Below are 288,358 nucleotides of genomic sequence, written 5' to 3'. Positions count from 1 at the left end.
AGCCTTTATTCCAGGTTGATCAGCTATCTCTTTTTGTTAAAGATTTATTTATTCATGAAAGACACACAGGGAGCTACAGAGAGAGTCAGAGACATAGGCAGAGGGAGAAGCAGAAGCAGAAGCAGAAGCAGGCTCCATGCAAGGAGCCCAATGTGGGACTTGATCCCAGGACCCCGGGATCATGCCCTGAACCAAAGGCAGATGCTCAACTGCTGAGCCACCAACGTGTCCCATGGTTGATCAGCTATCTTCCCTTTTAGTTTACTTGGACACTAGAAGGTTCTTTTTGTTTTAAACAATCTAGCAAACATATTTTTGAATGCCTGCTATATACCAAACTGCTTTGGGGTGTTTTATTTACATGATCTCAATTAGGTACAGTAGGGTATCCTAGCTCAGCTTGATCTGGATAAATGATCTGACTGTATGCTGAGTCAGTGGCTCACATGGTTTCACAATGCATTAACTAAAGTGTATAGCAGGAAGAAGACCCAAGAGAAATAAGCTTCTTTTCTTAGGGGACTAGAGTCAGAGATAGAGAAGGGTTAAGGGTGAGGACATTATGCCTAGAAAGGCAACAGAGCACTGTAGCAAAGAACATGGGCTCTGGAGTCAAGCTGACAGAATTTGAATACTGGCTCTACCGTTTACTTGCTAAGTAACCTTGAGCAAATTACTTAACCTTTCTGTGCCTCTGTTGCCTTACATGTAAAATTGGGATGATAATAATAAGTACTAGCTTCATCAAATTGTAGAGAGTATTCAAAGTACCAATATATACAAAACATCTAAAACAGTATCTGACATATAGTAGGTGCCTCAAAACACGGGAACTAATGCTGTTATGGTGTCTATTACCATCACTGACACTATGAACTGGCTTTATTTGCCCTGGTGGACCTGAAGAGTACAGACGGAAGCCGAAGGGGTTGTTTTTAGAAGGGTCTTTGTGAGATTGACTACCAGTAGCACTGTTCTGGGCTCAGATGACAAAATACAATACGCAGCTGGTGAGAGGGTGTTTGGCACCAGGAGGTGCCATTTGTTATATTAGCGGATTTGCAGCTTTGTGAACACTAAGAAGTAGTTCCCGAAGCAGGGAACTGTACTCTCTTTTTTTTTGAAGATTTATTTATTTGAGAAAGAGAGTGAGAAAAGGGGCAGTGGGAGAAAATCTCAAGCACATGCCCCTCTGAGCATGGACCCCAATGCAGGGCTTGATCCCATGACCCATGAGATCATGACCTGAGCCAAAACCAAGAGTCAATGGACTGAGCCACCTGGCACCCCATGCAAGCCACACTCTTATCTGAAATGTGCCTACATGAGTTCAGGAGATAGAGGTAGAAGTGACTCCTAAGTAGTGACAACAAATTATCAGGACAAAACCAAACTGTTTTGGCTTGCCAAGCTCCTTCCAACACTGCCTGCTCTATTTACATGACCCAATGTGATTAGGCCCAGAATCTTGGGTAGGGCAAGGAAAGGCAGCAGTCATTAGTCATCATCTGCTCAGAAACTGTGGGTGGATCAGATACTTGGCTGCATGGCCCTTTGCTTCCTGGGTACCAGACCCAGTGTAACCAGTGCTGTGGCTCACCTCTAGTGAGTCTCTATTTGGAAACAAATGTTTTCTGAAATTCCTTTACTGTTGAGACCTTATCATAAACAGACTTATTAGGCAGACAATGGGGGATGAGGAGACCTCAGAGGGGGGAAAATGTAGGGGTCAGTGTTAATTTCAAACAAGCATCTTTGCCAAAATGAAATAATTACTGTATCTAGATAAAGCAGACTAAGTTGGAACAAGCAAATGTTCTTGGCAGGAAGTCAGTCACATGCTTCACACTTCAATTTATGGGCAGCTATGGACAGATTTAAAATATTTTTTGGCTTAATGTGATGTTGAATTATTGAACCCTGTTTTGTTAAACATTCATTAATAATCCAAAAATACCAGCATGTGGATCACCAATTTGTATTGTTCTTAAATGATCCTTCTTTGTCAACCTTATTTTTCAGAATCATCATTACTAAAGTTCTCAGAAATTAGGGAGGTAGGCTTTTTTCCTATGATTTGCTACTAAGGATTTAACTTGCCTATTTTCAATAAGACTGCCATAGTGACCTTGAATGAGTTTACAAGCAAAAATTAACATGTTTCACTTTCTTTTATTCTACAAACTCTCTTCCTTCCTTCCCATAGTCCCATTCCTTCTTACTTGTTCTTCTCATCCTAATTCCTTAGGTAGATCACATTCCTTGTATCCACTTCTACACATCTAGTCCCTCTTCAGTCCACTAAAACCTGGTTTCTGCTGTCATTATCCTTGAAAACTACTCTTGCCAACATCAACACTCTCACTACTCAATGCCATCCACTCATCACCTATGTGCTGATGATTCCCAGATCTATATTTTTAGTCTCAACATCTCCCTAAAATGTCAGGATTTTATATTCAATGGCCTGCCAGCATCTCCAGCTGGGAATCTCACAGGCAATTCAAACGCTTTATGTTCAAAACGGAACTCATCATTTCCCCACTAAACCCATTTTTTCTTTTGATGTCTATTTTTTTACCCAATTGAAAAGTCATATTTTATCTTTATTTCACCATGCATCTAATAAATCACTATGTCTAGTTGACTTTCTCAAATATTCTTTGGATTTGTCCTTTCTACTCTATCCTTACTGATGCTCTTCATTTTATCTTCATACTGCCACCTGCAAGATCCTTCATAATGAAATCTGATCTCGTCACTTCTATGGTTAAAACTATGCAAAACGTCTCCATTACCTACTGAATAAAGCTCAATCTACCAAATTTGGCATTTAAGGCCTTCCTAGATCTTATACTGCCTACTTTTCCAGCCTTACTTTGGAAATGTTCTTCATTTCTTCCCTATACATTGCCCGTTTTTGCTTTTATACTTTGCATATACTGTATACTTTGTCTAGAATGCTTTTATCTCCCTATACCTTTCTGGCCTGTATAATTTAACATATCTTTAACATTCAGCTTAGATCTATCTTCTTTAGGAAATAGTCCCTGTCTGCCCTCTCCATTCCCAGAGTAGGTTAATATGTCTTTTTTGTGGTCCATGATAGTGTAATTGTACACATGTCTCCCATCTTACCTCCTCTATTTAAGTATAATTCTTTGATTATATCTCTGCTCCTTCCACTAGACTGTGACCTCTTTAAGGTTAGGAGCCATGTATTGCTTACAGCTCTATCCTCAGCATCCATTGCCATCTCTAGCATCTAAAAAGGAATGCACTAAATGTTCAATATACAAATGAATGATGACAATAAACACATTATTTTATAGCATTGTTCTGTTTGTAAAGTTATTTGCCACATATTGTCTTATTTGAATTGATAGATTGAGTAAAAACAACTATCCAAAAGGGAGGCAATGTAGCAGGACTAAGAGTTTAGGCTTTGCAGTGATACAGACCTAGCTTGAGTCCTGATTCCACCACTCACTAGGTATATGCTCTTGTGTTAAGTCACTTAACCTTTCAAAGTGTTGTTATCCTCATCCATAAAGATGGAATAACAGTAGTTCCTACTTCATAGAGTTGTTTTGAGGATTATATGAGATAGATAGTTTATGCAAAAACACAGTGGTTCTATGTATATAGTAAATACCCAGCATTATTATTATTATGATTATGATTATTGCTATTATAATAATTATTCTTATCCCTCATCTTTTCCCTATCTGGCTTTTTCCTCTTGACATTTGAACTAGATTACCAGATGCTATGTATAGCTCTTAGAACAGTTCCTAGCACATAGTAAGCACTCAAAGTGTGATGCCTATTATAATTATCCTAAAGCAATACTGTTCTCTATATGTGCTGGTTCAAACATAGGACAGAAGAAGAGTTGCTTTGGATTTTAAAGATATTTCTCTTTTGCCTTAGGCTGGAAAAAAGTAACCAGTTATCTTGTTCAGGTCAACAGAGTCTAAACTATTACTTACTCTGAGCCATTGTCAAGTGCTAAGAAAGAAAAGTTTTCTCAAAGAATTAAGAAATGATGCCACCCTAAAAATTCAATGCAAAATTGTCTTTATTTTCCTGAAGAAGTTTTAAAAAATCAATTTTTTAATTTATTCACCAAGTAGTTATTGTATACTTACCATAGGTCAGGCATTGTGCTGAGAACTGTCCTCTGGGAGCTTAGGGTTTATAGAACAGACCTACTAAGTTGGAGTCTGAGTATGGACCCCAGATTTGAGAACTAGTATATACAGAGATGTATAGTCCCAAGAAAAAGATAGTGTAAACCATAGGTTTACAATGAACATTTAATATGGTCTTGAAAAGCCTTATGTAAATTGATTATCTCTTCTCCACTGATTGACAATGACATTTCAGAGCTAATTTATCTTCATTGCTGATTGATCTTTAGTGGACAAAGTTTTTCTTCCTTTTTTTAAAAAAAGAATTGACTGTGAATCTAACTCCATCAAGAATATTTAAAATGACAAAGAACAGAGCACCTGGGTGGCTCAGTCAGTTATGCATCTGGCTCTTGGTTTCAGCTCAGGTCATGATTTCAGGATCCTGGGATGAAGCTCTGCATTTAAGCTCTGCACTCAGTGGGGAGTCGGCTTGAGGATTCTTTCTCCCTTTCCCTCAGCCCCTCCCCCCTCCTCTCTATCTAAAATAAATAAATAAATCTTTAAAAAGATGTCAAGGCACTGAGGGAGGCACTTGATGGGATGAGCACTGGGTGTTATACTATATGTTAGCAAATCGACCTCCAATAAAAAAAAAATATACCCCAAAAAATGTCAAAGAACATGTTGGGGGAAAGGAATAGATGAGGAAGTCCTGTTTGGCCATACATTTGGGCACACATTGTGGACTTCCCCAACTATTGCCATCACAGTCCATCTATCCCTCACTGGTTTCATTTCTTCTTTTTATTTGATTTATTAGGTGCATAGTATAATCTATGTTTATCAAATTGAATGGTAGATAATGCCCTTGAGTCTCAGCTGATTCTGCTGCTGTTTCAGCAAAAACTTCAAGGAAAATAATCTTCCTGACCCCTTGGCCTCTTAAGGATGGAAAGCTCAGGCCTGATTATCTAACATATGAGCTACCCTGCCAACTCTTAATACTATAGCTAGTGGTCTGTCTTCCTGATAACACTGTATTACTATGTAAGTTGGGGTTCTGGACTGTAAGGAACACAAACACACTCAGGTTATATTAAACTAAAGGAGACATTTGCAAAGGACATCAGACACTCATATAATTGAAGGAAGGCTGGGAAACCAAGTTTGCAAAGAGCAAAACTTGAAAAAGCTGGAGTGAACACAGTGTCATAGCAGGGACCACTTAGGGCGCTGCTGCTGCTGCCACCACTACGTCTGCCACACTTGTTACCTTCTTTTTCCTTGTTTCTTTTATGAAAAATGCAATTCTTGATAAAACATCTGATTGGCTGAAATTGTCACATGACTGCTTCCTGGCTATATCAGAGGGCTGGTAGAAGCAGGACCAGGATCCCTGGGTAATCATAGTGAGAGGTGGGGAATAAGAGGTGAAGCTAACAATTACTTTTCTGCTGAGCCTACTCATAATAGGGGAGAGATGTTTTTTTCCCAAACTGGGACTCTAAGAGGACAGGAGATAGATTCCAGACAGCTTCTCTTCTGAACATACTCCAATTAGGCTTTTAATACTTCCCTTTTTACTGAAATGATTTATTATGGTCACCAATAATAAATAAATTGCCAAACTCAGTGGTTAATTCTCAGTCCTCATCTTATTTGCCTTTTTAGCAGTATTTGTCATAGCTGATCATTCCTTCTTCCATGGAACAATTTATTCATCTGACTTCCAAGGTATAGATAGATTGTATTTTCTCTTTAGTCACTCATTAGCAATCTTTTTTTGCTAGTTCTTCTTTATCTCTATGTCTGGTAATTACTGGAGTGTTCTAGGCCCCATTCCTTGGGAATTCGAATACTCCCTAGATGATCTCCTCTAGTTTCATGATTTTAATCACCATCTCTACCCATAAATTTATATCCTTATCTTAGAGTCTTCCATGAAGCCCAGAGTCAAATTAGCTAATTACCTGGTATTAATTTTCACTTGGATTTCTAAAAGGCATCTTCAACTTAAAATATCCAAATATAACTCTTGATCTTGCTTCATACTTTTCCCTCTTTCTCATGTCAGTAATTTCAGGTCCCATTAGAAATTTCATAACTTATGTTTAAAATATAGCCAGAATCTGACCACATCTCACCACCTCTACTGCTATCATCTTCATCCAAAGCACAATCCATTCTCACCTGGATTATCAAAAGAGCCTATTAATTGGTTTCTCTGCTTCCACCCTTCTGTATGGCCTATTTTCCTTACAACAGTCAATGTGATCTTCTTTGAACATAAGCCAAGTCATAGTACTCTTAGGGTTAAAATTCTTCAGTAGCTGAGTTACTTGGTTTTTTTTTTAAATTTTATTTATTCATGAGAGACACAGAGAGAGGCAGAGACATAGGCAGAGGGAAAAGCAGGCTCCCTACGGGGAGCCCAATGTGGGACTCGATCCCAGGACTCCAGGATCATGCCCTGAGCTGAAGGCAGATGCTCAACCACTGAGCCACCCAGGTGCCCCAGTAGCTGAGTTATTTGATCAAGGATTCTCACATAACACTGACTGGGAAGTCTCTAGCCAGGTTATGGTACAGAATACTTGCTGCTTAATAAATCTGTTGCTTAGCAAACGGACACATGTTCTTAACAAATGGACTAGGCTCCAGAAAGGTTGATCTAATTCTTTGTTACATTGGTCAGAGAAGGTAAAGAATATACAGAGATATAAAAAATAGCCTTTCTTTTATATGATTGGGGCAATGAAATGTGTTATGTGTCAGAGACCAAGAGTTTGAGGAGAAAAGAACCTCAGTAGAAATGGAGGTTATGGGGACAGCTGGGTGGTTCAGCAGTTGTCTGCCTTTGGCTCAGGGCGTGATCCTAGTCTGGGGATCAAGTCCCGCATTGGGCTCCCTTTGAGAAGCCTGCTTCTCCCTCTGCCTATGTCTCTTCCTCTATCTCTGTGTGTGTGTGTCTCTCATAAATAAATAAAATCTTTAAAAACAGAAATGGAGGTTATGGAAACTGTATAAACAGAATCATTACCAACTAATTAGAGAATTCCAAGAATGCAGAGTTCCTGTCTTCGTTTACTCTGGGCTCATTTCCATCTTGAAATAGAACATGTTGCTGTGGAAAGATTCACAGAGGTCATGATATCCAGATGAATAACTAGAAGTAATCTAGCTGAAAATTTACTAAATTGAGTGCACTAACAAGGGCCAGTTGGGGCCTTTATGTCCTGAGTTTACATGTGTACAAGAAAATAATAGGGTTAAAGATAAGTTATGCAGGTCATCAGAGTAGCCACAATTATTGGCTGATGCTGAAAGGAACATGAAAGAAATGGAATTTTCAATAAAAATGTCTAATGAACTGCTTAATTTGAGAACTGAGTTTGGATTTAGAAGATGTGCTCATTATTGGGTGGCAAGCACATAGGCAGAAATGTAGATAATGATCCATACATCCAATATCTTGAAAAAAAGAACATGTGTGAACACAAGTGGGTGAGCAGACAGGACATATAGAAACATTGGAACAAATGATTTCAACAGATTAGGAAATTAAGTATACAGCTGGAAAGGAAAAATTGAATAGAACATTTGTGACACAATTCTGAGACTTTAATCAGGGTATTACCTAGCTGATGTGTTCACATTAGAAGAGAAAGCTAGAAATTGCTTTTTCTTCTTTTTGATTTATAATGCAACCTGAATTGATTTCTGAATAAACTCCCCAAGAGGCAAGCCTGATAAAATTAATATTGAGGGCTGACATCAGAAAAAATATTGCTAATTGTTTCCTCATATGGTATCAGTGGGAGAGTAAAACCTTGTCGATGATTAGCTTTCAATAAAGAGAAGGCCACTGGATTTAAAGTGACAGTTTCATTTTTTTTGTCATAGCAATGAAGCAAAGACCAAATAGAAGGAGAGAGCTGCAGATGTCTGTAGTGTATAAGGAGGGAAACAGAATAATTTAATTCTGATAATGGTACTGACTAGTACAACTCAATCTAATACATATTTATTGGGCATCTACTGTGTGATAGGCATCATGTTAGAGGCACCAGGGGATAAAAAAAAAATGACACAGCTCCTGCCTCAAGCTGCTTGCAATTATACTAATGGTAGGGATAATAGCAAAACTAGTTAAATCTGTAGAGTTTATGTGTGACCTGAGGAGTACAAGTTATTGCTGCTGTGTGAACTAAAAGCAGGGTGTAACTGGCAGAAAAGAGGTTTCTTCCCACTGATTTCAGCCTGGAGCCTGTGGGGACTGACAGGGAAGATGATAAGGAAGAAACATTTCATGATGGTATGCAGATTGACTGGGCAGCAGTGATGGTATAGAGGTCCTGTGGGAACGTGCAGGAAGGTTGCTGTTTGTCAGTTGCCCAGGGGCATCACTACTCTTCCTGACCCTGAATTTGAGACAGATTGAGAGATCTGGAAGGGCTAGAGTTTCAGTAGACATTGGGATTGTTGTGTTTGTAATTGGGCCTCTCTCTTGCTTGTCATCATGCTCAAGGACTGCCTGACTGATTGCTATCTTATTTCCCAAGGGACTTTTGTGAGGCCTGTTGGCTGATACCTTTATTTTTATTTTATTTTTTATTTTGTAGTGCTATTGTGTCCTCAGGCTGATGGTTCTATAAACATTTCGTATATAAGATTTACCCTGTAAAACAGAAATGCAAAAAGTACAGACTCTTCAGAAGCAGCAGTCTTTGCAAATTGCTGTATGGTCATTTAAAATCATTTGTATCTATGAATTAAGGCAAGATTCCTAGCAGTTTGGTGAGTGGACCGGCTAGTCATCGTGCCTACTCGTGGGTGCCTTCATATGTGTTGTCTATAGCCACTGTCTGTAGGATTGCCCAGGTTAGCTTTCTGCTAGCGGGTAGGTAGAAGATGATAAAGCTAGGGAAATATGATGAAGAAAAGCCAAAGGAAGAAAGAATAGGAGAGGACAAACTGGCCCAGAAAGAATAAGGAAAATAAAAGAATATAAAAATTAGGAGCAAGTGATAAGGGAAGGTGGGGTGGTAGAGGTAGCAGTGTGTCTGGGGACATAATCATTTTAAATGGATAGCAGAGTCTTGGATTAAGAAAATAAATACAGGGAGCAAAGAGGGGAGAGGGGAAAGCATGGAAGCTACTATGGGAATAAAGGAGATAGAGGATTGTTGATTACGTTGGAGTCTACAGACTAAGGCCCTAAGGCTGAGGTGAAATTGCTAGGTTTCCTTTGAGACCAACAACAGAATTGTAGGGCTCACATACAAACCCTTGAACAGCTCCAGGGATATTCTGATTCAGCTTGCCCATAATATGATTCTTGGATGACAGCTTTTATTCATTTGGGATATTATGCAAGTTCTCAAAAACTCTAGTATAATGGACAATGTTCCTTGATTGTGGCAAGAAATATGTGTCTGGTCCCCCAGGCAGCAGTCACCCTGTGCTGCATGCCAGTTCACAGAGTCAAGAGAGAATATTGTAAATTGCACTTTTGAACCTGGCCTCGCAGCGCTCATCCAGGCAGGCAGGCCAGACTGAAGTGAACATGAGTTCAGCAAAGGCGAATAATGATAAAAAATGTCATGTGCAAGTCTTCTCTGTCAATAACAAAGCTCATCTTTTTGTGCCAGCAAGACATTGCAAGCAGCCCACATTTCAAATTCAGTTAATCTCAAAATAATTCAAAAATCAAAGAGCTTATTCAACCATCAAGATATACCAGATTGACTCACTGTGTATTCATAGAAGAGACTCTGGGGGAGGGGAAGGGAAGACTCCAATATCAGAATCAGTCAAAGCAGCACTAGTTTTTCTTCTATTTAAATTGTTTTCAGACCATACAACTGTACTCTGAATACTAAGAAATATTGCCAAAGAATAGTTGATGATGGCATCATTTATATTCCCAACTAGGAGTAAAATATAGCACCTTGATCTCTGCAATTAAGTGGCCCTTGCCCCTCCCTCACACTTGGGTGTTTCTATATCACTGGTTTCTTCTTTTAGTTCTGAATTTCACACTGTGTCCCTACTACAGCTGCTGTGGCACAAAAAGCTAGTAGGGAGGTAGGCAGAGGCATCCGGTTTGCAATTTGTCACAATACTAATATCTTCAGAGTCTTGTGTGTGTGTGTGTGTGTGTGTGTGTGTAGTTAGCACTTTGGTTTGTTCCAGAATTCCCCCTCCCTCATTCTCTTAATTGTCTCTCTCTCAACAGAGGGGAAAGGGCTACTCTTACCTTAACTTGTTGAGCCTCATTTCCCTCATCTGTAAAATATAGGCAAGCATCATACCATACCAGATTCTCACTAAATACTAGCATTTACCCCTAAATTTACCATTTCCTAGTTTTATGGAAGAGGAAATTGCAACTAAGAGAGGTAAAGGCATTTGCTTAAGGCCACAGGCCTGTAGATGGCAGAGTTGCCAGCTCTACAAATGTACCCCACTGTACTTTGCCTGTGAATGGCATGGGGGAGAGAACTGGCTTCCTTAGAAATTATTTTTCACAGGGGTGCCTGAGTGGCAGTCAATCAGTTAAGCATCCAACTCTTGATTTTGGCTCAGTTCATGATCTCAAGGCCATAAGATTGAGCACTGGGTCAGGCTCCAAGCTCAGTGGGAAGGTTGCTTGAGATTCTCTCTCTGCCTTCCCTGCTCCTCTCCTCACTTGCACAAGCCCTCCCTCTCTGAAATAAATACATAAATCTTTAAAAATAAATTATTTTTTACAGTGTATGCCCACTACCATAGAGTAATTATTCAATTTTGATGTAAGACACAGAAGGAAAATTTGCCCAAAGAGTTAGAGGAAAATAGTTAATAATATCTCCCTACCCTGAAAGGGGTGCTGAGGTTAAGGACTGTCCTCCACTCATTTCTTGCCTGCCTGCCTGCTTACCTACCTACCTGCCTGCCTGTATTTCCTTCCTTTAAAGATTTTATTTATTTGTTTGAGAGAGAGAGAGAGAGAGAGAGAGAGAGAGAGAGACACTCCCAGCTGAGTGCAAAGCCCTATGTGGAGCTTGATCCCAGGACCCTGAGATCATGCCTGATCTGAAGTCAGATGCTTATCTAGCTAAGCCACCCAGTCACCACCATTTCTTTATTTAATACAGGTCCACAATCTCCTATCCACAATTAAAATCTGATGTCTGAAAACTGAGCTGTGTGTGTGTGTGTTTGTAAATTGACACCCAAATTCATTTGACAGCAAAATCTTTCCTGGTCTGATTTATGAAGCCCTTTATATTCTTTATTAATCCAATTTAGGGTGAATGTTTGTTTCACTAGAAATGTATTAATGTATTTGATTATGGGATGCTGCTCCCAATCTTGCTGGGGCGCAATTTATGGTATATGCCCCATATTCTTTCTCAAATATGAAAAGTATTTCTAATTATGAAGTACTTATGGACCCAAAGGTTTTAGATGAGTAATTCTGGACCTATAGATACACATTTAGTACCTTCATATGCCAGGCATTGTGTGAGGTGCTGGGAATGTGATACGGGATGAGAACGATGATGATGCAACTAACACTTTTACCGTACTTGCTCCAAGCTGGGCACTATGAAGTGCTTGTGTGAAGCCTCTTATTTATCATTAATGCTTACAAAATCTTTTGTAGTGGATATTATGTAAGCCATGCTTCCTACCCTCAAGAAGCTCATAGCCCTAGTAGGGTAATAGTAGCTCTGTGACAGATGCTAAAATAACTCTACAAGGAAAATGTATACACTTGAGCTGCTACTGCTGTCTTGGCCCAGATACCCTGTGGTATCTATTGCCACGTACTGGTGTATAATGGAGCAAGTAAAGGCCCAGGACCATAAGGAGAGGAGGCAGCAGTGATGGAAAATAAAAGGGTAAGGAAAGGTGGCAGGGTGATTCAGTGATCCATGATGTATCAAAAGATACATTTAGGAACATAATGCCAGTCAGGTAGGGAATTGAAATGTCAGAATATGTTGCTTGCTATGAGGTTCTGGTCAAGAGCTTTTAATGTCCTAATATAGGTTACTGTGACAGGTAAGAGTTTATTGAACAGCCTGGCATGTTAGCCTTGGAAGAATTAGGGAGGAAGTATTTGAAGATTTCACCTCATATTTCTCAGCAATTCCTTCCAAAAGCATGATTTGAAATGAAACCTCAGGGCTCAAGATTTCCTTAAAGGCAGGAGCCTTTAAACCTATAGCCTAAGGATGGCTGCCCAACCCCTCCTAAGTGAGTATGGCTTTGCCCATGAGTATATTAGATAATGCTTTCCCAAATTGCTGGGCTGGGGTCAACTTTTGAAATATGAGAGAGAATCCAACCTGAGAGAGAATATGAGAGAATATGAAATATGAGAGAGAATCCAGCCTGTTTCCAGTGAAACTTTCTTTTTAATTGCTCATGCTTAATGTAAATCCTGATCCATGCTGTTCAGGTGACCATCAATTACAGATCTTCCCTGGCAGCAGGCCATGCTCCCTCTGCTCCCTTGGAGGTAATTGATGGGCTGAAGTGATTAAGGGTGATGTGCTATGCTACATCACAACCATCATTCCCATAACTAAGAATACATGAGCACACAAAGCATCCTTAGTTCTTAAATTGATAATTTTCATGAGCTGGCCAGACAGGGGTCATTTATATGTTTGTTGCTCACATTTTTCTTTCCTCCCTAAGGTTATAGGTACTTCAGCCGGTAGGGCCATTAGCCCCTTGTCCCTGCTGATGAGTTCCAGCTTGGGGCCTGGTTGTTTGTCAGAACAGAAGCCTTGAGCACACAGTAAGTAGTAGGACAGGACAGGCAGGGTGGGGAGGAGATATGAAAACTAGCAGTGTCCAATTGGTGAGACAGAGGCCTGAGGGCTGACCTAACTGTTGGCTATAGGAATGAGCTGAACTAGGCTGGGAGGAGGATAGAAGTAACAATTCTAATAACATTAATGGGGCAGTCCGGGTGGCTCAGCGGTTTAGCGCCGCCTTCAGCCCAGGGCCTGATCCTGGAGACCAGGGATCCAGTCCTAGGTTGGGCTCCCTGCATGGAGCCTGCTTCTCCCTCTGCCTGTGTCTCTACACCCCCCTCCCCCTCTGTCTCTCACATGAATAAATAAAATCTTTAAAAAAATAACATCAATGGCATTTATCATTATTGTTAGTTTTCTAATGAATATAATGACAACTAGCATTGCTTAAATACCCATCCTGTGCTAGCGGCTTTATACTCGTTATTTCATTTAATGGTCTCAAGAACCCTGCATGGTATGACTCATCATCCCTAATATACCCAACACTACACAGCTGAATTGTTACTGAGTCCAGGATTCAACCTCAGGTCTATTTCTTTCCAAAGCACATTCTCTTTTGATGGTCCATTCAGAAAAGGGTCATGCAATTGAGGTACTGTGCTTGGAATTCTCTAGAAGCAGAATTGGTTTGAGGGACAGACCAACCTGGTACCTGCCAAAGGTATCAGGCTACATTGGGTATTGCTGTAGCACTGAACAATTTGGAAGTGTGGAATTAATTAACTCAGGTTTCCACATGTGAACCCATGTTATTGGTTGGTTATACACCATCCAAAGCAGACACAGGCTTTGAAAGAATATAAAAACAACCCCTTACCAGGTTTAACATACATCTGTTAAATATTTTTGCATTATACAAGTTGCATGAAGTAGCAGAAGCCTTGCCACCAATCCTCAGAAATGCCAGTTGCTTAAAGTGACAGTAGCAGTTGAAAATCTGAAAAAGAATAACATATAGGCTAGTATTGTATATAAGGAATTAGTGAGTTACTTTCCTCTCAAAATTTTAAATACTTTTAAAATTACTCACAATAAATGTTCTGGTCCCCAAAATTACATGTAATAAGTTAATTTGAACATAAAGAGGTATTTATTCAATTAATATCTATTTTATTAATAGATATCAGGTACATTTGTTTTTATATTTGTCTATACCATTTTCCTTTGTCTTCTTCCCTTTTGCTCTCTGTCCTCCTCCATCCAGCCTTTCCTCCCCACCACCCTCTTCTGCCCCTGCCCTATCTCAGCAGTGTGTCTCAGTATTGTAGCCCCATTATTAATTGCTGAGCCTGCTTAATGCTTTGTGTCTATTACTTTGGGCACCTCCATTCTGGGAACTGGTGCAGTTTCCTGCCATGGCAGTGGAAAACCCATGCTGTCTGAATCTTACAGAAGATGAAGGGCCATCATCATGGGAAGAAAATGTATTCTCAGGAAAGGGGCCACCAGCTGCTCCAGTAGTATTCTGCTCCTCATAAAGCAAGGCTTTGATGATGTGAAAGAAAAATGTATGGCCTGTATGTTGCATCTTGAGGGTTTTCTTTCCTTCCTCCATTCTCACCCCAATTCCCCCAGAGATCTTGACTTGTCAGTAGATGACGCTCTTAAAATCCTTTTAGTCACCCATGTGGGTGTGTTAGCAATGTTAGCATCCTGATATGACGCAGTGGCACTTAGTAAAGCCAAGGGACAGGAAGAAAAAGCAATTCTGGTAGCATGGAAAGTGAGAAAGATTGTAAAGAGCCCATACTTTGCAAAACTTATTGAGAATAGAATTACAGACGCTTAGTACTAAAGGACTCTTAGAAATCATAATCTAACCCCCTGTTTGTATACAAACAGGAGGATGAGGCTCAGATAGTAAAGAAGTTTATTAGACATATACAATGAGTGTCTATGCCACAGTAGTCCCTAAACTCTGGTGTCCTAACTTCTAGAGGAGTGTTATTTCCCTACCTTCTGAACATGGACATTATACAGGTCTGAAGGGAAGTGAATGTAACTATCACCTGAAACAGCACCAATTAAAGCCCAGTCCCTTGAACTTCTTTCTATTTTGATATTCTCTGTTCTCCTTAGATCAAACGTGATCGAAGTAAATCAATGATCTACCTAGGAAATTACATTGCTGTCAAGGATTATTCTAGAATCCAAGTATATAGGATTCAGAAAAATATAACTTTCTCTGCTTTTAAACTGTCATCTCTTAGTAAAAAAAAAAAAAGTATAGAGGGTTTAAACACAAATTGTCTGCTGGTATTTGCAATATTAATGGAATTGAAAAAAGCAATATTAATAAAGACAGTGGCACTGTGGACAGGGATCTGGCTCCACACTTATTGATTTGTCTCTGAGACCCTGCAGATAACACAGGAAATGGCATTTATCTGACATGATCTTGTTTCATTGTTAAGGCTCTTTCCTCCATATGCTTTAGTTTGTTATATAAAGAGGACTAGGTACTTTTGGCTATTGTGTGGTTAACTATTTAAAAATTCATTTAGTGAATTGTGATTGGTCTTTTAATTCCCAGCATTCATTGAAAAAAATTCCAGGAGGAGTGTTTTGGGATTTTGGGTTCATTGAATAAAAAAAAAAATCAGCTGGTAGGGAATTTAAGATTGATCTTTCCTAGGGCTTCATTTAGATAAGAGGACCAGGACCAAGACACGACTTGTTCAGGGTCAAACAATAAGTTAATGCCGAGTCAGGATTAGAACTCAGATCTTGTGATTCCTAGAAGAGTATGCTTGTTTTATTTTTTTTTTTCTGGAGTTCAATTTGCCAAAATAAGGATATGACCCAGTGCTCATCCCGTCAAGTGCCCCCCTCAGTGCCCATCACCCAGTCACCCCCACCCCCCATCCACCTCCCTTTTCACTACCCCTTGTTCATTTCTCAGAGTTAGGAGTCTCTCATATTATGTCATCATCACTGATATTTTCACTCATTTTCTCTCCATTCCCCTTTATTCCCTTTCACTATATTTTATATTCCCCAAATGAATGAGACCATATAATTTTTGTCCTTTTCCGATTGAATTATTTCACTCAGCATAATACCCTCCAGTTCCATCCACGTCAAAGCAAATGGTGGGTATGTGTCGTTTCTAATGGCTGAGTAATATTCCATTGTATACATAAACCACATCTTCTTTATCCATTCATCTTTCGATGGACACTGAGGTTCCTTCCACACTTGGGCTATTGTGGACATTGCTGCTAGAAACATTGGGGTGCAGGTGTCCCGGCATTTCACTGCATCTGTATCTTTGGGGTAAATCCCCAGCAGTGCAATTGCTGGGTCGTAGGGCAGATCTATTTTTAAGTCTTTGAGGAACCTCCACACAGTTTTCCAGAGTGGCTGCACCAGTTCACATTCCCACCAACAGTGCAAGAGGGTTCCCCTTTCTCCGCATCCTCTCCAACATTTGTTGTTTCCTGTCTTGTTAATTTTCCCCATTCTCACTGGTGTGAGGGGGTATCTCATTGTGGTTTTGATTTGTATTTCCCTGATGGCAGGTGATGCAGAGCATTTTGTCATGTGCTTGTTGGCCATGTTTATGTCTTCTTTGGTGAGATTTCTGTTCATGTCTTTTGCCCATTTCATGATTGGATTTTTTGTTTCTTTGCTGAGGAGTTTAGTAAGTTCCTCATAGATCTTGGATACAAGCCCTGTACCTGAAAGGTCATTTGCAACTATCTTCTTCCATTCTGTGGGTTGTCTTTTAGTTCTGTTGACTCTTTCTTTTGCTGTGCAGAAGCTTTTTATCTTGATGAAGTTTTTGTTTCCCTTTCTTTCATGGATGTATCTTGCAAGAAGTTGCTGTGGCTGAGTTCAAAAAGGGTGTTGCCTGTGTTCACCTCTAGGATTCTGATGAATTCTTGTCTCACATTTCGATCTTTCATCCATTTGAGTTTATCTTTGTGTCTGGTGTAAGAGAATGGTCTAGTTTCCTTCTTCTGCGTGTGGCTGTCCAATTTTCCCAGCACCATTTATTGAAGACACTGTCCTTTTCTAGTGGATAGTCTTACCTGCTTTGTTGAATATTAGTTGACCATAGAGTTGAGGGCCCATTTCTGGGTTCTCTATTCTTTTCCGTTGATCTATGTGTCTTTTTTCTGCCACTACCACACTGTCTTGATGATCACAGCTTTGTAGTACAGCTTGAAATCTGTCATTGCGATGCCCCCAGCTCTGATTTTCTATTCCAATATTACCCTGCTATTCAGGGTCTTTTTGGATTCCACACAAATCTTAATGATGATTTGTTACAACTCTCTGAGGAACTCCATGGTATTTTAATAGGAATTGCATGAAATGTGTAAATTGCCCTGGGTAGCACTGACATTTTCACAATATTAACTCTTCCAATCCATGAGCATGGAATATTTTTTCATCTCTTTGTGTCTTCCTCAATTTCCTTCAGAAGTGTTTTGTAGTTTTTAGGGTATAGATCCTTTACCTATTTGGTTAGGATTATTACTAGGTATCTTATGCTTTTCGGTACAGTTGTAAATGGGATTGACTCCTTAATTTCTCTTTCTTCAGTCTCATGTCAGTGTAGAGAAATGCTACTGATTTCTGGGCATTGGTTTTGTATCCTGCCACACTGCCAAATTGCTGTATGATTTCTAGGAATCTTGGGGTGGAGTCCTTTGGGTTTTCTAGGTACAGTATCATGTCATCTGCAAAGATGGAGAGTTTGACTTCTTCTTTGCCAATTTGAATGCCTTTCATTTCTTTTTGTTGTCTGATTGCTGAGGCTAGGACTTCTAGTACTATATTGAATAACAGTGGTGAGAGTGGACATCCCTGTCGTGCTCCTGATCTTAGGGGAAAAGCTCCCAGTGTTTCCTCATTGAGAATGATATTTGCTGTGGGCTTTTCGTAGATGGCTTTTAAGATGTCGAGGAAAGTTCCCTCTATCCCAACACTCTGAAGAGTTTTGATCAGGAATGGATGATGTATTTTGTCAAATGCTTTTTCTGCATGAATTGAGAGGATCATATGGTTCTTGTTTTTTCTCTTGTTGATATGATCTATCACATTGATTGCTTTACAAGTGTTGAACCAGCCTTGCATCCCGGGGGTAAATCCCACTTGGTTATGGTGAAGAATCTTCTTAATGTACTGCTGGATCCTATTGGCTAGTATCTTTAAGAATTTTTGCATCTGTGGTCATCAGGGATATTGGTCTATAATTCTCCTTTTTGGTGGGGTCTTGGTCTGGTTTTGGAATTAAGGTGATGCTGGCCTCATGGAAAGAGTTTGGAAATATTCATCCCTTTCTATCTTTTGGAACGGCTATAGTAGAATAGGTATTGTTTCTTCTATGAACGTTTGATAGGACTCCCCCTGGGAAACCGTCTGGGTGTGGACCTTGTGTCTTGGGAGGTTTTTGATGCTACTTCATTTTCTTCCCCGGTTATCGGCCTGTTCAAGTTTTCTATTTCTTTCTGTTCCAGTTTTGGTAGTTTGTGGTTTCCCAGAAATGTGTCCATTTCTTCTAGATTGCCTAATTTATTGGCATATAGCTGCTCATAATAAGTTTTTAAAATCGTTTGTACTTCCTTGGTATTGGTGGTAATATCTCCTTTTTCATTCGTGATTTTATTAAGTTGAGTCTTTTCTCTCTTCTTTTTAATAAGGCTGGCTAATGGTTTTTCTATCTTACTAATTTTTTCAAAGCATCAACTCCTGGTTTTGTTGATATGTTCCACAGTTCTTCTGGTCTCTATTTCATTGATCTGCTTGAATATTTATTAACTCTCTTCTTCTGAGAGGGTGTAGGTTTTATTTGCTGTTCTTTCTCCAGTTCCTGTAGGTGCAAGGTTAGGTTTTGTATTTGAGTTCTTTCCAGTGTTTCTGAGGGAGGCTTGTATTGTGATGTATTTCCCCCTCAGGACTGCTTTTGCTGTATCCCAAAGATTTTGAACGGTTGTATTTTCATTCTCATTAGTTTCCAGGAATCTTTTTAATTCTTCTCTAATTTCCTTGTTGACCTTTTCATCTTTTAGCAGAATGGTCCTTAACCTCCATGCATTTGAATTTCTTCCAAATTTCTTCTTGTGATTCAGTTATAGCTTCAAAGCAAAATGGTCTGAAAATATGCAGGGGACAATCCCAATCTTTTGGTATTGTTTAAGACCTGATTTGTGACCCAGGATGTGGTCTATTCTGGAGAAAGTTCAATATGCTTTTGAGAAGACCGTGTATTCAGTTGTGTTTGGATGTAAAGTTCTGTAAATATCTGGAAATCCATCTGGTCCAGTGCATCATTTAAAGCTCTTGTTTCTTTGGAGATGTTGTGCTTAGGAGATGTGTCAATTACAGAAAGTGCTATGTTCAAGTCTCCCATTATAAGTGTATTATTATCTAAGTATGTCTTAACTTTGGTTATTAATTGACTGACATACTTGGCAGCTCCCACTTTCGGGGCATAAATATTCATTAATTTGAGGTCCTGTTTTTGGATAGATCCTTTAAGTATGATATAGTGTCCCTCTTCACATCTCACTACAGTCTTTCGGATAAAGTTTAATTTATCTGATATGAGGATGGCTACCCCTGCTTTCTTTTGAGGAACATTTGAATGGTAAATGGTTCTCCAGCCTTTTATTTTCAGGCTGGAGGTGTCCTTAGGTCTAAAATGAGTCTCTTATAGACAGCAAATAGATGGGTCTTGCTTTTTTATCCAGTCTGAAACCCTGCGCCTTTTGATGGGATCATTAAGCCCATTCAGGTTCAGAGTGACTTTTGAAAGATATGAATTTAGTGTCATCATACTCCGTATTCAGTCCCTGTCTTTGTAGATTGTTTCCTTGGACTTACTCTTTCTTTTCCAGAGTCACCCTTAATATTTTCTTACAGAGCTGGTTTGGTGGTCACATATTCTTTCAGTTTCTGTCTATTTTGGAAGCTCTTTATCTCTCCTTCTATTCTGGATGAGAGCCTTGCTGGATAGAGTATTCTTGGCTGCATGTTCTTCTCATTTAGGACCCTGAATATATCCTGCCATCCCTTACTGACCTGCCAGCTCTCTGTGGAGAGGTCTGCTGCTAACCTAATACTTTTCCCCATAAAGTTTAGGGATTTCTTATCTCTTGCTGCTTTAAGGATCTTCTCTTATCTTTGGAATTTCCAAGTTTCACTATGAGATGTCGAGGTGTTGAATGGTTTTTGTTGATTTTAGGAAGGGCTCTCTCTATCCTATGGATCTGAATGCCTGTTTCCATCCCCAAATTAGGGAATATCTCTGCTATGATTTGTTCAAATGTGGTTTCTGGTCCTCTGTCCCTCTCGTCGCCCTCTGGAACCCCTATTAAAAGTTGATTTTTCCTTCTGAGGCTGTCATTTATTTCCCTTAACCCTTCCTCATGGTCTTTTCTTTTTCTCTTTTTTCCTCAGCTTCCTTCCTTGCCATCAACTTGTCTTCTATGTCACTCTTTCTTCTACCTCATTATCCCTCGTCATTAGGACCTCCAGTTTGGATTCCATCTCATGTAATTGATTTTTAATTTCAGCCCGATTAGATCTAAATTCTGCAGTCATGAAGTCTCTTGATTCCTTTATGCTTTTTTCCAGAGTGACCAGTAGCTTTATAATTGTGCTTCTGAATTGGCTTTTTGACATCGAAGTGTAATCCAAATTCTGTAACTCTGTGGGAGACAGTCCTGTTTCTCATTCTTTCTTTTGTGGTGAGTTCTTCTTTCTAGTTATTTTGCTCAGTGTAGAATGGCTAAAAACAAGTTGTACTGGAAAAAGGAATAAAAAAAAAGAAAAATGGGAAAACAAAGAAGCAAAGAACAAAAAAAAAAATAAAAACAAAAAGAGAGAAAACAAAACAAACAAAAAAACCCCCCAAACAACAACAACAACAACAACAAAAACCCAAGAGGTGTATCCTCTGATTCTATATACTGTAAATCCCTCGACTTCCCCTGGAACTTTCCAGAGCTGCTTGATCAAGAACTTGCTCTTCCCCTGTCCTTCCAGCTGGTCTGGCGGAGGGACATGATGTGCTGATTCTCAGTTGTGTGAACCTGGGGAGCTGCCCCACCCCTTTCCAGGTACATGACTTAGTGGGTGCTGTTTACCCCTTGGGGTCTCTGTTCCCTGGGTGCTCTGCTGAGTCCCAGGCATATGGTGACACCATGAGGAACAACCCCAGTGGTGGTGGCCAGGTCTCCAGTCCTGGAGTCAGCTCCCACAGTAACTACTGCAGTCTCCCAGTCTGTACTAGCTGAATGCTCCGGGGGCGGGTGGCGCTGATCTGCACAGCCTGGGGGTGCCTGGCGGCAGGAGAGTCCTCATTGTCCTGTGTCCTCCCACCCTCCACCTGTCCCGGGGGGAGTGCCAGATCCTGGGCTGTGTCCCCCGGCACCCTGGGCTCCTGGGCCTAGGCCGCTGGAATCACGCTCCCGGGCCTGTGCAGCCCCCTCCACGCGGAGCCGCCACCTGAGCTGCTTCCGGGGTGCTGCCAGGCGCACTCCAGCCCTTTACTGCGCTTGGCCTGCGGGGTGTGGGGTGCTCTCCCTGGGGCGCTCCTCCTCTGTTAGTGACCCGGGGAACCTGGGGGCTCCACTGCCCCCACTGTGGTTCTGCCTAAGTTCCCTGGGAGTGCCTTTCTGTTCAGGAAGATTGGTAAAGTTCCTGCTTCTCCGGGGCTGGACTTTGCTGTCCTGGGGGGTACTCGCTGCTGGCCTTAGCCCGGCTCCTCACGGTGAGGGGGGGCTCCCCCTGGATCCTTTTTATTTCTTTTTTTCCCATCTTCCCACCTTTATAGAAGCGTGAACTCTTCTCACTCTAGTGTTCCAACTGTTCTCTCTTTAAATCTCAGGCCGAATTCATAGGTTTTCAAGATGATTTGAAAGTTATATAGGTAAGTTGGTGGGGACAGGTGACTTGGGGACCCTACTCTTCCGCCATCTTGCTCTGTCCCCCAACAGTATGCTTCTTGATGTAAGAAAGTGTTTTTGTGATTTTTTTGATAATGGATTTTCACATCATAATTATTCTCAAAATATTCATTGGTTCTGTGATTATATTCTATGATGCATTTCTGGAATACTTGTTTAGTTCCAGATGCGGGCTTCAATCTTGAGTCTATTACCAACTTATTGCATGACATTAAGCAAGTCACTTAAGCTCTTTGTGTTTCCTTTCCCTCAGTGGTAAACTAATACCTGACTCACTGAACTTACCAGATTCTTGGAAGTCTCCAACAAGATGGTGGATGGAAAAGTGTTTTGCAAAGTATAAAATGTTATGCAGATGAAATTACAGTAGTGTTAATGCCTTTAAAATACCTCTAGATAAGTTTTTCTTTCAGCAATGGAAGATTACTGGCTTTTAGGGCCATGACTTTTGTGAGTTCCAGGCACTTTGCCTTCATGAATCCATTAAAAATATTAAACTTCATTTTATAACTGAATTGGTATGACGATTAACATATTAATATTACATATGAGGACATTTTCTCCAATCTAAAAGTTTTTTGCTTTGATTTTAAAAGAAATTAAAACATTTTTATGGTTCCCTAAAAATATTGTGGGTCTTAGGCACAATCTCTACTGTGCCTAATAAGTCTTGTCCTGCTGGTTTAGACCAGCCTTCCAACTGAGAACAACAAAAAAGTTGTTCAAAATATAAGTAATATTTATTTTAAGATTAAACAAGAGAAGAATTAGTATACCAACATCAAGAGAAGAGAGAAGCTCACAGAAATGACACATTTGGGGCCACTTTTCTCATTAGCATATATCATGATTCCAAAAGTGCAGCTGAGAGGCTGAGAAAGTGAGCAGAGTTTATAAATCCCAGGTTCTGCGGGACGTAATTGAAGGTTAGGACCCATCAAAGAGAAGGGTGTCTGGTAAAGCCCTCAGTTTTGGGTTGACACTGAAGGGCAACATCATAGGTACAAGGGAAAACTGGAGATAGACCAGCCCTTAAAAAGACTGAAGCCTAGCATCTAGTCATTTTAATATCTGATTAGATTGAAATAATCTGGGGTTGTTAGTGCCCTTAGACTATTAATATCTGCCAAAAACAAATGTAAATTATTTCTGGAGGAAGATAATATAATCAAAATCCTCAAATAAGGTTTATAATTTTTCACACATGATGTCTTGGACATTCAGTCAAAAATAATAAGGCATAGAAAGGGATAAGACCTCAGGACCAAAATCAAACATAAGCTACAGATAACAGAAACAGACCCACAGGAGCCCCAGATAATGTATTTTTCAGATACAGACTTTAATATTTTAAAGTATGATTTATAGGTTTAAAATAATAGAATGTCTACAGATGGGATGGTTTGTTCTAGACTGGAGATGATTTACAGAAATCTTTGTGGATATGTAGGTAGATATTTGTCAGTTTGGAACATCTGTCCTATCTATCCCCTATGTGTGGGTTTTATATTGTAGAAGCATGTGTGAGATGTTGCCATCCATGTGACGTTTGGTTTTCCACAGATGCTATCGCTTTCTTGAACGTTTAGGGTCCCATGTTCCTTTTCAGGTGTATACCGTAGTGCTCATTTTGATAAGACCCCCCCCTTAAAAATTTAGAATTTAAGATCACTTGTAAAACACTGGACTTTGATTATTTTTGCATGCACAAATAGACAGTAAAACAAGATTTGTAGGATGAATGCCACTCTACTTAAGAAATTGAACTCTTTATCTCAGATAAAGGGCTAGTGTCCAAGATCTATAAAGAACTTATCAAACCCAAAACCCAAAAAGACAAATAACCCAGTCAAGAAATGGGCAGAAGACATGAGCAGACATTTCTCCAAGGAAGACATACAAATGGCCAACAGTTACATGAAAAAATGCTCCACATCACTTGGCATCAGGGAAATACAAATCAAAACCACAACGAGATACCACCTCACACCAGTCAGAATGGCTAAAATTAACAAACCAGGAAACAAAATTATTGGCGAGGATGCAAAGAAAGGGGAACCCTCTTACTCTGTTGGTGGGAATGCAAGCTGGTATAGCCAATCTGGAAAACAGTATGGAGATTCCTCAAGAAGTTAAAAATAGAGCTACCCTATGACCCAGAAATTACACTACTAGGTATTTACCCCAAAGATACAAATGTAGTGATCCAAAGGGTCACCTGCATCCCGATGTTTATAGCAGCAATGTCCACAATAGCCAAACAATGGAAAGAACAAAGATGTCATCCATTGACAGATGAATGGATAAAGAAGATGTGATAGATAGGGGTGTGTGTGTGTGTGTGTGTGTGTGTGTGTGTGTGTATGGAATTGGAGGCTATTATGCTGAGTGAAATAAATAAATCAGAGAAAAGACAATTATTATATGGTTTCACCCGTATGAATATAAGAAACAACGTAGTGGGTCATAGAGGAAAGGGAGGGGAAAATGGAATGGGAAGAAATCAGAAATCAGAGAGGCAAACCATGAGAAAGAAACTGAGGGTTACTGGAGAGGAGGTAGGTGGGGGGGGATGGGGTAACTGGGTGACAGGCATTAAGGAGGGCATGTGATGTGATGAGCACTGGGTGTTATGTGCAACTGGTGAATTACTGAACTCTACATCTGAAATGAATGATGTACTATATATGTAGGCTAATTGAATTTAAATTTAAAAAAGAAATTTGAATTAAAAAAAAACAGTTCTTGGAAAGCCTTTTTAATACTGACCTTCGTACAAATAATATACCAATTACAAATGAGTCATATCTCTTATTTAAAATTGGTCCAAGGGAGTCTTTTTACTAAAGCAGTTTATTAGAAGTTAGTTTGCATTTAATACTTGGTAGAGTTTCGAAAAGGTAGACTTTACAAAAATTTAATTAATCCTTCTAAATAATCTAATTTGGCAAAGCTTTATTTCTACAAAAGGCAACTCTAAATATCCCTTTTCTTGGATTCCTCCACTGTCCTTTTAACAAAACAGAAAGGATGAACATTATGTTTTAATAGGGTTCAGAAGAAATGGTAAATATTTTGAGATGTGGTTCCAATTATTCTTCTTAGGATGACTATTTATAGCTAAAGGAATATAATTTGCTTTTTCAGCTTGTTAGAAATGAGTGAGCCAGAATGTTAGAAAGGAATTAAACAGAGGAGAATTTAGAGTTATCACTTCAGAGACCGTTTCAACTGACTGAAATGAAACTATTTCCCATTTGACAAATGACCAAATGATACACAGTGGACACTAGCAGCACAAGTTTGCATTCCCCTCTCCTTTCTTCCTTTTACCTCCTCCTGCTTCCAACTTCTTCCTGTTTCTGGTTTTTGAGTTCTCCCTCATCAAGCTGTCCTTAGTTTGAATAATCCTTTTGCTTTCTTAATTATATGCCCTTTTACGGTGTTGTGGCCTCTGATAGGAAAAAAAAATTAGCCCCAAGATATATTTCTATGGCTATTTTATTTCTCTCCCAGGAGGCTCACTCATTTTCCCATTGAATGCAACATGAGTACCACTACTCCAATTCAGAAGGAGACCATACCATTAATTCAGGAGGATTTGTATTTTCTGAGCTATTGCTATCTTTCATAAATCATATGCAACTACATTGCTGAAAGTACACTCAGACCTATTAACTGGATATGATACAATTTAGTTCACTACCCTGTCTTCTGACAAAAATGACCAAGAAATGAATAGCCTTTTACTGAGCATCATTTACATAAGGAATTCACATTAAGAATTAAAGGGATATATAGAAGAAAGCACAGCAAGGGGTTCTGTCTGTATAGAAGTTTATGACCAAATAGAGGAGAGTAGATACATATGGGGAAATGCCACGAGGCCTTTGCTCTGCTCTATATTTAGACCTCATCCCCTTAGCTCCCACTGTGCTTAACATAGCGCCTGGTGTATTTTTGCCAGTTAATAAGGGGAGAATTAAATACATTAAAGAAATGAATTAGTGTGGGTACTAATTCAGCATAAAGCAATACATACCTCTGAGACAGAGCTCATCCAAGGGGAGTTAATGCAGTACTCATAAGGAGGCAGTGAAATTTGATGGCTCACTGACCATCAATTCAGCAGTAGGTTTTACCCTTTGAAGTCATTTATTCTTTGGGAATATGATAAAATCTATTAACGCTTGCTCTAGAAAAATACATGAATGCACATATATACTAACTTTTGAATGCAAGTTAGTCTTTTTGGACTTTCCCTCAAAGTCCATAGTTCCCTGCTTAGGAACCCCTTGTCTATCAGGCGCCTATTATGAGTCAGGCACTGTATGCAGCATATACTGGGTGCTGTGAGATCCCAGAAGAAAGTGTTTACCCTGACCTGGTGATTCAGAGCAGGTTTCCTGGAGATATGAAGACTGATACAGATACCTGAAAGATGGGCAGGATAGAAATACTAACAATAAGTCACATGACATCTTTCAAAGAAGACTTTCCTGTCTACCATATTGAAAATAATGACCTATTTTCTATTTCATTACTTTCTTAATTTTTCCTAGCACATGTCACAATCTGTCATTGTGGTTTTTGTTTTATTTACACATTTATTATCAATCCCCCCACTAGAATATATGTGCCACAAAGGTAAGTGCGTTCTAACTGTTGTGTACATTGCCCTCTCCTCAGAATCTGAAACAGTGTTGGCAGACATTCTAAATTATTTGCTACATGGATGAGGGCTTCCTAAGCAGATGGAACAACTTGAACTAAGGCACAGAGGCAAAAGAGAGTATGTGAAGACTATGAACAATTCAGCATACCTAGAAGATAAAATGTAAGAGTGAGTGTGATGGCAGATAAGACTGACAAAGAAAGAAGTGTACAGGTCATGGAGAACCTTGTTAAGGCACTTGCACTCTCTGTAGTTCCACTGTGGAGAGCAAATCCATATGGTCATTCATGGGGACATGATCTTAACTTCTAGGAAAAAAAAAACTAGGGGTGGAGTGGAGCAGGGAACAAAGCAGGATAAAGGAAGTCCAATATAGTCTTAGGATGTTCTGTCATAGGAACCCTACAATTGCTCCTTGCCTGTGATTCTGGTTGGGGTCTCTAACTATTTTGGACTTAAGCTCTGTTAATAAGAATAATGATGATGCTAAAAGTAATAGTTGTGCCAGGTATTGTGCCAAGCTGTGTTCATAGATTTTTATCATTTCATCCTTTCAGTTACCTTATGAAGGAGGTGCTATTGTATCATAACCCCATGATTTAGACAAGGATACTGTGTCTCAGGTGAAGTAACTTCTACAGTGTCACAGTTCAGCAAATGGAAGAGTAAGAATTTGACACTAGGTAGCCTGAATCCAGAGCCCAATTCTAACTAGTAACCTCCACTGCTTTCCTAGTACTAGACTTCTCTTTCTGCCCTCAGGCTCTACCCCCTGGTCTTGGACACACTTAGCACGACATCACTGGGCTTCTTGTCCTTAATTTCCATCCTCTGTGCCTTAACACTGGCACATGGGCCTTTATGGCCAACTCCTGATCTGTTCTGTGAAAAAACAACATCACACAAAGAATAAGCAGATCCCTAACAACACTGAATTCTCTAGAGGTGCTTTGAGTGGATTAGAAATTATCTGGGCCAAATCTTGCTTTCAAATAAGTATTGATGCTGTCACTTTAAGTGATTTGTTGACAGAAACAGTATCTTTGATTAGCTTGGTCTAGAGAAGACCTTTTCTGTTAAAGCATATACCATCCTATGTCAGGGAAAATAGTAACTGGAAGGTCTATGGAAATGTTTCATGATTCAGCCTGTATCACAATGAATGTGTAAGGATATAACTATGATAGCTATTGCCATTTCTGGGTTGCATGCTGTTTACCATGTATTTTTATAGCATTTTTCATGTATTAACTTATTTAATCCATACAAGCTTATGAGATAAGTACCATTATTGTCTTCATTTTACAGATGAGGAAACTGGAGCACAAAGAAGTTGTTTCAGCTGCTAAAAATAAAAAGCTAGTAACTTATCACTTCATATTCAACTACAATATGAATACAGAAAAGTCTAGTTTCAAAGCCTATTATCTTAACTGGACAGGCTATTCTTTGCAGGGTTGTTTCGTCATGTTGTACAATGCATTTAAATTAAGCTACATGATGTGCATGGCATATTGCTAGGAAATGAATTGGGGTGTCTTCACATAATGTAAGAGATGATGGAAGCTTCAACTAGAGCACTGGAAATAGGTTTGGAATTCAGGGTAAGAAACAAATAACATTTTAGGGATAGAATTAGTGAAATTTAGGTAAAATTTAGTGACTTTTTGATTGTATGTGGGCAGATGCATGTTTGGAGAGTGGCGGATTAAGGGAAGAATAAAAAATGACTTGAACATTGTCAGCACCTATGAGTAAGAAAATTATGGTCAAATTAACTGAGATGACTAGTAGGTACTTGAAAATCATGTCTGAAGCCCAGAAGAGGGATTAAGACTAGCAGCATAAGAAGGAATGAGCTCAGTTAGGTGAGGAGGATAGAGTGAGAAGATAAAGAAGCCAAGGAAAGAACTTTGAGAAACTGCTACATTTAGGGATTGGGCATAATAAGAGAAGTCAGTGAAGAAGATTCAAAAGAAGTATATCGGGATTTAAGGGGAGAACTAAAAGAAGTTAGAAATTTATAAGTCTTGGGAGGAGTATATGGAGAATACTTGCCAGATGCTCTACAGTGATCAATAGGGTGCATATTGAGAGGAGGCCTTGGGATTCACAATTTTGAAAATGCTGTTTACTTTTAGGAGCACATTGGTGTTATGGTGAGAGTAGAAGCTGACTGTGGGGGTAAAGATGTGAACACATAATGAAAAGGAGGCAACAATCTTAGACTACTCTTTCAAGAAGTTCAAAAAGGGAATGAAAGAAAATAAATGGTAGCTTGCAAGAGATGTAGATTTGTTTATTTTAAGGTAGGAGGACTTGAGTGAGCCATGTCTGGGTCAGAGGGTATAAGTCCTGGGAGAATGAAAAATGAAGAAGGGGATAATAGTGGGAAGAGCAAGCTTATAAGATGATAAGAGATCTAGAAGCACAAAGCAAAGTTTAGCCTTATAGCAGTGGAGGACTACATTTATCTTGGAGAAAGGAGAATTATAAATTAAAAATTTAGGGATTTCACATACAATGGATATATTTTTCTTAGTGAAGTAGGAGGCAAAAATTAAGAGTGAGGGGACCCAAAATGCCTTTGATATTTTAAGAACAGATTGAAGAAGAAGATCTGAGAAAAGAAAATGGAAATGCCTGAATGTGAAATTGAAGTATTTTAGTGAGTGATATCCCTCAGAGTATTGTTCCAAGAGACAATGAGAAAAATGTTTCTAAGGCAAATATGTTGGGAAATTAATCATAGTAGATCTTTCACATTATATATTAGAATATTGAAGACTCCTAGTAATTTTATTTATTTATTTTAAAAATTTTATTTATGAGACACACACACACACACACACACACACACACACACACAGAGAGAGAGAGAGAGAGAGAGGCAGAAATAGAGGCAGAGGGAGAAGTAGGCTCCCTGCAGGGAGCCTGATGCGGGATTCAATCCAAGGATCCTGGGATCACGCCTTGGGCTGAAGGCAGATGCTCAAACACTGAGCCACCCCGGCATCCCTAGAAATTTTATAGTAGAGAAATTACCTGCTTCTATTTGTCCTGCATTTTCTAACTTATGTATCCATAGTCAGTTTGTCAGTTCTTCACATAGCAACTATCAATGTTTTATGCCCTTAGTGTTCCAATGAACACCTTTTGGGGAATGCTGATATAGAGGATTGACTTGAGGCAAATCAAAGAAATGGTGAGTACACTGATAACTCAAGTGCTGTTTCATAAAACACATGTATAATGGAGGTGTTTAGTGCTATGGAATGGCTTCTACCAGCAATACTTTGTAGCCTTGAAGCTGGAACAAAGAAAATGGAGACTTGTGTTTGTTCAAGCTTGGGTCTTGGGAAGGCAAACACAGAAGAAGACAGAGGGGGTAAAATAATTGAAGATCTAGTGGGAGTGCTGTTGATGTGGTTGATGAAGGAGTGCAGGCCACAGAAGAAGAGAAAAGTAACAGAGAGGTAGGAGAAGCTGAGAGCCTTATTGTCTTAATGATGTCAAAGGATATTTCTAGTGGGAAAGATGGAAAGTAGAGGTGAGGAATAGGAGATGGTATGGGAGAAGAGTGGTTTTTTTTTTTAAACAAATAGGATGTGATGAACCATCAAAAGCTGCTGAGAGATTCAATAGCATGAAACCAGAGAAGAGGCTGATGCTTTCAGCAATTAGAAGACAATTAGTTACCTTTGAACAACTTGAACATAGTGGTAAGGGTTAATAAGGTAGCATGTTGTGAAGAGATGTACAAAACAAAATCTACTCATCAATTTTTGTTAGAAACAGGAATGAGAAATGGGAAATTAAGAAGAATCCAGTGTCCAAATAAAGTTTTAAAGATATTGTTATTTTGTTTGCAAGTGTGATGAAGAGGTGAAACCAGAAGCCTGAGGAGTGTTGGAAGGGTTGGGCTAGGCAGTAAGAAGGAAATAAAATAAGTGACCAGAAGCACTGAGGCCCCCCCGCTGAGGAAAGTTAACATGGATTTGTCTCATGGTGTTTCTTTGGTTTGTGCTACCTGGGAGCAGGAGGGTTAGGGGGATCAGGCTGGTAGGGGGAGGGGAATGAAAGCAGGAGAACCGTCACAGATGGGAAAAATGGGGAGAAGTTGAGAGTGGGAGTCATGATCAGGTTAAGGACTGACTTAGTGGGAGCAAGGGAACAAAGTAGGTTGTCTCTAGAAGGGAGAGTGTATGTATGTTCTTAGTGTTCTTAGTTTGAGTTCCAGGTGAGGCTGTTACAAATTTTGGTCAAAAGAGAGTGATGTTTGAAAAAAGTGGAAGTGAATGTCTTCAGAGCATAAAGAATTAAGAAGTTGCTAGGCCGGGGTGTGATTACACATGCAGAAATTGAAAATGTCATTGTGGACAGAAATCTGTGTGGAAGGAAATATTAGAATCACAGAGTGGGGGTGGGACATGGGGTGAATGATACTAATATGGAAGATGAGAAGTTGAAGGTATACTTGGATTACAGCAAGAGCTTCAAAAAGTGGCAGATGAAGGAAGGTGATGGAACAATGGAAGGCAGGCAGCTGAGATAAGCAAGGAGAAAGCAAACTGTGGTCTTGCTCTGAGAGAACAAGGAAGAGGGACATCTTCTTGGAATGGTCACAAGAGAAGCAGAAATCTCAGGGGGAAGCCAGCAAGCAGTAGGTAAATCACAGGGCAAAGGGAGTACTCTGGGGGAAAGGTAGAAAATACAATAAATGCTACTGACAGTAGAGAAAGGCTACAGAGGGTACAACAAAATAGACCAGAGAAACTACAGAAAGCAGAGGAATGTGACAAAAAAGGGAATGTACCAGGTCAGAGATGGCTGTAAATAAAGGAAGCAAAACTAGGTTTGACAGTTTTGTTCTGTGAGTTAGACTGATAGGAATGGGGATGAAGGACACAAAACACCAAGACTTCAAACTGGGACCCCATTGAGGGATAGGCAGTTCTTGCCCTAGGAGGAAGGAAACTGGTGTGATTGATAAGAGGAAGCTAGAGATCCCATGAGATCTTGGTGAGACTGAGGGCTGTGCCAGTGTTTAGAGAGGCATTGATATACTTATCTAGGCCCTTGACTAATGATGACAGTACAGCTTTTTTGAGTTTTGACATCCTACATCAAAGACCTTTATTCAAGGAGAAAAGCACAAAGTGTTCTATAATTCCTGATAATGAATGGATTCCCTATCCCTGTGGATTGGCAGTGCCTCCCAATGCCTTTGTATGAACATAAATAAAAGAGTATTTTCAGAAGTACTGGGGGTGGGGAATAGGAGTGAGGAAGATGAAGCAAGCTTATTTTAGGTTTCCCTCTGAGCCAGCCTTGGAAAATAGAGACATGGGGCAATTGTTCATCATACTTGGTATTTCCCTGTTTTTCCTCTAGGTGGCCTCATAGTTGCCTGCCTGAACAGTGTCAGGGCCCTCTCACAGTTTCCTGTTTAACCCGGGCTGCTTGTAGTAAGTAACCAGCCCGACTCCAAACTCTGGCCAGGCTCTGCTCTAAAACTTTTCCCTTCCTTTATTCTAACACTAATTCTTTGCCTTCAAGGCCTTACTCTCTTCTTCCTAGGGTGTTCCCCTGGTAGCTATTAAGTGAATTGGTGCTAGGGTAGTTAAATCTAATAAGAAGTTAATGTCTTCATGGTCCCAGGGGTTTTTCCATTTCACTTACCCTAAAGAAGAAAACTGATTGTAATCATGGGAATTGGAAGCTCTAGAATAGAGGAAGGAAAGTAAGGAAAGGCTTCTTGGACCTCAAATTAAACCAGCAAGACATACAAAGGCTGCTGGTTTCAGTGAGGTGCAGACCTGATTGTGTTTCCAGAGTACTTGGAATTAGCCCTGGTTCCCTGTGGCCTAGAATAAATGACACCCAAAATTTCTTGCTACAACAACTTGAAAGTTCTTGAGTTTTTACTTTCTGGCCCATCCACTTAGGCCTGTGTGAATTGTGTGGTTATTTTTTCTCTTCCTCAGAAACTTTATACTCCAGCCTGCTTGAGGCATAAATAAGCTAAATCTTGCAATGAACTTTAAAAAGGTACTTCTCCCTAAAGCCAATGAAAAGAAGCTTTGAAAATAGACCCATTAAGTGGTTTTAACTCTGCATGAAAAACTGTATAATCAGATAAATCTAATTCTTGCACAGACTGAAATCTGAGTTTTTCCATCCATTTTCTTTCCTCTAGCCAAAGAATTTCAGGTGCTCATTAGGGAATGTAAATATCAAGGAAGGCTTTTTTTGATATGCACCTTCCAGGGAGTAGGGACTGTGTCAATGGCCCTGTTGGTTTCAAGCAGTGTCTGGGGCCCTTGCCAACAATCACAGACCTGAGTGCTCACCATCTGCGGAGTCTAAAGTGGCACAAAGCTTTATCCAGAGCCAGCTAAGCAAAATGGAGATACTTTACTCTCTATTCAGAGTATCTACTTAATATCTGTTGCTCAGTGTGCTGTCTCTGTGTTTCCATGTAAGAGTTGTCTGTTCAGAATGGTAAAATCTTAGGAGAATTGTTTCCATCTGTGGATTTCCCAGACTAACTTTTTCCTCGTCCAACTAAAAACCAATTTGACCATCTGCTTCACTTTCCACTTTCAGGCACCTTATACATAGAGACATTTACAAGCACACTGGCCTTTCTTCTTCAAGACACTGAATGCCTTTAGCCACCCCTTAGACAGCTCAGGGGACCTCTACCATGTCCCTGGTTATGGATTTATTGTACTGCATGATATTCTGTTCTATCCAAGTATCTGCCTGCTGGCCACTGTCATGTTGGAAATCAATCTGGCAAATTAATTTCTGCTTAGGTTCTAATACCTGGTAATTGCCAAAGTATGGCTTTTGTTCTTTCCCTCAGGCATATTTGTATTTGAAAAGAAATTTTTTTAAAAATTTTATTTATTTATGATAGGCACACAGTGAGAGAGAGAGAGAGAGAGGCAGAGACACAGGCAGAGGGAAAAGCAGGCTCCATGCACTGGGAGCCTGACGTGGGACTCGATCCCGGGTCTCCAGGATCGCGCCCTGGGCCAAAGGCAGGCGCTAAACCGCTGCGCCACCCAGGGATCCCGAAAAGAAAAATTTTTAAACCACAAAACCATTTTCCAAGGGATGATTGACTCTTTATGGTATTAATTTTGGACATTGATTCTTTTAATAAATATTTAATACATGCCTACTATGAGTCAGACATTGCATTAGGTACAATAGGTATGATAATAATAAAATGTAGTTCCACTCTAGAAATTTATAGTACAGTATGAGAGATGAGCAGTGGCAAAATAATTTCAATGTAGTAAGTGTTATGAGAAAGGTATTTTTAATTAGTTCATTCAATTCAACACATACTTATTGACTACCTACCATATGTCAGGCACTGTGCTAGATACCAGAGAAATAGCAGTTAATAAAGGAAGCTGTCCCCTTCCTTGTTGAGCACCCATTCTCCTGTATACAAAGCAGTCTGATTCAACACAAAAGGAAATAACTGGGAAGGTCACGTGGGTTTATACAATGGTCATGGCTTTTGAGCTAGATCTGGAAGGATGTAGAAATTCATCAAGTCCATGAAATTAAAAAAAAAAAAAGTTGTGGGTGGAAGCAATATCAGGTACAAAAACACAGAAACGTGAAAGATAAATATATTGTATCTTTGAAAAAGGGTGAATCATTTGGGTGTCTGGAAATGCTAAGATTATGTAGCAGAATATCATGACAATGAGGTTGGTAGGACTGGTTAGGGGAAGTGATAAAGATAGCAGCGATATAACTCTGTGGCTCTGGATCAGATAGAATAGGTTCAAATATAGGTAGCTATGTGACTTTGGACAAGTTATTTAATCTCTCAATATCTTGGGTTCTCACCTGTAAAATAGGGATAATAATTGTATCAACTTCATAAGATTGTAGCAAGATTAATTTAGGTTAGGTATGATTGTCAAGCATTTGGTACAAGGCATGAGACATAGTAAATGCTCAATAAGTTGTAACTATTGTTCTTATGTAAAGGAAATTGAATTGTATAGGTAGGCAGTGGGGACCTGTTGAACTTGGGTTCTTTTTTTAAAAAAATTATTTCTTATTGGTGTTCAATTTGCCAACATATAGAATAACACCCAGTGCTCATCCCATCAAGTGCCCCCTCAGTGCCCGTCACCCAGTCACCCCCACCCCCCGCCTACCCCCCTTCCACCACCCCTAGTTCATTTCCCAGAGTTAGGAATTTCTCATGTTCTGTCTCCCTTTCTGATATTTCCCACTCATTTTTTTCTCCTTTCCCCTTTATTCTCTTTCACTATTTTTTATATTCCCCAAATGAATGAGACCATATAATGTTTGTCCTTCTCTGATTGAACTTGGGTTCTTGAGAAGAGGAATGACTTGATCAGATATGTATACTTTGATTAGAGAGAAGAGTAGAGAATTTAGGGGTTAGAGACTAGAGGTAAAATGCATGGTCAGGAGATTGGTACAACAATTAAGGAAAGAGATAGCAAGGTCTTGGCAAAATTGGAACAGAGTGACAAAGACTTTCCCCTTGACCAAACTAGTTAGGCTCCTCTGAGTCCTATCCTTGACTAGGCTTTGATCCTTGGACTTCCATGTATATCCTTGCTGAATTTGGTTTTAGCAGGGATTCTGCTAAGTTCATTTAGAGAGACTCCCTCACCCTTGATATCTGGTTGCCCTGGCCTGTCTTCAGCAAGAATTTCCCCTACCGTTGATGTCTCCTCTTAGTAGTTTCCATCCGTTGAGCCCCTCATTCTGCTCATATATAGAAACCCCCGGCTGTCTTTGCTGTATTTGTGTTTGAGTCCCATATTTCCCCTTTATTACAGTATCTCTATTGCAGTGGTTTTGAATAAAGTGTTACTTACTGTATTGACAAGTGTCAGAATCATCTTTTTTTTAACAAGGAGATGAGGATGGCCTGAGGGAATGGTGTTCAATGGAATTTAGAGGATTGTTTTCTTAGTTCTTGACTCCTGAGTCTAAGAACAATTATGGTCAAAGATGGAATCATAGATGATTCTGAGTAGTTAAAGGGAATGGTGATGTCTTTAACTAAAATGGAGATTGCCAGAGTGTGGAATTTTTTTGGTGTATGTGGAGGTGCTAAGTCTGTTTTAGGAAGTATTGTCAAGTTTGCATGTTTTAATAATATATTTTTACCTCTAGATGTTGGTTTAGCAAACAGAAAGAGGTGGTTGTTGATGAAAATATAGTAGATGAAATAGTACTAGGAGAGATTATCTAAAAGGAACATTTAAAACTGTAAGAAAAGAGGACTGAGAACAGACTCCTGAGGATACCAAAATATTTAACAGGTAGACAGGAAAAGAAACAAAGTAAGAAAACTTAGTAAGAATAGTTAAAGGCATGAAGTAAAAATAATTAGGGATATGTGTTATCAGGGCTAAGGAATGAGAATTTTAAGGATGAAGGGGAAGGAAGTAATCTCAAATGCTTAGATTACACAAAGTAATCTTGAATAATCAAGAATGAGAGGTCCAACTGAATTGCAAATTAGGAGGTTCCCAAGAACCTTTCCTAGAGCTGCTTTTATTGGAGAAGTCAAGACAAAAGCCACATTGTTTGGGTTGAGATGTAGCCTTGACCTTTCTACACATCCTACTCTATAACAGGCAAACGGGATGAGATTTCCATTAATTTGGGAGAAGGAATAAGACTTGGGTCTGGTATACATATACAATCAAATACTCTACTGCTTTTGTAGTGGGACTGCATCACAGGTACTAAGGCTTGTGGCTTATTTTGATGACCCTTGCAAACAGTGACTCAGTAGTTGTATAGACATATTCTAGAAAAAAATCTAAGAGTTTGAGGGAGGAGAGTTGATCTTTTCAATTTATAATTCAATCAAATCAGAAACCTATTGGTTTTCCTTGTTAAAATTTAATCATAGATTAGTGTATTCTACTTTACTTCAATGAAATGAAGTTAGCATTTTCATCTCTGAATAATCCTTTATAGAAATTTGCTGCTATATTTGCCTTCCTGAGGAAATCAAAGTTACCTCTTATCTGACTCACATGTGAGGCATAGAAATTCATGTGCAATGTAAAATTTTTCTTTTTTTGACCATGTATGATTTTTACAGCATCTAGATGCTTGCATAAGAGAGTGTAGACTATATCCTTCTACCCCACCACCTTGCTATCCTTCCTTCATTTGTATTGAAACAAGATTTCTACTTTTCTTGCCTCCTCATAGTATATTAAAGAATATAAACAGAAGGAAAAAAGAACTTTCTAAAGCTACAACTGCCTTTGCCTAAAAGAGAAACAATTTTGCAAAGGACCATTGTGTAGCCAACTTAAGGTATTTATTATAATAGATTCTGGATATCAGCCTTAAAATTCATTTCTTTTTTTTTTTTTTTTTTTTTTTTAATTAACTTTTATTGGTGTTTAATTTACCAACATACAGAAAAACACCCAGTGCTCATCCCGTCAAGTGTCCACCTCAGTGCCCGTCACCCATTCCCCTCCAACACCCGCCCTCCTCCCCTTCCACCACCCCTAGTTCGTTTCCCCGAGTTAGGAGTCTTTATGTTCTGTCTCCCTTCCTGATATTTCCCAACATTTCTTTTCCCTTCCTTTATATTCCCTTTCACTATTATTCATATTCCCCAAATGAATGAGAACATACACTGTTTGTCCTTCTCCGATTGACTTATTTCACTCAGCATAATACCCTCCAGTTCCATCCACGTTGAAGCAAATGGTGGGTATTTGTCGTTTCTAATTGCTGAGTAATATTCCATTGTATACATAAACCACTAAAAGAAAAACCACTCAATTCTAGCACTTGTCTGAGAACCCCTAAGCAGAGGGGAAATTGGCCAGCAGATACGCAGATATGGGGGTCTGTGCTACCTAACTGCTGAAGTCTGGGATGGATCTTAATCACAGAGGAAGTTTGTAAGCAATAGAAAAGGCCTCTGTGGAGGCTCTTCAGGTCCCAAAGCTCATTTTACCCTAAGAATATAGGGCCCTGGAGCCTGTGTGTTCACAAGCATTAAAGCATTCGAATTCTTCCCAAGTTGCTAAAAGAGCACACTAAAAATGATGCCTTCCTCAGCACTTCCTTTCAAATGGTTCAAGAAGAAAAACCATGGCATCTTTTCTAATACCCACATCCTATTTTCAAATCTGCCAAAAATAGTGGCTTTAATTCACAGACTTTAGACAAGAGGGAAAAATGCACTCAAAGGGACAGCTTGATTTTCTGCTAATCTTAACATTTTATAAAAATAAGTTTACTGTGAAGGCAATGGTCTTTGATAGATAGCAATCTAATTGGGATGCCCAAGATCTTCAATTTGTTTGCTTTATTTTTGTACTTTTTTTTTTTCAACTGTAGATGTATTTCACCAAACCATCCCCATGTCCTTAGCCCTTTGTGGGCAAAGAATCTGTTTTGCTCAACTATTGAGGGCTGGAAAGAAGGCATGGAAATTAGAAATTAAGAAGATATTGGTGATTGCCAGTTGTTTCATTAGCACCTTTGGCATATTTTCTAAAAGACAGTATAAGAGATCTGTTAATAGGTGTGTACATTGAACCCCAAACTAGTGTCTCTTGGGCATAGTACATAATGTATATAATGTCAGGAAATTGCTGTTATTTACTGAATAACTGGGACAATGAAAGTGTTTGGGCTTTGCTTCAGTATAGTAGTCAAAGGAGTAGCTGAAGAAATTGGCCAACCTGAAGAATATCATTGCTATTGGCCAACAGGGAGAGGCAAAGAATAGAGAAAATTAAGCTATTACCTGTGTGGATCTCAGTTCCCATTTTTCTACTTTAGGACACTATCCACTCCTCTGTTCTGGGGAAGGGGACAACCAGATGCTCCAAGAAGCTCCAAGGCTCATTCTCATAAAATCTTTTCACTGACCTGTGAATGGAACCCTATTGTAAGAGAGTGGTCTGGAAGCTGACATCTCTCTCTGGTTGGTGTAGTATTTCTTTCTCAGGATTGTGCAAGATTGGGCTGCCAGACTGGTACTGCAATGTTGACTTGGGGCAACTCTCACACATTGAACACAGGATGAATTTTTTTAAAGATTTTATTTATTTGAGAGAGAGACATCATGAGTGGGGGGTGGGAGGGGCAGAGGGAGAAGCTTGGGACTCCATCCCAGGACTCTGGGATCATGACCTTAGCTAAAGGCAGACACTTAACTGATTGAGGCACCCAGGAGCCACACAGGATGAATTTAGAGCACTGTTGACCTACGCATTGGTTCTCTACCATCTGCATCTTAACCATGAGTCAATTTTCTGCCTATATTACCAGATGGCAGTGAGAGTAGCTGCAGGCATCTTTTGACCTCCTCCGTCACTGCTGGCACCCAAGACGGTCACCCAATCTCTTTCCACAACCTCTGTGTCATGTGTTACAAAGTTCTCTGTAGATGATCACACCTATTTCCTCTCAGGACTTTTGAGACCATTGATGTGGACTGCAAAAATGGTTCTTCCTATTGATGTTCTCTCTTGGCTCTGATTGATTTGGTGATGGCATGTTTTCTGAGGCTGATATTAAGTTTTGTCAGATGAGGGATAGATATTCTTTGCATGAATGCCACTCTTCCCACTTTTCCTATTGTTTCTGTGCCTATCCTCCAGGTGGTGGGAGTATATGAAAATCGGGGGTGTAATCAACACTGAAAGCAATCATATTCTAGGAATCCAATAATGGTGGCCTAAAATATTCAAAAGAAGATATGTTTGGAAGATACATTGTTCTATATTCTATAAATTCTCAGATGGTAAAAGTTTAAAAAAAAACCAGGAGACAAATGATCATTCATATTTTACTGCATACCCTGGGCAAGCTTTCAATTTGTGGTCTTTATGAAGAAAACACAATAACAATTTCTGAAGGAGTATGTGGAAGCCAACATTAATGGGGAGTGGGCCTTGGATGAAATAACATCATGAATAATGATGTACTAACCATTAAATAGATGGTATTAGGGAACTGTAGAAACAAGAAGATCTATATCATTTCAATACAAGGAAATTCTGAAGAGCTATGGCACTGTGAATAATAACAGTATTGCTATATTTTTCTCATGGTAGCCAATATGAAGTTAGCCGAGAATGTCATATTTGACAATGAAGCACATGAAGAGATGGAGCCCAAGCATTAAGAAGAATCTTCATGTGTATAAATTAGATAATAAATGAATATATAAGTACCTATTTTAGTAGGGCATATGATGTGATGAACACTGGATGTTATATGCAACTGATAAATTATTAAAACTACATCTGAAACCAATGATGTACTCTATGTTGGCTAATTGAATTTAAATTTAAAAAGTACCTATTTTATACCCAGCATTCTAAGTCTTCATTGATAAGTACTATACTTCACATGGACCCATTAATTTTATAACCCATTTTTTCATGTTTTTATTAAAATTCCAGTTAGTTAACCTACAGTGTAACATTAGTTTCAGGTGTAGAATTTAGTGATTCATCATTTACATACAACCCCCAGTGCTCATCACAAGTGTCACCTTAATCCCCATCACCCATTTAACCCATCCTCTCCCCCTACTTTCTCTCCCCACCCACCTCCCCTTCAGTAATCATCAGTTCATTCTCTATAGTTAAGATTCTGTTTCTTAGTTTGCCTCTCTTTCCACCCGCTTTGCTCATTTATTTTGTCTCTTAAATTCTACAGATGCATGAAATCATATGGTATTTGTCTTTCTCTGACTTATTTCACTTAGCATAGTATTCTCTAACTCCATCCATGTTGTTGCAAATGGCAAGATTTCATTCTTTTCTTATGGCTGAGTAATATCCCACTCTGTGTGTGTGTGTGTGTGTGTGTGTGTGTGTGTGTGTGTGTGTGTGTGTGTATACATATACTACCTCTTCATCCATTTATTAGTTGATGGACATTTGGGCCCTTTCCATAATTTGGCTATTGTAGATGATGATGCTGTGAACATCAGGGTGAATGGATCCCTTCAAATCAGTACTTTTATATCCTTTGGGTAAATACCTCATAGTGTACTTGCTGGATCATAGGGTAGTTCTATTTTTAATTTTTAAAGGAATCTCTATACTATTTTCCTGAGTGGCCACACCAGTTTGCATTCCTACCAACAGTGTAAGAGGGTTCCCCTTTCTCCACATCCTTACCAGCACCTGTTGTTTCTTGCATTGTTGATTTTAGCCATTCTAACAGGTGTGAGGTGATATCTCATTGTAGTTTTTATTTGCATTTCCCTGATAAAAAGTGATGTTGAGCATCTTTTCATGTGTCTGTTGGCCATCTGTAAGTCTTCTTTTGAAAAATATCTATTCATGTCTTCTGCCATTTTTTATTTTTTATTTTTTTCTACCCATTTTTAAATTGGATTATTCATTTTTGGGATGCTGAGTTTTATAAGTTCTTTACAGATTTTGGATATTAGCCCTTTGTCAGAGATGTCATTTGCAAATATCTTCTCCCATTCCATGGGTTTTGTTGATTATTTCCTTTGCCATGTAGAAGCTTTTTATTTTGATGAAGTTCCAATAGTTTATAATCCATTTTTAAGTCAAATTGTTTACATAGACAGTCCCATAACAATTTTTTATTTTATATAGATTGCCCCATAACATTTTTTTTCATATATTTTTCTACCCCCAAAGTGGCTCTGACTGAAGAGTTAAGACTGACTGCTTGTTATCCTCAATACTGCTATTGAGTATCCTCAATACTTTATTTCCCAGAAGGGTCTTTACCTGCAAAGAACAGAGTTGAATAAGAAAGTTATAGTTCCTTTAGGTTTGTAAGATATTATGTGGAGCTCAGCCTCAAAACTGGAAACTTAGTTAGGAACTTAGTTATATACTTTAGCAGATAACATAGACTTAAGTTTCATTTTTTTAGGTAAAATCATCTTATGCTTACTTGTTCAATAAATTCTGAACACTTTGTGAAACATTTAGATATATAGTGGTGAACAAAATAAATGAGGTCCAAACAAGGACCTCACAGAGCTTAAAGAAGATGAGTAGGCAGGCATTAAGTAAAAATACAAATATTATTACAAATTTTAATACATTATAAGAAGAAGAAGAGGAAAATTCTTTGTGCAACAATGATGAAAAGAGTCTTGCTTATATAGGAGGTTGAAGATATTTCTCAAGAAGATGACAAACTGAAACAAGAGAGGCAGGAGAGAAGATATCCTGGCAAAATAAACAGCATGTGCAAAGCACTGAGATGGTTATTTGTAAGGGATGGAAACATTTAAATATTTAAAAGAATGATATAAAATTAGGTTGGAAAGTTTGACAGAAACTAGATCATGTAGTGCTTTGAAGGAGTTTAAATTTGATCCTAAAAGCACTGGTAAACCATTGGAGAGTTTTATGTAGGAGGGAATGTGATCTGATATACATTGTTTGAAGACCACTCTGTGAAAAAATTTTAGGGGTGGGACTAAGAATGGAGGTAGGATGACCAGGTAGAGGATTCCTGGATAGGTCCAGATGAGAATAATACGGGTGAGATGGAGAGAAAGAAACCAATTGGGCATATATTTTAGAGATAGAAAATTGACAAGAATTGCTGATGAACTGGATTTCTTTATTCATCTAACAAATATTTGAGTGCCTTCTCTGTGTCAAGCATTTTTGTAGGTACTGAGCATACATCAGTGACCAAATATAATTTCTGCTTTCATGAAGCCTATAGTTTAATGAGAAGATACATACAATAAATAAACAAATAAAATATAATATGTCCAATGGTGATAAGAGGGATGGGGGTTCCTGTTTTATAATGAACGGTTAGAGAAAAGCTCTCTGAAAAGGTCACATTTGAATAGATACTTGAAGAATAATAAGGTAGCAACTTATATGGTTATCAGAGAAAGTATTTTAGGTAAACATAATATCAGGAATCAGGAATGTAGTTGGTAGTTTGAGGGACAGTGGAGAAGCTTGTGTGTCTGGAATAGAATGTGTGAGGCTGGGAGTGTTAAGGAATATTAGAGTGGTTCTGCAAAGCTCATGTTGGGCCATTTTAAGAGACTTGGTTTCTAAAATAATGAAATGGGAAGCCCTTGGAGGATTTTGAGCAGAAGAGTCATATAGTGGCTCATATTTCAACAGGAACATTCTGGCTGCTATGTTGATAACAGACTATAAAGGGGCAAGAGAGGAAGCATAGAAATCATGTAAGAGGATATTTCAATAATCTAGGCTAGAGATGGTGGTGTTTTGGATTTGGGTGGCAGTAAGTGGAGGTATCATGGAGCAGTTGGATTCTATATTTATTTTGGAGGTAAAATCGATAGAACTTACTGATTAATTACCTGTGAGCATAGAAAACTGAAAAGACTCCACCCCAAGATTGCTAGAACTCGTACAGCAATTCAGCAGCGTGGCAGGATACAAAATTAATGCCTAGAAATCAATGGCATTTCTATACACTAACAATGCGACTGAAGAAAGAGAAATTAGGGAGTCAATCCCATTTACAGTTGCACCCAAAGGCATAAGATACCTAGGAATAAACCTAACCAAAGAGGTAAAGTATCTAAGCCCTAAAAACTACAAAACACTTCTGAAAGAAATTGAGGAAGACACAAAGAGATGGAAAAATACTCCATGCTCATGGATTGGAAGAATTAATATTGTGAAAATGTCAATGCTACCTAGGGCAATTTACACATTTAATACAATCCCTATCAAAATACCATGGACTTTCTTCAGAGAGTTGGAACAAATCATCTTAAGATTTGTGTGGAATCAGATAAGACCCCGAATAGCCAGGGGAATATTGAAAAAGAAAACCATAGCTGGGGGCACCACAATGCTGGATTTCAAGCTGTAATACAAAGCTGTGATCATCAAGACAGTGTGGTACTCGCACAAAAAGAGATACATAGATCAGTGGAACAGAATAGAGAACCTAGAAATGGGCACTCACCTCTATGGTCAACTAATATTCAACAAAGCAGGAAAGACTATCCACTAGAAAAAGGATAGTCTCTTCAATAAATGGTGCTGGGAAAATTGGACAGCCACATGCAGAAGAATGAAAATAGACCATTCTCTTACACCAGACACAAAGATAAACTCAAAATGGATGAAAGATCTAAATGTAAGACAAGGATCCATCAAAATCCTAGAGGAGAACACAGGCAATACCCTTTTTGAACTTGGCCACAGCAACTTCTTGCAAGATATATCTATGAAGACAAGGGAAGCAAAAGCAAAAATTAATTATTGGGACTTCATCAAGATCAAAAGCTTCTGCACAGCAAAAGAAACAGTCAACAAAACTAAAAGACACCTACAGAATGGGAGAAGATATTTGCAAATGACCTATCAGATAAAGGGCTAGTATCCAAGATCTATAAAGAACTTCTTAAACTCAACAGCAAAGAAACAAACAATCCAATCATGAAATGGGCAAAAGACATGAACAGAATTTTTACAGAGGATGACCTACACATGGCCAACAAGCACATAAGAAAATGTTCCACATCACTTGCCATCAGGGAAATACAAATCAAAACCACAATGAGATACCCTCTTACACCAGTGAGAATGGGGAAAGTTAACAAGACAGGAAACAACAAACATTGGAGAGGATGTGGAGAAAGGGGAACCCTCTTGCACTGTTGGTGGGAATGTGAACTGGTACAGCCACTCTGAAAAACTGTGGAGGTTCCTCAAAGAGTTAAAAATAGAGCTACCCTATGACCCAGCAGTTGCACTGCTGGGGATTTACCCGAAAGATACAGAGGCAGTGAAACACCAGAACACCTGCACCCCAATGTTTATAGCAGCAATGTCCAAAATAGCCAAACTGTGGAAGGAGCCTCCGTGTCCGTCAAAAGATGAATGATAAAGAAGCTGTGGTCTATGTATACAATGGAATATTACTCAGCCATTAGAAACAACAAATACCCACCATTTGCTTTGACATGGATGGAACTGGAGAGTATTTTTCTGAGTGAAGGAAGTCAATCGGAGAAGGAAAAACATTATATGGTCTCATTCATTTGTGCAATATAAAAAATAGTGAAAGGGAATAAAGGGGAAAGGAGAGAAAATTAGTGGGAAATATCAATGAGGGTGACAGAACGTGAGAAACACCTAACTCTGGGAAAGGAACAAGGGGTAGTGGAAGGGGAGGTGGGCAGGGGGATGGTGTGACTGGGTGATGAGCACTGAGGGGGGCACTTGATGGGATGAGCACTGGGTGTTATGGCATCCAGTTTTGGAAAATTGAACTCCAATAAAAAATATACAAAAAAAATTACCTGTGAGCTTTAAGACAAAGAAAGGGGTCAAAGATGATTCTATAGTTCAAACAGCTAGAAGGAATTAAAATTGCAATATACTGAGATGCAGGAGGGTAGGAGCAGTGGTTTTGGTGGGCAAGGCTATTAGATTTAGGGAGTGAGGGAAAAGGAAGTATTCAGAGGGCCTCCTGGAATTCTGTCTTGAACAATTGGGTGAATGAGCGTGCAATTTCCATAGGTAGGAAATATAACAGACTTTAAAAATCTAGTTTTATCTCCTTCCTTTGATAGAACAGCAACTGAAGTCCTGAGAAAATAGCCACCTTGTTCAGTCATTAGAAGAGCCTAAATTTGGTTCTCCATATTGAAGGGTCAAAATTCTTGCCTCTTTGTACTCTGATTTTTAAATTTTAAAATCTTTGGAATGGGGAAATTCTAAGTTTCTTAAAGGTAAGACTTGTGCTTTTAGTTACTTTTGTATGTTATGCTGTAGTGGATACTATTATTTTATGCCCAGACCCCATCCCCCCCTTTTCCATGTCCTGTTCTCCTTACCCTACCCATATCTACAGTTTCCACAGACATCACCACTTTAATACAATGTAATCCCACCTCTTGGCTATAGTGGATTGTTTGTGGAATTGGCCCCTGATTCAAGGTGGGAAAATTTCCTCTCCCCATTTATATGAGAAAAAGAGGAAAGATTTTTCTAGGTACTTAGTAAATATGTGATGACCTGAATTGAAGGAAGGGTGAAGCTTTTAGAAACCCTGTGTATAAAACTTTTTCAAAACATATGAATTAGGGGATGATTATTACCATTTCAAGAAAAATCTTTGCTCTCCCAGAAGATTGACTGTAATTTTGCTTTAAATAGCAATCTTTTAAGTGCATTCAAGCGTTTGTTTATGATCATTAACAACTTGACAGCCTGGGGTTGAAGGGAGAACATTTTAAAGTTAAAGCATCAGAAAATACTTCCCATTAAATTTGTTGCTTAGGGCCTGGAGCCTGAGCTTTATAAGGGCCTCTACTGAATTATAAGCTCTCAAATGGGTTAGTACTTAGTATCAATGTTGGCTAAATAAACTACTCGTGCTTTGAATTATGAGTTCACCTTAGTATGTTTTATAGGCCACTATGTAAAGATCATTTTAAATATAGAATAAAGTAATGAAAAACATTGTGTACACAGAATACTTAGGAGGTGTGTGTGTGTGTGTGTGTGTGTGTGTGTGTGTGTGTTATATCGTAAGGTTACCAAAGATGTATGGATCAAAACAAGGGTTGCTGATAATAGGGAATGAGAATTAACAAAACTACTTCTGTCACTGATGGGTTCATCAGAAAAAAAGATGTCTATCAATGAGCTTCTGCTGGAGGATAAGAGGAGAAAAGTGCTGGACACCAGCCTATTGGGCCATAAATCCAAAGTCAGATAATCCATGTAGCATATTCAGTAAGCCTATATTTATTCTGTGAAGACAGAGGTGATAAGTAGTCATAACCATATTAATGCCAGATAGCATAAAAAAGTTCAAAGTGGACTTGTTTGAAGAATGGAAAAATGAGGAAGAAAGAAAAGGAGCAGAATGGAAAGGAGAAAGAAGAAAGAAGAAATGATTACTTCATAAACATGTGTAGCTGCCCAAAGCTGTGGAATCCCAACCCCCCGCTTCATTTTATCCTGCATGGAATTGACCACCCATGCATTCAGGCACTCAGTAAATTACTTCCACATGAGTTTGTGAATAAAAACTAAATTAATGTAATGCTATTTGACTGAACTTACATAGCTTGTTGAAGATAATAAATGTCCAAGTCTGTACGCTGTATCAGTCATACATATGGTAAGTCTCTTTTCATAACTTTGTAATAATTCCTTTATATTTAATAGTTGAAATTAAATCTATCTAACTTGAGTCCTGCTGACTGAGCAGATCACTTTTCTTGGTAGTTTTGGTTTCCAATGGTTTAGTCACAATATAAGAATTAAAATAGTGTTTAAGGTAGTGTCATTGGTATTAGTAAAAAAAAAAAAAATTATACTCACTTGGTCTGTTTGACCAAGAGAGCTAACTATCCATGCAGGGTGACCATACATTTTCATTTACCCAGGATAGTCATGGCTTGTGCTGTTTTCATGATGTATTAATAGTAACTTTTTTCACTCTTGAAAGTGTCCTGATTTGGAAAATCAATTGTGTTTTCCCTACATGTCAGTTCTACAGGTAATCCTGATCCAGCCAACATAGAAAAAAATATCTACAGGAAACTCAGCTAATTCTCCTGCTTTATAATGAGGCTTTATACACAGTCTGTTTTGATCCTCATTCCTCTAGATGAGAGACCATATCATTAATTCCTACTTCAGTTAAACATTTTGTCAAAGAACTAAAATTGCAGCCAAGTTGTACTGCTTTCTGGTGACTTAAGTGAATGGAAATAGTGTAGAAGACCTTGAGGAATGAATGAATAACAAGTCTTTTATTCAGTTCTTGACTATTAGTTGCTTTAACTTGGCTTTTGGCAAGTACTGGATAGATATTGATTTAAACTTGAGCTATCTGGCAAATGCCTCAACTGCAGAGATTTTATATTGCTGATTGAAGCAAAATGCTTAAGTTTTAGTTAATGGGAGTTTTTTTTTTTTTTTTTTTTTTTTTTTTTTTTTTTTTTTTTTTTTTTTTTTTTTTTTTTTTTAGGATTAGGTCTGGCTACCAGTGGCAGAAAATTCAGAATTTAGGGCTTGAGCAAGACAGCTTATTTCTTACTCACATAAGACATTGGAGCTAGGTGTTACAGAGCTGTTCGGATGTTTCACAGTCTTAAGACCCAGGATCCTTCCATCTTGTTGCTCAGTTGTATGCAGTATTTATTTCCAATGTCATTCTATGTTTCTGAGTGGCTGTTTTAGTTCTAGACCATGCATCCTCATTCTAGGCTGCAGGAAGTAGGCAACAGGGAAAGAAGGAAATATTTTTTCCTTTAAGAACACTTACTGAAAGTTTTATATTATGTTTGCTTGGATGCTTTGGCCAGAGTGCAGTTGTATGACCCCATTTGACAACAAGGGGGTCTAAGGAATATAATCTTAATTTGGATCATCATGTACCCAGCAAAAACATAGAAGTATTAAAGGAAGAAGGCAAAAATGGATATTGGGGAACAATTAGTCTCTGTCATGGGACCAAAGATGGCAAAATTGATATTCTGTAGTGAAAAAAATCAAGACTTGAATTATTTGTCCAGATCAAAAAGACATCCTACCTTTTCATGATAATGAGTCTGGAAGCATGTTTATTAGCATTTTCCCCTCAAATAAAATTTTCGTTTTGCTTGATGCCATGTAGTACCTCCTTATTTTATAGCTAAATGCTTTTTAATAGTATAAAAATTTATGCAAAATAATTGAACTTCTTTATAAGTTATTGTGGAGCAAATAGACTTGAAATACATAAAATGCTAGACTGTCTTTGGTCAAGGGTTGGTTATTTGAATTGCTGCTACCAACACTAGCCTAATTAGGTCCAAGCTTGCCCAGCAGCTATTTGTAGCCACAGTGCACAAGTTATTCTCTAAAAATGCATTGAAGTGTACTTCATGTGTGATGAAGGAAAAAGTTATGAACATAGGAGTTTTCATATGCTTTCCTCTTTCTCTTAGCTCCCCACCCTCCTGGAGACTTTCTTTGGTAGACTGGTTCCTAGATCCTTTGTGAGGCATGGAAGGAGACGTGATATGAAAAAGCCCTGAGGAGGAGGGGAATACATTATCAAGGGAGGTAAAACCAAGCTATATAATAAAGGACTTGGAGAGAGTCAGAATTTGGGGGAAAATAAAAGCCATGTGAGCTGTGGGGGATGTGGAAGGAAGTTGTTTTTGGAAGGGATTTTTTTTTTCTAGTTGTATTGAGAAATAATTGACACTTATCACTGTATAAGTTTAAGAAATATACCATGATGGTTTGATTTACCTATATTGTGAAGTGAGTATCACAATAGGTTCAACTGACATCAATTGTTTCACATAGAAAAAATAAGAAAAGAAAAAAATTGTGATGAGAACTCAAAGAATTTATTCTTTTAACACCTTTCCTATATGTCATACAGAAGGGTTAACTGTAGTCATCATATTGTACATTATAACCCTAGTACTTATTTATCTTCTAACTGGGAGTTTGTTCCTTTTGACCATCTTCTGGAGGAAGTTTTAAATGAGAAGTTCTTAAAGGTGTTGTATAAATTGTGCTTTCAAAATTTCATACCATTTATGGCCTGAACCAACTTGGTCCCACACACATTAGTTAATAAATGGAGTTGCAATTTGGGTATATTTTGGGGTCTTCTTAGAGTTAATTCCTCTAAGAATCTTATCAAAATATAATTAATTAGACTTAATGAATTTCCTACTGTGATCAACCATTTTGATACTTTATATTTAAACATGTCATTCACTTAAGCACCAGGGGGCCACAGTCATCTTGCATTTTCATGGCTTGTGTTCCCTTGGAATTGTTTGCTTAATTAGAACTATCTTCACAATGATGTCTCTGAGGTTTGCTGGTTCTATTGGACATTAACACACAAGTGTATTGGTAGGTGATTCAGGGCCGCTACAGATGGATATGTTGTTCATTGCATAACTGTAGGTGGTGGTTCTGAATATAGTAAAGGGCAGCGTATTTACATTTGCTCCCTAAAGAAAATAAATTGTTCATCATTTTATAGGCAGAGACATTTTTCTTCCAATATAGAATGAGCAGGATTATTTTGTCTGAAAAAACGGTAAAAGAGGCAAAGCTGATACAATTTTAAAAAAGGAGGAGGATCTTATTGATGTGGTACTGAAGGCCACATAAGGGTCAACTGCAAATGGGGGAGAACAGATGGTCTAGAAAATGGAATGAAATGCCAGTAGTGTGTGGCAGGTATCCACAGGACTGAACTGTCAGATGTGTGGCAAGTATGGTATCTGGCAAGTATAATGGCAGATAATACTCTGGCATTAAGGTGAGCAATTGGTATCAGAAGTTTCAGCTACAGGTATTAAGGCAGGACTGTCACTGCATGGGAAATTCAGAAATAGGCAAGTTTCAGATTCAGGAATGGTTTGTTTTCTCTTTCATTTGATTGTGAATGTTTTCTTCTAAGTTTTAGTCTTTTTGAGATTGCCTTTCCCTGAGACAATCTTCCTGAAATGATGATTCTTTACATCTTATCTACTATTCTGAGAGTCCAGAGTGACATATGATGTCTGGCTTGATAATCACCAAAGCTCTCTTTAGCTTTGGAAGACTAAGGTTGGGCTTGACTAAACCTTCCTTGCTCATTATACTCCTTCCCTGACCCTCACCAAAGCAAACCAAACAAAACTAAATCACTTATTCTAATTGAGAGCGACTATTGTTTTTCCTATATGAATACTTCACTACAAAAACAAATATGTTATATGAAATTCAGATATACAAAAAAGGTCAGTGAGGTAAGGGTACAGGGAAGATTGATTCTTATAAAAGCTTTCACAATAGGATTCCCTTAGGCAGAGAGCTCTCTGAGTATATTTCAAATAAGGTTTAATTTGCTAAACTCTGACTTATGTAAAACTCTTCAAGAACACAAAATATATCCCTCTACCTGTTCTTTGGCTATATCTTTGTTCAAGACAGACAGGAAGGGGAAAGACAAAGAGGAACTTACATACCAAGATTTCAATTACAAAACATGGAAAATCAGATATGTTTATACCATGACAAATGTGCCATATGAACCTGTAATTGAAGCTTTGCCATGACCCAGCCAGGAGTGCCAGTGAGGTATATAAAGTGTTGTTCACTTTATAAATAAGTGTATAAAAAGAAGCTGGTTCTTGGACTTGCCAAACAAAAAAATTGCTAATAGTAGTTGATTTGGGTGATGTTGGACAAGAAGGGATGATCTTGAATGAGAGTTAGGAAGACACTATGGATCAGGAGCAGACATGTTGATAGTGGAATAGAAGAGAGATTTCAGTAATAGATCTATGTATGTAATGAACTTTGACATATAACAAAAGTGATATGGCAAGTCACAAGGAAAAAGAAAAACTATTTAACAAACGAGACCAAACAAAACCTCCACATATGAGGAAAAATGAAATTTGATACCTACCTAAACCATATTAAAAAAAACACAGCAAATCAACTTTAGGAAGACCAGGAACTTGACTGCCAAAACCTAAAATTTAAGACTAAAAGAAACTATAGATGATTAATTTTCTGACCCTAGAGTAAGAAAATAAAAAAGATGAAGTACATAACCCATAAAATATTGATAAATTAAATCTTTTTTTTAAATTAAATATCTTTTGATCATCAGTAAATACTACAGACAACATTGAAAGAGGTTACACATTGGGAGAGAGGTATGTATTTGTAACACATAGAACCCCAAAAAGTCTTAGTATAAGAATATATAAAGAAATTCTACAAATAGGACAAAGACAAATATTCCAAAAGAAAAATATAGGGAGAAATATAGGACCAGGAATTTCAGAGAAAAGGAAATATATATGGCTAACAAACATAAAGAGATATATAGCTTCACTTATACTCAAGGAAATACAGATTGGAACCACAATAGGATACCAGTTTACACCTATTGGATTGATAAAATTTAGTTAGTCTGAAAATACCAAGTGTTGAAGAGGATGTATATGTCATATCTCTTACATTGCTGATGGGAATATAATATGATACAACTGCTTTGGAAAAAATTGTCATTATTTTGTAGAGTTGAACATTTGCACAATCTATGACCTAACATTGATACTAGATATATTAAAAGAGAAATTTTAGACTATGTACCCAAGGAGACATGTACCAATTAGACTGTTTGTGGTGGCATTGTTTATAATAGCAAAATTTGAGGGATCACTCAAATGGCTACAAATAAGAAAATGAGTAAATGATTTGTGGAATGTTCACATAATGGAATATTAATGAAAATGAATGAGCTAAACTTACAAACAACATGAATAAACCTTACTAATATGATCATGAAAAAACAACTAGAAAACAGCATAGAATATAATACTCATTTTGTAAAATGAGTGAACAAAACAACATTTTTAATAAATACATGTATACTTGATAGAATTAATAAAAAGGGAAAGGAATGATAAACATAAAATATGATATAGTGGTTACTTCCAGGGAGTTGTGGGAGGTAGGATAATAGAAAAATATAGGTAATATTCCAGTTTGGGGTTTGGGCACTGGGTTCATGAATGTTTATTAGGATGCTAAAATAAATAGATGAAAAGAATAATTTATAAAACAATGATAGTATAACCTCAACCAAGAATTATGATTAATTCAATTCTGTATACCTGAGTTTTGAGAAAAATACAAAACTATAAACACCTTGCTGTAGCCTACAAATTCCTACATGATCTGACTTTTGGCTTCCCTTCTGATTTAATTTCCTGTCTCTCTTATCCTTGTACATTCAGCTTCAGCTACATTGCTTTTTCTGTTAGTCCTTGAACTTTTTAAACATGCTCTTGCCTCAGGGCCTAGAACATTTTTCCCTCAGATATCCACATGTCTTGCTCCCTCATGTCATTCAAGTTTACTCAAATGTCTCAGCAAGGCTTTCTTTCAACATCTGTCTAAAGTGCACCCCTTTATGCTGTCTCCACACTCTGCTCTTTCTCTTCATACTAGACACTGACATATACATATTATTTATTATTTGTCTTTCCCTGTATGGAAGATCCAGGGAGGCAAGGGTTTCACTTTGTCTACTACTTTATTGCTTCTTAGCTGCTTTTTTGACTTGTCGTTTGTCTCAGATGTTATTTCTTCCAGAAAATCTTTTCTGACTCCTCTAGTTTGGATTAATGTTTTTCTTCTGGGCTACACTTTTGCTCCATGATAATACAAAAATGAAACTCCTCACATTTTTTTTTATGGTTGGCTGTTTACCAGTCTGTCTCTTGCTCTAGTTTGGTGCGTGCTTTCAAAACATAGATCTTATTGTGTATGTGTGTATGTATGTAGTTAATCCCAAACACGTTGGTGTCCACCGCATAGTATATGTTCAATGATTATTTCTTAATAAAACAGATGTAAGAATCAGCAAGCAAGTGATCCAGCCTCAGGGTTAAGATGGCTAGCCATATAAATAAAGAGGGAGATTGGCCATGTGGAAACAGTAAATTGTAGTAGAAATAGGAGAAGCTGGATATTTTGGGGGTAAGACTTAGTTGTTGTGTTTCTATAGAAACCTTTTTATGCAAACTTCGGTGACTTCAGCTCTTTTAATTTAAGGTCTTAAAAGATGCCCCAGGCTGGTTATGTGCATATATTCCATGAGGAATAGAAACCCAGAAACCTTTTAATCATTCAGCATTTCTGCATAGTTATAGTTCAGGGGAAACTTATAGGCATATGATGATGCTGAGATCTTTTGAGATGTTAAAACAACACTGTAAAATCAGGTTTAGGTTATCTGCTGCATACATTTCAATCCTAAATATTTGTAATTTTATAATCTATGTAAGGTATATACTTCCCTTTCTATTTACTGAATAAAATTTACCGGGCAAGTCTTTTCTTCTGCCCTGTGACCCCTGTCATGTGAATATCTATGAGTTATCAGTTGCCTACAGATGCTCTTAATAGCTTCATGTTTTCCAAATCAAATTACCCTTTTTCTCTTTCTGGATCAGTCACTATGAGATTACCTTTCCCATCATTATCAGCATTAATGTTGTGCCATAATTGTATACACAATTGGATTGTTTATTCACTTGCACAGATAATTTCATCAATATGCCTTCAGTTTTGCCAGCTACCAAGTAATGTACCCAATAGCCACATGAGAGTGTGAATAAATTATTGGCACTGATTTACTTCATATGACGGACTAACTTCGAAGTTCATAGTTTGGGTGTAGTAATATGTTGTGAGTTGTTCAATAAATGGATGTTACATCTTTTCTGTTTATGAATGGGCTGTGTCTATAGCATCTTCAAACTCCTGGTATGCTTATGGTGGCCTACTCAACCACTAGTACCTAGAAGTACTGCTTGGTATATAGATAGTGAAAATAAAGTACTAATTAAAAGAAGGGAATATATTTTATTTCTGGGGATGAGTGAACCCTTTGTTTCCTAGTCATAAACTGCACTCTTGTTTAAATAGGCTCTGGTGCCAGATAGAGCCTTAACCACAGCCATAACTAAAAGACTGGCAGTTCATGCAGATTAATATAATTAGAGACATCCCTTAAGGACATATTGGCTTGAAAGGCATTGTGACATGATGAAGGAAACTCTAGGAGTAGGAGATATGCCAAAACTCAGATGAATAGGGAGATTGTCTTATCAGAGAGGACTGGTAGATAAAATGTGCTGGAATCACTTCTGGGGTGCAGGAATGGGACTATAGTTTGAGAGCAAGATAGGGCCAAATTTTAGGGTTATCAGGGTTAAGATACAGGGGGAAATAATAGGGGTGATTACTTGAAGTGGGTTATATAGTAGAGTCTTGGTCATTCACTGGTGTGGTGGAACAGGCTCATACATGAAGGCTGACTGTGTGCACTTCTTTTCCTTTTTTTAAAAAATATTTATTTATTTTCAAGAGACACACAGAGAGGTAGAGGGAGAAGCAAGCTCCCCACAGGGAGCCTGATGTGGGACTCAATCCCAGGATCCCGGGATCATGCCCTGAGCCAAAGGCAGACACTCAACCCCTGAGCCACTCAGGTGCCCCTGCAATTCTCTTCCTAACTACATGTTCAGTGACTTCACATTAGTTGTTTGATGTCAGCTATGGTATTGAACTTATATAATTATTATTATATGTCAGGCACATGCATTATTTTACTTAAGTCTCACATTATTCCTTTTTTTTATTAGGAAATTGAAACACAGAGAAGTTTAATAAGAAGTTCAGTTACTAGAATGGGTCCATGTAATCATAACATGACTAGTAGTAAAGGTGATTCAATGATGGGCTGCTTGACTACTAAACTAGGCTTTATAAATCCTTCCTGATTAGGAAAAACTTGTGTTCCAGAATTGAGCTTGCAAGAGTAGTAGAGCATGGCCTAGGGAACCAGACTAGTTATGCCTGGTAGAATTCTAAGTAATATTATGTCCTCATTTTACTACATACTCTTGTATAAAGTTTACTCAGGATTCACCAATTGAGGTAGGAGAGCAACAGAATGAGCCTAGGTATTCCTTTACACCAAGCAATGATTTCTCTACTTCTAATTCCTTCTCAAGGGCCTCTCTCAGCATCATACTCATGACCCTCTGTGTGACCCTAAGGTTCTAGAAAATAAAATGTATGTACTTTTCACAAAAAAGCTTGAGAACACATGTTCTTATTTCTCTATGGCACATTCTACATTTTTATAGCCAGAAAGAATCTTCAAGATGGAGCAATTTTGTTTTCTTATAACATTTGTTTTTTAAAAATTCAATTATTGCAGTCCAGACACATCGCTGGCAACAAGATTGAATTTAATTTGTCTTAAATTTCTTTTCCAATGAGACAAAAATAACCAACCAAAAGTAAAAATATATTAAACTGTATACATCCAAATATACAAATATCTCATAAGTCCTGACCAATTATTGGGAATTGTAAATGAGGTTTTGGATTGGCATGTTTGCAAAATAATGTAAATTTTATTTAAAATAACTTATTTTTGAACCCTAACAATGATTTTCTTTTACTTTACTGTAGCAATTCACAGCAAATCAACTGCAAGAAGATTTAGCAGAGCTTTAATATCCTTTCTATTACCTTAGACACAATAGGAAACCCAGCTCTTCCAAGAAATCAGTTTTGCTCTGTAGTTGGTCCATAATTTCCTATAGATCTGAGAGAATTTAGAGAAAAAACACATTTTAAGCAGGTGTAGGCTTTGTGTATGTGACATTTGTGTGGGGTTTTGATTGATTTTGCATTTTACATACCATGCAAGGCCCTGTGCTATGCAGAGTGAGGATTCAGTTGAGTCTAAAGGAGGTGGTGATATTTAGGTAGCTAAATAAATATAATTTATATTACATAGGCACAAAACATCATTATACTTCTGATGTTTTAAACCTGAAGTCCCAAACCTTCCAAAACCAATGCGCGAAAGTTTGAACTCTTCTACTGGAACACGAATGTATATGCATACATGTGTTGGAAGAGGAGGATTTATGACTGAACACTAGAGGTTGAAAACTCTTTGTATCGGTAAATTACTGGGGCATACCAAACCACCTTATAGATTAGTGGCTTTAAACAACAACCATGCATTACTGATTTTGAGCCAGTGAGTTAGTGGAATAGTTCTTCTGGTCTTGTCTGGTCTCACTTGTGAATTTGCAATAATCTGTGGGTCACCTAGGGGCTGGCTTGGTTAGGATGGCCTCAACTTGGATGACTTGGCTCTTCTCCACATTATCTGGCATTTCTCTAGCAGGGTATTGTGTTGTGTTTGTATAATGATAGGAGGAGTCTAACAGAACAAGTATAAACAAGCAGAGACTCTGCTTATGTCATACTAGCTATCATTCAATTAGGAGAAGGAAGTTACATATTCAAGCCCAAAAAGAAGGGATGGCGAATAACACCTCATGTGGAATGGGAAAATACTGCATAGTCCCATAGCAAAGTTTCTGGATCCACGAATAGGTGAAGAATTTGAGCCATATGTTACAATCCATCTACCATGTTCTTCTAGTATATAGAATCTTTTGAAGCAAAATTGATGATGATCCATGAATGTGATTGCTGGTCTATATATCAGTGAAAATCAGCTTTCATGTTACCTTTAATACACATGAAACTGCTGATACATGGAGAAATGAAGTATGTTACTTTCAAAATGAATGTTACTTGGGTTATAATAGAACTGTAATGTCTAATACAATGAAAGAAATTATTCTACTGTACTTTGCATTGAGTGTGGTATGCCATTTGTTCATTCCTTCAGATAACATTTATTCTCACATAGCATATACAGTTTAGGAAGGATGTTAGCAAACTAGAGCATAACCAGAAGGGGGCAAGAAAATAGTGAGAAATCTAAAAACAACTTGGCAGAAATGGTTGAAGAACTTTAGTGACTTTTGGTACGCAGAAGAGAGGACATGGCAGGGATATAAGCAAGGTCTTCAAATATATAAAGAACTTTCATATAGAAGAGGCATAACATTGATATATGTCATCTTAAAAGGCAGAATAGTCTATTGCCTTTAGAATAAATACCAAGTTCTTGAGTCTGACCTACGAGGCCTTAACATGATTGGCTTCTGCCATTCTCTTGCCTCATTGCTTACCACTTCCCCTTTTTCACTTGTAGTGCAGCCACATTGGCCTTTATGCTGTTCTTTTTGCACACCAGGTATAATCTTACCTCAGGGCCTTTTTACTTACTTATTTCTTCTTCTTCCATGGAACACTTTTCCCCAAATAGTTTCATAGTTAGTTCCTTCTATTCAAGTCTCACTTCAAATGTCACCTCCTCAGAGAAGTCTTCCCTGACCAACCAATTTAATATTAACCCCTATGCCTCCTACTTTTCATTATTTATCTCATAACCCCCTTTTTACTTAATTGCGCATTTCAGTCTGGGATTATCCTACTTATGTATTTATTTACTTGCTAGCTATTTATTTCCTTACAAATAGAATGTAAGCTCCATGAGAGTAAGGATCTTATCTGTCTTGTTTACCATTGTCTCTCCATTATACCTAAAATGGTACCTGGCACATTGTTGGTTCCCAATAATTATATATTTAACAAATTAATAAATTTAATAATTTATATGTACATGTGGACTTTCTTGTGAAGTAATGAGTTTCCCACTCCTGTAAGTGATTAAGTAGAGGTCAAGTAGAGGTAGAATGACTATCAAGGAGCTCCTGCATTAGATGGGAATGTTAACTTGATGACCTCTAGAAATCCTTTGAACTCAGATATTTTATGATGTCTGAGATCTAGTAAGAATACTAAATCTGTGTAACCTAGTATTCTTAATGATTTATAAAATTCAAAAGGATTTCAAGGTTAGTTATCTCATAGTTTAAAAGGTATGCCATTTTGTCTGTGGAAAACTTTGAGATCAGGGTATCATCACTGATACACTAGACACAGTAGAATGTGTCCACTATTAAGGTTTGTTCACTTTTTTCCAACTTTTGGCTCTCAGAATTGAATTATAGCCACCACAGCATGAGGCTATAATAGTTTGAATAAACCCTGCAGTAGAGGTCCTTTAACCATTATATTATTTCTTTCCTCTTTGAAGGAATATCTTCTTGAGAACATGAGAATGAGCTGGGTCTTGAAGGGTGGGACAGGCTGTGGATCATAGCAGACACTTTAGGCTGGGAGAAGAGCCTGAATTAAGACATGGATGTGGAAAAGAACATAGGATGTATGCAAAAGGAATGACCAGCTGGATTTTTTAAAGGTTTGGATCTCTTATTTCTTATTTTTTTTTAATATTGAGGGAAAATTAGTATATAACATGATATAAATTTCAGGTGTATAACATTATAATGTAAAATTTGTATACACTAAAAAGTGATCATCACTATAAATCACTATTGAGTATCATGTTAGCTGTGAGTTTGGGTTTGTCATATATGGCATTTATTATATTGAGGTATGTTCCCTCTATGTCCACTTTGCTGAGGCTTTTTATCATGAATTTTGTCCAATGCTTGTTCTGCATCTATTGAGATGATCATATGATTTTTGTATTTCATCTTGTTATGTGGTATATCATGTTAATTAATTTGTGGGTAATGAACTACCTTTGCATCACTGGATTAAATCCCTCTTGCTCATGGTGTATGATCCTTTTAATATATTGTTGAATTTGGTTTGCTAATATTTTGTTGAGGATATTTACATTTATATTCATTCAGGATATTGGCCTATAATTTTTAAAAGTTTTTATTTCAATTTCAGTTATTTAACATACGGTGTAATTTTAATCTCAGGTGTATAATACAGTGATTCAACAATTCCATACATATATCACTTGGTGCTTATCATAAGTGCACTCCTAAATCCCCATCACCTATTTCACCCAACCCTCACCCACCTCCCTTCTGGTAACCATCCATTTGTTCTCTATAGTTAAGAGTCTGTTTTTTGGTTTAGTCCCCCACTCTTATTTTCCATTTGCTCATTTGATTTGTTTCTTAAATTCTACCTATAGGTGAAATCACATGGCATTTGTCTTTCTTTGATTTATTTTGCTTAACATTATACTCTCTAGCTCCATCTGGCCTGTAATGTGTGTGTGTGTGTGTGTGTGTGTGTGTGTGTGTGTGTGTGTGTTATCTTTATCTGGATTTGGTGTCAGGGTAATGCTGGTCTAGTAAAATGAATTTGGAAGCATTCCTTCTTCAATTCTTTTAAAGAATTTGAAGACAGATATTAAATCTTCTTTGAATATTTGGTGGAATACAGTAAAGCTGTCTGGTCCTGCACTTTTGTTTGTTGGAAGTTTTTTGATGCCTGATTCAATCTTTGTGCTAATAATCAATCTACTCAGATTTTGTATTTCTTCATGATTGAATCTTAAAAGGTTATATGTTTCTAGGAATTTATCCTTTTCTTCTAGTTGTTCAGTTTGTTGGCATATAATTGTTTGTAGTTGTATCTTATGATTCTTTGTATTTCTCTGGCATCAGTTATAATTTCTCCTTTTATGTCTGATTTTATTTATTTTTTTCTTTTTTTGATTTTATTTAATTTTAATTAATGTTTCGTTTTTGGTGAGTTTAGATAAAGGTTTATTAATTTTGCTTATGTTTTCAAAAGAACCATTCTTAATTTCATTGATCTTTTGAATTTGTCTCTATTTCATTTATTTTTGCTCTGATCTTTATTATTACCTTGCTTTACTAACTTTGGGCTTCCTTTACTTTTGTACTTTGTTTAGGTGTAGAATTAGGTTGTTTATTTGAGATTTTTCTTGGTCTTGTAAACAACTCACAATAAAAAAAGAAATACCAAACATCTTCTTTACAATGATATGACACTAGAAATCAATTACAAGAAGAAAATTGGAAAATTCACAAACAAGTGGAGATTAAAATTACTACTGAAGGGATGCCTGGGTCCCTGACACTCAGTGGTTGAGCGTCTGCCTTTGCCTCAGGGCATGATCCCGGGATCTGAGGATCGAGTCCCACATCAGGCTCCCTGTGAGGAGCCTGCTTCTCCCTCTGCATGTGGTTCTGCCTCTCTCTCTGTGTTTCTCATGGATAAATAAATAAAATCTTTAAAAAATACTACTGAAAAACCAGTGGATCAATAAAGAAACCAAAGGAGAAATAAAAAAAACCCTGCAGACAATTGACAATAGAAATCCCATAGTCCAAAATATATGGGATGCAGCAAAGACAGTTTTAAGATGGGAGTTTATAGCTAAGCAGGCTATAACAAGGGTCTTTTGTGGTCCCATAAAAATTTCAGTATTATTTGTTCTAGTTTTGTGAAAAATAGTATTGGTATTTTGATAGTGATTGCATTGAATCTGGAGATTCCTCTGGATAGCATAGATATATTTAAAATATTTATTTATTTATGTATATGAGGGAGAGAGGGAAGGAGGGAGAGAGAGAGAACAAACTAGTGGGAGGGATTGAGGAAGGAGAGAGAATCTTAAGCAGACTCCCTGCTGATCATGGAGCCTGATCTAGGACCCTGAGATTATAAACTGAGCCCAAACCAAGAGTCAGATGCTTAGCTGACTATGCCACTCAGGCATCATGGGTAGAATGGACATCTTAACAGTATTTTTCCAATCCATGAACATGGAATATCTTTCCATTTGTTTGTATCATGACATCTGCAAATAGTAACAGTGAACTTCTTTATCAATACAGATGCTTCTTATTTCTTTTTCTTGTATGATTGCTGTGGCTAAGACTTCCAGTACTATGTTGAAAGTTGTGAGAGTAGACATCCTTGTCTTGTTCTTGATCTTAGAGGAAAATATTTTTCACCATTAAGTATGATGTTAGCTGTGGGTTTTTGATATATGGTCTTTATTATGTTGAAATATGTTCCCTTCTAAACTCACTTTGTTGAGAGTTTCTATCATGAATGGGTGTTAAATTTTGTCAAATGCAGGGTACCTGGGTGGCTTGGTTGCTTATGTGTCTGCCTTCTGCTCAGATCATGATCCTGGGGTCCTGGGATTGAGCCCCATGTTGGACTCCAGGGAGTCTGCTTCTCCCCCTTTCTCTGCTTTTGTTTATCTCTCTCAAATAAAATATTTTTAATAAAAATAATTTTGTCAAATGTTTTTTCTTTATCTATTGAGATGATCATATAACTTTTATCCTTCATTTTTTGATATAGTGTATAACATTGATAGATTTGTGAATATTTACCTGTCCTTGCATCTTCAGAATAAATTCCACGTGATTATGGTGAAAGATCCTTTTAATATATTGTTGAATGCCAATTGCTTATATTTTGTTGAGCATTGTTATATCTCTGTTCATCAGGGATATTGGTCTGTAGTTTTCTTTCTTTTTTTGTTGTATCTTCGTCTAGTTTTTGTATCAGGGTAATGCTGGCCTTGTAGAATGTACTTAAAGCTTTCCTCCTTCTAATTTTTGGAGTAGCTTGAGGAGAGTAGGTATAATGCTTCTTTGAATGTTAGAGTTCACCTGGGAATCCATCTTGTGTGGACTTTTATTTTTTTGTAGTTTTATGATTACTGATTCAATTTTATTACTAATAATTGGTATGTTCAGATTTTTTGTTTCTTCCTAATTTGATTTTGGAAGATTTTATGTTTCTAGAAATTATCCATTTCTTCTAGGTTGTCCAATTAGTTGGTATATATAATATTTCATACAATTCTCTTATAATCCTTTATATTTATTTGGTATCAGTTACTCTTTCTTTCTTTCTTTCTTTCTTTCATCTTTTTTATTGATAAGTTGGGCTAAGGGTTTATCAATTTTGTTTATCTTTTCAAAGAACCAGCTGTTGGTTTAACTGATTTTTTTTAATTTTTTCTTTTATGTTAGGGTCATATATTTCTGCTTTGATCTTAATATTTACCTTTTTCTACTCTTGGTTTTGCTTATTCTACTTTTTCTACTTTCTTTAGGTAAAAGGTTAGGTTGTTTATTTGAGCTTTTTCTATTTTTTGAGGTGGGCCTGTATTGCTATATATTTCCCTCTTAGAACTACTTTCACTGTGTCCCAAAGATTTTGAACCACTGTTTTCTCATTTGCATTTGTCTCTGTGTATTTTTTTTATTTCTTCTTTGAATACTTCATCAACCCATTGTTTAGTGTCATGTTTATCCTCGATGTGTTTCTGTGTTTTTTTTCCCAGTTTTCTTCTTGTGATTTATTTTAGTTCCAGACCATTGTGTTTGGGAAAAGCGCATGGGATGATTTCAATCTTCTTAAATTTCTTGCGACTTGTTTGTGGCCTAATGTGTGATCTCTTTTCGAGAATGTGTATGGTAGGTTCTCTATATATTTGTTATGTCTATCTGGTCTTATATGTAATTCAAAGACACCATATCCTTATTGATTTTCTGCCTGGATAATCTTCGATTGATGTAAGTGGGGTGTTAAAGTTCCCTACTATTACTGTATCACCATTAATCTCTCTCTTTATGTTTTTAGGTGAACTGTTTTGGGTGCATACATATTTATTTATTTTATTTTTTTTAAGATTTTATTTATTTATGAGAGAGAGAGAGAGAGAGAGAGAGAGAGAGAGAGAGAGAGAGGAAGAGACACAGGCAGAGGGAGAAGCAGGCTCCATGCAGGGAGCCTGATGTGGGACTTGATCCCAGGTCTCCAGGATCAGGCCCTGGGCTGAAGGCAGCACTAAACTGCTGAGCCACCCAGGATACCTGGATGTACAAATATTTAAAAGTATTATATCCACTTGTTGGATTGATCCCCTTATCATTGTGTAATGCCCTTCTTTGTTTCTTGTTATAATCTTTGTTTTAAAGTCTATTTTGTCTGTTAAGTATTCCTACTCTGGCTTTTGTTCCCACTTCCTTTTACATAGTAAATGTGTTTCCATTCTTCACTTTTAGTCTTTGTGTGTCTTTAGGTCTGAGGTGAGCCTCTTGTAGGGTGATTTTTTTTATTCATTCTGTCTTTTGTTGGAGCATTTAGGCCATTTACATTTCAAGTAATTATGGGTAGGTAAATACTTATTGGCATTTTGTTATTTGTTTTCTGGTTGTTTTTGTAGTTCTTTTCTGTTATTCTTGTTCTCTTTGTGATTTTTTGTGTGATTATAATGTTATGTTTTGGTTTCTTTCTCTTTATATTTTTTATATCTAGTATACGTTTTGGGCTCACGGTTAGGATGAACTTCATATATAACATCCTGAGTGTATAGCATTCTATATTAAGTTGGTGGTCATTTAAGTTCAAACAAATTCTAAAAGAAAATCTTTTAGGGCATCTGGATGGCTCAGTGATTTGGTGTCTGCCTTTGGCTCAGGTTGTGATCCTGGGGCCCTGGGATGGAGTCCTTCATGAGGATCCCTGCAGGGAGCCTCCTTCTCCCTATGTTTATGTCTCTGCCTTTCTCTGTCTCTTATGAATAAATAAAATCTTAAAAAAAAGAAAATCTTTCTTTTTCTTTCTACTCCAATTATATATATATGCTATCATATTTTATGTCTTTTTATTCCTAATTTTCATATGTCTAATTATGACTTTTTATTTTCCACTTTTAGAAGTCCTTTTAATATTTGTTGTAAGGCTGGTTTAGTGGTGATAAACCTCTTTGATCTTTTAGCTTGGAAACTCTTTATCTCTCCTTCAAATCTAAGTGATAAATTTGCTGGGTAGCGTGTTCTTGGTTGTAGTTTTTTTTTCTGTCCATCATTTTTAATATATCATGCCACTTTCTTCTGGCCTGCAAAATTTCTACTGAAAAATCAGTTGATAGCCTTATAGGTTTTCCCTTGTAGGTGACTTTTTACCTCTCTACTGCTGTTTTTAAAATTTTCTATTTATTTTTAATCTTTGACATTTTAATTATTTGTGTCATATTGTTGTCCTCTTTGGGTTCATCTTGTTTGACACTTTCTATGGTCTTGAACCTGGATGTCTATTTCTTTCCCTAAATTAGGGGAGTTTTCAGCTATTATTTCTTCAAATAAGTTTTACTACTCTTTTTCTCTTCTTCTTCTGAGGCCCCTGTAATGCTAATATTTGTTCAGTCGATTTTGTTCAAGGGATCTCTTAGCCTATATTTAAAATTTTTTTTTGCTGTTTATCTTTAGTCCTTTCCATTACACTGTCTTCCAGATACCAGTTATATTCTTTTGTATTTGCTAGTTTACTGTTGATTCCCTCTAGTGTTTTTTTTTTAATTTTAATTATTGTGTTCTTTAACTCTGTTTTTTTATATTTTCTGTCTCTTTATTGAAGGTCTCATTGAGTTATATACCCTTTTCACCAGCCCAGCATCTTTATGATTAATTATTTTAGATTTTTTATCAGACATATTTTTTATTTCCCACTTCATCTGGTTTCTTTTCTGAGGTTTTTTCTTTTTCTTTCTTTTGAAGCATATTCCCCTATCTCCCCTTTTTTACTTGACTTTCTGTGTTTCTATAGATTATATGGAACACCTACTTCTAAACTTGAGGGAATGGTGTTGTATATGGTCATCCACTATATGGATTGTGCACCTGATGAATTTTCTGGCTGACTGGAACTATGACTGGCATGGGTTGAAGGTCCTGGAGCTTTCCACACATTAGGCAGCCTTGTAGGACAGCTAAAGCTCAATGGACACAAATTGATGTGGTTCCTGTTACCCCACACAGCAGGTTCCCTGACAGGATAGCTAAGGCTAAAGTGGGTAGAAGCTGGGGATATCACAAAGGTCTATATACAGAATACCCTTTGGCAGTATAGCTCAAATTTAGATGGGTTTTATCTAGAGCACTCTAGGGTCCTCCACACAGAGGGTGCCCTGGCAGAGTTCTTGGTGCTGAGGTGGCATGTGGGCTGGGAGGTCCAGAGGCTTTCCACACAGTGGACAACCCTGGCGGGACAGCTAAAGCTGAGATTGGTGCATGTCAAAGGATCCCAGTTCCTAAGCACTGAGGTTAACCTGGAAGGACAGCTGAAGGTAAAATGAGTGAATATTGGGTGATCTGGGGTGTCCTGTATTGAGGGTGCCCTGGCAGGACCACTGAAGAAGAGGTGGTGTGCAGGCCGGGAGGCCTTTTGGTTCCTTATGCATAGGGTACACTGGCAGGACAGCTAAAGGTGAAATGAGTGCTAGCCAGGGTTTTGGTGGCTCTCTGCATAGCAGACATGCTGTCAAGGTAGCTAAACCTGAAGTGGAAAGGGAGGTGGGCAGGGGGATGGGGTGACTGGGTGATGGGCACTGAGGGGGGCACTTGACGGGATGAGCACTGGGTATTATGCTATACGTTGGCAAATTGAACTCCAATAAAAATATACAAAAAATAAAAATAAATACTTTTCCTGCAAGAGAAAAAACCTGAAATGGATGTAGGCTAGAGTGTTTTGGTGTTCTATGTGCTGAGGGAACCCTGGCAAGTCAGGTAAAGCTAGTATTGGTGAAAATAGGGGTTTGGGGTCAATCTGTATAGGGGGTCCCCTGGTAGGTGACTAGAGCTGAGGCAGTGTGTGAGCCAGAGGTCCCTGAACTCTCTGCTCAGATTTTGCCCTGGCAACATCACTAAAACTAAAGTCAATTCAGGTTGTGGGGTTGTATGCATAGAGGGCATCTCTGCAGGATACCTGAAACTAAAGTGGATATAAACAGGGGTGTTCTGGTATTCTCTGCATACACGGTTCCCTGAAGGAGCAGTTGAGGCCAAGGTAGGATACAGACTGGGAGGTCCTGGACTGCTTCATGCAGGACACCTAAACTTAAAGTGATTACATACTGATATGGTCTAATTTCTTTGTGCAAAATGTGTCCTAGCAGGAAGATAAAGCTGAAGTGGTTGGAAGCTGGGTTTTTTCCAGGGCTCCCCACAGTGAGTATGACCTGGCTGGATAGCTGAAGTTGAATTGGGTGCCAGCCATGGTGTTTGAATGTGTGTTTTGCACAAGGGGTGCCCTGGCTGGGTGGCTAGAGTTGAGACCACTGTAGGTGGAAGTGTTCTGGGGCATTCTGTGCAGGAAGTGCCCTAGCAGGGTGACTGAAACTGATGCAGGCATGAGCTGAGGGTTCCTGGTGGGGCATTCTGCTGGGCTGCTGGATCTGAAGCAAACATCAGGGATTCTGGTATTCTGTATCAAGAGTGCCCTAATCAACCACTTGAAGCCAAAGTGGTATGGGCCTGAAATCTCCTGGGGTCCTTTGCCCTTGTCACTTTGGCATGAAGGGTGGTGGTGTAGTGAGCTCTAAGCAGGGTGTTCCATATGCACTGCACTGTTGCTGCCTTGGTGGGTTGGCTGGAGCTGATGTGGGCTAGGGGCCCGGGCTCACTGAGGTGGCAGGCTGTAGAGAATCTAGACTACTCATTGATATGTGCTTTCAAGGTAGGTAGGGACCATTTGTTGCATCTGTCAGCCCCTCCTACCTGGAGAGGGTTCTAGCATCTCCTCTAAATGGCAGAGTTCTAGGGCTGGCTCTTTTATATGCTAACTGCTCTTTTAAATTGCAGCATTTCTTCTGTGCCCCAGCATGAGCAGGGCTACAAGTGGGCTTGTGGGCCAGGGGCTCACTGAGGTGACAAGCTGGTTGTGGTGACTGTACCTCACTCTGGTCTAAGCTTTTAAGGTGGAAGGGGAACATAAACCTGTCTGTCACTCTTCAGTGCCACTGTTCAGGAGAGTGTTCCTGCAGGTCCTTTGCTCTTTGGCAGCATTTGGCAGTTGTAATCTAGTTGCTCTTTTGAAATCATGACTTTTTTCTGTGCCCAAGGATAGAGGAATCTTTTCCTGGTCCCTTATATATTCCTTTCCTAGCATCATGCGTAGAGGTTGTTCTCTTTGTTACCATATCTTTGTCTCTCATGCTATTCTTTTTTGCTTTTTTCCTCTGTCTTTTCTTGCACAGAATCTGTTTAGTCGGCCCTCAGTTCTAGGTATTGTTCTATAAATAAGAGCAATTTGGTGTGTTTAATGGAGGAGGTAAATTCAGGGTCTTTCTACATTGCCATCTTAGACTGGATGGTAATTATTGATAAGTATATACTTATTACATTTTTTGGTTGTTTTCTGGCTGTTTTTGTAGTTTTTCCTGTTCTTTTCTCCTTCTTTTGTTTTCTTCCCATGTGGTTTGGTGATTTTCTTTACTGTTTCTTTACTCTTACTGTTGGATTTCTTTCTTATTTTCTTTTGTGAATATGCCATAGGTTTTTACTTGTGGTCACCATGAGATTCAGATATAACATTCTCCATATATAACAGTCTATTTGAAGTTGATAGCATCTTAAGTTTGGGTGCATTCTAGAAACTCTATATTTTTACTACCTCCCAACGTATGTTCTGTTTTTGATGTCCTATTTACATCTTTTTGTTTTGTGTATCCTTTAACTCATTATTGTAGCTTTAGTTAATCTTACTTCTTTTGTCTTTTAGCTTTTGTGCTAGTGCTCTAAGTAGTTAATCCACTACCTTTCCTATATATAATTGCATTTACAAGTGAGGTTTTAACTTTTATATTTCCTTATTACTAGTTAGTGCCTTTTCTTTTTCAGCATCAATTAAATCCATTTAACATTTCTTATAAAGCCTGTTGAATGGTGATAAACTCCTTCAGTTTTTGCGTGTGTGGAAGACTATCTCTCCTTCAGTTCTGAATAATAATCTTGCCAGGTAAAGGATTCTTGGTTGGAAGTTTTTTCCTTTCAGTGCTTTGAATATATTATGTTATTCTCTTTTTGACCTGAAAAATTTCCACTAAAATTCAGCTTATAGTTTTATAGGAATTCCTTTGTATGTAACAAGTTATTTGTGTCTTGCTGATTTTAATATGATTTTTGTCTTTAACTTTTGGGATTTTAATTACAATATTCCTTGATGTGGATCTCTTTGGGTTCATCTTGAGACTATTCTGTGCTTTCTGGAACTGGAAATCTGTTTTTTCCAGCTTAGGGAAATTTTCAGGCATTATTTCTTTAAATAAGTTTTCTACCCCTTTCCCTCTCTCTTCTTCTGGTGCCCCTATGGTGCAAATGTTATTCTGCTTGATATTATCTTAATGGTAATAAACATAAGTCAATAGACATAAGTCTCATAAGCTATCTTCTTTTTTTTGCTTCTTTGTCTATATGATTTCCACTGTTTGCCTTCCAGCTCACTGATCCATTCTACATCATCTGGTCTACTGTTGAACCCCTGTAGTGTATTTTTTGTTTAAATATTGTATTTTTCAGCTCTATGACTTCTGTGTGGTACTTTTTAATGTTTTCTTTCTCTTTGTTGAGGTACTTACTATGTTCATCTGTTCTTCTCTTGAGTCTGATGAGCATCTTTGTGATCATTATTACCTTGAACTCTTTATCTGGTAGATTACTTACCTTTGTTTCATTAAGGTGTTTTTGTGAAGTTTTATCTTATTGTTTCATTTGGGACATATTACTCTGTCTCCTTGTTTTGCTTGACTCTCTCTGTATGTTTCTATGTCTGAGGCAAAACAGCTATCTCTGCCAATCTTTAAAGAGTGGCTTTGTGTAGGAGATAAACTTTTTAATTCAATCTTGCCAAAGCCTGTGGTTGTTTCTCAAACCTTTATGATTGTCTAAGTAGCCTGATTTATTTTTGATCCCAGTTTTTGAGAGTATGTCATGACCTGTCACTGTTCCACAGGGAGGGATCTCAAACAGTGCCTAGTTTTAGACTAATTATAAGTCAGATCATCAGGCAGCAGCATTCAATGTAGGTAAATATATATAATGTTATAGGTTTTCAATCATAAACCCTGCTGACTTTTAGACCAGGAGGTCTAGAGGTGTCCCCTAGGCAACAGTTGTAAAAATTGTGGCTTTAGATATATGTATAAACTTTTTTCTGGGAAGTATTAGTGAACTGTGGCAAGATCAAGGGAGGGTGCTAATATGGTGTCTCCCTTCCTTTGTTCCCTGTGGGTATCTCTGTACCCTCATGATACTTGGCAAACATGAAGCCTGCCCTTCAGGTTGAAGCCCCAGAGCAATAAAATAGGTCTTTTTCTTTTTTAAAAAAGATTTTATTTATTTTAGAGAGAAAGAGACTATGAGTGGGTCGGGGGAGCAAAGGGGTAGGGAAAGGGATAAGCAGACTCCATGCTGAGTGTGTAGCCCAATGAGGGACATGATCCCACAATCCTGAGATCACATTCCCAGCTGAAACCAAAGTTAGACACTTAACTGCTTAACCAACTGAGCCACCCAGGCATCCCAGGCCTTTTTCAAATGAATACTGTGGGTAGTTTTCAGTCCACTGTTTGTATAGTGCCCTGGGGGCAGTGGTAGCCTGAAAAGAATTATCTGATTGTTTCAGGTCTGAAAGACTCAGAAATGCAATTCCTCAGGTGTGCAAGGGGTGTCTCCTTTGTGGGCTGTGTGTGCCCAGTGGCTGTGGTGGAGTGGGCTATGGCTGCAGTGCATGGAAGCTGGGTGTTTGGCCAGCTTGGGTGAAGTGTGGTGGGTTGTGGCTGCAGTGTGCACAGGCAGTGTGCTTGGCTACTTCAAAGCCAGCTTAATAGAAACATTATGTTTTTAAGAAAGGTTGGGTGATGGAACAGGACAGACAAGGTTATCTTGAATCAGAGAAGCTTGAATATCAGGTTTGCATTTTAACCATAGAGAGTAAGATTCTGGATTAAGGAAGGGATGTGCATTTGTGAAATAATGGGTAATTCTACTTAAGGATTTTGGATCACTTTAAACCTAACTCTTTATCTCTTTTTTTTTTTTTTTTGAGGAGGAAACTGAGATGAAGGGAGGAGAAATAACTTACCCAAGGGTTACCCAGCCAATTTATAGCATTAACATGGAGATAACTGAAGCTTTCTAATTGCTATTTCAATGTATTTTCTACTATATAATGAAAGTGAGAAAATGACAAAGGTACTTGCATTTTTAGGTATTACATGCTTATTTAAACATGAAGTAATTTGTTCAGATGAATTCCTTACTAATTGATGTTCAGGAGGAACTCCTGAAGGCTTTCAGGGTAACTAATGTCTGGTAGTGACTACTTTGATGAAAAGCAGTACCACAGGGCACTGTGTTCCTTTGCAACTAAAAGACCTTCTATACTATGCCCACTGTGGGTGGCCCAGCTGGGGAGATGATTAAATTTAGACATTAGATGGGAGTGATCAAGTACCTCTCACCACCTGTTCAGTGGTTTTCTTTAATTTCCAAATGCTACATTGGCTAGAATCCCTCTGTTTTAATTAATGGCTATTATGTGGCTGCTGAGTGAACTCCATTTCCAAAGGCCATCACTATTCATCACTGTTTTGAGTTAGATTAGATATATTTAGTATTGCTGGAGCTGCCATATTGATTGAGAAATCTAGAATGAAATTATGGGTGACAAGGCAAATGGTCATGCTTGTTTCAAATGCATGATTAATGTTTTCTTGAAGAAAGGAAACTGGAAATATTTCTGATGTACCTTGGGGGTTCTGGAGAACTTATCTCTTATGACATACTTTATTATCCTTCTGTCACTGAATTGCTCTGAATCTAAAAACTTTACTGCTCAAGAGGCTTAGAGTCAGACTTTTGTTTCAAATCATTGTTCTACCATTTACTAACTATGTAACTTTAGGCAATTGACTAAAATTATTTTCTAAGCTGTGAAATGAGAATAATAATAGTATTGATATAATATGGTTTTGTAAGGTATTAAATGAGATGATATTTCTAAATGTGTGGTGATATAAGGTCAGTATGTTAAAATTGCCAGTATGATTATAGAGATAGATAAAACTGAAATCGAACAACTTTGTTTCAGTGACCCACATTTTCATAATAGTAAGATCAAGTTTATCCTAGTATAGAAAATAGACCCTTGAAAGAAAGAGATGATGGGTGGGTAAATTTAGATAGAATGTAAGAGATAAGTAATACAAGTCTTATTCAAAAGATATTGTCTGGAGAAAGGTTTGGATATGGTATCTTATGGAGGCATTAGGTAGTCAGAAAGTATCATGAGGTCATATGTCATGAAGATTTGTGCCTAAAGGGAGATGAGTATAGAGAAGACCTAACAAATTCTATTATAAAGGGCTTTTAAAAGTCTAAAATATGTCATATTTTGGGGAGACATCAAGAACACTAGACTGGTATTTATGAGACCTGACAACTAGTCCTGACTCTGTTATTCAGTAGTTTTGTGACTATATACAAGTCACTTGATATCTCTAGACCATAATCTCTTCATCTGTAAAATGAATGTTAGACTAGACCAGGAGCTGGTAAATATGTTTCACAGCTCAACCTTGTTTTTTTTTTGTAAAACCTGCAAGATAATAATGGCTTTTAAAAGGCTGTTTTAAAAAAGACAAATATTTGAGGTGGTCCTTAAAGCCTAAAATATTTGCTATCTAGCTCTTTACAAAGTTTGCCAATCCTCAGAATAAATGACCAGGTAGGTCCTTTACAATGTTGACAGTCTATTATTGTATTCCTTGGTTGATTTATAATTGTTTGAATGGGCAGAGCATGTTTTATTTCTCTTTCAACTTTCACATTTACACCAAAATTTGTATAATCCATTGAATAATATATAGTTAGAATTAAAAAGGCCTTTAGAGTTCATTTCATCCACTCCTTTACTTTCAGATGAGGAAATTGAGGGTCAGAGAAGTTACTGTATAACAATCTCTTAAGTTATTAATGGCAGAACCAAGACCAAAACCTGGATCTTTTAATTTCTTATCTAGTCATTTTTGTATTACATTCTCATAATTCAATAGCAGTAATCTATAGAGCTTAAGACTTTTTCATCCCTTCCTTCTTTTACCCACCAAATCAACTCCTTTCGTTTTTGGTGCCACTATGTAAATATTGTTATCATCTCAATAGCTTACAAATATTGCTGTAAGAACATGACACTAATATGCAGATATGAAAAACTAAATATTTGGGGGATCCCTGGGTGGCGCAGCGGTTTGGCACCTGCCTTTGGCCCAGGGCGCAATCCTGGAGACCTGGGATCGAGTCCCATGTCGGGCTCCCGGTGCATGGAGCCTGCTTCTCCCTCTGCCTGTGTCTCTGCCTCTCTCTCTCTCTCTATCATAAATAAATAAAAAAAAGAAAAACTAAATATTTAAATTAAGTTGCTATCATATTGGTTTAAAATTTTTATTTATTCATGAGAGACACAGAGACACATAGGCAGAGGGAGAAGCAGGCTCCCTGGGGGGACCCTGATGTAGGACTTAATCCCAAGACCCTGGGATCATGACTTGAGCCAAAGGCAGATGCTCAACTACTGAGCCACTCAGATGCCCCTGTATCACATCAGTTTTATAGCTATCATTACAATATCTTATAATTTTGAGATAAAGTTTTGAACAGAATAAGGCTAAAGAAAGCTCATGGACTTTGAAGGTTAAAGGTTGCTTTGGTATGTGTTTATACTGACAAATAACAAGACAGCAAATATATATCACATTGAATTTTACACGGTGACAAAGAGAGCAGATTTAGCTCACATGAACTTCTCTGAGATCTGAACACTTCTTGCCCTAGAGAAAATAGCCCGGTAGAAAAATTAAGGAGAGGTTAACCTGGAGGGAGCTATTGAGAGCATAGTTAGTCTCATCTAAAGTCACCATTTTTGGGCAACCCCGGTGGCTCAGCGGTTTAGCGCCCCCTTCAGCCCAGGGTGTGATCCTAGAGACCCCGGATTGAGTCCCATGTCAGGCTCCCTGCATGGAGCCTGCTTCTCCCTCTGCCTGTGTCTCTGCCTCTCTCTCTGTGTGTCTCTCATGAATAAATAAATAAAATCTTTAAAAAAATAAAGTCACCATTTTCCTATGAAACCACCAAATTTCATTCCTATTTTAGCTTGTTAGATGTCAAGTTAATAGCTTTTGGGAGAACTAATGTGAGGCATATGTTCAAAATTCTAGAGATGTCACAAGTGAAATCATGTTACCTTCATAAGATTTTAAGGTTCTTGAGAGCAGAAACAATGCCTTCTTAATACTGTATCCCATAGCACATGCTTTCACTTAGTTCTTGTTTTATATTTGTTGAGTTGAAGTCCATGCAAGTGCAGTACAGAAGGCTTCCCCATAGGGCCTACCTCATTCCTTCCAGCTCTATTTACAATTCTAATTCTCTTGAAAACTCCTGGAATACCTACAACTCTCATTGATCCCTCCCCATCTTCATTTTTTGTCTTTTGCTCAAAAGAGTTGATATCTTGGTGCCTCATCTATAAAATGAAGGAGTTAAATGAGGTGATCACTCAGCGCTTTTTCCAGTTGTGTCATTTGGTGACTAGTTAGTCCCTTTCTAAGTATAAGATATTAGTCAATTTGTGAGCTAAATCTAGCCCAAATGTGTTTTTGTACTGCCTGCAATCAAAGAGTATGTTTTTCACATTTTAAAGGTTTATATAAACAAAACAGTAAGAATATACAGTAGAGACCTATATGGTACACAAAGCCTGAGTATTTACCATCTGGCCACAAGCAGGAAAAGTTTGCTGACCACTGGCATAAGGGAAATGACCACAGTCTCTGGTCTCTGTCCATTTAACAGCTCCATCACCTAAGGTATATTTTGTCATTTTCTGTGCTTCAGTTTCTTTTTCTATAAAATGAAGATAACAAGAATACCTGCAACTATGGTTGTTGTGAAGATTAAATAAATTTATATTAAAAAATTTAAAAAGGTTCCTGCCATAGAATCTTTCTCAGTAAATGTTAGCTGTTAGCATTCTGTATTTCCTTGTAAGAGGTAATCAGCTAGTTGAAGAGAAGGAGTTTATGGAGGGCAAGTAAGATGACATTGAACCATGACATTTTAGAATTGGAATGGAACTCAAACACCATCTAATCAGCTCATTTTTATTAAATATGGTATAACTGAGACACAGGGAAATCAAGTAGTTTGTCCAAAATCATATAGTTTTTGACCTGAGCTTGTACACTTTTCTTTTATCAGAGTCACATAATGATTCTTAACCCTAGATCTTGGATCATGGGCTCATTTATTTTTATCTCTTTGGTTTTTTTTTGTTTTGTTTTGTTTAAAGATTTATTTATTTATGATAGACATAGAGAGAGAGAGAGAGAGGCAGAGACACAGGAGGAGGGAGAGGCAGGCTCCATGCCAGGAGCCCGATGTGGGACTCGATCCCGGGACTCCAGGATCCTGCCCTGGGCCAAAGGCAGGCGCTAAACCGCTGAGCCACCCAGGGATCCCCTATCTCTTTATTTTGAAATAAATTCAGACTTACGGAAAAGTTGCAAAAGTAGTACAAAAGTTTCCATGATACCCTTTACTCAGATTTCCCAAATGTTGACATTTTACTGCATTTGTTCTCTCTAAATCTTTCTCTCTTCCTGTACATAGGTACATAAAGACTTTTTTTCCCCTCAAACTGAAAGTAAGTTATGATGTCCATTTACCCCTAAAACTTAAGTTTGTGTTTACTAACATCAAGGGCAATCTCTTATATAACCACAGTACAATTATCAAAATAAAAAAAATAAATACTGACACAGGATTATTTAATCTATAATCCTTATTCAGTGTTGCTGATTGTCTCACTAATGTCCTTTGTAATAAAAACATTTCTTGGTTGGTTCCTTGAGGGTACAAATTTAGTTTTTAATGGGGAACTTGTCCCCAGTAGTTTTTAAGATTCCCTAATGAACTGTCTTTCTAAACTCCTCAACATGCTGACTCCATGCTTTTTATGGACGGAGATGAATTTCCTTTGAAATATCTTTTTTTTTTCTTTGTCTTCATCAATCCAAAGTGGTCAGCAAGATACAAGTAACATTTCCTTATAGGCTAGCGGAAGCCATTAGCAAAAGTGACATGTTCCTGGGCTTTTAAGTGGTTCTGTATAGTGTGGTCCAACACTTAGATGAATGGTTATTCATATTTAAACCTCAGAGTGAAAATGAAGTAAGAATTTGGCACATTTTACTTCTGCTGGAAGCAGACAAATAAAACTCATACAATCAAGGCTTAAATCAAATCTGTTTTAGTTCCTTAGCAAACATGAGGCAGTACCAGTTGTTAGAACACTTTCGGAGGTTTGTCTGAGTCTGATGTAAATGGGGATGTGTAAGAGAAAGGCCCCCTTTTGCATATGTCTTTGATTTATCTTATTTAGCCATATTCCAATTGGAAATATTTAAGTCTACTATTGTTTATTAAGACAAATGGGAAAAGTACACCTATGTCTTATTCTAGCATGGCCATGGGAGCCCATTATGAAGCATCACATTATACTATAAACAGGTTCCTTTGATTTGTTGGGTAAAAACCTTTGAGAGGGGTTCTCAGTGCTCCAATGTTATTCTGAATTAGCTTTACAAGGTACATCTTTCTAGTGGGGGTTCTTCTTGTCTTACAAATGCTATTTGTTTTACAATTATTTTTTAAGCAAAATAAGCTAAGATATTGCTGCTTTACAAGAAGCCTTTTCAATCATTAGTATTTGGTACTTCTTTGCTCAGTACCTGGTATTTTCTGCTCTTTTTAAAAAACAAACAAACCTTTTGTTTGTAAAATATAATAGACACAGAAGAGTGTACAAAATCCAGAGCTTATGTAAACACTCACATGTAACTACCACAAAGTTCATACCAAGAGATTAAAGACCACCATGCTCTCCAGAAGCCACCTTGCACTCTTTCCAATAGCTCATTCCTCCTTACAGATGACCATTATCCTAACATTTATGATCATTACTTCCTTAATTTTCTTTATAGTTTTACCATCTGAATTTTATAATCCTAAAGTCTATAGTATTGCCTATTTTGGAACTCTATATAAATGGAATTATACATTATCTATTCTTTAGTGTCTTTTTTCTCAATTATGTTTTTGAGATTCATCCATGTTGTGTGTGTAGTTTGTTCTTTTTTGTTGTTTTTTGGTGAGTATACCACATTCTCCTACAGTAAGTAGATATTGACTTCCTTCCATCTTTAGCTATTATCAATAATGCTTCTGTTGTATAATTGCATGCATTTCTATAATACACATACTTAAGTGTGAGAATTATGGGGTCGTGGGTAGGGCCATTATATCCTGGTTTGTTTAATTCAGTTCTTGTTAATACCTAAGACGGTATCTTAGCTGCTGTTCTTGCAGCATAGCCTTCTATTCCTAGGTCTGTAGGGAAAGATAAGAAAGCTATTCAGGCATCAATTAGATGCAGTAAGGAAACCAAAACAGTTTGGCCAGACTGAATAGTGAATTGCGGTAACAATTAAAGGATGTTACTGAAGAGAGAATTTCTCTGGAGGTTTCAACTGGAACAGCTTTGACCATTCTCTCATCTATAAGCCAATTGCTATAAATTGTGAATGTACCCATTCTTAAGCAGTTTTAGTTTCAAGAAAATTTGGAGACCTAAACATTTAGCCTAATGCTTAATTCAACATTAAATTTTATGATTCTATTTTGCCTTGTATGTTCACCTCCATTTAAGTATCTTTTATTTTTAATTTCACAATAAAAGGGTCAGGATGAAAAAAAATCCTATTGTCCTATAATTATTCTTAGTACCCCATTTCATTCTCAAAATCTCTTTGTTTGAATGATGAACTAGAACATCATAATCATGGGATATATTTTGAAGGTTAAAATTTAAGATAGTTCAAATTTAAGATAATGCCAAGTGATTTTTCAACGTAGTTATACCAATTTACATCCATTACCAGTAATGTGATATTTTCTGTTGCTCCTCATCTTCAATGCATGTTTCATTCAGTCTTTTTAATTTTAGCTCTTCTGGTGTGTATGTGGCAATATTCCATTATGATTTTAATTTTAATTTCCTTGATTACAATTGAGATTGAGTACTTTTTCAAACATTTATTAGTTATTTGGATTTTTGCTTTGTGTTTGTGTATATGTGAGAATTATTTGAGTTCTGTCACTTTTGCTTTGTATATTAATGACTGTATTATTTATTGATACATTTAGACTTGTTATATTACTTGTTATTGTTCTTATCTGTAATGTTCTTTGCATAAACATCTATTGTATTTGCTGATAATAAAGCTATATCTACTTCCTATTGGTTATTGTTTGAATGCTATATCTTTTCTAATCATTTTACTTTCATTAGTTCTGTATCTTTATGTTTTGGGTATGCATCTTGTACATAGCATATAAGTGTTTTAATACAGTCTATGAGTCTTTTTCTTTTAATTGATATGTTGAACTCATTGACAAGTAACTGTAAAAACTGATACATTTAGATTTAAATCCATTATCTTACCGTATGCTTTTTTATTTATTTTTCCTGTTGTATTTTCAATTTTCTTTCATTCTTAAACATACTTTGTGTTGATTGATTTCTTTATTCTTATTTTCCCTTGGTATTTATATATTATTTTGTTATTCTATAGATAATTAACTTAGAAATTATAATATTCAACCTTGACTTACTTTACTGTAGTAAGGATAATTGAGATTTATCCTCTTAAAAATGTAAGTGTACATCATTATTGACTATCAGTACAATTTTGTGCATATTTGTAGAGATAATTCATCTTGCTTGGCTAAAATTTTATGTCCATTGACTAGTAATTTCCCATTTATCTCTGCCTTCAGTCACTGGTAGCCATTGCACTCTTTTATCAGAGTCACATAATTTATTCCTAAGTATTTTATTGTTTTTTATGCTATTTTAAATGGAATTATTTTCCATATTTCTTTTTCAGATAGTTGTTAGTATATAGAAACACAAATGATTTTATATGTTGATTTTGTATCCTGCGATGTTACTGACTTTATTAGTTCTAACAGTTTTTTGATGACATCTTTTTGGGTTTTCAAATATATAAGATCATGTTACCTATAAACAGACAATTTTAATTCTTTCTTTCTAGGTTTGGATACCATTTATTTTTTTTTCTTGCCCAATTGCTCTGGATTGGACTTCTAGTACTATGTTGAATCAGAATGGTGAGGGTAGGCACCCTTCTTTAGTTCCTGATGTTAGAACACTTTCAGTCTTTTACCACTGAATACAATGCAGGCTATGGACTTGCTATATATGGTTTTTATTATGTTGTGTTTCTTCAATACCAATTTTGTTGAGATTTTATCATGAAAAAATGTTGAAGTTTGTCATATGTTTTTTCTGCATCTATTGAGATGATCATATGATTTTTGCCTTTCATTATGTTAATGCGGCATATGACATTTATTGATTTACATATGTTGAAATATGTGTGTACCTGAGGGATAAATATCAGTTGATCATGGTGTATAATCCTGTTAATGTGCTGATGAATTCAGTTAGCTATTTTGTTGAGAAATTTTGTATCTGTATTCATCAGGGATATTAGACTGCAGTTTTCATTTCCTGTAGTGTTCTTTTTTCAAAAAAAATATTTTTTTAAAATTTTTATTTATTTATGATAGTCACAGAGAGATAGAGAGAGAGGCAGAGACACAGGCAGAGGGAGAAGCAGGCTCCATGCACCGGGAGCCCGACGTGGGATTCGATCCCGGGTCTCCAGGATCGCGCCCTGGGCCAAAGGCAGGCGCCAAACCGCTGTGCCACCCAGGGATCCCAAAAAAATTATTTATTTGAGGAAGGGAGCAAGAAAGGAAGCATGAGCAGGAGAAGGATCAGAGGGCAGGGTAGAAGCAGACTCCCCACTGAACAGGGAGCTGGACATGGGGCTCTATCCCTGGACTCCAGGATCATGACCTGTATCAAAGGTTTAACCAACTGAGCTACCCAGGTACCCCTCCTGTAATGTTCTTATCTGACTTTGGTATGTGGGTAATGTTGGTCTCATAAAATAATTTTGAAAGTGTTTTTTTCCTCTGCAAGTTTTTGGAAGAGTTTTTAAAAAAATATTTATTTATGATAGACAGAGAGAGAGAGAGAGAGAGAGAGAGAGAGAGAGAGAGAGGCAGAGGAGGAGGGAGAAGCAGGCTCCATGCCGGGAGCCCGACGCGGGACTCGATCCCAGGACTCAGGACTCCAGGATCGCGCCCTGAGCCAAAGGCAGGCGCCAAACCGTTGAGCCACTCAGGGATCCCCTGGAAGAGTTTTAAGAAGGATTGCCATTCACTTTTCTTTAAATGTTTGCTAGAGACTTGGGAGGGGCAAGATGGCGGGAGAGTAGGGTCCTCAAATCACCTGTCCCCACCAAATTACCTAGATAACCTTCAAATCATCCTGAAAATCTACAAATTCGGCCTGAGATTTAAAGAGAGACCAGCTGGAATGCTACAGTGAGAAGAGTTCGCGCTTCTGTCAAGGTAGGAAGACGGGGAAAAAGAAATAAAGACACAAAAGGCCTCCAAGGGGGAGGGGCCCCACGAGGAGCCGGGCTGAGGCCGGGGCGAGTGTCCCCAGGACAGGAGAGCCCCGTCCCGGAGGAGCAGGAGCTGCACCAACCTTCCCGCGGAAAGGCCTCGCAGGGAGCTTGGAGCAGGACCCAGGAGGGCGGGGATGCCCTCGGGCTCCCGGGGACACTAACAGGCACCTGCGCCCCGGGGAGATGCGCCGAGCTCCCTAAGGGCTGCAGCGCTCGGCTGGACCCGGAGCAGCTCGGAGGGGCTCGGGCGGCGGCTCCGCGGAGGGGGCTGCGGGGCGGGAGCAGCTCGGAGGGGCTCGGGCAGAGGAAGAGGCTCCGTGTGGAGGGGGCTGGGCGGCTCTGGGAGCAGCTCGGAGGTGCTCGGGCAGCGGCTCCACGGAGGGGACTGCGCCACGGGGAGCGCGAATCCAACAGCGCAGGCCCCGGAGCACAGGGCGCCGGGACACAGCCCAGGATCCGGCCTCCCCCCCGGACAGACAGAGGCCGGGAGGGCCCAGGACAGCAAGGACGCTCCTGCCTGGAGCTGAGCAGATCAGCGGCCCTGCCCGGGAGCCCCCAGGCCCTGCAGACGGAGAGCCCCGGAGCTACTGCGGGAGCTGACTCCAGGGCTCCAGAGCTGCCCCCGCCACTGTGGCTTCCTCCCGGGGCCTCACGGGGTGAACAACCCCCACTGAGCCCTGCACCAGGCAGGGGGCAGAGCAGCTCCCCCAAGTGCTAACACCTGAGAATCAGCACAGCAGGCCCCTCCCCCAGAGACCTGCTAGACTGACAAGTTCCAGGGGAAGTCAAGGGACTTAAACTATACAGAAACAGAAGATACTCCGCCGAGTTTTTTTTTTTTGCTTTTTGATTTCTGGTTGCTTACCCCACCCCTTTTTTCCCTTCTTTCTTTTTATTTCTTTTTATTTATTTATTTATTTATTTATTTATTTATTTATTTATTTTTTATTTCTTTCTTTTTATTTATTTATTTATTTATTTATTATTATTATTTTTTTAACTGTTAAAAGAAGTATTTTTGTTCAGTAGCAATTCAGTCAGCAATAAAGTGCACAAATGATACGGGAAATGCTCCTTTGCGACTGGGATCTCCATCGATGTGGCCAATCCACCACTCTTGGTCCTCCTCTCCATCCACGATAATCACATCCCCCTCAGAGAATGTCAGCTCGTCTGGGTTGTCAGCCACACAGTTATAGAGAGCTTTGACCCGCTTGGGCTTTAACTTGGTTGTCTGTGACTTCCTGGGCATGGGGGCTGGGGGCTGCAGGACTCCAGTGTTGGACAGAGGACCCAGAACTTCCGTTCCAGAGAGATCTGGGGCAGGTCCTCTCGGCTGGCCTTTGTTGATCAGCGGGGTTGACTTGTCAGCCCCGGGAGCAGGCCTCTTCTGGGGGAGGCGGCTGGGCGGCTGGGGCGGCAGGGGCGGGGGCGGGGCTTTGCTCAGTGAGATCCCAGGCTGGGCAGGCTTGCTCTGCTGGCTCAAGGCTTCTATCACACTGGGCGTTTTTGCTACTGGAGGGGGCGGTGTGGGAGCCAAGGGATTGGTAGATGTCACGCGGAGAGGGGGCAGCGGTGGATGGACAGCTGGCGGATCTGACGAAGATCGCTGCCTGCTTGCACCGTCCACACTTACAGAGTTTGTCTTCCACAGGGCGGTAGCGGAGGAGGCTGTCTGAACTTTGGCAACATTCCGTGGGGGCAGCGGGGGGGCGCTGGCGGTGCTGGGGGCTGCAGGCTGGGTGGGTGGCGGGCTGCCACTGAGGATCGCTCCGTACGTCTCGTTCTGCAAGATGCTGGGCACAAAGCTCCTCTGCTTGTCCTTGGCCAGGGTGGCGGCATCTCTGGCCAAAGATGCGGCATTAGACTGCAGCTGGTTGGAGCCCAGCTGGTAGAAGCTGACGGGCCGGTCTTCTCGCCGACTGGGGCTGGGCTGCAATTTCTCGTCCACATCATCATCGCTCTCATCCAGGTCTTCGTGGAGCAGTCGCCACTCGTACTCGACATGGACATGAGAGTTGAACCTCCCAGATAAGGCCTGCGTCAGCAGCTCCTCGCAGTGCTCGTGCCTGAGGCGTTTGGCGATGTCCAGCGGTGTCTCTCCGGACTCATTAGCCGTCTCGATGGACGCCTTCCCCCGTAGGAGGAGCTTGAGGCACTCGGCGTTGTCCGTCAGGCAGCAGTAGTGCAGGGCAGTGCTGCCCTTCCCCGTCTGTTTATCCAGGTTCCCACTGTTCTGGACTAAAAAGTCAACGATGTGGAGAGAAGTCCGGTCCACCGATCTGACCGCCAGATGGAGGGCAGTTTCATCTGGCTCATGTCCATTGGCCAGTGGGATTTTTTCTGTAAGATCCACACCGTCAGCATACGCCTGGAGTAAACCAAAAATATCTCTTGTTTTGACGGCCTCACAAAGGCTGTGAAGTTTTCTTCTCTTTTTTTCTTCCTTTTTCTTTTTTCTTTTCCTCTTTTCTTTCCTTCTTTCTCTCCTCTCTTATTCTCCTTTTCCCACTACAACTTATTTTTGGCCACTCTGCACTGAGCAAAATGACTAGAAGGAAAACCTCACCTCAAAAGAAAGAATCAGAAACAGTCCTCTCTCCCACAGAGTTACAAAATCTGGATTACAATTCAATGTCAGAAATCCAATTCAGAAGCACTATTATACATCTACTGGTGGCTCTAGAAAAAAGCATAAAGGACTCAAGAGACTTTATGACTGCAGAATTTAGATACAATCAGGCAGAAATTAAAAATCAATTAAATGAGATGCAATCCAAGCTAGAAGTCCTAACGACGAGGCTTAACGAGGTGGAAGAACGAGTGAGTGACATAGAAGACAAGTTGATGGCAAAGAGGGAAATTGAGGAAAAAGAGACAGACAATTAAGAGACCATGAAGACAGATTAAGGGAAATAAACGACGGCCTGAGGAAGAAAAACCTACGTTTAATTGGGGTTCCCGAGGGCGCCGAAAGGGCCAGAGGGCCAGAATATGTATTTGAACAAATCCTAGCTGAAAACTTTCCTAATCTGGGAAGGGAAACAGGCATTCAGATCCAGGAAATAGAGAGATCCCCCCCTAAAATCAATAAAAACCATTCAATACCTCCACACTTAATAGTGAAACTTGCAAATTCCAAAGACAAGGAGAAGATCCTTAAAGCAGCAAGAGAAAAAAAGTCCCTGACTTTATGGGTAGGAATATTAGGGTAACAGCAGACCTCTCCACAGAGACCTGGCAGGCCAGAAAGGGCTGGCAGGATATATTCAGGGTCCTAAATGAGAAGAACATGTAACTGAGAATACTTTATCCAGCAAGGCTCTCATTCAGAATGGAAGGAGAGATAAAGAGCTTCCAAGACAGGCAGGAACTGAAAGAATATGTGACCTCCAAACCAGCTCTGCAAGAAATATTAAGGGGGACTCTTAAAATTCGCCTTTAAGAAGAAGTTCAGTGGAACAATCCACAAAAACAAGGACTGAATAGATATCATGATGACACTAAACTCATATCTGTCAATAGTAACTCTGAATGTGAACGGGCTTAATGACCCCATCAAAAGGCACAGGGTTTCAGACTGGATAAAAAAGCAGGACCCATCTATTTGCTGTCTACAAGAGACTCATTTTAGACAGAAGGACACCTACAACCTGAAAATAAAAGGTTGGAGAACCATTTACATGGTCCTCAAAAGAAAGCAGGGGTAGCCATCCTTATAATAGACAAACTAAAATTTACCCTGAAGACTGTAGTGAGAGATGAAGAGGGACACTATATCATACTTAAAGGATCTATCCAACAAGAGGACGTAACAATCCTCAATATATATGCCCCGAATGTGGGAGCTGCCAAATATTTAAAACAATTGATAACCAAACGGAAGAAATACTTAGATAATAATACACTTATACTTGGTGACTTCAATGTAGCTCTTTTTACCCTCCATAGGGCTTCTAAGCATAACATCTCCAAAGAAATGAGAGCTTCCAATGATACACTGGATCAGATGGATTTCACAGATATCTACAGAACTTTACATCCAAACTCAACTGAATACACATTCTTCTCAAGTGCACATGGAACTTTCTCCAGAATAGACCACATACTGGGTCACAAATCGGGTCTGAACTGATACCAAAAGATCGGGATAGTCCCCTGTATATTCTCAGACCATAATGCCTTGAAATTAGAACTTAATCACAACAAGAAGTTTGGAAGGAACACAAACACGTGGAGGTTAAGGACCATCCTGCTAAAAGATGAAAAGGTCAACCTGGAAATTAAGGAAGAATTGAAAAGATTCATGGAAACTAATGAGAATTAAGATACAACTGTTCAAAATCTTTGGGATACAGCAAAAGCAGTCCTGAGGGGGAAATACATCGCAATACAAGCATCCATTCAAAAACTGGAAAGAATTCAAATTCAAAAGACACCTTACACATGAAGGAGCTAGAGAAAAAGCAGCAAGTGGACCCCACGCCCAGCAGAAGAAGAGAGTTAATTAAAATTCGAGCAGAACTCAATGAAATCGAGACCAAAAAACTGTGGAACAGATCAACAGAACCAGGAGTTGGTTCTTTGAAAGAATTAATAAGATAGATAAACCATTAGCCAACCTTATCAAAAAGAAAAGAGAGAAGACTCAAATTAATAAAATCATGAATGAGAAAGGAGAGATCACTACCAACACCAAGGAAATACAAACGATCTTAAAAACATATTATGAACAGCTCTACGCCAATAAATTAGGCAATCTAGAAGAAATGGACGCATTCCTGGAAAGCCACAAACTACCAAAACTGGAGCAGGAAGCAATAGAAAACCTGAACAGGCCAAAACCAGGGAGGAAATTGAAGCAGGCATCAAAAACCTCCCAAGACACAAGAGTCCAGGGCCAGATGGCTTCCCAGGGGAATTCTATCAAACGTTTAAAGAAGAAATCATACCTATTCTACTAAAGCTGTTTGGAAAGATAGGAAGAGATGGAGTACTTCCAAATTCATTCTATGAGGCCAGCATCACCTTAATTCCGAAACCAGAACAAGACCCCACCAAAAAGGAGAATTACAGACCAATATCCCTTATGAACATGGATGCAAAAATTCTCAACAAGATACTAGCCAATAGGATCCAACAACACATTAAGAAAATTATTCACCATGACCAAGTAGGATTTTTCCCCGGGACACAAGGCTGGTTCAACACTCGTAAAACAATCAATGTGATTCATCATATCAGCAAGAGAAAAACCAAGAACCATATGATCCTCTCATTAGATGTAGAGAAAGCATTTGACAAAATACAGCATCCATTCTTGATCAAAACCCTTTAGAGTGTTGGGATAGAGGGAACTTTCCTCGACATCTTAAAAGCCATCTACGAAAAGCCCACAGCAAATATCATTCTCAATGGGGAAGCACTGGGAGCCTTTCCCCTAAGATCAGGAACAAGACAGGGATATCCACTCTCACCACTGCTATTCAACATAGTACTGGAAGTCCTCGCCTCAGCAAGCAGACAACAAAAAGACATTAAAGGCATTCAGATTGGCAAAGAAGAAGTCAAACTCTTCGCCAATGACATGATACTCTACATAGAAAACCCAAAAGCCTCCACCCCAAGATTGCTAGAACTCATACAGCAATTTGGTAGCGTGGCAGGATACAAAATCAATGCCCAGAAATCAATTGCATTTCTATACACTAACAATGAGACTGAAGAAAGAGAACATAAGGAGTCAATCTCATTTACAATTGCACCCAAAAGCATAAGATACCTAGGAATAAACCTAACCAAAGAGGTAAAGGATCTACACCCTAAAAACTATAGAACACTTCTGAAAGAAATTGAGGAAGACACAAAGAGATGGAAAAATATTCCATGCTCATGGATTGGCAGAATTAATATTGTGAAAATGTCAATGTTACCCAGGGCAATTTACACGTTCAATGCAATCCCTATCAAAATACCATGGACTTTCTTCAGAGAGTTAGAACAAATTATTTTAAGATTTGTGTAGAATCAGAAAAGACCCCGAATAGCCAGGGGAATTTTAAAAAAGAAAACCATAGCTGGGGGCATCACAATGCCAGATTTCAGGTTGTACTACAAAGCTGTGGTCATCAAGACAGTGTGGTACTGGCACAAAAAGAGACACATAGATCAATGGAACAGAATAGAGAACCCAGAAGTGGACCCTGAACTTTATGGTCAACTAATATTCGATAAAGGAGGAAAGACTATCCATTGGAAGAAAGACAGTCTCTTCAATAAATGGTGTTGGGAAAATTGGACATCCACATGCAGAAGAATGAAACTGGACCACTCTCTTGCACCATACACAAAGATAAACTCAAAATGGATGAAAGATCTTAATGTGATACAAGATTCCATCAAAATCCTAGAGGAAAACACAGGCAACACCCTTTTAGAACTTGGCCACAGTAACTTTTTGCAAGATACATCCACAAAGGCAAAAGAAACAAAAGCAAAAATGAACTATTGGGACTTCATCAAGATAAGAAGCTTTTGCACAGCAAAGGATATAGTCAACAAAACTCAAAGACAACCTACAGAATGGGAGAAGATATTTGCAAATGACATATCAGATAAAGGGCTAGTTTCCAAAATCTATAAAGAACTTATTAAACTCAACACCAAAGAAACAAACAATCCAATCATGAAATGGGCAAAAGACATGAAGAGAAATCTCACAGAGGAAGACATGGACATGGCCAACATGCACATGAGAAAATGCTCTGCATCACTTGCCATCAGGGAAATACAAATCAAAACCACAATGAGATACCACCTCACACCAGTGAGAATGGGAAAAATTAACAAGGCAGGAAACAACAAATGTTGGAGAGGATGCGGAGAAAAGGGAACCCTCTTACACTGTTGGTGGGAATGTGAACTGGTGCAGCCACTCTGGAAAGCTGTGTTCTTCAAAGAGTTAAAAATAGACCTGCCCTACAACTGCACTGTTGGGGATTTATCCCTAAGATTCAGATGCAATAAAATGCCGGGACACCTGCACCCCGATGTTTCTAGCAGCAATGTCCACAATAGCCAAACTGTGGAAGGAGCCTCGGTGTCCATCGAAAGATGAATGGATAAAGAAGATGTGGTTTATGTATACAATGGAATATCACTCAGCCATTAGAAACAACAAATACCCTCCATTTGCTTCAATGTGGATGGAACTGGAGGGTATTATGCTGAGTGCAGTAAGTCAATCGGAGAAGGACAAACAGTGTATGTCCTCATTCATTTGGGGAATATAAATAATAGTGAAAGGGAATATAAGGGAAGGGAGAAGAAATGTGTGGGAAATATCAGGATGGGAGACAGAATATAAAGACTCCTAACTCTGGGAAACAAACTAGGGGTCGTGGAAGGGGAGGAGTGCGGGGGGTGGGGGTGAATGTGTGATGGGCACTGAGGGGGGCACTTGACGGGATGAGCACTGGGTGTTCTTCTGTATGTTGGTAAATTGAACACCAATAAAAATTAATTTATTAAAAAAATAATAAAAATAAATAAATAAATAAATGTTTGCTAGAATTTACCCATGATCCCATCTGCTCTTGGGCTTTTCTTTGTTGAGAGGTTTTGGATTATTTCTTCAATCTCTTATTATTGACCTCTTCAGGTTTTCTATTTTCTATATCTTGATGGTTAATTCTTAGTCAGTTGTATGTTTATAGGAATTTATCTATTTCTTTTAGGTTCTCTAATATATTGCCATATAATTATTCATAATAGTCTCATGATTCTTTTTAAATTTATTGCTAGTTATAATGTCTCTTTCATTTCTAATTTTATTTAATGAATTTTCTCATTTTGTTTATTAGTCTAGCTAATAGTTTGTTAACATTCTTTTACTTTTCAAAAACAAGGTCTTTGTTTCATGGATCTTTTTTATTGTTTTTCTGGTTTCTATTTTATTTATTTCCACTCTGATTTTTGGTATTTCCCTCCTCCTGCTAACTTAGGCATAGTTTATTTTCTTTTCCAGTTTCTTATTATGAATTTAGGTTATTTATTTGTAATCTTTCTTTTTTTTAATGTAGATTTTTATCTCAATAAAATTCTCTTAGAACTTTTTGCTGTACCTCATAAGTTTTGGTATATTGTATTTCAGTTTTTGTTTGCATCATGATCTTTGGTGATCTTTGTTTTGATTTCTTCTTCTTTTTTAAAGATTTATTTTTTTATTTTAGAGAAGGAGAAAGCATGCTTAGGAGGGGGGGCGGGTAGGACAAAGGAAGAAGGAGAAGGAGAGAAGCAGACTCTCTGCAGAGTATGCAACCTGATGTGGAGTTTGATTCCAGGACCCTGAGATGATGTCCTGACCTAAGATCATGACCTGAGCTAAAATCAAGAGTCAGGGACTTAACCAAGTGAGCTATCCAGGTATCCCTTGATTTCTTCTTGTATTGTTTAATTTCCACCTACTGGTGAATTTTCCAGTTTATCTCCTATTACTGATTCCTAGTTTCATACCTTTGTGGTCAGAAGAGATACTTGGTATGATTTCAGTATTCTCAAATTTGCTGAGACTTATTATGTGATCAAACATATGCTCTATCTTAGAGGATGTTCCATGTGTATTTGACAATAATGTGTATTCTATTGCTGTTGTATGGAATGTTCTATAGATGTCTGTTATGCTCATTTGGTCTAAAATGTAGTTATAGTCCAATATTTTTTTAAATTTTCTTTCTGGATGGATCTATACAAGGTTGTAGATGAGGTATTGAAGTCCCATACTATAATTATATTGTTGTTTATTTCTGTTGTAATTTACTCAGTATCTTTAAGTGCTCCAATTTGGGTATATATATCTATTTTTTGAATTGTTACATTCTCTTGATTAATTGACTTCCTTTTCACTATATAATGACCTTCTTTTTGTCTTACAGTTTTTTATTTAAAGTATTTTGTCTCATAAGAATATCTATCCTTGTTCTCTTTTGGTTTCCATTTGCATGGAATATCTTTTCCATCCCTTCATTTGAAGCCTATGTTATGTCCTTAAAGTTGAAATTAGTCTCTTATATGCAGCACTTAATTAGATCTTATTTTTTTGTTTTTTTTGTTTTTCCTTAATACGTTCAGCCATGCCTTTTGACTAGAGAATTTATTCTATTTACATTTAAAGTAATTATTTATATCTAAGGACTTACTAATGATATTTATTGTTTTCTAGCTATTTTGTAGTTCTTTTGTTTCTTTCTTTCTGAATTGATGATTTTCTATAGAAGTGTGCTTTTATTGCTTTATTTTTTTCTTTTTTGTATCTATTATAGGTTTTTGTTTTGAGGTTGCCATAAGGCTTACAAACATAAAATATCTTATACATTTAACTGAGCTAATAACAACTTCAATTGCATTAAAAACCTTATCCTTTTATTACTCCTTCAGCATTTTTTTTGTTTTTGATGCACAATTTACATCTTTTTATATTGTATATCCATTAACACATTATTTTACCTATAGTTGTTTTTAATACTTTTGTCCTATAACCTTTATACTAAGATTAAGTGATTAACACAAACCATAGTATAATATTGGAGTATTCTGAATTCAGTTATATACTAATTTTTACCAGTGTGTTTTATATTTTTATATTTTTCATGTTACTACTATTTTCCTTTCATTTCAGCTTGAAGAACTCCTATTAGCATTTTCTTATAAGTCAGGTAATGAACTCCTTCAGCTTTTGTTTGAGAAATTCTTTATCTCACCTTTATTTCTGGGCAGTTTTGCTGGGTAAAGTATTTTTGGTTGGCAGCTTCAACACTTCAAATATATCAAAGCAGTCTTTCCTAGCCTGCAAGATTTACTGAGAAATTCAACAATAGCCTTATGGATGTTCCCTTGTATATGAGGAATTTTTTTTTCTCTTGCTGCCTTAAAAAATCTCATTGTCTTTGTTTTTAGCTGGTTTCATTGTAATGTGTCCTGGAGATCTTTTTCATTTGAAGATTTATGGTGACCTCTAGGTGATTAATAAATTTAGATGTCCATATCTCCCCTGATTTTGGAAGTTCTCAGCCATTATTTCTTTAAATGTTCCTCTTTTCTACCTCTCTTCTCTTTCTGAGACTCCAATAAAGCATAGGTTGTTTATTTTATTTTATTTTTTAATTTTTTAAGGTTATTTATTTTAAACGTATCCCATTCATGTAGGTTTTCTTCGGCCTTTTTTGTTATTTGTTCTTTGTTTTTCTCTGGTAGAATAATGTCAGATGTCCTGTCTTGAACTTCATAGAATCCTTCTTTGCTTGATCCATATTTTTTGTTTTTCTTTCTGGGATTCCACTTTTACATGTGTTAGCTTTCCTTGTGTATTCTTTATATCTCTTCTCCTATTTGCTTTCCATTTTATCTTTCAATTTGTCTCCTGGAAAGGGTTTTTTTATGATACGTTTTCCATTTCATTAGTTTCTTTTCATCTGTTAAGCTCATACACTGCATCCGTGAATTTAGTTATTGAACTATTCAGTTCTAGAATTTCTACTTGATTTTTTCAAGCTTTCATTGTTTTTTAAAAAATAATTTATTATTATTAATTTTCATTTTTTGTGGTGAGGACACTTGAGATCTACTCTTTTATCTAATTTAATGGTAACAGAAAGTTACCATGGTGGTTAATGGTGGTTACCAGAGGCTGGTGGATGGGGGAAAATGGAAGAAGTTGATTAAAGGGTATAGACTTTCAGTTATAAGATGAAGAAGTTCCAGAGATCTAACGTACAGCATGATAACTAAAGTTAATAATAGTGTTGCTAGATGGGTGATGAGTATTAAGGAGGCCACTTGTTATAATGACCACTGGGTGTTGTATATAAGTGATGAGTCATTGTTTTATACTCTAGAAACCAATATTGTGCTGTATGTCAGCTCCCTAAAATTTAAATACCAAATAATAATGTATACTTTTTATGATGTCAAATTCCTTGCTAAAAGTTTCAAGTTGAGTGTTAATTCACGTGAGAATATTTTTTTCTTACAGATTTTGTTTATTCATGAGAGACACAGAGAGAGACAGAGAGAGGCAGAGACACAGGCAGAGGGAGAAGCAGGCTCCATGCAGGGAGCCTGACGTAGGACTCGAACCTGGGTCTCCAGGATCACACCCTGGGCTGAAGGCAGCACTAAACTGCTGAGCCACCCAGGCTGCCCTCACATGAGAATATTAAGCATATTTGTGTTACACTTTTAATCTTACGTTCTATAAGTTTTGTGAATTTCCTTTTCTATCTGTTGTTTGTACTATTTTTCTTTTATGTTGTAATGTCTCTTTTGTGCCTGGTTATCTTTGATGGTTTGCTAGACATTGTATTTTTCAAAAGTTTTAAAATAGTTTTTAACTTTATGGAGAAATTACAAAGATAACATAGTGTTCCTCTATATCCTGTATCTACTATCTCCTATTGTTAATATTTTTAATATGATGTGTCTATCACAATTAATGAATCAATTATTGATGCATTATTATTAACTAATGTCCATACTTTATTTCAACTTTCTTTGTTGTTACCTAATTTCCTTTATCTGTTCCAGCACCCTACCTAGGGTACCATGTTACATTTACTTGTAATGCATCTTTAGGCTCTTATTGGCTGTGAAAGTTTCTCAGGCTTTCCTGCCTTTCATGACCTTGATGACTTTGAGGACTACTAGTCAGGCAATTTGTAGAATGCTCATTAGTTAGGATTTGTCTGGATTATGCTATCATGTGGTTTAGATATAGTTATCATAAAAATATCATACTAATTTTGAGGTAAGAAATGATTCTTCAAACAGCTATTATATGAATGAAAGCAAGTCTATCACAAAGAATTAGCAGTTTGTCTGAGGGGGTCAAATTGTGAATAGGAGATGATGATTTTCAGTGGCTATTCTAGTTTATTGGACATTTTACTAAATGATACACGTCTTCACATAAGGTCTAGCATTTACCAAGGGGGTCAGTGCTAAAGTTCCTTTCACATGATCAAAATGAGATATAGATATTTGAAGAACAACACTTAAAATTATCAGAAATGGAAGGAAAATCACAAAATACATGATATTTAAGTAGCAAAGGTTTTGTGTTATATCTGTGGATAGTGCCTCATTAACTGCTTCTTCAATTGGAGGAACCATTTTGAAATAATATATAGTCAAATATAAGTGTGTTCAATAATAGTAACATTATGGCTAAAGTTAGAATTATGGATAACTGGAAAATATTCAGTATTTTTGGAAAGCCAGTACGTTTTGTATTGAATGAATCTATAGGTGATAATAACTCTCTTTAGCCTCAAGCTTACATTTTCCAACTAATTCTTGAACTAGGACCCTTTCCTGTATCATTTGGGATGACCATTTTCAAAACTTAGGGAGCATTAAACTTTTTAAAACTCCAGCCTCTGTTAAAGGAGTTAACCTGAGGAAAAAAAGCCTTCCTGCTATAAGCATTCAAAATGGTGAGGTGATTATAGGCCAGTTTCTCAGAAAAGGAGTTTTTTATGAAAGAGGATAATGGCATATGAAATTGATGATGCCAATTGAAAAGAAAGAAAGTGGTAATATGATATCAACAAAACACCAAGTTAAAACTTAGGAAAACAAAGGATGACAAACTGAGGGGCAAACTACCATCTAACTGTGATGGGATCAGCTAGGGTCTCTCAAGCATTTTATTGCTGTGCCTCAGCTCATTGCGACCCTCAGGAAGAATAATGACTTTCCCATGACACAGTCAGTGTCCTGTGGTATCCCTGATTTTCTTCATTACATAAATTATGACCAAAAACCTATCTCTTCTAAGGTTATAATTTTTTTATATTATCAGTGATTCTTTTTTTAAAATTAATTTTTATTGGTGTTCAATTTACCAACATACAGAAAAACACCAGTGCTCATCCCGTCAAGTGTCCGCCTCAGTGCCCGTCACCCATTCCCCCTTATCAAAGATAAGCAATGCTAGGTAAATGACAGGTCCTATAAAGGAATGGTAAAATTTTATATTTACCACAGTAAAAGCAGATACTTATTTTTAAAAATGCCCATTATAGTTCTTGATCATGGAAGAGAATTCAGATATGCTGCGTACCAATACAACATTAACCAAATTGAGTTATTAAGCTGCTAGCTGCTGGAATTTTGGGTTTTTTTTTGGGGGGGGGGGATCATGAACACTGGATTGTTAAAAAAAGATATTTGGTAGTGTTGGTAGTTATAATCAAGCTGGTTAATGAAGCCTTATTTCCCCACTATATACATCCTGTTTCGTGAGCCATCAACCTCTGTTCCTTACCTTTTATGTCCTTATCAATCAAGAGTTAGTCAACATTAATGGGACTCTTTAAAAGCATCATTATATTAACCACCTTCATTTCACAGCTTTATATTTGGCCACTTTGCTATTCCATATCTCATTTGATCCTCAGCATAATGCAGAGAAGTATGTTTGACAGAGACTATTTTTTTAAAAGATTTTATTTATTATTCATGATATATATATATATATATATATATATATATATATATATAGAGAGAGAGAGAGAGAGAGAGAGAGAGAGAGAGAGAGAGAGGGGCAGAGACAAAGGTAGAGGGAGAAGCAGGCTCCATGCAGGGAGTCCGACGTGGGACTTGATCCTGGGTCTCTAGGATCAGGGCCTGGGCTGAAGGTGGCACTAAACCGCTCAGCCACTTGGGCTGCCCAGAGACTATTTTTCTTTGTTTAAATGTAGGCTCAGAAAAAGGTTCAATGACTTATGCAAAACTGTATAACTAGTGAGTGGCAGCAATTGGACTATACTCCGTATCTCCTGACATCTAGTTCTGTTCTCTTTCTGCCACACTAGGCTTTCATTTTTAAAGTTCTTGCTATTACATTTATTACATTTCTTTCTTCTTATCTTCTTTATAATTTCTGTTGCTAAGACAGAAACCAAAGCCATATTAGAGATTGGTCTTTCTAAATAACATGGAAATCCCTTGCAAGATGAGGTTGCTAAGTTTAAAACTGAATTTATGGCTAGATAGAATGGATAAATTACACTATTTACATACATTCATACCTGTATTAATGGATTCCTGATCTCTTGAACTCCAGCCTTTCCTCCCTTTTCCTTGCTGTTTTGTGTGTATTTGTATGTACAGAAGTGAAGAGACAGTTGGAGAGAGAAAGACCAACTTATTACTGTAGATGATTAGGGGATTTTGGATTCCATCTCTTTGAGAGTTAGGTATCTTAAAGATTATTAGCTACCATGTATTAATCACCTACTATGTGGCAAACACTGTATTAGGTTTTCATATATAAAGAACAGTGTGATATTCTAGTTGCAAGGGGCATTCTTCATCCTAGTATTACTCTGACATTTAGGTAACTTCTTTGAAAAGTAGGCTATATTCTTTTAATTAATAATCTCTATAAGAGGTACATTTTTAACAACTAGGCTATCTGAGATTTTTCTTCGGTTATATCAACTTGCTTGTTTGTTGTCTGAAATCAGTACTATGCGGAGGGCTGAGCCTAGATAGATCAGTGCACATTCTATGAAGCCTGAAGATGACTTCCTTTCCAGCTACAGGAGAAAATGTTTTATGTCATTGCCAAAGACATGGAACTTGATTCTTTTGTTTTTTTCCCCTGAGTGACTAATGCCAGGCTTGATGGCAGATCTGGGCAACACACCTTGGAAAACAGGATAGAATAGAGACCCTGAGTATTTTACAGACCTGGAATATAGCAGAGAGTAGCGCTGAAAGGGAGATAGAAGGTAGGGAAGACAAATTTTGATTCCATACATTTTTTTTAGAGTCAGTATCAACTAGAAAAACTGTAGTGCCTTAATTACAGAAGCTGTGAAGAGGATTTCCAAATTTAGGAGAACCAGAATTTCTCCCATATCCACAAAAGTGTATGCTTAGAATCTAACAGGATGAGGCAACGTAAAAGGGATGGCCCTACCTTTTATGATATATGACATAAACGAATAGTTTGATTTAATGAAAAATACTAAAGTTGGTATAACCAATTGAATGATATTGTCATTTACACAAATCCCTTGTAGTACTAAATCTTATTATAATGAGGCTGTCAGAGTTCTCACCATTGCTGAAACTCAGCCTTGGGAATTGCCTTCTGATATTGTGACACAACTTTTTAAATCTCCTCCTTTGTGAAAAACCTTATTCTTTAAGGATATATTTAAATATTATACATAAATAAAAGCCATTTAAATGCAAACTTTATGAATAATATATCTGATTAAACTGAATAAATGCCACTTGTGAGTCAATAAAACATGACTTGTGTGCTTATAAAATGGTGCTGAAGTCTCTTTACTAGGCATATTTTAAAAAACAGTACTTTGAATGACATTTTTGCAACAAGCTTCAGCCTCCCAGTCTGGTCACTTTGAAAGAGATACCATCCCTATTTGAGAATATTAGTCTTAGTATATCATGGCCATACGTTGCTTAGCTTCCCTTTAAGCTCTTACATTGTAAATTGTCCTTATAATCTGTTTGGCTTTACCCATTTCTCATTTCTTACTCTCATATAAATAAGCATGCATTTTCAGCTGAGTTTTTCTAAGGGAAGCTTAAGTGAGAGAATAATCAAATTAATACATTTTCATTTGCATTTAAAATAATTCTAGATTAGGGCAGTATTTTCCAACTGCTAGTCTTGAATCCCCATGTTGGCTAAGTGTTCTAGTTAAGTATCCATTTTGTTAAAGGCAATAACAACAGGCATCTGTCTCAGTATCTAATTAACTACAATAAAAAAACCACATTAGTTAAAAAAATTTCCCTTCAATACAATTCAGTTTGAGAGGCATCTAGCATACACTGAAAGAACATGTCTGGTGATAATCAGATGGGCATGCTCAAGTCCTAGTTTCTGTGTTGGCAATCATTCAACTCAAATACTGTAAATTTCTAAGGTGATTATGATTTTACAATTTTGTTTCTAATTCACATATTTACAGAAGTTTATACACTTAATAAAATTGTTAATTTAACAAAGGAAGCATCAAAAACACCAACGTTAAAATTTAACATGTCAAAAAAAGAGAATGAATAAATAATAATACATATATCTTAAGATGCTTTTTTACTAGATTCATAAATTGTCCTCATCTGATGAAATTCTTTTTTTTTAAGATTTATCTATTCACAAGAGACAGAGAGAGAGAGAGAGGCAGAGACCTAGGCAGAGGGAGAAGCAAGTTCCACGCAGGAAGCCTGATGGGGACCTGATCCCGAGACCCAATCCTGGAATCCCAGGATCATGCCTCCAGCCAAAGGCAGATGCTCAACCGCTGAGCTACCCAGGCATCCCATCTATGAAATTTTTGTTCAGTATATATATATATTTTTTTTTAATTTTTTTATTTGAGAGGGAGTTTACATGTGAATGTGCAGGGGGGAGGGGGAGAGGAAGAGGGAGAGATAAACTCAAGCAGACTCTGCACTGAGCATGGAGCCCAATGTGGGGATTGATCTCATGACCCTGAGATCACAACCTAAGCTGAAACTAAATGTTGGATGCTTAACTGTGCCACCCAGATGCTCCTTTTATTCAATACATTACAAATTTTTTGAAAGGTAGACTAATATTTTAGTGAAGAAATAAAATATTAATGAAATTCACTTTTTCTTTTTTTGAGAATGAAGACCACATGCACAGTATATTATGTGGAGAGAAAAGGTGGTAAATAAAATACCAAAACTTTCTTCAGTTGTGATTTAGAAAAAGCAACAAAATTATAAAAATAAAGCAGTTCTTTTTGCAAATATAAAATGCAGAAGCTAAAAAATAGTTGTCTATTTTTGATGCTGTAACATTTAGCAACATTTCAACTTTCCTTTATATAAACATTTGACTCTAATCGGAGAAGGACAAACATTATATGGTCTCATTCATTTGAGGAATATAAAAAATAGTTGAAGGGAATAAAGGGGAAAGGAGAGAAAATGAGTGGGCAATATCAGTGAGGATGACAACATGAGAGACTCCTAACTGTGGGAAACAAACAAGGGGTAGTGGAAAGGGAGGTGGGTGGGGGGTTGGGGTGACTGGGTGACAGACACTGAGGGGGGCACTTGACGGGATGAGCCCTGGGTGATATGCTATATGTTGGCAAATTGAACTCCAATAAAAAAGAATTTGACTCCCCAAACAAAAATGACCAATCATTTGGGAATTTATAGTTTGACATTATGTAATATTACATAAAGTAAATTATCATTCCTTATTAAATTATGATTATTAAACATGTTAGAAACAAATTTCATGTTAATTTGTATAACTATACTGATCAAAAGAGCATTTTTGACTAAAATATTTTCCTTATTACTTGACAGAAACAACAACAAAAAATACTTTTAGTATTTCCTGAATGATTTCTTATGTCAAAAAAGGGGAGAAAATAATTTTCTAGAAGAAATTGTATAAGAAATTAGTCTGACAAATTGTGTTTTATTTATGTATTTGGTGACTGGAATGTTTTCTGTAATTGAAGTAATATTTGTTCTGAGATGGATGAGGTTTCATTTTATGATGTGAGTGTCTTTTTTAAAAATTTATTTATTTTGGGGGTGCCTGGGTGGTGCAGTTTGTTAAATGTCTGACTCTTGGTTTTGGCTCAGGTTGTAATTTTGGGGTCAGGAGATTAAGCCCTGCATTGGACTCTGCACCCAGCTGGGAGTCGGCTTGGGATTCTCTCTCCCTCTTCCTCTCCACCATTCTCTCTCTCTTTCTCTGTCTCTCATAAATCAATCTATCTATCTATCTATCTATCTATCTATCTATCTATCTATCTATCTATCATCTATCTATCTTTAAGAAAATAAAGTTTATTTTTAAGTAATCTCTACACCCAATATGGGGCTTGAACTCATGACCCCAAAATCAAGGGTCACATGTTCTGACTGAGCCAACCAGGTGCCCCTGAATTTGAGTCTTTTATCAAGGAATCAACATCGAGATTTTTTTTTCCTGTTTCCAAAATGAAATGGAATGGGAGTGAGTACCTAACTTCCTGGACAGAACACACAGACAAGATTTCTTCCCTATGAGAGCAGAGAGCTGCAAGGTAATAGGATTGATATCTGTGGAATAATGAAATCATTGGAATCAAGAAATGTTTTGAGACTCCCAGAATATTAGACCTCAATGGCCTCCTCTTGTGTCTTGAAAGGTCATTTTAGGGTAAATGAAAGACAAAACTTTAAACAGGGGGAGCAAACTTAAGGAACTCATTACACTGACATGTGAATAAGTCAGGGAACATAATCTCAAAAGAGACTTAGGTAAACATTTCAATGATCGATCTAGAATAACTGAGGACGAGAATGTTTCTCACTACCATGAATTTTTAATAATTCATAATATATTTCATTGTATTGTGTGCATTAAGCTGCTTACATTTTTTGTGGTTACTGATTAATTTAGATAAATTTTTACCATCTTATGTTTTATATGTCTACTTTTTCTATGCTTATTTTCTTATCTGTTTTTTGTCTCTTTTGGGTTGACTACATTTTTAAAAAAAAATAATTTTGACCCTTCTACTATAGTTCTCCTATATTATTGATTTGCCTTAAAATTTCATCATGTATATTTATCAATTTCTAAACAGTGTTCCTACCAAAAATATAAAGATGTTAAAGAACTTGAAATTCAAATTCTAATCCTATGTACTGCGGTTGTCTACTAATTGTAGACTTTTTAAATCTCCATAATTAGTAATTAATGTTTTTACTGTCTATGCTTAGATTTTTTTTCACTTGTTTACCAATTTATTTATCTTTTTTTCTTGTAACTCAGTCATACTTCTGGAATAATTTGCTTTCTTTTTAAAGAGCATCTTTTAGACTTTGTTTTAGTGGTAAACATTTTTTTCTTTGAATTTTTGCTCTCATTCTTCAATATAGTTTTATACCTACATAATTCTAGATTGATTGATTTTTCTCAGCAGTTTGTAGATACTGTTTCACTATCTTCTGGAGTTCATTGTTGCTATGGAGAATCCGATTCTCAGTCCAGATATCTTTATAAGTTACCCCTCTCTTCTCTGTAGCTGTATTTAAGATCTTTTCTCTCTTTGATGTTTTACAGTTTCATTATGATGTATTGACTTGTGCGTGGGATACGCCATACTTCCCAAAGCAGAGGATGCATGTCTTTAATTCTGGAATCTTCTCATCCCTTATCTCTTTGAATATTTCATCCATCATTTTCCTCATTTTCTCTTTCTAGAACTTCAATCAGATATATATAAAGCCTTTCCATTATATCCTCTGTTTCTCTGAATTTCTGTTTCATGGTTTTTTAATTTTTTCTTTGTATTTTATTCTGGTATTCAAATCTATTTAGTTTTTCAGTTCACTTATTCTTTTTAGCTTCATCTAATTTGTTTAACCCATCCAGTGAGTTTTAATTTCAGTTATGTTTTTAGTTCTAGATATTTTATTTTCCTTTGAAATTTGCCTGTTTTTATCTTGTATCATAAAGTTTTTACATCTGAGATCTTTGATTGACTAAAAAAGTAATTTCTTGTTTCTACTAATTATAAGCATGATTTTGCTCTAGCTGAATTAATTTTGTGTGAAGTTTGAGGGTCCAGGTTAAGGGTGCTTTCCACCAGAAGAGATTCGTGTTTGCTTCTTCTAGGTGCCAAGATGTATTAACAACCTGAGCTGTCTTTAACTTAATTTCTTGGCTTAGGGTTTTCTGACGATGGTATAAATATAAACCCCAGACATAACTGAGGGAAGGCCTATTGTTTCTCATCTCAGAATAGATCATTTATCTACACCTGGAATTATGGAGGAGAGAGGCAGTATTTCTTCTGGGCTTCTGCTACCATCAGGCAAATTTATTTCTAGTGTTAACTAAGGTGTGATCTCCTGGGCTTCAGCAGGTTTTTCAGTTACGGTGCTCAACTTGCTCTTGCTTTGGCCCAAGGCCTAATTTTTATTACCTAGAGCATATGTTAATTCCTCCAAATCTGGGTTTCTAGTACCTTCAGAGCCCATCATCAAGTCCTGGATTTTTGTTAGGACTCTGTTTTCAGCCTGTCTGTCCTGTTTCTCTGCCTCAGTCTCTCCCTCTCTCTTCTTTAGCTCACTCTCTGTCTCCTTGACCCCGACCCCCCAACTCTTAGAGCTTTTCATTTCTTGCAAACTTGGCAATGCATTTACAATTATAAATGTTGTTACTTACCTACAGTGTAGGTGTTTTGAAGGAGAAGGGCTTTTTAGATTATCCACTCTTCATACTAATGAAAGTAGAGTCTACTTTTGTGTGTTAAGTAGTCAATAAATGTTTATTGAATAAAGAAATGTCAGGGAAGACAAGAGATTTTCTTCTGAAGTGGCTTTAAAACTCTGTGCCAGGATTCTGGGATGGATGTATGAAGGGTGGAAATTTTTATTTTTTCCTAGTGTTTTACCTTAGAATGCATACTTTGTTTCTATCCTTCTCATTGCTATAAATTCAGTAAGGAATGTTGCATACTTTTTAAAAATACTTACCAGAGTATGGAGTTATTTGGAGCAGTATCAGTATGGGGGAAAACCTCAGTCTCCTTAAATTCAAAGTAAGATTTATTCTTGATAAGTATTTTTTATTCTTCATATATATTTTTTTACTTTTAGACTTTGTTCTACAAGAAACGAGAGTTAAGTAAAAGGAAGTTCATATTAGTAGCCTGAAACAAGTCCTGAAAACCAAAACTATGATAACCAGAGATATCTGTGTCAGATTTTCAGTGACAAGGAAAGAAGGCCAGGATTCTTTTAGAAATCATGAGCTATTATACTTGGTATCAGGTACTGTGGTACATAATTTTTGGAAGCATTGAAAAACTTTATTATTGTTTATGTGATTTCATGACAATTTTCTTTCCTCTACAAAACCTGTGAGGAAAAAAAAATGTGGGCCCTGACTGCTGTCTGCTTATTGGGGGCATGACACTCATAAGTAGACCTTGGTGTTCTGTTAAACATAAATTTCTCAGGTTACCAACATCAGATAAGGTCATTCTGTGACCATGAAAGAGCAAGACAAAACAAGACTACTTTGTAATCATGTTTAAACAAGACAAAAACACATTCCAAACCACAAAAATGACCAAACATATTTGGTCTCCTATTCTGGTGAATAAGTGACTACTACTTCTTAGCCAATTATAGTTTTAGCCTCAATGCATTCCTATACCTCCTGCATGAAAAGTACTGGGTTCAAAACAGAATTACCACTGCTTTCTAAAAGAGCCTAATCCTGAGCAAAACGTTGTATACTGAAGCCATCCCCAGAGTAACGCAACACAAACCCAAATCCTGTAATAAAGTTTCTTTCACTAAAATGCCCCCATAGTTATCCAACTGTGTGCTGTCTTCTCATTGCAATGAGCCAATATATTTAAAATTTTTTTAATGACAGGTGTGTTTCTGGTGGCCTTTGGCTGGAGGGCATTGACTCCTGGATGACATACAATTGCATTTTTCCCCATTAAGACAGATTTTATATTATAAGTTTTATTAAAATTTTTCAACATGCTTTGAAAGACTGGTTTCAAAAAGCATGAATCTGTTGCTTCCTGCCTTGTTAATTTTCCCCATTCTCACTGGTGTGAGGTGGTATCTCATTGTGGTTTTGATTTGTATTTCCCTGATGGCAAGTGATGCAGAGCATTTTCTCATGTGCTTGTTGGCCATGTCCATGTCTTCCTCTGTGAGATTTCTCTTCATGTCTTTTGCCCATTTCATGATTGGATTGTTTGTTTCTTTGGTGTTGAGTTTAATAAGTTCTTTATAGATTTTGGAAACTAGCCCTTTATCTGATATGTCATTTGCAAATATCTTCTCCCATTCTGTAGGTTGTCTTTTAGTTTTGTTGACTGTATCCTTTGCTGTGCAAAAGCTTCTTATCTTGATGAAGCAGCCACTCTGGAAAACTGTGTGGAGGTTCCTCAAAGAGTTAAAAATAGACCTGCCCTACGACCCAGCAATTGCACTGTTGGGGATTTACCCCAAAGATTCAGATGCAATGAAACGTCGGGACACCTGCACCCCGATGTTTCTATCAGCAATGGCCACAATAGCCAAACTGTGGAAGGAGCCTCGGTGTCCATCGAAAGATGAATGGATAAAGAAGATGTGGTTTATGTATACAATGGAATATTACTCAGCAATTAGAAATGACAAATACCCAGTATTTGCTTCAACGTGGATGGAACTGGAGGGTATTATGCTGAGTGAAATAAGTCAATCGGAGAAGGACAAACAGTGTATGTTCTCATTCATTTGGGGAATATGAATAATAGTGAAAGGGAATATAAAGGAAGGGAAAAGAAATGTTGGGAAATATCAGGAAGGGAGACAGAACATAAAGACTCCTAACTCGGGGAAACGAACTAGGGGTGGTGGAAGGGGAGGAGGATGGGTGTTGGAGGGGAATGGGTGACGGGCACTGAGGTGGACACTTGACGGGATGAGCACTGGGTGTTTTTCTGTATGTTGGTAAATTGAACACCAATAAAAGTTAATTAAAAAAAATAAATAAATAGGAAAAAAAAAAGCATGAATCTGAACACTTCCATGACTTATTGTCACTAATGATGTACATATGTATGGGAGTGTAATGGTACTCTATCTGTCAGAAAAATAAAGAGGTTGAACTTAGACTACTTTTAGGAGATTTAGTTGATTCTGTATTGGTAACACTCTTAGCTGATATTAATTTTCTAGTCTGGTTTTCCATTAGCATTATGGCAGTATTCACAACTGGTTATTGACTTTCATCTGTGCTCATCCTACTCCATTTCCAGAGAACTAGGACAATCACTTTAGAACCATCTAGTTCTCTATAAAGCAGAAGAGAAATTAGAATTACACATTTGCCTTTTAAATTTCTAGTAGCATAATCTCATGGGTCAGGTAAAACCAATTTCATGTAAATTTGGAGTGTAATAAATTATGGTTTGTGAACCTTTCAGAGGAAGAAGGAAGTTTGATGTGCTGAGATAGCAAAGGGGACTGTGGAAGTCTGAGTTTATTTCTCGCCCTCAGAGCATTCTGCCTGGATTTGTGAAAATGTTACAAATGATGAATGAGCTGTAAATAGAAGATTTCTCTGTGAGCCATAAACAGTCATAAATGGATTAGACTGAACAGCTGGGAGCAAAATCATGGGCATTATGCAAGCACACAGGACAGGCTGTGGACTGTAACTAGCATCCCACCCTATTGATTAGCTGTTCTGTGGACCATAATAAAACTATCATGGTTAATTGCTAGAAAGAAGCACACACCCAGAAATAGGAAAGTTAAGGTGTCAGCCCTCCAGTTTATTGCTCAAAGTCAACATAATTTGTGTTTCATTATAGCACTTTCACTGCAGGATCTATAGGGTTCAATCAACTCCTCCCTCCACCATGACTTTTCTTGGGCACAAGAAAAGTTATTTTATTACATTTTGTTGCCTTCTAGTTATGGATCAGTAACTTTTCTAGCCAGGCCTATTCTGATTTGCAAGCATTCTAAAGAACAGCTTAGATTTTTACAATGTGGTACAGCCTGGGTAATACTGAAAGGGTGTATTCTAATTTCAGGCTACCAATTTTCTTCACCAGGTTAGCTTGTGTTCCTTTAATTTTGTGCACATTTTTACTTACACAGAAACCATAAGAACAGCAGTCCTCTAGACCATATAGTTATGAAGGGGAGATTAAGCCTTTTTCGTTATTGTTGTTTACACCCGAGGGAAAGTGACAAGTGTTTGATAAGGGGCTGTGGAGTTTCTCTTCCATTTAAGACTTGCAGTATATAGAATGGAGAATGTTTTGGTTCATGTCATATAATGTTTTTTTTTTATGTCATATAATGTTATAGAAAGGACTAATGGGCTATTTAGTTTTGTGTTCTATCAGAGCCTTCCTGTTTAAAAAGGTGATGCATCTTTTGGGGCTTTATTATAATAGGAAATATGAGGACTATTAGCTATTTCCCTTTAATACTTTTACCCTAGAGTGAAGTGTATGTGTATGTGCTGGAATCATAGATCACACGTGTCATTGGCACTGGTGGAAATGGGTCTGTCTTGCTAATGTGAAATGTGATGTGAAGGGAACTTATTTCCAGATATCATGCATGTCTATACCTGACTTACTGCCATATTTTGGAATATATACTCTTCCTTCTGCCAAATTCCTTAGGTTTGCACACTTGGCAGCCAAAAGCACCATTCATTTCATTGGTCATGCATACTCTCATTGATATTTTTGACTCTGTTTTTTTCTTTTCTTTACATTATGGCATGGGAGACAAGTTGTTTACTAGTGGGGTACAACTTTTATGAGCACAACCACCTAGCCTGCCTAGAAATCTGGTTTGAAGCTCTGGCCTCTTGGTTCCCTACTCTCACAACTGAACCATGAATATGGGCTTAAACACAATAATCTGTGTTTCATTAAGAATTAATATGTATTCATTCAGCACCCACTATATGCCCGACAGCTTGGCATTGACAGACAGCAGACATTATTGGACTCATTATCTAAGCACCTTTACTTTTATTTAGGATGCTAATATCACCATCACACATTTGTTTCTTTACTAGTATCATGATATATGCACCCATTAGGAATTTTGTTCTAGTTTTTGTGAAGCAAAACATGAAATTTGGCAAAATAGGTTATGTATCTCTTAGAATTAGAGGGATGGGGCAGGATGCAAATGTAACAGCCTCAAGGACAGAACTCTGGAAAAACTGCATTTTTAGAGTTAGTAACTCTCCCCCTTTAAGAAATCCTTGGAAGAGTTAAGCCCATAAAAATGAAGAATTCCCCCCAGACAAGGGGATGCATAGCTCTCTGATAAAGAGGAAAAATTTAGTTGTTAAACTGCCTCCACTAAGCAGGTTTATCTCTCTCCTATTGAGCATCTCTAAAGTAAATTGAATTGTGTTGCTGAAAACACAGGTCCAGGGGCATCTGGGTAGCTCAGTGGTTGAGTGTCTGCCTTTGGCTCAGGTTGTGATCCTGGGATAGAGTCCTGCATCAGGCTCCCAGTGGGGGAGCCTGCTTCTCCTTCTACCTATGTCTCTGCCTCTCTCTCTGTGTGTCTCTCATGAATAAATAAAATATATATTTTTAAAAAAACATAGGTCCAAATCCTAACTTCCATACCTGTGAATGTGACCTTGCCTGGAAATATGATCTTTGTGGATGTAATTAAAGTAAGGATCTTGAGATGAGATCATCCTGGGTTGGCCCTAAATCCAGTGCTAAATGTTCTTACAACAAAAAAGGAAGGATTTGAGATACAGAGAGAAGGAAAGTCCATGTGAAGGTGGGAGCAGGGATTCAAGTGTGGGAGCTGCAAACTAAGGAACCCCAATGGATACTGGCAGCAACCAGAAGCTAGGAGAGAGATATAGAATGGATTCTCTCTCAGAGTTTCTAGAAGGAACCAACCTTGCTAACACCCTGTTTTCAGACTTTTATCCACCAGAACTGTGATAGAATACATTTCTTCATTTTAAATCATCAAGTTATGGTATTTTACTATGGCAGCTCCAGGAAACTAACAACCCCCATGCTATATTCTATACGAATTTCCCTAGAATGCTTTGAATATGAATGGAGATGGTTTATTGCCTTTGGCCAATCAACCCTTATTAGTTTTCTCCTGTGCTGAAGAAATCTAATATCATTTTCTTATATGCCAAACTCTACCAGCGACCTAATCATTATACTATTTGGATTAGATACAAGTGTATCATAACAGCAGTTTTCTGTATATTCAGGTGTTTTTAAAATTGTCTTAATAGGAATGCTTGATTTTTAAAAAATGAATACTTCTAGAATTCAGATATTAGTGAAATTCTTTCTCCGAGCTGACTCACTAGTCTTGGAATTGGCAAGTCAGACTCTAAGTCTTTTTCATAAAAGCTATGATATTTTGTTGTAAGAGATTCCTTCTTTCTGGCTCTTTTGATAACTTTTTCTTTTCTGGGGCATAGTTTAGAGAGAGGCAAATCATTTATACTTATGAGGGTACCTTTTGTCTTTGCTGTGGCCCTCCTTATGTGTTTCCCAGAGAGGGCTGGCTTAACTCTCAGAAGGTCATAGATGTCTGTCTTTTGCCTCATGCTTTAAGTTGGTATACACTTAGTTTAACAGAAAGCAAGAAATATGTCTAGTGTATGATCATTTTGAGTCCACATTTTGGTGTACTCTGGAGAGATGTGGCATGAAGCGAAATATTTCCTCTTGAGTGTTCTTTCCACTGTTCCCTTATAGGTAATGCATGCTGTCCCCCAGGATGGGACTGTATCCTTAGCTATAATAGGTCATTAGCTTAAGTTTTCCCAGCCCCTTTCATCTAACTTAAGTCTTACCCTGTTGGGCTGCTCATAACAGGATTGGGCTCTTATTGCTTCCATCTCCAGCTTCCAAAACTTTATGGGCACATCTTATCTGGAGCATCTTCAAATAAAATGGCAGAGTGCACTGGACCCCTTTTGTGATATTACTGTAGAGAAATATGGTAGGGAATTTGAAGACAGAAGTTTATGCAAACTGGCCAAGGCCTGTCAGCAAAAGAGATACAATAAATTTAGTTTTTTTCAGTCTGTGATGGGAGATTGAAAGCTTGAAAGGTATATTTTGATCAGAATATGGAAGACCCTGAAAACTGGGTGGAGGAATTTAGAATTAAATGATAGGATTAATGTATTTGTTTATCCTATATATCCGGCCCAAACATTTACAAGAAGGATATAGGTAAACACACATACAAGGGCAATAAGAACAAATTTTCAAAGAGAGATCAACATAGTTATCACTACTTCTCCCCTCTGTAATCCCTAGCAATTGTTATTTTGCAACTCTGTTATTCTCATCTGTAGCCTGCACCACCATTGGTGCATATATTTACTTGTAAATACATACCATATATTTACTTGTTTATTTTGTTTGTTATCTCATTCTCCTAATTGGAATGTGATTTGCATCCAAGTTAGTATTTTTGTCTATTTTGTTCTCTGTGCTATCCTCAGTATCTAGAATGGTGTTGGGTAATAATAGACATCTAAATACTTGTTCTTGAATAAATAACCAAACTAGGAACCAGGAAGGGAGTTTTTCTAGATTATTGAGTCATAACAAAATGAAATAGTTTGAGGGCACTGATAGTGATGATGGTTGGCTAGAACAGGTGAAGCCACTAAGGTGGCACTTGAAGTATTTCTGTCCTGTCATAAGCAAACAGAGCCTGGTCCAGGTGGGTAGCAGGAATAATTAGAGCAAAAAAAGGAGAATCCAGAATCAGTGGTGTGACTCCCATCCTCATTTTTCTATAGAATTCTTCCTTTCCCCATCCTTCCTGCCCAAAAGGATATAAGAGAAGGTGGCATAATTAGCTCAGAATGTTTTCCACAACCTATGTTCAGGCAATATGATGAGCAAGATCATCTTATATGAGTCCTTTTCAGGAGTATGGTGCTTTAATGCTGTGATTTAATCATCTCCAACTTCCAAGCAAAGCTTGCTTTCCTGAAGCAGGAGAGATTCTAAGAGCATTTCTGACTGAGACACATAGACAATAAATAAAGATGGGTGAATTTGGTTCTAGCACTGTGAGAACAGGGAGGATTTGTAAAACTGTACTTTGGGGCAGTCTGGAGACATGCCTCCTTACTCTTTCTTACTAGTAGGCTAACAGTAAATCATGCAACAAGCAGGACCATTGTGAACAGAGCAAAGGCAATCGTGGGGAATTTTGCCAGAGGCTCATGAGAAACAGATTGATCTATTTACAGCTGAGAGCTCTGATACTGTTGTGTTTTCTTGTTTTCATTTCTTCACCTAGTAACTGCTATCACTGAGTTGATGTTCCTGAATTAAAGGGTTTTCCTAGAATTGGAAGTATCTAAATTTGCTTCTCTTCAAGAGCAAATTCTCACCTTTTAAAAGAATGTTTTCCATATGCTTGAGTTGCTGAAAATTTTTATTAGTGGGATTTCTATCATTCTCCCTTGCTGACCTACAGAGCAAAAGAATAAAAGTCTTAAGGAAGTAGAATTAATAACTCCATTGTAATGCATCATTGAGATAAGCCAGTAATTGCAAGGTCAGATGGGCACACACAGATAGATTGTTAGCTGGTTATACTATAATGAAAGAGCAGACCTTTTACATAAGTTTATGAATAATGTTTCTCATAAAGACAGGAGATTGATTATTCCAGAAAAGCTACCCCCTGAACCTGAGACCATCAGCAATTACAATAATGAAATATTAATAACAAATTTGAGAATCTATCAGGAGTAAATTTCATAACCCACTATAATGAGCTTCTTGTTTCTAATTTTGGAGGGGAACTAAATGAAATATTGAAGGCAGAAACAGGAGAATGTATTTTACATTGGGGTTCAAATCAAGATTATTTCATCACAAAGAATAGATTTGAAGAGGTAGTGGGTGGGAGAGAACAATAGGAAGTTCAGATAATTCTCCTATTATCATGTTTACTGCTATTTCCCTGTGTAACTTTATTTTAGTATTTTTTTATTATTTATTTATTGTAACTTAATTTTATTCTCCCATATAGAGATGATTGTATTAGTTAATATCCTTTTAGGGAAAATAGTCTTTGATGTCTTTTTTTCTGTAGGAAAATGTATAATTATACCTTTATACTATAAGAGCTTGAAGAATTATATTTGTTGGTTCCCTAGCAACCATAGGAACTCTGGATTTTACAGCTGGAGATCAAAAATAGAATCCTTAACATAGAAGTAAAATAGATGCTTATTAGTGAAAATACTACACGTGGTAATTTTGAAAGATGACCAGAAAAAAAAAGAAAATGATCCCATCAATATGTCTCTATTTTTCTGATCAATATAAAACTATGTGGGTGGCACCTAACACAAATCTAATTTTCAGCTGCTATACTTAGCATACACATTCAGCTTTCCTTCTTTGTGGTTTTAATTACTCACAGAGATATCTGAATGTATCAATACTACATAATTACATTTTCTCTAGGTATAAAAAAAGATGGTGTGTCACTTTAATATAAACCAAAAGAACATAATTAAGAACTAGTGCATATGTTACTGCTTTTATATATGTTGATGTTTATAATCTTTTGTACTTTAGGGTGTATCTCCTACAGTAGGGCTAGGCTCATATTGCATACTATATTTCTCAGTCCTATTTATGACTGAAAGCATTCATCAAAAGGCAGTTGGGAACGCTCTAAAATTAAACTGTGGTGATGGCTATACAATTCTGTGAATATACTAAAAATCATTGAACTGGCACTTTAAAAGGGATAATTTTATGGTATGTGAAATATATCTCAATAAAGCTGTTAATCTTTATTTTTAAAACAGTTAAAAGGATCACTCAGTCCCTGCAATTCTTATTCCCCATTCTCTTATTCATCACTGCCTCCAGAGGTAGCAGCATCTTCTGACTGGCCTTATGGCCACTCTGAGATACTCATGTAACCTAAGTTTGCCAAAAAGAGAAACAATACGTTCAGCTGATACCAGTCCCCAACTTCTATCAAAATTAAGCCTAACTGGAAGAAATTGAGAGGCATTGTTGGCAGGATGAATTTGAGATGCAATGATCAGGTTTTGATGTTCATCACCAGTTATAGAAACAAAATGAAAGTTGAGCACGTGCTGCCTAGAGGTTCTAGAAGTGCCTGTGCACAAGTCAAGAAACTGAGACTGCTGCTGCTGATATACCACAAATTTTCCTATGGTGAGATTGCACACAATGTTTCTTCCAAAAAACTCAGAGTCATTGGAACACAGTAATTAAATTCAGAACTTGGTAGAACCCTGAATTTTGTCCTGTACCTTATAGTTTCCATATTTAGAAATGCTGTTTCCTGTTTACACCCAACATACCAACTACTAATACTTTCAAACTATATTTTAAAGATTTTCCACGATTTATGGATTGACCCTAATTGCCAGTGTGATTATCCAAATGAGTTTAACTGATTAAGAGTAACCAAATCTCACAGTTAGCAACCCACTGCTATTCAACTGAATATTTTGTAAATGCCTGGTTAGTGCAATATAGGATGGTAGGCCCTTTGGACAGTTTAGCAATGAGATGAACAGGATTCTGGCCACAAAGACAAAATTTCTAGATGATTTGATTGCAGAGAAGAATCAAATAAATACAAGGTAGAGGTGGTACACCATACCTTGGGTTCCAAAGAATCATAGTTATTTGAGAAGATCAAAAAGTGTTGAACCAGAAATACCACTTATTTTTTCAACCTTGTAACTTAGATTATGCTTTGACAAATAGAGATAAAATAGAGGAAACTTTTCAGAGAGACGAAGCAATAAAAGCAAATGCATATAAGTGAGAAAGAAGTAAAAGTGGGACTCTGTAAATGCAATTGGTTACTTTTTGAAGGATTTTATTTATTTATTAATGAAAGACACACTGAGGCAGAAACATAGGCAAAGGGAGAAGCAGGCTCCCTGTGGGGAGCCCTAGGTGGGACTCGATCCCAGGACCCTGGGGTCATGACCTGAGCCAAAGGCAGATGCTCAACCACTGAGCCACCAAGGTGCCCCTGCAATTGGTTATTTAAAATAATTGGTCATTTGGCAATAAGTATATGATATATGCAAGGTAGTCTATTGGCACTATAAAGTATCTTAAGGAATATAAATACTATGCTTGAATCCAGCCAAACCTCCAGAAAGCTAAATATCAAGATGCCTCTATTTTCTTAGTCTCTCACTAGAGTCAGCCCTTCTACCCAACTTGTGTTTTAATGTTCTAGCCTCTGCTGTTATCAAAGTATGTGATAAGAAACAGCTAAAGGAAAAAAAAAACTACCAAAAACAGCAATAAAAAACCAACCTAAAGAAAGCTGTTGGGGATATCAATCTGTAAATCCCCTGGCACATCTTATGATCCCCATTTGAGTAATATATTTAGAACTGAATTGTAGAGAAAGATTTGTTTCACTTGAAAAACTGGTATGATTTTTATTTTTTTAGAATTGAGTCCACCTTTTTTGCTTTGACTACCAGGGAAGTTCATATGCTAATCTGAGGCTCAATTATAGTAAATAGATTTTGCTTTATGGTCTAAATAGAATGATATTTTTAAAAAAGTTTTTATTTATTCAGTTATTTGAAAGAGAGAGAGATATCACAAGTAAGGGGGAGGGGTAGAGGGAGAAGCAGACTCCCCACTGGGCAGGGAACCAGATATGGTGCTTGATTCCAGGACCCTGGAAACGTCTGAAGGCAGATGTTTAAACAACTGACCCACCCAGACATCCCTAGAATGTTATTTTAAAATGCATAAATTCACCACATATTTATTGAATACTTACTATATTCTAGGTGCTGAGTATACAGCGGTGAATTAAACAAACATAAACCCTGCCCTCAGAGAACTTACAGTCTAGCAGGATATTCAGAAAATATATAGGAAAACAAATAAATATGTATAATTTGTATTTTTCCTACTTCCTATTCCCTTTTTATTTCTTTTTTAAAGATTTATTTATTTATTCATGAGAGACACAGAGAGAGAAAGGCAGAGACATAGGCAGAGGGAGAAGCAGGCTCCTTGCAAGATGTGGGACTTAATCCTGGATCCCGGCCGGGATCACGCCCTGAGCCAAAGGCGTTGAGCCACCCAGGTGTCCCTTGATTCCCTTTTTATATTTATTATTATCTTACTAAATGTGTTATAACTCTAAACTGCCTCTGTGGAATGAGGTAGAATGTAAATAAATGCATAAATAAATAACATAGTCTTATGAAAATGTGCTGGGAAAATATATTTTAAGTGAATTTTTAAGTGAATGGAGTCAAATTAGTAGGAATTTATTTTTCTTGAACTAGAAGGATATGTGAACAGTTATATCAGCTGATGAAATGGAATTTCCAAAGTTAAGATCTTTTGTTCTTAAAGCAGTAGGGAGAAAAGGAAAGCAATTTCTTCATGTATTCTATCAATTCTTGAGGCATCCCAAGAAAAAAAATTACAAACAAAACAAGAATTTCACACTATGCAGTCTAGTCCCATTACAACCTTTTCCACATAAGTGATTTCTATGCCTCTGCCAATGAGGCACTCATTATAATCAAGCCCTGGAATAAAGGATTTGCCCAGTCCTCTCAAATCATTAAAGTATAAGTGGTAACAGTGTTCTTCACAATATATATAGAATCAAGTGTACAAATCACACTCTCCTCAGTCATAAACTAAAATGAACATGGTTATGGTTGGTGATTCACATTTAAAAGAGGCATTTTTGTGAGGCAATAGTTGGTAGACTAAAATAAGCTGGAGCTATCTTCAACTCTCTGGGACTTACCATTTATTAGGTGGCAGGATCTAGACTAAGTACACAACCAGAAGATAGAGTACCATAAGTGCTCAGTAGTGCTATAAATAAAAATAAAATAAAAATAACAAAACAATACCTAGAGGTTTTGGGTTTCAGTAGAGGGATCAGGTAAATTTTATGAAGAGGGCATTTGACCTGGGCCTTGAAAAAGGATTATCATTCTGGTAAGTGTAGGATGTGGGTATGGGGATTATAACTAGAGGAAACAGCATCGACAAAGGAAGGGAGGCATAAAAGTTTAAACATATAATGTATATGTAAAAAATATATAGAAAAAAGTTCAAACACTGGTAAGTAGTCCAGGATGTTTATTTTTTTATTTTTTTAAGTTTTATTTATTTATGATAGTCACACACACAGAGAGAGAGGCAGAGACACAGGCAGAGGGAGAAGCAGGCTCCATGCACCGGGAGCCCGATGTGGGATTCGGTCCCGGGTCTCCAGGATCGCGCCCTGGGCCAAAGGCAGGCGCCAAACTGCTGCGCCACCCAGGGATCCCAATCCAGGATGTTTAGAATAGAGGCTAACAAAAGGATGCCATGGTATATGAAGGTTGGCAATTTTAATGGATCAAAATCATGAAGAACCTTAAATGTAGTGCTAGGGACTTTGGATTTTCAGATGGAATAATAAACACTCAATAAATGAATGAATGAATAAACATATACATCCATAAAAAATAAATGCCCCTTAAGAAATATGGAGATCCATGTAGATATCATTTAATCTAATCCTTTTTTAAGTCTTTGTTGCTTTGATATTTTGACATTAGTTCAATGAGAGAATAAAATGTAAAAGCTGCAAAAGATATTTTGATCTCCTGTAATTTGGGGCAATAAATACTTGGCAGTTGTGATGAAGTGCTGGTTTGCAGTAGGGGAGCTAGATTTAGAGGGGAAGATGTTCAGAGATACACACTGTAAGTTTGGATGCCTTCAAATTGCAGCCTTGGAGATTTAAAGTTCATGTACATGTCTGTAAAAGATCTAAGAAGGACTTGTAAGAAGCTATGGTGAAAGTAGGAATGTACAACCCCAGAAAAATACATAAGAGAAGACTATAAATTATGTTGTAATGCCTGATTATGTTGTAATGCCTGATATTCCTGGAGGGAGTTTCTGATAAAATTTTGTGTGAAGGTCTTTAGCCAATCCATCCTGAGAGGGCCTTGAATGGTGTGTCTTGTTGTTTTTTTTTTTTAAACCAGGACCCACCAACCAAGTCCAATCTTGGCAGTCCTATGTCTGGAGCTAGTGTGAATGTTATGCAGCTACATATAGAATGTGTTGGAAAAGGCCCTGAAAGACTTTTCTGACAAAAGCTATCATCCCTCATATGAGTCCTGGTCAAGAGCCTGGTCAGCTAGCTAGTCAAGTCCTTCATTCAAGGAGTAGTTTCCAGTAAGAGTGACTCATTGTGTGTCACAGTAGTTTTCAGATCTATATTAACAGTGACAACCTTTCAAAGAAAATTATTCTATACCTCACTACATAAAATGGACAAAAGTGGAGTTTTTCAGCTGAAGCAGAGGAGTACTGAGCTCACTCACTCTTCTAAAACACTCTGGGAAGGTTAGGAGGTGACTGTTGATTAGGATATGAACAGATGCTGAAAGTAATAGGGGCCACTATGTGGACTTTCCCCATATCCAAGAAGCTTCTGTTTTGTTTATGTTCCCTCTTCACTCTATTTCCTGCCTGCCCCACATCACCCCACCAACTAAACTTTTCTTTTCTGATGACTTGATTTCTTGCCTCTTTATCCCTATGCTAAAAATATTCTGAACTTTTTTGACAGCAGGAGGCCTGAATGCTTCCTAAAAATTCATAGTTTGATAACCTTTCTTCTTCACCTCAGGTTATATCATTATTCTACATCTTAAATTGCACCTCCTATTAGGGCTGGCTTATTGTTGCCCTCAGTATATAGACATCTCTGTTTCCAGGCCCTATTTAAGAACATATATTCAGGTGAATTAAAACCATTTATCTGTCTCTTGGCTCTTGTTATCCTGCCTGTATCTTCTGCCTTCTTTAAAACCTCATTTTGAACTGTCTCTTTGATTAGCACTTAGAACTTATTTACTATTACTTCTGAGGAGGACATTTGGGAGAAGAGATGGTTAAGATACATCTATCTGGCAACTGAGAGGACATTTGTTTTCCTTCCTTCCTTCATTCTAAACAAATGCTTCAGGCCTGGCCTTGACTTGAGGTAACAGTTTCCATTGAGATTCTCTTCCACTCCCACTTTTGTTGCTTAGCAAGGATTTTCACATCTCTGCAGGGGCTGCTTTCTTGCCCTTGGAATTTCCCATGAACTGGATGCAGCGGACTTGGCCCTGGGTCAGAACCCTCTCTCTACAGTAATGTATACTATTAAGCAAATGGCACTGAGCAATGTTCTCTCCCCAAGTCAAAATGTTCCTATTTAGGTAAAATTTGAGCCTGCTGCTAGCAGTTAGGAGCCAGTACGGCAAAGGGAAATACAATGTAAAAGCAAGATGAGTTTGAATGAAATTATGATAAGTGTCAGATGGTACCATTACCCTCATCCCCATAGGCAGGCATTAGGGAAGCTCTGTAACAAACTGCTGGAACAGATTCCAATAGTGGAAGGAAGAGTAGCATTCCAAAGTGGAGAAAAAAAAACATGTAAACTCTTTGAAGTCCTCTGGGAGTGACAGATATGGAATGAGTGCCCATGATTTGTATGTTGGATGAATGAATGAAGTACTGGAATATTTCTTATTTCTGGATATGCATATTATATATGTTAATTATTATATATAATGTTACTATTATATATATGGTGTGTGTGTTTTCTGTTTGAATGTGAGGAAAGGAAGGTATATTAATGTCACATTTATTTTCAATAATTAAACAATGGGTGTTACATATAAATGAATTCCCAGATAACTGAACTTACTCATTTCAGACGTGAAACTAGTTAACTTGATCATTGTGGGGAGATAACATTCCTAACTAAAATATTAGGGGCTCCTGGTTGGCTTAGTTGGAGGAGTGTACAACTCTTGATCTTGGGATCATGAGTTAGAGCCCCACAATGGGTGTAGAGATTACTTAAAATAAATAAAAACCTAAAAAAGTAATTATATTAATGTGATCCTACCTTAATAAACTGAATATCCCACATATATTCTGTTTCTTAATCAGTTAGTTTACCATTTTCTTGGTATATATATATATTTTAATTTTTATTTATTTATGATAGTCACAGAGAGAGAGAGAGAGAGAGAGAGAGAGAGAGAGAGGCAGAGACACAGGCAGAGGGAGAAGCAGGCTCCATACACTGGGAGCCCGACGTGGGATTCGATCCCAGGTCTCCAGGATCGCGCCCTGGGCCAAAGGCAGGTGCTAAACCGCTGTGCCACCCAGGGATCCCATATTTTTTTATTGGAGTTCGATTTGCCAACATATAGTATAACACTCAGTGCTCATCCCGTCCAGTGCCCCACTCAGTGCCCGTCACACAGTCACCCCATCCCTCCGCCCACGTCCCCTTCCACTACCCCTTGTTCATTTCCCAGAGTTAGGTGTCCCTCATGTTCTGTCACCCTCTCTGATTTTTCCCACTCATTTTCTCTCTTTTCCCCTTTATTCCCTCTCACTAATTTTTATATTCCCCACATGAGTGACACCATATAATGTTTGTCCTTCTCTGGTTGACTTACTTCACTCAGCATACTACCCAGCAGTTCCATCCATGTCAAAGCCAATGGTGGGTATTCATTGTTTCTGAGAGCTGAGTAATATTTCATTGTATATACAGACCACATCTTCTTTATCTATTCATCTTTCGATGGATACTGAGGTTCCTTCCACAGTTTGGCTATTGTGGACATTGTTGCTATAAACATTGGGGGGAAGGTGTCTTGGTCTTTCACTGCATTTCTATCTTTGGGGTAAATCCCCAGTAGTGTAATTGCTGAGTCATAGGGTAGCTCTATTTTTAACTCTTTGCAGAACCTCCACAGTTTTCCAGAGCGGCTGTACCAGTTCACATTCCCACCCACAGTGCAAGAGGGTTCCCCTTTCTCCACATCCTCTCCAACATTTGCTGTTTCGTGTCTTGTTAATTTTCCTCATTCTCACTGGTGTGAGGGGGTATCTCATTGTGGTTTTGATTTGTATTTCCCTGATGGCAAATGATGCAGAGCATTTTCTCATGTGCATGTTGGCCATGTGTAGGTCTTCCTCTGTGAAATTTCTGTTCATGTCTTTTGCCCATTCCAGGATTGGATTGTTTCTTTGCTGTTGAGTTGAATAAGTTCTTTATAGATCTTGGATACTAGCCCTTTATCTGATATGTCATTTGCAAATATCTTCTCCCATTCTGTAGGTTGTCTCGTAGTTTTGTTGACTGTTTCTTTTACAGTGCAGAAGCTTTTGATCTTGATTAAGTCCCAGTAGTTCATTTTTGCTTTTGTTTCCCTGCCTTCATAGATGTATCTTGGAAGAAGTTGCTGTGGCCAAGTTCAAAAAGGGTATTGCCTGTATTCTCCTCTAGGATTTTGATGGATTCTTGTCTCACATTAAGATCTTTCATCCATTTTGAGTTTATCTTTGTGTATGGTGTAAGAGAATGGTTTAGTTTCATTCTTCTGCACGTGGCTGTCCAATTTTCCCAATACCAGTTATTAAAGAGACTGTCCTTTTTCCAGTGGATAGTCTTTCCTGCTTTGTCAAATATTAGTTGACCATAATGTTGAGGGTCGACTTCTGGATTCTCTATTCTGTTCCATTGATCTATGTGTCTGTTTCTGTGCCAGCACCACACTGTCTTGATGATCACAACTTTGTCGTACAACCTGAAATCCAGCATTGTGATGCCCCTGGCTCTGGTTTTCTTTTTTAATAATCCCCTGGCTATTCGGGGTCTTTTCTGATTCCACACAAATCTTAAGGTTATTTGTTCCAACTCTCTGAAGAAAGTCCATGGTATTTTGATAGGGATTGCATTGAATGTGTAAACTGCCCTGGGTAGCATTGACATTTTCACAATATTAATTCTTCTAATCCATGAGCATGGAATAGTTTTCCATCTCTTTGTGTCTTCTTCAATTTCTTTCAGAAGTATTCTGTAGTTTTTAGGGTACAAATTCTTTACCACTTTGGTTTGGTTTATTCCTAGGTATCTTATGGTTTTGGGTGCAATTGTAAATGGGATTGACTCCTTAATTTCTCTTTCTTCAGTCTCATTGTTAGTGTATAGAAGTACTGCTGATTTCTGGGCATTGATTTTGTATCCTGCCACACTGCCGAATTGCTGTATGAGTTCTAGCAATCTTGGGGTGGAGTCTTTTTGGTTTTCAGTGTACAGTATCATGTCATCTGTGAAGAGGGAGAATTTGACTTCTTCTTTGCCAATCTGAATGCCTTTCATTTCTTTTTGCTGCCTGATTGCTGAGGCTGGGACTTCTAGTACTATGTTGAATAGCAGTGGTGAGAGTGGACATCCCTGTTGTGTTCCTGATTCTCTGCACTGAGAATGACATTTGCTGTGGGATTTTTGTAGATGGCTTTTAAGATGCTGAGGAATGTTCCCTCTATCCCTACACTCTGAAGAGTTTTGATCAGGAATGGATGCTGTATTTTGTCAAATGCTTTCTCTGCATCTATTGAGAGGATCATAGGGTTCTTGTTTTTTCTCCTGTTGATATGATCTATCATGTTGATTGTATTGTGAGTGTTGAACCAGCCTTGCAAGCATCCCAGGGATAAATATGACTTGGTCATAGTGAATAATCTTCTTAATATACTGTTGGACCCTCGCAGCTAGTATCTTGTTGAGAATGTTTGCATCGGTGTTCATCAGGGATATTGGTCTATAATTCTCCTTTTTGGTGGGGTCTTGGTCTGGTTTTGGAATTAAGGTGATGCTGGCATCATAAAGCAAGTTTGGAAGCATTCTGTCCCTTTCTGTCTTTTGGAATAGCTTTAGTAGAATAGGTATTGTCTCTTCTTTAAACGTTTGATAGAATTCCCCTTGGAAGCCATCTGGCCCTGGACTTTTGTGTCTTGGGAGGTTTTTGATGACTACTTCAATTTCCTACCTGGTAATTGGCCTGTTCTGATTTTGTATTTCTTCCTGTTCCAGTTTTGGTAATTTGTGGTTTTCTAGAAATGCGTCCATTTCTTCTGGATTGCCTAATATATGGGCATATAGCTGCTCATAATACGTTTTAAAAATTGTTTGTATTTCCTTGGTATTGGTTGTGATCTCTCTTTTTTCATTCATGATTTTATTAATTTTAGTGTTTTTTATTTTTAATAAGGCTGGCTAATGGTTTATCTATCTTATTAATTCTTTCAAGGGACCAAGTCCTGGTTTTGTTGATCTGTTCTACAGTTCTTCTGGTCTCTATTTCATTGAGTTTTGCTGGAATCTTTATTATCTCTCTTCTTCTGCTTGGTGTAGGTTTTATTGGCTGTTCTTTCTCCAGTTCCTTTAGATGTGAGGTTAGCTTGTGTATTTGATTTTTTTCCCCAATTTTTTGATGGATGCTTGTATTGCGATGTATTTCCCTCTTAGAGTGGCTTTTGCTGTATGCATTTTCATTAGTTTCCATGAATATTTTTAATTCTTCTCTAATTTTCTCTTTGATCCATTCATCTTTTTTAGCAGGATGATCTTTAACCTCCACGTGTTTGAGTTTCTTCCAAATTTCTTCTTGTGATTGAGTTCTAGTTTCAAAGCATTGTAGTCTGAAAGTATGCAGGGGACAATCCCAATCTTTTGGTATTGGTTGAGACCTGATTTGTTACCCAGTATGTGGTGCATTATTGAGACAGTTCTATGTGCCCTTGATGAATGTGTATTCAGTTGCATTTGGATGGAAAGTTCTGTATGTATCTGTGTAATCCATCTGGTCCAGTGTATCATTTAAATACCTTGTTTCTTTGGTGATTTTGTGCTTAGAGGATCTGTCATTGGCAGAAAGTGAGGTGTTGAAGTCTCCTACTATTAGTGTATTATTATCTAAGTATGTCTTTAGTTTGGTTATTATTTGTTTGATATATTTTGCAGCCCCCACATTAGGGGCATATATATTCATGATTGGTAGATCTTCTTGTTGGATAGACCCTTTAAGGATGATATGGTGTCTTTCTTCATCTCTTACTACAGTGTCTTGGATAAAGTTTATCTGATATGAGGATTGCTACCCCTGCTTTCTTTCGAGGACCATTTGAATGGTAAATGGTTCTCCACCCTTTCATTCTCAGGCTGTAGGTGTCCTTAAATCTAAAATTAGTCTCTTGTAGACAGCAAATAGATGGGTGTTGGTTTTTTATCCAGTCTGAAACCCTGCATCTTTTGATTGGATCATTAAGCCCATTCATGTTTAGGGTAACTATTGAAAGATATGAATTTAGAGTCATCGTAATACCTATTCCTTCCCTATTTTTGTGGATTATTTCTTTGGGCTTCCTCTTTCTTTTACAGGGTCTTCCTTCATATTTCTTGCAGAGCTGGTTTGGTGGCCACATATTCTTTCAGTTTCTGCCTATCTTGGAAGCTCTTTATCTCTCCTTCCCTTCTGAACGAGAGCCTTGGTGGATAAAGTATTCTTGGCTGCATGTTCTTCTCATTTAGGACGCTGAATATATCCTACCAGCCCTTTCTGGCCTGCCAGGTCTCTGTGGAGAGGTCTGCTGTTAATTTAATAGTTCTCCCCATATAATTTAGGAATCTCTTGTCTCTTGCTGCTTTAAGGACTTTATCTTTGGAATTTCCAAGTTTCACTATGAAATATTGAGGTGTTGAACATTTTTTATTGATTTTTTTGGGGGAACCTCTCTATCTCCTGGATCTGAATGCCTGTTTCCCTCCCCAAATTAGGGAAGTTCTCAGCTATGATTTATTTAAATATCCTTTCTGGCCCTCTGGCCCTCTCAGCATTTTCTTTAACCCCAATTATGCGTCGATTTTTCTTTCTGTGGCTATCATTTATTTCCCTTAACCTTTTCTCATGGTATTTTAATTGTTTTTCTCTTTTTTTCCTTAGCTTACTTCCTTGCCATCAATTTGTCCTCTATGTCACTCACTCTTTCTTCTACCTCATTAACCCTCATCGTTAGGTCCTTCAGTTTGGTTTGCATCTCATTTAATTGATTTTTAATTTTGGCCTGATTAGATCTAAATTCTGCAGTCATGAAGTCTCTTGAATCCCTTATGCTTTTTTTCCAGAGTGATCAGTAGCTTTATAATTGTGCTTCTGAATTGACTTTTTGACATCGAATTGAATCCAAATTCTGTAACTCTGTGGGAGAGAGTTAGGTTTCTGATTCTTTTTTGGTGAGTTCTTCCTTGTAGTCATTTTTGTCAGTGCTGAGTGGCTGTATGAGTGGGCTGAGTCAATAATATCAACCACGACCTAAATATATTTCACCCTAGATGATTCTGATTAGGTCAGAGACCAGAAAATGAAAACAAGGTCAGAGCAAAATAAAAGCAAAGGACCACTAAAGTGAAAAACAATTTTGAAAACAAAGCAGTAAAAAATAAATAGCCATAAATCCTGAAGAAGAAGAAAAAGAAGAAAAAAGTAAATAAGAATAGAAAAAAGCATAGGTAAAGAGTAAAAAAAAAAGGAAAAAAAAAAGCGGGGACTGGGAGATGGTGGTGGTGTAGAAGTTGTAGTAGAGGGAGAATGTAGTCTACCTGAGGGGTCCTAGCTGGTGATTCTCTTGTTTCTGAGTGTATTAAGTTCTCTATGTTAGAAAATGCTCAGTCCCAAAATTATATAAACCAGTAATGCTTATAGAAAGCCCGAAATTTGACCCCAAAATATAAACGAGATAAAAGAGGGGGGCAGAATGGGAATGAAGAGAGACTAATTACAGAATGAACCAGGATGGTATACCACTTGGTTCTGGGTGCATGTTGGTCATGTTTTAGAAGGTATTAACTTCTGCCTTTTACAACAAAATGAGGCAGAGGATACAAAAAACACAAAACAAAAAAACATATTTTCTATATCTCCCATAATTGTGTATGTTGAAGGGAATATAGAAGTGGGAAATATATCTAAGACATGTAATTGTAGAAATATGAAAGTCAAAAAGAAAGAAAAATGAGGAGGTGGTAAAATATTGTAGCTAAGGTGGGAAAAGAGAAAAATTTTGGAAATTTTTAGTCTGATATAAAAACAAGTTGTACTTGAAAAGGGGGGAGTACTCTCTAGTTCTATATACTATAAATCCCTCAATTTCCCCTGGAGCTTTCCAGAGCTGCTTGGTCAAGAACTTGCTCTTCCCCTGTCCTTCCAGCTGGTCTTCTGGGGGAGGGGCTGCTATGCTGATTCTCAGGTGTGTGTACCTGGGGGAGCTGCCCCGCCCCTGCCGGGTGCACAGCTCTGAGCTGTTTATCCTGTGAGGCCAGTGTCCCCTGGTGGCCCCGCTCCATCCCAGGCACAGGGTGACACAAGGAGGAACAACAACACTGGTGGGGGCCAGGTCTCCACCCCTGGAGTCAGCTTCCTGCATAGCTACCATAGTCTCCCAGTCCGCACTGGCATAGGTGCTCCCAGGGCGGCACAGGGTGGCACAGGGGTGCTCATCTGCACAGCTCAGGGGCGCCTGGTGGCAGAAGCGTCCTCACTGTCCTGTGCCCTCCCAGCTCCACCTGTCCCAGGGGGAGCACAGGATCCTGGGCTGTGTCCCCAGCGCCCTGGGATCCAGGGCCTGTGCTTCTGGAATCGCACTCCTGGAGCCTCGGCTCCGAAGGCAGCAGGGCACAGGTCCCTCGCCGGAGACCTGCCTGATAGTCTGGCTCCTCCCCAAGGCCCCGCAGGGCGTGCACTCCAGCCCTTTGCCGAACTCGGCCCGCGGGGTGTGGCGTGGTCTCCCCTGGGCACACTTCCTCTGTTAGTGACCCTGGGAGACTGGAGGCTCCATTGCCCTGCCTGCGATCTGCCCGAGTTCCCTGCTAAGAGCTTTTTTGTCTGGGAAGAATCCGGTGCGGATTTTTAACGTTCCTGCTTCTCCAGGGCTGGGCTTTCCTATCCAGGTAGGCTTTCGCTGCTGGACTGTAGCCTGCCTGGCTCCTTGTGGGGCCCCTCCTCCACTTGATTCTTTTTTATTTTTTTCCGCCTTCCTACCTTGTTAGAAGCGCAAACTCTTCTCTCTGTAGCGTTCCAGCTGTTCTCTCTTTAAATCTCAGGTCAAATTCTTAGGTGTTGAGGATGATTTGAAAGTTATCTAGGTAAATTGATGGGGACGGGTGATTTGAGGATCTGTACTCCTCTGCCATATTGCCCCACACTCTTGTTTACCATTTTAATCACTAGTATATAGTACTCTTGTTGGGAAAGGATTAATCAGGAAAGTGACATTTTTATCTGGGATTTGAATGATGGCTAGAAATTTGCCACACATAGAAGAGGATAGGGAATACGGGCAGAAGGGATAACATGGTCAATAAACATAGATACACAGTATATTTTGAGAAGAATAAGCAGTCTCATGTAACTAAGATACAGGTATATGTAGCCCCTAATATAACTAAGGGAATGAAATATCAGAAGAAGAAACTAGAATAGGAATTTGTGATTGAATTATAGAAGGCCTTATGAGTTATTATAAGAAGTTTGAATTTCAACCAATATGCCATGGTGAGTTATCAAAGGCTTTTTTGCAGAGCAGTGATGTGTTCTCCTTGTTTCTATGTTTTTATGTTTATATCACAGGCTGCATTAAGGAGTGTTTGGGAGATGCTTAAAACCCCTGTAATTTCCTTCAGCCCTTCTCCTGCTTGTAATTTCTGTAATCTAAGGAAAAGTGATATGCAAACAACTTCAAGTCCCTTTCCAATCAGATTACTGTTCCTATACCCCTCCAAAATAGAAATTCTGAAGTTGCCTCTGCTCTATTTTTATATATCCATGTAACTCAATATCTAAAAAGTGTTTTTTATGTGTGCTTGGCATCACATTCTTCTGTACTTTGTATACATTTCCCTATTTTAATTATTCAGCAATACCACAAAGTATTCATTATTGTTAGGCCCCCATTTGAAAGACAAGGAAATTGAAGTTCAGAGACATTAGATAACTTATCAATGGTCACATGACTAGTAAGTGGTAGAGCCAGTGCTGAATTCTGTCTGACTCCAAAGCCCATAATGTTTTGGTAGTACAGGCTAAGGGTATGACATAGACTTAAAGCATTTTGCATAGGGCCTGAGCAAGAGTGGTTGAATTTGAGATTATTTTGAAATAAAGAATTTTCTGGGGCGTTTGGATGGCTCAGTTAGTTAAGCATCTGCCTTTGGTTCAGGTCATGATTCCAGGGTCCTGGGATCAAGCCCCATATCAGGCTGTCTGCTCAGAGCCTGCTTCTCTCTCTCTCCCTCTGCCTGCTGCTCTGCCTACTTATGCTCTCTCCCTCTCTCTCTGTGTGTCAAATAAATGAAGAATTAAAAAAAAAGAATTAGTATTCTTTCAAGATGTCCAAAAATTCATTAGAGCATTTTGGTAGGACTATATTATGAATTTTTTCAATGTCTATTTCTAAAGAGATTAGAAAAAAAGCAACTCTTGAAGTCATTCAATTAAGTTATTTTGAAGGCACTAGTAAGAAATTAGATGTTTCTTCTGTGACTTAATTCAGTGTGTGTGTGTGTAGCCAGTGTTAGAGTGCAGACACTATTATTGTTACTGTGTGTACCTAGCAATAATGAGATATAAGTTATTTTATTTTTTTTAAATAGGTTCCATATGCAACATGGGGCTTGATCCCTGAGATCAAGAGTCAGATGGTCTACTGACTGAGCCAGCCAGGTGCCCCAGGAGATATGTTATTTTAAAAACTGTATTATTTAAATTAATTGCAAATTAATTATACTGGCCACCCAATCCCTATTTGTATTAGTCTGTAAGCTTATGGTCTTCTTTGTCTTTATCTAATCTCACATTTTTCCAGATATTAACATTTTCAGAATGATTTCATATACATTTTCTTATTTGAATTATACATAGTCATGTAAGTAAATGAGGCTCAGAAGACATTAAATGTCTTACTTAAGATGACATAGGTAATTAGTGATTGAGCCGACTAGAAGTTGTAGTTCCTGGCGCCTAATTCAGTGTTCTTTCTACCTAACAATAGGGATAATATTATCCCCAGCATCTAGCCATCTAGCACAGTGCATGGACCATGGACCAGGTAGGTGCTTACTCAATGTTTGTCCAATGGATGAAGAATAAATAGCAGCTAATAATAGTTTTGAGTTATGAAAGAATTGATAATAAATTGCTAGTAATTAGTGATTCTTAATGTCTGTTCAGAATCATTCCTTATTTTAATGGCACACTAAAGATAGTTTAAATGAGCCATTGTAGTTAACTTCATTGAGGATAAACTAGAGTTCTATTGATTTTGCAGTAGCTTCCAGGAGTTGTGGTGATGGTTTAGAGTCATTCTTTTGATAAAAAGTAATTATATTTGGTTACACATGAAGGGTAATTTGTGGCATAGAAAGAACAGTAGATCAGAGAACTTGGGTTCAAGTTCCTTGCGCTGTAATTTATTAAATATGGTGACTTTGGGGGAATCATAAAACTTTCTGAGACCCAATTTCTACATTGATCAAATAAGGATAATAATGTATGCATCAGTAGGGCTGCTCTAAAAATCAAATGGGAAAATATACATGTGGATATTCTTTGTGAACTATAATGTACTATACAAATTCTATTAGAGGGTTTTGTTATTATTCGATGTTTTAAATGAGATTAAAGAATGTTCTGTCACAGCTACCAAGGAAACCATATAACTCCATTCAGAAGGGTACTCCTGCAAAGATGACCACTAGCCAATATTAGATTATGTCCTGACAAAGAGAAAGTTGGAAATAAATTATGACTCATTGTTACCAGGCTTACAAAAGGGAATGTTTGTGTGAGGTAGACATCCCTTTTAAAAATTCTTAGTCAGAGGCATTTCTTGAAACAGCTATGCAGTTTAAATCCCTTTAAATGTGGATTTATTGGAAGGTGATCCACCTCCCACTTAGGTATCACCTTCTGAAATATGGCTACTTTGGTCAAAAATCTCTGAAGGAGATTGGCTGTAATATCTAACTTATAAGTGTGAAAATCAACCACAGTCAAGTTTAAGGGCCTGTGGAGATGTATTTGCTGCTTTGAATTTCTTAGTTGTGCAGGATAGCTCCATTCCAACTTTATTAGAAAACAAAAGTCCTCATCTCCCCCAGACAAGCTCCTCTTCTTGATTTTCTTATTACTGTATCCAGCAGTTTTTCAGGTGTATTTTGATTCTATCCTACTCTCTAGTCAACAAATCTGTTAACTGTTATTTGACAGTGTGTGTATTTCCTCCTTTCAGTAGTCACCACTTCATGCCCTCAGTTGTCTCTTTGTATGGTTTAGAGTTTACTAACTGATCTCCCTGCCTCTGTCCACCTCAGTGTATCCTGTCATCTCTCCAGATGAATCTGCCTAAACCGCTGCTATTGATTACTTCATCTCCCTGGTCAGAAGTTTTGGTGGCACTCAGTTGCCAACTGAACAACAAACTGGCATTCAAAGTCTACTACAATCTATCCCAGACCTTATCTGTCCCTCAATCCCCTGTTGGATTTAGTTAAAAAAAAAAATCACACTTTTTAGAATACATCTTGCCTTTTGTTCTCTGTGTGGCTTTATTCAGAATTTTCTTTGTTTATAGAAGCATCTTCATTATCCCCAGAATAAGGGGGTATCTGACAATAACCTGACAATAACCTTCCCATCATTTAGGGTGCAGTCCACATGGCATCTTCGCATCTACAAGCTTTGGAGTCATATATTCCATGCTTAAATAATGGCTCTAATACTCCATAACTCTAATATTGATGAATTATCCCATATGTTCTGTGACATTGGGCAAGTTACATAACCTCTCAGAGCCTCAGTTTCCTCATCTGGAAGATGGTGACAGACCTGTAAAGTAGGTTCTATTATTCTTGTGAGGAGCAAATAAACTGATGCATAAAAGACTTAGCATGTACCTTAGCATCCATATAGTCATCACTCAGTAAAAGGTAGCTGTTTTCATTGTAATTACCTCAACAGAGAAGATGTAACTCCCTTTTGAATTTTGAAAACATTTTGTACTACTCTCAGGGAAATTATCCCATACTAGTTTTTATTAATGTTTTCATGTCTTCTCTCTTTAGAAATTGCAAGCTCCTTGAAGTTGGGAGCTTATGTGGTATTGCTATGTGAAGTGCCTGCGTAGTAGGCACTCAATAAATGTTTACTGAATGAATGAAAATACTTTAAAAAAGGGGACCATCACCCTTTCTCCTTTTATTTTTTTGAAGGTCAGTATTTGTAATAATGATACTGTATGCAATGAAATTAGACATAGATTCACAGCATCCTAATGAAAGAAAAAGACCACATCTTTTAGTATATGAAGAAAATGATATCATAAAGGCATTGAAACAATACTGTGACACTTTTTTCTGAGTTAGCAATGGTTGAGAATCTAGCTTCCAGGCCAGTTAACATTATTGTGTTATACTGTTAACTGTCCACTCACTTTCTTGTTAGTTAACATGCTTCAGATTATAGAAAACCATTCTTATCATATAAGAAATAATATAAAATAGAAGATAATTGCATATTTAGTTGAATATTTTTAGGTAAACTTAGGGTAAACCCTATACTTTTTTCCTTTTCAGTCTAGCCTGACTTAAACAACTCTCCAGAAAACGATGCAAATCCTGGCCTCTTTCCTGAGCATTTTCTGAAGTGGCTGAAATGGAGAGAGGATATTAAAAATAAGTGCCCTCCTCCTTGTCCTTGCCCAAGCTGTGTATAATGGGGAAGAGGTGGAGATAACCCCATGACATAGTTAGAGAGCATTCTGACTCTCTAGTCTCAGAGACAGTATTGATGATGGTGATTCTGGGAGGCTAGGAGAGGGAATTATGTGCAAAGGGGGTAAAAAAGTGAAAAGGCAGGTGAATCCCAATGAGCTCCACCCACCACAATGCCGTGCACAAATAGATGCAAGTCCCTTTCTACTTCTCTGGGCCCACACTCCATTCAGAGCCCAAATGACAGGCACTCTGCCTGCATGTGAGAAAAATCACGCACGCCTTATTAGATTACTGTTAATTCTAATATGAAAGAAGTGGTGATGTTCAAATAAGCAGGCTTGGGAAACTCAGGGTAGGGTTTGAGTTGAAGGAATACAATAACAACCATTACCTTTAGACAAGAAGAGAAAGGATGGCTTAAATCATGTGGCCTGCTCTCACCCATGTGAAGCGTAGTCAATTGTCAATGTTAATGATCATAACCTCACAAGTGGACCTATCTGTATTATTCTTTTGGCCTAATGCTCTGTACACAGTGGGTAGTCGACACTGGTTGCTGACAGCCTGGTCAATTTCAACCAGAAGGCAGTACTATGATCTGAGCTTCTATTGTAGCCAACTACAATGGATTTGATTCCCCCCCTGGAATAGTGGCTGCAATCAATGTGTGAACTGATGGTATACCATCCCCCTGAGATAAAAGTGATGACAACCTTGTTGGGTTCCATGGAAAACTGAGTAAACCTGGCCCACTAAGCTATGGTATTTTGCCTTCAGAATTTCTTTACATATGAATTAACCAGGAAAGATTGTACCTAAAAAGAAATTTACCTGGTGATATGTAATTATAAGTATTATATCATGTAACTATTTCAATTTCTTTTTTGTTGTTGTTGTTTAAGAATGAAATTCTGACAAATGAGAAGAAACACAATTGGCTTGTCACAATTTTATGTAGAGCATCAAATTAGATTTTGAGTATTTGCAGTGCAATAGCTCAAGATTGATAGATGGAAATCTGATAATCCACAAACGTGACCCAGCACAATATTGTCCTAATTTGCTTTGTGAGGATTAATTCAACTCTTTTCCGCTTTCATGACAGTGAATATACAGTGTGGTGCAAATAATGCCATGTAAACAAATTCTGAGCTTCCTTAATCTTTGCAAATGTCTTGAGTTGACCTTTTCTTCGAGTGTCCTTTAGCAGGTTCTAGGATAGAGCCCAAAAGCATGTATATAAACCACAGAAGAAAGAAGATTCCAATCAAAAAATAGTGGTCCATTGGACCCATTGTTCATTCCAGGAGTTCCATTTTTCTGTGATATTTTAAATACAGTAATGACTTGTTGATAGTTTTTCTTAGCTACAATGACTAAAATACCAGAAGTGAAATTCTACTGCAATGAAATATTTTGTACCAGAGCTTCCTATGTTTAATGTGACTCTGTAATTTATTCTAGCAAATGTAAGTAATAATGATGTCAACAGAAGAAATTTGGACTGCTAACTTAGCTGTGGTTTCAAATATAACCTAAGAAATATTCTCTGATTAGGCTTCACAACCTTTCTCAGAGCAGTGGTTTGGGGGCAGGACCACACTGAAAAGCTAAGAAAAGCCAGTCCTGAAAACTTCTCCCCACACAAAGACATGCAGAATTTTACTCACAGCTTCTGGGGTTTATAGATCTTTTGAAGTTTAGCCACTAGAGGTCCACGTTAATCTCTCTTATAAAATAAAGCCAGAAGACAGTAGTGGTAGCTTCATTATAGCCAGATATCTTTATTTTTATTTAGTTATTTTTAAATATTGTACTTATTTATTTGGGAGAAAGAGAGTGAACTAGTGAGAGAGAGCACATGATCAGGGGGAAGAGCAAAGGGAGGGTGAGCACCAGACTCCTCGCTGAGCAGAGAACCCTACATGGGGCTCAATCCCAGGACCCTGGGATCATGACCCAAGCCAAAGGCAGATGCTTAACTGACTGAGCCACCCAGGTGCCCCATCCAGAGATTTTTAAACATTTAAACAATTTTCCAAAATATAACTGATAAACTCTGAGATAATGCAATGAAAGGAACAGGTACCATATAAGAAATCTCTTCTTTCTCCCACCCCTGTTCAATGTTTCTTAGTTTAGTAGCCAATGTTCTATTTTAGTATTTTAAGACTCTCCTGTTTTATGAGAATCCTGTTAATTAGTCGTGTGGTTTCTACAAAATTGTTCCCATAGCATTGGTGGTCACTATCTGAGGCTGCCAGAAAACCCTGACTTTAATAAAATATCCTTACACAAAGAAAGGGCAACATGGTAAGTACTGGATAATGTGTGGTCATGGGGAAACTGAGACTGATAATAAGAATTAAGAGAAAGGGGTTCAAGATCCCAATCCTAATTTAGTACAATGGGACTGAATAATTGTAACATGCCTTATAAAAACATGTTGTGAAGTGGTGTCACAATTTAAAGCACTTTTTCCCTTCTTTGGCTTTATAAAACCCCTTTGGCCATATTGAATAGTTTTGAGGAGGTAATTGTGGATTTTAATGTAAAAGAGGAAAAGTAAAATGTTTGAAAATAAAAGGAGGAAGGTTACCTTAGAATCTAAAGTTTAGATATTTGAGCTGGCCCAGGAGAATGCTCAAAGGAGTGGAAGGAAGGACTATACCTAAAATGAATCAAAAGAAAGAAGGCTTGAAACAAAAGCTGAACTTCAGCATGGCAGAATGGGTTTTGGCCAGTGTGAGAGCTATCTGATCATGGATGCTGCTATGAATGCTATTTAGCAACCTTTTGTATGTCTCCAGATCACCTTGTTTTAACTCCTATAGCAAATAAATTCCTACCTTCTCTGAATCAAAGCAAATGCTCCTGCTGGGAGGCAGCAGAGTATCAAATTGAAAAGCCTGGGCCATGGGATCAGGCTGTGTTCAATTCCCAGTCCAACTGTTACTGTATGAACTTGGGACACGTTATTCAACTACTCTTTGCTTTAGTTTCTTCTCCTATAAAATGGGAATACTAGTTATATCCATGTGCTAGAGTTATTGAGAAGATTAAATGAGCATATGTCTGTGAATAATTTAAACTCTACATATATTAAGCATCTAATACATGTTAGCTACTGTTGCTATAACTCCATTAGCCCTTTGTTTTTAGTCAGTATAATGGGTTCTAATAGTTCACCTAAGAGATTGTGAATTCATTGAAACCAGAGGCAGTAACTTTATGGTTATTGTGACACCTAGCATAATGTCTGAAAGGGAGTAGGCGCACACATACAGAAAACTGACAAATGAATTATGAAACATTTTCAGCAAACAGTGGTCTTAGGTTTAAATGTCATTTATCTAGCACATTTCATTAAACTCAACTCCTATCCCCTATGTATTAACAAACCTTTTTATGATGACTGAAAATCTCATGTTAAATATCAGTTCCATGTACATCAAATATGTCTTGTGTGTAGGAGCTGTGTATTTTCAATTGGCTATGCTCAGACTTGGCGAGCTAAGAATGATATCCCCCTGCCCCCTACCAGTTATTTTTACATTTCATGGTTTGAGTTGTGAAGCTGAGGGTACACCTTCTGCATTTTTCCTGGTAACTTCAAATTCCATAAATACCTTTCCATCTGGCAGAGGTCTGTGGTGGTGTGGGCCAGGAAAAAAAAAAACTATTCATCTTCTTTTCCTGTCCAGGCAATTATTGACCTTCTTTCAATCCTTCTCTTTGATGGTATTTAACCTTGTCCTCCTCATGGTTCACTGTCTGATTTCTGATTTTTTAACAGGCACTTAGTACCGCTGCTTCTCAATAACACTTTTGGTACTTCAGAGATTGCCAAGTTAGTTCAGCTTTTTCCTAATTTGGACTTTTTTTTTTAAAAAATTCTTACTCTTTATTTTTTTTAAATTTTTTATAATAAATTTATTTATTATTGGTGTTCACTTTGCCAACATACAGAATAACACCCAGTGCTCATCCCCTCAAGTGCCCCCCTCAGTGCCCGTCACCCATTCACCCCCACCCCCACCCCCACCCTCCTCCCCTTCCACCACCCCTAGTTCGTTTCCCAGAGTTAGGAGTCTCTATGTTCTGTCTCCCTTTCTGATATTTCCCACACATTTCTTCTCCCTTCCCTTATATTCCCTTTCACTATTTTAATAGCCTTTCTTTTAGACTCTGGAGTTTGCTGGAATTCTGGCTCTGTACACAATTTGAGTAAATTTAATTCAACAAACCAGGCCTAAATGCTTGAAATTTGCCAGGTAAGCCTTTTTCTTTCTCCTTTTTTAAAAGTACACTTCCTGATTCCAAATAGTCCATTGGATTGAGTTTTGGGCCAGGTTTTTTGGGAGAGGGTATGAGATGGGGTCAGGTGGTATGTTATGCTAAGGAACAGAGAGAGCCTTGTGAATGCTTACACAGATGAAAGCTATTTTTAGATAATTTTAGGGTTCTATTGCTGAGACTATTTTTTTAGGGTTTGTATCCTTTTCTTAAATCCATAATTGTCCATGAGTAAACTAAAATACATTTGACTCCTCAAAGAAAGATTTGGCGTGGTATTAGTGGTGTCCTAGGCTGGGCAAATGATTTTTGTACTAAGACTTATAATCAGAGTTTATCAGCCTATTTAGGTTCATTGTTTACAAATATAGTAATAATAGCCATTTATATACTGAGTATCTATGATGTATTAGACTGTCCTAGATACTTTATGTGTATTGTCTTCTTTAATCCTCACAATTATCTTAGAAATTAGTTATAATTATAATCCCCATTTTACAGATAAGGAAACTGAGTGGTTAAATAACTTTCCCAAGGCTATACAAGCTATAAAATTCATTGTACTTAGTATGATATAGAGATATGCAAATTTGCACTTAGTTAATTGGTCTTCCACATTGTAAACTTTAGCCATTACTTGTGCTTTGGATGAATAGCACTTTCTCTCTGCTTCTACTGTTTTGCTCTTTATGAAATGAGCACACACACACACTCACATAAGTAAACAGGCAGCTCTCCCTCATTTTAGTTCTTGGGTTTTATCTTTTTTACTTCCACTGGCTTTGACATTGGAATGACTCAAAGACTTTCGATCCCTTGCACAGCATGGACTTTGGGGTCTAACTTTTTTAAAGATTTTGTTTATTTATTCATGAGACACACACACACACACACACACACACACACACACACACAGGCAGAGACACACATAGAGAAGCAGGCTCCATGCAGGGATGCAGGGAGCCCAATATGGGATTCGATCCCAGGACTCCAGGACCATGCCCTGGGCCAAAGGCATACGCTCAACCACTGAGCCACTCAGGCATCTCTGGGGTCTAATTTTTTAAGGAATCTCTGACTCCGGACATAACCTGTTCCTACTCCACAAAGTATGTCCTCTATCCTCTGTATATTATGGCTTTTTACCCATTGGTCAGCACCTACTTTGGTTTTTATCTTCCAAAACAATGACTTTATTCATTCCTAAGTCACTATGTACCAGAGAAAGGATATTCAGAAACTTAGCCTCTCTGCTTTTGTCCACACAGAGAAAAGAAAGGATTCCTTAGCTGGAGCACAAGTAGAATGAGTACCAGAGGAAGGGATACTGTCTTCTGAGGACCTTTCTCTTTTGGTCAATTGTCATTACTCCAGGGTACATCCTCTCTGGTTTACAGGACTGTCTTGAAACAATCCTCTGAGCTGAGTCCAACCATATACATGCAGCATATGCAGAAAATGCTGTGATTGTATGGTTAACTATGTATTATATCTTGTACCAAATCTGACATTTAGGTTTAGCATGTCAGCATTTCATAGTGTTTCATAAAGAGAACTGTGACCTTCAGGTACTCTGCCACCTGAAAAAAAAAAAGGATAACACCAGTTTTATAATTAGAACCCTAGCAGAAAGCTGGGTTAAGGATAATATGACACAAGACAAGAATGTTTTGATGGGTATAAGGGAAAATTCTAGACTGTAGACATTAGAGTACTGAACAAATCTAAATGGCACATCATAGTGTGGGGCTTTAAGTACCTGAATCACAAAGCCCCTGAGTATCTGGAGTTAGAGTAGAAGATTAAAGCCTAAATCTTAATTCATATATGATTTAGTATTGGTCTGTCACCTTCAAGACAATGTTTTAGGGGTGAAACAACCAGGCAGCAAACACCTCCAGACATGGCATGAATAGAACTGAATATCAGCCATGGAGAAATGGTCTAATGGCTGTCTTCTTGATTTCTGGCTGTCTTTTTTTTTTTTTTTCAAAACAGGTCACCTACCTCATTACTCCTCTCCCTCTTAAAAATGGGACTTAATAAAACAGTATGTTTTATTAAGCGGGTACATTATCCCAGCTGTGCTATCATGACCACCATTTCCCCTTCAGAGAAGGTAGTGAATTTATTAATGCAGATCCTTTATGAAAACTTAATGAGGCTATCTATCAAGAGTGATGTAATAAATTTGCTTACTCACTGAATTAGTATGGGCCCTCTGTGTGTTACTTATTAATATACTTTTGTTGTGGGCTTCACTTCCTTTAAAAGCATATATGCTAGAAAATGGACAGAATGGCCCCCAAGAATGGAATGCCTACACTAAAACAGAATAATTGCCTTTGGAATTTTTTAAGGTATCATCTTAAACCTGATAATTGTGAGCACTGGCAGAGAGCTGAAGGAGGACAGAAAACATGCTGGTAAAAAGGGCGAGAAAGGCACAGAGACAGCCCTACCACTCACTGGCTGTCATCTTGAGTGAATCATATCTCTCCTTGTTTCTTTTTCTTTTTTTTGAAATTATTTATTTATTTTATATATGTATATTTTTATTGTAGTTTGATTTGCCACATATAGTATAATGCCCAGGGCTCATCCTGTCAAGTTCCCCCCTCAGTGCCCATCTCCCAGTCAACCCATCCCCCTGCCCACCTCCCCTTCCACTACCCCTTGTTCGTTTCCCAGAGTTAGGAGTCTCTCATGTTTTTGTCACCTTCTCTGATTTTTCTCACTCATTGTCTCTCCTTTCCCCTATAATCCCTGTCAGTGAAATTATTAAGGCCTTTTTTCTATCTTTTTAAAAAAGATTTTATTTATTTATTCATGAGAGACACACAGAGAGAGAGGCAGAGACATAGGCAGAGAGAGAAGCAGGCTTGATGCAGGGAGTCTGATGTGGGACTCGATCCTGGAACTCCAGGATCATGCCCCGAACCAAAGGTAGATACTTAACTGCTGAGCCACCAAAGTGTCCCCTTTCCTCCTCCTCCTCCTCCTCCTTCTCCTCCTCCTCCTCTTCTTCTTCTTCTTCTTCTTCATCTTCTTCCTTCTTCGTTCTTCCTCTTCCTCCTCCTCCTCCTCTTCCTCTTCTTCTTTTTTTTTACATTTATTTATTTTTTGTATATTTTTATTGGGATTCAATTTACCAACATACAGCATAACACCCAGTGCTCATCCATCAAGTACCCCCATCAGTGCCCATTACACAGTCACCCTAACCCCCCACCCACCTCCCTTTCCACTACCCCTTGTTTTTTCCCAGAGTTAGGTGTCTCTCATGTTCTGTAACTCTCACTGATATTTCCCACTCATTTTCTCTCTTTTCCCCTTTATTCCCTTTCACTATTTCTTATATTCCCCTAATGAATGAAACCATATGATGTTTGTCCTTCTTCGATTGACTTACTTCACTCAGCAAAATACCCTCCAGTTCCATCCACATAGAAACAAATGGTGGGTATTCATCGTTTTTAATGGCTGAGTAGTATGCCATTGTATATATAGACCACATCTTCTTTATCCATTGATCTTTCGATGGACATCGAGGCTCCTTCCACAGTTTGGCTATTGTGGACATTGCTGCTATAACATTGGGGGGAAGGTGTCCTCTCATGTCACTGCATCTGTATCTTTGAGGTAAATCCCCAGCAGTGCAATTGCTGGATCATAGGGCAGTTCTATTTTTAACTCTTTGAGGAACCTACACACAGTTTTCCAGAGTGGCTGTACCAGTTCACATTCCCACCAACAGTGCAAGAGGGTTCCCCTTTCTCCACATCCTCTCCAACTTTTGTTGTTTCCTGTCTTGTTAATTTTCCCCATTCTCCCTGGTATGAGGTGGTATCTCATTGTGGTTTTGATGTGTATTTCCCTGAGGGCAAGGGATGCGGAGCATTTTCTCATGTGCTTGCTGGCCTAGTGTATGTCTTCTTTGGTGAAATTTCTGTTCATGCCTTTTGCCGATTTTATGATTGGATTATTTGTTTCTTTACCGTTGAATTTAAAAAGTTGTTTATAGATCTTGGACAGTAGCCCTTTATCTGATAGGTCATTTGCAAATACCTTCTCCCATTCTGTAGGTTGTCTTTGAGTTTTGTTGATTGTTTCTTTTGCTGTGCAGAAGCTTCTTATCTTGATGAAGTCCCAATAATTCATTTTTGCTTTTGCTTCCCTTTTCTTCATAGATATATCTTGCACGAAGTTGCTGTAGCCAAGCTCGAAAAGGGTGTTGCCTGTGTTCTCCTCTAGAATTTTTTCAAGAATGCGAAGATTCAGAATGAGAAACATAGAAATGCCTGAATTAAAACCACAGGAATCCAGGACTTAGTAAAAGAAAGGGAGTGAACCCTTATGATAAGTCACTGTTTTTCCACCTAAAGAATAATTGCTATCTCTAACAAGTCATATCTTAATGAATGCAGTGGGTGCTCACCAAACACAATGCTAATCAAATGTCGTGTGGAAAAATGAATGTATGGTAGGAAGCTACCTAGACAATAAAGACTAATATTTCTACTCAACATAAAATTGTCTTTATATCCAGGAAAGTACAATATGGTGTGAGGTAGAAGGTAAACTGAAGAAATACTGTGCTGGTCAAGGATGGTTACGGCTGGCTGAAGAGAGGGGAGTAAGAATGGAAACAGGTATGCCTAGCTCCTGAGAGAAGTATGATTTCCGGATCTTTTTTTTTTTAAACTTTCTCTGTCTTCTGTGTGCTGCTGGTGTATAGAAGAGGGGAGAGATTTGCTAATTTAAGTGTTTAAATGTTCCACTCTCTTGAGGAGCAGGTATAATTTATCTTTGCTCTCTTCTAACAGTTCTCTCTCTAGTTCAGTGGTTCTCAGGCAGAGACAGCTTTACTCCCCAGGGAGCATTTGCCTTTGTCTGGAGACATTTGTGGTTGTTATAGCTGGGCAGTGGTGAGTGTGTTTTTATTACTGATATCTACTGTTAGAGATAAGGGGTGTTACTAAACCTTCTGTAATGCACAGGATAGATACCCCATAACAACGAATTATCCAGCCCAACATTTTAGTAGTGCTGGGGCTGAGAAACCTTGCTTAGGTTTTTCACACATGAAGTCATTTAGAGCACTGCCTGTGTTCCAGGCACTGTGTTAGGTGCTGAGGATAGAGTGATAAAAAGACAAACCTGGTGCCTGCTCTCATGGAATTTACAATGGAGGAGACAGAAAATAAACAAGCAGCAATAGGTTCCTTTTATTTATTGCCACAATTCCCCATGCCTGTTCATACAATGGACATTCATTAAACCTACTCCAAGCCAGATACGTTATTGAAGAGGTGATGACCTTAGTTTAGTGGGAAAAACAGACATGGAAATAAATAATTGCAACAATAGATCGTAAGTTTAATAGAGGTATGCCAGAGTGCTATAGGAACATAATTGTAAGTGTGCAGGCTCTCCTGGAAGTGATGATATCAAGTTAAAGCTCTTTAGAGAACATGTTCTTACCAGTGGATGTTGAAGAAATATTTTGAATTCACTGGACAGAACTGAGAAAGGCATTTCTGTTAAAGATACCAACATGTACAAAGTCATGGAGGGTGACACTCTTGTCCATTGGTTAAATGGCCATGGCATGTTGTGTCTAGACTATAGGGAAGCTGAATGAGAGTGACTCAGATGAAGCAGAAAGGCAAGCAGGGGCCATAGCAAAGAGGGCTTTGTGGGATCTGTTAAGATCCTTGAGTTTTCTTTCCTTTTTTCTTTTTTAAAAGATTTTATGTATTTATTCGTGAGAGACAGAGACAGAGAGAGAGGCAGAGACATAGGCAGAGGGAGAAGCAGGCCCCCTGTTGAGAGCCTGATGTGGAACTCGATCCCAGGATCCTGGGATCACAACCTGAACTGAAGGCAAACACTCAACCACTGAGCTACATCAGCATCCCAGGTCCTTGAATTCTCTTTCAGAGGGTAACTATTGAAATTTTATAAGCAGGGTAGGGATATGGTCACATTGCTACTCTAGGTGGGCAGGACTTACCTAAGTCCATCCTTTAGCTACTAGTATCACAGTTAATTTTCTCTTATTGTGGTCTCTCCTACACTCCCCTCACTCTTCATCAAACTTGTTTCTGTCACTGATATCTCATTGTTCACTATAAACCCACCAAGCAATTGGGTGCCTAACATGAGCCTGGAGCCCTTAGAATGGTAGGTTTCCATTCCCCATTGATTTGGTTCTCCTGATGTCATAGACTATTGTGTTTGGAAAGGATCTTAAAGGAAGGGCAAGCAGAAGGGCCTAGTGTTAATGACTGTTTATTATGCATCTGTAACTGTGGCTACTTTACTTCCCATATATCTTTAGTGCTTAATGCTTGGTAGAAACTCAGTAAATGCTAAATGTCATCATCATCACATTGTCTCATGTATTTCTCACAATCCTTTGAGCTAGATGCTACTGTTATTTCCACTTTCTATATGGGAAAACAGAGCTAAAGCTCAAAGTACTTCTGAAACAAGAGACTTCTATTAGGTGGATAGGCAAATGTTAACTGTAGTAACAAAGGAATACAAAAACACGTGAGAAGTAATATGTCCGTTGATGTTTTTGGATACAGACACTATTGCCTTTCTTTTGAGGGGGACCTTTCTAATTTAAGATTTTGATTTTATTTGGTTCAGGAAGGACTTCAGAGGGAAATGGTTAGGGTATCCATTTTGGTGCCAATCTACTTTGTGATTAAACTCTACCCAGTGTTTTTCAAACTTTCAACTGTGGCCCACAGTGAGACATGTATTTTATATTGTGATGTAGTATACATACCTATAACTGAAACAAAAGATTTATTCAACAAAGCTTAACTTTATGTGACACATTTTTAGCTTTTCCATAGAACATATTCTATTATTTTCCATTCCATTCCATTAAAAAAATGCTAGTTCTGACCTGTAGTTTAGAAAAACCACTGCTTAAACTATCTTGTACCTGTTCTACATGAGGTTTGGAATCCAAAGGGGCCTCATCTGGATAGGCACTTATCAGTTCTAGGTACAAGACCATGTTGCCTACTAAACCTAGCTGGAATCCTTAGCTCCTTTTTAGGCAGCATCCGGTCCACAAAGAACATCTTACCAAATCAGGCAAGAAGCTCAAGGGAAGGGTACAATATCCTATAAGCACAGGAAACACATGCAAACTCATATTAAAGCAGCATGAGCATATGAAAATGCATATGAATTATCATGTAATAATTATACTGAATTCAGATACCATCTCAGGGATACACCCATCAAATGCAGCTTTAAGGAGTGAGATCAAACCCAAAAGATATGACTGAAAGGTAGGCAGAGTTGTAGATGGGTCACTACCTATTCTCTCTTTTGGCATAAATTGGGATTAGTACTTAAAGAACTATTTTGGCCACCTCTTCTTCCAGTCTCTTGGTCTCTAGGCCTCTGTTCCCTCTGTATCTTGCCTCATGCTAGAATCTTACAATCATGTTTTATTTTTTTGAACATCCCATTACTAGGAGAATGTATACTAGGCTCACTAAGCCAAATCTTTCACAGATTTCAAGGCCTTGCTCCAGACCATGTATTACATTGTGATCAGTATGATTCTTGTATATGCAGAGGAAGGCTTTGTTAGGACTCAATATATTTCCATATTTTGTAGTACTCTGAATGCTGTGGAGAGTGTGATAGTTTATTTTTATATTTCCAGGATTATTTCTAGTAACAAAACCCTTGGCTGTGAAGCTCCATAATTTGAAGGTTGATGATTAAAAGACAAAACACCAAAGCTCCTATACATCTTGTGAAATGGTTTGCTTTTTAATCTTAGAACAAAAATATATTGGTTTACTTTATTGTATCCCTACTTCCTACTTCAGTCTTTCCCTTCAGCTGAAGGACATTTTCCAATACACCTAAGTAGGAATGTGTCCTTTTTCTGAACCTTTTTTTTTTCTTTTTTCACTCAGAGACACACTTGTCTGCCTATCTACCCTCATCCCACAGGGGTCCCTCTGTCATTTTGTTGAATAGCCAACCTTTCTCCTTATCCAAACAAGAAGGAACTGATGCCATTCTTTAGAATCTGGGATTGATTGAGAAATTTATCTATTGAGAAGTGTCTCCTTGCCTATAGGCATTTGTAGTTAAAGCTTTTCATTCCACAATGAGCTTTGATGTTTATAAAGGGATTTCAGGCTTCAGCAAGCAATATGGAAATTTTTGGATGAATGAAGAGGACCCACTAAGATCTTTTTAAAAATTTTTATTTATTTATTCATGAGACACACACACACACACACACACACACATACACAAGGCAGAGACATAGGTGGAGGGAGAAGCCGGCTCCATGCAGGGAGCCCAACATGGGACTCGATCCCGGGACTCCAGGATCACGCCCTGGGCCGAAGGCAGCGCTAAACCGCTGAGCTACCCAGGCTGCCCCTTAATAGACTTGTAGTCCTGTGAAATTGAAGGCAAATCTTAGACGTTTTGAGATTAGAGAAGAGAGAGAAGAATGGCTTGTGATTGATCCTGATCTATTCACCATCTCTCCCCCTCCATTCCAGCCCATCCCCTGGCACATTGCTCTTCTAAGAAAGATAAGCCCATATTGGCTCTGCTGAGGTTACTGAGGCCTGGACTTGATAGGAAGCAGGAGCAGTGGTAGGGGTGGAATTCATTCTTACTGACTTTCTTCAAAATCAGAAGCCCACTGTGTCCCAGAAGAGTTCTGCCAGAGTACCCCTCCCCTTGCTCCCTGTCAGAGCACTAAACTTAAACCCACTTGTCCTTCACATGTGTACCTATTTTCTGACACCAATTTTATTTCCCGTTTATTGCTTTCTTTATTTCTGACAGAGAGGGATGTATGTTATGCTTCTTATTGTCATTTCTACCATTGGTTGCTATTGTTGACAAGAAAGGCCTTTTCACTTTAGTAATTTCTTTTATTCCATCCATATTTCCTTAACACTTGATGGCCGATTGCTGGCCTCAGTAGGCTGCCTATTAGATGTTAGATGGTTTTATAGCCCAGTCAACTTTCTTTAACCCCATTTTCAAGAGGCAGAGGTTTTCTCTAATAGCCTAAGATGTTCTGTTTTTAATACTGTTCTTTCATCATTTTCTCTATGATGCTAGTGATTTATGTGCATTATATCACTCATAGAAACCCTATGAGAACAGGTTCAATGATTATCATCCTGTTTTGAATTTGAAGGAACTCAGGGGGTTAAGGATCATGCCAAGGTCATACAGAATATTTTACTCCTAAATCTAGTATGACTGGACATAGGTAGGATCAGATATAAGAAATGATTGGGCTTAGTCATTAAAATAGTGATTTAAAACAAATGTATTTTTAGCTCATGTTTTATACTTTTATGTGTAGTGCCTCAAGAACACATAGGCTGGGGGGAGATTGATGGTATATTAAGTAGTATTGCTTATGGATTATATCTGAGGAGATATTAAGGCTCTTCACCTTTTGGTTTACAAAAAGCACACTAGAAAACTTGATTAATGTTAATGGGATGTGTTGTTGCTTGTAGTGTGGCTAGGACTTTGAGCAGTGTTTTGCCCAGTAGCCAGGGATATGTTGCTCTGAGCTATCTGCATATTCCTACCTGCTCCCTCTGTTGGGACTTTTCTAAGCTCTTCTTGGCTGATGTCTTCAACCTAATGATTCTGCCAAGCTCAGCTTCTGATCCAATTCTGAACAACACTGCAAAAAATTTCCTGTATATGCATTATACCCCATGCACATGTCATTGACCTAGGCTGCTTCTTCCCCTCACCAGGTGTTCCCACTGCAGACCTTGATTTCTGATTAGTTCTCTAGCTACCCTGCTAGGATTTGCATTCTCTAAATTCTACCTCACTTTGTGACCTCTACTGCTTACGTAGTCCAGGTGTTATCCCCTTCCCCTTGGGAGCCAAAACCTGTCACTCAAGTGCTAGTTTCCTTTTTTTAAAATAAATTTATTTTTTATTGGTGTTCAATTTGTCAACATATAGAATAACACCCAGTGCTCATCCCGTCAAGTGCCCATCACCCAGTCACCCCTACCCCCTGCCCACCTCCCTTTCCACCACCCCTAGTTCGTTTCCCAGAGTGAGCAGTCTTTCATGTACTGTCTCCCTTCTGATATTTCCCACTTACTTTTTCTCCTTTCCCCTTTATTCCCTTTCACTATTTTTTATATTCCCCAAATGAATGAGACCATATAATGTTTGTCCTTCTCTGATTGACTTATTTCACTCAGCATAATACCAGTTTCATCCACCTCGAAGCAAATGGTGGGTATTTGTCGTTTCTAATGGCTGAGTAATATTCCATTGTATACATAAACCACATCTTCTTTATCCATCCATCAAGTGCTAGTTTCTTAGAATCTTTTTTCAAACTGCCTGGAACCATGATTCTTATCGCTATGTGCTTGACTTTGGATATTTCCATTGTATGGAGAGTTCTGACATTGTGCACCATTCTGTAGACCTCACCTTCTGTGATTTTCAAGATAACAATTCCAGCCCAAGTCAAACTGAAGTCTGAAAATTTGTTGGACTAGTAAGCACTGTCCTACTGCACAACTACAGTTTATGAACTAAACCACATAGCTATGTCCTTTCTTTTTTCTCCTAATTTACCCTATTCCAACCTTTTCTGTTTTCTTACTGATCCTGGCATATCCAGTGTCCAAGTTTTCCAAAATGGACATAGTTGGTTGAATTCAAACATTCACTTCATTAGCATTGTGCCATATACAACTTACCTACAGAACAAGAAGCTTCCCCTACATCAAAAACAATGTGAATCTGTGAAACAAAACAATTTATCTCCTAAAGCTCAACTGCCTAGTTTCGGCTGCAAAAGCAGAAGAGGATGGAGAAAAATCCAGCTTCCTTTGCTTCATCTGACTTCTAAGCAGCACATTAGTATGGCTAGTTAGTTCTTTCCAGTTTATGCCATCAACATTGTAAATTCAGTAGCTTAAGTCTCACAGTGATTTTGGTATAAGCCTTTAATCTTAGTAATGATTCCTTGATCAGCTGTGTCCCTTCCAATTCAGAGGTCATTAGAGGTCCCTGTTGAGAACTCCCCAGCTGTTCCAGTTCAGTTCATGTATATTTATTTACATGGCTTTTGAACCATATTTGGGTATGCAGGAATACAGCTCCTTTTAGAGGTTGGCATTCCAGATCATTTCCTGAAAGTGCACCAGAGCTGGGAGAAAACTAAACCCAAGACGCAGTGTATCTGTGGTGCTTGAGATGTGATTGGCATCTTGCTTTTAACTACCTGAGGGTTAGTAACATGTCTGCCGGAATCTCTTTGTTGCTTTCAAATAGGCCAATTGGAAACAAAAGCCATTTTCCAGGTAGGATATCATTTTGTTGAAAAGACAGGACATTGAGACAGGGAAATCAAAATGACCCACTGAAAAGTGAAAATTCAGTCAAACTGTCCATTTGGCATTACTGAGGCCAGGACAAAATGTACTATTTTGATGTATCAGGCTAAAAGTGTTCATATGTATAGACATGAGTAAAAATACTTTATAAAGATTAGTTTCATGTCATAACTCCTCAGTGTAGAAAAATACCCATTTCGGAAGAATTTATGAAAAACTGGCAGCAAATGACACCTAAATGGATTTTAAGGATTAATATGTTTCTCTTAGAAACTTAAAAGTATGCAGCCATGAACTTCTAGAGGTGAAAAAGACATTAGAGATTACCTGGATTGGTCTCCTAAATTTACAGATGACAGAATGGAGAGAACCAGAGAAGGAAAACTGCATTGCCAAAATTCGCATAAGCAAGACAGTGGCAGAGTGAGGATGAAACTCCAGGCACTGATTAAAGTATTGGGGTATTCCTCCACCATTTTAAAACTATAGATACATAGGTGGCAAATTTTACATTGTTATTCCAAATTAAGGAGGCAGTAGAATAGTTTAAAGAGCAAGCCTTTAATGTCATACAGGGATGGGTTATACACTCTGCTCTACTGCTTAAGTAGCTGTTTGAATTTACTTAAATAACTTAATCTCTCTGAGACTCAGTTTTTGCACTTGTGAAATAGAGATAAAGAGATCTACCTCAAAAAGTACTTCTGAGAATAAATGTGGTAACACATGTAAATCTTCCTGTGTGATGCATAGGCAGTGACACCAAATGACAGCTGCACCTGTTGATATTGTTATTTTGAAAGGTGTTTTGGGAAATAGGTTCCCTTGTGTCAGGACCCTTTCATTATGTCATTAAATACTGAACTGGGGGGTCAGAAGCAGGCAAAAATTTTCAAGCCTCTATCATTTGAGGCTAGAGCCCAAATGATGATAAAGCTGCTTTGTGATTATATTGTTTTGCAGGGAAGAAATATAATTTGATTTGCAAAAATTCAATTTAGGGAACTCTTCTGCAACCTACTTTCATAAAGCAAGGCACATCTGCACAGCAGTAACAACAACGGAGGCACTTCTGTTGAAAAAGTGTCTTCTGGAAATGTGGAAAAAATGTACACAGTCTTAGCCTCCAGCTGGGTAGCAAATTTCAGAATATTTCCTGAACAAAGGCTAGTAAGTATGAGGTGTGTCATGTTTGATCATTAGGTAGTTCGGCTGGAATAAAAAAACATACACCAAGACAGCAAGAGCCATCAGATACTATGTGCAGAGTTTGCAGGATAGGAGCTCTTTTATTTCCTTTTCATATTCTCACTCAAACTTCCTTCAGTTATCCACAGAATGACCTCAGGGATGCCCAGCTGGATTTTATCTCATCTCTTTCCATTAGCTCCCCCATCCTACCACCAGCTTTTCTTTGCCTTAGTGATCAATAGTGAGATCTCGTTCTATGAAAAATAACAAAGCTCTCAGCATTGCCATTCTTCTAGTGGCTGTGGCTGGCGCAGCCCCAGGCCATGAAGGCAGAGTTGTGGCTATTGATTTGATTACAGCTCTGGGAAGAAAAGAGGGAGGAAAGTTTCTTATACCTCTGTTATATTAGGAACCAGTTGCCATGACTATTTTGGAAACTGAGTAAAAAACCGAATAAATGATAGAGAAGGCAGGAATTGAGATATTTGTGGGGGGGGATGTCAGATTCATGTGTTGTATTGAATAAATCCTTTGATGGTAACTAAGCAGTTCATTAAGGTTTGATTTATGAAGTATACCGTGATTATTTTCTTTGGAAATAAAAGTTAAACTAGATACTTTTAAATGTTCTCTTATGACCACTAGTCCAGTCAGTGAAGAACATGGATAGAGAGTTCACTGCTCTTTGGGGCCCCACGTTTTTAGAGGTAGAAAAAGCTGTGTTCCTTTGAGCTGTTCATAGTTCCATTGGGAGAGTTAGAAGTAGGGCAAGTCTGTTCCCCAACCACCTCCAATAAACCACAGAAGAAGATACGATCAAAGTGTCATCTTAAAAAGAGGCAACTCCAGAGGAAAAAAAAAAAAGAAGACAAATCCAATGTCCACGTGCCAAGTAAATTCAGGTGAAAACAATCTCTGAAGTTTTCATGGAACTAGTTTATTTGGGGCTAAGTTTTAGTCCTTCTATTTCCCTGGGCCTTTAGTTCACTATCTGTACCTGAAGTGAATAAAATGATCCTGAGGCTTTGACAAGTTCTAACATGATATGCATCCTAACATAATAGCCACCTTTTACTGAGCAATTCTTATGTGCTAAGCAATATGGTCAGCAATTTGCACACCTCACCCCATTTAATCTTTAAAAATTCCAAAGAAGCAGCTAATATTATCATTCCTGTTTTTAAGATGAGGAAACTGCAACTCAGAGAAGTAATTTATCTAAGATTACAGGGCTAGTAGATGGCAAAGTTGTGTTCCTGGCTCTATAGGGTTCTCAGTCTAACTGGCAAAACCATTAGGTCCTTTCTTTAGTTCTGACTCAGGGGTCCTCACTGGATACCAAATGACTATGACAGACATGAACCATCCTGAGCCTTGCCCTCATCTGGTTTCCCTTATGTCCAGGGGAGCTGACATGCAGTACCTCAACAAGTATTACATGAGATTCTACGTTACTTTGTCAAAAACTCTCAGCTTACCGAGAAGCATAAATATTCCAATTAGGTGATGAGAGGGTCAGGCTTGGGTGAGAATCTGAGTGGTTAGGACAAAGGTTAACTTAAAGGATATTGGGAAAGTGTGCAAGTAAATTTATGGTCACTGCTATAACAGAAAAATTTCCATGTCTTATAGCCATACTACATTCAGAATATATGCCTTTATCATGTCACTGTCCAGTGCAGGAATGGAGGAGAGCTCTGCTCTACTCAGTCATCAGGATCTTGGTCTCTTTCCATTTAATGGCTCTGCCATCTTCTAGGGCTTCACTATTTTTCACTAGATCCTTCCGACATCTAAAGGGAGGGCACACAAAGCCACATCTACTCTTAAGCTCTAGCCTAGAGGTGACCTATATCACTTCTGCTTATTACTGAGAATTAAATGATCCCATGTAGATGCATGGGGCTGGAAAAGTTTAGTCTAGTGGAATACTCAGGAAGAAGATAAGAATGTAGATCTTGGTGAAAACATACCACTGTCTCTGCCACAGAGGAAAAGACAAAGTTGGAAGAAGGCAGAATAAAGAAGGTGACAGAGGACTGACTATAGTAACCATTACTTGATTCCTTTTTATTCTAAAATCAAGGCCTAGGAGGGCATGTGCAATTTCAGGGCTTTAGTGCTATACAACTCCAGGTAGCACTATTCACATTATAGTCTATATAAATGGCATCTTCTGGAACACAACCATATGTCTTTGTCTTTTATTTATTTATTTTTTTGTCTTTGTCTTTTAAAAATGACTTGGGGTTATGTGGAATTCTTGGGATGTATAGATTCTGAAAACACAACCCTTGAACTTCTTCAAATCTTAAACTAGAAAGCAGAATACAAAGAGGCAGAGAACACTGGTGCTACAGTGACAGGATTTGATTTAAGACCAGTGCGACAGATGGTGTATGTTTTCTTAGAAGCAAACCAGGAAACGACAGATTTGCAAACAAATTTTAACTGCCTTCATTCTTCTAATGCCCCACACGAGTAATACAAGCCACTGTGAAGCATAATGCTTCCTGAAGGCAATTGTCCCTCAAATGTTTTCCTTCCCACCTATGCAGAAGGAGGAGAGGCCTGTAGCAATGTTAATGGAATAATTATACCCCTAATATTATTGGAACTCTGAACTTCACTCTGGCCTCAGAGCAACTGGATTGATCATGTCTATAATGGAAGGGCATGAGCAGAGCATAGTAACATTTGTAAATCAGTTTGATTTATTTTCTCGGGGTGATGAGATTTATTTCTGGCCTAAATCCTCACTCTGAAATGCAAGAGGCAAGTACAAACATAAGATGCAAATTATAGCAACATTTTTCTACTTAGAATGGCTTTAATCCCATTGAAAAATTTTAAAAATTTCTTATTTATTCATGAGAGACATAGAGAGTAAGAGGCAGAGACACAGGCAGGGGGAGAAGCAGGCTCCATAAAGGAGCCTGATATGGGATTCGATCCCAGGACCCCGAGATCATGGCCTGAGCTGAAGGCAGACGCTCAACCACTGAGCCACCCAGGCATCCTAATCCCATTGAAATATTTTAAACACCTGTTCACTTTAAGACAACAAGAGAATACAGAAGCACAGCTCACAGATAATTTTCCTTTTTTTCCTGATTGGTCTGGCACAACTCGTGTTCGAGAGTCTATGCCTGACCACTTACTTGTCATTAAATTGTCACCACAGTCTCACTTTGGCTCACAGTGATTGTAGACATCTAGCCACTGTCTTCACGAATTCATTTCAATGAATATACTAGCTGTAGTAGCGAAGAAGACTGTATTCTTGGATATTTAGGCTTGGAACTTCAATGATCAATACCTATTCAGCTAGCAGGATTTTTTAAGGAATGGGACATATGTTAAGAAAGCTATTGGTAGGGGATCCCTGGGTGGCGCAGTGGTTTGGCGCCTGCCTTTGGCCCAGGGCGCGATCCTGGAGACCCGGGATCGAATCCCATGTCAGGCTCCCGGTTCATGGAGCCTGCTTCTCCCTCTGCCTGTGTCTCTGCCTCTCTCTCTCTCTCTGTGACTATCATAAATAAATAAAAAAATTAAAAAAAAAAGAAAGCTATTGGTAGGGGAAAGTAAAGGTGAATGAGGTGTTTTGTGGGTACCTCTAGAAGTACCCCAAAGATACTTCACTTAGCTACTCTGCCCAGGCATTATCATTTTATTTTCTATCATAACAGATTCCCAAATGGTCTTATTGCCTTTAGCCTCTCCTTTTCAATCCATTCTATACAATGATGCCGGATTACCTTTCTTAAAGTACCAGTTCTATTCCTGCCATTCTGCTCAAAATTCTTAAATGATCCAACATTTCCAAAATGATAAAGCCAAATTCCTTAGCTACACACCTAAGGCTCACCATATTTGGGCTTCTAATTCCTTTTCAATTTTACCTTCCTATTAGTCTTTTTTATCTTTATTTTATTTTATATTTTTAATTTAATTTTATATTTTATTTAAATTCAATTTGTCAACATATAGTATAACACCCAATGCTCATCTCATCATGTACCCTCCTTAATGCCCATCACCCAGTTACCCCAACCCTCTACCTACCTCTCCTTCTGCAACCCTTTGTTTCCCAGAGTTTGGAATCTCTCATGGTTTGTCTTCCTCTCTATTTTTTCCCCACTGTTTCTCTCCTTTCCCTTATGGTCCCTTTTACTATTTCTTATATTATGCACATGAGTGAAACCATATGATAATTGTCTTTCTTCGATTGACTTATTTCACTCAGCGTAATACCCTCCAGTTCCATCCACATTGAAGTAAATGGTAGATATTTGTCCTTTCTGATGGCTGAGTAATATTCCATTATATATATATTCATTCATCTGTCAAAGGACATCGTGGCTCCTTCCAGGCTTTTTTTAAAAAAATATTTTATTTACTTGAGAGAGAGTGAGGGAGCATGAGTAGTGGGGAGGGGCAGAGGGAGAGGGAGAAGCAGATTCTCTGCTGAGCGAGGAGCTCAATCCCAGGACATCAGTTCATGACCTGAGCTGAAGGCAGATGCTTAACCAACTGAGCCACTCAGGCATCCCTTCCTTTCTACCAGTCTTAACAAACTGGAGGCTCATCATGATATGCCTGAAAGTTTCTTAACTATAGCCCTTTGCTCTTACTGCCCACTCTAGAATACTTATCTCTTTCCCCTCTCCCTAATCACTGCCTGTGAAATTTACTCATTCTTCAAACCTCTGCTCAAGTTTTACCTGATCTTTGATGCTTGCTTCTCTGACTCTAAGTTAAAAAGGAATTAATTCTCTCTGTGCCCATAGCATACTGCTGGTACCCATATTCCACATTTATGTTATTCTGTCTCAAATACTGGTTTGTTAGTTAGAAGCTTGTCACCACTAGTCTGTGAGAGATTGTCAAAGACAAGGGCTGTGTCTTTTCCATCTCTATCTCTACTATAACACATGGAACAGTGACTGGCAGAGAGGAGATACACAGTGAAAGCCTGGTGACTTGAATTGATAGTCCTCAGTTTTCTCCTGTGATACAAGTGATGATAGCTTACTTATTGTGAGTACAAATACATTTCTGCCAGTGGGGTCAGAAAAGTGGAGTATCAAGCTACTCCCTTCCTGTATTGAAGCGATTAAGATGAAAAACCCAATCCTTAACCTTTCTCCTTGGAGCCATCAGGCACTATTTATTATAAAGTTATTATAAGACCCCCTTGTGTATTTAAAAGGGAAATTTAGGAAAAACTGAAGTCAAAGTGTATCTTCATCAAAGATAGGCCAAAGACAGGAGTCTTCAGATAGAACCAACGAGGTTGTTATGATATAAATTCATCTTGTTGCCTGCCAAGCTTCATTTTGTTTTTATTTTCATTACTACCTCCACAGGGTCAAATGTATGCTTCATATTTTCTATCTGTACAATATCTCAAATACAAATGGTACTGTTATTTATATGTAGTTGGGGATATAGAATATGTACATAAGATAATAGATATTACAATATATAGCATAAGAGCTTTCAATCACCAATGTACCTTACTAGCTGGGTGATCCTGGAAAAGTTATTTTGTTTCTCTGAGATTCAGGTTGCTCATACTGTAATAATAGTAGTTAACTGAAAGGTTGGTTATAAGGGTTAAATGAGTATATATATATATATATATATATATATATATATATATATATATATAAGCTTAGTAAGTGTTTAAAATGTTAGTTATCATCATCATCATGTAAGAGTACACCATAAGATAATATGGCCTGATGTAATGAACAAAAAGCTGGAAAGTCAGAAGATCTGGGTTGTAGTCTTGACTGCCACTCACTCACCTTGGCCAATGTATATATCCTGATTCTTGATTTCTTAACTATGAAATGAAGTGTAGAACTAAATATCTAAAGTTTCTTCCAGCTCTAAAGTACTAGTGTTCAATATTTACTATAAGATCCTTCTCCAGTAAAAGATGGTTTATTAAAAAGAAAAAAAATAATGTAACTAATATCTGCCAAGAGAGATTTTTCCCCTCCTCCTTTCATTGGTTTTTGATATCAGAAAAAAATCAAATGTGTAGCAGTTTGATTTTATGCTTCCTATCTTGATTTTTCATGTTTTCCCATCACCATTTCATCAATGCTCAAGAAAATGAAAGCTCTCATAAATAAGAATCCTTAAAGGCCACTGGTTGCAAAACAGCAGAGGTGATTGTATGGTTCAGAGACTCAGCTCAGTGCAGCTTTTCTTGTAGATCATTTCATGTAATTAGAAATGCGATATATCCAAGGAGATAGCAATCTTCTTTGTAGAGAGAAAGCTTTTAAGCTTTTACTAACTGACTAATTGATATGAAGTTTTAAAGTAACTTTTTTTTGAGACCTGTAAAACAAGATTGAAGTGAGCCTGAATGCAGTTACTATTTGTAAAAATTTAATAGCATCTTGTTATCAGGCCTGATGAGAGAGATCATGCAAATTTTAATGATCCCAGGTCCTATTTAGTTAGTACTTTGACAATTCTCTGTCCCTCTACCATCTCTATGCTGTCATACCAAAAATATGGTCAAAAGAGGTGACATTTCCCTAGCATTTACTGCCCCTTGGCTTTTTAAACTAGGCTGATCCACTTGTGAACCATATCTTAAGGGCTCACAGAGGTTGATGGACAGGCACTCCAGCTTGGCATTGTCCAACTTTCCTGGGCAAGGTAATAGGAAGGCTCAGAGTGATATGACTTTTAGGTACGGAAATGACCTTTGGTTGAGAATATGTTTCATCTTCAAGTTAACATGGTGGCAAGCTATTAGAATGCTGTTTTGTGGGTGAAAATAAATGGATATTGAAATTTAATACGGATTATTCTAATAATAGTTGGGCCTAGACTCAGGTACATACCATTATCCATTCATACCATTGGTCACTAGCCTTTGGAACTATGGACAGAGACTTAAAGGCAAGGCTTAATGACATGTCTCCAAGTGTTTGTGCATAAGAGTATTATCCATTAATAGAAACTGTCCCACATTCACTATTTTATTCCTTAAATTTTTCTTATTTTAACTTTCCATTTTGTTTCTCTTCTTTTCCTCTGTTATGTCATTTTTTTGCACTCTTGCTGTTACTCTTACTTTCTCTATGTAAGTATTTAAGAGAGGAGTTTAGAATTCTGCTTTCACCACTCACTTCTTACATGATCCTAGGCAAGGCAGCCTCTCTTTTTTTAGTTTTTTTTTTTTTTTGAGATTTTATTTATTTATTAACGAGAGACACAGGGAGAGAGGCAGAGACACTGGCAGAGGGAGAAGCAGGCTCCACACAGGGAGCCCGATATGGGACTCGATCGCGGGCCTCCAGGATCACACCCTGAGCTGAAGGTAGAAACTTAACCACTGCACCACCGGGGCTGCCCCTGCGCAAAAACTTTCAATTGCATCTGTATCTTTGGGGTAAATCCTCAGCAGTGCAATTACTGGGTCGTAGGGCAGATCTATTTTTAACTCTTTGAGGTCCTCCACACAGCTTTCCAGAGTGGCTGCACCAGTTCACATTCCCACCAACAGTGCAGGAGAGTTCCCCTTTCTCCACATCCTCTCCAACATTTGTGGTTTCCTGCTTTGTTAATTTTCCTCATTCTCAATGGTGTGAGGTGGTATCTCATTGTGGCTTTGATTTGTATTTCCCTGATGGCCAGTGATGCAGAGCATTTTCTCATGTGCTTGTTGGCCATGTGTATGTCTTCTTTGGTGAAATTTCTATTCATGTCTTCTGCCCATTTCATAATTGCGTTGTTTGTTTCTTTGCTGTTGAATTTAATAAGTTCTTTGTAGACCTTGGATACTAGCCCTTTATCTGATAGGTCATTTGCAAATATCTTCTCCCATTCTGTAGGTTGTCTTTTAGTTTTGTTTTATATAGTTATTTTAGAGAGTGAGCATGAGCATGGAGAGGGAGGGAGAGGGAGAGAATCTTGAAGCAGACTCCCTGCTGAGTGTGGGTCCTACTGTGTGGGCTCTATCCCATAAGGTCATGACTTGAGCCAAAACCAAGAGCCGGATGCTTAACTGACTTAGCTGACCAGATGCTCCTTCCTTTCACACTCTAAATATAGATCTCTCCCTATAGATTGTGAGCCCTTAGGGCCAAGGCTCTGTTTTGCTCCTCTTTATTATTTTGGAATCCTATAGTTAAGCCTGTTACTCAACAAAAAAACATGTTCTATTTCTAAAATATTCTTCTATCAATCTGAATAAGATTTATGTTTGAAGTTTTTGTCCATATAGCTAATGTGATTTAAGTCATCTTTCATGAAGATACGGTACATATATACAATGGAATATTACTCATCTGTAAAAAAGTGAAATCTCACCATTTGCAATGACATGGATGGAAGCAGAGGACATTATGCTAAGTGAAATAAATCAGACAACGTCATATGATTTCACTCATATGTGGAGTTTAAGAAACAAAACAGGATCATAGGGGAAGGCAGGGAAAAAGAAATAAGACAAAATTAGAGAGGGAGACAAACCATAAGACACTGTTAAGTATAGGAAACAGTGTTTCTGGAGCGGGGGGGGTGGTGGGAGGATGGAGTAACTGGGTGATGGGCTTTAAAGATGGCACTTGATGTAATGAGCACTGGGTATTATATACAACTGATGAATCACTAAACTACCACTAAAACTAATACAAAAAAATAAGTCAACTTTCATGTCTTTGCCTCACTGCAGACAGTCTCATGGAAAAGGTGCATAATAAACCATTATTGAACCATTGAACCATTACCCAACCTTATTGAACCATAATGAACCATTACTGAATCCATCTTTGACAATGGACATGTAATCCTAATATATACAGGACTGTACTGTGTGAAGACTGGGGGGTATACAAGGATGATATTTTATTTTATTAAATTTTTTTTGCATCTGTCATTTATTTTTTTTTAAAGTAAGCTCTAAACTCTACGTGGGGCTTGAACTCACAACCCCAAGATCAAGAGTCACTGACTCCTACTGACTGAGGCAGCCAGGCACTCCAAGGATGATCTTTTCAGTCCCTTTCTATTTAGCTTTAGGGCTCTATTTTAACAAGCCATAGAATTAGTATGTCTTAGGAAGTGCTTGAAAATTTTGATCAATTATTCTTTTGAATACCTTTCTGAAGTTTTCTGATAATAGGATAAAGGTTAAGAGCCCTCTTGTGTGTTTCTGATTGGAAGAAGGGCATGGATGAAGGATAGTATTTTTTTCAGTTTTGCTCACATATTGGCCTCCCTCTCAGATTTGAAGGGCTGCCCTTTTTGATTTTATATCTGAGTTATTACCTCACTGGCTTGCAAGTAATTTTCCAATGGAAATTAAATATAATCTCCACTCTATCAGGACTTAAGGAAACAATCCTAATAAAAAGGAGAACTATAAACATTTGGGTCAACAAATTTCAAAGCGGATTTATACAGAGATTCCTGGGTTCTAAAGAAAGAGGAGAATCTAGATGTGGGATTGTTGGCTGTCACTGGTGCCAGTAGAAGGTGATAAATTGGAATTAATTTCTGGAGGAAATAATGAAGAAGAGAGCTGGGGACAGGGAGAAAGACTTATCTATGTCTCTGGGAGAGATTACAAAATGCCCTTGGAAGTCTGAGCACTGAGACAAATAAAGGCATGGGAGACAAAATGAGAGAAAGGAAATATACATGTTTTTTTTTTTCTAACCAGTGAACAATGAAAGGGGAGAAATGAGAAATAAGGAAATGGAAATGTAGGGGTGGGAAAGTACCACCAAACTGCCTGATTTCAATGATGGCATCTAGGTAAATTCTCCTAATTCACTTAAACAATCTCCAAGAATTTTGGCACATATATGAACCTGGGCATCCTTAAAGATATGTTCATCCCAAGAGGAAGGAGAGTATGGTTGACTCATGGAGACACTAATAATTTTGAATGAAATTCTATCTCATCTGGGCAATTGCTACAAACAGGCCAGGCCAATGTTTGCAAAAATGAGCTACATATGAGAATCATAAGACCCAAGACGGCCTTTGTTTTATCAGTTAGTTGCTGTGTGAGCTTGGGCATGTCACTTCTCTCTCTCTTTTTTTTCTCTCCGTTAAAAATGAAGCACATTAAACTTTACCCGGTATGTATCAAGACTGGTTGTGAGAATCAAATTAGCTGGTAGTGAAAATTATGATTATAGCAGTTTCTGTGAGGTTACTGGGCTCATATACCAGAGATATAAGCTCTATTGCCATTATCTAGAAGTGACACTTTTTCTCCAGAAAGATACTAGAAGACCATAACAAATTCAATAGCAGTGGCCTTAATCTCTTCATCTACAAACCAACAGAAACATTACCAATGGTGTGCACAAGATTGTTCTAAATGTTAGAAATGATAAAGTCATGCAAATTCCTGTGGTATTTATTATAAAAGCGTTATGCAGCTCAAAGATCAGGACTGGTCTCTATGCACATTCTCTATGGTTCCAGGGTAAATAAAACAAATAAACAAACTCCCTAGCCTTACATCTGTGCTAATCCCCGAAACCAAAGTCCTTACAAGTAGAGAGCACAGACTGAACTGCCAGAAGTTAAGTGGGAGGAGGTCTGGAGATGTTTACATTTTGCTGAATAAAGAAAAGATAGTTTGTCTTTTTTTTTTTTTCCACATACAAAAATGGTGTACTTTGGATTCAGTAGCAATCTTCTGGAACTGGTTTCCTGCTTTTTGTTATCCAGATGAATCTTTGGAATTCCCATTTCAAAAGCTGCTGCCCTCCCACTAGTCTTCTGACATGGTGGTGCAGTGGAACTTATAGTCATATCAACAATTCAGAATGGTAGGGGTGACCTCAGTGGCAGTCTCGATACATTCAAACATCTCTGGAAATAGGATGGGATCTTCAGGGAAGATTTGGAGTGTCTCAATAGCCTAGGTTGGATTTTCTGAAGGAGTGAAATACCTTTCTGGGTCAGAGGGTGGTAACTGACTAATGCCTGATATATTTCTTATGACTGCAAGAGTAATAGGGTTTTGAAGTACAAAATTGTTTTTTTCTAATTTTGTGGTAAGAACACTTAAATTTTTAAGTGAACAGTATAGTGTTGTTGACTATAAGTTTAATGTTGTACAACAGATCTCTAGAGCTTATTCATCCTGCTTAACTGAAACTTCATGCCTATTGATTAGTAACTCTCTGTTTCCCCCTACTCTAGCCCTGGCAACTGCTGTTCAACACTTTGATTTTGACTATTTTAGATACTTCATTTAAGTGGAATCACGCAGTATTTGTTTTTCTGTGACCGGTTTACTTAGCATAATGTCCTCAAGGTTCATCCATGTTTCTATATTTTACAGAATTAGCTTTTTTTGAGGCTTAATGATATTACAATTTATGCATATACCACATTTTATTTTTCTTAAGTTTTATGCCTTTGACAATCAAGGATTAATTCCCATCCACATAACTGTCTATAGATTTTTGAAAGTGGCAACAAGTATATAGGTAACCAACATATAGAGCCTGTTTGGTGAATCTTCATTCTCATTACATTTTCTGGACAACCGCACACAAATATGGAACATACTTTATTACTTTGGCCCAGACAGCTGGTGTCAATGTGAACATCTGGAGTTCCCATCTTCTTCATGGCAAATTTCCAGAACCCTTTGAGTGTCTGAGGGGTTTGCTTCTTGAAACCTACTCCATGGATGTGCTTATGAATGTCAATGGTATGTTCTCTGGTCACTACCTCAGTGACAGCAGAATGACTTTTCTTTTTCTTTTTTTTTTTAGATTTATTTATTTATTCATGAGACATAGAGAGAGAGAGAGGCAGAGACACAGGCAGAGGGAGAAGCAGGCTTCATGCAGGGAGCCTGATGTGGGACTTGATCCTGGGACTCTAGGATCATGCTCTAGGCTGAAGGCAGGTACTAAATCGCTGAGCCACCCAGGGATCCCAAGAATGACTTTTCTTCTTCTTGTCACCCATCTTTCAGTAGCCATTCTGTTGGGCCTTGGTTGAAAAGCATACCACATTTTCTTTATTAATTGATCTGTCCATAGACATTTTCACATTTTGGTGATTTTGAGTAGTGCCACAATGAACATGGAAGTGCCAAAATGTCTGAGATTCTGATTTCAGTTCTTTTGGATAAATATCCAAAAATGGATTACTGGCCCATAAGGAAATTCTATTTTTAATTTCATGAGAACATCCATACTATTTTACATAGCATTAGCACCAACAGTTTGTAAGGGTTTCAGTTTCTCCACATCCTTGTCAATGGTTCTTGTCTTTTCTATTTTTTATGATAGCCATCCTGATAGATGTGTGATAATATTTCATTGTAGCTTTGATTTGCATTTCCGTGCTGATTAGTAACATTGAGTATTTTTTTTCATATACCTATTGGCCTTTCGATATCTTCTTTGGAGAAATATCTGTTCAAGTCCTTAGCCCATTTATAAGTTGTATTATTGTTTTTTTGTTTGTTTGTTTTGCTACTGAATTCTAGTAGTTCCTACATATATTGAGGATTAACCCCTTATTAGATCAATGTTTTGAAAATATGTTTGTTCCTTTTCCATAAGTTGCCTTCTCATTCTGATGGTTTCCTTTGCTGTGCAGAAGATTTTTAATTTAGTATAGTCCCATTTGTCCACTTTTTGTTGTTTTTGCTTGAGCTTTTTTTGTCCAATCTATGAAATCATTGCCAAGACCAAGGTCATGATGCTTTCCCCTAGGGTTTCTTCTAAGAGTTTTACAGTTTTGGGTCTTATATTTAAGTCTTTAACTCATTTTGAGTTGATTTTTGTGTCTGGGGTAAGATCAAAATCCAGTTTCATTTTTTTTTTTTTTTGCATGTGGCTGGCTATCCACTGTTTGCAATGCCATTTTTTTGAAGAGACTATCCTTTGCCCATTGTGTACTTTTGACACCTTTGTCAAAGATCAATTGATTCTATGTGCATGGACTTAACTATGGGCTCTCAATTTGTTTACATTGGGCTCTATGTCTGTTTGTATGCCAGCACAATACTGTTTTGATTACTACAGCCCTGTAATATATTTTGAAATCAGGTAATGTTATGCACCTAGCTTTGTTTTTTCTCAAGATTGATTTGGCTATTCATGGTCTTTTGTGGCTTCATGTAAGTTTTAGAATTATTTCTCCAGTTTTGAAAAAAAAAAAGGTATTTGATAGTGATTTCATTAGATCCATATATTTCTTTGGATAATATGGATATTTTTGACAATATTAAGCTTTCCAGTCTATGATCACAGAATATCTTTCCATTTGTCTATGTCTGTAATTTATCTCATCAAAGTTTTATAATCTGAACAGGTCTATAACTAACTGGTATGGAGTTTGAAGCAGTAATCAAAAACCCCAGTAAAGAAAAGCCCAGGACCAGATGGTCTTTTGGGTGAATTCTATGAAACATTTAAAGAAGAATTAATGCCAATCCTTCTCCAAATATTGAAGAGGAAGGAATGCTTCCAAAATCATTACCCTGATACCAAAGCCAAACAAATACGTCACAAGAAAAGAAAACTATATCTCAGTATCTCTAATGAATAGAGATGCAAAAATCTTCAACAAAATACTAGCAAACCAAATCTGATAGCACATTAAAAGGATCATACACCATGACCAAATGGGATTTATCCTTGGTATGCAAGGATATTTCAACATATGACAATTAATGTGAAACACAACATTAACAGAATAAAGAATAAAAATCACATAATTGTCTTAATAGATGCAGCAGACACATCTGACAAAATTCATCACCTGTTCATGATAATAACTCTTAAACTAGGAATAGAAGGAAAGCATCTAAACATAATAAAGGTCATATATAACCTAAAGCCTACTGATCTATTATACTCAAAAGCAAATAGTGAAAGCTTTTTCTCTAAGATCAGGAATAAAAATAAGACAAAGATGCCCACTCTCACCACTTATATTTAAAATAGTATTGGAAGCCCTAGCCAGAGCAAGTAAGCAAGAAAAAGAAATAAAAAGAACCCAAATAAAAATGATGAAGTAAAATTGTCCCTGTTTGCAGATACCATGGTCTTATATAAAGAAAATTCCGACTCCATTTAAAAAGAACTGTTAGAACTAATAAATTCAGTAAAGTTGAAAGATAAAAAATGAACATATAAAATCAGTTGCTCCCAAAAAAAAAAAAAAAATCAGTTGCATTTCTATACACTAACAATAAACTACCTGGGAAGGAAATTAAGAAACAATCCCATTTACACTAGCATCAAAGAGAATAAAATACTTAATAATTTTTTAATGTAGTCAAATTTATAGCTTCTGGATTGAGTTATACTTAGAATTTTTCAGCTAAATTTATAAGTGGATTATTCAAAGTTTTGTCTCAGTTTTTTGTGGTTTATTTTGTATTTTAATATTTAATCCATTTGGAGATTATCCTGATATACATATTAAGTATAGTTCCAATTAACCTTTTGTAGATGTCTATTCAGTTGTCTTAGAATCACTTATTGAACAGTTTTTCCCCCATGCATTATGGCTTATTTCTAGACTTTATATTCTGCTTTAATCATCTGCTTATTTGTACCCTGGTATTATACTTTTAATTATCATAGCTTTATAATAACTTTGAATGTATGATAGGTCTGTACCTTTCAGTTCTAATTTTTTTCGTTTTTTTCTCCCCTGGGGAATATTGTTTATTTAATTTTATATGAATTCGAGAAACTGCTTGTCTAATTTTCCCCATCAAAAAATGCTAACTTTATTCATTCATGTTAAATTTATAAATTAGGAGAATTTGCAATTATAATGAAATTAAGTATACATATTTAAAACACCTTCTGTATGCAGGATTTTGGAATTTTATTTTCTCTTTATCTCCTCTAAAATTACATTCTTTAACTATCTGTTCCATTTTCATTTTGTTTTATTTTACTTTTAGGAGAGTGGAGTGACAGGTCTTTGACAACTTTCCCTAATTCCTTAGTGGAACTCAGCTTATTTGGATTTTTCTCTTTTAGTTTCAGTTTTGATAAATTATGTTTTTATAGAAAATTACTACTTCATCCTGGCTTTTGTTTTTATTTATGTAAGTGGTCTTATAATTTTTAAAAATCTAATCTTGGGGTCCCTGGGTGGCTCAGTGTCTGAAGCATCTGCCTTCTGCTCAGGTCGTGATCTTGAGGTCCTGGATTCAAGCCCTGTGTAGAGCTCCCTGCTCAGTGGGGAGTCTGCTTCTCCTTCTCCCTCTGCCCCCGCCCCTGCTCATACCCTCTCTTTCTCTCTCTCTAAAATAAATAAATTCTTTAAAAAATAAAAAAGTCTTTTAACAGTTATTTATTTAACAAACTCCAAAATTTTAGTGGTCTAATATAGTAAAAATGTCTACTTATGCAGAGCCCAATATAGGAATTTCTGATCAGTAGGCAGACTTCTGTGTGCTTTTCAAGGCTCCTGATTCCTTCCATTTTGTAGCTTTGCCATTTAATAGGGCCTCTGAGTTTTCAAATAGATTATCTGCCTCTTATTGACAGTTATGGGATGAAAAAATAGGGACACATGGGAGGATTTTGTGGGTTTGTCTCAGGTGTGCTGTATATCAATTATACCCAGAATCCATTGTCCAGAACACAATCACATACTCATATTCCAGTGTAAGTAAGCCTTGGAAGTGTAGTCTAGCTTTTTGTCCATAAAGGAAAGGAAATAGATTTTGGTGAACACTTATCAGTCTCTACCACACTGGTTTCTCTAAAGTTTGAGTTTATAAAGTTTTTTGTTTTATTTTGATTTTATAATAATTTCTAGGAGGATATATGGGAAGATATTGACATTATGATTCCTTGATGTAATTGGAAATCTATACAACAGTGAATAAGAGAATGGACTTTGATGTAAGACAGACATGGACTCAAATTCCAGTTATACCTCCAACTAGATGATCTTAACCAAGTTGTGTAATAGAATATAGTAATGGAACTTATTTCAAAGTGTTGCTGTGAAGAGTCAATGAAAAGCTTAGTGTAAAGTTATTAATTTTGGAACTGACAGTATTATTATTAGTAATAATCATAGCATCATGTTGGTAAGCAGAGCACACATTGGTCTGTGAGAAGTTAGAGGCATGAAAAGTAGACACAGTTTAGATATATATGGGTTGAGATAGGTAAGTGCCAATTCAGAAGTAGCAATTTCAGAGGGCAATGGTTTTCTATAAACCTTTATAACATTGATCAAAATAGTAAGCTGTCTTTTAACCTTCAAAGAGCTTTGGTACCCCCATGCAGTCTTGTTCAGGCCTTACTTTTATGCTACAAGATCTATAAAATTTCTGGAATTGCTGCTGTTTGATGCTAGGCCATGTCTCTACCTATGGCACTCCCAGAGCTCTCTGAGTAGTAACATTCGTAATTCAACATTTTTTTTCTACCTGATCATATGTTAAAACCACATACTACTCAGTATCACATCATATCCCTTCCCTCCTTTAATCTCTGTATACAGAGTCAAATCTCCAGTCAGCCTGTCTTGATTAGTAGCATGGCTATTTGTCTTTCTCATTGACTGTACTTTTTCTCAGAAAATATTCAGTAGACTTTCTAATTATGCATTTTTCAAGTTCTTGGAGAGGAATAATCAACCTTTTTCTTGTATTTATGTACTTAGGCAAAAATTAGATTATCAGGTTCTCAGGGGCATGGACAAGTGAGCTTTTTCATATTCTATTTTCTTTGTGTCTCCTCTAAAGTCCCTAAAATTGATTTTTCATACAGTGGTCATTTGAGGACAAGTTGAGATATTAACAGTCATTTCATTATATCCCTAGAGTACTGCCAACTTCCTCAAAGAAAGATGTAAAAACAGTCCTTGTACTTCCTGCTCCTTCTGTAAAGTAGAGAAAGGTGATAAAAGGCCAAGAATTTGCTGGAAAGTTTCTCAAAACTGCTCACAAATCCTGTGGAATGTGGTGCCTATTTTAGTCATATGGCTGACCAGCACTCTGAAAAGATGGATAGTAAATTTATTTGGGCTCTCTAGGACCTTGCAAATGAGCAAGATTGTGTGTAAGTGTGAGGTCACTGTCTGGGCCAGAAACTCCAAGGAGTCATAAGAAGTGTTGAAAATTGGCTCCCATAGCAGTAAAACATATTCTGTTCTCCTTGAGTAATTTCACAAAATAGAACAATATGAGTTGGTATTTGTGTAAGTGGAAAGGGTTTGAAAGCCACAGGGAAATCAGTGATTGAGGTTAAAGCTATTACAGAAATGGTGTTTACCATGCTGTTAATTGGGTAGTGGGGAAGAAAGTAACTAGGCAGTCCAGAAAGACATGGTACTTCCAACAGAAGATAATTTGGGTTGCACTAAGCAATGTTTTTCTCTTCTGTGTTATGCAACACTTCTTACCTAATAGATTGACAAGTAGTTATCTTGGATATATTCAAGCCAGCAAAGAAGTGGAGGAGTTCTTAGAGGAGTGTCATATTGTGTCCTTTGTAAACTAAGTTGGCATTTCTTACCATTGTAATTGCAGTTCAGCAGACATGTATTGAGGAAACGTTTAATCTATTCTGTGCTATGTGTGAGATGATAGATATTCAAAAATGAAGGAAAGAGACATGGCCCCTGACCCTCCAAAAACAAACACACTAATGGCTGACCAGAACATATCACACTATGTCTCCTAAAGGGAAAGGATTTGTGGCACTGACAGGTACTGTCTCCCTTATGGACATTAATAAGCTTTCTACTTTGTAAAATAAAACTTTATGTTTATAAAAGTAACAAAGGGGGATCCCTGGGTGGCGCAGCGGTTTAGCGCCTGACTTTGGCCCAGGGCGCGATCCTGGAGACCTGGGATCGAATCCCACGTCGGCTCTTGGTGCACGGAGCTTGCTTCTCCCTCTCTGCCTGTGTCTCTGCCTCTCTCTCTCTCTCTGTGACTATCATAAATAAATAAAATTTTAAAAAAAAGTAACAAAGGTTAAAACTTTAGAAAATACATAAAATATAATGAAAGAACTTATAATCCTAAAACCAGAGATAATTACTGTTAGCATTTTTTATTTCCTTCATTTTATTTGCATGATATAATTCTATGTAAACATACACAATTGATGCACTGTATATAAACTTTCAATCCTGCATTGCCCCAGTACGTTAGAATCTTTTCTTTTTTTTTAAGATTTATGTATTTATTCATGATAGACATAGAGAGAGAGAGAGAGGCAGAGACACAGGAGGAGGGAGAAGCAGGCTCCGTGCAGGAGCCCGACGCGAAACTCGATCCCGGGATTCTAGGATCGCGCCCGGGGCCAAAGGCAGGTGCTAAACTGCTGAGCCACCCAGGGATCCCCAGAATCTTTTCTGTATGTCATGAAAAACACTGTAAACATCATGTTAAAGGCTAAATTGCATTAAGTTATAGACATACTTGATTTTACTCAATTGTTCTTTAATTGATAGACATTTCCAATAGTAAACATTTTTCAAATGTTTGGGATGGATAAACAGTTGAGTTTGGCTGTATTAATGTGGTACTTTAAAAGGCCTAATTGACCTTAAAATAAGTAGAGAGGGAGAAAGGGAAGGAGGCAAAGGGTGGGGGCGGGGAGGAAGGGAGAGAGAGAGATCGAATGAAAGAATGAGAATGAATGAAAACACCTAGATTTGGCTAAATCTGCTTCTGTGAAATAATGCTTGAGATACATGCCCCCAAGATCTCCTTTGATGGCTACCTGTCAATCAGAGAGCCTGCATTACTATATCATGACCTCAACATCAGGACCTCATTGATAGTGATGGCTGACATCAGGGGGATAGTATTTCCTTTTTGAAGTGGTTCTTAGAATTCATAGCATTTGAGAGTTCGTCTTTGAAGGGATCTGAAAAACCACAGAATCAAAATTAGGTATTAAGGAAGGCTGAGAATTTTAGTATGAGAGGGAGAGGGCATGGGAAGCTTAAGGAAGATCTTTCCCTTTCTATGGCTAGGAGAATAGATTACTATAGAGTTTGATGGAACATAGTCTACTAGTATGCCCTCACTTCTGACATCAACTTCAAGTTTGAGGAGTTCCCAAAACCACTCACAATGATTTGCTAAAAGGACTCACAGGACTCACTGAAAGTTGTTAAAGATTATGAGTTATTACAGGGAAAGGATTGAGATTAAAATAATTCAGGGGAAGAGATACATGAGGCAGAGACCAGGAAAGCTGCAAATACAGAACTTCCATTTGTTCTTTCCCATGGAGTCATTGGTAGTATTAATTTATCAGCATCAGTATGTGATAATATGCACAGAATATTGTCATCCAGGGAAGATAGCCTGAGTCTTGGTGTCTAAATTTTATTAGGGCTCCATGGTTGTCTGCCCACATGATAGACCCTTAGTTTCCAGGCCCTCCAGAGGTAGAACTGATAAGACACAGAAGAACTTTAGTCTCCGTTCCCTCTTGAGGTAAAATGGACACTGCATGGCCCAAAGTCCCAGTCATAAATCACATTCTTAGTCTGTCCAGTGTCCAAGGCCCCCAGGTAAACAAAGACTCTTATCAGGCATGGTATTTTGGGGTTTTAGAGATTACCTCCCAGAAACCAAGGGCAATGACCAGACCTCTTTCTGAACAAGATTACATTGTTTACTCTACGGGTGCATTATTTAGTAGGGCCCTCCCCTTGGTGATTCTGTACCAGCATGTGGTATACTATGAAGGCCACCACTGAGGAAGCTGATATTATTTTTATCTCGTAGAAGGAAGATAGTGACTTAAGCTCATAAAACACTGTTTTAGTGGTCTGGCATCCTAGCACTTTGCTTAGCTTATCCTGTTTTCTCTGTAGGGCTGTCCAGGACCAATCACAAGCAAGATAGGTATTTCTTATGTGTTGTGACATGAAAGACAGACAAAGAAATCCCATAACAACAAACCTTCATATGTCTAAGCCACAGATCAGAATCAAATGATCTTTTAAAGATGATCTAGTTCAGGTGTTGGCAAACTATGTCTTGGGATCAACTCTGGCTCTGCCTGCTTTTGCAAATACATTGTAATTAGAATAGCCATGCCCGTTCATTTATGTATTGTTTATGGCTACTTTCATGCTATAGTGGCAGAGTTGAAAAGTTATGATAGAGACCAGATGGCTGCAAAAATAATTAAATGTCTGGCTACAGAAAAAAGTCTGCTGACCTCTGGACAAGTTCAAATATATCATGATGCAGAAGGAGAAATTGAAGTCCAAATTGGAAAAAAAAATTATTAAGTTAGGCAAATAACTACCCTACTTTGTATTGGGCACTTTTGAAATCACTTGAGATACATCAATGAACAGAACAGATAAAAAATGTAGACTAACTATACTAACAATTACACTAGCATATTAATGTTAGCAACTTATAATGTCATAGAAAAAGACAAATGGATAGTAGGTTAAAGGGGAATTGGGAGTGTGAGGTTGGAAGAGCCAAAACTTTAAATAGGGTGATGAGATTAGGCTACATTGAGAAGTTGAGATTTTAGAAAAAACTGAAAAGGTGAAGGTGAGCCTTGGAGACACCTGGGAGAAAACATTTTCAGGCAGAGGGAACTGTTCATGCAAAGCCTGAAGCAGACATGTTCTAGCAACAGCAAGGAGGCCAGCTTGTGTTAAGTAAAGTGAGTGAGGAGGAAAACAGTAGGAGATGAAGTCAGTGAGGTATTGGAGTACTAGATGCCATTGGGTTTATAATGCCATTGGAAAACTATGAGTAAAATGAACAGGTGTAGATTTTGAGCAAAGAAGTGACATTTGACTAGGATTAAGATTTTAGCTCCATTGTTGAAGATAGATAGTTAGGGGGGTAAAAGTGAAAGTAAAAGATCAGTGTGATGGTTGATTTTATTTGCCAACTTGACTGTGCTAAGGCATATCCAGGTAGCTGGTAAAAAAAAAAAATTTCTGGGTTTATCTGTGAAGATGCCTCAGGAAGAGATTGGCATTAGTAGACTAAGTAAAGGTTTGCCTTATCATTGTGGTGGGCATCATCCAATCTGTTGAGAGCCTGAATAAAACAAAAGAACAGAAGAAGGGCAAGTTTGTTTTCTCTGCTTGAGCTAAGTCATTGATCTTCTGCCCTCAGACATTAGCACTCCTGACTCTCAGGCCTTCAAATTTAGTGTGAGACATACACCACTGGTGCTCTGGTTCTCAAGTCTTCAGGTTTGGACTGGAACTACACCACCAGCTTTCCCGGGCTTCCAGCTTACAAGATGGCAGATCATCCAGCTTCTCAACCTCCATAATCAAGTAATCCAATCCTTCATAGTATGCTTCCTCCTGTATATATTATATATTTCCAGTCTAGAGATGATGTTGGCTTGGACGATCTTGGTAGCAGTGGATGAGATAAGTATCAAATTCTGGATTTATTTTAAACTAAACAAGATTTGCTAAAGGCTTGAATGCAGGTATAAGAGAAAGAGAAGATTCCATTGTTTTTGCCTGAGCAACTGGAAGGATGGAGTTGTCAAAGTCATACAGGAAGTTTGGTAGAAGAGCAAGGTCTTGAAGCCAAGCCCCTTTAACTCCTTCTGATTTTTCTCTAAATCCAAATTTGATTGTGCCTTCCTGGGGGAATGCTAATATGACTCTTTCAGACAATGGAAACTGGAGCAGCAGCAATATGCAAATAATAAATGATAAGTCTCAGAGCTAAATCTTTTACAAAGTATCACTATTACCAGGTTTATCTCTCTGAGTGCAGAAAAGGGAAATTTTCCTTACTATTTAGCTCAAGTTCATTAAAAAGTCTCTCCTTGACTAGCTTTGATAAGGAGAAGAAAACAAACATAATGGCCCTGCTTTAATATCATAAGATAGTAAATATTCCAAGTGAACATAATTGTTTTTAACCTTTATGCCAGGTACAATAAATGTCAAATGGAAAGATAACCTAGCACTCTCCTGAAATAGCTTAAATAATAGGCTCCAGCTTGCTTTAATGGGAACTCACCCAGTAGATACACTCATATAACAAATGAGAAATCCCTAATGAGAGTTGCATTATTTCTATTGGCTTTTATGCTATCCTTAATTGATTGCCATCATGCACGGCTAATTAAGAGCATGATAATCTGACTGAGGTATTTTCAGCCAGTGTAATAGTGCCTGCTTTAAAACAATGACTTTTAGAAACCCACATCAAGGTGGCTGGCAGGTTACTCTATAACTGGTGACTGTTCCATTAGAAAGCATGATCCCTCATTGATGAGTCTAACTTGGTACACTCCTGGGGATTTAGTGCCTCAACTGTGGACAGGAACATTGAGACCATTTCTCAATGATGCCAAAAGCCGTCCAGGATAATGGCCTTTTGTCCTGAGCTTACTGACTAAGTTTACTGCTAAGGCCCATTTCTCTCTTTTCTTTGTATATTTTTTAAATTGGAGTTCGATTGCCAACATATAGCATAACACCCAGTATTCATCCCATCAAGTGCCCCCTTCAGTGCCCGTCACCCAGTCACCCCAACCCCCCACCCACCTCCCTTTCCACCACCCCTTGTTCATTTCCTGGAGTTAGGAGTCTCATGTTCTGTCTCCTTCTCTGATATTTCCCACTCATTCTCTCCTTTCCCCTTTATTCCCTTTTACTATACTATTTTTTATATTCCCCAAATGAATGAGACCATATACTGTTTGTCCTTCTCCGATTGACTTACTTCACTCAGCATAATACCCTCCAGGTCAATCCACGTCGAAGCAAACGGTGGGTATTTGTTGTTTCTAATGGCTGAGTAATATTCCATTATATACATAGACCACATGTTCTTTATCCATTCATCTTTCGATGGATACCGAGGCTCCTTCCACAGTTTGGCTATTATGGACATTGCTGCTATAAACATTGAGGTGCAGGTGTCCCGGAATTTTGCTGCATCTGTATGTTTGGGGTAAATCCCCAGCAGGGCAATTGCTGAATCGTAGGGCAGTTCTATTTTTAACTCTTTGAGGAACCTCCACAGTTTTCCAGAGTGGCTGCACCAGTTCACATTCCCACCAACAGTGCAAGAGGGCTCCCCTTTCTCCACATCCTCTCCAACATTTGTTGTTTCCTGTCTTGTTAATTTTCCCCATTCTCACTGGTGTGAGGGGGTATCTCATTGTGGTTTTGATTTGTATTTCCCTGATGGCCAGTGATGCGGAGCATTTTCTCATGGGCTGGTTGGCCATGTGTATGTCTTCTTTGGTGAAATTTCTGTTCGTGTCTTTTGCCGATTTCATGATTGGATTGATTGTTTCTTTGCTGTTGAGTTTCATAAGTTCTTTATAGATTTTGGATACTAGCCCTTTATCTGATATGTCATTTGCAAATATCTTCTCCCATTCTCTTATCCACCCCTAACCCCATGTCATAGATTTCCATCCTGAATCTCTTTCACAGGCTTATTCTCAGAGGTTTGGGGTATATTGAAAAGATGACTGGATTTGCCTTCTATTCTTGGCTCAACTATAAACTGGATATATGACCTTGAATAGGTCACTTTTATGCTATTTTTCTATATATTTTTTCCTACTCAAAAGTGAAGGGTTGGAAGAGGTAAGCTTGCTTTTAGTTTTGCTGTTTAGTTATTTTGTGGCCCCATCTTTGTCAAAAGCTAGTAGTGTGGGAAAGTTTTGTTAAACTCAGTCTCCATTGTCTCTTCTGTGACTTTGGAAAAAGGAAAGTTGCCTTACCTACATCAAGCACCTCATTTTGTGAGAATTTAAATAAATGTGAAATTAATTTAAAATACTCAAACGCAGACATGTGATAAATATTATTATGTAATAGAATTAATTATGACCCTTGGTCAGCAAACACAGGATTCATTCCTTCCCACCTATGGGTATTTGTGTAGAGTGCCCCAAGGAATTTGTTAGGGAGTTAAACATTTACGCCTCTAATATTACACATGTCTGATTGAGGCATAATATTATTTCCTTTAGAAACTAACTTATGTAGTGGAGATGCAAGTTAAAATAGCAAAGAGATATCATTTTGCAATGATCAAACTGGAAAAAATTAAAATCCGTTAATATCAAGCATTGGTAAATATCTGGCATAATGGGAACTCTTATCTACTCTTGTTGGGAATGTGAATTGGTATAATTTTTTTACTCAGTAAATACAAACATGTACATGTACATGAATGTTCATAGCAGCATTGTTTGTAAGTGGAAAACCTAGAAATAATATGAATGTACATGTAACATGTATAAATATATTGGGGAAAGTAATGCAAAGAATGAAAATGAGTAGGCCACAGCTACATATAACAACATAAGTACATCTAAAAATCATGGCAATTATAAAAAAAATAGCATGGCATAGATAAATACAGATAGTATAATTTTTGTTTTATGATTTTTAAAAATTGATAAAATTAAATGATACATTTTTAGGGGTATGGATTTGAGTGATAGAACTACTTTTATTTATTTTATTTATTTTTTTAAATATTTTATTTATTTATTCATGAGAGAGACAGAGAGTGAGAGAGAGGCAGAGAGAGAAGCAGGCTCCATGCAGGGAGCCCAATGTGGGACTTGATCTTGGGGATCACGCCCTGCAGCAAAGGCAGACACTATACCTCTGAGCCACCCAGGGATCCCAGATAGAACTACTTTTAAAAAGTGAGAGAATGATTAACAAAATACGTGGTATAGTAAAAGATTTACTCTTAAATTTACTCTGTAAATCTCTGGTGAAATGATGGAGAGGCAATTAGAAGAAACATAAAGGAAGTTTCAAATATTGGCAATGTGCTCTTTAATTTTAGAAATTTAGAAACTATTATAAAAGCAGTGCATGGTTGTCATAAACTCTGGAACAATACAGAAGAATATAAGATCAGGAAAGAGCTTTCCCTTTTCTACTTCTCTACAATTCCATTTAAGAGATGAAAAGAGCACTGTCAATAATTTGGGATATAACCTTCTAGATCAGTGGTTCTCAGTGTGGTCCCTGGACCAGCACCGTGTGCATCACCTGGGAACTTGTTAGAAATGCAAATTATCTGGCCGCATTTCAGATTTACTGATTTAGAAACTAGAGGTATGGCTGTGTTATTTGTGTTTTAACAAGTCTCTGGGTGGTTATCAACCCTGGTTGAACAATAATAGAAGCACCAGAGGAACTATGAAAAGAAATGCCAGTGCCCAGGTCTTACCTCCAGACATTTTTAAAACCTCCTTCAGTAATTATAATGTGTTGACAGGGTTGAGTCACTGGTTTAGGCTTTCTATATACATATATATACATGTTCATATCCAAAACATATACATAAGATTATATTGTATTAGTGAAAAATATAAGATACAGATTTTTCATATATATATGACAGTATCTACTGCATCTTTCACTTTTCACTAATAATATTCAACAAATATAAATCTATTTTCCTTTTTAGAGCAGTGGTACTTAACAAGGGATGATTTTGCCCCATAGGGAACGTTTGACAATATCTGGAGCCTGTTTTGGTTGCTAGTAGCATCTGGTGACAAGAGGCTAGGGATACTGCTAAATATCTTACAGTGGACAGGAAAGGTCCCCACAGTGAATTATCTGGCTCCAAATGTCAACAGTGCTGAGGTTGAGAAATGCTGTTTTAGAGGGACACATAGTGTTTGATTCTAAGACAGTATTAGATTTCATTCAATCTATTCAGTGTGCTTTGCTGACTTCATGTAATACCCACAGGCTCTGAAGAGCTTGAGAGGATGTGACTTATATGGGTATGGCTTGTCTCTACATACTTTCTCAAAACTCAGTAATGTACATCATTTTTGCTTCTTTTGTGTTGCCGCAATAATCAACACTTTTTGAGTGTGTTAAAAGTATTGAAGAAAAGCCTGTTGAATAGAATTGAATCATCTGCAATCCCCACAATATAGTGAAATTCTATGGTATTTGTCTCTGGTTTCTCTTAAATCCTAGAAATGAAAGCTGAGTGAAATTCTTTCTGTCAATAACAAATGGAATTAACTGTAGACTCTCGGGTGTATTGTAGAGTGAATGATTAAAAATCATCGGCAAATAGTAAGCTGTCTGCTGTGACCTTTTAGCTTTTGGTATTTTGACTGACGGTCCCCTCTTTACAGTTTAGTGAAGTTGTAAACAGAGAGACATGAGACCCACTGATGGGCCAGGCAGTCAAATACCGAATATGAAAAGGTCAGCATCAAACTCTGCTTGCTGATATGACTCAGTCTGTCATGGAATTGGGTGGGCCTGTGACACTGGATTTGAGCTATTGATTTAAAGGGAAACAAATATATGTAGCAAACGGAATGAGAAAATCTTCAATTTGAATTGTATTGGAAGATTGGAAAGAGCTCTGGCTAAAACTTAGGCCTGGTTAAGGCCATGTATATTTCAAGTAGAAAATGCCATGGACCTTTGACTTTTGAAGACTCTGTCTGGAGTGGTAGCGTTGGTGTCTGCTTCTCAATTTTTCTAAGAAGACTTTTTTAGTATCTTGCAGATACTTAACTCTTTCTTGCTCTGGTAACAGGGCTTTCTCTATACCATGCTATTAAATGTAGAGCCCTTGGTTAACTTTTCCAGACTTTGTTCTCTTTTCTCTCCATTACATGTCTCTCATTTTCATCTGTTCACCTTTGTATTCGTTATTTTCTTTTTCCTACATCCTTTATTTATTTATGTTTTTGCTTATTCATTTTTATTTAATTTTATTTTTTATTGGAGTTCAATTTGCCAAAATATAGCATAACACCCAGTGCTCATCCAGCCAAGTGCCCCCCTCAGTGCCCGTCACCTAGTCACCCCCACCCCCCGCCCACCTCCCTTTCCACCACCCCTTGTTCGTTTCCCAGAATTAGGAGTTTCTCATGTTCTGTCTCCCTCTCTGATATTTTCCACTCATTTTCTCTCCTTTCCCCTTTATTCCCTTTCACTATTTTTTATATTCCCCAAATGAATGAGGCCATATACTGTTTGTCCTTCTCCAATTGACTTATTTCACTCAGCATAATAACCTCCAGTTCCATCCACACCAAAGCAAATGGGTATTTGTCGTTTCTTTTTTTTAATAATAAATTTATTTTTTATTGGTGTTCAATTTGCCAACATACAGAATAACACCCAGTGCTCATCCTGTCAAGTGCCCCCCTCAGTGCCCATCACCCATTCACCCCCACCCCCCGCCCTCCACCCCTTCCACCACCCCTAGTTTGTTTCCCAGAGTAAGGAGTCTTTATGTTCTGTCTCCCTTTCTGATATTTCCTACCCATTTCTTCTCCCCTCCCTTCTATTCCCTTTCACTATTTTTTATATTCCCCAAATGAATGAGAACATATAATGTTTGTCCTTCTCCGATTGACTTACTGCACTCAGCATAATACCCTCCAGTTCCATCCACGTTGAAGCAAATGGTGGGTATTTGTCATTTCTAGTGGCTGAGTAATATTCCATTGTATACATAAACCACATCTTCTTTATCCATTCATCTTTCAATGGACACCGAGGCGCCTTCCCCAGTTGGGCTATTGTGGCCATTGCTGCTATAAACATCGGGGTGCAGGTGTCCCGGCATTTCATTGCATCTGTATGTTTGGGGTAAATCCCCAGCAGGGCAATTGCTGGGTCATAGGGTAGGTCTATTTTTAACTCTTTGAGGAACCTCCACACAGTTTTCCAGAGTGCCTGCACCAGTTCACGTTCCCACCAACAGTGCAAGAGGGTTCCCCTTTCTCCACATCCTCTCCAACATTTGTTGTTTCCTGTCTTGTTAATTTTCCCCATTCTCACTGGTGTGAGGTGGGATCTCATTGTGGTTTTGATTTGTATTTCCCTGATGGCCAGTGATGCGGAGCATTTTCTCATGTGCTTGTTGGCCATGTCTATGTCTTCCTCTGTGAAATTTCTGTTCATGTCTTTTGCCCATTTCATGATTGGATTGATTGTTTCTTTGCTGTTGAGTTTTATAAGTTCTTTATAGATTTTGGATAATAGCCCTTTATCTGATAGGTCATTTGCAAATATCTTCTGGCATTCTGTAGGTTGTCTTTTAGTTTTGTTGACTGTTTCTTTTGCTGTGCTTTGCACAGTGGCAGTATCATAGCCAATGAGGTTTACTTATTTATTTTTAAAGATTTTATTTATTCGTGAGACACACACACACACATACACACACAGGTGTGGGGGGCAGAGACACAGGCAGAGGGAGAAGCAGGCTCCATGCAAGGAGCCTGACATGGGACTCAATCCCAGGACTCCAGGATCACACCCTGGGCTGAAGGCAGCGCTAAACCACTGAGCAACCCGGGCTGCCCGAATTTCCATTTCTGTTGTATTATGACATCTTGGATATATACTATACATTTGTATTTTATATCTATTAAAGGGCAGTCCATCTTTCAGAATCGCTAAGGAAAAAAAACCCTGATAATTCCAACTGTTGGTAAGGATGTAGAGTAATTAGAATACACCTACATTTCTGGTATAGGTGTAAATTGGTACATCCATTTTGGAAAACTTTGACGGTAACTGCTAATTTGAATACATACTATCCTATTACTCAGCAGTTCTATTCCTAGGTATATACAGAACAGAAAAGTGAACATATGTTTATCAAAATGATAGATACTAGATTTTTCACATTAGCGCTCTGTATAATAATCAAAATGTGGAAATGCCTCAAATATATATCAATAGTATAATGTATATATAAATTCTGGTATACTTACTAAATAAAATATAATACAGCAATTAAAGTTAAGCACATGAAAAAAAATGGTGTTTACCAATACCATTTGTTGAGGGGACTATTCTTTCCAAATTGGGTGTTCTTGGCTCCATTGTCAAATACTAGTTGGTAGTGATGTTATAGGTGGGGTTTAATTCTGGTATCTGTACTGTGTTCCATTGGTTTATGTGTCCATTTTTATACCAGTGCCATACAGTTTTAATTACTATAAATTTGTAATATAGTTGATTTTTGAAGATTACAAATGGTTTTTTAATTTTTTATTTTTTTTGTATATTTTTTATTGGAGTTCAATTTGCCAACATATAGCATAACACCCAGTATTCATCCCATCAAGTGCCCCCTTCAGTGCCCGTCACCCAGTCACCCCAACCCCCCAACCCACCTCCCTTTCCACCACCCCTTGTTTGTTTCCTAGAGTCAGGAGTCTCTCATGTTCTGTCCCCCTCACTGATATTTCCCACTCATTTTCTCTCCTTTCCCTTTTATTGCCTTTCATTATTTTTTATATTCCCCAAATGAATGAGACCATATACTGTTTGTCCTTCTTGGATTGACTTACTTCACTCAGCATAATACCCTCCAGTTCCATCCACGTTGAAGCAAATGGTGGGTATTTGTTGTTTCTAATGGCTGAGTAATATTCCATTGTATACATAAACCACATCTTCTTTATCCATTCATCTTTCGATGGACACCGAGGCTCCTTCCACAGTTTGGCTATTATGGACATTGCTGCTATAAACATTGGGGGGAAGGTGTCCTCTCATTTCATTGCATCTGTATCTTTGGGATAAATCCCCAGCAGTGCAATTCCTGGGTTATAGGGCAGATCTATTTTTGACTCTTTGAGGAACCTCCACACAGCTTTCTGGAGTGGCTGCACCCGTTCACATTCCCACCAACAGTGCAAGAGGGTTCCCTTTTCTCCACATCCTCTCCAACATTTGTGGTTTCCTGTCTTGTTAATTTTTCCCCATTCTCACTGGTGTGAGGTGGTATCTCATTGTGGTTTTCATTTGTATTTCCCTGATAGCAAGGGATGCGGAGCATTTCCACATGTGCTTTTTGGCCATGTCTATGTCTTCCTCAGTGAGATTTCTGTTCATGTCTTTTGCCCATTTCATGATTGGATTGTTTGTTTCTTTGCTGTAAATTTAAATAAGCTCTTTATAGATCTTGCATACTAGCCCTTTCTCTGATATGTCATTTGCAAATATCTTCTCCCATTCTGTAGGTTGTCTGTTTGGTTGACTGTTTCTTTTACTGTGCAGAAGCTTCTTATCTTGATGACGTCCCAAGAATTCATTTTTGCTTTTGTTTCTCTTGCCTTCATGGATGAATCTTGCAAGAAGTTACTGTGGCCGAGTTCAAAAAGGGTGTTGCCTGTGTTCTCCTCTAGGATTTTGATGGAATCTTGTCTCACATTAAGATCTTTCATCCATATTGAGTTTATCTTTGTGTATGGTACAAGGGAGTGGTCTAGTTTCATTCTTCTGCATGTGGATGTCCAATTTTCCCAGCACCATTTATTGAAGAGACTGTCTTTCTTCCAATGGATAGTCTTTCCTTCTTTATCGAATATTAGTTGACCATAGAGTTGAGGGCCCAATTCTAGATTCTCTATTCTGTCCCATTGATCTATGTGTCTGTTTTTGTGCCAGTACCACACTGTCTTGATGACCACAGCTTTGTAGTACAACCTGAAATCTGGCATTGTGATTACCACCACCACCCCCAGCTCTGGTTTTCTTTTTTAATATTCCCGTGACTGGGTATTTGAGGTCTTTTCTGATTCCACACAAATCTTATGATTATTTGTTCCAACTCTGTGAAGAAAGTCCATGGTATTTTATTAGGGATTGCATTAAGTGTGTAAATTGCCCTGGGTAGCATTGACATTTTCATAATATTAATTCTTCCAATCCATGAGCATGGGAATATTTTTCCATCTCTTTGTCTCTTCCCCAGTGTCTTTCAGAAGTGTTCTATTGTTTTTAGGGTATAGATGCTTTACCTCTTTGGTTAGGTTTATTCCTAGGTATCTTCTGCTTTTGGGTGCAATTGTAAATGGGATTGGCTCCTTAATTTCTCTTTCTTCAGTCTCATTGTTAGTGTATAGAAGTGCCACTGATTTCTGCCACACTGCCAAATTGCTGTGTGAGTTCTAGCAATCTTGGGGTGGAGTCTTTTGGGACTGTACGTCATCTGCAAAGATGGAGAGTTTGACTTCTTCTTTGCCAATTTGAATGCCTTTTACTTCTTTTTATTGTCTGATTGCTGAGGCCAGGACTTCCAGTACTATGTTGAGTAGCAGTGGTGAGAGTGGATATCCCTTTCTTGTTCCTGATCTTAGGGGAAAGGCTCCCAGTGTTTCCCCATTGAGTATGATATTTGTTGTGGGCTTTTCAAGATGGCTTTTAAGATGCTGAGGAATGTTCCCTCTATCCCTACACTCTGAAGACTTTTGATCAGGAATAGATGCTGTATTTTGTCAAATGCTTTCTCTGCATCTATTGAGAGGAGCATAGGGTTCTTGTTTTCTCTCTTATTGATATGATCTATCACATTTATTGCTTTATGAGTGTTGAACCAGCCTTGCATCCCAGGGATAAATCCCACTTGGTCATGGTCAATAATCTACTAAATGTATTGTTGGATCCTATTGGCTAGTATCTTTTTGAGAATGTTTACATCTGTGTTCATTAGGGATATTGGTCTATATATCTCCTTTTTTCTGGGGTCTTGGTCTGGTTTTGGAATTAAGGTGATGCCTGCCTCATATAATGAGTTTGGAAGTATTCCATCTCTTTGTTTCTTTCGGGACAGCTTTAGTAGAATAGGGGTTGTTTCTTCTCTGAATGTTTGGTAGAATAACCTGGGAAGCCATCTGCCCTGGAGTTGTGTGTCTTGGGAGGTTTGGGATGACTGCTTCAATTTCCCCCCTGGTTATCAGCCTGTTCAGGTTTTCTATTTCTTCCTGTTCCAGTTTTGGTGGTTTGTGGTTTTCCAGAAATGCATCTATGTCTTCTGGATTGCCTAATTTATGGGCAAATAGCTGCTCATAATATGTTTTAAAAATAAAAATTGTTCGTATTTCCTTGGTATTGGTGGTGATCTCTTCCTTTTCATTTGTGATTTTATTAATTAGAGTGTTTTCTCTTTGTTTTTAATAAGACTGGCTAATGGTTTATCTATCTTATTAATTCTTTCAAAGAACCAACTCCTGATTTTGTTAATCTGTTCCACAGTTCTTCTGGTCTCTATTTCATTGAGTTCTGTTATTATAATTTTTTTAATTTTTATTTATTTATGATAGTCACACAGAGAGAGAGAGAGAGGCAGAGACATAGGCAGAGGGAGAAGCAGGCTCCATGCACCGGGAGCCCGACGTGGGATTCGATCCTGGGTCTCCAGGATCACGCCCTGGGCCAAAGGCAGGTGCCAAACCACTGCGCCACCCAGGGATCCCTATTTCATTGAGTTCTGTTCAAATCTTTATTAATTCTCTTCTTCTGCTGGGTATAGGATCTATTTGCTGTTTTTTTTCCAGATCCTTTAGGTGCAAAGTTAGCTTTTGCATTTGAGTTCTTTCCAGTTTTTGGATGGATGCTTGTATTGCGATGTATTTCCCCCTCAGAACTGCTTTTGCTGTATCCCAAAGATTTTGAACAGTTGTATCTTCATTCTCATTAGTTTCCATTAATCTTTTTAATTCTTCCCTAATTTCTGGTTGACCTTTTCATCTTTTATCAGGATGGTCCTTAACCTCCTTGTGTTTGAAATCCTTCCAAACTTCTTATGATTTAGTTCTAGTTTCAAGGCATTATGGTCTGAATCTATGCAGGGGCAATCCCAATCTTTTGGTATTGGTTAAGAGCTGATTTGTGACCCAGGATGTGGTCTATTCTGGAGAAAGTTCCATGTGCACTTGAGAAGAATGTGTATGCAGTTGCGTTTGGTTGTAAAGTTCTGTAAATATCTGTGAAATCCATCTGGTCCAGTGTATCATTTAAAGCTCTTGTTTCTTTGGAGGTGTGCTTAGAATATCTGTCAATGCTAGAAAGCACTACATTCAAGTCACCAAGTATAAGTGTATTATTATCTAAATATGTCTTAAATTTGGTTATTAATTGATATACTTGGCAGCTCCCACTTTCAGGGCATAAATATTCATTACTGTTAGGTCCTCTTGTTGGATAAATCCTTTTAGTATGATATAGTGTCCCTTTTCATCTCTTACTACAGTCTTTGCGATAAACTTTAACTTATCTGATATGAGGATGGCTACCCATGGTTTCTTTTGAGGACCATTTGAATGGTAAATGGTTCTACAAACTTTTATTTCCAGGCTGGAGGTGTCTTTATGTGTAAAATGAGTCTCTTGTAGACAGCAAATAGATGGGTCTTGCTTTTTTATCCAGTCTGAAACCCTGCATCTTTTGACGGGATCATAAGCCCATTCATGTTCAGAGTTATTATTGAAAGATATGAATTTAGTGTCATCATAATACCTATTCTGTCCCTGTTTTTGTGGATTGTTTCCTTAGACTTCCTCTTTCTTTTACAGGGTCCCCCTTAATATTTCTTGCAGAGCTGTTTTGGTGGTCACATATTCTTTCAGTTTCTTCCTATCTTGGAAGTTCTTTATCTCTCCTTCTCTTCTGAATGAGAGCCTTGCTGGATAAAGTATTCTTGACTGCATGTTATTGTCATTTAGGACCTGAATATATTCTGCCAGCCCTTTCTGGCCTGCCAGGTCTCTATGGAGAGGTCTGCTGTTAATCTAATATTTCTCCCCATATATGTTAGGTATCTCTTGTCTCTTGCTGTTTTAAGGATTTTTTCTTTATCTTTGGAATTTCCAAGTTTCAGTATGAAATGTCAAGGTGTTGAATGGTTTTTATTGATTTTAGGATGGCATCTCTCTATCTCTTGGATCTTAATGCCTGTTTCGTTCTCCACATTAGCGAAATTCTCAGCTATGATTTGTTCAAATAGGCTTTTTGGTCCTTTGGCCCTCTCAGTGCCCTCTGGAACCCCAATTAAACATAGATTTTTCCTTCTGAGGCCGTTATTTATTTCCCTTAACCTTTTCTCATGATCTTTTAATTGTTTTTCTCTCTTTTCCTCAGCTTCCCTCCTTGCCATCAACTTATCTTCTATGTCACTCATTCTTTCTTCTACCTCATTAACCCTCATAGTTAGGACCCCCAGTTTGGATTGCATCTCATTTAATTGATTTTTAATTTTGGCTTGATTAAATTTAAATTCTGCAGTCATGAAGTTTCTTGAATCCTTTATGCTTTTTTCCAGAGTGACCATTAGCTTTATAATTCTGCTTCTGAATTGTCTTTCTGACTTTGAACTGTAATCCAAATTCTGTAACCCTGTGGGAGAGTTTCTTTCTGATTCTTTCTTTTGTGGTGAGTTCTTCGTTCTAATCATTTTTCTCAGTGCAGAGTGGCTAATAACGAGTTGTACTGGAAAAAGGAAGGAAAAAGAGAAAAGAAATAAGAAAAAACAACACAACAACAACAACAACAAAAAAACAAGGCAGGGTGTCCTCTGGTTCTATATACTGTAAATCCCTTGATGTCCTCTGGAGCTTTCCAGTGCTGCTCAGTCAAGAACTTGCTCTTTCCTGTCCTTCTGGATGGTCTTCTGGGGGAGGGGTGCTGTGCTGATTCTCAGGTGTATGCACCTGGGGGAGCTGCTCTGCCCCCTGCCAGGTGAATGGCTCAGTGGGAGCTGTTTATCCCCGGGGGGCCTCTTTTCCCTGGGGGCCCTGCTCAGTCCTATGAACAGGATGACACCAGGAGGAACAATCGCGCTGGCAGCGGCCAGCTCTCCAGCCCTGGAGTTAGCTCCCGCAGTAACTACCGCAGTCTCCCAGTCTGCACTGGCCTGGATGCTCCCAGGCAGGGAGCGCTGATATGCACAGCTTGCAGGCGCCTGGCAGCAGGAGCTTCTTCACTGTCCTGTGTCTTCCTGGCCTCTGCCTGTTTTGGCGGAGTGCAGGATCCTGGGATGTGTCCCCCGGCACCCTGGGCTCTGGGGTCTGCTCCGCTGGAGTCGTGCTCCCGGGCTGCACAGCCCCTTTGTGTGGAGCCGCTGCCTGAGCTGCTCTGGAGGCCCCACTGGCAGCGCTCTCCAGCCCTTTACTGCTTGGCCCACGGCATGTGGGACACTCTCCCCTGGGGTGCACTTCCTCTGTTAATTACCCTGGGAACCGAGAGGCCCCACTGTTCCTCCTGGGATCCTGGCCGAATTCCCTGCGAGTGCCTTTCCCTCCGGGAATAATTCCGTGTGGGTAGTTTAAGTTCCTGCTTCTTTGGGACTGGGCTTTCCTGTTCTGGATGTTTTCCCACCCCCCTTAGCCTGGCTCATTGTGGGGGGTCCCCTACCCCACTTGATTCTTTTTTTAATTTATTTTCTGTCTTCCTACCTTGGTAGAAGCATGAACTCTTCTCTCTGTAGTGTTCCAGCTGTTCTCTCTTTAAATCTCAGGCTGAATTCATAGGTTTTCAGGATCATTTGACAGTTATCTAGCTAAGTTGGTAGGGACAGGTGATTTGGGGACCCTCCTCTTCCTTCATTGTGCCCTGTCCTCTGTAGTATAGTTTTAAATCAGGAAGTGTGATGTCTCTAGTTTTGTTCTTTCTTAGGGTTGCTTTGGCTATTCAGGGTATTTTGTGGTGCCGTGCATATTTTCGGAAATTTTTTATTTCTGTGAAGAATATCATTGGAATTTTGGTAAGGATTATGGTTAATATCTAAAATATATAAATCATACAATTCAATAAGAACAAGAATAACAAAGAATGCAATTAAAAATGGGCAGAGGAACTAAATAGACATTTTTTCAAGTTAGACATTCAAATGACCAGTGGATACATTAAAAGTTGCTGTCCACAATAGCCAAACTGTGGAAGGAGCCTCGGTGTCCATCGAAAGATGAATGGATAAAGAAGATATGGTCTATGTATACAATGGAATATTACTGAGCTATTAGAAATGACAAATACCCACCATTTGCCTCGACGTGGATGGAACTGGAGGGTATTATGCTGAGTGAAATAAGTCAATCGGAGAAGGACAAACATTATATGGCCTCATTCATTTGAGGAATATAAAAAATAGTGAAAGGGAATAAAGGGGAAAGGAGAAAAAATGAGTGGGAAATATCAGAAAGGGAGACACAACATGAGAGACTCCTAACTCTGGGAAACGAACAAGGGGTGGTGGAAAGGGAGGTGGCCGGGGGGTGGAGTTGACTGGGTGATGGGCACTGAGGGGGGCACTTGATGGGATGAGTACTGGGTGTTATTCTATATGTTGGCAAATTGAACACCAATAAAAAATAAATTAAAGAAATAAAATGAACTAAGAAGCTTTCCAAAAAAAAAAAAAATAGAAAAAGAAAAAGAAAAGTTGCTGAACATAACTAATGATCAGGGAAATGTAAATCAAAACCACAGTAAGGTATTAACTCATACCTATTAGAATGGCTTAAAATCAAGAAGACAATAGATATCTATTATTGGCAAGGATATAGAGGGAAGGAAATTCTTGTATAGTGTAGGTGGAAATGTCGATTGGTTCATTTACCACAAAAAACTACACAGAGGTTCCTCCAAAAAAGTAAAAATAGAACTAACTGTATGATCTAGCAATTCCTCTTCTGGGTATGTACCCAAAGAAATGAAAACAGGTTATTGAAGAGACACATGTACTATCATGTTCATTGCAGCATTATCTACAATGGGCAAGATATGTAAACAACTTAAGTTCTCATAACGGATGAATTTATAAAGAATATATTGTATATACATGTACAATGGAATATTATTCAGCCATCAGAAAAAATGAAATTTTGCCATTTGTGACATGGATGGACTTTGAGGACATTATACTAAGTGAGATAAATCAGACAAAGACAAATACTGTATTTTTTTTTTTTTTTACAAATACTGTATCAGTTATATGTGGAATCTATACAAGCCTATCTTGTAAAAAGAAAAGAGTAAAATGATGGTTACAAGGGGTGGGTAGGAGAATAGGCGAGATGTTGTTTAAAGGCACAAACTTGCAGCTAGTAGATAAATAAGTTCTGGAGATCTAATGTACAATATAGTGAACATAGATAACAATATTGTATTATAATCATGGAGATTGCTAAGAAACTAGATCTAAATAATTCCCACCACAAACTAAATGATAATTATATGACATGATAGAGAAGTTAACTATCACTACAGTGGAAATCATACTACAATATATAAATGCATCAAGTCAACATATTTTACATCTTAAATTTACATGTTATATGTTAAATATATTTCGATTTTAAAAATCACACATGTAATAAAAAAGAAGCGTAAGTGTTCATTGATAGATGAATAGATAAGGAAGATATTAAGGAGAGCACTTGTGATGAGCACCAGGTGTTGTAAGTGATGAATCATTAAATTCTACACCTGAAATATTGCACTGTATGTTAGCTAGCTGGAATTTAAATAAAAACTAGGAGAAAAAAAGGAAGATATGATATGCATATAGAATGGAATATTATGCAGTCACAAGAAGGATATCTTGCCATTTATGTTACAACATAGATGGACAAAAAGGGTATTATGCTAAATAAGTCAAACTGAAAAAAGAAATATATGATTTAGCTTATATATGGAACCTAGAAAACAAAATAAATGAATAAACAAAAAGCAGAAATAGACCTATATATATAGATAACAAACTGATGGTGGCTAGAGGTGTTGGGGGATGAGAAAAATGGGTGAGGAGAGTGGGATTTACAGGCTTCCAGTTATGGAATGAATAAGTCCGGAATAAGAGGAACAGAATAGGGAATATAGTCAAAGATATTGTAATAGCATTATATGGTGACAAATGGTAGCTACACTTATGATGAGCATAGCATAATGTATATATAGATGTTGAATCACTGTGTTGTACACTTGACTGTTGTGACATTGTGTGTCAACACACAAAAAAATTAAAGCAAAAAGAAGAAAGATGAAAGAAGAGAACTACATAAGCATATAAAAATGCAGAAAGCTGGAAAAATTGACAGAGGATGTTGCCTAGTGCTATCAAACAGCCTAATGCATTTAGGGAACAGCATAAAGTAGGTGTTGGAAATATTCACTTTCTCACTAAGGAATTGGAGCCTCAGTAAGCACCTTTCCAAAGATCCCACATGTAGTAAATGGAAGAGCTAGAATTTGGATTCAGGTATCCCTATCTTCAAAGTTGATATTTTTTTTAATAATAAATTTATTTTTTATTGGTGTTCAATTTGCCAACATACAGAATAACACCCAATGCTCATCCCGTCAAGTGCCCCCCTCAGTGCCTGTCACCCATTCACCCCCACCCCCCGCCCTCCTCTCCTTCCACCACCCCTAGTTCGTTTCCCAGAGTTAGGAGTCTTCATGTTCTGTCTCCCTTTCTGATATTTCCTACCCATTTCTTCTCCCCTCCCTTCTATTCCCTTTCACTATTATTTATATTCCCCAAATGAATGAGACCATATAATGTTTGCCCTTCTCCGATTGACTTATTTCACTCAGCATAATACCCTCCAGTTCCATCCACGTTGAAGCAAATGGTGGGTATTTGTCGTTTCTAATGGCTGAGTAATATTCCATTGTATACATAAACCACATCTTCTTTATCCATTCATCTTTCGATGGACACCGAGGCTCCTTCCACAGTTTGGCTATTGTGGACATTGCTGCTATAAACATTGGGGTGCAGGTGTCCCGGCATTTCATTGCATCTGTATCTTTGGGGTAAATCCCAACAGTGCAATTGCTGGGTCGTAGGGCAGGTCTAATTTTAACCCTTTGAGGAACCTCCACACAGTTTTCCAGAGTGGCTGCACCATTTCACTTTCCCACCAACAGTGTAAGAGGGTTCCCTTTTCTCCGCATCCTCTCCAACATTTGTGGTTTCCTGCCTTGTTAATTTTCCCAAAGTTGATATTCTTAACCTCTAAGCCACACTTCTTTGAAAGGTTTGGTATTTGAAATAAGCATAAAGCCCATGTCAGCATACACATAAGAGGCAATTAATTTGCTTGTGGTGGAGGAGGAGGGTTGGGTGAACCAGAACAATTACTTTCAGGAAAAGAGGACTACATTTGAGATGGGCTTTGAGGTAGTTGCAACCACTAGGTTGATAAAACAGCAAAGACATGGGTATAAATTCTTGTTTTATGGAACCTTAAGGTATCACCAGTAATTTCCAAGATATATATGAAATGTTTAGGAATTTCTCCCTGTGGGCAGCTTCACAAAAATATCTTTAGCATGTTTTAATTCTCACAAAATTGGGACATTCAATAACAGATAATTTTCTTGGTTTGATTTTTTTTGCCAGACACAGTTTTTTAAAAAAATTTTTAAGTTGTCTTCACACCCAGTGTGGAGCCCAACACAGGGCTTGAACTCACGACCCTGAGATCAAGATCTGAACTGAGATCAAGAGTCAAACACTCAACTGACTGAGCCACCCCGGCACCCCTGTAAGACACATTTATTGACAGTCATCTTGATTCTCACAAATAGAATTCTTGGCAACATTTCAGCTTAAACATACAGTTGGTGGCACTGTTCTCAAAGGCTGCATGCTGTTTAGTTACCCTTTGTATATATGCAAACATGCTGTCTCATTCTTTGAATTCCCAAATGTTCACCAGGCCTTTGGACTCCTGATAAAAGCCAAGCTTTGTGCCTAGCAGCCTTTACGAAATGCTTTTCCACTGAGCTTTATTACACAGCACAAAATGGGTAACTTTTCTCAGTATCATATTCTTATATTGATTTTTAGCTAAAACCTTGCATTTAAAAATACAAAATGATTGGAAAATTATGGGAGTTAATTTCAGAATTTATAACCTTTAATAGCATCAGCTTCTCTTTTTGAAGTAGGTACATACAGCATATTGCAAGGCTTTTCTCTTATAAAGCTTAAAGCAATGAGGTAGGGAGACTTAGTAGGCTGTCTCTTTTCTGGTTTTTACTTTCATCCCCCATTGAGAGAAGTAAACAAAATAAAAACTATTATCTTTTTTACGTGCAGATAAATCATGCTTAATTTTGTTAGTAGATTTTTTTTTACTGCCAATGGTACTTCAGGTTTTTTTCTTACTATCATGGTATGAATGTAAAGCATTTTTTGGGCTATGAGTTATTCCATAAAAGTGAATCTTCCAGGCGATTGATATTTATCCCTAGAAGGTTTTGTTGACAGCAGGTGAAATTCTGGCTAATGACAATTGAAGACCAGCATATCTATAGATGCCAGCTGGACTAATCTTTTCTCTACAACCTAATTGCTTGTTTATTGAAGCAATAAACACCATGAGGGCTTTAGTCTTTAGTCAGACATGTTAACTTATTACTAAATGACTGATAAATTGTATCACTGCTGCTTCTTTTGTTCCCAAGTCTAAGATTTCATGCCATTTTAAAAACAGAAAACTGTACATCATCATAGTGTTTTTCTTTGTATTTCTGGTTAGAGTTTGCCTATATATACACATTCTAAAAGGCAGCCTGATGAGCTGATATAGAGTCCTTTATAAGGTATATAATATAAACTTTTTTCTTTTCATATGGAATGCCATTTTATTTTGTGTCACATTAACTTGCTCCTTACCAGTTACATACTCCATTTTAAAGAGTTATACCTTTTATAAAGTTATATTAACTAGTTTTGACTATCAGATTAGCACACAATGTCCTTAAGATAGTGTGTTGCAGGTAATAGTCTCCATATTTGGTGTCTGTCTTCTAATTTTTTCTTCCTACAAGCCATTTTTTCACACTGCAGCCTGAATAATTTTTTAAAAAATGTAAAACTGATCTTGTCATACCCATTCTTATAACTTCTTAATGGTTGGTTTCCCATTATAACCTACCTTTTATCTAAATGTGTACCTATCATAATTTGGCTATTGTAAATAATGCTGCAAAGAACATTTGATCCAGCTATTCCACTTCTGGGTATTTATCTGAAGAATATGAAAATCATAACTCAAGAATATATAGGCTCCCATATGTTCATTGTCACATTATTTATAATAGCACTTGTGACTTTTGAGGTTATCACATTCAATGTTCATTTAGAAGTAAAGAAATTGGGATCCCTGGGTGGTGCAGCGGTTTGACGCCTGCCTTTGGCCCGGGGCGCGATCCTGGAGACCCGGGATCGAATCCCACATCGGGCTCCCTGCATGGAGCCTGCTTCTCCCTCTGCCTATGTCGAGGAGTCTGATGATGACATGGGCTTTGGTCTCTTTGACTAAACTTTTATAAACTGCTCAATAAAAAGCTGAACTCCTGAAAAAAAAAAAAAAAAGAAGTAAAGAAATTAAGGTGCACAGAGGAAATGTGACTCAGTCAAGGAAATACTGTAAATTAATGGCAGAACTGGGCCTAGGACTAGATCTTGCTACAATCAGTTTAAGGACTTTTACATTAAGAAGTTAGAATTTATTAAACTATTATAAAAAACTTCTTCAACAGGGGGGGAGGGGCAAGATGGCGGAGGAGTAGGGTCTCCAGGTCACCTGTCCTCAACAAATTACCTAGAAAACCATCCAATCATCCTGAAAACCTACGAATTCGGCCTGAGATTTAAAGAGAGACCACCTGGAACGCTACAGTGAGAAGAGTTCGCGCTTCCATCAAGGTAGGAAGACGGGGAAAAAGAAATAAAGAAACAAAAGGCCTCCAAGGGGGAGGGGCCCCGCGAGGAGCCGGGCTGAGGCCGGGGCGAGTGTCCCCAGGACAGGAGAGCCCCGTCCCGGAGGAGCAGGAGCTGCACCAACCTTCCCCGCGGAAAGGGGCTCCCCGGGAATTGGAGCAGGATCCCCAGAAAGGCGGGGACGCCCTCGGGCTCCCTGGGACAGTAACAGAGGAACTGCGCCCCGGAGAGTGCGCCGAGCTCCCTAAGGGCTGCAGCGCTCGGCGGGACCCGGAGCAGCTCGGAGGGGCTCGGGCGGCGGCTCCGCGGAGGGGGCTGCGCGGCTCCGGGAACAGCTCGGAGGGGCTCGGGCGCGGCTCCGCGGAGGGGGCTGCGCGGCTCCGGGAACAGCTCAGCGGCGGCGGCTCGCGCAGAGGAAGAAGCTCCGCGCGGAGGGGGCTGCGCGGCTCCGGGAACAGCTCGGAGAGGCTCGGGCGGCGGCTCCGCGGAGGGGGCTGCACCGCCGGGAGCGCGAATCCAACAGCGCAGGCCCCGGAGCACAGGGCGCCGGGACACAGCCCAGGATCCGGCCTCCCCCGGGACAGGCAGAGGCCGGGAGGGCCCAGGACAGCAAGGACGCTCCTGCCTGGAACTGAGCAGATCAGCGGCCCCGCCCCGGAGCCCCCAGGCCCTGCAGAAGGAGAGCCCCGGAGCTACTGTGGGGGCTGGATCCAGGGTCCCAGAGCTGCCCCCGCCACTGTGGCTTCCTCCCGGGGCCTCACGGGGTCAACAACCCCCACCGAGCCCTGCACCAGGCAGGGGCAGAGCAGCTCCCCCAAGTGCCAACACCTGAGAATCAGCACAGCAGGCCCCTCCCCCAGAAGACCAGCGAGACGGACCAGTTCCAAGGGAAGTCAAGGGACTTAAACTACACAGAATCGGAAGATACTCCCCCGTGGTTTTTTTTGTTTTTTGTTTTTTTGTTTTTGTTTTTTTTTTTGTTGTTGTTTTTTTTTTTTTGTTTTGTTTTGTTTTGTGCTTTTTTTTCTCTCTTTCTTCTTGATTTCTGATTGCTTCCCCCACCCCCCCTTTTTTCTTTTTTCTCCTTTCTTTCTTTTTCTTTCTTTTTCTTCTCTTTTTCCCCTATTTTTTTCTTCTTTCTCTTTTTTCTTTTTCTCTTTTCTTTCCTTCTCTCTCTTTTTCTCCTTTTCCCAATACAACTTGTTTTTGGCCACTCTGCACTGAGCAAAATGACTAGAAGGAAAACCCCTCAAAAAAAAGAATCAGAAACAGCCCACTCTCCCACAGAGTTACAAAATATGGATTACAATTCAATGTCAGAAAGCCAATTCAGAAGCACTATTTTACAGCTACTGGTGGCTCTAGAAAAAACCATAAAGGACTCAAGAGACTTCATGACTGCAGAATTTAGATCTAATCAGGCAGAAATTAAAAATCAATTAAATGAGATGCAATCCAAGCTAGAAGTCCTAACGACGAGGCTTGACGAGGTGGAAGAACGAGTGAGTGACATAGAAGACAAGTTGATGGCAAAGAGGGAAACTGAGGAAAAAAGAGACAGGCAATTAAAAGACCATGAGGATAGATTAAGGGAAATAAATGATAGCCTGAGGAAGAAAAACCTACGTTTAATTGGGGTTCCCGAGGGCGCGGAAAGGGACAGAGGGCCAGAATATGTATTTGAACAAATCCTAGCTGAAAACTTTCCGAATCTGGGAAGGGAAACAGGCATTCAGATCCAGGAAATAGAGAGATCCCCCCCTAAAATCAACAAAAACCGTTCAACACCTCGACATTTAATAGTGAAGCTTGCAAATTCCAAAGATAAGGAGAAGATCCTTAAAGCAGCAAGAGAAAAAAAGTCCCTGACTTTTATGGGGAGGAATATTAGGGTAACAGCAGACCTCTCCACAGAGACCTGGCAGGCCAGAAAGGGCTGGCAGGATATATTCAGGGTCCTAAATGAAAAGAACATGCAACCAAGAATACTTTACCCCGCAAGGCTTTCATTCAAAATGGAAGGAGAGATAAAGAGCTTCCAAGACAGGCAGGAACTGAAAGAATATGTAACCTCCAAACCAGCTCTGCAAGAAATTTTAAGGGGGACTCTTAAAATTCCCCTTTAAGAAGAAGTTCAGTGGAACAATCCACAAAAACAAGGACTGAATAGATATGATGACACTAAACTCATATCTATCAATAGTAACTCTGAATGTGAACGGGCTTAATGACCCCATCAAAAGGCGCAGGGTTTCAGACTGGATAAAAAAGCAGGACCCATCTATTTGCTGTCTACAAGAGACTCATTTTAGACAGAAGGACACCTACAACCTGAAAATAAAAGGTTGGAGAACCATTTACCATTCAAATGGTCCTCAAAAGAAAGCAGGGGTTGCCATCCTTATATCAGATAAATTAAAATTTACCCCGAAGACTATAGTGAGAGATGAAGAGGGACACTATCTCATACTCAAAGGATCTATCCAACAAGAGGACTTAACAATCCTCAATATATATGCCCCGAATGTGGGAGCTGCCAAATATTTAAACCAATTAATAACCAAACTCAAGAAATACCTTGATAATAATACACTTATACTTGGTGACTTCAATCTAGCTCTTTCTACCCTGGATAGGTCTTCTAAGCACAATATCTCCAAAGAAACGAGAGCTTTAAATGATACACTGGACCAGATGGATTTCACAGATATCTACAGAACTTTACATCCAAACTCAACTGAATACACATTCTTCTCAAGTGCACATGGAACTTTCTCCAGAATAGACCACATACTGGGTCACAAATCGGGTCTGAACCGATACCAAAAGATCGGGATAGTCCCTTGTATATTCTCAGACCATAATGCCTTGAAATTAGAACTTAATCACAACAAGAAATATGGAAGGACCACAAACACGTGGAGGTTAAGGACCATCCTGCTAAAAGATGAAAAGGTCAACCAGGAAATTAAGGAAGAATTAAAAAGATTCATGGAAACTAATGAAAATGAAGATACAACCGTTCAAAATCTTTGGGATGCAGCAAAAGCAGTCCTGAGGGGGAAATACATCGCAATACAAGCATACATTCAAAAACTGGAAAGATCTCAAATTCAAAAGCTCACCTTACACATAAAGGAACTAGAGAAAAAGCAACAAATAGACCCCACCCCCAGCAGAAGAAGAGAGTTAATTAAAATTCGAGCAGAACTCAATGATATCGAGACCAAAAGAACTGTGGAACAGATCAACAGAACCAGGAGTTGGTTCTTTGAAAGAATTAATAAGATAGATAAACCATTAGCCAACCTTATTAAAAAGAAGAGAGAGAAGACTCAAATTAATAAAATCATGAATGAGAAAGGGGACATCACTACCAACACCAAGGAAATACAAACGATTTTAAAAACATATTATGAACAGCTGTATGCCAATAAATTAGGAAATCTAGAAGAAATGGACGCATTCCTGGAAAGCCACAAACTACCAAAACTGGAGCAGGAAGAAAGAGAAAACCTGAACAGGCCAATAACCAGGGAGGAAATTGAAGCAGTCATCAAAAACCTCCCAAGACACAAGAGTCCAGGGCCAGATGGCTTCCCAGGGGAATTCTATCAAACGTTTAAAGAAGAAATCATACCTATTCTACTAAAGCTGTTTGGAAAGATAGAAAGAGATGGAGTACTTCCAAATTCGTTCTATGAGGCCAGCATCACCTTAATTCCAAAACCAGACAAAGACCCCACCAAAAAGGAGAATTACAGACCAATATCCCTGATGAACATGGATGCAAAAATTCTCAACAAGATACTAGCCAATAGGATCCAACAACACATTAAGAAAATTATTCACCATGACCAAGTAGGATTTATCCCTGGGACACAAGGCTGGTTCAACACTCGTAAAACCATCAATGTGATTCATCATATCAGCAAGAGAAAAACCAAGAACCATATGATACTCTCATTAGATGCAGAGAAAGCATTTGACAAAATACAGCATCCATTCCTGATCAAAACCCTTCAGAGTGTTGGGATAGAGGGAACTTTCCTCGACATCTTAAAAGCCATCTACGAAAAGCCCACAGCAAATATCATTCTCAATGGGGAAGCACTGGGAGCCTTTCCCCTAAGATCAGGAACAAGACAGGGATGTCCACTCTCACCACTGCTGTTCAACATAGTTCTGGAAGTCCTCGCCTCAGCAATCAGACAACAAAAAGACATTAAAGGCATTCAAATTGGCAAAGAAGAAGTCAAACTCTCCCTCTTCGCCGATGACATGATACTCTACATAGAAAACCCAAAAGCCTCCACCCCCAGATTGCTAGAACTCATACAGCAATTTGGTAGCGTGGCAGGATACAAAATCAATGCCCAGAAATCAATGGCATTTCTATACACTAACAATGAGACTGAAGAAAGAGAAATTAAGGAGTCAATCCCATTTACAATTGCACCCAAAAGCATAAGATACCTAGGAATAAACCTAACCAAAGAGGTAAAAGATCTATACCCTAAAAACTATAGAACACTTCTGAAAGAAATTGAGGAAGACACAAAGAGATGGAAAAATATTCCATGCTCATGGATTGGCAGAATTAATATTGTAAAAATGTCAATGTTACCCAGGGCAATTTATACGTTTAATGCAATCCCTATCAAAATACCATGGACTTTCTTCAGAGAGTTAGAACAAATTATTTTAAGATTTGTGTGGAATCAGAAAAGACCCCGAATAGCCAGGGGAATTTTAAAAAAGAAAACCTTAGCTGGGGGCATCACAATGCCAGATTTCAGGTTGTATTACAAAGCTGTGGTCATCAAGACAGTGTGGTACTGGCACAAAAACAGACACATAGATCAATGGAACAGAATAGAGAACCCAGAAGTGGACCCTGAAATGTACGGCCATCTAATATTCGATAAAGGAGGAAAGACTATCCATTGGAAGAAAGACAGTCTCTTCAATAAATGGTGCTGGGAAAATTGGACATCCACATGCAGAAGAATGAAACTGGACCACTCTCTTTCACCATACACAAAGATAAACTCAAAATGGATGAGAGATCTAAATGTGAGACAAGATTCCATCAAAATCCTAGAGGAGAACACAGGTAACACCCTTTTTGAACTTGGCCACAGTAACTTCTTGCAAGATACATCCACGAAGGCAAAAGAAACAAAAGCAAAAATGAACTATTGGGACTTCATCAAGATAAGAAGCTTTTGCACAGCAAAGGATACAGTCAACAAAACTAAAAGACAACCTACAGAATGGGAGAAGATATTTGCAAATGACATATCAGATAAAGGGCTAGTTTCCAAAATCTATAAAGAACTTATTAAACTCAACACCAAAGAAACAAACAATCCAATCATGAAATGGGCAAAAGACATGAAGAGAAATCTCACAGAGGAAGACATGGACATGGCCAACATGCACATGAGAAAATGCTCTGCATCACTTGCCATCAGGGAAATACAAATCAAAACCACAATGAGATACCACCTCACACCAGTGAGAATGGGGAAAATTAACAAGGCAGGAAACAACAAATGTTGGAGAGGATGCGGAGAAAAGGGAACCCTCTTACACTGTTGGTGGGAATGTGAACTGGTGCAGCCACTCTGGAAAACTGTGTGGAGGTTCCTCAAAGAGTTAAAAATAGACCTGCCCTACGACCCAGCAATTGCACTGTTGGGGATTTACCCCAAAGATTCAGATGCAATGAAACGTCGGGACACCTGCACCCCGATGTTTCTATCAGCAATGGCCACAATAGCCAAACTGTGGAAGGAGCCTCGGTGTCCATCGAAAGATGAATGGATAAAGAAGATGTGGTTTATGTATACAATGGAATATTACTCAGCAATTAGAAACGACAAATACCCACCATTTGCTTCAACGTGGATGGAACTGGAGGGTATTATGCTGAGTGAAATAAGTCAATCGGAGAAGGACAAACAGTGTATGTTCTCATTCATTTGGGGAATATGAATAATAGTGAAAGGGAATATAAAGGAAGGGAAAAGAAATGTTGGGAAATATCAGGAAGGGAGACAGAACATAAAGACTCCTAACTCGGGGAAACGAACTAGGGGTGGTGGAAGGGGAGGAGGGCGGGTGTTGGAGGGGAATGGGTGACGGGCACTGAGGTGGACACTTGACGGGATGAGCACTGGGTGTTTTTCTGTATGTTGGTAAATTAAACACCAATAAAAGTTAATTAAAAAAAAATAATAAAAAATAAAAAATAAAAATCTTTGCTCTTAAAAAAAAAAAAAACAAAACTTCTTCAACAAAAGTCCTCATGTTCAAAAGATCCTATTTGGAGAGAGTTATGCTTACCCCAAATGAATGCCATTTTAATAAACAGAACTTTCGTCTTCTAGTGCCTGATTGGAAAAGTTTCTGTAAATACCTTTAAATCATAACACCAACTGTGCCAAACAATTAAATCATTCCTGAGGGTCCACCTCTCTTTGGTGTTATAGCACGTTGGTTATTAAAATAAATATTAAAACCAGACAATAGGTTTGAGAATATCAGCTCTGCTGTGTGGTCTTATTTTTTCCTTGTCATTGTTGGTTTTTCATTAAGTAAATTGTAGGCTGCTTATCCAATATACATTTTTAATAACTATGTCGAGATGTAATTCATATATGATAAACTTTGCACATTTAAAATTTAGGTTCAGGGACCCTTGGGTGGCTCAGCAGTTTAGGGCCTGCCTTCGGCCCAGGGTGTGATCCCGGAGTCCAAGGATCAAGTCCTGCATCGGGCTCCCTGCATGGAGCCTGCTTCTCCCTCTGCCTATGTCTTTGCCTGTCTTTTTGTGTCTCTCATGAATAAATAAAATTAAAGAAAAATAAAATAAAATTTAGGTTCAATGGCATTTAATAATTTTCAGTCCTGTGCAGCCATACCATAATACAGTTTAAGAGCATTCTTATCAACCAAAAAAGAAACACCAAACAAGCTAGCAGTCACAACCCATTCCATCCTACCCATCTCATCAGTCTTTGTCAACCACTAATCTATTTTCTATGTCTGTATATTTGCTTATTCTGAACATTTCATATCAATGGAGTCATACAATATGTGATCTTTTATGACTGGCTTCTTTCCCTTAGTATTATGTTCTTGAGAGTGATCCACATTGTAGCATGTAGTAGTAATTCATTTCTTTTAATAACTGAATGATATTTCATGTATATGCCACAATTTATCCATTCATCAGCTGACAAACATTTGGGTTGGTTATACTTTTTGGCTATTATGAACAATGCTGCTCTGAACATTTGTGTACAAATTTTTGTGCTAATATATGTTTTTAAACTCTTTTGGGTATATATTTAGGAGTGGAATTGCAGGGTCATTATGTAGCTCTGCTTTGCTTTATTTTTGATGAACTCTGAAACATTTTTTCAAAGTGGCTGTATAATTATGTATGTATGTATGTATGTATGTATGTATGTATGTTCAATTTGCCAACATATAGTATAACACACAGTGCTTATCCCGTAAATTTCCCCCCTCAGTGCCTATCACCCAGTCACCCCAACCCCCACCCACCTCCCCTTCCATTACCCCTTGTTAGTTTTCCAAAGTTAGAAGTCTCTCAAGTTCTGTCATCCTCTCTGAAAGTCCCACCAGCAGTGTATGAAGCTTTATATTTTTCCACATATTCAACATTTGTTATTATGCATCTTTTTGATGATAGCTACCTTGATGTATAATAAAGTACCTTATTGTGCTTTTGTTTTGCATTTCCCTGATGGCTAATAATAAACATCCTTTAATGTGTTTATTGGTCATTTGGATATCTTCTTCTGAGAGCTTTATTCAGATCATATACCTATTTAAAAAATGTTTGTCTTGGGATCCTTGGGTGGCACAGCGGTTTGGCGCCTGCCTTTGGCCCAGGGCGCATCTTGGAGACCCGGGATCGCATCCCACGTCGGGCTTCCGGTGCATGGAGCCTGCTTCTCCCTCTGCCTGTGTCTCTGCCTCTCTCTCTCTCTCTCTCTGTATGACTATCATAAATAAATAAAAAAAGTCTTAAAAAAAAAGAAAAATGTTTGTCTTTTTACTACTGAATTATAAGAAAACATTACATATTGTGTATATAAATTCTTTATGTAAATAGATACATGATTTGCAAATATTTTCTCTAATTCTAGGAGTTATCTTTATAATGTTCTTGATAATATCCTTTGAGCTGCATACATATTTTAACATATGTGAAGTTTTGCTTTTTTTCTTTAGTCACTTGTGCCTTTGTTGTCATATCTTTTTTTTCTTTTAGTTTCAGAGGTAGTGATTCGTCAGTTGCATATAACACCCAGTGCTCATTACATCAAGTGCCTTCCTTAATCCCAATCATCTAGTTACCCCCTTCCCACATCTACCACCCCTCCAGCAACCTTCAGGTTGTTTTCTGTAGTTAAGTGTCTCTAATAGTTTGTTTTACTCTGTTTTTTTCTTATTTTTCCTTCTCTTCCCCTTTGTTCATCTGTTTTATTTCTTAAATTCCACGTAGGAGTGAAGTAATCTGATATTTATCTTTCTCTGACTTATTTCACTTAGCATAATACCCTCTAGTTCCATCCACATTGTTGCAAATGGTAAGATTTCATTCTTTCTGATGGATGATTAATATTCCATTATATATATGTATATATTTTATATATATTATATATATACACCACATCTTTATCCATTCATCTGTCAATGGACATATGGGCTCTTTCCATATTTTGGCTATTGTGGACATTGCTGCTATAAACATTGGGGTACATTTGCCCCTTTGAATAACTATGTTTGTATCCTTTGGACAAATACCTAAAGTTCAGTTGCTAGGTGGTAGGGAAGCTTTTTCTTTAACTTTTTGTGGAATATCCATATTGTCTTCACGAGTAGCTGTACCAGTTTGCATTTCCACTTTTGGTGTCATATCTAAGAAAACTTTGACTAACTCAAGGTCATAAAGATTTACTCTTCTATTTTCCTTTAAGAGTTTTATAGTTTTGGCTTCTACATTTAGGCCTATGTTGTATTTTGAGTGAATTTCTGTCTATGGTGTGAAATAAAGGTCCAAAATCATTGCATATCTGGTTGTACCATTTCTTGAAAAGGCTATTTCCTACTTAATTGTCTAGGCACCTTCATCAAAAATAAGTTGACTCTAAAGGTAAAGGTTTGTTTCTAGAATTTCAATTCTGTTTCATTGATCTATACGTCTATCCTCATGTAGTACCACACAATATGATTACTATGATTACTGTAGCTTTGCAGTAAGTTTTGAAGTTAAGAAGTGTTGAGTCCAGCAATATTGTTCTTCTCTTTCAAATTATGTTGGATATTATGTGTACCATGTATTTCCAAATGAGTGTTAGAACCTTCTTATCAATTTCTGCAGAAAAAGACAGCTGGGATTTTGATAGGAGTTGTGTTGAAGCTGTAGATCACTTGGGTGAAAATTGTCATCTTACCAATATTAAGTCTTAAAATCTTTGTACATGGAATCCTTTTCCATTTATATCTTCTTTAATTTCTTTAAACAATGTTTTATGTTTTCAGAATATAACTTTTATATTTTTTGTTAAGTTTATTCCCAAGTACTTTATTCTTTTTGGCACTAATGTAAATAACATTGTTTCCTTAATTTCATTTTCATGTTTTTATTTCTTGTGTATAGAAGTCGTTATATGTTTTTGTATATTTATCTTGTGCCCTGAAATTTTCTTTAACTAGTTAATTATCTCCTGTTTTTTATTTTTGTGGGATCTTTATGGTTTCCTCTATAAAAGATTATGTTATCTGTAAATAGAGATAATTTTACTTTTGTCTTTTCAATCTGGATATTGGTTTTCTTTCTCTCTTCACTGGCTAGTACCTCCAGTAAATGTTGTATGGAAATGGGACAAGTAGACATCTTCTGTCCTAATCTTAGAGGCAAAGTCTCAAATATTTCACCATTAAACATATTAGTTGTGCATTTTTCATAGATGCCCTTTATCATGTTGAAGTTCCCTCATATTCCTAGTTTGTTGAATATATTTTTAATAAAAAAAAGATGTTGCATTTTGTCAAATGCTTTTCCTGTATCAGTTGAGATGATCATATAGTGTTTTCTCCCTTTCATTCTATTAATGTGCATAATCTAGTGCATTGATTTTTGTATATAAACCATCCTTGCATTCCTGGGATAAATCACCCTTGATCATGGAGTATAATTATTTTATATGTAGCTGAGTTTATTTGCAGTGTTTTATTGATTATTTTTAATATCCATATTCATTAGAGATACTGATTTATAGTATTTTTGTGATTTCACCATCTAGGTTTGGTATCAGGGTAATGCTAGCCTCATAGAATGAGTTGGAAAATAATCACTGGTCTTCTATATTTTTGAGAATAGTTTGTGAAGGATTGGTGAAAATTTTTATTAAACACTTGGTAGAATCTATCTATAGCCCCATCTGGTCTTGGTCTTTCCTTTGTGAGTATTTTTAAAAAATTATTACTCAACTCGTTTACTTTAAAAAAAAAGATTTGTTTACAAGGGTGGGGGGGAGAGAGAGAGAGAGAGTGAGTGAGAGAGAACATGAGCAGGGGCAGAGGGAGAGGGAGAGAAGCAAACTCTCCCACTGAGGGTAGAGTCTGACCCTGAGATCATGAACTGAGCCAATATCAAGATTCAGACACTTGACCGAGCCACCAGGCACCTCCAACTTGAAAGTCAACCAATCAAACTTTTTAAAGCTTTATATGGAACATTTTTCCTGAGTTAGTTTATTTTTTTTCTTCTTTTTTTTTCACCTGAGTTAAAGTAGTTTGTTTCTTTCTTGGAATTTGTACATTTCAGCTGGGTTATACAATTTGTTGATATACAATTATACATAGTATTCCTTTATAATCAATTCTTTTTGTTTCTGTGACATCTGTATTAATTTCCCCTCTTTCATTCATGATTTTAGTAATTTGAGCATTTTCTCTTTTTTCGTGATCAGTCTAATAAGTTTGATTGGTTGACTTTTCAGAGAACCAACTTTTACTTTCATTTTCCCTTGTGATTTCTTTTCATCCCATTGGCTATTTATGACTCTGTTGTCCAAATTTCATATATTTTGTGAGTTTCCCAAGTTTTCTTCTGTTATTGACCTCTAATTTCATTCTATTGTGATTGGACAAGATGTTTTGTATAATTTCAAGTCATCAATATATTGAGACTTCTTTTATGGTCTGTTACCATATCATCTCTTCTGGAACATGTTCCATGTACACTTGAGAAGAATGTGTATTCTGCTGTTATTGGGTGAAGTGTTCTATTGGTGTCTAGTTTACTTGTTTTATAATGTTGTTTAAATATTTGATTTCCTTGTTGATCATTTGCCTAGTTGTTCTATCCATTTCTAAAAGTAGCGTATTGAAGTTTCCAACTATTGTTGAATAGTCCATTTCTCCCTTCAAGTATGTCAGTTTTTGCCTCATGTGTTTTTGCAATCTAGTGTCATGTACATTTATATTTATAGTTTTTATGTCTTCTTGATGGATTGACTCATCAATCATCAAGAGATGTCCTTCTTAAAAAAATAAATAAAAAATTAAAAAAAGAGATGTCCTTCTTTGTCTCCAGCAACAATTTTTGTCTCAGGCTATTATGTCTTATAGAAATACAGCCACTTTAGCTTTCCTTTGGTTATTATGTGCATAATATATCTTTTCCATTTTTTAACTTTCATTCTATTTGTGTTTTGAATCTAAGTCAGTTTCATGTAGACAGCATATAATTGGATTTTTAAAACTGATTCTGCCAATCTTACCCTTTTGGTTGGAATATTTAATATACTTAGGTTCAATGTACATGCTCCTACAAGAGGTTATAAGTCTGCCATTTTGCTCTTCATTTGCTATTTGACATATTTTTTTCTGTATCCATTATTGATTGCTTCTATGTTAAATAGATATTTTGTAATGTACCATTTTAATTACTCCTGTTTCTTTTGATGGCTATATATATATATAGATATATATATTCCATGTTCAAATTGCTAACATGTAGAATAATACCCAGTGCTCATCCCGCCAAGTGCCCCCCTCAGTGCCCGTCACCCAGTCACCCCCACCCCCTCCCACCTCCCCTTCCACCACCCCTAGTTTGTTTCCCAGAGTTAGAAGTCTTTCATGTTCTGTCTCCCTTTCTGATATTTCCCACTCATTTTTTCTCCTCTCCCCTTTATTCGCTTTCACTATAAAAAATATTTATATTCCCCAAATGAATGAGACCATATAATGTTTGTCCTTCTCTGATTGACTTATTTAATTCAGCATAATACCCTCCAGCTCCATCCACGTTGAAGCAAATGGTGGGTATTTGTCATTTCTAATGGCTGAGTAATATTCCATTGTATACATAGACCACATCTTCTTTATCCATTCATCTTTTGATGGCACCGAGGCTCCTTCCCCAGTTGGGCTATTGTGGACATTGCTGCTATAAACATCGGGGTGCAGGTGTCCCGGCATTTCTTTTTTTTTTTTTTTTTTTTTTTTTATTTATGATAGTCACAGAGAGAGAGAGAGAGAGAGGCAGAAACACAGGCAGAGGGAGAAGCAGGCTCCATGCACCGGGAGCCTGATGTGGGATTTGATCCCGGGTCTCCAGGATCGCGCCCCGGGCCAAAGGCAGGCGCCAAACCGCTGCGCCACCCAGGGATCCCTGTCCCGGCATTTCATTGCATCTGTATGTTTGGGGTAAATCCCCAGCAGGGCAATTGCTGGGTCATAGGGCAGATCTATTGTTAACTCTTTGAGGAACCTCCACACAGTTTTCCAGAGTGGCTGCACCAGTTCAAGTTCCCACCAACAGTGCAAGAGGGTTCCCCTTTCTCCACACCCTCTCCAACATTTGTGGTTTCCTGCCTTGTTAATTTTCCCCATTCTCACTGGTGTGAGGTGGTATCTCATTGTGGTTTTGATTTGTATTTCCCTGATGGCCAGTGATGCGGAGCATTTCCTCATGTGCTTGTTGGCCATGTCTATGTCTTCCTCTGTGAGATTTCTGTTCATGTCTTTTGCCCATTTCATGATTGGATTGTTTGTTTCTTTGCTGTTGAGTTTAATAAGTTCTTTATAGATCTTGGAAACTAGCCCTTTATCTGATACGTCATTTGCAAATATCTTCTCCCATTCTGTAGGTTGTCTTTGAATTTTATTGACAGTATCTTTTGCTTTGCAAAAGGTGGGTTTTTAAAAAGTTATTTTCTCAGTTATTGCTCTATGTATTAAAAATGGCATCTTTTCATATAACAATCTAGTTTGGATTAATACAACTTAATTTTAATTATATATAATAAACCTTTGCTCCTATACATATCCCTTCTCTATAACTTCCTTTTTGCTGCAGTTGTTATAAAATTACATTTTTATACACTGTATACTTATCAGTCTAGGTTTATAATTATTGCTTTATGTACATGACTTTTATTTATTTATTTATTTTTATTTATTTATGATAGTCACAGAGAGAGAGAGAGAGAGAGAGAGAGAGAGAGAGGCAGAGACACAGGCAGAGGGAGAAGCAGGCTCCATGCACCGGGAGCCCGACGTGGGATTCGATCCCGGGTCTCCAGGATCGCGCCCTGGGCCAAAGGCAGGCGCCAAACTGCTGCGCCACCCAGGGATCCCTGTACATGACTTTTAAATTAGATAGGAGGAAAGAGTTAAAATGTAGTTATATCATAATTTGTATTTACCCATGTAGTGATTTTTATCAGTGCTTTTTATTTTGTGATGTGGGTTTGAGTTATTGTCCAGGGTCCTTTCATTTCAGTTGTCAGGACTCCATGGTGTCTGATGAGAAATCATTTATTAATCTTATTAAAGTTCCCTTATACATGAGGAGTGCTTGTCTCCTGTAGCTTTTCAGATTCTCTCATTATCTTTGGTTTTCACATTTACTATTTGTCCAGATGGGGGTCTCTTTGCATTTATACTGCTTGAAATTTGTTGAGCTTCTTGAATATGTTGATTAATGCTTTACATAAAATCTGGGAAATTTTCAGGCATTATTTCTTTATAATATTCTTTCTACAGTTTTATTTCTTCCCTCTCTTTCTGGAATTTCAGTTATGTGTATGTTGGTATGCTTGATATTGTCCCACAGGTCATTGAGACTCTACAGTTTTCCTAATCATTTTTCTCTTTCTCAGACTGCATAATCTCAATGGATCTATCTTCAAATTCTCTTATTATTTTGTCTGCCTGCTCAAATATGTTATTGAACATTTTTAGTGAATTTCTCATTTTGGTTACTTTTCATACTTTTCATTTCCAGAATTCATATATATTTTAATAGCTTTTTATTTAAATTTCATTAGCCAACATATAGTATATCAATTTCAGACGTAGTGTTCAATAATTTTTCAGTTGTGTTTAGCACCTAGTTAGTGCTCATCACATCACATGTGCTCCTTAATGCCCATCACCCAATTACACTGTCCCCCACTCCCCTCCCCTCCAGCTACCCTCTGTTTCCTAGAGTTAAGAATTTCTCATGGTTTGTCTTCGTCTCTGATGACTTCCCATTCAGTTTTCCCTCCCTTCCCCTATGATCCTCTGTGCTGTTTTTTTATATTCCACATATGAGTGAAACCATATGGTAATTATCTTTCTCTGACTGACTTATTTCACTCAGCATAATACCCTCCAGTTCCATTCATGTTGATGTATATGGTAGGTATTCATACTTTCTGATGTTTGAGTAATATTCCATTATATGTATGTATGTATGTATGTGTATATTGGAATGTGTACATTCCATATATGTGTGTGTGTGTATATATATATATATACACACACACACACATATAATATGTATCCCATTATATGTATATATATGCTGGGTCATAGGGTAGCTCTATTTTTAACTTCTTGAAGAACCTCCATACTGTCTTCCAGAGTGGCTGTACCAGCTTGGATTCACATCAACAGTGTAAGAGGGTTCCCCTTCCTCCACCTTCTCACCAAGGTTTGTTCTTTCCTGTCTTGTTAATTTTAGCCATTCTAACTGAGGTGAGGTGGTATCTCATTGTGGTTTTGATTTGTATTTCCCAATGGTAAGCAATGTGGAGCATTTTTTAATGTGTCTATTGGTCATTTGTATGTCTTTGGAGAAATATCTGTTCATGTCTTCTGCCCATTTCTTGACTGGATTATTTGTTTTTTGGGTGTTGAGTTTGATAAGTTCTTTATATATCTTGGATATTAGCCCTTTATCTGATATGTCATTTGCAAATATCTTCTCCAATTCTGTAGGTTGACTTTTAGTTTTGTTGACTGTTTCCTTTGCTGTGTAGTTGATTTTTATCTTGATGAAGCCCTAATAGTTCATTTTCGCTTTTATTTACCTTACCTTTATAGATATGTCCAGCAAGAAGTTGCTGTAGCCAAGGTCATAGAAGCTGCTACCTGTGTTCTTCTCTAGGATTTTGATGGATTCCTGTCTCACATTAATATCTTCCATCTATTTTGAGTTTATCTTTGTGTATGGTTTAATAAAATGGTTCTGTTTCATTCTTCTACATGTGGCTATCCAATTTTCCTTTTTCCCCCCCAGTGGTTATTTCTTTCCTGTTTTGTTGAAGATTTTTTTTGTTGAAGATTAGTTGGCCATAGAGTTGAGGGTCCATTTCTGCATTCTCTAATCTGTTCCATTGATCTCTTTGTCTGTTTTTGTGCCAGTACCATACTGTCTTGATGACTAAAATTCTTAATATAGCTTGAAGTCTTGCATTGTGATGCCGCCAGCTTTGGTTTTCTTTTTCAACATTCCTCTGACTACTCAGGGTCTTCTCTGGTTCCATACAAATTTTAAGATTATTTGTTCCAGTTCTGTGTAAATTGTTAATATTATTTTGATAGGGGTACATTGAATTGTTTAGATTGCTCTAGGTAGCATAGACATTTTAACAATATTAATTCTTCCAACCCATAAGCATGGAATATTTTTTCATTTCTTTGTGTCTTCCTCAAATTCTTTCATAAGTGTTCTATAGCTTTTAGAGTACAGATCCTTTATTTCTTCGCTTAGGTTTATTCCTAGATATCTTATGGTTTTTGGTGCAATTGCAAATGGGATTGATTCCTTAATTTCTCTTTCTTTGGTCTCATTGTTAGTGTATAGAAATGTAACTCCCACTCTTCACAGATGACATGATACTTTATGTGGAAAACCCAAAAGACTCCACTTCAAAATTGCTAGAACTCAGACAGTAGTTCAGCAACATGGCAGGATATAAAATCAATGCACAGAAATCAGTTGCATTTTTTAATAGTTTTTATCTCCTAATTGATATCTTCTAAGTGGTGAAAGGTTGTTCTCATAACCTTTTTAATTTCTTGAGCATAATGTGCTTTAGTTCTTTAAATGTATTTATAATGGCTGATTTAATGTTTTTATCTAGTAAGTCTAATACCTAGATTTTTTCAAAGATTGTTTCTGTTCACTTCTTTTTGTCCTGTGCATGTGTCATACTTTCTTCTTTCATTGCATGTTATGTGTGTGTGTGTGTTGTTGAAAACTGTACATTTTAGATCATGTGAAAACTCTAGAAGTTAATTTTGCCCCTCCCGATGTTTGTTTTTATTGCTAATTGTTGATTTAATTACTTTTCTGAACTAATTTTGTTAAGTTCATTCTATATGGGGGTTAAAGTTATCTTAGTGATCAGCTAATGATTGAATAGAGATTTCCTTAAATTCCTAGAACCAAAAAAAAAAAAAAATTCCTAGAACCCCTGAGACTCATAGTATTTGCTTATTGGCTCTTATTTCTGTTGAGGCACATCTTCAACACTCAGCCATGCAGTTTATAACTCCACCTTAGTGTTGTTCACTTGCTGCTTATGCAGAGCCTCAAGGTCATCCAGAAGTGACAATTTAAGGGCTTTTCAAGTATTTCTTGAACATGCATACAGCTTTGGACATGTGTATAGACTTATGCCTGAGTATGGTCTTGTAGATTTCTGAGAATATATAGTAACTTTTCAAACCCTTCTGTGGGTATGTAATTCCCTAGTTATTCCTTTTAAGCTTTTTGGTTAGCCTATCATTTGTTTAGCTGTTAACCACTGCATTAGGTAGCTTCAGTATTAAACAATTGCTAATAATAATTTTAAACAAATTCCCCTCAGGAAAAGGCTATTCAAACTGAGTGATGATCTTTTAGTGTCTTAAAGACAAGACTTGCAAATGGGATATTTTAGAATATCACCAAATCAAACAATGATATTTCTCTGTGAATGGGGCTTTGAGGGAGGTCCAACTCCATTCTAGTCTCCCTCTAGTGGCTGTCAGGCTACTGATTTTCATACTGATGATATATTATTGGTTTTAAGGCTAACTGTAGGAGCTGGAGAAAGAGAGATAGAATAGACCAAGTTAAAACACCAAAAACCTTATTGCTCTTATCAATATTCAACCATTTTTCTTCAGTATATGCTCATAAAATTATTGTAGCCATTTGATTAATTTCTAGAGTTGTGAAAAATATTCTTAAAATTTTGCCAATGCTCTCTTTTGTAGAAGAGAAGATTTTCGAAGGTACTTATTTTTCCATTCCTAATGATGTCATATTTTTAAAAAATTTTAAAGTCATCACTAAACTCAATTTATAGGGTCCAGTCTATACAGTTTCTTGTTCATGCAGCATGGTTACTACTCAAAATGTTAACTAAGTTACATGACTTGGAATAATTGATTACAAGTAGAAAGTTTCATATTGGGCAATATCAGGAGATACAATATGATATGTAAAATTCAAATTATGAGAGAACAAGACTCACAGATGAAGTCTGCCAAAAACTCCTTTCTCAAAAACACAAGTCAAGGACACTAAAGCATGTGAATAAAGGAAAAGGAAGAAATATAGCTACCTTCAAAAAATCTAGCATCATGCAAATGTATAGTTTCTCAGAACTGTACAAAGCAGAGGTCAGTGAAGGCAGACGTTAGAATTACAAGATGAAATGGAAAACATCAAAGAAGATGGAAAAATTAGTGAAGTATTAAATGAATTTCTTGATTGATTTACAAAGAAGGATAGTAGTCAAGTTCCAGCTTTCATTTGCTATTTATATATCATCTTACTGGTGTTCAAAGTCAGCATTGCAGGGAAGCTTAAACAAGCCATGGATATTCAAAACAAACATTCTCCTCAACCAGATGGTATTAATCCTAGGTTCCCAGCTCAGACTGGAGTCACCTCTCTCAGTGACCATGGGCATTACTTGGAGGGAAAAGACTGTGCTAGTCTAAGCTGCTTCTAGAACAGTTTGAAATACTATGTTGCCATTCTCTGTGCCTTGTCTTGAGATTGTCTTCTGGAAATGAGCTACCCATTTGAGTGAAATTTTAAAACAATGGAAACAACTGATTTTCCATTGAAATGGAGCCTTCTATGTGACAGATGTAGAGCTGTGTCAAAGGTTAAAGCAGGAATACCTAATATTTTTTAAAGCAGTGTCCTAACATAAATTCATCATTTAAGAAGTATAAAAAACCTGGTGCAGCCACTCTGGAAAATGTATGGAGGTTCCTCAAGAAGTTGAAAATAGAGCTACCCTACAATTCAGCAACTGCACTACCATGTTTTACCCCAAAGATACAGATGTAGTGAAACAAAGGGGCACTTGCACCCAATTGTTCATAGCAGCAATGTCATTAGCCAAACTGTGGAAGGAGCCAAGATGTCCCTTGACAGATGAATGGATAAAGAAGATGTGAGATTATAATATAATATAATATAATATAATATAATATAATATAATATAAGGTATATTACTCAACCATTAGAAAGGATGAATACCTACTATTTACATTGACGTGAATAGAACTAGAGGGTATTATGCTGAGTGAAATAAATCAATCAGAAAAAGACACTTATCATATGGTTTCATATGTGGAATATAAGAAATAGTGCAAGGCACCATAAGGGACGGAGAGGAAACTGGGAAAAAATTAGAGAGGAAGACAAATCATGAAAGACTCTTAACTCTGGGAAACAAACTGGGTTGCTGAAGGGTAGGTGAGTGAGCGGATGTGGTAACAGGGTGATGGGCATTGAGCACATGTGATGTGATAAGCACTGGGTGTTATACTATATGTTGGAAAATTGAATTTAAATAAAGAAAAAAAACAGTGACCATATTATATATCTCTCTAAAGAAACATATGCCACCTTTCCCCTCTATTTGTTTCCTTCATTTCTTCTTTAAATCTTTTTATTATGAACTAGAACTCATACATAGAAATGTACAAAACATGAATGTTCAGCTCAATAAACTCACAGAGCAATATAATAGCCACCCAAGTAAAAAAATAGAACATTGACAACACCCCAGAGACCCTTCTTGACTATTCTTTTCAGAGTGTGTTGCAATTAATTTTGTTAAGTGATTTTATGATAACTCAAGAAATAAAGATATGTTGGTGAGAAAGGGGGTTTTTATGAAACCAGATTTAGAAAATAGTTTATGATAGAAGTTGAAATCAGGAACTAACCTTGGGAACTTATATCTGGTTGTAGAAGAAAATAGATCAGTGTGTTGGTAAAAGTGGTATAAAACCAAAGGAAAGAAAATCTTATATGCAACTGAGTATTGAACTTGCCCTGCCCCACCCCACCCCAGGGAATATTCAGTTTCACACTTGGGAAGCTCAGTAGAAATGTTACAGGCCAACAAAAAGTAACACTTTCTTAGTCTGAGACATGAGTTAATTGGATTTTACTAATATCTGCTAAAGTACAAGTGGTTGGCCTCTATACATTCGCATAAAATATCTTTTAACGTTGTATCTGATACTCATACATGATCTCAGTTTTAAACAATTTAGCTATCATATTGATAATTAACACTTACCTAGCACGTACTATGAGCCAAGCACTGTTCTAGACATTTTATACATATTAACTCATGTAATGTTCACAGTCCTTTAAGAAAATGGAGAAAGCAAAACACAAAGAGGTTAAGTGCATTATCCATGGTCATTCTGGTAGGAGGTGTTAAAGTTGGAACTCAAACTCAGGCTGGCTGGAAGCAGAATCTGTTCTGGGATTATTAAGCTATTCTGCCTCCATGGAAAGAATTTGAAAATGGCTGTTCCCCGATATAAACATTGGCCTTTCTTTGGTCATTATCCATAGCATATATGGATTTAATAGTTTATTATGAAGAATTACTCACTGGTAGCATAGCTATGACTATTAACTGTACTTTAATATATAATAGGTGTCCATATAGAGAATATATCTGAGATTACTATTGTGATATGAAAGACACATGGAATTCAAACATGTTTGACAAAGTCAGGAGCATTTGCTCATGGGCCTAAGAATTTTTAATAAAGACAAACTCTTATTTTTCAAGATTTTTTTTGAAAAAGCGGGTATATTGATGAACTTATATAAGCAATATTTATTACTAATATTGTAGCCAGCCCATAGTTAACATAGTACTAATAACAGTTTGGTGCCTCTGCCATGATAAATGTTAAGGGGTCAGTAATTTTATCACCATTGCTTTTGCGACATCCATGAACATGTCAACATTGGGAGAAAGGCAAGGAATATCTTAGTTTAATATGAAAATAGTGTTGACCTTGCAGATTCCAAGAAAAGATTGCAGGAACCACCAGGGATACATGGACCATACTTCAAAAAGTACTGCAAATAAAACCATTTATTTTATTTTGTCCTATTTGGGAACAATTACATTTTTCTAAAATTTTATCTCTCACTTCTGTCTCATGGTCATGATTGACTTGCAGCCATCTGACTCCCTTGTTTTACAATTTTAGTGCTCACATCCAGACGCTATTTGCATGTCCAGAACAAAACAAAAACTGTGCCCAAGTCTAGAAGTTAAGAGCTCCCTGACTCAAGGTTATGTTTTTCTCTTCTTACAACATGGATTTTTTTCTAGAAACCATTGAATTTCTGCCTCAGCCTGGCCCTGCATCTAGTTATCTGTTAATTTTACTCTCTTCTTCACTTGAAGTTTTCCCAGAAAATTGGGTGAATAGTGGGAAACAGCTGGTAGGAAGAAATAAGAATTAAGGTTAATAAAATAGAGGATAGTAAAGGTGTCTCCTTGGTCACTTGCAAGAAAGCAAATCCTTCAGTCAGACTGCTCTCTCATTGTGTCAAGGTGAGTTGAATCATTACTAAATTCTTGGCAATCAATGGTTATCTCCTATGAATTTCAGGGATTGGAAATGTTCAGTGATTCTTAGCAGCTTGAACCAATAATGGAAAAAACAAGTGAAAGAAAGCTCAGTTTTTCCTCCTCCCTTAGGCAAATTTCATGGTGGATAGCTTACTATGACAGATAAATTTGAGGCTGACGTTTTTGTTCCATTTCTTATGGCTTTTCACTGTGGTTACAGAATTCCCCTGGGACCAGTCTGCTATTAAACACTACCAAATGACTGTATTTTGTAGGAAATCTGATCCAGCTAATTCTGACAATGTTAGGGGGCATTAGTAGGACCTTAAGTTATAGCAGGCAAAGGGTCTAGGTGGGAAGGAAATCTTAGTCTGGGCAAATGATAACCTTAATCCATGGCAGTCTTTTATAATCACCATCATTAGGATCTTTTCTCCATAAAATTTAAAATTAAAAAAAATACCTTTGTCTTCTCCTTTATCTTTATAAAAAGAATCCAAGGATTTCAAAACTGGCTAAAATTTATTTTTAGATTATTGGAGTTTTTGACTCCCCTAATCAGGTTCAGATTACAGTAAAAGACACTTTTACCTGATTTTTTTTTTAAGATTTACTGTTTGAGGGAGTAGAGGCAGAGAGAGGGAGAGAATCCTCAAGCAGACTCTGCTGAGCAAGTAGCCCAATGCTGGGCTTAATCTCAGGACTGAGATAATGACCGGAGCCAAAATCAAGAGCCAGATGCTCAACCAATTGAACCACCCAGGCACCCCAAAATACTCTTACTTGATTGTTTAATATTTACTATGGCATCCAAAATTTTTAAACATTAATTAAACACTTGCTAGGTGCGAAGGTTTATAGGGACTATGGGAAGCTAAAGAAATAACATATTTCTCCCTCCGCAAATCTCAAAGTGGGGTGGGAGAAAATAGAGAAAGAGCAGAACGGTATTAATTACTTATAGTAGAAATATAGTGAATGCATAATGAGATATGATATAGACTCAGCATGGTCCCAGGCTACCACATGGTTCTTTTTTTTTTTTAAGATTATTTTTTTATTCATGAGAGAGGGGGAGAGAGAGAGAGAGAGAGAGAGAGAGAGAGAGAGAGAGAGGCAGAGAGAAGCAGGCCCCATGCAGGAAGCCTGATGTAAGACTCGATCATGAGACTCCAGGATCATGCTCTGGGCGGAAGGCAGGTGCTAAACCACTGAGCCACCCAGGCATCCCAACATATGATTCGAATTATGATATTAGTGGTGAAGGGCCTGTCCCAGGTGCATGATGTTCTCCTAATGAGCCCTCCCCAGCCTTTCAGACACAGAGACTGGTGGTTGATGAGGCGCCTCCTTCTCAAGCCCTGACCCAGGTAGAGGGTGTTCACTGTCAATGAATATCACTTAGGCACTCAGATGTAGGCAGCCAGTCTGTGGAGATGAATTTTTGTCTTCCCCACAACTCTCACTTAGAAGTAATAAGTCACCTCTGGGAAGAAGCTACTTATCCTCTCGGGCAACACCATTGAAAAATCATTGCAAAAATGATTGTTAGTTTTAAGGGAAGATCATCAAATCTAAGGATAATCAAGATGTGATCAGTAATACCAAGTAATTTGCTGGAAAGGGTTTTTTTTTTTTTCCCCAGTTAGGTAATTAACATCATAAAGTGAGATGGGGATCAAAATCGAGTGTCTCCTTCCTCTTGGAGATAAGAGGCAAGTCAAAAATCAAAGAGGATTTCATCTTCTATCCCACTCAGCTTTGTTTGGAAAGGAGGTAGTTAAGTTACAACATCAAGAAAGTGGCAGTTTTAATGCTTGCCTTCTATTGCATGCTTTTGCAGCAGCAATTACCTCAGCTACAAATCTCATTTACAGAACTCTTTGAAAGTGCTATCTGAATGATGGCAGAATACACTGGAAATCAATGGAGGGTGATTTCATTCCCAAATTGAAGTTGCCATTTAATAGTCAGGGAAAAAACACACACATGCACACCCCAACCTTCTTCTTACTCATTAATAGATTCCTCAGTAGCAATTATGAGGCTCAACTTTCAAAAATTCAATTACTCCTCAAAAAATATGAATTATAAACACTCTTTACCAATTGAAATGCAACAACATTCTAGTTTCCAGAAGGAAAATAGACAGGAGCTGTTGGAAATGATCCTAATCATGATGCTAATAAGTAACAGCCCAGTACGTAGTCTGCAAAGTAGACCAGCACCTGCCTCTCTGCACCTATCGTTATATGATATTTTATTTCCCAATTTATAGTATCCTAGCAACCAACATGCATGTTAGCACTAATGGATCTAAAAAATGATGCACTGGGAAATCTGTCCCTAAGGGCCTCATGCTCCTGGAGGGATACTTTCTCCTTGGAGGGCATGCCAATAGCTAAATAGATGTTTGGGGATTAGAGTCATTTTCTTTGCTCTGAGATTTTGCTGCCCTTTCTGATACCATGGAGTCAGAGGGTCTCTAATCCAGGTTTAATCTAAATAGATGGCAGTGCTGCCATAAGATCCTAATTCCACATGAATATTCAATAGCATAGTAGAACAGCCTAGGGATATTGTCTGCTGGAGATGACCTTATGTCTAGCAAAAGTGTTACTTACAATGGTCCTAAATTTCCACCTTATTTCCTATTCATGGATTTGAGTTAAGGCAGGAAGGACATTGTCAAAATTTTCATGTGACCCAGGATTGGTAAGGCTTTAAGTCATTCTCAGCTATTCCCATTTTACTGTGAGTTAAGATTAGTTTATCAGCTCCATTAAGGCCCTCTGATAGAGGTTAGATCTTTTTTGATATAGAAAAGATTTTAAACTAGGGATAGAACCTAAGAGCTGGAGAAAAGCCAAATTAAAAAAAATGCTAGAAAAAAGTCCCCCTGCACTTAATTTTGGCCTAGGTACCCCAAAATCAGTGATCAGATGCTATCAGAGACTTTTCCAGATAAGCCTTGTATGATGAGTTAGACTTTACTTGAAGGAGTAGCAAGTCCATTGTAAAGTTGAATGGTCTATTAGTTTTACACTGTTGTCAAGGAAGAGATTTTATAGCTAGTGTAAGACAGTTCTGAGTAATTGAGGGGTCTTTTCATTCGGTCCCTGAACTCACTCACCTAACTTCATAATCCCTTCATTTCATTATAACATATATTCCATCATCACTGTTCCATGATCCTGAATTCTGATCCTCCTCTCTGACCATGATCTGTTGTGCATCTATGGCTCTTTACCCCTTATGATCCATGGAATGTTCTCTAATTATTTCCATGATCACCTTCAAACCCTTAAGTAATTCCAGTTCTTCCAGTCCTTTACCACCCACTGTGGTTTGCCTTCATACTCACCCGGGGCTCTGGGGGCACTGTTTTGAGGATGTGCTCACTAACATCCCAGAATTCCTTAGCCCCTTAACAATCTGTCAAAGTTGTTGCCTTGTTAATCCAAACCCTGGATAATTTACCAATTTCTTATTTGCTTCTGGGGTGTTGTTTCTAAGGAAAGTGACAAAACCATGATAATATTATCCCCTATAGCCATATTAGGTTAATTTCAGCTGCAACTTCTTGGCTACTCATCTACACTTCTTTTTTTAAAAAATATTTTATTTATTTATTAGAGAGATAGAGAATGAGAGTGCAAGCTGGGGGGGTAGGGCAGAGGGACAGGCAGATTCCCTGATAAGGGGGAGCCCAACTTGGGGCTGGATCCTAGGATCCAAAGATGATGACCTGAGCAAAAGGCAGATGCTTAATTGACTGAGCCACCCAGATGCCCTGACTTTGTTACATTTTCAATTGAAAGCCATCAGAGTTTTAAGTCCAGTATCTATACTTTGAAAGGATGACTCTAGTGGCTGTGTGGTGGATGTGGAAACAAAGAGACCAGTTAGGATGCTGATAAAAGATTCAGGTGAAGAGTGATATTGGCTTGGACTAGGGTCATAGCAGTAGAGATGGTGAAAAGCATTTGAATTTCATTATAGAATTCAAATGCTGAAAGATATGCCCAATGTCTAATGAAATGACATTGTACCTTTGCGAATCATATTTAAATAGTCATTTTACTTTGTTTGAAGGAGAGGGTATATATTTTCTTTTCTATCCACCCCACCCCACTTTGGATCTAGCCTTGGTGCAATTGAAAAAAAAAAAAGCGCTGTAGGCATTTCTTTTCTCTTTGAGAGCCTTCTTCTTGTCCCTTTCCTGGACTTGCTCTCCTTCAATGCCTAGCACGTATTTCTTCCTCCTTCTTCCCAGCATCCAAACTACCCAAGTCTTACTACTTCTGTCCACAGAAGTGATTCCAAAATGAGAATATCAATAACCATGAAATGCTGTAAGGAAAGAGGCTATTGAGCAGAGATGGGGACTAAGAGCATCTCTAAAATCACTCACAGCAAACCACATAGGACTGATCTCGGTGTCTACTACTGAGCACGGTTTCCAAGAAAGTATTTTTAACTATCCTTTTATGTTAAGACATAGAAATACCACACTTCTTGAGGAAAATAGGTTTTCAAAGGAGCCAGCAGATCTCATCATGTTATTTTATATTTGCAAGTCACTGAAGAGGTTTATAAGGAAATAGAAAATTGATCCTGATCTGTGTATTTACTCTGAACTTATACCATCTCTTATTTAGCAAGCTCAAGGAAGTGCCAGTGTTAATATATATTACCTTGCTAATCTTGACATCCCAGCTGTGAAGCCATATCAGTAGTCAGATTCCTCATTTTCCAGTTCAATCAGTCAACACAGATATTTTTAAAAGCATATACTAGTTTGAGCAGCCGTGGCCTAGGTTTTGGCCTAAAATACAGATGTGTGAGCCATGATTCCTATATCAGGGATACAAGCTGAATGTATAAGAAACAATTCAAGACCGAAGTACCAATTGATCATGTGCTAACCTGTATCATATAGATTCTAATTTTAGCATGAGTTAGAAGATAGAAGCGTCAATTTTTATTTAATGTTGAACTTTAGACTGTTAGACCTGGGAGAAAACTTAGAGTCTCATCTGCTCATTTCTAAGTGATCCAGAATCTGAGACCCAGATAGATAATGTAAATGAGCCACAGTCACAGGAAAGGCAGTAGTAGAGTCAGGACAGAAACCCAGGTGGTCTCTCTGAATTCCAGCCCAGTGCTGTTTACATTCCAAGAAACTTTCCTAACCAGTCATGTTCTTAGTGAGCTTCTTTGTTGCTGCATTTTATCAGCCATTTGGCTGTGATTCTATTAATGCAAAGGGAACATCTGCAGTTTCCTTAGCCATTTAAGCACCTCACTCAGGAATGACTTCATTATGGATATTCTAAATCTAGGGCCCAATGTTGTGTGACACAGGTCTCTGAGATATATATTCAGCTACTCTCAGCATCTATCTGTAACCAGGCTGTACTCTATGCTTACATAATTAATCAACAAGGGGTTGACAGCAGCATTTGTGGGTTAGACTCTAAGCTGGGTTGGAGGAGATTTGATTCCTGTTTGCCATAAAAGCTTAGTCTAATGGGGAAGACATACATGCTATTAATGGTGGGGGTCTTACTATAATAGAGATAATATCGCTGATCTCCAAAGGTTTTTGGCTTGATTTAGGAGAAAGAAAAATAACCCAGAAAACATAAACAAACATATAAAACACACATGCATAAATCAAAGTCACATACACACATACCAAATTGTAACATATCTATAATAAATAACTGAAATGAGTAAATCCTGAATTGGGGTTTTATATTGTTATTTTGAAAAATACTATATATATGAGGCAGCTAGCTGGACTTTAATTTCTCCTACATAATATAGGGTGTGTTAAAATTCAAATGATATTCTCTCTCTTTTTTTTTAATTTTTCATTCATTTATGATAGTCACAGAGAGAGAGAGAGAGAGAGAGAGAGAGAGAGGCAGAGACACAGGCAGAGGGAGAAGCAGGCTCCATGCACCAGGAGCCCGACGTGGGATTCGATCCCGGGTCTCCAGGATCGCGCCCTGGGCCAAAGGCAGGCGCCAAACCGCTGCGCCACCCAGGGATCCCTCAAATGATATTCTCAATTGATGTGGAACTCTGATAATTTTGATGGAGACAGATTATTTTACTTAAAACAGATGTTTACCTGACAGTAGGGGTGTGAATGAGAACTTGTTCTTGAATTTCTTTTATGTGGATATTATTTAGTCTTTAACCTTGACACGGGAATAAAAATAGGTGTAAGTGGTAAAGAAACTGGTCTTTACTGCGTATCTATTATATACCACATGCTTTATAGAAATTATCTTTAAAACATCTATGTGAAATATGTATTATCCCAATATTAACAATGAGATGACAGAGGCTGAGATAGGATTGGAAAGCAGATCTGTCTGAGTCACCTCATGCTCCTACCATAGACACTTTGAAGTATTCTGTTTAGGTTCTGACCATTGGAGTTAAGTGAGGGAACTGAAATTCTCCAAAAACCTTGTGCAAAAATTCCAAACAGCTTGATTATTTTAAAACTATTTTGATATATGACAAATATTGTAGATAATGATTTAAGAGAGCAACATATTTAAACAAAGTCAGAATTTGCTTTTAATGATGGTGTCTGAGGTATTTAGTTGGTTCTAATCGAAGAGTGGGTGTTTTGCCTGATTAGTATTCATCAGAGAGCAGTTACTTTGCAGATTTAAACCTCCTTTTGTTGAGTACATGCAATTACTGGGCCTTTATCTAAACCAAGATTTTGGATAAAGATAAGAATAACGGGAAGTCACATAAAGTAGATAGGAACTAAGATTCAGAGAAATTTCTGATTAGTTTCAGGCAATAAGAGTTCTGGTCAAACAGTGAAAATTTGGATTTAAATTTGTAAAAAGCAGCTATAGAGTGTTGACATATTCATCATGAATTATTCTTTGGTAATGCACTTTCTTGACTGGTAATGTAAGAGACATCAAATCTTTATGAAGAATACTTACATTATAACATTTAAAATATTTTCTGCATAGGTGATTTTTCAGTAAACTCTCACTCATCTGTGTTATTCTAGTAAACATAAAATACAAAGGTAGCCTTCTGGAAAGAAAGTTCTTATGTTAAAGGAGTAAGGAGATTAGATCAAAGAGCAAAGTTACCCCACTCCCTGCTGATAAGGGTATGGTGAGGACATTGGTTTCTGATAGAATATTTTTTAATCTGATATTTTCTTTTCTTAGTGTTAGATAATATTATCAGCTTATCTGAATAAGTTACATAGTGAGTTAGTTAATTACAGTCCAATAAAGTATCATTAAATTAAATCCAATTAACTTGGACCCCTAGTTACACAGATTTCTCATTTATTGTCATTATCTGTCTCTTCCTGAAGAAGAAAAATAAGTAAAGTGATGTCATGTCAGGTATTTAGTGAAATAAAAATGTCTCTATAGGAAGTCTTGAGCTCAATACAGTCATAATGGTGTCCTGTATATTCTTTTTCTTCTATGTTCCTAAGGTCCTGGACAGTAAATACAGAAGCTCAGAATGATGACTCTATCTGAACCTGAGGCAAGAAAGAATGATTCAGTTTTATCCTTTAGATTCTAGGTTCTAAACTAGAGAAGGGTACTGAGATCTTATGGAAAGATTTTCCAACAAAAATAAAATAGTGGGAAATATCAGAGAGGGAAACAGAACATGAGATACCCCTAACTCTGGGAAATGAACAAGGGGTGGTGGAAAGGGAGGTGGGTGGGGAGGGTGAGGGTGACTGGGTGGGTGTCGGGCACTGAGGGGGGCACTTGATGGGATGAGCACTGGGTGTTATGCTATATGTTGGCAAATTGAAATCCAATAAAAAAAAATAAATGGTGAAATTACAAAGAATTTTCACAGGTATGACAGAATCTTGGCAGGTTAGAATAGTGGATGAAACTTACAAGATGATGAATAATTAATGTTAACGGAAAGTTCTACACTCAACTTCCTTTCCACCTCCAAAAAGAAAAAGATTCAAGTGAGGAAGCCAAGGCTGAAATGACTGCTTGTGAAAAAAGCCTATGGTTTTTAGTTGGCTGTAGTGGCAAAACCAGTCAATGCTGATGTTGCAACCAAAAAGCTAATGTAATCTGACAGTACATTGTGTATTTTTTGGAAGATTACGGTCACACTATTACCTGCGCTAGTCAGATCACTTACATAACACAAACACACTGTTTGTGGGGGACATTTTAAGGAGAATATGAAAGGTGTGATAAGCAAAGGTGAACAGGATGGATAATAGTTTCTATAAGCAAGGGTTAAAGGAACAGTGTTAAACCTGAGTTGAGGGTAGAGGGCATATAGTCTTTTTGCAACTTATTAAGAGCTGACATGTAGAAGACAATAGATCTATTTTGTGTGGCTCCAGAGGATCTCAGTATGACCAATGGATTTTAAAAGATAGAAACATTTATGGGTTCTGTGAGATGATTCCTACACTCAGCAGGAAGTTGCATTAGATGATCTTGCCAATTGCTTTAATTTACACCATTCAAACTTCTGAAATGTATCCAGCTGATTGTTAATCCTTTCTACAACTTAAGCATCACTATACAAAATTCATTTGGCTAGAAGAGAATGAAATCATTCCAATTCAGTTTGAGCTGGATTTTTTTCACACCTAATGTAGACATTTCTTCACTTTTCGAGTAACTCTGTTACTTTGTCTTCATAATTTTGATTTTTTCTCTATTTCTTTGTCACTCTTCTTTTTTCCTCTAATTTTAAAATTATTTTTGGAGGTGCCATTTATCAAATTCTGTGAGACCTAAATTATGATACAGTTATATAGTATTGACAGATGGTCTCTAGTATCCTGGGCTGACTATAGGGACATAAATTTATGAACTATGGATTTCAAAACTTGACTCCCTTTTTTTTCCTGTGTGGAAATGAAAGTCTAAGTCCTGGAAGGAGAAACAATAACCTTTGGGTTGATTTTCAAGATATCTGAAAAAATAGAAGTACAGTTATGAGACTTGAGAAAGTGATTGCTCAAAAACTTCATTATTTTGCAGTTTTAAAGGCAGAAGTGGCAGCAGTAACAGTCTTTGCCTAGATTAGACACAGTGGTCCTAGTAAGAGGTTGTTTGACAGAAGGGCATTAGGCCACCCCATAATCTCCATTAGCCCTGCCTTCCTCAAAACAAAAACACTGAAGGCTAGTAGTGTCTCAGCTTAATTGGTAGAAGATATGTATAGTCTACCACTATAAAAATAGACCAACCTTACTAAACACATGGTAAGATGTTCAATGTCACTAGTCATCAGGGAAATTCAAATTAAAATCATGGTGAGATACCACCACACACCCACCAGAATGGCTAAAATTAAGTAGACTGACAACACCAAAGCTTTCTGAGTATGTGAAGCAACCAAGACTCTAATACTTTGCTAGTAAGAGTATAAAATATGGGGCACCTGGGTGACTCAGTTGTTGAGCATCTGCCTTTGGCTCAGGTTGTGATCCTGGGGTCCTGGGATCAAGTCCTACATTGGGTTCCCCGCAGGGAACCTGATTTTTCCCCTCTGCCTATGTCTCTGCCTCTCTGTGTGCATCTCTTATGAATAAATAAATAGAAGCTTTTTCAAAAAGAGTATAAAGTCTTGCAACTACTTTGGAAAAACAATTTTACAGTTCTTTATAGTTAAACATACACTAAACCTGTGATCCAGCATTTTGGCTTCTGAGTACTTTTCCAGGAAAAATGAAAATATATGTCCACAAGAGACTTGTACAGAATGTTTAAATTAGCTTTACTTATAATACTCCCAAGATGGAATGAGCCTAATGCCTCCCAACAGGAGAATAGATGAACAGATTATGATATATCAATTCATTGGAATACTACTAAGCAAAAAGAATGAATTATTGATCATGATAAAACATAGATCAATCTTTTAAAAACCATTTTATTGGGGAACCCCGGGGGCTCAGCGGTTTAGCGCCGCCTTCAGTCCAGGGTGTGATCCTGGAGACCCAGGATCAAGTCCCATGTCAGGCTTCCTTCATGGAGTCTGCTTCTCCTTCTGCCTCTCTCTCTCTCTCTCTCTCTCTTTGTCTCTCTCTCTCATGAATTAAAAAAAATAAAACCGTTTTTTTATTAATAAATTAATTTTTATTGGTGTTCAATTTACCAACATACAGAAAAACACCCAGTGCTCATCCCGTCAAGTGTCCCCCTCAGTGCCCGTCACCCATTCCCCCCCACCCCCTGCTCTCCTCCCCTTCCACCACCCCTAGTTCGTTTCCCAGAGTTAGGAGTCTTTATGTTCTGTCTCCCTTCCTGATATTTCCCACACATTTCTTCTCCCTTCCCTTATATTCCCTTTCACTATTATTTATATTCCCCAAATGAATGAGAACATACACTGTTTGTCCTTCTCCGATTGACTTACTTCACTCAGCATAATACCCTCCAGTTCGTATTGATGTATAAAATGCTGTGCACATTTAATGCGTGCAATTTATGACTTTGGAGATAAGTATACATCCGTGAAACTATCACCACAATCAATGCCATAAACATATCCATTGGGATCCCTGGGTGGCGCAGCGGTTTGGCGCCTGCCTTTGGCCCGGGGCGCGATCCTGGAGACCCGGGATCGAATCCCACGTCGGGCTCCCGGTGCATGGAGCCTGCTTCTCCCTCTGCCTGTGTCTCTGCTTCTCTCTCTCTCACTGTGTGCCTATCATAAAATAAATAAAAAAAAAAATTTAAAAAAAAAAATAAACAGTCAGATCTTCCTTTAAAAAAAAAAAAAAAAAAAAAAAAAAAATAAACATATCCATTGCCTCCAAAAGTATCCTCCTGCCTTTATCTATCTATCTATCTATCTACCTACCTATCCATCCATCCATCCATCCATCCATCTATCCATCCATCCATTCATCATGGTAGAAACACTTAACATAGAAACTACTGTGATAGCATATTTTTCAGTATACAATTCAGTGTTGTTTAACTATAGGCACTGTGATATACAGTAGATCTCTAGGAATTATTCATCTTGTATAGTAAAAATTTTGTGCCTTTTCACCAACACCTCCTTGTTTCCCATTCCCCTAGCTTTTGGTAACCATCATTATACTCCCTGCTTCTGTAAGTTTTATTATTTTAGATTCCTCATATAGGTGTTATTATATAGTATTGTTTCTTTTGTGTCTGGTTTACTTCACTTATAATAATATCCTATAAGGTTCATTCATATTATTGGGGCACCTGGGAGGCTCAGTTGGTTAACCATCTGCCTTTGGCTCAGGTCATGATCCCAAGATCCTGGGATCCAGCCCCACATTGGGTTCCTTGCTCAGCAGGGAGTCTGCTTCTCCCTCTCCTCCCTGCTTGTGCGCTCTCTCTCTCTCTCTCTCTCTCTCTCTTTCTATCTTTTTCAAATAAATAAATAACATCTTTTTAAAAAATAAATATTTCATCCATGTTATTGCAAATGACAGGATTTCCTTTTTTTAAGGATGACCAAGAATGTACAATGAGGAAAGGATGTTCTCTTCAATAAATTGATCAATCTTACATATACAAGATTGAATGAAAGAAACCAGAACACAAAACACTATATACCATATAATTTCATTTAAATGAATTTTGAGAACAGCCAATCAAAAACAGTGATTGTCCAGCCTGGGGGTTGTAGTGAGGGATTGACTGGAAAGGGGTAAGAAGGGAATTTTCTTCCTTTGTTGGGATGATAGGAATATTCTATATCTTGATTCTGGTGTGCTTATAGAGATATATACATTTGTCAAAACTCATTAAATTTGTACCCTTAAGATGTGCATTTCTCTATACATAAATTTTACTTTAATAAAAGCAAAATTTAAAAAATAGAGCAGTAATTAGGAAGCGAAAACTTTCATGTAAAGCAAAGTAAGAACCATGTGCTTAGTAGATTGCTGTGGAGATGCAGCTTTAAGACAGGCTCCCTAGGTAGGCCTTTCACCAGATCACCATACCTAAATCCTCTTATCACACAGAAATTCTAGAGTTGCCACTAGGTTGACTCTTATGGAAATTAATAGCTGAAAAGAGGACATGATCTTCAGAGGCCAAGACATCCCTGGATGGTCTGGACATTGGGCCATTGAAACATGTATCTAGTCTAAATGGGGATTTAAAGAATAGAGGGAAGTCTCAGAAAGGAACATTTGAAGGGTGGGGAAAGAGCAAAGCTGTTCATGTGGCTTTTCATGGAAGCTATTGTTAAAGGAAAAAGTATGGCTTTAGAACCAAATAGGCCTTGCTTATAATCCATGCCTTTTCACGTACTCAGGACTTCATCTATGAAATGGAGCTGATGCCATCTACCATAAATAATTTAAATTAGAATTATTAATGATAGTTATAAATCATCAAGTTCTGTGGGAAACATCTGGTTCAGTGGCTTTTATGTGGGTAAATAGGAGTTAGCATTAACATTGTTCCATCCTCTGCTATTGCCTCCAGAATAGCCTCTACACTTTTATATTTTTAAACTTTTACCTGCTTAAAACTATCAGGCCTTCCCTCAATGGAAACTCTCCTTTCCTCTTTAATATACCATTATATGTCTATCATTCAACCTCTGGCTATTTTAAAATTTAAATTCGAATAGCCAACATATAGTACATCATTAGTTTTGGATATAACACCCAGTGCTCATCACATCATATGCACTCTTTAATGCCCATCACCCAGTTTTCCCATCCCCTTCAGCAACCCTCAGTTTCTTTCCTATCGTTAAGAATCTCTTATGGTTTGTCTCCTCTTTTTAACTTCTCTTTGAAGGGAGCTACTCTTTCCTGTTAGGCTTGGCAAATTCCCAAGAACCTTTTCTTCTGCCTAGGCTTAAAGCTATTTACTTTACAGATATCTTGTAGAGTATTGCAAAATTAGATGGACTTTGAAATCAGACACTCTTTTAAATCTTGGCTCTGCCACTAAATAGTTGTGTAACTTTTGGAAGATAACAGAACTTCACTGAGGTTCAGTTTCCTCATCTATAAAAGGAAGATAATAGTATTTACCTCAGAATACTACATTTTATATATATCACCTAGAATGGTGTCTGGCTTATAGTAGCTGCTCACTAGGCAGTAGCTGTTACTATTAGGCTCAAAGGTCCTAACTTGGTCCATATGTAGGGAAGACCCATTTGCTTGCACTTGTCCTCCTTTTATTTATTTATTTTTAATTTAAATTCAATTAGCCAACATACAGTACATTATTAGTTTCAGATGTAGTTTTCAATAATTATCAGTTGGGTATATAACACCCAGTGCTCATCACAATACGTGCTCTCCTTAATGCCCATCTCCCAGTTACCCCATCCCACACCCATCTACCTTTCAGCAACCCTCAGTTTGTTTTCCAGAGTTGAGTCTCTCATGGTTTGTCTCCCTCTCTGATTTCTTCCCATTCAGTTTTCCCTCCTACCTTTATGGTCCTCTGCACTATTTCTTATATTCTACATATGAGTGAAACCATATGATAATTGTCTTTCTCTGATTGACTTATTTCACTTAACATAATACCCTCCAATTCCATCCATGTCAATGTAAATGGTAGGTATTCATCCTTTCTGATGGCTAATATTCCACTGTATATGAATATATATGTATATATATACATACACACATACATATTCATATCTTTATCTCTCAATGGACATCTCGCCTCCTTCCAGTTTGGTTATTGTGGACATTGCTGCTATGAACATTGAGGTACAGATGCCCCTTCATTTCACTACATGTGTATCTTTGGGGTAAATATCCAGTAGTGCAGTTGCTGGGTCCTGGGTAGATCTATTTTTAACTTTTTAAGGAACCTCTGTACTGTTTTCCAGAGTGGCTATACCAGCTTGCATTCCCACCAACAGTGTAAGAGGACTCCCCTTTCTCTACATCCTCACCAACATTTGTTGTTTCCTGTCTTGTTAATTTTAGCCATTCTCACTGGTGTAAAGTGATATCTTATTGTGGCTTAGATTTGTATTTCCCTGATGCCAAGTGATGTGGAGCATTTTTTCATGTACCTGTTGGCCATTTGTATGTCTTCTTTGGAGAAATGTGTGTGTCTTCTGACCATTTTTTAACTGGATTATTTGTCTTTGGGTGTTGGGTTTGAGAAGTTCTTTATAGATCTTGGATATTAGCCCTTTTTTTGATATGTCATTTGCAAATGTCTTCTCCCATTCTGTAGGTTGCCCAGTGTGCCCAGTGTGCCCAGTGTGAACTAATTGCTCAGTCCGTGCTATGCCTGGGCCCTTTTGCCTAGTTGAGACTTCTGACTTGCCTCAGGTGGATACCATAGTTATCTGCTTCTTTTTTTTAGTTAACATCTAAAATTATGATACGTGCTTTTCCTCTTTGTCAACCTGTGCCCTCTTGACCTAACCCTCTGGCATTCTGACTACTAGCTTGTACCTGTTTGCCATGAACCTAACATGAACTATCTGTGAATTGGTTCAGTGTCCTGACTTTTCTTAGCCTGCCTTGTCTTAGTATAACTCTCAATTAAACACCAACACTGAATTGCTATTTACTCTTCCCAGTGTCTTACATTCCCAAGTATGTCCTATTCTATGGGGAGGAAAAGGCCATGATTTTATACATTTGTTGTTCTGTTTAGTGGCAAGTATATGATTAATCAACATGTATTTTTTGGTAACTAAAAAAAGCCAATGCTGCTATACTGTGCAAGATAATAATCACTGTCACATGTGGCTATTTTAATTAAAATTAAAAGCAATTAAAATTAAATAGAATTAAGTGATTCAGTTGTACTAGTCGGCTATTGTGTTGGAAACCTAAAATATGGAGTCTAGATGTGGACATTATAAGATGTGTTTAATTGTAGCGCCTTGAAATTCTGTTGGAGAGAGAATGTGGAATGTTAGATGAATTTTCCTCTGGGCTTTTAGCCAAAAAGGGATGAGTATAAAATAGGAGTTAAGAACATGGACATAAGAGCCAGATGACTTAGATTAAAAGCATGTCTCTAATATTTACCACCTGTGTGACCTTGGATAATTCTCTTAGTTACCCTGTGACTATCTTTCTATCAGTAAAGTTTGGATAGTGCCTGACTCATAGGCAATCTCATGTAAGGATTAGGTGAGAAAAAAACACACACGTGCACACACACAGAATTTAGAACAGTACCCAGTGCATAGTCTTATATATATGTTTGTTTTCGTTGTTGTTGTTGTTGTTATTGGTCTTGTTATAAAATTGGAGGATAGTGTTTTTGGAAACTTGATTTTAAGGCAATTGTTTACTAGCAATGCAGTTTTTATAAGTTATAAGCAGCAGAAGCAGTGGCTTTAAAAAAACATAGATTTTTTTTTAAACACAGATTTGATGATGATTTGAGGGCAGCTCGGGTGGCTCAGCGGTTTAGCACTGCCTTCAGCCCAGGGCATGATCCTGGAGATTCGGGATCTAGTCCCACATCAGGCTCCCTGCATGGAGCCTGCTTCTCCTTCTGGCTGTGTCTCTACCTCTCATTCTCTGTGTGTCTCTTATGAATAAATAAGTAAAATCTTAAAAAAACAAGGATTTGATGATGATTTCAATACCTGTGATATGTTAGAGGAAAGAGACAAAAATAAGGTTGCATATTTTACATTTGGGACTTAGCCTGGCTTTCCTTGGGGAGGAGGAAATGGATATATTTTATTTCCATACTGAGTTTCACATCCTGGGGAGATATCCCAAGTGAAAGTGGAATAAAACAGCAAGAAAGTCAGGAATAGGCAGAGGGGAGTATTAGGCTAGAAAATTAGATTGAAAAATAATCTCTTTAAAGATAGCAGTTGCAGCAGGTGGGGAACACCCACTGAAGGATATATTGAGAAAACAGCTGATTTTTAGTAAAGAAAATGAGCTAGAAGGAGTGTTGGGTAATGAAAAGCTTAAAGAAATACAAAAAAGTACAAAGAGATGTTAGAATCCCTTGCTCTTCTCCCTCCTCTTTTCAGTGCTAGCACACTACCTATAAAGACAAGGGGCCCATTCCCATGTTTTAATGAGGGTTAGAAATCTTTGAGCCTCGAAATTTTTTATCTTATAGGTCTAACTCAGGATTTGGATTCTTACCATTAAAGAATTTCTTTGAGTTAAAGTATTGAGTAAGTGTACTCCAAAACTTTTGGGATAACTCAAGCCTAATCTAGTCTAGCTTTTGTTGACTGGGCTGAAAGACATACTGGGCAGATGTTACCCTTGGTTCCCTTCCTCAACGCAAGTCCATCTAACCTATGATTTTCTACCTTCAGCAAAAACTCCCCAGGCCAATTGAGTCATTTGTAATGGCAATGGGTCTGACTGATAAATATGCAGATGGACTCTCCCCAGGAATAAAATAAAGTAATATATCTGGGTATCCTTGTGTAGTCAAAAACAGTATAGAGTATTTGGTATTTTATTATATTCACTTAACACTTAAACTGAATCTTAATAAAAACTAAATTACAGTAAACTGTCTCTCTAAAAGTAGAGAAGCAATAGAGTATTATGTATTTAGTGAGACATAAGCAAGTTGCTATGATTCAAGGAAGGGACGTAGCAAGGAGGTTGGATCAAGCTGAAAGAGGTAACTTTACAGCCAGGGGCTTAATTATGAAAAGCATGTTGTACCATGCTTAGAACACAGTTGGCAACACAATAAATATTGATTAAATAAATGAGCATTGGATAGTTGTGATAAGGATTTTAAATTTCATACTGGTGGTGATAAACTATTAGTGGGGAGTTGAAAAGAAAGATTTTAAGAGATAAATATCAGAAAGTGTTGACAACACTTGATTGTGTTTGACAGAATAAGAGATGGAGGAATGAAGATTGACTCCTACATTTCTGTCACAAACAACTGCATGAATAGTGGTATCTGTCATTCACTGAGAACACTGGGGGAGGAATAAATTTGAGGTGGGGTAGATGATAAGTTTAGATTGAAAAATGTTGATTATAAGTTACCTGTGTGTCATCCTAGTGGAGATTTTCTATAGGAAGTCAGATAATTAAAGAAGAAACATGTAGTATATCAATATTTAAATGATGGATGAAGTAAAATGAGCTAATGAAGGACAAGGAGGAGAAACAGTATAAGAAATTTGAAAAGAACCAAAACAAAAAAATGGCACTGCAAACATTTACAGAATAATTACTAAAAAATAAACTGATGATCAGTGGAAACATATGGCACATAGAAATCAAAGATTTTTGCATGTAGAGGTAATTATTGAGCTTATTTGAGATAATTTTAATAGCAAGAGTTTTTCAGTAACCAGATGATATACATATGTTATATATATGTTATATATATATATAAAATCACACATATATAATAATATTATATATATATGTAGATAGATATACAGAGAGAAGACTTTATGTTTGTTGATTGAAAGAGTCTCTTGCTTGGGAGAAGTTGAGAAACTGAGATTGTGGCGTCTTCCCTTTTATAGAAAGGACATAGAAATGAAATTTTGACTGAGGTAAAAAATGCTACAATGGTTTTGGAGTGAGCTGTGCCTGAAAATCTCATCTGGTGCATGAGTGATCATTAATTGCCTCCTCTATTGAGCATTAATGAGAAGGCGGTGGTGACCATTAATTAGAAGATGTTTGCAAGATGAGAAAAGAAGTGTTCACTCTTGGGTAGTTCAATGGATGACATTAAAGGACACTGGCTCCTAACAGGATTAAAGAGAGGGAATTAATTACTTGAAAATTTGAATAAAAAGGTGTCATTAAATGGCATCCAAGCAAGTAAAAGAAATCAGAAAATTCCAATCTTGAAATGGCCACTAAATCTATGTCTAAACAAGCAAAGGGAAATAAACAATTGAAATAATTGTTTTAAAGTCTCAAGTTCCTCAACCCTATTATGGAGAATAGATAAATTTATAAGATCACTTAGGACTTCTCAGGAGTATGCAGGGCTCAGGATCTATCCCTGGGGTTTGTGGATCCCAGAAATATCACACTACTATCTATCTACCATGTTCTACTGACCTCCTTCCCCCTCTTTATCCAGAGAAAACCACATTATAGGGAACATGAAATAAAAAACTAAAAGGAAAACCAAATGAAGCAAATTCTTCACAAAGTGTATATAGTTCCAGGAAGTGGAACAGTTCCTTCATTTTACCTGGGTCATGAGCTTTAAAGGCTTATGTATGCATATGAGCTTCTGACTTGGTTCCCTTTATTTTAGCATCAGAAGGGATCCATCTTTTACCCTCAGCTCCAAGATTAAGGTCCAACTTCACTTGGGTATTCCCCTCTTTCCTTAAATGTTGCCTGTCTGATAATTTAAAGCATAACTGAGATCACTGAGTACTCATTTATAATCAGATGAGTGAATCTGCATGGCTTACTGCTTTAGGTAGATTTTGGAGAAGTTACCTCAGAACCTGGAGAAGTTCAGTTTCCATTTTTCATTTTTTAATTCTGTCAGAAAATATGTATTAAGCAGCAGCTATGTTCTAGGCACTCTGCTAGTCACTGGAGATATGGCAGTGTATGAGACAGGCCCTGCCTTCTTGAGGATCATATATGGCTGGAAATTTTGGCTGCAGAAGTTCCTCAAGTCTTCACCACGCAGCTTTAGCCTTCGATGTTGCCAGACCCTAAGTTGGACAAAAGACCATTTTTGTCTTGCCCTGTAACTTGACTTCATGCTGACTCATCCAGCCTGCCTGCTCACTGGCTTGCCTCATGTTTGTGTTTAGCCTCTTGGGTCCTAGACATGGACCTTGAGACACTTTGCTAGTGCTGCTTTGCAGACCCTGGAGGTGGAGGCACCAGTAGAAGAATGCCATTTATCACCAATCTTGTTTGTGTAGGCTGCATTGCCAAATTTGGAAAGAAGAAACAAGAGAGAATTAGAAAAGGGAGAAAAAGACTGAGGCCAGGTGCTGTCTGTTCGCCCCACTGCCTTTGGTAAAGTTTGAGACATTGGGCTAGTAAATGCAATCTCTTCTATATATCTTTATTTGTACAATAAAAAAGTTAAAGTAGATAAGTGATTATCAGTATTTTCAATGATGAAGGACCCTTTTTATTATCAAAGAATTTCATAGACTGCCATCATAGTAATGTATACTTAATGTGTCTGTGAGTTGAATACTTAACAACAGATAGACTATAATGTGAAACTGTTCTTTAATAATTACAGTATCATATACAGTTTGAAAAGATATAGTACTTTGTTCATTCATTTAGTTATTTATCTACAATTGACTAGCATCTAAGATAAAGCAGGGGCCTTCTTGCTAAGTGGTAGGGAAACAAAGATGAATGAGCCAAGGTCTCTAATTTCAAAGAACCGTGGTCCACTAGAGGAGACAGATAAGGTAGTAGACAGTTGTAGGGTGATAGGCAGTGTGGTACAGGTGCAGAGTACTCTAGCAACTTAAAAAAGGAACACAATGCAATCTGAGATCGTTAGAGAAGGCTTTCCAGTGGAGGTCATGTCTAAGGCCCAAAACATCAATAGGAGTTATACAGGCAAGGAGAGAAGGGGTAAAAGGCATTTCAGCTAAAGGGACAGTTAAGGCATGGTATTTATTCTGACTAAAAATGATCGTTAACGCATATAGATTACTGTGATAGCACCTTGGCTCACGTGTCTTTAGCACATAGAATAGGAACTGCTAGACTAATATTCCTCATAACTCTTAGGATTGATGGTACTACATCTCTATTTTTACATGATTAATATAAGTCCATTAAAAAAGTAAAAAATGAAAATAAACCAAAGGGGTATACCAGTAATTCTAGACAATGGACTTTCAGTGAAGTCATATTTTGTTTGTTTAATTAAATTATGAAGACTTTGAGATTTCAGTCTGCCCAGTTCCTCTTGAAAGTGCCCCTACTTCATAAGAATATTCACAGGTGCTCTAGCATTGTCCTTATCAAGTGTTCTGCCACTGCTGCCAAAAGTCCTCAGGATTGGTGGTTTGCTCTATATAGATATGTTCTGCTCAACAGTGGACACTGTTGCTACCTTTACTCCAACCATGGAGTAAAGACCTTGCAAGATATCCCATGTGCCTCGAAACTGATAAAAGGCTACAGCTTTTGAGCAGCACTGGCTATATAATTTTGGGGGCTCAATGCAAAAAGAAATTATGAACTCCTTGTTCAAAAACTAAGAATTTCATGGTGGTAGTCACAGAGCATTGAAACAATTGCAGAACCCTTCTAACTGTGCACTACACCTGTTACATATTTTTCATGACATTTTACTGAAAGTTTGGGGATATGGAAGGGAAATACAAGATGGAGGGTACTTCACCATCACCACTAGTAGTACATGTGGCTCTCTCATGGCCCATAGGGCCAAATCTATAATCAGGATTTCATGAAAGGCATCTCTGTATGGCTCTTAGCTTGCTTCCGTGGGCAGGAACTAGCTAAATGCCACTCCCTGCTCCTAGCAACAAATAGTATTAGCATGTTTACACAATGCATTCTAGATTAATCTCCAGCTCCTTCCATGTCCAGAAGGAGGAAAAGTTTCCCATTACCCCCAAGTGAGGACAAACTTCCATGTTCTCATTTCTTCTCACAAGCCTTGTCATCTTTAAGGATGACTATTAATGGGAATGTCAACTCTTCTGAAAGGGCAACTCCCACTCTCTCTTAGTTGGGGCCTTGTTGAGTTGCACCCTTACTCTTTAGCCCTAAAGATAGTGAAATTAGAGGACTATTTAGTATCAGTACATTTCCCAAAGTTTTGATTATTTGATTTAAAATTAAAAAGTACAATGCATAGAATGCTACTAATCCTATCTAATTTAAGCCACATAAACCTGTTGTGGTTCTCTTTTCATAGGAATTAGATATATGTAGTAGGTAAGATGACATCTACGCATCTTTTCTATAGTTCTTTAGGTCTCAACTAAAGTTATACAGTGAGAAATTGCTGAACACTTCCACATCTTAAGTTTACAAGCAACAATTTAAACATAGTGTAGTTTAAATTCATAGAAAGCCACTACCCTACAGCCCCCAAAGCAATAAAGTCTGCAGATATATCCCTAATTCAAGCACAGATAACAATTTACATTATGGAGGAAAACAATTACTTCTGCATCCAAAATGTCTACATTCAGATTACTCTATAATTTTCTCCAAGAAAAAATACATTTTTAAGATTTGTGTCATAGGGACTGTTGAGGAGACTTTCATCAAAACAGAAGAGCAGCTTGACCCCAAAGTGACTGAGTTCTTACTGTTTGAAAAAGAAAATGGCTATAGTCTTAACATGACAGTTTTTCATTATTGTGCCCATCAAGATAAGGACAACTTTACCTGTCATCACTGAAGAGTTTTGGGGTGTCTTTATCATGTTGTCTTCACTTTTTCAATATTAATTTAAAGTGTACAAGAAAATTATGAATACATCCTAGCCACGAATCTTTAATAAAGAATAGAAAGTCCCTCTTGACCCCCACCTCTGTCCCACTTTTTACTCTCTTCCCTAGAAGTAATTACTAAAAAGAGGTAACTACTGAAAAAGATGATACTCTTTAATCTTATTTTATACATTTAGGTATATATGTGAAAGTATATACACGTGTAACTAGGATAATACCTAGAACATGAATGCTCAGAGGACACATATTTTTAAATAGTCATAAACACGCCAAATCTCTCTCTAAAACAGCATGCCCAATTCACACTACAGTGCATGAAAATGCCCATTGTCTGAATCCTTACCAACATCAGATATTAGCAATTCTTACTTTTTCCAATCTATTTTTATACTCTTTGCACTAATGCTATAACTGTTTTTATATGACAGCTGATTTTATTTTTTTATTTTTTTAAATTTATTTATTTATTCATTCAGAGAGAGGAAGAGAGAGGCAGAGACACAGGCAGAGGGTGAAGCAGGCTCCATGCAGGAAGCCCGATGTGGGACTCGATCCCGGGACGCCAGGATCACACCCCAGACTGCAGGCAGCGCCAAACCGCTGCACCACCGGGGCTGCCCAAGACAGCTGATTTTAATATGTAGTGGGACATGTGCTCCCTCTTCAGGCTTCATTTTTCTCATATGTGAAATGGGACTAATAATGATACTTCTTCCTAGGGCTGTTGTGAAATTCAGAAAAGTAGGCAGGAGAAGGCATGCATAGCCTTTACAGAGTTTGGTAAGGAACCTGTATTTTATTCTAATATGATAGGAATGAAAGAGGGTGTTTTAATACATATGAATGATGTGATTTGATGCATGCTTTAAAAAGTCACTCTGGCTAGGAATATTGGTGCTGATGAAATTAAAAAGAGGCCCATATACTGGTTTGCTGCTTTACCTCCGAGAGAAATCTGTGCTGTGATTGTCACAAAGAAAGACAATAGGTAGTAAAGTTGGTGAGCTTTAGCAAATAAAAATACAGGATGCTCAGTTAAATCTGCATTTCAGATAAATAATGAATAGTTTTTCAGTATATATTTTTCTAATACTCTTGGTATACCTCTATTAAAAACAAGTTATTTATTATTTATGTCAAATTCAATTTGACTAGGCACCCTGTTTTTTACCTGGTAATACTAGCAGGGAAGTTGTTACTATGTAAGCTATCATAACTCCTTTTTCTTCCCTCTTTAAAATACAGATCCAGGGTGGCATAGTCAGTTAAGTGCCTGACTCTTGGTTTTGGCTCAGGTTGTAATGACGGAGTTGTGGGAGGAAGACCTGTATTGGGCTCCATGTTGAATGTGGAGCCTGCTTAAGATTCTCTCTCTCCCTCTTGCTCTGCCCCTTCCCTCTGTGCTCTCTCTCTCTTTCAAATAAATAGATAAATCTAAAAAAAAAAAAACAAACCACAGATCCTGTCATTTCTATTTTCTGAATTCTCAGGACCTTTTATCTGTCCCTTACTAAAATAAACTACTTGATAATAGAACTCATGTCTTAGTAAAATCTGAGAGCAGAACTCATTCACTGCATGTAGTAGTTATTCAGTAAATAATGGTTGATTAAAAAATAGAGATTTATAGAAATGAGAGGCAGAGGTGACTTGAACAGCTACAGTCTCATTTTTGGTTTCTCTTCTGTATTCCTGAGTCAGAGTAATCTGTGGAGTCTACTGAGAGATGATTCTAATTAGTACATATGATGATTTAAGGAACCTGGGACATTAGGAGGAACTGGTCCCCCTTTTTTTTTAATTTTTATTTATTTTTGATAGTCACAGAGAGAGAGAGAGGCAGAGACACAGGCAGAGGGAGAAGCAGGCTCCATGCACCGGGAACCCGATGTGGGATTCGATCCCGGGTCTCCAGGATCGCGCCCTGGGCCAAAGGCAGGCGCCAAACCGCTGCGCCACCCAGGGATCCCCGGAACTGGTCCCCTTTGATTAAACTTCTAGCCCAAGGATGACACATATTAGTGTAAGAGCTCTATTAGTGAGGTTTCTTAGGCTGTGTGGGCTGTTCCCTTCTCTGTAGCAACACCATTTATTCTCTGGCTGCCTCATTCTACTCTTTTTCCCCCAAAGAAGACAAGCTCAAGTTTCAAAATAGGACAGTCCAGTCTCTTAATTCTTTGTAGTTAATTGTCAAAGTTTTCTTTTTCTTTCTTGAGAGAAGTAAAAGGAAACTTGCTGTTATCCCATGTATTTTGTGAAGTGCTGAATAAATTAGTGGGTTCTTTTTGTCAGGTGGGGTCAAGAAGCCAATAATAATAAAAGTGGCTCAACTATATTGGGAGGTGGCAGAATGAAGTTTATTCCCTTTCTTCCCCAGAAAAAGTAGTTAATGCTAAATTTCTTGCCTTTAAACTTGATGTCAGGGAGGAATGAGGATGGGACATAGGCTTTCTCTGCCATTCCCACACACCACAATATTTATGTATAACATTTATAAATAAAAATATAATCTATATATTATTTATTATATTAATATGTTATATAATTATATGTGATATATTTTATGTATAAATGTTTACGTGTGTACATATTATGCCATATATATATATAGATAGATATATATCTCTCTATAGGTATATCTCTCTATATATATCTATCCAGGGGGATGCCTGGGTGGCTCATTGGTTGAGCATCTGCCTTCAGACCAGGGTGTGATCCTGGAGTCCCAGGATCGAGTCCCACATCGGGCTCCCTGCATGAAGCCTGCTTCTCCCTCTGCCCGTGTCTCGGCCTCTGTCTCTGTGTCTCTCATGAATAAATAAATAAAATATTATATATATATATACATATATATAATTGAGTCATATATATGTAATTGCGTTGGATATATATATTAAATGCATAAATTAATTATTAAATTTACTGGAAATAACACTAAAAGCTAACTTATAGGAGGAAAAAACTGACACGTGGAGCCTGGGAGATATATGTAGAGGGGAAAGGAAAGTCAAAGGTTAAGAAAAGAGGTGAGGATGTGTAGGTCAATTGAAAATACATCAGCATTAATACCAGCCAGAGTTCCATCTCCAGCTCCTTCATGAGTACCTTCATGAATTTTGGAACTTGCTCTTTAAAACTGACTATCTCTCTTTGGGATGAACAGCTTGTAATTAATTTGAGGTTGCCAGTAGCTAAATCTGTCTTCAGAACTGGGATGCCTGATGTTTGAGCTGAAGTCTTGACATACACATACATAAGGCATTCTATCTTTATTTTATGGAAATCACCAATCACTTGTTATTTTGATCTTGATGTATTTTTAGGTTTCTATATCAGTGTCACCTTGGTTTTCCTAGTTTAGTTTTGTTCTATTTTTATTTCTTGAATTGTTTGCAGCATCTGAAAAAAGAAGTTCCTTATTTGAAACAACACTGACTAAATACCATGGAGTTTGTATCCTGAAATGGATCATAACCAGGGATGTAAGTGAATAGGTAGTTCTTTCTGTGGTTTGTGAGAAACTGCTAAAATACCTTGGTTGCTCACTTTTACCACCCCCTTCCAATATGGGCTTTGACATCCTTCCCACATATGTAAACTTCAGAAGGCACTGTTACTAGGCAAAGAGACATTTCAAATGTGGATCCCAGGTGTGATTGTCTTGGATCCTGTGCTTTAAAGTTCCCCTTCTGGATCACCTGAGTGGACAGCAACTCAAAAGGGAGCTGATAGGGAAGAGAAAGTAAATCTTACAGAATTAGGAGAAATTGAACACTCCACTATTATAGTAAGAATATTTTATATACCTCTCCAATTGATAGACCAAGCATAAAAAACTCTGTAAGAATATAGGTGACTTGATAACAAAATTGATAAGCTTAATCTAGTAGATGTATATAAGTAAAATACTGTTCTCAACTATTAGAGAATAAAGATTCTTTTCAAGTACACAACAAACCAATCAAGTCCGATGCTATAAAACAAATTTAAAAAAATATAAGAATTAGTATCATACAGGTTATATTCTCTAACCAAAATGATTTTAGGTAAGAAGTAAGTAACAAAAATGTAACCAACATCCATATATTTGGAAATTTGAAAGCATGTTACTATTTAACCATTGTGTCAAAGAAGAAACCATAGAATTAGAATTCATCTGGAAATTAATAATAAAATAGTGCATATCAAAGTAGAATGGGGGATTACAGAAAAATTGATACTTAAAAAATATGTAGTGTGAAATGCTTATATTAGAAATGTTAAAATCCTGAAAAGTAGTAAGCTAAACACCCAACTAAAGATTTTCAAAAAACAATAGTAGAGTAATAGCAGAGATAGGATACGTAGAGAAATAAATGTAACAGCAAATGTAACATTTAAGATGCTGTATAAAAAAAAAAAAAAAAGATGCTGTATAAAGCAATAGTTCTCAGTATGTATTAGATGATAGGCTCACTGTGGGAGTTTTTATTTTTATTTAATTTATTTTGTTATTTTAATTTCAATGTAGTTAATGGTGTTATATTAGTTTCAGGTGTACAATATAATGATTCAGCAGTTCTATACATTACTCAATGTTCCTCAAGATGAATGTACTCTTAATCCCCTTCACCCATTTCACACATCCATCCCACACACACCCCCCTCTGGTAACCATCAGTTTGTCCTCTATAGTTAAGAGTCTATTTTTTTTTAATGTTAGACATCTCTTCTATTTTTTTTTATTATTTCTAGGGGTAGAGTTCAGTGATTCATTACTTATATAAACACCAAATGCTCATCACAAGTGCCAATACCCATCACCCATCTAGCTCATCACCACCAAACACCTCCCTCCATCAACCCTCAGTTTGTTCTCTATCATTGAGTCTCTTATGGTTTGTTTCCCTTTCTTCATACCCCCCATTCCCCTGTGTTCATCTTTTTTCTTTCTTAAATTCCACAGATGAGTAAGATCATATGGCTGTTGTCTTTCTCTGACTGACTTATTTCACTTTGCATAAAGTCTAGCTCCATCCATGCCATTGCAAATTGCAAGATTTTACTCTTTTTGATAGCTGAGTAATATTCCAGTATCTATTTATATATATTTATATTTATATTTGTGTGTGTGTATATATATGTGTATATATATATATATATATATATATATATATATATATGTCACATCTTCTTCACCCATTCATCAATAATTGGACATTTGGGCTCTCTCCATTGTTTGGCTGTTATTGATAATGCTGCTATAAATATTGGGATTCATGTACCCTTTCGAATCTCTAGTTTTGTATCTTTTGGGTAAATACCTAGTAATGCAATTTCTGGATCATAGAGTAGTTCTACTTTTAACTTTTTGAGGAACCTCCATACGGTTCTCCAGAGTGACTGCATCAGTTTGCATTCCCATCAACAATGTAAAAGGGTTCCCCTTTCTCCTTATCCTCTCCTTGTGTCTTGTGTTGTTATTTGTAACCATTCTAATTGGTGTGAGGAGGTATCTCATTATGGTTTTGATTTGTTTTTCCCTGATGATGAGTGATGTTGAGCATCTTTTCCTGTGTCTATTAGCCATCTTGATGTCTTCTATGGAAAATTGTCTATTCATGTCTTCTGCCAATTTCTTAACTAGATTATTTATTTTTGGGCGTTGAGCTTGATAAGTTCTTTATAGATTTTGGATACTAGCCCTTTATCAGATATGTTGTTTACAAATATCTTCTCCTATTATGTAGGTTGCCTTTTAGTTTTGTTGATTTTTTTCCTTTACTGTTAAAGCTTTCTATCTTGGTGAAGATCCAATAGTTCATTTTTGCTTTTATTTCTCTTGCCTCTGGTGATGTGTCTAGTAAGAAGTTGGTACATCTGTGGTCAAAGAAGTTGCTGTCTGTGTTATCCTCTAGAATTTTGATGATTTCCTGTATTACATTTTGGTCTTTCATCTATTTTTAGTTTATTCTTGTGGATGGTGTAAGAAAGTGATCCAGTTTCACTCTTCTGCATGTGGCTGTCCAGTTTCCCCAGCACCATTTGTTGAAAAGACTGTCTTTTTGACTTTGGATATTCTTTCCTGCTTTGCTGAAGATTATTTTGCCATAGAGTTGAGGGTCCATTTCTGGGTTCTCTATTCTGTTCCATTGATTTTTGTATCTGTTTTTGTGCCAGTATCATACTGTCTTGATGGCTACAGCTTTGCAATATAGCTTGAAATCCAGAATCGTGATGCATCCAGTTTTGTTTTTCTTTTTCAGGATTGCTTTGGCTATTTGGGGTCTATTGTGGTTCCATACAAATTTTACAATTGTTTGTTCTACCTCTGTGAAAAATGCTAGGGATATTTTGATAGGAATTGCATTAAATGTGTAAATTGTTTTGGGTAGTATAGATGTTTTAACAATGTTTGTCCTTCCAATCCATGAGCTTGAAATGTTTTTCCATTTCTTTGAGTCCCCTTCAATTTCTTTCATAAGTGTTCTGTAGTTTTTAGTGTAGATATCTTTTACTTCTTTGGCTAGATTTATACCTAGGTATCTTTTTTCTTTTTTGGTACAATTGCAAATGGGATCAATTCCTTGAATTCTTTTTCTGCTGCTTCATTACTGGTGTATAGAAATGCAACAGGTTTCTGCACATTGATTTTTTAAAGATTTTGTTTATTTATTAGAGAGAGAGAAAGCGAGCGAGAGAGAGAGCATGCACAAGTAGGGGGATTGGCAGGCAGAGGCAGAGAGAAAATCAGGCTTCCCATTGAGCACGGAGCCTGACATGGGGCTCAATCCGAGAACCCTGGGATCATGACCTGAGCCAAAGGCAGACCCTTAACTGACTGAGCCCCCAAGCACCCCTGCACGTTGATTTTATATACTGCAATTTTGCTAAATTCATGAATTAGTTCTAGCAAATTTTTGGTGGAGTCTTCCAGGTTTTCTACATAGAGTATAATGTCATCTGCAAATAATGAAGGTTTGACTTCTTCCTTGCTGATTTGGATGCCTTTTACTTCTTTTAGTTGTCTGATTGCTGATGCTAAGACTTCCAGTATTATGATAAATAATAATAGTGAAAGTGGACATCCTTATCTTATTCCTGACCATAGGGGAAAGGCCTCAGTTTTTCCCCATTGAGAATGATAATAGCTATAGGTCTTTCATATATGGCCTTTATGATGTTGAAGTATGTTCCATATATCCCTACTTTGTTGGGGGGTTTTATCAAGAATGGATGTTGTATTTCATCAAATGCTTCTTCTGCATCTATTGAGAGGATCATACAACTTTTATCATTTCTCTTATTACTGTGGTATATCACATTGATTGCTTTGTGAATATTGATCCACTGATGCAGCCCAGGAATAAATCCTACTTAATCATGGTGAATAATTCTTTTAATGCACAGTTGAATTTGATTTGCTAGTATTATATTGAGAATTTTTGCATCCATGTTCATCAGGGATATTGGCCTATAATTCTCCTTTTTAGTGGGGTCTTTGTCTGGTTTTGGAACCAAAGTAATTCTGGCTTCATATAATGAGTTTGGAAGTTTTCTTTCCATTTCTATTTATTTGGGAACAGTTTGAGAAGAATGGGTACCCACTCTTCCTTAAATGTCTGGTAGAATTCCCCTGGGGAGCCATCTGGCCCAGAACTTTTGTTTGTTGGGAGATTTTTTTTTATTACCGATTCAGTTTCTTTGCTGGTTATTGGTCTGTTCAAATTTTCTATTTATTCTTTCAGTTTTGGTAGTTTGTAAGTTTCTAGAAATGTGTCCATTTCCTTAGGATTGCCCAGTTTGTTGGCATATAATTTTCTTATATTATCTTATTGTTTGTATTTCTGTGGTGTTGGTTGTGATCTTTCTCCTTTCATTTGTGATTTTATCTATTTGCATCCTTTCTCTTTTCTTTTTGATAAGCCTGACTAGGGGTTTATCAATTGTATTAATTCTTTTGATGAACATGCTCTTAGTTCATTGATCTGTTCTACTGTTTTTTGTTTGTTTGTTTCTGTATCATTTATTTCTTCTCTAATTTTTATCATTTCCCTTCTTTTGCTGGATGTAGGCTTTATTTTCTGTTTGTTTTATAGCTCCTTTAGGTGTAAGGTTAGGTTGTATATTTGAGACTTTTCTTGTTTCTTGAGGTAGGCCTGTATTGCAATATACTTCCCTCTTAGGACTGCCTTTGGTGCTTTCCAAAGGTTTTGGACTGATATGTTTTCATTTTCATTTGCTTCTATGTACATTTTTATTTCTTCTTTAATTTCCTAGTTAACCCATGCACTCTTTAGTAAAATATTCTTTAAGCTCTATGTATTTGTGGTTTTTCCAAATTTCTTCTTGTGGTTGACTTCAGGTTTCATAGCATTGTGGCTAGAAAATATGCATGGTGTGATCTTGATCTTTTTGTACTTGTTGAGGGCTGATTTGTGACCCAATATGTGATCTGTTCTGGAGAATGTTTCATGTGCACCCAAAAGGAATGTTTATTCTACTGTTTTAGAATGAAATGTTCTGAGAATTTCTGTTAAATCCATCTGGTTCAGTGTGTCATTCAAAGCCCTTGTTTCCTTGTTGATTTTCTGCTTAGATTATTTATACATTGCTGTAAGTATTATGTTAAAGTCCCCTACTTTTGTTGTATTGTTATCCATGAGTTTCTTTCTGTTTGTTATTAATTGATTTATGTATTTGGGTGCTCCCAAGTTCAAGGCATAAATATTTTCAATTGTTAGATTTTCTTGATGCATAGACCCCTTAATTATGATATAATGCCCTTCTTAATCTATTTTGTAATCTTTTAAAAAATATAGTTTGTTTGATATAAGTATGGTTACTCCAGCTTTCTTTTGACATTCGTTAACATGATAGATGGTTCTCCATCTCCTCAATCTACAGGTGTTTTTAGGTCTAAAATGAGTCTCTGTACTTAGAATATAAATGGGTCTTGTTATTTTATCCATTGTAGTATCCTATGTCTTTTGATTGGAGCATTTAGTCCATTTTCATTCAAAGTGATTGAAAGATACGAATTTAGTGTCATTGTGTTACCTGTAGAGTTGGTGTTTCTGGTGATGTTCTCTGGTCCTTTCTTGTCCTTGTTGCTTTTGGTCTTTTTTCCCCACTTAAAGAATCCCCCTTAATATTTTTTGCAGGAGTGGTTTAGTGGTCATAATCTTCTTTAGTTTTTGTTTGTCTGGGAAACTCTTTATCTCTTCTTCTATTCTGAATGACAATCTTGCTGGATAAAGTATTCTTGGCTGCATATTTTTCCTATTTAGCATGTTGAGTATATCATGCCAGGACTTTCTGGCCTTCCAGATCTCCGTGGACAGGTCTGCTCCAAGTCTTATATGTCTATCCTCATAGCTAAAGGACTTCTTGTCCTGATCTGCTTTAAGGATTCTTTCTTTGTCTATGTATTTTGAGAATTTGACTATGGTATAACTTGACGATGGCTGGCTTTTGTTGAATTTAATGTTCATTCTCTGTGCTTCTTGGGTTTTGATGTCTGTGTCCTTCCCCAAACTAAGGAAGTTTTGATATATAATTTGCTTGAATAAACCTTCTGCCCTTTTTTCTCTTCAGCTTCTGGGACTCCTATATTATGAGTGTTATTCTGTTTTTTCTGTCTTTTTTTAAAAAAAGATTTTATTTATTTATTCATGAGAGACACAGAGAAAGAGAGAGGCAGAGACACAGGCTCAGGCAGAGGGAGAAGCAGGCTCCATGCAGGGAACCCAATGTGGGACTTGATCCTGGTACTCCAGAATCATGCCCATGAGCCAAAGGCAGATGCTCAACCTCTGAGCCACTCAGGCGTCCCTGTTATTCTGTTTTAATAATTCAGAGTTCCCTAAGTCTACTTTAGGATCCATTACCTTTATTTGCCTCTTCTTTCCAGTTTCATTGTTTTCCATAATTTTATATTTTATATTACTTATTTGTTCTTCTGATTTATCCATCCTTATTTTTATGGCATCCGTTTGGGTTTGCATCTCAGTTACAGCATTTTTAATTTTGGCCTGACTAGATTTTACTTCTTTTATTTCTGTATTAAGGGATTCCTTAGTGTCTTCTATGTTTTTTTTCAAGCCCAGCTAGTATCCTTAAAATTGTTTTAAATTCTAGTTCAGACATCTTACTTATATATGTATTGATTAAATCTCTGGTCATTATTTATTCCTGTTCTTTCTTTTGCAGTGAATTCCTCCATCTTTTCATTTTGGAGGGAAAAAAAAGACAAAATAAAATAACGTAGAAGTTTTTAAATATTAAAAAAATAATGAAAGGTAAATCCTAGGTGTGTTTTGGTCTGCTTGTTATGAGAATCTTGATAGGAAAAAGGTATAATGAAAAGAAAAATAAAACAATTAAAATTAAAAAATATATATATAATAAAATTTTTAAAATTGCTCTTTGTATAAAAAGACAAAAACAAGCAAAAAACCAAAGGAAGAGAAACCCTGTTTCCCCTAGAGCTGAATCTTTGCAGCATTCTATGATCAGTAGACTTTGTGCACGTTAAAGGTTTGTTTTAGTCTTATGGGGGAGGGTCTGCTGCTCTGATTCTTAGGTGGTCTTGCCCTAATGGAGATCTCTCTGCAGGGCATAGGGGGCGGGGGCTTGGTGTAGGAGCCCTGGTCTCCACTTGGTGGTGCTGTTTAGCTCACTGAAGTTGATGGAGTTTATGGGCAGGGGGAGAAAATGGCTTCTCCCAGGTCTTTAATCTCTGGAGCGGGAAATACATGCCACCCTTCTTCAGGAAGCCCTCACAGACATGCAAACGATGACCCCTCCTGTGACCCTGGTTTCTGTCAGATCCCTGCCTTCTCCTTGTTTGTGTCCAAGCTGTATGCCTGCCAAATGGCACAGCCCCCCTGTGTTTTATCTTAGGCATGGCTATGTTTTAAAATCCTACACTGCAAAAGTCCCCACGGTACAAGACCCGACCTACATTGATCCTCCGAGGATCTTGCTGCCTTGTGGCCAGTGCCAGCTTGTCCCAGAAGACAGTTGTGTGACTCTACAGTGGTTTGAAGTTTATGGTAAATTACAACACATAGTTAGCAATAGGGATTACTGCCCTCAGCAGTGTCTTTTTACTATAATGGTGAGCAGGGCAGCTCAATGGTTCCTGAGTCCTTTGCCCACTGAGAGGCTGTGTCATTTCTCCCAAATGACCTTTAAGCAGGTGAACCACTTCTCCCTGTGTTATCTTGGGGATCCTCAGGCTGCGGGCTGTTGGGGCTCTGCCTTCCTCTCACAGGAGCACCACTCAGCTCGCAGGCATGACTCTGGTGATGTTACAGAGCTCTAAAACTTCAGACTCTGCTCTGCTGTTTATTAAAAACTGGCAATATTGTAACCATCTCCTTTTCCCCCATCAGTAGCTTCAGGAAAATAGTTGTCTTGTGCAGTCCCCTGCATGTGTTTTCACTCTTTTTTGTCTGCTTTTTCTTTCTCTCTGTCTCCTCTCTTGCTACTCTCTGTGATCCCTCCCCTGGGTAGCACCTATGGCTCTTTTCTTTCATGAATCAATTGTCTGGAGTTCCTATCATCAACAGATCATTTGTTCTAGTTTGTAGATGTGCAGCTTAGTTGTCTAAGATTTCTGATTGATTTCTTGGGTATTCAGAATGATTTGATATTTATCTAGCTGTGTTTGAGAGAGGAGGCAAGCTTAGGGTCCCCCTATTCCTCCACCATCTTGCCTCTCTCTCATGAAAAGTTTTTTTTTGTTTGTTTGTCTCTTTTTTTCCTCCTTTATGCATTTGTTTCTTAAAATCTGGATGTGAGTGAAATCATATGGTACTTTTCCTTCTCTGACTTACTTATTTAGCTTAGCATTATATTCTCTAGATCCTTCCATGGTATTGCAAATGGCAAAATTTCATTCTTTTTATGGCTGAATAATATTCCATTTTCTATATCTCACCTCTTCTTTATCCATTCATCTATTGGTGGACATTTGGGCTGCTTCCATAATTTGGCCATTGTAAATAATGCTTCTATAAACATAGGAATGCGTATATCCCTTTGAATTAGTGTTTTCATATTCTTTGGTTAAATATCCAATAGTGTAATTACTGGATCACAGAGTATTTCTTTTTTTTAAGTTTTGGTTTTGGGGATAAGTTTTGGTTAGGGAATATAATTTATATGATACTAATTCTTATAAATTTTAAAAATTTTGTTTTAAAGTATAGTACATGATCAGTTTGTTGCATGCTTGAAAATGAATCTCCATACTATTTTCCACAATGGCTGCACAGTTTGCATTCCCACCAGCAGTACACAAGGTTTCCTTTTTCTCCGCATCCTCACTAATACATATTGTTCTGTGGGTTGTTGACTTTAGCCATTCTGACAGGTGTGAGATGATATCTCATTGTAGTTTTTTTTTAATTTGTATTTCCCAGATGATGAATGATGTTGAGCATCTACTCATGTGTCTCTTGGCCATCTGTAGTCTTCTTTAGAGAAATATCTGTTTATGTCTTCTGTCCATTTTTCAGTTGGATTATTTGGATGTTTTTGTTGGTGTTGAGTTTTATAAGTTCTTTATATATTGTGGATACTAACCCTTTATTACATATGTCATTTGAAAATATATTCTCCCATTCAGTAGGTTGTCTTTTAGTTTTATTGTTACCTTCACTGTGCAGAAGGTTTTTATTTTGATTAGTCTCAATAGTTATTTTTGCTTTTGTTTCCCTTTCCTCTGGAGACATATCTAGAAAAGTGTTGTTAATGGCCAACGACAGAGAAATTACTGCCTGTACTCTCTTCTATGGTTTCAGGTCTCACATTTAGGTTCTTAATAAATTTTGAGTTTATTTTTGTGTATGGTGTAAGAAAGTGGTTCAGTTCATTCTTTTGCCTGTAACTCTCCAATTTTCCCAGTACCATTTGTTAAAGAGACTGTTTTTTTTCCCCATTGCATATTCTTGACTCCTTTGTCAAAGAATAATTGACCATAGAAATGTGGGCTTATTTCTGGATTTTCTATTATTTTCCACTGATTTGATCTATGTGTCTATTTTTGTGCCATTAGTATCCTGTTTTGATTACTACTGCTTTATAATATAAATTGAAATCTTGAATTGTGATACCTCCAGTTTCGTTTTTCCTTTTCAAGATTCCTTTGGCTCTTCAGAGTCTTTGGGGCAGTTTTTAAAAATACAGATATTCGGCCCTCATCCCAGACCTATTATTTATTTTTTTAAGATTTTATTTATTTATTCATGAGAGACACAGAGAGAAAGAGAGGCAGAGACACAGGCAGAGGGAGAAGCAGGTTCCATGCAGGGAGCCCGACATGGGATTCGATCCCGGGTCTCCAGGATCAGGCCTGGGGCTGAAGGCAGCACTAAACCGCTGAGCCACCTGGCTGTCCAATCCCACACCTATTAGATCAGAATCACTGAATAAGTACACCTAGGCATCACTGTTTTTTGAGAGCTTTCTTAGTTGATTCTAGTAGGTAGACAGGATTGGGAATCACTGATAAAGAGGATAAACAGAAACAAAAGTAGTATTCTAAAAAGTACTAAAATTGACAATTCTTTGGCAGTACTGATCACAAAGAAGACACACAATGTAATGAGAATAAAGAAAAATAGGGCAAAACTGCAATTCAGTAGATGTTAAAATGAAATTAAATCATATTGTGAATGACTTCATGACAAAAAATTAGAAATGTAGGGATCCCTGGGTGGCTTAGTGGTTTAGTGACTACCTTTGGCCCAGGGCATGATCCTGGAGTCCCGGGGTTGAGTCCCAATGTAGGCTGCCTTCATGGAGCCTGCTTCTCCCTCTGCCTGTGTCTCTGCTTCTCTCTCCCTCTCTCTGTGTATCTCATGAATAAATAAATAAAATCTTTAAAAAAAGAAATGTAAATGAAAGGTAGTTTTTCTTTAAAAAGCTCACTAAAACAGATATTGGTAGAAATAGAAATCATGAATTACTAGTTTAAAATATTCCCCAAACACCCAACCCATATTGTTTATAATTTGATCTATGGATTATTTGAGCACCATATAATTCCAATCTCACACAGAAAACACAGAACACCACATAATTATTTTATAAGGCTATTAATAACCTTGTCAAAAAACAGGTAAGGATGATAAGGAAGGGAAATTAGGGCAGCCGGGGTGGCTCAGCAGTTTAGCGCCACCTGCAGCCCAGGGTGTGTTCCTGGAGACCTAGGGTCGAGTCCTATGTCAGGCTCCCTGCATGGAATGGAGCCTGCTTCTCCCTCTGCCTGTGTTTGTACTTCTCTCTCTCTCTGTCTTTGGTGAATAAATAAATTAAATCTTAAAAAAAGGAAGGAAAATTACATAGTTTCCACCCATCAACTTAAATAGAAACATTAAAAACAAAACTAACAAACTGAACTAAGCAATATATTAAAAGTATAATACATCATAAATACATTAAGTTTCTATTAGAAATTCAATGCTAGCTCAACATTAGACACGCTTTTAATGCAACTCAATACTATCAGTTTAGAGAATTAAAATTATATGATTGATCACTAAATATGTGCAGACAAATAAACTAAATGTAACATCCATTGATAATTTTTAAAAACCCTTAGCAAACTAGTAATATAAGAATACTTTCTTCACCTGATAATATGTATCTATTAAATACTTTTAGCAGCACTAATAATACCATTAGCACTAACAATTACTTATGAACCATTAGAAGTATTATTATGAAATCAGAAACAAAAGTGATGCTTATAATCATCATTTTTATTCAGTTATATGGGTGGCCATTGCAGTAAAGTACAAATTACTTTAGAAAGATAAAAAAATGAATTAGAAAGATAAAAACAAAAAATGTCATTATTTGTAGGTAATATGATCATGTACTTAGGCAATTGAAAAATAAAAATCTATTTATTAGAATTAATAGGAGATTATCCAGGTTGCTAGATACAAGATCAATATGCAAAAATCTGGATACCAGCATTTCCAAACACAAGTAACAATTTGAAAATGTTATTAATTAAAATAAAGATGCCATTTAAAATGCTATCATTTAAAATTTTTAAATGCTGACAAATCTTGAATTAAGTCTAATTAAATATGTGTAATATCTTTATGAAGACAATATTTTGAATGTTGTGAAAGGCATTAAGTTCAGAGATTTATCTTGTTCATGCGGACAAAACCCCACTTTGTAAGTATGTCCGTTCTTCCTAAATTGCTAATTTCAATAAAAATCCCAACAAGATTTTCATGAACCTTAAAAATCTGAATTAAAAAAGTACAAACCATAAAGGAAAAAAAGATTGATGACAGTAAAACTTTTGATCATTAAAAGACATCTTCATGAAAGTAAAAAGCTAAAACCAGGAGAAGATATTTGCAACATATGTAACAAACAAGGCATCAGGAGCCAGAAAATATAATTATCCCAAAATTAAAAAGAAAAATACAAACATCTCAGTAGCAATATGGGCAAAAAAGACATTTCATAGAAGAGGAAACACAGATTTCTGATGAAAGTATGAAAATACCATGAGACAGCACTGCACAATGAGATACCACTCACAAAAAAATGGCTAAAATGAAAAAAACTGAACCAAGCAATGTATAAATAGTATAATACATTATAAATGCATGTATAATACATCATAAATACATCATATATTTTAAGATACTATAAAATATTGGTGAGATTTTATTGTTGTTTTTAGAAAGGGAAAGAAAGAGAAGGGAGAAGGGCAGAGGGAAAGGAAGAGAATCATTTTTAAATTCCATTAGCCAACATAGAGTATATCATTAGTTTTGGATATAGTGTTCAGTAATTCATCAGTTGTGTATAACACCCAGTGCTCATCACATTAAATGCCCTCCTTAATGCCCATCACCCAGGTATCCATCCCCCATCATCTCCCCTTCAGCAACCCTCAGTTTGTTTCCCAGAATTAAGAGTAGGAGAGAGAATCTTAAGCAGGCTCCAGCCCCACCATGGAACCCAACACAGGGCTTGATCTCACAAACCTGAGATCATGACCTTAACCAAAATCAAGTCAGATACTTTAACTAACTGAGCCACTGAGGTGCCCCAAATCTTGGCAAGGTTTTGAAGCAACTGGAGCTCATATGTTGATGGAAGGAATGTAAAATGATAAAACTACTTTAGAAAATTGACAGATTCTACTGTATGACCTAACAATTATAATCCTAGGTGTTTATCCAAGGTACATGAAAACTTGCCCATAACAAATATTGTTCAAGGCTGTTTTTGGCAAATTAATTAATAAAAATATAAAACTAGAAATAATTCAGGTGTCCATCAATAGGAAAATGGAAAATTATGTATTCATACAATGGAATACCAGCCAGCATTTATTTTTTTATTTTTTATTTTTAAAAATATTTTATTTATTTATTCATAAGAGACACACACACACACAGAGGCACAGACACAGGCAGAGGGAGGAGCAGGCTCCATGCGGGGAGCCTGATATGGGACTCGATCCCAGGTCTCCAGGATCACACCCTGGACTGAAGGTGGCGCTAAACCGCTGAGCCACCAGGGCTGCCTGCCAGTCTGCATTTAAAAAGAAAGTGCTACTGATATATGCAACAATATGGATGAATTTCAAGAAAATGCTGGGTAAAAATATTTGACACAAGAGCATATATATTCTATGATTTTATTTGTATTGAGTTGTACAATAGGCAAAACTAGTCTGTGATAGAGTTCAGGTCCATGGATATTTCTAGTCTGGGATGAAGGCACTGGGGTGGGGCCAAAGAAAGGACAAAATGCAACTTTCTGAGTAAATGGAATATTTCATATCTGGATAGGGATCTGGGTTACACAGCTATATGCAGACATAAGGTCTGTGTATTTCACTACATGCAAGTTATTCCTCAATTTTAAAATATTGTGTGAATGCTGAAAGTGATTATTTTGTGGAAATAAAAAAAATCAAAAGGTTAGTTTAGGTTTAGGATAAAATTTCCAGTGATAGCATCATTTTCAGATTAAAAAACTATACTGTAAACAGCTTAAATAGAAGAAAATATAATGTGGTTCAAAAAGTGGTTCTGTTTTTGGCAAAGAAACACGTTGATGATGGATATGAAAAGTTAGAGTAAAATTATTTTACAGAAAATAATGAATACAATTTCAATCTAGTTACTATGGAAATAAAAATTGTAACCTGCATTAGCAAATCTATCAGCTTGGCAAAATTTTTTGAAGTCTTATAATAATCAAATATTGGTGAAGTGTGGAACCATGGAGATCCTATATATACTGCTAGTGGGAGTGTATTAATGTGGTTACATTTGAAAATAATTTACCATTTATTAGTAAGCTGAAGATATGCCTACTCTATGACCCCAAAATTCTACCACTGTATACTCCAGAGATACATGTTCAGTAGGGTTTTTTTTTTTTTTTTTTTTTGGTTTTTAAACTGTTTACCTCTCCTAGAAAAAAAAAAAAACCTCCTCATTCTAACAAATTGCCAATCTACCTATCTGACTTGCTATCATTTCACTTCTACCTATCTGACTTCCTATCATTTCACTTCTTCACTGAGCTCCAACCTCATAAATTGCTTGCTGTTTAACACTTCCCAATTGCCCCTATCTTAGGACTTGTGCATTTGTTATTATCTCTATTTGAAATACTCTTCACCCAGAAGAGAATGGCTTGTTCCCTCACATACTTCAGAGCTTTACTTAAAGATCACCTTTTTAGTGAGCTTTAGTGTGACTACATTATCTTAAAATTATACTCTGCTTACACTCGCTAACCCATTTTCCTGCTCTATTTTGTATCCATAGCACTTTGTATGTTGAATATTTTATCTGCCTGTCTCCCTCCACTGCAATATAAACTCTATGAAGACAGATATTTTTTTAGGTGGGGAGGGGCAGAGGGAGAGAGAGAATCTTAAGCAGACTCCACGCCCAGTGCAGATCCTGATGTGGGGTTTGAGCTCAGGACCCTGACCCTGAGCTGAAATCAAGACTTGAATGCTTAACCAACTGAGCCACCCAGGCACCCCTAATTTTTATTAAAGAATTTGTTTGTATTTATTTAAAATTATTTTATTTATTTATTTGAGTGAGAGAGAGGGAACACATGGAGCACAGGGAGAGAGAGAAGCAGACTCCCTGTTGAGCAGAGAGCCTGACATGGGGATCCTGAGATCACGACCTGAGCCAAAGGCATATGCTTAACTGACTGAGCCACCAAGTCACCCCAAGATTTTATTTTTAAGTAATTTCTACACCCAATGTGGGATATCAGTTTATAACCCCAGGATCAAGAGTTGCATGTTCTACTGACCAAGCCAGCCAGGCTCCCTGAAGCACTCTCTCTCTCTCTCTCTCTCTGTCTCTCATATATAAAATATATGTGAAATATATAAAAATATATTTTATAAAATATATATAATATATATTTATATTTCATATAAAATATTTATATATATTTACTAATGAGAGACATAGAGAGAGAAACAGAGACATAGGCAGAGGGAGAAGCAGGCCTCCCATTGGGAGCCTAATGCGGGATTTGACCCGAGGACCCTAGAATCTCACCCTGAGCCAAAGGCAGACATTCAATCACTGAGCCACCTGGGTGCTCCCTGAAGTCATATATTTTTGACTGCTGTTTTTCTATTGAAATACATGGGGCCAGATTAATTCCTGGCCTATAGTAAGTACTCAATAATTCTTTGTTTAATGAATGCATGGATGTTCATAACAGCTTTATGTATGTATATATATGTTATTAATTCATTCATTAATTATATCCTTCAACTACTTCATTCATTATCCTCACCAACCTCCCCTCTGGCAACCACCAGTTTCTTCTTGAATTTAAGAGTCTATTTAGTTGGTTGGTTGGTTTTATTTTTTATATTCCACATATAAGTTAAATCATATGGTATTTGTCTTTCTCTTTCTGACTTATTCCACTTAGTATCATACTCTCTAAGTCCATCCATGTTGTTGCAAATGGTAAGATCTCATGTTTTATGGCTAAGTGGTATTCTATTTTGTACACACATATACATACACAACATATCTTTATCTGTTCATCCATTGATGGGCACTTAGGTTACTTCCATATCTTGGCTATTGTGATAATGCTGCAATAAACATAGCAGTGTATATATCTTTCTGAATTAGTGTTTTCATTTCTTCAGGTAAATACACAGAAGGGAATTACAGTATCATATTATAGTTCTATTTTTAATTATATATACTTTTATTATATAATATATAATATATAATATATAATATATAATATATAATATATAATATATATTCCCACCAACAGTGGGAACCAGTAATTTACAAGAGTTCTCTTTTCCCCACACCCTTGGCAGTACTTGTTATTTCTTGTATTTTTGATACTAGCCATTCTCACTGGTATGAGATAATCTCTCATTGTGGTTTTGATTTGAATTTCTCTGATCATTAGTATTGTTGAGCATCTTTTTGTGTGTCTGTTGGCCACCTTAATATCTTCTTTGGAATAATGTCTATTTGGATTTTCTGCCTATTTTTTAATCAGACTGTTTTGGGTTTTTTGGGGGGTATTGACTTGTTTGAGTTTTTCATATATTTTATATATTAACCCCTTATCAGATATATCATTTGCAAATATCTTCTCCCATTCAGTTGGTTGCCTTTTTGTATCATTGATGGTTTCCTTTGTTGTGCAAAAGCTTTTATTTTTGGTATAGTCCCAATATCATTATTTTTTAAATAGAATTTATTTTTCAGAGCAGTTTTAGACTTAGCAAAATTGAGCATAAAGTACAAAGTTCCCAAGTACCTCCTATCCCCACACACCCACAGTTGCATCCACTATCAATATCTCCCACCAGGGTGGTATATTTGTTGCAATTGATAAACGTACATTGACACATCATTATTACCTGAAGCCCCTTGGGTTTACTCTTGGCATTATATGTTCTGTGTGTTTTGAGAAATGTATCATGGCACGTATCCATTATTATAATATTATACAGAACAGTTTTGTTGCCATAAAAATCCTTTTTGTAATAGCATTGTTTTTAATAGCAAACATTTGAAAACCCCAATGTCCATTGATAGGAGAATGGTAAATAAAACATATTGTATTCATATAAGGAAAGACTATACAGTTGTGAAAAAGAACCAACTATGACTACACATATCAGCCTGAATGAACCTCACAAATATGACAGATAGTAAAAAAAAAAGTCATGTAACAATGCATATGGTATGACCATTTATATTAATTAAAACATGTAAAACTAGAAATGTATATTTTGGGCTCCATTTGAATTTAGTAAAAGTCTAAAGGAAAGTTAAAAATATAATCAACATGTTTTAAGATAGTGGTTGCCTCAGTGTGGGAGGGGGATTGGATAAGAGAAATCTTTAAAATTATTGGTAATATTTTTTTAAATGTAAATAACGGTGACATGGATTTGTATCTTTATATTTTACATATGGGTTGTATATATTATTTTGTATACATAAATATTTAAAAATTTTAAAAATTACAAAATGTAACTCAAGAGGGTGCTACTTTAGATGGAGTGGTTAGAAACAGTCTCTATGAAAGTTGGAGAAAGACAAATACCATAGGATTTCACTCATATGAAGAATTTTAGAGATAAAACAAATGAACAAACAAAAAGAAATGAAAAACTGACTGAAATACAAAGAACTGGTGGTTGCCAAAGGGGAGGTGGGTAGGTAGATGGCGAAATAGATAAAGGAGATTAAGGGTACACTTCTCTCGATGAGTACTGAGTCATGTATAGAATTATTGAGTCATTATATTATACACCTGAAACTAATATTATGTTAACTCTACTTGAAAAAACAACCATAAGGAAACGTCTCTATGAGACAATGACATTTGGGCTGAAACCTGAACAATTTGAAGGAGTAAGCCATGCAAATATCTAGGAAGGCAAATTATGGGCAAAGAAAAGAACAATTTCTTAAGACTCTTAGCAATGTTTGAAGGAAGCTCAGAGAAGAGAGGGGTTGGAAAAAAGGAAAAGGAAAAATGACTTAAATATCTGAAGGACTCAGGTGACAGAGGAAAATTTATTCTGGATAGGCATAAAGGTAGAACTATGGCCAATGGGTTAAAGCTATGAGCGAACAACTCAGTAAATGATAAGAAAAAATTTGTAAGAATCAGAGCTTCAGGGCAGCCCTAGTGGCTCAGCCGTTTAGTGCCACCTTCAGCCCAGGGTGTGATCCTGGAGACCTGGGATCGAGTCCCACGTTGGGCTCCCTGCATGGAGCCTGCTTCTCCCTCTGCCTGTGTCTCTGCCTCTCTTTCTCTCTCTCTCTCTGTGTGTCTCTCATGAATAAATAAATAAAATATTAAAAAAAGAATTAGAGCCTCACATAAAACTACTTCCAGAAATAGCAAGTTCCTTGTCACTGAAGTGATTCCTGGTAAATTGAAGGTTTGTCATGTGTCTTTTATATGTGCATATTTTTATTTTATTGCCCCTCTGTATTAATTTCCTCCTCTTTGAAAAATAGCACTCAATTTTCATTAAGGGAATGGGATTTTCTACCTTCATGTACAATGATGGTGCAACTGTTAAGATACCCTGGTTTACTCTTGCTAAGTGGTGAGCTTTAAACCCTAGCTAAATTTCTCTCACGTGCGTTCTCTGTCTGTCCTGGGACATTTTTGTCCCCATTAGTGTATGGTAGAAGGCAGAAAATCCACTCCAGAGGGCATTCCAGGATTAATATCAGTAGTAGAGAGGTTTAACAGTGGTTGTCAGACTTGATGGCGAGGCTTAAAGCTGTGTTTGCATAGCATTTTATTTCACATATGATTGAAATGACATAAGTTGTCTATGTAAAAGAAGAGGGCAGCTAATAAACTCTATGATGGCATCTATTGGTCCTCTCTCAAAAGACTGTTGGTTAGCTTCTGTTATCTTGATCCCAGGAACTAATTCAGTTCCTGTCCCTTTTGGTTCTAGTTCTTTGTTCCTTTCATTTTGTGATACACTGTTCCAATAAATTCCTTTTAAAAAATTAGTTTCAGTTCAGTCCTCAAACTCAACATATGTTTTCTGCTTTCTTTGTATCATTAGACAGTATGGTATGGTATCTACTTCTGATTGTAAGATTTCAGAAGGGATGAAAATACTCACTAAAGTATAAGACCTTTCATTTGGCCTTTAGTGACCATATGAATGGTAAAATTACTTGAAGTGAGATGCCTTGATCATGTACTCCCTTGATTTTGGTCACTGAAACCATCCTACACCACTTCTTGAGTCTCTACTGGCAGTGCTAATAATTTGATATAGTCTTAGTTAATTTAATCTAATTTTGCAGGTGTTGTTAGGAAAAACTATTTGGCTTTAGTAAAATTGCCCTCTGGATGCCAGCTAGCCATGATATTACTGACTTTTTGAGGGTTTTCAGAATAACAGATGAAATAATAGTACGTTTTTAAAATCCTAGTTTAGATCTGATTTTGCTACATTTATCTCCAATGATTTTGCAGAAGCAGTCATGATTCACTTCTTTCCTGAAGAACTCCTCCCTTTCCCCCTCTTCCTCCATATTCTCAGTAAAAGAAATTTCTCCTCCTTTGCTCTCTCCTTCCCTCTCTCCATTCTTCTTCTCCCCCTTTTTTTGTTCCTCATTTGCACACAAAGAGACAAGCTTAGACATAATCATATAGATAGTGGACCTCAAGCCATTCTTGGTGCAACTGGAAAGCTCAATTTCCAACCTATTGTTTGAAGATTGTAGAAATGCATGACATGCCTCTGTGTTGAAAGTTACTCAGGGCAAGCCAACACGATGATTAATTACTTAATCATGTAAATGTCATAGTCATTCAAAATTCCAATTAATGTTGCCAAAGTAGCTCAAACATTGAAGAGAATGGTACCAGTTCCATCTAATTTTAAGATCTATAGAGAAAATAAGCCAAGGTATATCCTTGCATCCTTGTTGAAATAAACTCTTTCCTTTGCCATGTTTCCTGACATGTCTATAGTTATTCCTTTGGGTTAAATCCTTCTTTAAAGTGAAGGTAAACTAGGTTGTGAACTTTTGGTTTAGGGGAAAATATATGTGAAATAGATTTATAATCCATAAGAATTTGGAGATGGGATATTTTTATATTGAAGCTATTATCCATCACTAAACCCCTTATTGTTTAAATTTTTGGATGAAAACCAAGAGTTTCAAAATGGTCAGTAATTTGGATTGGTGACTCGAAAGTCAGGACTTCAGGTTTCCTTTCACAGCTTCAAATAGAGTAACTCTACCTCTTTTTAAAAGACTATTTATTTGAGAGAGAGACAGTGAGTGAGCATGGAGCATGAGCAGGGGGGAGGGGCAGAGGGAGAGAGAAAAGCAGACTTCCCGCTCAACAAGGAGCCCAACAATGCTGGGCTCAATCCCAGGCCCCTGAGATTATGACTTGAGCCAAAGGCAGATGCTTAACCCACCGAGCCACCCAAGTGCCACTGGACTAACTCGACTTTTATGTACTATGCACTTATGGCTTCAATGTAAGATTTTATTAAAGAAAATATTCAACTGAAGACTGGAAAGTTTGACAGTCACTACTTGTGTTATAATTCTGGCAATAGAAAGCCATAGAGATAATTTCTTCCAACCATCTTTTTCATAGATGAGAAAGGTAAGTAAGGCATAAACTTTACTTTACTTTATGCACTTTACTCAAGTGTCAAATAGTTAGCCAACGGCCATAACTTCATGATCTTAGCTCTGCACATGTTATTCCCATTTTCCAGAAATACTTTTCCTGTACTTTTTTTCTGAGCACCCTTAGATTAATTTTTCTAGAGCAGAGGTGGTCAAACTATTGCCCATAGGCTAAATTTAGTCTGCAGACAGTTTTTATAAATAAAATTTTATTGGAATTCAGGCACATTCATTCATTTCCTATTGTCTGTAGTTCTTCTTATGCTATAGTTGTGAACCTGAGTAGTTGTGACAAAGACCATATGACCTGTAAAGCATGAAATATTTCCAATCTGGCCCTTTTCAGATAAAGTTTGCCAACCCATGACCTGGACCCTAAAGTCTTTTCTTTTTTTAATAATAAATTTATTTTTTATTGGTGTTCAACTTGCCAACATACAGAATAACACCCAGTGTTCATCCCGTCAAGTGCCCCCCCTCAGTTCTAACCTCTAACATCCCACTGAATGGAATGAGAAGAAACAAAAAAATGAGGTTCATGACAAGTTTTGTGGCTTCATTCCAGCAGAGTGAATCCTTGAGATGGCCCTTTTCCAATTAGTCCTTTCTTTGCTTGCCAGCTTCTAAGTCACTCCAGGCTGCTAATTCCTACCCCCTCCACCTACTATTTGCCAGGCCATCTGCATACAATTTGTCTCCCTAGTTATAATTCTATCACTATTTCTGTTCACTCTCAGCCTACCTTCTGATTTTTTTTAAAGGCCTCACATTGATTTTTTATCAGTAGACTTTTTGTAAAATGAAGATATTCAAAGTGCAGCAAGAGTTTTAAAATTTGAATTCAATCTGCCAACCCAGTGCTCATCTTCATCATGCACCCTTCTTAATGCCTGTCACCCAGTTACGCTATCCTTCCACCCACCTCCTCTTCTGCAACCCTTTGTTTGTTTCCCAGAGTTAGAAGTCTCTCATGGTTTGTCTTCATCTCTTATTTTTCCCCACTCAGTTTCCTTCCTCTCACTTATAGTCCTTCACTATTTCTTATATTCCACACATGAGCAAAACCATATGATATTGTCTTTCTCCGATTGATTTATTTCACTCAGCATAATACAATACCCTCTAGTTCTATCCACATCAATGCAAATGGTAGGTATTCATCCTTTCTGATACCTGAGTAATATTCTGTTGTGCATATATACCATATCTTTTTATCCACTCATTTGTCAAAGGACATTGTGTCTCCTTCCATAGTTTGGTTACTGTGGACATTACTGCCATGAACACTGGGGTGCAGGTGTCCTGTCGTTTCACTACATCTGTATCTTTGGTGTAAATACATAGTAGTGCAATTCTGAATCATAGGGTAGCTCTATTTGTAACTTCTTGAGGAACCTCCACATTGTTTTCCATAGTGGCTGCACCAGCTTGCATTCCCATCAACATTCCCCTTTCTCCACATCTTCTCCAACATTTGTTGTTTCTGGTCTTGTTAATTTTAGACATTCTCACTGGTGTAAGATGGTATCTCACTGTGGTTTTGATTTGTATTTCTCTGAGGCCAAGTGATGCGGAGCATTTTTTTCATGTGATTGCTGGCCATGTGTAGGTCTTCTTGGGAGAAATGTCTGTTCGTGTCTTCTGCCCATTCCTTGACTGGATTAATCGTTTGGTTTTTGGGTGTTGTGTTTGATAAGTTCTTTATATATCTTGGATACTAGCCCTTTATTTGATATGTGATTTGCAAATATCTTCTGCCATTCTGTAGGTTGTCTTTTAGTTTGTTGACTATTTCCTTTGCTGTGCAGAAGCTTTTTATCTTGATGAAATCCCAATAGTTCATGTTCGCCTTTCTTTTCCTTGATTTTGGAGATATGTCTAGCAAGAAGTTGCTGCAGCCGAGGTCAAAGAGGTTGCTGCCTGTGTTCTCCCCTAGGATTTTGATGGGTTCTCCTCTAGGATTTTGATGGGTTCCTGTCACATTTAGGCCTTTTATCCATTTTGAGTTTATCTTTCTGTATGTTATAAGAGAATGGTCCAGTTTCATTCTTTTGCATGTGACTGTCCCATTTTCCCAACACTATTTATTGACGATACTGTCTTTTTTTTCATTGGATATTCTTTCCTGCTTTGTTGAAGATTAATTGACCACAGAGTTGGGGGTCCATTTCTGGGTCTCTATTCTATTCCATTGATCTCTGTGTCTGTTTTTGTTAATGAAAAAGAGAAGCTGTTTCTTCGCCAAGAACCAAACTCTATATAATGAACTGCCTCATGTGCCTTGTGGCCTGTGGGATATTTTACACTAAATGCAGAGATTGGCCTGATGACGCTGATCAGAATGTCCCAAAGAATGTGAAAGCTTAAAGGAATATTCTTGTCCATTTGCAAGCAGTTTTACAATTTTGGCCCCTGCCTAGGGAAGGACTTTGGGAGAGGAGTGGGTAGGGATTTAAAGGGCTGCATTTAAGCTATAACTGATAAAATTGAGACTCAGAAAGATCAAGTAACTTGTGCAAGGTCACACAAGTATTAACTGTCAGAATATGGACCCATATTTGTCTGATTTTTGTGCTTTTTCTTTTAACCACCTCACTAACTTGATTTTTCAATGGGCAATAATATAAAACTTTTTTTCAATGAATAATTTGTTTTTTATTTGTTTTACATTTTTATTTTTTTATTTTTTTAAAAATTTATTTTTTATTGGTGTTCAATTTGCCAACATATAGAAAAATACCCAGTGCTCATCCCGTCAAGTGCCCATCTCAGTGCCCGCCCACCTCCACTTCCACCACCCCTAGTTCCTTTCCCACAGTTAGGAGTCTCTCGTATTCTGTCTCCCTTTTTGATATTTCCCACTCATTTTTTCTCCTTTCCCCTTTATTCCCTTTCACTAATTTTTATATTCCCCAAATGAATGAGACCATATAATGTTTGTCCTTCTCCGACTGACTTATTTCACTCAGCATAATACCCTCCAGTTCCATCCACATCAAAGCAAATGGTGGGTATTTGTCATTTCTAATGGCTGAGTAATATTCCATTGCATACATAGACCACATCTTCTTTATCCATTCATCTTTCGATGGACACCGAGGCTCCTTCCACAGTTTGGCTATTGTGGACATTGCTGCTATAAACATCAGGGTGCAGGTGTCCCGGCGTTTCATTGCATCTGTATCTTTGGGGTAAATCCCCAGCAGTGCAATTGCTGGGTCATAGGGCAGATCTATTTTCAACTCTTTGAGGAACCTCCACACAGCTTTCCAGAGTGGCTGCACCAGCTCACACTCCCACCAACAGTGCAAGAGGGTTCCCCTTTCTCCACATCCTCTCCAACATTTGTGGTTTCCTGCTTTGTTAATTTCCCCCATTCTCACTAGTGTGAGGTGGTATCTCATTGTGGTTTTGATTTGTATTTCCCTGAGAGCCAGTGATGCGGAGCATTTCCTCAAGTCCTTGTTGGCCATGTCTATGTCTTCCTGTGTGAGATTTCTGTTCATGTCTTTTGCCCATTTCATGATTGGATTGTTTGTTTCTTTGCTGTTGAGTTTCATAAGTTCTTTATAGATCTTGGAAACTAGCCCTTTATCTGATATGTCATTTGCAAATATCTTCTCCCATTCTGTAGGTTGTCTTTTAGTTTTGTTGACTGTATCCTTTGCTGTGCAAAAGCTTCTTATCTTGATGAAGTCCCAATAGTTCATTTTTGCTTTTGTTTCTCTTGCCTTCATGGATGAATCTTGCAAGAAGTTACTGTGGCCAAGTTGAAAAAGGGTGTTGCCTGTGTTCTCCTCTAGGATTTTGATGGAATCTTGTCTCACATTAAGATCTTTCATCCATTTTGAGTTTATCTTTGTGTATGGTGCAAGAGAGTGGTCTAGTTTCATTCTTCTGCATGTGGATGTCCAATTTTCCCAGCACCATTTATTGAGAAGACTGTCTTTCTTCCAATGGATAGATTTTCCTCCTTTATCGAATATTAGTTGACCATAAAGTTCAGGGTTCACTTCTGGGTTCTCTATTCTGTTCCATTGATCTATGTGTCTGTTTTTGTGCCAGTACCACAGTGTCTTGATGACCACAGCTTTGTAGTACAACCTCAAATCTGGCATTGTGATATCTCCACCTATGGTTTTCTTTTTTAAAATACCCCTGGCTATTCAGGGTCTTTTCTGATTCCACACAAATCTTAAAATAATTTGTTCCAACTATCTGAAGAAAGTCCATGGTATTTTGATAGGGTTTGCATTAAATGTGTAAATTGCCCTGGGTAACACTGACATTTTCACAATATTAAGTCTTCCAATCCATGAGCATGGAATATTTTTCCATCTCTTTGTGTCTTCCTCAATTTCTTTCAGAAGTGTTCTATAGTTTTTAGGGTATAGATCCTTTACCTCTTTGGTTAGGTTTATTCCTAGGTATCTTATGCTTTTGGGTGCAATTGTAAATGGGATTGACTCCTTAATTTCTCTTTCTTCACTTTCATTGTTAGTGTATAGAAATGCCACTGACTTCTGGGCATTGATTTTGTATCCTGCCACACTGCCGAATTGCTGTTTGAGTTCTAGCAATCTTGGGGTGGAGGCTATTGGGTTTTCTATGTAGAGTATCATGTCATCTGCGAAGAGGGAGAGTTTGACTTCTTTGCCAATTTGAATGCCTATTTCTCTTTGTTGTCTGACTGCTGAGGCTAGGACTTCTGGTACTATGTTGAATAGCAGTGGTGAGAGTGGACATCCTGGTCTTGTTCCTGAGAGTGGACATCCTGGTCTTGTTCCTGATCCTTGTTCCTTGCAAGGCTCCCAGTGCTTCCCCATTGAGAATGATATTTGCTGTGGGCTTTTCGTAGATGGCTTTTTAAGATGTCGAGGAATGTTCCCTCTATCCCTACACTCTGAAGAGTTTTGATCAGGAATGGATGCTGTATTTTGTCCAATGGTTTCTCTGCATCTATTGAGAGGATCATATGGTTATTGTTTTTTCTCTTGCTCATATGATGAATCACATTGATTGTTTTACGAGTGTTGAACCAGCCTTGCAGCCCGAGGAGAAATCCTACTTGGTCATGGTGACTAATCTTCTTAATGTATTGAATATAAAACTTTTTAATGCTAAGATGCAGGAACAGAAAATAATCTTTCTCTTGGACTAGATCAAAGCTCTAGGAAGAGTAGTATCTTTGCCTAAAGGCTGTTCCTGTTTGTACTTGCTGGTCTTTTACACACAAAACATTTATATTATAGTTTATATAGTTTGTCAGTGTTTTTCAGTACTGTGCTAAATCAATTTAACTGACGTATTCTTGGCACCCAGTATGTGCTAAGTATGTACCTAGTATGTATCATGACTATCATATAGTCATTGTTAGGAGTTCATAGAATAGCTAAGAACATAAACATAGATAATTAACAAATATGTGTTGAATAAAAGAATGATGTTTTGGGAATAATATGCTGGTTGAGAAAGACATAGGACTGATCTTCCTATATCTCACAGTTCAGTTGGTAAAGGAAACAGATAGATAGATAGTTAATGTATTGGATGATAAAGTAATAGAAGTGAGAAGTTAGAAATTTGGCACATGAAGTGGGAAAGGACTTTTCTGGCAGGAAAGTTGAGAATGTGCAAAGTCATGAAGATCTGGAATAGCATGTGTTAAGGGACTTATAGGCAGTTTAATACTCCTGGAGCGTGAAAGGGGAGAGATTTGCACCTGGACACATAGAGGGGGGACCTACAGAGTTATATTTTTCACTTAATCAGAAATTACTGAGCATCAGTTATATAAGGCACTGGATTATGATCTGTAGGAACCATAAGGAATACAAGAAATTTATGTAGAACTCTATTTTCAGGATGATAATCTGCTTTTGGAGATAAAAACAGCTAGGACACAGAAGCAAGGTCATGCATATGCTATCCACACTGAATATTTGAGTTCTGAGTTTTGGAAAGGACTTTCATGACTTGGCTAGAAAATTTACACTTACCATGTTTTTCTAATTTTTCCTGGTCTCCTCCTTATCTTACTTTATGCCATATATCTTCTTTTTCTGTTTCCTTTTTTAAATCCCTACCTTTTCCACTTCTCTATTCTTGTTTCTACGTTACTTACCCATCCCTTTTCTCCACTTTTTTTTCTGTGAGTGTTAAATTAGTCCCCAAATCCAGTCTATCTGTCCCTGTCTCTCTACAGGGGCAGAGGACTTGGAAGGAGAATTAGGGGAAAAAGAGTAATCTTTTCAGATATTTTCCATTTCAACCTCAGACACAGAGAAATATCATAGTTCCTTCATGTGCCAGATAGAAGGTTTTTGGACCTAAATCTAAGTTGCGGTCTTTGAAATTTAGATAAAATTATGTCAGGACACTGTCCCACACTCTGTTCAAAGTTCATTGCCTCCCCCCTTTTTGCTTTCTGTAAATTAAAATGGACTTACATTTCAGTATCTCTTCTGATTCTGAGTTTTGCTTTCAGTGAATTCTCATTCTTCCTGGTCTCTTTATCCTATTTTCCTTCTTTTTCCTTTGTCCTGTGCTAATCCAGATTTGGGAACTCAATCACATCTCTTTGATTTCTACAACAAATACTCACCTATATAAACTTTTGTGTTTAGAGTAATTTTACAGTATCACAGAAATATTTTTTCTTCTCTCCTCCCACTCTAAACTCTTATTTAGATCTTGTGCAGGAAACTTCAACTTTCTGTATTTTAAAACTTTCTCTTTCCAACCCAAGCCCTCCTGGTCTCATCTTTATACCCAACTGAACAGCAGGATACTTGTTTAAAATATTATTTCTTTTCTGAGGGAATCTACCTAGTTATTAAAATAACAGGGCAGCCCTCATGACCCAGTGGTTTGGCGCCACCTTCAGCCTGGGGTATGATCCTGGAAACCCAGGATCGAGTCCCACATCAGGCTCCCTGCATGGAGCCTGCTTCTCCTTCTGCCTGTATCTCTGCCCACCCCCCCGTCTCTCTCTCTCTCTCTCTGTGCGTCTGTCTTGAATAAATAAATGGAATCTTAAAAAATAAAATAACATTTTCACTCTGATATAATAATAGTTTAAAAGGCTATCTTTTTCCTGGGGATTCTCCACAACCCCCCAGGAGCCACTAAGGGACTGGGGAGAAGATGGAGGTTCAGGCAGCTGGGCTCTGCATATCTACAACCCTACTTCAACCATTTCAGTTTCACTTTTATCTCTTTTATATATTTGATTTGTTGACCATTTGGGATGAAAAAAATTTCCATTCCTAAAATTTGAAAACCACTGCTTAACAGTTGCAATATATTAGCCCCCCATAATAGTAAGAGTTGAAGATACATAAGTTTGTTCCACAAAGAAGGCAGAGAACATCAAAGATGCTGGATCTATATTATTTGTTGAAAAATGATTCAAGATAAATAAGGATGTTTGGCAGTCATGGCAAATCCCCAAGGCTGATGATATAAAGGACAACTAAAGGATCCTTTGGATAACTTATCAGAGGCTAAACTCTTGGTAGAATAGACCCTAGGTTATATTATGGCATTTCTGGGAAGAAAAGCCATTTTTGTTTGTGGCAGACCTTGGAGTCTTGCTATATTGTGTTAGCACAGGATATCCCGCAAGATTTGTCAAAGGGAGAATTAAAAGATAGAACTAACTTGAGAAGACCAATTATTAATTTCCTACATTTTTTTCTTCCAGTTGTGAGTTCTGAACAGTTCAGCATTTGGGTTTAGGATGATTTTTCTATTTGATGCCATCCTAAAGTCTTTCCTTGTTTCATGTACTCCCCTTATCAAGTGTGCTTGACAATGTAAGCAGGACTCAGCTGTCTCTCAGATGGGTTGGTTTCATATGCTACTATCATTTAAGAAAAATAAAATTCTTTTAATTATGCATTTTCCCCTTCACATTAACTTTTGTGAGTAACTAAAAACAACTGATGGGTTTCCTGGGATTTAATAGAAACCTATGGCATTTTGGCTTGGTCTTCAAGTTGAGGTTATTTGTGCATATCTTATTTCATGTTTAGAATATTTCTGCTTTAAGGTAGGAGTGTGTTTGATTTATCTTTGTATTCCTCATACTAAGAAGCAGATATTAGGTATGCAGAAATAATTTGTTGAATTGAATTTGTGCCAAAGTAGGCCATGGCCCACCATAGTATTTAATGTTAAAAAAAGAGAGTTTTGTTGAAAGCAATTTGAGATTGGTAGGAAGTTAAAAGGAAGAGAACTTGCTATGTGCTACACATTACCCTTGGACTCTTGTCAATGTCATCTCCTTTATTGTGCTTATACGCCAATGCTACAGGTTTCATGACAGACATTTGGATCTTCTTTGCCATAGTGTCAGCTTCTTCTTCTTCTTCTTTTTATTGTCAGCTTCTTATTTGAACTTATACATAGACTGTATGATTCAGAGAGTCCCAGGGTAACTGGATGGCTCATTTGATTCTTTATCTCAGCTCAGGTCTTGATCTCAGGTTTGTGAGTTCAAGCCCTGTGTTGGGCTCCATGCTGGATGTGGAGCTTAACTTAAAAAAAAAGTCCCATCATGCCTTTGCTGCTATGACTTAATCATCAGTGCTGTTTTGTGGGGGAGGGGGCCGTGACTTGAGAAATAGAGTGTCCATTCAGTCCCCAGTAGTTAGTTTTGAAACCACCTTTAAAAAATAAGAAATAGTAAAAGGGATTATAAGGGAAAGGAGGAGAACTGAGTGGGAAAAATTAGGGAAACAAACCATTAGAGACTCCTAACTCTGGAAAGCGAGAAATGGTTGTGGAAGGGGAGGTGGGCAGGGGAATGGGGTAACTGGGTGACGCACAATAAGGAGGGCACTTGATGCGATGAGCGTTGGGTGTTATACTATATGTTGGCAAATCGAACTTCAATAAAAACCAAAAAAGTATTTTATTGTACAGACTGAGAGAGAGCACAAGCAGGCAGAGTGGCACAGGGGACAAAGGAGAAGAAGGTTCTCCACTGAGCAGGGAACCTAATGCAGGGCTGCATCCCAGGACCCTGGGATTATGACCTGAGCCAAAGGTGGATGCTTAACAGACTGAGCCACCCAGGCACCCTAATACCACTTTTTAAAGCTATTTTCATTGTGTTTAACACATCTACTTTACTGTATGTCTGAGGCTATCACAGGGCACAGAGTATTAAAGAGTAAACGATTAGACATACAAATAATCTTGGTACTATGGACTTGAAGCAGCCTCCAGATATAGCCCTTTTCTGACCCATAAAATATCTCAAGCCTAAGGCTCTTGAGTCTCATAACTACATCTCTTCATAGTTCTCAGTGTTACAGAATTGTCCTCTTGGTTTTTGCCCTCTCCCTTTTATTTTCTTTTCCTTCCAGAGGTTTGGGTACCTTTTATCTTTTGTACTGCTGGCTCCTGGCAGTCTTTCAATTCAGTCACTTTAGTTTACATGCAACTTTATTTGTTTGCTTCTCTAAATAGTTCCAATGTAAATCACAGATTTGTGAGGTCACATGTTGAACAGAAGGCTAGCCAAAAGGACCTAGACTGTGGGGAGAACATTTCTTCCCAGCAGGTGAACTCAGATATGAAAATCTGGATTTATGTAACAAATAAATCAAGGGGTATTTTTTTTTACTTTACAGAAGGATGCACCATGGGGTTCCTTTAAAGAGCTGGTTCCCTTAGTGCATATTATAATGGTATTGTTACAAAAAAATAAAATCCAAGTGCAAGTTTTCAGAAAATAGGCAATTATTATGACACCTAGTAAATTTTATAGATTTTTTTCTACCTTGAAAATGATTTTTTAAAAAGATTTTATTTATTTATTTATTCATGAGAGACGCACACAGAGAGGCAGAGACATAGGCAGAGGGAGAAGCAGGCTCCTTGCAGGGAGCCCAATGTGGGACTCGATCCCCAGACCCCAGTATCACAGCCTGAGCCAAAGGCAGATGCTCAACCACTGAGCCACACAGGTATCTCAACGTTGGAAATTAAAAAAATAGGCCCAGAGTTAATATGCATGGCATGATAATATAATAATCATGAGGGAAAATGGGGTATTGAGTGAGATCCATTGTTTCTCCACATAAACCACCTATAGCCAAATCACCTGATTCTTTTAAAATGTAAACTCCAAAGGAAAAAGGTCTAAGACTGTACCTTAAACTTCTCCAGGTGGTTAGAATTAACACTGATGTTTTTGAGAACAAAGTCTTTTATTGGACTAGATTATTTCCTGCCTGTATCTTTCCTGCTTGTCTTTCTTTGACTTTAAAGAAAAGCTCATGACTTTAACTGTTTTTTTTTCCTTCTTTTTTGACCTTAACTGTTTTAACTGTTACATCAGTGAGGAACCAGAGACACTAATATTGTGATTGTGAAGAGGGGGATATTAGGAGCAGGGATAGTGAAAGTGGTGAATATATGTTAGTGTGTATTTGTGTGTATAAGGAAACAAGTCTTAAGATATATTTTTTAAAAATCTAGAAAATGTTCTCATATACACCCTTCTCACTTCTTTTGTATCTAACCCTATGTGATACGTGAACCAACATTATGCAATGAGTAATAGCTATTCCAAATTTTTGCTTCCCATGCTTTTTAACTATGTGTTACCAAACAGTTTGGTATTGAGGGATGATTTTATCCTTCATAGATCCCTACTTTTTTTCTTATTTCTCTATTACTCTATCCATCTCTCATATCAATAAAAGTTATTCTTTGAATGCTAAGCTTTGTGCTAGTCATCATGTCAAGCTTGTAGTAGAAAGATGGCGATGGTAGTGAGGGGACTGAGTCAACCCAGAAGCTATTAGAAGGACCAGTGTGATATGAAATGACTCTCTGACCCAAACAAGAGAACTGGCAGTGACTAAGCAATGTGAAAACACCTGTTATATCTGTTACACAGGATAATAAAAATAGAATTACAAGCCCCCAGAAACTCCTTTTATTTCTTATGTTTGTTATTCTCACTCATCTCCTGAAAGGTAACTCTAATCCTAAATTTAACTTCATAGAATAGAATTTTCCTATTTTAAATTTTATAAAATTTGAATAATATGATTTTTACACTTTTGAGTATGGATTATTTCATTCAACATTATGTTGATAATACTTTTAATTCTGGATGTATGTTTCAAAGATGATTTGGCAGCTTGCATACTTACTTTCTTAATATTGTATCCTTTTGAACAGAAGTTCTTAATTTTTTATTTGACTTTTTATTTTAATCCCAGTTAGCTAACATACAGCATATTAAATTAGTTTTAGGTGTACAATATAGTAATTCATCAGTTCTGTACATCAGCCAGTGCTGAAGTTACTAATTTTAATAAACTCCCATCCATTGTATTTTCCGTCAGGTTAAAAAACTTCCCCTACCCCAAGGTCCTTTTTTTTAAATTTAAATTCAATTAACCAACATGTAGTATATCATTAGTTTCAGATGTAGGTTTCAATAATCCCAAGGTCTTGAATATATTACCTTATGTTATTGTTTTGGAAGTTCTGTTGTTTCATCTTTCACATGTTCATCTGTAATCCATCTTAAAGTGATTTTTGTGCATGGTATGTATCAAGAGTCAAGTTTCACCTTTTCCCTATCGATATCTAAGTGATCCAACACTTCATTTTCCCACTGCTATCTAGTGCCCCATTTGTTGTTAGTCAAGTATCCACGTATTTGTTGGTCTGTATCTGGACTTCATATTATGTCTCATCGATCTCTTTGTACCAACCCAAACTGTCTTAATTATTGTGGCTTTTTAACAAGTACTGATTATGTGGTATAAGTGCTTCAACACTGTTTTTCTTCTTTAGGATTGCCTTGGCCATTCTTGGCTCTTTATATTTTCATTTAAATGTTAGAATTATGTTGCTAATTTCCACCCAAACAATTGGATTTTATTTTTTTTCTTTTTTTTTTAAAGATTTTATTTATTTATTCTTGAACAAATAGAAGGAGAGACAGAGCCAGAGACACAGGCAGAGGGAGAAGCAGGCTCCATGCACCGGGAGCCCGACGTGGGATTCAATCCCAGGTCTCCAGGATCGCGCCCTGGGCCAAAGGCAGGCGCCAAACCGCTGCGCCACCCAGGGATCCCAAACAATTGGATTTTAAATGGAATTGTAATAAATCTGTATGTAGAGCAATTTCAGAGAATCAGCTTCTTTGAAACATTGACTCTCCCAATCCATGAATTTGGTCTATCTTCTCATGTATTTCAGTCTTTAATTTCTACCAGTAATGCCTCATAAATTTTCTGCATAGAATATATCTTTCATTTGATTTATTCATAGGTATTTGGTTTTTTTGTTGTTGTTGTATCTATTGTAAATGGTACATTAAAGATCAGTATTCTTATTTATTGATTCTTTATAGAAATACAACTTATCTGTATATATGGATCTTGTATCTAGTCGTGGTGCTAATTATTATCATAGTTTACATTTAGAATCCTTTATATTTTATATATAATAAAATTTGTCATCTGGAAATATTGAGGGTTTATTTCTTCCTTTTCATCTCTTAAACTTTTAGTTGTTTTTCCCCTTGATCTCTTGCTCTAGTGAGTATCTTAAGTTCAGTACTGAATACAAGTGGTGATGGAGGACAGTCTTGACTTATTCCTGATTTCAGGAAAAAAAACTTTCAGCATTTTACCTTAAAGTATTGCTTGTTGTAAGTTCGGTGTCTTTTGTTAGACTAAAGAAGTTTCTTTGTATTATTAAATTACTGAGAATTATTTTTAAAAATCATGAATGGATTCTGAATTTATCAAATGTTTTATCTACTTCATTTGAGATGATCTTATTTTTTCTTGATTTTTGTTCATATGTTGAATTTTAATGATTTGTTTTTGAAAGTTAAAGCACCTTTGCATCTGTGGAATAAATCGAACTTGGTTTCTATTTTTTCCTTTTAGTAATATAGATTTTGTTTCACATATTTTGATGCTATGCTCTAAGGTGCATACAAATTAAAAAATTATATTTTCTTGGTGGAATGTTTCATCAAAATGTAGTGTCTCTCTTTGTCATCAGTCATATGTCTTACATTAAAGTCTATTATTTTCTGTTTCACTAGAAGTATATCAGCTTTATTTGTCTAATGGAGGCATAACATATCTTTCTTCTTTTTCAGTCTTCCTGTTTCCTTATATTTAAGATACATTTCTTGTAAGCAGCATATAATTTTTTTTTAATTTTCATATAGTTGTTTTTAATAAAATTTGGTAATCTGTGTATTTTTCTTGTAGTATTTGTGTAATTCATATTTAATGAAATTATAGATTTATTTAGGTTTCAGTACATGTTCTAACTAGCTGTTTTTTTAAATTTTTATTTATTTATGATAGTCAGAGAGAGAGAGAGAGAGAGGCAGAGACACAAGCAGAGGGAGAAGCAGGCTCCATGCACCGGGAGCCCGACGTGGGACTGGATCCCGGGTCTCCAGGATCGCGCCCTGGGCCAAAGGCAGGCGCCAAACCGCTGCGCCACCCAGGGATCCCTAACTAGCTGTTTTTATCTTTTATTTGTCCCATCTGTACTATGTTCCCTTACTTCCCCCTTATTGACTTATTTTAGATTAAGTATATTTTATAAATGTTTCAGTCTTCCCTTCTATGAGCTTATTGGTTATATATTTTTCTTACTATTCTTTTAGTGGTAATGATAGGAATTATAGCATGCATACTTGACTTAAAAATATTAAATTATTAATGTTTTTCTGACTTCCTAGACAAAGCAATGACCTAAGGATACCTTAAATGTATCTACCACTCCCTGTTTGAGTTGTTATCATTGCATATTTTAATGCCATATATGTTTTAAATCCCAGAAGACATAGTTATTATTATTATTATCATCATTTTGCATAATCAATACTCATTTAGATTTGCCTATACATATATTTACTTATTTTAAAGATTTTATTTATTTGAGAGAGAATGGAGACAGAGAGAGCATAAGTGAAGGGGGAGAGAGAGAAAGAGAGCATGAGATGGGGAGGGACAGAAAGAGGGGGAGAAGCAGACTCCCAGCTGAGCAGGGAGCAGATACATGGCTTAATCCTGGGACCCTGAGATACAGGGATCATCATCCCCTGATGACCTGAGATAAAGGCAGATGCTTAACCAAATGAGTCACCCAGATGCCCCTTGCCCATATATTTATTGCCCATATATTTAATCTTTCATTTGCTCTTTACCCTTAACTGCATCTCTATTAATGTGAGGTCTGTTGGTGATTACCTCTTCTAACTTGCTAGTATCAATGTGTTTATTTTGTCCTTTTTTTATTTTAATTAAAAAAATTTGGAAGAGGGATCCCTGGGTGGCGCAGCGGTTTGGCGCCTGCCTTTGGCCCAGGGCGCGATCCTGGAGACCCAGGATCGAATCCCACGTCGGGCTCCCGGTGCATGGAGCCTGCTTCTCCCTCTGCCTGTGTCTCTGCCTCTATATCTCTCTCTCTGTATGTGACTATCATAAATAAATAAAAAATTAAAAAAAAAAAACAAATTTAGACTTCCAAGATTTAAAAAAAAAAAAATTTGGAAGAGTTTAAGATTTACAGAAAAGCTGTTGAGTTAGTAAGAAAATATCCACATATGTCATATCCATTTTCCACTATCAATTAACATCTTAAAATTAGTGTAACAAATTTGTTGCAATTAATGAACCAATATTGTTATATTATTATTAAAGTCAACACATTATCAATTTGCTTATTTCCTTTTTCATTTTCTTAGTTTTTTTCTTGTATCTGGATCCTTTTCTTTGTTGTTGTTGTTTTTTTTAATGACATTGGCAGTTTTGAGCAGTATTGATGAAGTGTTTTGTAGACTGTCCCTCATTTGGGATTTGTCTGATATTTTCCTCATGATTAGATCACAGGGTGATAAGTTTGGGGAGAAAGAACACGGAAGTAAAATGACTCATGACTGTTGATAGTAACTTAATTATCTGGTTAAAGTAGTATTTGTCAGATTTCTCCACTATAAAGTTACTATTTTCTCCCCTTTACATATTGTTCTTTTCTCATCATTTTTGAATATTTTCAGTGAGTATAGATTTTTAGGTTAGCAGTTATTACTTCCCTCCCTTTGAATATGTCTTCTATATATCAGTTTTAATGTATCTTTGAACTCCTTTTTATGACTTTCTCCTTGATGATTTTTAGCAACTTTACTATATTTCTAAATCTGATTTTCTTTATGTTTATCTTGCTTGAGTAACTTAAATATGTGGTCACTTAAATCTGTGCCTTGATGTTTCTCATCAGTTTTGAAAATTTGATCTATTGTTTCCTTAGATATCATTTCTGCCCCATTGTACCTTTCTTATCCTTCTGGGACTATTATCATCCATTTGTTGTTAGATAATTTCACTAGATACAATATATCTCTTGAAGTCTATTCTGTATTGTCCAACTTTTTGTTTATTTATGCTTTGGTCAGGTCTATGTGTTACCCACTCTTATATCTTCCAGTTCACTAATCATTTATTCTTTGTTGTCTAATTTCTTCTGTGTTGTTTGCTTCAAAAAACACATGGATTGAGTTCTTAATTTGAGTTCTTAATTCTTGATTTGAGTTTTTAACACTGTGTTTTGGAATTTCCATTTCATTTTACAATTTCCAGTTCCCTACCACAGCTCCTCATCTTGTTTAAATCCATAAACCTATTAGTCATAGTTATTTTAATTTTCTGTGTAACATAAGTCTGGATATCCTATAAGTCTGTTTCATTTTTTTCTTAGCTTTTGGATAATTATTATCCTTCAATATGATTGGTTATTTTGATTAACTATTACAGTTCATGTATAAATAATTATAAAAGTATCCAAAACTCTGAATGATGTTACCTTTCTCCAGAAGAGATTTGTTTTTTATTTTTGGTATACAGTTAGGGTAGGGACTTTAAAATAATTCAAAGCTATGCTTTGAATTTGAGGCTTCATCTGTTTCTGCTTTACCCTTACTATTAGGGCATAGCCATTTGAAGATACCAAATGAAAACTTGCAACACTTAATAGGAGCACTTAGCAGGACCTAAATTCTAATTTTTATCCTCCCAAACCTGTAAAATTATAGAACATTCTTCTTAGCTTCTTAGCCACTCAGCCTCAATATCCTACTTTTTTTCCTTTCATGATTGGGAATTACCTTGAGAGGACGAGCAACCTCTATGTCCAGGCTCCCCTCTCTTGACTTCTCCCTTCTCTCAGATCTTGATCCTACGTATTTTCTTTTGGTATCTCTTTAATATCTTGAAATGGATTTTGCTTTGTTTAGTTACCCTTTCCTAATTGCTCTCAGTGAACAGCGTAGTAAAACAACATAGTCAACAATTAATGAAAGTGGGACAAATTCTTGGGTCACACTCTGATAATCTAATTCAGTTGGTTTGGTCTTGGGCCTAACAATCTACATTTAAAGAAGAGCCACAAGGTGAGTATGACCTTGGTGGCTCACTGATTGCTTATTCAGAAAACATTTAAGAAACACGGTCTTACACATGCACATAGTATGGACTATCAAGGGAAATAGACTATGTCCTTTTAGGTTATCTTTAGCCCAGGGACTTTGGGAATCCATAAGCAACCTTCAAAAGTCTGTGATTCAATGTTCCTCAAATAAAGGGTACAGAGTAAAGTCAGACTTCAGATCAGCAATTTTCTTCTAGCTCTGTGGCAGTTATCCCATCACAGTGTATGCAACAGTCCCCTGAACACTGGTATTGACATCTTCCCACATTCTGCTCAGTACTCATAGCAATAGAAGAGGTTATATTTGTTTGGATAGGAAAAAGTGGGATCAGGAAGATTTTATGGAAGAGATTGCATTTAGGCTGAGCCTTGTAGGATGTATGGAACTTCTACAGAGATTTAGAGAAAGAGCATTCCAAAAGGAAGCAACAGTAGGAGCAAATGCATGAAAAGCATAGGACAATGGTCTCAAATTTTATTGTGCATCAGAATCACATGCATAACTTTTACAACTCGCAAATAACAAGATTCCATCTGCAGATATACTTACTAGGCTCGTGTGAGGTCCAAGAATTTACTTCTTTCATAGACTCACACAATGATTCTGAAGCATGTAATGTATGGACCATGCTGAGTGGAACACAAGTTGAAATGGAAAAGAAAAAAAACCAACTATTGTATATGGAATAATTAGAAAAGATTGCAAATGCTAAGTTATTTGATTCATTGTTACACAAATTACAAGGATATTATGTATTGTGAAAAGAAAAATGATTTGTAGGAAGGAAGTCATTTATGACATTTGAGAGAATAACTGAAGTAGAAGGGTAAGAAAAGAAGTTTATTTTAGGGAAACTTAGTGCTCTTTGCCCATAGATCTTAAGAGCTTTCTTCTACTCTCCTTTTTAAAAAATCTACGGACTAATGTTTTGTGATTCATTTTACTCTTGAATCTTCATATATGAACTGCTGCCTGCCTGTGTCTCCAATCTCATATTATTTTTGTTTTATTCTTCTAAATATATAAATCATATCATGTCACCTTTTTGTTTAAAACCCTCCAAACTCTTTCCATTAGAATTAAGTCCAAATTCCTTTTTCTTTGTGCACAGATCTATCATATTATTTGGCCCTGGACTCTTCTCTAATTTTTTTTTAATTTTTATTTATTTATGATAGTCACAGAGAGATAGAGAGAGAGGCAGAGACACAGGCAGAGGGAGAAGCAGGCTCCATGCACCGGGAGCCCGATGTGGGATTCGATCCCGGGTCTCCAGGATCGCGCCCTGGGCCAAAGGCAGGCGCCAAACCACTGCGCCACCCAGGGATCCCCTCTTCTCTAATTTTATCTTCTACCACTCTACTCCCTGTTCTCTATATTTCAGTCAGACTACTTTTCTTTCTGTTCCTCTAAAATTTGAAATTAGTTCCCCTTGCATAGTCTCTGAGTTTGCTGTTTTCCTTGCCTGGAATTGTTTTTATAATGATTCCAATCTCTGCCTGGAAGTTTCCTTCTCATCCATTCAAATCTCAGATCAAATGTCATCCCTTATCACACTGTATGAATTTTCAATCATCCTCATCCATGTTACCCTTTATCCTGCTAAATATAGTCCCTTCATATTGCTCATATAATCTAAAATTATATTTTTTATTGGTTATTTTCTTCCCTACTAGAACTCTATAAATTCAGAGACCTTATCTTTTTTTTTAATTACTCAAGTTCTTGTGCCTAGGAAAGAATTAACACACAGTATCATATATAGTGTCTGAAAAACATGAATGAATTCAATAGATATTGCCAAAGGTCTCCTCTAGTCTAATGTCTTTACATATCTCCATCTGTCAAAACATCCCTGATTTTTTTCTGTCAGAGAGACAATTGCTAGGCTAAAGCTTCTAGAGACTTTAAAATGAAATATACTCCCTAGGGCTCAGTTGGTTGCCTGTTTGACTCTTGGTTTCAGCTTGGGTCATCATCTCACTCTTTAAAAACAAAACAAAAAACAAATGAAATATACCCCCAGGAAGAGTAATGCCTTAAGATTTGATCAGCCTTGTATATCCCAAGTGAGATACTGAATGAATTTGAGTTGGGAGTAAGATAGGAGGGAACTGAGAGGGAACATTCTAGAGAAAAGGCCCCTTTTGGGGAAGACAGACCTAACTGGGGTAGTGCAGTCGCCAATCCCAGACATTGGGTGCACTGAAAGAATAAAAGAAAGTCTATATATATAAATTATGTGGACTTTAAGCTTGGCCAAGGGTCAAATCTGGAATGAAGGAACCCTTTCTCTGTCTTTTAATTTGTAAGTAAATTTCATTTTGCACCCAGACTCAGCACCCACCCTCTCTTCAAAAACTATCTTTTTAAATTCCTGGAACTTATTTTTCATTTTCTTACATGCCACAACCAGTTGTATTTGGTGTTGCATTGTCCTGTTGACATAACATAATCCACTGTGACAGATGCAACTATGGTATCTTAGTGGCGTGTAAATGGAAGATGACAGAGGGTTGGATTCTGGAAGAGTGTGATGCCACATGCCTTTGCTGACAGAATCTTAATGACCAGATGTGGTTCCAAACTTATATTTATGGTTTGATGCTTTAGTGGATGGATTTAGTTTTTTAGTGGAGAAATATGTTTAGCAACATAGTCTGAGAACCTGCTGTGAGCTAAAGGCAGCATTGGAACTTGTGAATCAAACCCTCAAGATGTTTACCAAAAGACTAATAATAATAGCTAATATTTACATGGTGCCTGCTCTGTGGAAGGCACCATTTCTAAGTGTTTCACATATGCTAGCTTATTTAATCTTAAGGTCCTGTGAGGCAGACAAGGCTATTATCACAGAGACATAGAAGAAACTGAGGTACCAAGTAGATAAGTGAATTGCTGAAATGTGCATAGCTATGGGGTATGGTGGAGCACGTACTGAAACTGAAGTCTGGCTGCCAAACATGAGGGTTTTTTTTAAAGATTATTTATTTATTTATTTATTTATTTATTTATTTATTTATTTGAGAGAGAGAGAGAGAGAGAGAGGCAGAGACACAGGCAGAGGGGGAAACCGACTCCATGCAGGGAGCCCAACATGGGACTTGATTCCGGGTCTCCAGGATCAGGCCCTGGGCTGAAGGCGGCGCTAAACCGCTGAGCCACTCAGCCTGCCCCAACATGAGCTTTTAATAATGACTATCCTACACTTTATTGGTAACCCTGGAGAGGACTATGTTATAGTAATGGTGAATAATTACAATTATAATAACTACCATTAGTTTGTTCTTTGACCTGTGTTAAGTATTTTACTACATTATCTCATTTAACTCTCACACTAGTTCTGTAAAATAAGTACCATTCTAATCCTTGAGTTGTATTTTGGAATGTGAGACTCAGAGAGTGTACATCGTATTGCCCAAAGTCTTATACCAGGGAAGTGGGACAGCCAGTAGATGAACTCATCCAAACCGGGTTCCTCACAAAAACAAATCTCACCACAGAGCCATACTTCAATTAGCTTATAGGTTAACACGTAAAAGTTTCCTTTGTCTTACAGTGAAGCTCTAAAAAAGTAGGATAAATCTGACTCTTTCTCCCTCTGCTGTGTTGTAGAGGTCAAGTCTCAGAGTACATACATTGGCATTGCACTTCATACCTCTAGCCAATTACTTAAAAGTAGCAGTCTGCTTAACCCTGGGCCCTATAGGAGAAATTACTGTCAGAAAATTTCTAAGACAAGCCTTACTTCTTCCTTATGTAACCTTAGTTTTCTCTTTGCTGCTCTTCATGTGTAAAGATAATATACCCCAACTACAGTCCCTAAATGTTACTTTGAGTTGGTTCTCTTGCTTTAGGAGTAGAACAAGCTGATGCTTCCTATTTTGTTTGGTTTATTTTGTGATTTTTAAAACAGCTTGTCAAAAGTAGGAACTCTAGCAATGGTTAGAATTTAGGGTCACAATCTTGTCCAAGGGTAAAGTCTGAAGAAGTGATAAGAGCAAACTCGTTTCATGGGGGGATTATACTTATATTACTGCTCTTTAGCCAGTTCCCCGCAAGGCAGCAGGGACTTCAATTTTCTGGTCTTAGTGCCATTTGCAATGCAATTCAAATTGCTCAATACAGTTTTTCTTGCTCCCACCTGCTGCCACATGTTTGAGTTTCCTGCTACTTCTACCCCTCTGTGAAGTGTGCAGTGAAACAAACCTGTTTTATTTCCCTCACACACAGCAGTCAGCAACTCTCTGTTAGTATAGTGAGATAAGGCAAATGTAGGGCATCCTAGCCACCTGCTTATTGAGATATGGCTTTTATCAATTCTTTTGATCCCCAATCCCACCCCAGGTCATCACCTAGGTGACCTGGTAACATCTACAAAAGTTTTGTCAAAGTTAGAGACCAACTCCCTTCTCCATCCCCAACGCAGAAATATTGCCCCATCTATCAGGAAGGAAACTTAGCTGAGCTCACTTGGAAGCTGCTCTTTGCATGCCCCCTGCTTCTGTTTCTAATGAATTTCTTTTGGCATTAGCTGCACTTCACTGCCAATGGACACTTTCACCCACTGAGGATGAACTGAGATGGGCATGCTGCCTTGGTTTTATGAAGTAGCAGCAGTGTCTTCTTGCAGTTACTGCAATATGAAGGTCAGTGCTTTCACAGGGAAAACGCAGTCATTTAAGCCTTAAAAAGGTCATAAAATCTCCTTAGTATAGCTTCTGCCGTAGCAGTACATAAGACCTCAGACCTGGACTACTGATGGCAGAAGGAAAGGCATTGTGAAGAAAGCTATCTCAGGTGAATAGGTGGGAGAAATGACATGTCTGCCTCTTACAGGAAATTCAGCATTGTCAATTTTGACTATTTGCAAAGAAATAGCTTTCTCCTCACTTGAAGTTTTTGTCCTGTTTTATAGCCTGTTCTGCTCCTTGTGGGGCTTTGTGTCTAGGACAGTGAGTTTCAAGGGATGGGTAAGATTGTCACTTTGTGTGTGTTTGGAGGATGAGAGAAAAGAGGAGCAATATGAAGAGTGTAACAAAATAGGGCAGAGCACATATATGGCCTAGAAAAAAAGTTTGATATTATAACAATTTTAATGGTAGAAAAGTGTATTTTGATAAATTTCTCTTGCCTGTTGGAAATCAGTGGTACACACATCGACTTCCCTCTATCAGTGATTCTCAAGTGGCCAAATGGCAAGCCCTTCTAAGAAGACTTATCACAGTGGAGGGAAAAGTTATGTTTTATGTTTATAAAAGGAGGTAAGAGTTAAAAACAACTTGAGAGGGCAGCCCAGGTGGCTCAATGGTTTAGCGCCGCCTTTAGCCCAGGGCCTGATCCTGGAGACCTGGGATTGAGTCCCATGTTGGGCTCCCTGCATGAAGCTTGCTTCTCTCTCTGCCTGTGTCTCTGCCTCTCTCTCTCTCTCTTCCTCTCTCTCTTTCTCTCTCTCTCTCTCTGTCTCTCATGAATAAATAAATAAAATCTTAAAAAAAAAAACAACTTGCGAAAATCAGCTTTATTTTTCAGGCCTTTTTTGCTCATGCATTTTCTCTGACTGGTGTCCTGTATAGAAGAAAGAGGAAGAGTGCTTTGGCTGAGAGCACCTTGTCCTTTAAAAGCCAATCTCAGAGTTTATTTATTCATAGGGGTTTTTTGTTTTTTGTCCCCTTTGCATTTTTATTTCACCTGTTTTGTACTTTGACTGCATCTGCCTTGTTTACTTTCCTGGTTGCTGTTTGACTCTGTTATCTTAATATTTGGTGACTTTCAGTTATCTATCTCTCAGTGTTTGTATCTCTGTTTCTGCCTGCTTATCTCTGTTTTTCTCTTTATTGTGATCTCTCCATTTGTGTCAGTATCTGAATCTCTATCTTTTCTTTTTCTTCTTTTTTTTTGCTTCCTATCTCTTTTGGATCTTTTTTCTGCAACATCTCTACCTGAGTTATCATGAGGACTGTCTATGTGAAAGTTGTCTGAAGACCAAAGTCATTACAGAAATGCAAGGTGGTAGCATTCCTAGCAGTTCAGAAAGTGTATGAAATCCCCAACAGATATTTATGAAAACAAGAAAATACCAGAGTAATTCCCCTGACAAGCTCTGCAAACTATCTTTTGGTTTGATGGGATTATGGAATGGAGACAACCAGTATAAATAACAGTAGTGAAACTTGTTTTGTTTTCAACAGAGTTTGTTTTCAAAGAGAGACAACTTTGTTATAATCATATCAGTTGCCGGTTATTCCAATATCTGCCTGGTATTAGCTAGATTTTGCCTGAGCTAGCTTTTGCATTTTAGCCAAAGTTGATATGGATATAAGATTCAGAGGAATTGAAGCTTAACTAATTGAGGTATTTATATAATTAGCATCAGTACACAAATTCCTAGCCACTTTTCTTTGTCACTAAGGCAACATGGACAGGACAGAGGTAAGGCTGCTTCTCCATGTCCTCATAAACACAATCTCCTCACAATGCTATGGCTTGTGGCACATCAATATAGAGGTGATTTCTTATGTTGAGCACATATGTGTCAGGTATTATGATTAATCTCATTTAATCAAACCTCAAATCAAACCTCAGAATAATCTCATGAAAGAGAGAAGTATTATTATTGTTACTTGTGATTTATATCCAAAAACAGACTCAGAGAAGTTGAATTCTCTTCCTAAGATCTAACAGTTTCCACATGGTAATGCTTGGATTCAAATCCAGATGTTTTTAACTTGCTTATCTATTTTGCTTCACTGACGCCTGCTTTCCCACATTTATTGCCTCTACTTCATAATGTTTCAAGGTAATCTGGTGAAAGAATTGTTGCCTCCCTACTGTAAAATGCAAAACAAATTGTTCCAGGAGCCTGTGGAAATGAGTTATTTTTCCATGTTCCATGCTCCAGTCAGGGCGTCTCTTTCCTTTGGAATGTACTGCAGCTTATTTCCTTTTCTAGTAGCCAGTGTCCCAAGGTAGTCCCATATGCAAAAACTTGAGTTTGATGTATTTCATCCTGCCCACATGCACTATATGTGTAATAAATAGGTAAGGGACAGAAAATCAAGAATTTGAGGAAGAGAACAGAAAATGTGAAGCAACTGGTATAATTGCCCAAAATAACAGACTTTGTGGGTGGGCGTCATGAGGACATGTGCCAGCAGTGCCACCATTTCTTGCTCTTTGATTGTGGTTTTTACATGCAAAAGTGGTAGAGCTATGTGGACATAGTGTATGAATCATATCCTCTCCCTGTCCCAAATGTCTCTTGAGGTTCTAATGTGGAAAAATTCCATTTTGTTATGTATATATCCATTAGTCTGTCCATAAATTAATGTCCGCACTATGTGCCAAGCAGTGTGCATTGAACTTTGTACTTGTAATAACTGCATTTACTACTACACTACAGGTGGTGAGATTAGAACAGGGCATTAATCTCTACATGAATAGGGCTTTATGGGTATTTAATGCAGTTTGTGCAGCTTTTGCCAACTTCCTTTGGTCAGTTGGTCTGCCAACTTTGGACTACCATTACTTAGGCTGCTTTTCCTCCAGCAGAGTCAATGATGTCTGCTTTTTCTGATACCTTAGTTTCCTTTGGTCTGAACTAATGTTACCTTTTCCCTTTTATGAATTTTTTGAATTAAAACTCTCTAATTTTGTTTCTCTGGAAAAGTAGTTATGAGACCACTGCTTCAGAATTGGCCACAGTAATTCCTGTTATAGATTCCTATATCCTATGTCAAATTTAAAGAATCAGAAACTCCAAGAAATTGGGCCTTGGAATCTGCTTTCTAGTCAGACTAACATTAGAGAACCCCTACTCTAATTGTTTTATCTCTCCATCCCAGACACCTGAGTCCTCTTTGATCTTATTGTTTCGTACTTCCAGAGCAGTTTAGTGTCTCCAGGAGATGCTTGAGAGGATCTTTTATGTAGCCAGGAATTAACTGCTAGTCATTTAAGAGAAATACTCTGAATTATCAAGGTAATTAAAGCAAATGTATATCACCCATGCCCTGAGGAGTGCAAGGGAAGTTAAAAAGAGAATGTGTGGACAGTGCCTTCTGCATGCACAGTTTGGCCCTATAACTAGATCTGAATACCTGTCTATAACCCATTCACTAACAACAGGTCTCTCATTTCAACCCCAAGTGCATGGGCTAATCAGTGGGGTGGCTTTCTACATCCCTGTTCATCAGCTCCATTGAACTGTGGAGACACTCTTACCTGCAAAATAATCTTACAAATACCTGGCCCTAAAGGCAGAGTTGGAAAAGGGAAATTGATTTCAGTTTCCAAGTGTAATGGCTAAAGGTTGCCAGTGTACTCTTAGGGTGTAGAATGTTACTTTGGAGCACATCCTGGCTCCCAAGGTCATACACAAAGCATGACTAGTAAGATGCTGAAAAAATAATAATCTCATAAGGGAGAGGTTACAAGCTGTGGAGTTGGCTTGCAGATGTTTAATGTAGTTTACATACTTAAAAAGCATCACTTAAAAAAATAGCATCACTCATTTTCACCTGAAGTTACTAGCTTCATGAATATCTGGTGGTGGATACATAGACAATTCAAATATTAATTAAATTAGAGAAAAACCCACAAATGACCCAATGAATCATTTTGTTAATCACAGGTAACTATATTGGTCATAGTTCAAACTGGGACAATTTTGAGAATGGAAAGGGGTGCTATTAATCAAGACAGGACAATAGGCATAAACTGATATATAAGGAAACCTTATATGCATGCCATTTAGCTTTATTAATAGGCAAGCTCTGGACATATAGTCTCCTTTTTTATTATTAGGAGCTATACCAGTCAGTATTCTGTAATGCAGAAACAGATTTGAAGAGAAGATAAATATAAAATCAGCCTGTTTTTTCTCCCTTTGTTCTGAATGGATAAGACAGCTGCTTTTTTTTAGTCAAATGTGAGCACTGGGAATATGATGACAGGTGACTGGATGACCCATCCACCATGGCAACAGTCAATGTTTTTCAGTTGATACAGCCAAGTGAAGGGCTATGTACATTACTTTATTTGAGACCATCTGCTAAGCAGTTCCATTACAAAAAATAAGCTTAGAATGCATATGGGCCTTTTAAGCTCAAGTTTGGCTTCAGGATTTGGGGTATTTGAAGCCCAGTTAATCTCAGGGAGACACTTTACCCTTCAGTTCTTTGCCTATATTATTTCAGAAACATAATAACACACTACATATTTTCTTAAAAGCACAAGCACTCATGCACACATGTGCATGCACACACATGCACACTATTGTAACACTTAGTGACCAAACACAGCCTAATGGGGATATGAGGATCTAGTGATAAGTGTGGCCTAATGGCAGATCTCCAGGATGGAGGATATCATTTTGTTCCTTGTCTCCTGCAGTACACTAGCTATTTAGGGGAAGAATTTATATCTTAAGGGGGAGTTAAAGGAGGGACCTGATATGAACCATCTTCTTGATTCAGACCCTTTCTTATTTTCCATTTTCTTTCCCACTTGATTTCCTGTAGACCAGATCTTCAACTTTCAGCAAGCTGATTCACAAAATTCCAGTAAATGAGTACCTTTCCATACTCTCATAGAGGATATAGTTGAAGTGGCTATTGTATGTAAATGTAGGGTTGAATGACCCCCTCGTAGACCTCCAGTACCACACTGTGAAAATTGTCTATAGCTTCTGTTCTTTGACTTTCATGGGTCCCTTGAGGACTCTTCAGCTTCTGTATCACCAAGCCATATGAAGTTTGCCCAAGATTTAGCTACCTTTTGTAGAGGATCATTTTCAGAAGTTGATAGTGAACTTTCAGTAGCTGATGTGCGAAGGGTATTTAATATTGATTTCCTGTCTGTGCTAAGATTTTGCAGATATTTTATAACTCCTAATTACCCATTTCTTTGCTATGACTCTCTCTGGGGAGTACCATAAAATTTCTAGGTGATTGGGGTATTGCTGTTTCTTCTTTACAATCCCAGAGCCAGTCAGCATTGTTCCTTATACTCCTGGTAGACCATGGGAAACAGAAAAGTTATATTACAGGACGAAAATATATTGCAGTTTGAACACATTAAGGAGGTCAGTTTGTCTAACCCCTCCTTCTGCAGATAAGATCTGCAATTGGGACATTCTCCTGCTTAGGCTCAAATTTGGCTTTGGAATTGGAAGTGGAGGAGTTCAAATTAAATTAATCTCAGGAATGCCTTATCCTCTTAACTGTTTTCTTTTTTTAATCATTATAACCCTTCACTTTCTTTTTGCCATCTCTCCCAACATCAGCCACAGACCTCATATTCCATGCATACTTTCCTCACTGTCAGGATTTGATCAGGTGATGGCTTCCTCTTATTTGTTTCTATTTTTCACAGCCACAGGTGGGAGTTTCACAGGCCTTATCTTTCCCCAAATTGGTTAAACAAAGAATCCTACTTGTATTTCTCTATACCTTCATTCCAGTGTGTGGGAAAATGGAAATCACTGACTCCTTCTGAGCCACAAGGGACCTGAAAGGCTAGAATCTACCAAAGATGGATAATCACTAGTTTTTGTGCACCTCAAATCCAAACCAACATGCAAAAACTCCTCCTCCTCCATTCTTTCTTCAAATTAGAATTCAGTTTTTAGTTCTAGTTACCAGAAATCTTATTATACCTGGTATTATAGTACCTGTCTTCTCCATTGAATTGTTAATTCCTTGAAGGGGGTGAGGCAATGAATTAGACATCTCTGTGTCTCTAACCAGTAGTGTCTCTATGTCTACCAGGAGTGTCTGATACACAGAGGTATCCAAAAAGTTGTGGAACTGAGATTTAAGACATTGTTAAAATAGTCTATTGCAATCCAGCATAGTGCTGGATATCACAGTGATTTCACAAACAGTATATATAGGTCCCTAATTATAAATTCAGTCTTTAATTTAAAAAAATGTCAAATGCCTTCTATGTTTTGGGCATTGAAGAAATAGCATGGATTTTTAATAATTTTGGTTTAGAGAGATATAATACATGTAATAGAAATGTTATATCATATTCTAGGTCTGGACTTCACTTTGTTATTAATTAAGCCCCTACTTTACAATCACACAGCAACCTCAATTCAAATGAATAAAACTTCAAGTGCAAATGTATGATTCTTACCCCTAGATCTCTCTTTTTATAGGTCCCCCAATACTCCCTTCTGATGATTCCCCATATCTCCCACCACATAGCAATAGGAGAGGACTCACCTGCCTATTATGGGCAGGGGACATGAAATCAAGGAAGTCTTTCTGGAAGAGGCTGCATTTAAGCTGGGCCTTAAGGGACAGACAGAGATGAAGTGAAAGGAGTATCCAGAAAGAGACATTAGTAAGAGTAAAAATACAAATAACATAGGGAAGTATTCACCAACTTTCTCTGAAATGGGATTAACTGGTATGTCGGAGGTCTTTATAAAAAGACAAAATCCTGATACCCCTCTGCATTCCCACAGATTTTGATTAAGGAAGGTCTTGCTTGCTTGCTTGCTTGCTTTTTTTATGATCAGTCTCCTTTTAGCATCATCAATCTTAGGTAACTTTTAGTTTTCCATTTCAGTGAATTTCTCCATATTCTTTCCTCACACTAGGTTGTCCATATTTTTCCTTATTTCTAATCTAGATGTGTGTCCTCTCTTCTTCTGACCTCTGATTTAAAGCATTGATTGGTCCTACCAAGAATTTGGAAGATAATCTTCTTAAGAGCTTGTTTGAGACAATGAAAATTCTACATTGAGGAAAATCCTATCTTCTTTGAATTTCCCATACCACCTTGCATAGTGTCCTATACCCAGTGCACAATAAGTAAATGTTTATTAAAATGTGTTGGTGTAATGTAGCAGACTGACCACAACCAATACTTTACTCTTAGTTTCTGTGGGGAGTTTTTGGTGTTAGTATATGTTTAGTCATAAGACCAATAATGGAAAAAGGGAATGAATGAATGAAAGCATACTCTCTTACAGATTTTCTAGCTTGAATGAGGTCCTGAATAGTTTATAATAGATTTAGAACCTTTTTATAGAAGGCTTCCTGGCAAGAATAAATCATCCATCTCTGTAGTAGTGATTTTCTAATTATCCCTATTAGAGTTATTAAAGCCAGAAAGCTATGCCAAGTATGTAGGGATGTGAATGTGTATGCACACGTTTGTCATTTCATATTAAAAGCATTACTAGGGGATCCCTGGGTGGCGCAGCGGTTTGGCGCCTGCCTTTGGCCCAGGGCGCGATCCTGGAGACCCGGGATCGAATCCCACATCAGGCTCCCGGTGCATGGAGCCTGCTTCTCCCTCCGCCTGTGTCTCTGCCTCTCTCTCTCTCTCTGTGACTATCATAAATAAATAAAAAATTAAAAAAAAAATAAAAGCATTACTAAAGAAAGCACATTCTTTGTTATCTTGTACCAGAATTTTTTGCATCTTTAATAGAATTCACACCCAGGAGCTTATGTCTTTTATTTTATTGTTTTGTTTGATATCACCTTTGAGGTTGAGAGAAGTTCCTTTGTCCATTCTGAAATTTGATATTTATTCTTTATTTTTGTGGGAAGGAAAGATGTTCATTGATGGAAAGAGCCTTCTGGATCAGAGTTTCCAGTCGCAGTGAGGAAAATATGTGATTGTTTTTTCAATTTTTCACTTAGGGCCAAAAGCCTGAACACTTTTTATATCATTCTGTTTCTGAATCACCATCTATTTAGAAGTTTGGGTGTTGTTATTGGGATCAAGGACAGGTTTTATCTAGCACATCTATGTTTCTATGCATCTTCTTTGGTACAGGGAAGTCTTTGAGTATCTGGTTTCCTCTCTCCTTTTGGACACATGAAAAGATTGTCTTTAGGCAATGATATATAAGGAGATGTATCACTTCAGCCTGATTGCATTTAGTTGCTGGCACTCAACTCTCCAGCCTTCTTTACTACTGCTGACGAGATTGTGGAGGCAGGTGTTCATATGGAGGTCTAATAAGCCACCGTGTGGAAAACAGCTACCCTGGAGAATCACCTAGACCTAGCACATTTTGTATGAAGGAAATATAAATAAACCTTTGTTGTTGAAGGCAACTGAGAGTTGAGGATTATTTGTTACTGCAGCATAGGCTATCCTGTCCTACCATAAGCATCAGAGAAATACTGTTTTTCTCCTATGGGTATCACTTTCAGCCAAAGAAACATAGGAGTTATTTCTATCTTTTGTCTGTACTAGTTCACTCATTTAATCCCTAAATAGCATGAATTGTAAATGGCAACACAATGTCATCTTCTTAATACATTAATTACATCCTGCATTTAAGTGAAATTTTTTTTCCTGCTGAGCTGTACTTCTGTTTAAGAAATGAAGTAGAAGGATACATTTCTTTGAATATATTCTTCCAATGTCTGGCACATAGTAGGCGTTCACGAAATATTTGCTCAATTTGATGGATTATGAGAAAAATCTTGTTTTAAGAAATCTGGCTAGGTGGGATGTGTGGGTGGCTCAGCAGTTGAGTGTCTGCCTTCAGCTCAGGGCATGATCCTGGGGTCTGGGATCGAGTCCTACCTTGGGCCTCTTGCAGGGGGCCTGCTTCTCCCCCTGCCTATGTCTCTGCCTCTCTCTCTCTCTCTCTCTCTCTCTGTCTGTCTCTGTCTCTCATGAATAAATAAGCAAAATCTTAAAAAAAAAAAAAGAAATCTGGCTAGGGATGCCTGGGTGGCTCAGCGGTTGAGCGTCTGCCTTCAGCTCAGGGAATGATGTGGGGGTCCAGGATCCTAGGAGCCCACTTCTCCTTCTGCCTATGTCTCTGGCTCTCTCTCTCTCTCTCTCTCTCTCTCTCTCTCTCTCTCTCTCTGTGTGTGTGTGTGTGTGTGTGTGTGTGTGTGATGAATGGAAAAATAAAATCTTTAAAAAAAAAAAGAAATCTAGCTATATTGGATCAGGCTGATCCTTGGCAGAATTGTAGTATCAATTACATTCCTAACACTATTGCCTCTCCTCTCCTCTCTCTCCTCTCTATTTCCTAAGTCACTCTCCTCATTTATTCATTATCACTCAATAAATACTTGTGTGCTACCATAAGTTTCTCTGGTCAGGAAAGTCAGTTGATAGATTCAATAACCATAAGGGAGAAATAAAAGCATGTCTTATGTTTTCTAGAGAGAGTTGGATTCTGTTTACGTATTGCAGTGGTTCTCAAAGTATGTGCCTGGATGGTACATGTAGCATTAGCATTATCTGAATACTGGCTCAAAATCCAAGTTTTGGGGCCCTACCACAGATCTATTATATCAGAAATTGTGGAAGTAGAGCCAGTTTATCTTCTTTTAAACAATTTTTAATAAGGCAATCTGTGTTTTACCAAGCCCTACAGATGATACAGATTGATATATTGAAGTTTGGGAATGTATGGGAGAAGTTAGAACTTTTTATTTTAGAACTTCATATAACGTCATATGTGAATGTTATAGGTAATAATTTTGCATTTGGGGACTTTGCGATCTCCCTTACAATATTATCAGTATGTAGATAGGAACTTGCCTATGTGACCTGCATGCTTAGTTAGAGTCTAAATACAAGTCAAGGCCTGGGCTACATATACCAAAGCTTATGAGTTGGTAGAATAGGTTGTAGCCTCATGGACATGATTTGAGGTCTGCTAGATAAGGCTGAAGAATTAGATTTTTTGCTTGTCATATTCCCTCACATTTCACCATTGGAGATTCATTCCATAGCTTCCTATGAAAGTGTTAATAGTTTTAGAGGAGTATACTTTCAACCAATATCAAAAAATACTCTGTTGAAAATAAGACCCTGTAGGAGTAGCCACAGGGCCACATCTGGAAATAGGATATTGGGTCAAAGACAAATATTACTAATTGCAAAATGCTGGTCCCATCTTTGTGTACCATACTTAATGATGTTGTTGTTTTTCACTATGAGCCTGAGAGCTCCAAGCAAAGTCCTGATTTGGGCATTTTTCCTATGCCTCCCATTTGCCAGTATTTTTGCAATAAACTTTCCAGCCTCTTTAATAGATACAAAATTACAAAGGGATGTTTATATTCTAATAATAAATCCTTTTGATTCTACAGAATAGGGAAAGAGTATAGTTATAGGTTTTCTAGGAATGGACAAAAAGTTACTTGAAACCAGATTAACACATCCTGTATTGAGCAATTGCCAATCCACATGCTTCATTTAGCTCACAGATCATCAGCAGAAGGTTATTGAAAGTTAAAAAAAAACTTCTTAAAGTTCCAAGGACTAAATGAAGATGACATGCCCCTTAGTCTACAATTAAATGTTTCCAGGGTACAAGCACTATCATTTGACAGTACAGTTACACAGCATGTAATCGAACAGAACAACACAGTATGTATTTACCTCCCTTTCAAATGCTTCAACATTTACCATTTATAATTGTATGCCTTTCAATAATCTGTACATCTCTAAGTGTAAGTTAAACATTTATTTTGGCTATTTGGGGCAATTTCAGCAGAGAAAAGCCCTATGGATACTGACCTGAATAATTTTTAAGGGTCCAATGCCAAAAAGTCTTCATGAATCTAAGCATAGTACAACAGCTACACACATGGTAGCCATTCAATTGCCGGTTTACTCTAATAAGCATGGAAAGACACATATAGGAATTTTTCTTTTTAGTATAGCATGAAGGAATGCTAAAACAACAAACATTTCATGTCAGATAGTAAAACAATAAAGAATCTCTTTCCCAAAATACAGACTAAATAAGAAATATCAATGACTCAAATGTTCAGCATTTAATTTTCTAGAAATAAATACCTGAATCTTGCTAACAGCCCTGCCTTCCTTGTCCCTCTCCTTCTGGGAGGGCTTAAGTGAAATTAAGGATGTAGAAGATAGACCATTGGTCTCCTGGCCACTGACTGACCAAATATTGTGTAATAAGTCAGCCTAGTGAAAGCACTTCTGCTATCACAAGCCCAGCCCTAGACATAGTTATTTGCAGAGCTCTGTCACCTCAAAGTGTGCAAAGTCACTTTTCCTTTGATAAAGATTGGCCAGGGTAGCTGTTTTATAGAAGCTTGCTTCAAACTTTTGTCCACAAGTATTTTCTGTGGTTGATCATGGGTGGCGGACTAAGAGACTATGTCTAAGACACATGAATTTTATTCTCAGCAATCAGTGTTTTTACCTACATCCAGAATCCAGCTTTATAGTCAGTGAAGCTTAGATTCTGAACCCTCAGTCACACTTAATTCCTGGCCTCTGTTGTCCATTGATTGTAGGCATTTTTCTTAACTTCTATGCATTTGAAAAGTCCTCAGTAAGTGAGTATGGGAAGTCACATAACAGCATCAACTAGTGCATAATCTGCTTCTTTTAGTGTATATGTAAAAAATATCCGTTGGTTTGGAATAAGGCATTGGATTCTCATTTTTTATGTTCACATGACAGTGTTCTTGGGAGTCTTATGGCCTTACTGCCAAATGGGTAGGTCAACATACTATCCAACTGTGGTGGCAGCCAGATGTGGTTCTTAGGGCATAACATTAGTTTACTCATCCACATTGACACAGTTAATCTCTACAAACATTTCCTGATATTCATGAGGCCATCCCATGACTGTTATCACTCCCTTGGGAAGAATACCTACAAATTCTCTTGGTAACTTCTCATGGTTCAGCTAGGTAGGTCAATGCTTACAACTCAGATCCAATAACAGTGTACACACTGAAGAAAAAAATATACAACAGAAAATAGCCAAGTCCCTAACATTCAGCATGCAACAAATTGTCACCTAGTTCCCACCATGCTGAATGTCCTTTGTCCCCAGCTTTAGCAAAATCTATGTGTTGCCTATTTGTGAAGAACCACTAGTGCTAACAACTCCACCTGAACTAATTCTCTGAGCACCTTTCAAAACAAAAACAAACAAACAAGCAAAAAAACAGATTCAGGCAGTGTTGAGACAGTCATATTAAGGTAAGAAAACAACTAGCCATTTCCTCTTTGGAGCATACCAAAAATTTTAAGATTCCTGATTTGAGGGAGCTGGTCATGGTACTCCATTAAACCAAAGCAGTGATATATGAGGTTCCCATCATGCATTGAACATAGTGTAGATTTCCAAATTTCTTATCAGATGAGGTGGACCTGGTATAGGATGAGGGTTCATGAAAGCTGGTGGCTTCCCCTTCTGCTTGTCACACCTGCCTTGGCCACAAACTCAACAAGAAAGTTGCTTGAGACTGGCACTAGGGACAGAGCTAATTATCATAAATGTTACCCAGCTCTTAATTGGAATCTGGATATGCTGCCTGACCGATTTATTTCCAGAAAAAAAAATAAGAGAGAAACTTCCTTTAGTTTTTTGAAAGAAAAAACTCATGGTTTCAGTTTGACCTATTCTTTCCAAAGCCTCATGTGCAAATGACTTCCATGATAAAAGCCAGCTGGCAATTGAACTTATAAAAAAGTCACAGTCTGACATGGGCATAAAAGCAATTGGAGAGGTGAGATACATAGGGAGGAGAGTTCCCCACTTTCCAAATTTGAGAAATGCTTCCAGTTCTTTCTCAGCCATCCTGAGAACTAATAGGAAAGTCACTAGCTTTACACACCCAGCTGTTTTTTTTATTGGGATAGTATAGGGTAATATCTACTTGTGTCACTCTGCTCTTCTAATATTTCCTACCACCACAAGAATGAGGTGATATTTTTAATACCTTTTTATTCATTTCTTCCACACAACCCTGGGTACTATGATAAACACATTTGAATAAAGTGCATTACTATTCCCAGGCATTTTTCTACATTCTTGATGGACCTTCCATACCTTAACACTGAGAAGAATTTGAATTCAAGTCAATGCAAGGACTCGGATTAGAAGATTTTTCGCTCTCTTTTCCACCTACTCAAGAGTCAATTATTTAAGAGCTTTCCAGCTATACTTCTTATGTGTCACCCCGCACTTCTACAGTCCCCAAATCCCTGGGCAGCTTGTGTGGTTTAATGGTTTAGCGCCGCCTTCAGCCCAGCGTGGGATCCTGGAGACCCAGAATCGAGTCCCATGTTGGGCTCCCTGCATGGAGCCTGCTTCTCCCTCTGCCTGTGTCTCTGCCTCTCTCTCTCTGTCTCTCATGAATAAATAAATAAAATCTTAAAAAAAATCAAATCCCATCAAGTGGAAAATGAATAAAAATCAACCCAGAGTTTAAGTCCACAGGTTCCACTGCCTGAAGTCTTGAAATTCAAAGTGAAGGAAGAGTTAACTTAAAAATTTTTATAGCCTAGTGCACTCCCTCCTAGTTCCTTCCTTGCTATTTAAACAGAGACTTGACATTTCTAATTAGAAAGTTTTACATCCAGGCAAGAGGAATTTACCCCCAGCTGGGAAAACATAGCTTAGTAAGAATTTGACATCAGCCCTCATTGATCTGAAGATTATCTCCCGTTTGAGACTGAAGAGCCTCTGGGAGACTGGGGAGGGGAAACAAATGTGGGAAAGTGTGTGGAAATGCTTTCTTTGACTTTGGGGTTAGGTGGATAAAATCTGGCAAGCAGAGACTTGGGAGCAGAAATCGTTTTTCTTCTTCCCTTTGCTGCAACCTTCCTCTCCCAGCAACTCTTGTCAATATTTCAGAATCTGAACTTTCTAAAGGAAGGCAAAGAACTTGTTGATCATAGCCACTGGAAAGGCATTCACATTGTTTTAACTTCACTGACAAAATGGCTTATTGCTTTGTGGTTTTCAGAGATGTTTGAGTTAAATGGGGAGAGCACTCAAGAAAGTTTCCCAGGACCATCTGATTCTACCAGAGTGATCATCCTCAGGAAGTCTACTTCCAAACTGGGAACTATATACAGGTTATCTTTTTCATATATTCCTTGGTTTCTTCCTTTGACCCCTTTGACACACCAGGATTTCCCACTATTCTACAGTCACTTTATAATGATGACTGTATCCTCTCAATTCACCATGGTGGTAAGCAGCATAAATAAAGATATGGAAGAACCAAGGAATATGGATTCAAGTTGGGCCTAAATTACCAGTGTAAGATGCAAGTACTTTTCCCATTCAGGATAGCAGGCAAACTAAGTACAGTGATTTCTCTTTTCTCGGTTAAAGTGAAAATAAGGAGAGCTGGGGAAGGGAGCAAAATTGTGCAGTCATCCAAGTTTTTCTTGGAAGCTTCAGTCTTCCTTTTTTATCTCCCTTTGCCCCTTGAAGTACTCATCTCCTTCAAGTTCTTAGTACCCTGCTTATTTCTACTTTCCTACTTTAATCAGCCAGAAAATAATTTGATCACTCTACCTTCACTACATTCCTGTGATGATGATTTTTCTGCCAGGTGTTGTTTGTACTTCAATTCAAATAAATGGCTATTGAGCATCTACAGCATACAAGTTACCAACTGGGCTAGATATAGTGGATATAAAGGCTAATGGGTCACAGTCCAATCCTCAAGAAATTAACAGCTTAATATTTAAATAGAAGAGATGAAAGACAGTTTCTAGAGTAACTCAGAAGTAAGACTATAAAACATGCTATAAGCAAAATTCAAACAAAATATAGGAATATATAAGATGTAGGTTACTCTTAGTGTATTCTGAATTTGGACTTGAAAGTTTATTACACAGCAAAGAGAGGTATTGGAGAAAGGCATGAGCAGAAGGGACAACAAAGGAAAGGTACGCTAAAAGAAAAGTGTAGGGCGTGTTCCAACCACAGTGAGGAGTTTCATGTGGCTAGAATAGAGAGTACATGAGAAGCATGTTATGGGAGATAGTATCCAGAAACGTTGATTATTAGGAAAAAAAGAGTTTAATAGATTTCATTCTTTATGGAATAGTAATCCATCATTTTGCCATGTTTTCCTTTCCATTTATTTTTTATTTTTAAAATTTTAATTACAGTTAGTTAACATACAGTAGTATAACAGTTTCAGGTGTACAATATAGTAATTCAACAGTTACATACATCATCTGCTGCTCATCATGATAAGTACACTCCTTAATCCCCATCACCTATTTAACTAATCCCCTCCCCCCTCCCCTGTAGTAACCATCAGATCATTCTCTATAATTAAGAGTGTTTCTTGCTTTGGTCTCTCTCTCTCTCATATTTTTTCCTTTTACTCATTTGTTTTGTTTCTTAAATTCCACATGACTTAAATCATGTGGTATTTATCTTTCTCTGACTGACATATTTCATTTAGCATTTATACTCCCTAGCTTCATCCCTGTCATTGCAAATCACAAGGTTTCATTCTTTTTTTATGGCTGACTAGCATTCCAATATATATGTACATACCACATCTTCTTTACCCATTCATCAATCGGTGGACACTTGAGCTTTTTCCATAATTTGACTATTATAAATAATGCTATGTAAACATAGGCATGCGTATATACCTTTGATTTAGTGTTCTTGTATACTTTGGGTAAATACCCAGTAGTGCAACTCCTAGGT

General features: G+C 37.6%; 1 protein-coding gene across 1 annotated transcript; it reads right to left on the bottom strand.

Moving 5' to 3' along the window:
• Positions 1-80,366: 80,366 nt before the first annotated feature.
• On the bottom strand, positions 80,367-259,756 carry LOC121482663 (arf-GAP with SH3 domain, ANK repeat and PH domain-containing protein 2-like). The gene is made up of 2 exons (XM_041740485.1): positions 259,667-259,756; positions 80,367-81,797 (listed from the first exon to the last, which is right to left on the bottom strand). The coding sequence occupies exons 1-2, from the start codon at positions 259,754-259,756 to the stop codon at positions 80,397-80,399; spliced, it is 1,491 nt and encodes a 496-aa protein (XP_041596419.1). The 3' UTR covers positions 80,367-80,396.
• Positions 259,757-288,358: the final 28,602 nt, after the last annotated feature.

The sequence above is a fragment of the Vulpes lagopus genome, chromosome X (assembly GCF_018345385.1).
Source record: "Vulpes lagopus strain Blue_001 chromosome X, ASM1834538v1, whole genome shotgun sequence".
Lineage (NCBI taxonomy): Eukaryota > Metazoa > Chordata > Mammalia > Carnivora > Canidae > Vulpes > Vulpes lagopus.
Note: the sequence above shows the minus strand (reverse complement) of the source record. Positions and strands in the feature narration are given on the sequence as shown.

Coding starts and splice junctions, on each gene's coding strand:
- LOC121482663 (XM_041740485.1), bottom strand. CDS start 259,756: ATGGCAAAGAAGATCCAAATGTCTGTCATGAAACCTGTAGCATTGGCG. Junction 81,798..259,666: donor ACATTGACAAGAGTCCAAGG/GTAATGTGTAGC, acceptor GAAGAAAAAAAG/AGAAGAAAACTTCACAGCCT.